At 43.8% G+C, this 242,634-nt stretch overlaps 3 protein-coding genes and 1 long non-coding RNA gene across 10 annotated transcripts; all 4 read right to left on the bottom strand.

The window, feature by feature from the left end:
- Nucleotides 1-39,422: 39,422 nt before the first annotated feature.
- SLC35E3 (solute carrier family 35 member E3) lies at nucleotides 39,423-51,136 on the bottom strand. The gene is made up of 5 exons (XM_025183887.2): nucleotides 50,593-51,136; nucleotides 49,793-49,903; nucleotides 47,732-47,890; nucleotides 43,674-43,756; nucleotides 39,423-43,186 (listed from the first exon to the last, which is right to left on the bottom strand). Exons 1-5 carry the CDS (start codon nucleotides 50,980-50,982, stop codon nucleotides 43,000-43,002), a joined length of 930 nt encoding a protein of 309 aa, XP_025039672.2. The 5' UTR covers nucleotides 50,983-51,136; the 3' UTR covers nucleotides 39,423-42,999.
- A 5,804-nt stretch (nucleotides 51,137-56,940) lies between these two features.
- Nucleotides 56,941-109,251, bottom strand: NUP107 (nucleoporin 107). 6 transcript variants are annotated; one of them, XM_075931457.1, is made up of 28 exons: nucleotides 108,901-109,251; nucleotides 106,567-106,652; nucleotides 105,115-105,204; nucleotides 104,359-104,474; nucleotides 98,015-98,150; nucleotides 97,244-97,347; nucleotides 90,646-90,773; nucleotides 90,304-90,352; nucleotides 89,080-89,151; nucleotides 87,665-87,753; nucleotides 83,508-83,586; nucleotides 82,073-82,186; nucleotides 77,569-77,659; nucleotides 74,010-74,086; nucleotides 73,350-73,409; nucleotides 70,842-70,987; nucleotides 70,686-70,734; nucleotides 69,306-69,375; nucleotides 67,635-67,753; nucleotides 64,268-64,306; nucleotides 63,670-63,820; nucleotides 62,351-62,457; nucleotides 61,293-61,395; nucleotides 60,871-61,031; nucleotides 60,411-60,536; nucleotides 59,303-59,416; nucleotides 58,031-58,198; nucleotides 56,941-57,277 (listed from the first exon to the last, which is right to left on the bottom strand). In XM_075931457.1, exons 1-28 carry the CDS (start codon nucleotides 108,906-108,908, stop codon nucleotides 57,170-57,172), a joined length of 2,760 nt encoding a protein of 919 aa, XP_075787572.1. In that variant the 5' UTR covers nucleotides 108,909-109,251; the 3' UTR covers nucleotides 56,941-57,169. The 6 variants fall into 6 exon arrangements, with proteins under 6 accessions (XP_075787572.1, XP_075787578.1, XP_006121646.2 ...); XM_075931463.1 differs by lacking the exon at nucleotides 108,901-109,251 and adding an exon at nucleotides 108,680-108,882; XM_006121584.4 differs by lacking the exon at nucleotides 108,901-109,251 and adding an exon at nucleotides 108,455-108,648.
- Nucleotides 109,252-116,662: 7,411 nt separating this feature from the next.
- Nucleotides 116,663-191,154, bottom strand: RAP1B (RAP1B, member of RAS oncogene family). 2 transcript variants are annotated; one of them, XM_075931443.1, is made up of 8 exons: nucleotides 190,978-191,154; nucleotides 143,256-143,341; nucleotides 136,320-136,388; nucleotides 129,886-129,942; nucleotides 127,986-128,126; nucleotides 125,085-125,228; nucleotides 121,331-121,446; nucleotides 116,663-117,901 (listed from the first exon to the last, which is right to left on the bottom strand). In XM_075931443.1, the coding sequence occupies exons 2-7, from the start codon at nucleotides 143,310-143,312 to the stop codon at nucleotides 121,360-121,362; spliced, it is 555 nt and encodes a 184-aa protein (XP_075787558.1). In that variant the 5' UTR covers nucleotides 143,313-143,341; nucleotides 190,978-191,154; the 3' UTR covers nucleotides 116,663-117,901; nucleotides 121,331-121,359. The 2 variants fall into 2 exon arrangements, with proteins under 2 accessions (XP_075787558.1, XP_075787564.1); XM_075931449.1 differs by lacking the exon at nucleotides 190,978-191,154 and adding an exon at nucleotides 190,143-190,208.
- Nucleotides 191,155-206,130: 14,976 nt separating this feature from the next.
- Nucleotides 206,131-210,446, bottom strand: LOC142826555 (uncharacterized). Its single transcript, XR_012900759.1, has 3 exons — nucleotides 210,386-210,446; nucleotides 208,877-208,991; nucleotides 206,131-207,243 (listed from the first exon to the last, which is right to left on the bottom strand). It is a non-coding gene; the product is annotated as an uncharacterized LOC142826555 (long non-coding RNA).
- Between the last annotated feature and the right edge of the window lie 32,188 nt (nucleotides 210,447-242,634).

The raw sequence follows: 242,634 nt of genomic DNA, 5'->3' as shown, positions 1-242,634 counted from the left end.
CAACCTGGCCTGAAGGACACCGAGGCCTCCGCACCCACAGAGGCACTGGCAGGAGCTGCTCCTCCCAGCAATAACTCCCCCTCCCAGTTCAGAGCCCTTTCCTCCTCCACCTCCCAGTTCAGAGCCCCCTCCCACTGCCCACACTTCTTCCCTATTGTAAATAAAAATAAAAGTTGCCTCTTGTTTGAACAAAAAAACTTTTTTTTTTATTGGAAGGTGAGGGGAAGCGGGGGAGGGAAGGATTAGGGATGGGAGGGAAATGCAGATGGGAGACAGAAGTGACCCTACTATGGGGCCTGGGAGAACATGTCCTTCAGGGCCTCCTGGATGCACATACCATCATGGTGCGCCTGGCGGCTGTGCAGGGCTGCTCAAACGCTTGGCCCTTAGCTGTCATCCATGCCAGGAGGAAGGCCTCTCACTTCTGCTCCGCTATGTTGTGGAACATACAACACACGCTGCTACAACCTCAGAAATGTTCTGCTCACACATCTTAAGATGGGTGAGCAGACAACGGAAGTGTGCCTTCAGCTGTCCAAAGGCGCACTCAATCTGGTTGCAGGCCCGGTTCAGGTGCTGATTGAAATGTTCCCGGCCAGGGTCCATCCATCTGGTGTATGGCCGCATCAACCAGGGCATGAGAGGCATGTGGACATCCCCAACTGTAAATTCCCACTGGGGAAAGAAAGTGCCTGCTTCCATTCTGTAATATAGGCTGGAGTTATGGAGGATGTGGGCATAATGTGCCCTGCCAGACGACCCCACATAAATGTCTGTGAAGCGGCCACTGTGGTCCACGAGGGCCTGGAGCACTACAGAGAAGTACCCCTTTCGGTTTATGAAATGGGCTGCTCAATGTTCTGGGGCATGGATGGGGATGTGGGTCCCATCCACAGCTCCTCTGCAGCTGGGGAACTCCAGGGCAGCGAAGCCAGCCACCATTGCTGCCACATCCCGCAGGTGGATGACCCTCTGGAGCAGGATGTTATTAATGGCACGGGCAACTTTCAGAAGGGCACACATAAACAAAGGGAATGCACTGAATGAGGCAGGGTAGGTGCATGAGCCCTTGGGGGATGCTCGCCCCCGTGATGCCCTCTCACCCCAGAGCTCCCCCATACCCGCAGGCCTGTATGAGGAAGGGATGGCACAAGCCCTGGGTGACGGGGCTTCCCCCACTCTCCCTATCCCTCCAGCCGTGAGTCTTCCCCTTCCCCTGGGCAGAGAGTGCAGCACCCCTCCACCCCGGACTTACCTGCATCAACACAGCACCGACTGTGGACCTGCCCACCCCAATCTGGTGTGCCACCAAGCGGTAGCAGTCTGGGGTGGCCAGCTTCCACAGGGCGATGGCGACCCTCTTGTTGACCGGGATGGCAGGCCGCAGCTGGGTGGTACGTCTCAGGAGCGCAGGGGTGAGCCAGGCACACAGCTCCAGGAACATCTGCTTTCGCATTCTGAAGTTCCGGAGCCACTGCTGGTCATCCCATTGCTCTAGGACCAGGCGGTCCCACCAGTTGGTACTGGTGTCCAGTCTCCAATATCGCCTGTCCACGGTTGGAGAAGGCATCCGGGGAAAAGGAGTCCAGAGAGAGTTCAGTGTCGAGCTCCTGCAGAAGTAGCGCAGCAGCATGAAGCAACAGCTGCAGGCACTCCAAAATGGCCATGTGGGGCCAGAGCAGGCACAGGGCCACCCCTGGCTCCATGGCACAGCAAGGAGAAGGCAAAATGCACAAAAGGCACTAGGGCGACAGACATCTTCTGAAGGAAAAACCTGTCAGTTTGCATTTCAACCTACTGGAGACAGTCTTAACGACCTTACTACATGCATCTTACTTCAAAGAAACTTTAACACCAGATTACGAAACTTCAGAACTTTCATTCATGCTTAAATCTGGCACTTTACAAATGGGCCTTAACAAAGATGCTAATTACATTGCACATTATAAAGACAGAGGGGTAGCCGTGTTAGTCTGAATCTGCAAAAGCGGCGAGGAGTCCTGTGGCACCTTATAGACTAACTGAGTGTTGGAGCATAAGCTTTCATGGGCAAAGACCCACTTTGTCAGATGCATGCATGTATCTGACGAAGTGGGTCTTTGCCCACGAAAGCTTATGCTCCAACACTTCAGTTAGTCTATAAGATATCACAGGACTCTTTGCCGCTATTATAAAGACAGCTTCCCCACTTATCACCCATGATTAGCCATGCATTGACTTATAAACAGCTATTCCCTTCCCCTCTCCCTCACCCCACCTTCTGTTCTAAATCGGATTTGTCAGTTTAATAATGTGTTTACTTTTTTTCCTTGTATTCCTTTGGTATATATGGTCATGCCAGTTCTCTTCCAGAATATGATCTGATGAAGTGGGTCTGATCCACAAAAGCTCATCACCTATTAAACCATCTTGTTAGCCTTTAAACTGCTACATAGTTTTTCCTTTTGTTTTAGCAAGATCAGACTTTTGTTTTAGCAAGATCTCTACTACTTCCTCAGGACAGGCAGTCCAGGTCTCAGATGGAGAACATTCACAGTACCAGCATAGAGCCCATATTTATAACTCCACATACAAACATCATATAAGTACATGAGTATCATACACAGACTAGTAGAGCATAAGCTTTCATTTGATACCTCAGTTGGCCCACTTTGTACTGAATTTAAGGCAAACACCCTTCCGTGGGCGCAGCAGTGATCTGTCTGCTCAGTTTAAAATCCAACAACGTGACAACGACAAGTTAAGGGAACTTATGAAGAAAATTAGGGACCAGTACTAATAACAAATCTACTCTATACCTCTTGTTTTTCCTGAAAATCTTTCTTTCACCTTTTTATTAAGAACATAATTTTTATACTGTATTGGGCCATCTAGTAGTTCCTGTATTAACTGTTTGCTTCCACTATGAACACTGCCAGTGTTGTGCAATGTCATACAGGTGGGATGGGGGAAAGGGAATCTCTCTGACCTCTGTGCCAATTATCTTAAACTCTGAAGTATACGATTCTATTACATTTATTTCTGTAGAAATTATTACTATTGATGTTAAAGTTTTCTAATCCTTTAATACATCCAGATACAGTGTATTATTTATAGAACAACTGACTGTGACCCATGGCATTTCATCCAGGTGAATAAAAGCTCAGAGCCTTTCATATTAGCCACATACAATTTACTTTAATCTGGCATTGAATGAGTTATTTGGTACCAGATGAAGACACTCTTGCTTACTAGTTTGGTTTCCAAACTCCCCTATAATAGCCATACTCATTGCTGATGTTTACTAACAGTGGTTAAAGTTGTGGGAAAAAGCTGCTTACTCGGTCCAAAAAGAGGTGGGGAAGCTGCTTTATCCTCCCCTTCTCTTAATCCCTGATTCTAATTTTCTAATTGTAATATTGTAATCAAGACTTAAATATAGAGGACCTTTTAATTAAAAAGATAAAATTAAATTAATTTAAATAATAGAATTTGTTTCTAGTAATAGTATTTACTAATTATACTGTTAATTACATAGGTCAGCTAACCTGAATTATTTGGGAGTGCAAGGCAAATAAAGGTGGGAGTGCATGTTTAATTCTAATGCTATTATGTAACCAATTTAATAGTGTAAGTTTTGATCATTATGTTTTTGGATATTAAGAACATTTTCATTGTACGACGTGATCCTGTGTTTAAGGATGTACTCTGTCAGCAATGAGTAATAGCTACCAAAGCTCAATAAAGCTACATGCTCATGACAACTAATATAGGCCTGGTCTACATCTAAAAATTAGATTGACCTAGGTTCATTGCTTAGGGCTGTGAAAAAATTCGCTCCCTGTTTGATGCAATTCGGTCAGCGTAGCCCCCACAGTACACACATTTCAGTCAACAGAAGAATTTTTCCATCAACCTAGCTACCAACCACTTTTCAGAGAGGTGAATGAATTACAGAGACAGAAAAACCTCTTCCATCAATACAGGAACCATCTATGTTATGACACTATAATGGCCCAGCTGTAGCCATTTATAATACAGGCAGTCCCCAGGTTACATGGATCCGACTTACATCGGATCCCTACTTACAAACGGGGTGAGGCAACCCCGCACTAGCTGCTTTTCCCCCTAGCAGACCAGGGAGACACGAAGCTAGCGCCCCCCCCAGCAGACCAGGGAGACGTAGAGCGGCTTTTCTCAGCAGACACCTCAGCTTGAGAATAAAGGACTGAGGGAAGTGAGGTGTGGGAGAATAAAACTGAGCTCTGGAGAAATGTTTGGCTAGAGTTTCCCCTACAATATGTACCAGTTCCGACTTACATACAAATTCAACTTAAGAACAAACCTACAGTCCCTATCTTGTACGTAACCCGGGGACTGCCTGTATAGCTATTCCCTTGACTGTACTGGAGAGACAAATGTCCAGGCTTGTCCACTGGACAAATGCAGTTTTTTAACAACAACAGGACCTTGTAAAAAAAATTCCAGTAATCATTAAATTTTGGTATTTGTGTAAGTACTTAGCTTTTCAAGACAGTCTTGTTAACCCAATACACAAAGTTCAAGGTCTAAGAGGTTACAGGATGAGTGGCATTTAAACAATTGTCATTTTTTAGATGTATTTACATTCCATTATCTCCAGAATTTCAAAGTGCAGATTGTTTTCATGAGGATGGAATGTCCTAGCCAGCAGCTGACAAAGCAAGATCTCAGACCTCTCCTCCCAACGTAGCCAGAACCTAATCTGATCATTACAAGAACAATACAGAGCTGAATTGCTAGAAGTTTTACAGTTGAAATTAGCATAAAACTGTTTTTAGTCCACATTAGGAAATAATTGAATTAACACTAGGTAATTCCTAATATACAGATTACAGAATTGACTAGTGAACTGAGGCAAAACAATTAAAAGCACAGAGAACACCTTTTACATCAACACATCAGCTATTACCTTCAAAACAGAAAGAGATCATTTATTTAGTTTTCACAAATGCATGTCAAAGTATCAGGCCTTGTATCCTTGTTTGTAGTATTGTTTTGTTCAGGCTGTATATAAGTGACTTTCCTGGGTTTTTTTAATCACCAGGAAGTTTTAACTGTGATTAATATGGCCCACATATTCTTCAAAAACCAGGTAGTTATAGCTGTCTTTCCCCACTCCTCACCAGCTTGCTGTGACCAGTAAGTGAGAGCGATCTTCAGCAGATAACTGCCATTCCCAGAAGACCTTTCAACAGGGAAAAGGTTCTGACCATGATTTTTATTAACTTTTAGGCACAAATCTTTTCTCAGGCATAATTTGTAGCAAGTCAGTGGGAGATTGGTCTATTTTTATATTCTGCTTATGTTTTCAGATCTGCAGCTGCATCAATACAGGCAGTCCCCGGGTTACGTACAAGATAGGGACTGTAGGTTTGTTCTTAAGTTGAATCTGTATGTAAGTCGGAACTTGCATCCAGATTCAGCTGCTGCTGAAACTGATCAGCGGCTGACTACAGGAAGCCCGAGGCAGAGTTGCTCTGCCCCGGGCTTCCTGGAATCAGCCGTTGATCAGTTTCAACAGGCTGAATCTGGATGCCAGTTCTTACATACAGATTCAACTTAAGAACCCCAGGCGTCCCCAAGTCAGCTGCTGCTGAAACTGATCAGTGGCTAATTCCAGGAAGCCCAGGGCAGAGCAACTCTGCCTCGGGCTTCCTGTAGTCAGCGCTGGTCAGTTTCAGCAGTGGCTGACTTGGGGACGCCTGGGGCAGAGCAGCTTGGGTGCTGCTGGGTTGCTCCAGTAGCGCCGCTCCTTGCTACTGGATGAATAGCAGTTTGTGTGCCCTTAAGACAGCAAATAGTCTCATGGTTTCAATAGTCCAGAAACACAAAGAGGAGGCCACCACCACTTTGAAGTCCTACCCACCAGAGACACGGTTAGAGCCATAGCTAAGAGTTTATGATTGCTCATTAAGGACCAGGGTAATTGAAACCATCCTAATACAAATATAGACTCTGCTTAATGACGTGTCATAATTGCTTAAATTGCAAGCTAGAAATAGGTTTTCCCCATACCTTTATGAAATATGGGTCTGTACTATAACAGACACATTTCCCCTATTGGAAATCCAGGTTTCTCTAGTCTACCATATGAATGAGCTCTAAAGCTGAACCTACACTCAAGAAAAAGGACTCAAGCTATTTTTGGCAGAGGATGCCACCTTCAAGGAGTGTAGAAAACTTGTCCAGCTGTTGTAGTTAGGGTTAGCTCCTGCTACATAAAACATTCTGGAAAGTTTAGGCAACATTTTAGTGCCACTTAAGACTTGGCCTGAACTTAACAGTTTTGCCAACAACAGTTATGTTAGTTAAGAGTATAAAGAAAAATGCATCCCTAAATCACATGGCTGTGTTGGCAAAAATCTTAGTGTTGACACATTAATATAATACACTTGAACCTCATTAATCCAGCAACCCTGGGAAACAAAGTATGCCAGATTAAAGAATTTTTCAGACCATTTGAGGGCATTAGGGTGAGATCTGGGAAGGAGGGAGAGTGTAGGAAGAGGATGGAGCACTTATCTGGCACCCCACTTCTGTGGGCACATGTGGCTCCACACACCCCTGCTGTTCCTAGGCACCACCTCCTGCTGCCATGAGAGCAGGAGGGGAAAAGCCTCTGGAGAAGCACTTCACTGCGCTGCCATTTCCTCCATTGGGGAGGAGTGAAAGCAGCAGTGCACAGAGCCACTTCCTCCATCCCCTGCCAAGGTCTGAACCACAGGTGTTCCTAGATAAGGGACACCCAGATAAGAGAGGTTCAGTTCTACTAGCAAAAGAAGTCAGTTTGTCAGTAGACCTTATTTTTGTTTGGGGGAACTAGTGAGGTACACTGGCAAAAGCCCTCTGGGTAGTATAACCTATGTCTCTATGGCTACATCTAGGCTGATCTTGCGGAAAATAAAGCCTTTTCCGAAAGATCCCTTATCCCTTATTTTAAGACGGATAAGGGATCTTTCGGAAAAGGCTTTATTTTCCGAAAGATCCGCGTCTAGACTGGTGCTTTTTTCTGGCAAAGCTCCGTGCCAAAAAAAAGCGGCAGCCATTTTTATGCTAATGAAGCGGGGGGGGGGGGGGAGATTTAAATCCCCGCTTCATTAGCAATTGCGATACGTCTAATTTGCATCCCTTTTATGAAAAAGGGATGCAATCTAGATGTAGCCCTACAGTGCAGAGTTTTTGCACAAAAATTCGCAGAGTGTCCACACTACAAGCGCGTTTTTGCACGACAAAAAGTACAGTAGATTGTCAGAAGACAGGGCTTTTTGTGCAAGAGTTATTCCTCTTTCTTTGAGGAATAAGCCTTTTTGCACAAGAGCTCTTCCTCATTTGTCCTCGGCCTTTACTCACCCTCACTGGGTTGAGACAGGAGGTGCAGGACTGGGGTGGGAATGCGGGATTTGGGTGTGGGAAGGGGTAAGAGGTACAAGCTCTGGGAGGGAATTTGGGTGCAGGAAGAGATGGGAGAAGGGGATGCTGGCTTGGGGAAAGGGCTCCAGGCTGGAGAGTGTTGGGGTGCTGGAGCAAGCCACAGGCTTGTGGATGTGGGGGTACAGGATTTTGGGTTAGGGTATATGATGGGCTCAGAGCAGAGGGGTTGGGTGTATGATGAGCTCAGGGCACAGGTTTGCAGTGTGTGGATGGTGCAGGTGTGTTGTGGCACAAGGTTTGGGATGTGGGTGGTGCAGGAGTTTGGGGATGCCATGTGCTTAGGGAGGGGGGTTCAGATGTATGATGGGCTCAGAGTTGGAGTGGGGGGGGGGGGGTCGTGCAGGAGTATTATGATGCTGCAGCCAGACGCGGGCTTGGCCCCAATTGGGGACTTGTTGGCCTGGCTTCATGTTTAAATAAAATATTATGTCCAACACAAATTTTTTCAGCATTGTCTTTATTTATGGAAAGGGTGGGGAACCTGTTTTGGGTCAGGGGCCACTGATTCACAGAAAAATCAGTCAGGAAGTGAGATGCAAAAACCAACCCCTCCAAAACCCCCAAGCCTCACTGATGTGGCCCCAACTGAGACTTCACTCCCCTGGCACTCCAGCCCCATGGGGAGGATAGGTAGGACTGAGGTTCAAGACCTCAGGCCAGATTTATGCTTCTGGGGTTCCAGGGTTAATGGATTTTGTGGGCCCCTCTATGCTCTGAGGTGGGGCCAAAAATGAGGGATCCAGTGTGGGGCTGCAGAATCTGGGTGGGAAGTAGGGCACAGGAACAAGCCGGGGGTTGGTGTCTGGTCAGGAGGGAGGGGGCAGGGTGCTGGTGGGGGTCTGGCTAGGGGGAGAAGGGCAAGGTGCTGGTGGGGGTCTGGCCAGAGGGGAGGGAGCACGGTGCTGGTGGGGGTCTGGCCACAGGCAGTTGGTTGGGCAGCTGCTCCTATTTTCTCCACCCCAGTTGGAGCATGGCACAGCTGGGGGCTGAACACCATGGCCAGCTGGCCGGGCAGCAGCTCCTCTTTTCTTCAACCCAGCTGGAGTATGGTCCAGCCCAGCTGGAGCAAAGAGGGGCAGCCACCCAATCAGCTGCCTGTCCCCTCCCCCCTGGCCAGACTGAACGGCATGGCTAGCTGGCCAGGTGGCTGCCCCTCTTTGATCCAGCCCAGCTGTCCAGAGCGTTCAGCCTTCCGACGCCACCCCAGCAGATCCCACCAAGGGGAACAAAGATTGACCTATGGAGACTCCACAATCAACACGGTGCTAGACAATATTAGTCTCCCATGGTCCAGAAAATTATCTTGTTTGGAACCGTTCAGTTCCCGAGGGTTCTAGACTACAGAGGTTCAACCTGTAGATCTAAATGGAATAGAAACACAAATAAGGTGTTTTGCACATTCTTGTCTTGTTGTTGCTGCTTCTTTTGGGTTTTGATTGCTTTTTAAAAGACTTCCTAGCTAGTAAGATTGCTGCTGTGAAAAGTGGTATTAACATACAAACACATATCACTGCCTGCCAGCCAGGGCTGGAGCCCAACCCTAACATCCCCAGGAAGGTGGAGAACTCACTAGCTGCTTGTTCCTCCAGAATTTGTGTGCGTGAGGGTGGGAGGGAGAGAGAGGGTCCACCCCCTGGTGGCGATCCCAGGGAAGGGACCACTGATTTCTACTCCCTTCCCAATCACTCAGGAGGCTGTGGCCACAAGAAAAATCCCTGGTGGCCACATGCAGCCACATTTGAGAAATTCTGGCCTGGAAGGGAATAGTATCAGCAAGCTAATAGGATTAATGTAACTGGCCACAACACATGGTCCCAAACCTCCTACAATAAAGCAATCTAAAAAGAGTCATTCAAAAATTTTTTTAAAAAATCTTGCCAACCACAAGACAGCTAGTTAAAAACCAGTGGATATAGCTTTGAATGTATGCAAGGGACAATATATCCCTTAGAATGACTGTAAACAACTTACCCACAAAAATTGGATTCTATACGGAGATGCTACTGTATACGGAAATTGGATTCACAGTACGGAGATGCTACTGAGGATGGGGTCATACACTGGTTCCTGGGTATATTCAGACTGCAATTTTGCGTGGAGGTGGAGGGAAGACAGGTAAGAGGTAGCCTTTAATTGAATAACTGAAGTCTGCTTACATTTCCATTTGGTTTCAGCAACAAAACCCAGTAGGATTATCCATCCTGTAAGGTCCTCAGCATAGCGCCACGTGCTTACTTGTTGTCCTGCTTTTATGCTTCCTTCTGTGATTTCCACATCAAAACTATAGTACCAACTGATACTGTCTAAGCAAGCAGCTTAGAGAGATTACTGATATCATCATGTAGTGTTTGTTGAAGAAACCTGACTCAGACTCAAATTCTTGTAGATAAGGCCTCAGTCTGTGTAAACCCCCTCTCCCCCATCCTACTACAACCTGTCTGCCTTTCCTAGCCCTTCTGATTGTTACACACATTTTTAAATTCTTATCGTAGATATGGCAGGCTGGAACTAAGATACGGTCTGCTGGAGTGAGCTCTGTTTCTCTCTTGTTCATTTTTGGATTTCCTTTTTTCTGGCCTTCCTACATCATTAACATGTTTTTCTGACTTCTTCCTTTCTTGCATTGCCTCTTTGTCTTCCAGCACCTCCCCCACACCTCCAGCCTTTGCCGTTGCTGTCTTTCAGGACAGCAAAAATACCCAAAAGCATGCTAGAATCTTTAGAAAACATTAGGAAAATAGGTCCCATACAAGAAGCTGGCAATCTAAGACCCCAGTACTGCAAGCCCATGCTTTGCTTTTATGCTACCATGTGCAAAACTGTTTATAGGATTGGGGTCTAAGTAGACAACATACTGTTGACAGGCAAAGCAGAGGCATGAGGGAGATAACAGGAAGGGGATTTATTTTAACACCTACACATTACTTGTGTTTGATACATTTTAATCTGTTTCTATTTCATTCATCTCCTTCTCTTTCCTGTTGTGACCCAACATAGCCGTAACTGAAGCATCATAGCCTTCCCTCCAGCTTCCCCCAAAGTCAAATAATATGAGGTGAAGCAAACCGGATTCTAGACACATCCTCCATCCCCAAGATAGTGCTGAATAATTCCCAAACTGCTCCATTGAGAAAAGCAAATATACTCCTGGGGGTCTGGAGCATGGCTGCCCAAAATAAATATCAGGCTGCTACAGGAATGGAAAACTGCTAATTTTCTATAAATTCAGCTCGGTGCAGCAAATGGCCCCGTTGTAGTCAGTAGAGTAGTTTGCTGGGCCACACTGAACAGAAACTTGATCAAGATTATTAGTTCTTGCAGGTGGCTTGTTTTTCTTCTAAGAATACATTCTTTCCAGTTACTCTGAAATAGAGAAGAGGCAGGGGGATTCCCCCACTCCACTCATAGCTTATGAGGCCCAAATCTTGCTGGAAACAGGTTTCATCAGATTGGCAGTACAGGAGCAAGATTTATGAGAGAGAGATGACTAGGGAACAACTGAAGAAGAGACAAGAAATAAGACTTCTGGGGGGAAATAATAGCACTAGAGGAAAGGGGTTGCAAATTGTGAGATTTCCTAGTTACTAGAAAAGAGCATTGTGCTGCTGTTGCCAACTAACTCCTTTAGGGTAAAATCTCTCAATATAAAAAATGTTCCTGTGGGACAAGTGTGTGACATCATCACATCACCAATGCCAACAGGGAAAGAGGCCATTTTCACGGCTGGTGGGGGAAGTAGGGGTAGCCAGAGTAGCAAAGATCACTCTTGAGGCTGCTGCTGATACAGGATCAGCCTGGGCTGCAGGCTGTGCTCCGAGAATGGCTGCGCAGCCTGCAGCCTATTCAAACTGGCCGGGGGCAAGCTGGGCTCTTTGTATGGGGGGCTGGGAGGCCGGGAGTGGAGGGCTGGTGAGCATAGCGAGCAGGAGGCACAGCCCCCTAGCATTTTTAAAACACTGAAGAGGGCTTTGTTGTAGGACAGGGCTACTCAACATGCGGCCTGCAGTTTGGGTTTATGTGGGACTCAACATGCTACCCACGGGTGGGAGCCAAAACAAAAATGTAGTCAATATAAATTTTAGTAGTTAAATTCCTGGACTGTCATTGCTCATTAAAAGTGCTGTCATATGCATAGGCGGCGAGTTATATGGGCTCATGGTGCCCATGCTCCAGGAATATTCAGAGCTGGGGGCCCTGCTCCAACAAATATTTGGATCTGGGTCTCTTCCCCCAGCCCTGCGTGGAGCGGGCCCCAGCCAGGGGCGGACTGGCCTGGCAGGACACTGGGAATTTCCCAGTGGGCTGTTGTGAGATGGGCTGACTGAAGGCTGCTGGCAGAGGAGTGGTGTAACTAGGCAAACCCGTCCCCCCGCCTCCGCAAGAAGACGCCAGCAACCGTGTCGTCAGAAGCTGCACCGCCCGGCGCAATACGGTGCTGCTGCGCGTGCTCTGGCGGCCCCATGGGCACTTCAAAAGCCGGGGCCGCACAGCTGAGAAAGGGGGAAGAGCACATCACCGTGAGGCCGGCGGAGGATGCGGAAGGCCGGAGGGAGCGGAAGGCCGGAGGGAGCCAGGGCCCCAGATGAATGGGGACGAGAAGCACCCTGTGGCAGATGAACTGGTGAAGGGGCTGCCCGAGAGCCTGAAGGGGCAGCACCCCAGGCAGGGAGCCGAAGGTCCGGGTGTAACCCTAGCGGTCCCGGCGGAGCACACCCAGGAGGTCCAGAGGCGCAGTCCCGGGGGAGGAGAGCACCCGACTGGCTGCAGGTACTAGGCGGCCTCTTCTTGGGCTGTTTGCTGCTGCCCCCAGCCGGTGTGCCCCCTCCGGCTGGCCACCCCCCCCGTGCGCCCCCCCGCAATTCCTCCTTCCTTGCCTGTGGGCTCCCCCAGCCAGCCACCCCTCCATCTGTTTTCATACCCCCGCAAATCCCCTGCCTGTGAACCCCCCCTTCCCTGGCAGCCCCCTCAGACTGTGTGCTCCTGCCCACTGTCCTGTGACCCCCCCCCTTGCTACCTCCCTCCTTTCTTCTCCTCCCCCGGCTTGGCCTCTGCCCAGCAATACCACACCCCATCTCCTGGCCCACTGCAACCCCGCTGGGACCCTGTCTCCTCTTCTCCTGCCGTCCCCCCGCCCCCCACCTCCCTCCTGGATTCCCATCTCCTGTCTGGCTCTCTAAACTAGGGGTCTCCAAACTTTTCAGCCCGAGGGCCGCATTAACTATCAAACAGCAGTTCGGGGGCCGACTACACACTTGAGGTCCAAATAAAAAACAATCAAAACATGGATGTTGTTTTAAATTATGTATTTAATATTATTTTATTCAGTTATTATTTAATAACACATTGATACACAAATGACCCGAAACAATTTTTAAAAATTCTTATGATTTCTTAAGTTAAACTTACCTGAATATAGTGTGCAAATATATCCACTTATGGTAGAGAGATTGTTGCTTTTAATGTTTCCTCTTCAGAATATTCGAAAAATTCTTACTAAACTAACGACATTCCCAATACTTTAAACACACTGATAAGTAATTACGCGATCTTGGCAGGATACACGTAAATTTCCGTAATTTTTTTTCCGTAGACAAAAAGGTCTCCACGGGCCGGCTGAGAGGGCCTCGCGGGCCGCAGTTTGGAGACCCCTGCTCTAAACAATCCCTCATCCCCCTACTCTCGGGTCCCTGAACCCTCACCCTCCACACACCTGCCCAGGAATCCATCCCCTTTGTGCTGTGTCCTGACAACCTCACCCCTGCCTGCGACCCAGGTGATTCTCCCTCCCCCTTTGTCTGAGGAAGGGGAACTCTGGTGTTCCCAGTGCCCATGTCCCCAAGTTCCATCCTGTCAGGGGCGAGAGAGCTTTATTAAAATTGGAATTGTGATCCCATTTAAATACGCTTTGTTCTAAATAATATACCTTTAAAATTAAATTAAAAATTATGGCCTAAATTTATCATAACCTATTTAAATAACTTATGAATTAAATTTAAAAATTAAATAGAACATGTCTCCTATCAACTTTTAAAGAAATTCTACCAGTTCACTGGCGTAAGTTGCTGTGTAAGCACCTGGAACCAGTGTTTACATCAGCAATAGCTTCTTCAGCAGGTGAAGAGAGAATGTTTTTATCACTTTGGTTTATTCAGGTAGTTTAATTCAATTAGTTCATTCACCGTCGCAAAACTGAGAGTTGACGAAGCAGAAAAACTTGTTTTCCTCTTTTCTAAGTAAAAAAACCGGTTATGAGAGCGTTCTAACATCTTGAAGAACATGACTAGAATCGATCTGTTAAATTCACTATGGATATTTCCTTTGTTTAATAAATGAATTTTAGATGCAAAATGTGTTTGGATACTTTTTTGTTATGTGTCCTTCACATTTAAGGTAGTTTTATTTCATACAAAAATTAAATGCTGGTTTTGTTTATTTTAAATAGAATTTCCGTCCAGACAGAAGTAGATGCAAATCATACGTTTTAAAAAAAGTAGCCACCACTTAGCAAATAATAAATGGAGTAAAACCTGTCTCTTAAGTGTTCCTATTACACACCATTTTGTAATAGAATAAAAATGTAAAAGTTAAGAATCTGATTACATAGAAACAAGTTACACAGTTATTTGGATACTTATTTAGTTGGCAGCTGTACTGAGTGTATTCTCCTGGTTAGTAAATAGAAGCACCAAATTTGGCATAAAGGTTATATTTAGTTGTAAATCAACATGTTTTAAAGAGTGCTTGGTTGTTTCCATATTCAAAAGAGTATTAATAATGTTGCTATTCTTAGTTAAATAATTTTTTCTTATGATAGTGATATTGTGCAATGAAGGGAAACTGTTAAACGCTTACAGTTTCCAGTCTATTTTTACATTATTTAATAAAATATATATTGGCTAACAGGGCAGGCGGAGAAGGGGGGGACTAGACTCATTCTGGGCACCACCAAAAATTATACAAACCTGCCGCCCCATGTCATATGGGTGGAAATCAGGTACATATTGCATTTTATTAATATCAACAGAACTGACTTAAATGGGGCCTGTGTGTTGTGTAGGCTTGCCTTAATATCTGTATTCATACTCATCAGTGTGAAAGAAGCTATTTGCATATATCTGCATGTATATGCAACCACACTTAAGTTGCACCCCTCAGCATGTGCTGTGAGTATCGTTGTGGCCCACAGGGCTTCCGAAGAGGAGTAGCCCTGTTGTAGGATCAGAAAGATCCATGCCCTGTAGCAGACTATCATCAGAGAAATGTGTGTGCTGGGAATAGTGCCATCTTGTGGCAAAAAAACCCTTTAAAAACCATGCAAAATAGGATCATAGAAGTTTTAATAAAATCATGTATTTTGGATCATCTAGTCCCTTCCTCTGCTAAAGCCAGGCATAATCTGAATATTAAATCAATTCCACTCTTGATTTTAGTTGAAAAGCCATGCTCTCCTTATATATATTTTGCCTTATGCTTTTGTTTGGTTCTATTCAGGTTTGTCTCATATGGTCAGCATACTCATAATGCAACTTGTCTTCTCATCTCCATCTCCCTGGATTTCTAATCTTTGTTTCTAATCTTTCCATTGCCTATTAATATTTTGTCAGAGGGCATGGATGCTGCAAGCACTGATGAAGAGATGCAGAACTTTCCACTTCAGATCCCTGGTTTAAATTACAAATCAGTAAAAAGGCAGGTTGGTAGTCTTTATGTAAAATGACTTAATTGTGGGATTATATTATTTGGAAACCATCAGTGTTGGCACTCTGTATGGTAGTTTCAGAAGAGAGGCTAAGGACTGAACTGGCCAATGCCACAAGGAAATTGAAAAGAAGGCTGAAACGTTGTGGCACCAGAGATGGGGGTCTAAGTAAACCAGGAGATATGGGCAGAAATGTAGCCATGGCCTCGGTAAGAGGTTCTGGCCTAACTGGAAGAAAGACTGCAACCTGGTGCACTGCAAAAGATCTTGAGAGAGAGCAGAGCAATTATAGACTCCTGCATTGGTCCCCTTCTTGTATATTAACAATGTCAGTGAGGAGCAAAAAGATCCTCCATTGCTGGACTGTGCTGGTAATCCCCTTTCCTCTCTCAAGAGGACCAAATCATAAGAACGGCCATAGTGAGTCAGACCAAAGGTCCATCTAATCCTGTATTCTGTCTTCTGACAGTGGCCAATGCAAGGTGTTTCAGAGGGAATTAATAGAATAGGGAATCACCAATTGATCCTTCATCCCAGCTTCTGACTAAGAAAGACCAGGGATGCCATTCCTGCCCATCCTGGCTAATAGCCATTGATGGACTTATCCTCCATAAATGTATCTAATTCTTTTTTGAATTCTGTTATTGCCTTGGCTTTCACAACAGCCTCTGGCAAGGAGTTCCACAGATTGACTCTGAATTGTGTGAAGGAGTATTTACTTTGGTTTAAACCTTCATCATATTTATTTCATTTGTGTTCTTATGTTATGGGAATGAGCAAATAATTCTTATTTAGTCACTTTTTCCACATGTCATGATTTTATAGACTTCTATCATATCCCCCCTTATTTGTTTCTTTTCCTAGCTGAAAAGCCCCTGGCTTATTAATCTCTCTTCATATGGCAGCCGTTCCATACTCCTAATCATTTTTGCTGTGCCTTTTTCTGAGCTTTTTTTCAATTCCAATGTATTTTTTAGAGATGAGGTGACCACTTCTGCACACTGAGACACCTCACTACTGCCCTAATCATGGTGACTACACCTAGATGGAGGCAAAGAGGCAAAAACAATTAAAAGCCCCAAAGTCAAATATGGTCCTTTCGGAAAGCCAGGAAAGTAAGATAGAAAGAGAGGAGATTAATAAACAGGATTACCATTAAGCAACTTCACATGCAGTACATTATGCAGCTTTTCTCCTCCTTAACCCTAGAATGATGTACAGGAGCAGTTTCTGAACTGAAATTCTGCAGCCAAAGTAACCTCCCCTGAACAGAACAGGGTCAAACTTAAAGCATGGGTTGAAGGAACAGGAAATAACCTTGAAGATAAGTATCTTCTCTAAGGCTTTCAACCACAGAGATGCAGGAAAAACTGGGTAAAGCAGGAAAATCTGGGTAAAGCAAATGCCACAGACAGAGATGGCTCTAGATTTTGTGGGTCTGACTGCTATATACCTTGGGGGAGTGCCTTGTGACTCAAATTCTCATTTGTACATAATTGTGATATTGCATATACAGCATGCCACGTGAGGGATCTGGGAAAGATTATGAACTGCTGAAACCCACTGTTCTACCTAGATATGTACAGGCAGTCCCCGAGTTATGCGGATCCGACTTATGTCGGATCCGCAGTTACGAACGGGGCTTTTCTCGCCCCGGAGGACTGGAGCGGCGGGACGCCCAGATGCGCTGCAGTCCCGCTGCCCCCGTCCTCCGGGGCGAGAAAAGCTGCTCCACGTCTCCCTGTCTGCTGTGGGGGAAAGCCCCCCAGCAGACCAGGGAGACGCAGAGCAAAGCTGCGGAGCACGCCCGCAGCGGGACAGCCCGGGTACGCCTGGGCTGTCCCGCTGCAGGCATGCTCCGCGGCTTTGCTCCCCATCTCCCTGGTCAGCAGACCAGGGAGACGGAGCAAAGCCGTGGAGGACGCGGGCGGTCCCGCCACCCGCGTCTCCCTGGTCTGCTGGGGGGGGGTGCAGCTAGTGCCCCCCTCTCCCCGCAGCAGACCAGGCTTTTCTTGCCTACGCCTGCGGTAGAGCAGGTGGGGCGCTGCTGGGTTGGTCCTGCAGCGCCGCTCCTCGGCGCTACTGTACCAACCCGGCAGCACCCCAGCTGCTCTGCCCCAGGCGTCCTGATTCAGCCGCTGCTGGTCAGTTTCAGCAGTGGCTGAATCAGGACGCCTGGGGCAGAGCAGCTGGGGTGCTACTGGGTTGCTCCAGTAGCGCCGAGGAGCCGCGCTACTGGAGCAACCCAGCAGCACCCAGCTGCTCTGCCCCAGGCATCCCCAAGTCAGCCGCTGCTGAAACTGACCAGGGGCTGACTACAGGAAGCCCGAGGCCGGGGCTTCCTGGAATCAGCCGCTGATCAGTTTCAGCAGCAGCTGACTTGGGGATGCCTGGGTTTCTTAAGTTGAATCCGTATGCAAGTCAGAACTGGTGTCCAGATTCAGCCGCTGTTGAAACTGATCAGTTTCAGCAGCGGCTGACGCCAGTTCCGACTTACATACAGATTCAACTTAAGAACAAACCTACAGTCCCTATCTTGTACGTAACCCGGGGACTGCCTGTATATCTTTTGTGAATATGAAGTTTTGAGATTGTGCAGTATGGTTGTCATTAAAACATGCTGTAAATTTTGGAATCAGCAAAATATTAACTTCCCAGAGATAACAACAAGGAAAGTAACCAATGTCCAGGCAGCACTGTCAGCCAACCATTAACAGCCATTTTCCAGCAAAGGAGTTACAATTCACTGACTCAATTGCATAAGGTCACACACTGGGAATTGCTCAACCTTGGGGACTCAAGATGTCCACCAGACATGCCTGGACTTGTGTTCTCCAAGCACACAGACTAAGGGTATAAACAGAACACTGGAATGCCATACCCATTCTCCTGCCCCGCCCACGCTGTAAACAACAAAGACACAGAGAAAGCTTAAGACTAACAGAGGAGACTGGCCCAGGTTTAAGAGGCAAACCTGTATATTGAGCAGTGCAAGATGGTATACTCGAAGTACAAGGCTAGACGCTGGGGGGATTTTGCCTTTCTCTGAGTGATTTATGGGTGGCTCTAGGAGCATTCATACAGTTGAGCAGGCTGTTGGATGCCACATATTGTTGTGCTGAGTTATCGCAGCGCATGGAGGGGTTGCTGCTTATCACTAGTAAAGCATTGGGAGACACCGCCCAGGCTGGAGAGTTAAGGAGGCACAGTGGTCCCACAGTCCTGGGCTGCACCCCACAAATCCCATCACACTAGCCTTTTCCAAATATCCATGCTACATGTGGCTTGAACTGAAACTGGATGGATGGTTCAGGTTCAAAGGACCACTGCTTATACCCTCTGCTTCTAGAGCCATTGTAAAGTGCTACAATTAGGCTTGGGCTCTGTCTGCCAAAAGAAACAGATGAGACTCTGTTTGAGTGGCCTTGGTTACCAAGCTCCTGCTCACTTTTGCCCAACTTCTCCCCAAAGAACAGAGTACCATCTGCTTTGCCTGCTAGACAGCGCCCCTCCTGATGCCAGGCCTTCCCCTCTGTCTGATATGGGGAGTCAGGACTGCTGGTGTGTAGCTTACAGCTCTCTACTTCTTGCAGCATGGCCACTGGCCTCTTCAGTGAGCCTGCATAGAGGAGGGTAACTGCTAGGTGGTGGCATCCACAGCTGTGCAATCAGAGTGAGAGAAGCAGGGAACCTAGCCCCAGTAGCCATAATGGCCCACACAGAGCCCTGTCCACTTTCCCTGCCAGACAAAGCCTCTCCTAATCCTGTCTTTTCAACATGGGGTCTACTTCCGCTGCAAAAATGTCTGGGTCCCAAAAAACTCAACATACTGGCTTTTTCAAAACCTGGCCATATTTTGGAGAAAAACAAACGTGGAAAATAAGGGCCTTAGTTATACATTTGGTCAGACTACATGATCACAATAATCGCTTCTGGCCTTGGAAATAAGTTTTTGAGGGGAATAAAAGCTAGTGCCCAAATGGATAGGCATGAAAATCTAAGAGTACTTTAGGAGTAAAAGAAGGATGCAGTCACAGTTACTCTATCCATGTGAAAAATTGGGTCTGGAGAATTTATCATTAGGATTTGTATTTTCTTTATTCTATTGGATGATGTAATTGCCACTAGGAACGCTCCCTCCAGAAGAGTCGATGAATCAGACAATTTGCTAGAGATTCAAAAGGTGGAGTGAGGAGGGAAATGCATAAGCAAAGAAAGCACTTACATGTAAGTTCCATGTTGGAGTGATCTTTCTCACATAAGGAAAAACATGGGCAAGCCCTTTCATAATTCACCGACTGAGGAGAGAAAATTGTACCTCCCTTTACTGGAGGATGGAATGCAGATATCACTACCCAATTAACTTTGAAAAGACAGTCCTGAGTGCTTTAAAGATAAAAGGTAATCCATTAGTATTAGACTACAACACTGACATGAAGCATAATATTTAGATTTTGCTCATAAAGAAAAAATGTTTTAATTAGGCAGAGTACCTAGCTTAGTGGCTGATTTTCTACTCTGAAGAAGAATGTTCTGCATCTCTGAAGAACGCTCTCATCTGGTGAAAGCGGCAAGGAGTCCTGTGGCACCTTATAGACTAACTGAAGTGTAGGAGCATAAGCTTTCGTGGGCAAAGACCCACTTCATCAGATGCATGCATGCATCAGTTGTCTGACTGATGTGACTTAGAATGCATCATTCCTGAAGTTTTAGGATTCTTGATAAAAAAGGCCTGATGTTGTGTCTCCCTGTATATGTAAATAATAGGCCGTTATGGAATTATCTGTGAGAATTTCGATTGAAGAATTCTTTATAGGTAAAATGCTTTGCAAGCTAATCTCACTGCCCTTAGTTCTAGTACATTTATGTGTATCATTGGTTCTGAGTTGGATCAGAGGCCATAAGTCTTCATATGAGATCTGCATGTACTCCCTAACCCACATTAGATGCACCTATTACAAGGGTGGGCATTAATTTTTGAAGAGGGACCACAAGTTTTGGAAGTGGTCATGGGCACTTAGGAAGGGACAGGGTCTTGGGCAAAAGGAGACTGTTCCCTCTAGCTGCAGCCCACCCTGGTGGGGAGGAGGGGGGGAGACTTCACATGCTCCCCTGCCTCCAGACCTTGATTGGCCTGGGGGTGGGGAAGCATGTGAAGTCTTTGCCTTCCATCCCCACCCTTCCAGGGGCACGCGGTGCCTAGAAAGACTCTCCAGCTGTTTTGAACAGCTAGCTGTTCCCTCTAGGCACTGCGTGCCCCTAGCAGGGGAGGAGACTTTGTGTGCACTCCTCCTGCCCTGAGGCCAATCAGAGTTTGGGGGCATGGGAGTGCACGAAGTCTCTTGCCCCCTGCCCTGTCAGAGGTGCACGTTTTGAACAGCTGGTGGTTCCCTCTAGGCATTGCACACCCCTGGCAGCAGGAGGAGACTTTGTGTGCGCCCACTGCCCCCAGGTCTCGATTGGCCTGGGGGCAGAAGAGTGGCAGGGTGACCACAAGCTGGATCCCGTGGTTTGGTAGGCTGGATTTGGCCCACGGACCCTATCTTGCCCATCCTATTACAGTAAAACTCCAATAGTCCGGCATCCAATTGTACGGCACTCCTGATAGTCCGGCATCAAAATGGCAAGAGCCTAGTGAGTGAGGTTCAGCAAAAAACGAGTCACAAGGCAACAGTGGCAGCAGCTGAACCGAGCAAAAAGGGTAAAAAAGGGTTAAAAAAACTAAAACATCACAGTATACTGAATACAGTATGTACAATAAAAAGGGTTAAGAACAGTTTATATACAGTATTTAATGTATACAGTGTATATATATAACCAGTTTATAGTACCTCCTGATAGTCCGGCATATCCGATAATCCGGCACCACCTAAGTCCCAAAGGTTCCGGATTATCGGAAGTCTACTGTATCAAAGTTTTGGGTGCAGTCAGAATTCTCACACATTTCCTTCTATCTTTAATCTGAAATCAGCACTTTCATTGACCTGTTACGGAGTGCTGGTCTCTAAACAGACCTGATCAATGCTTGAAGCAGTTTGAGAGGTAACTTGACAAATGGGGTTACAAATATACATGAAGTCATATGGCTTATGAGATGGAGGCATATCCTTGTTGTCATTTGATGGTAAGTACTGAAATAGAGAATCAGATTTTTGTATTTAAACTCTTGTCTGGTGGGAGGAACGCTCTCATTGCTAGTGAAGCTAGAAGTATGTTGATGAATTCTGTGGATTCGGATGGAATCGGATTCAAACTTCAAGTTGATCCTCAAAGTCAGAGATGCAAGTGAATTAATCATTTTCTTTGCTGCTCCTAGGATCTGCATTAATGACCTCCTCCGCCCACACCTGTTGTCTCAGGAAGGGTAAATATGCAACTTCTATCTGCAATTACTGATAGTCATTCTGTAAATACCCTTAGTACTGATGAAATTTTGAAGGTAGGATGTGAGTTGACTCAGAGGAATAGCCGTGTTAGTCTATAACTTTAAAAAAAGAGTAGTCCTGTAGTACTTTAGAGACTAACAAAAATATATATAGCATCATAAGCTTTTGTGGGCAAAACCCACTTCCTCAGATGAGAATGGAGAAAAAAGCAGCAGGTGACTCACGAATGGATGCTGGAGACTGTGGGATAACTTATTCCAGAAATCACATATTGAGGCCACAAAGGCCAATATGGCCAGCATGTGGGCCACATGGGAAAGGGACAGTTCAGAAGGAACCAACGAGCACAATAAGAATGAGCATTTTCAGTTCTATTAGGAAGCTCTTTTTCATATGCCTTCCTAGATTGTTTTCTGTCCTTCCATATGATTTCTTTTGTGGAAGACAAATCTGCAGAGGACTCAGTTTTTGGAAGTAGACAAGAAAGTGCTGAAGCCGTGACAGGAAATGGAAGTTTTTAGTGGGACTCATAGCCTTAAATATGTTGACATGTGGGTTCAAGTAAACTTTAATTAGAGAAGGGGATCTGTATTGAGATCAGGACAACTCCCAGGATTGATGACTCAGGTTTTGTAGTAAACCTGAGGTCTTGTGAAGATACAAAAGAAGCTTTTGAAGACACACATTTAGTTGTAAAAATGTTCCTGCAGTGAGACGGTTGTAGAAACCTCTCTGTGCTTTGTGGTTTCCCCCATAGCTGAAACTACTGGTGCAGAACAGGCTTTGATCAAAGCTGCCAGCAGAGCCAAGTCCCCAACTATGAGCAATTTGGTAAAGAATGTCCCTGCTTACACTTCTCTGAACAGACCTGTATTCTTGAAGATGCAAGAGTCATGCACTTTCTGGTACTGTCTGTCTCTGGTGATCCATCAGTGCTTGCATAATTATAGAAACGTAATACTTTCTATTGATGTACTGGTGCCAAAACAGGAATGTATGTGCTATATATTGCTCCACTGCAGTTTGGGAATGCCATTGCTGAAAGTCCATCCACTCAGGGCCATCCTTAGGATTTATGGTGCCCTACTGGTGCCCCTATGCCTGACTTGCTCTTAGCAACACAAACATAAGCTTACAGTATTGGAAAACTTGCCACATGCACATTATTAAAAATAGTTTAACTTAATTAAGTACACTGTAATGCTGATGGACTAGCACTAAAGAAGTAGCACTATAGAAAAAATTCTGATTTATTGGCAGAATGATGCAAATAATACAATTTTTTAAATTTGTCAACATTGTATTAGAAATTTATATGAAGAACCCTGCCCTCCTTCACCAGCTGCAAGATGGGGGCCAGTTGAAGGCGAGGGTTGGCCCATGGAGCCCTGCTCACCCCAGACAAACTTGAGGCCAGGCCCAGCCCATGCAGGTCCTCTCCCCCCTCGGAGGAGCCGTGACAGGAAAGCGAAGCTCTGTCTCCCCGGGAGGAGTCGTCAGCACAGCCCTGTCACCCTTGTAAGCCCCGTAATCTCTTCCAGCTTTCTCCGGAGTTCTGCATCCTCTACTTCCTGCCCGGACTCCTGCTCCCCCACCTCCCTACCCTGAGCTCCCCCTCCACCAGACCCTGTGCCCTGAATCCACCCCTCCTGCCCTCACTCTATCACCTTCTGCCCTGAGCTGCCCCCACAAACCTTCCAGCCCCCTGCCCACACATATTAACCCCTACCCCTTACCAGGAGTCCCCCATATCTCTGCCCTGACTCCAGCCCTGCAACCTTATACTCCTGCCCTAACGCCCCGCACCAAACCCTGTGCGCTCAGCCTCCTACCTCCTGCCTTCACTCCAGCACCCTTCATCCCCTGCCCTCAGTTTCCCCTTTCCCAGCCCCCTGCCCTCACTCCTGTACTCCCACCCCTTTTTATTCTAGCAAAAGACAGAAAACTTGCAAATACTGTCCACCAAAAAACTATATCTGATGTTTTAATCACTTTCCTTCTGATGTTAATACAAACTTCCTTTTTCCCTTCATTTTTGAAAAATTTTATCATTTAAATAAAGCATGTACATTTTCCTTTTATTTTGTAACCTCTCCCCTCTCCATTCCTCCCCTCCCCCAAAATTACCTCTTAAAGAGCCCGATACGCTCATAGGGGCATAAATATATAATCACAACATGCATAATATCTCCTCTCGAAGATTTTCTCTTTAACCATGAAGCTTAGAAATGTTTGAAGAAAACGGAGAGTGTCACGTAGTAACAGGACTGCAGCAGCTGGGGATTTACGAACCCAGGCCTTCCCTCACCCCAAAAACAACCCCCCCCAACACACATTGACAACGGGGCAGAGGCAGCCTTCTTCCCTGCCCCACTCCTCAGTACCGGGGGAGGGGGGTTGCTGCGCAATGACCCCAACTGTGCTCATCCCTGCGTTGTCCTGTAAGGTTCGCTCCCCTCGAGCTGACACCTCCCCCCAAGCAGCGCTGCCTTTGCGACCGGGTGAAGCCAAAAGGTGCGACAGCCATGGCGGGTGGCCCCAGCCAGCAGCGGGGGAGGCGGTGGAGGAGCGCTGCCAGGGCCAGGGCAAGGGCAGTGGCACTCAAGTGAGTGACCAGCCGGGAAGCACAGCGCCTGTGCTGACCCCCATGGGAAGGTGCTTGCCCCTCCCGGATCCCCCAGCCTCCCGCCCGGGCTGAGTGCTCAGCGCCCCCTCCCTCCAATCACTCCCCTGGCCCCAGACCCGCCTCTCTCCCCTCCCCTCCCCAGCATCCAGGTGCAGAGCTCAAACCAGTTGAGGGGGGAGACGCCCGGGCTTCTCCCCCTCAGCTGTTGCCTGGCGTTTGAGCATGCCGCACGTGCACTCCCTCGGCCCCACGCCATGCCCCGGCCGGCACCGGGGAATTTAAAGCGCTGGGCTCAGGCTGCAGCGCCCCATGTCACAATCCCCCTCCAGTGGCCACCAACCGGCCCTTCGGTGGACGGCCCACCGGGAAATTCCCGGTGTCCCTCCAGGCCAGACCTCCCCTGCCTCAGCACGTAGCCAACCAGCCAGCCAGGCCCTCCCCCACCAGCACCTCACCCAACCCCCCCGCTCCCCGTAAACACCTCACCCACCCCAGCCCTGCTGGAGGGGACGGGGGAGAGAGGGGTGCTCTGTGGGGGACGGGGAAAGGGGGGGTTACTCTGTGGGGGGAGGGGAGAAGAATGGTCATTATGGGGGGCAAAAAAAAAACAAGGATACTGCCAGAGCCGCCCAGACTGCCTCACCTCACACCAGGGGAAAGAGTCACACAGGTGAGTTCCTCACCCCTACTCCCTCCCCTTCCCAAAGACCCCAGCAGCCAATCCCCTCCCTCAGACTGTGCTTCAGGCAGCACATTCGGCTCTCTCTAGGTCCCAGCAGCCCTGCTTTTGCATGTTCCACTGCTTCCCGTTCCTCCCGACAGAGTGGTGCCCCAGAAATACTAGTGCCCTAGGCAACTGCCTATTCCGCCTATGCCTAAGGATGGCCCTGCAGCCACTATTTCCTGCACATTGCCAAGGGTGACAGTCCTCCATGTCAGATCTGTGCTCTGAGTCTGATGTAGCTATGCTGTCCTGTGGGGGTGCCCTCAACAGCCATAGACAAGATCGCTTTTAACCACCTTGCAACGCAAGAAAAGCTGGTTAGGAAAAACTGAAGCAAATGTCAGCAGTAAATACATACTCTGACTCTTCTGGACAGGTTTTGACTCAATACCACCCGAGGAAAACTTTTTAGAGCTAGACCCAACTAGCCATACCACCAGACCTTAGTGATACTGCATTGAGGCACATAAAAGACAACAAGGCAGGCAGGACGAACAAAACCAAAATGGTAGAACTGTAAGTGGTAAATCGGCTGCCTAAGCTTCCTGAAAAACTGGATTTTTTTAATGCTTACATACTGAAACTTAATCCTCCAGGAGTTAAGCTAGGTTAAAAATAGTCTTCATATTTCTGAGAATGCTAATCTTCACCATTAAATGGACAGCACTACCCAGCCCCACCCATTTAATTAGAAAGAGAGAATCTTTTTTTTCTGTGGATCTCCGGCTCCATTTGAGTTTGATTTGTTTTGTGGGTGTTTGGAGCTGATTGTCTGTCTGCGATGCAGTCTAAGCTCTGAACATGCTGCCAGCAAACTCTGGTAAACGAGACTATATGATAAAGTCCATAGTACTGGGTTTTGGCACTGTTTCCCCATCAGGTGATACTACCCTTGAGTGTTTCTCTCAGAAGCCTGCTACCAATGTTGTCACCCACTGTAGGTTTTGGCTTAGCATGCCTCTATCCATAATTTTCTTCACTCAAGCTCATCTGAAAAAGTGGGTTTTGCCCACAAAAGCCCACGATACGATACATCTATTTTTGTTAGTCTCTAAAGGTGCCACAGGACTACTTGTTTTTGAAGTTACAGATTAACACAGCTATCCCTCTGAGATTTTCTATCCAGAATGACTGTTATTCCAGGATGACACAACATGCCACTTGATTTTCCCTCACCCTCGGGATCAACACCTTCTGGCAGACCATTAGATGCTAAAGAGCACCTCTTTGTGGAAGAGCTCATTTCTTAACAAAAGACATGGCAAAACAAACAACACTTTCACCCTAACACCTCCGCTTGGAGACTGGGTGATTCTTAGTCCATCTATCCCCCTACCTGAGGCCAGCATTCACCTCTACCCAGTCTCTGCCTCAGGTTCTCTTGGTTCCAGTCTTTGCCCCAATGATAGGTCTCCTGTTCCTACTGGAATAAAATCCTTCTCTGGAGTCAGGTGTTCAGGAAGTTCCATCCACTCTGACTCTTCTTCAAGGACAGCAAGTGATCCTTGTCCAGCCAGGCTTCTGCCCAGCCCTTCTCTTCCCTCTGTGCCCACTCCTCCTCTATCCCCACTCTGATCATCTATAGCCACCCCTCCCTTTTCCTAACACCTCCCTCTACCCACCTGCCCTGTCTCTGTCCTCTGATGCCCACCCCTCCCCTCCACATATCTGCCCTTCTGCTTCACCCCCACAATCCCTTGGCATCTGCACCTTCCCTTACCCCTGCAGCTTCATGGTGCCTCCCCCTTCCCTCACTGCCCCTGCCCTCCTTGCTCTCTTTCTCCCTGGTGCCCTTCCCCTCACCACCCTCTGCCCCAGTCCACCTCACGACCCTCTGTGCCCTCACACATTGTAGCAAAAATGTATATTTTAGTTAGTATTGGTTATAAGACTATAAGCCTGATGTAGAATTTCATTATAATGACTTGCTTATGAGTTCTGTAGCTTCTATTTCTCTCTGTCTCTCATGATTAGATAATGTTTACTGTAAGGCCTTGCTCCCTGTTAGCATTACAAATAAAGTTGTTCCTCATGTTTGCATCACAAAGTAAGCTGTGTCTTCTACTAACTATTGATCTTGTCTGAAACTCAATACAATTGTTTGGTGTGAGTGGAGGGCAGGGGCGGATGAGAGTGCCACAGGGCAGAGCCCAGGGCAGTGCCGCGGGGTCCCGGGCAGTGAAATTTCTCGGGGCCTCTCCTTTGACACGGCGCATACACCGTGGCGCCACGGCGCATGCACGGGGCCTTGGGAAGCGCGGGGCTCGGGGCAGCCGCACCGTTCGCCCTGCCCTAAATCTGCCGCTGGTGGCGGGTGTATGTGAGTGAAAGCCATCACAGATGCATTGCCCAGGCAATCAAGATAAAGTGGAAACTTTGAAGATAACGAGAAAACATACATTGTGTCTTGAGGCTGAATTGAATTAGCAGCATTGACAAACCCTGGAGACAGGCAGAGACCACCCAAGAGCAAGAGACAATGATAGGAATCCTGAAAATCACCATCAAAGGGTAACTCTTGGAGAACACAGAGGGCAGCATGACACTGCAAAACCCATAGACTCAAATGGGAACTTACATGTATAAGAAGTTTCAGGGGAAAGCCAAGTTAGTCTGTACAGGATAAACTTAAAAAAAATACTAAATGGTCTGGTAGCGCTTTATAGACTAACAAAACATGTAGATGGTATCATGAGCTTTCGTGGGCACAGCCCACTTCTTCAAAGCTCTTGCCATGGGACTCTGGGTTCAGTCCTGCAAGCCAAGTCTCAGAGGAACCCCAACTCCTCACTCAGTCAGCCTTGCCAGTAAGAGTCACCATGCTCATATGCAGAGGGGTATATGTGGTGTGGTGTGGTGTGTCTTTATAAAGCATATGCTAACTCTTGCCCCTCCCCTCTCCCAGCATCACTCTGTCTCCCCACCGACACCTTCCTTCCCCTCTCCACTCCTGCTCTTTTCCTCATTGTCTCTTCTTGGCCCCCTGGCATTTGTCTCTCCTTCACCCTGCCCCTTGGTGCCTTCCCCTTTCTTCTCCTGCCCTGCCCCCCTCTCCTCAGAACAACCCCCTTCCCCTTAGTTCTTCCCCTGCCCCTTCTCTGACAATTCTGCCTTCCAGGTTGCAGGGGCTGAAGCCCGCAGTCCGGCCCCAGAAGACCCCCGCAACCCAGTGTATCTCACGCTGACCATACTCCCCTCACTCCCCAACTGGCCCTTGCACCAACCACACTCCCCCTGCCCTCCCCCCCGCCCAGCTAGCCCTTGCACTGACCGCACTCCCTCCACAACCTAGCTAGCCCTTACTCCGACTAGACTTTCCCTCCCCCACCCAGCTGGCCCTTGCACCAATTGCACTCCTCCCGCAATCCATCTAGCCCTTGAACTGAACACACTCCCCTCGCAATCCAGCTAGCCTTTGTACTGACTGACAACCGCTTCCTGCAGCTCCCCCCCCGCCCTACAGCCCCACTGGCCCTTGCACTGACTGCACTCCCTCCGTCCCCCCACAACTTAGCTGCACGGTGAGACGGATCCCTATCTTCCCCTCCACCCAGCCGCTTTCCTGGGCTCCCCACAGGAAATGCTTCTCCCTGATCCTTATGGCTGGATTTCCAGTAGGAAAAGGCTTCAGGACCATCCCTTGGGCTCCTTCTTTCCTCATCCGAGGGAGAGGAATTAGCAGCGCGCAGCAGCTTCTTTCTGGGACTTTTCAGAACTATGTGGGGCACCAGGACAGGACATTAAAAATCGGGACTTCCTGGGAAAATCAGAGCAGATAGTTGGCATAGCCATGCCCCCACTTACCAGTAATGGAATCTGTCCATCTCCCCCCTCATTTCTGCACATCTGGCTCAGCAAAGGAACTTGGGCTGAAAGTGGAGCTGTCAACAGAACTGGGGAGGAGAGGGGCTGAGACCAGACTTGGCCTAGGAATGGGGCACGAGGCAGAGTGGAATTGGTGCCAGGAGCAGGAAAGGTACTAGCAATAGAGCCATGACGGGAAGCAGAGCTGTGGCAGGAATGGAGTCACAGCTGTAAGTGTGTGGGAGCCCCCACAGTTTGAGGACTATTGTTTTCCTAGGTATAGCCACGTTTTCCACGGCTGGAATATTGTGACATGTTTGTTGCAGTAATAAGGCAGTGGCCTGATGACAAAAGTCTCAAATCTACATGCTCCCTCGCCTGCTAGAATATGAGAATAACTCAAGGAGTATTCCAAAGACTGTTCACAAAGCTCTTTAAGTCTCTGCTGGAAGGGGTGTAAAGTATTGTTTACCCAGCTAAACCCTTCTGGCCTCCCCCCAGTAAAAAGTGCCAGATTTTCCTCCTATTTAATGTCAGTAAGGGGATGGAAGAAGTTTTATAAACTGCCAAAACTGCTCCCTTTTAGAAGGGTTATGGAAACGTGCTGGTCACAAAATATCGATTATGATTGATAGGCAAAAAGTCAAGAGTTTGTTACCAAAAGAAAATAAAACATAAGCACACAGGCTAAACTCTCAGTCCTATTTAGATTAGGCAGTTTTTCTCATCCCACTGGATACTGCCGTTTATAGTACACAGGTTTCACTTCATGTAAGCTCATGTTTTTTGGGGGGGGGGGAAGGGAGCGGCTTGCAATAGTGGGAGCTCTGAACCCCAGTCTGGATCTGAGGTACCTCCTCCCTCTAGATGGTGTGTCGAATCCCATCTCACTACCCCCATCTAAACCTGCTCCTTTGGGCAGGGAGCCTAGAACAGGAATGCTGGGTGCATTTCCTGAGAACATATGGGTGAGAACCTGAGAACAGACATGCCTCACACATCAGAAACATTCCTGCACTACAAAGGGGGGAGGGGGTGAGGAAACACTCAAATATTAATAGGTCTCAGAGCTCTTGATTTAGCTGTATTCATCTTTCTGAGATATTACCCTTCACCTGAGAACACCTCACTGAAAAGAATGGGCCACTCCACCTCTCTCTGAGCCTCCAATGCTGCAGATACATGTGTAGAGCTGCATCTCTCAACCAACCCAAAATGCACTGGGAATATGTGAGGGGAAACCCAGACTGGCCAAACAGAGCACAGAATACAACTGATTTTCAGAATACTGTGTTGACTCCTGAAAGAGCCTTTGGGTTCTCATCATCCACAGGGGAAAGTCAGATTTCAAGGATGGGTCCAGTTGGAAACTTAGATACATCACTCATGAACACCCGAGGGATATGCTTACATACCAAGAGGGTGTGTGGGAGCCTGCTCAAAAAAGAGTGGTGTGGGTAGCTGGACTAGAAGAAATAGGGATATTTAGTGGGGCTGAGCAGTGACTGGGTAGAGAAGGAAAGGGGTAGGGTCAGAATCAGTAATTCTCTTGGCCTGCATGGTATCTACAAATGCTGCCACAATCACCACTAATTTCTACCAACAAGTTTTCTTTCAGTTAAAAAAAATTAAATAGCAAAAAGCTCCATTAATGGACATTGAGGTGTCTGATGACAGCTCATGTCCTTCCAGAATGCCAACTGCAGCAACATTCAATTGTTAAAAAACCAGCAAATAAAGAGTTAATATACATGCCTGCATAACCTTACCTCTGCCCTTTTTGAGCAAATCCTCACCAAGCCATACTTGCACTCTGCCTTCTTAATGCATGCATCAGCCCTAGACAGCTCTTCTGTCAGAATACTGCATTTGTGACATTTGGCACACACTTCATACACAGTGAATTCCACTGAAACCTGTGCTTTTCCCTTTCCCATCAGTAACACCACAGACTGGTAAATGTACATTGGACAAACATCTCAGACACTTCGCCAAAGGATTAATGCCCACAAAACAGATATCAGACAAGATCACAAAGAAAAACCAGTTTCTTGCCATTTTAACCAGAAAGGACACTCTCTCAATGACTTAATCACCTGCATTCTGCTACAAAGACCTTTTACATCTGCACTTGAAAGAGAATCCTCCGAACTGTCATTCATGTTAAAATTCGACACTCTCCGGGAAGGAATGAACAAATACGCAAACTATCTTACCCATTACCAAGATAGCTTCCCCAATTATCACCTCTAATACCATTAGCTCACAGACGTCCCACTCTCCCCACCTCTAATATCATCAATTCACAGACACTTACCTTCCTTCCTCCCCCCCCCCCCCGCATCTCCCTCCTGTTCTGAAATTTGATTTGTCCTTTTCATATGTGTTCATTTTTTTAAATTGTATCCTTTGGTATATATGGTTGTGACTATTTTCTTCCACTATTTGATCTGAGGAAGTGGGTCTGGCCCACGAAAGCTCATCATCTAATAAACCATCTTGTTAGTCTAAAGTGCTACATTGTCCTGCATTTTACCACAGACTGGTCTCACATCCCACCTCCCTGATGATAATTCCTGTGTCAAGGCCCCTGTGCCTTGCTACTTCAGACAACCTACATAATTTTGCAACCTGCTCCCCTTTCCTGCATTCACACTGTGGGCACAAATCATAATAAAAGTTCTGTGAAGCTCCTCAAACTAATCCCTGTCTTCTCAGCTCAGAAACACCTCTGCCCACCTGACCTATTTCCTTTGCCCTTCAAACCATTTAATACAGCTCCACCTCATGGAATGCAGCTGCAGTGCATGTAGGTAATTCCCAGGACCTAGTGTCTGTTGGAGGCTTACATGGGCACAAACCCTCTCTCTCTTGATTTCCTGGTTTTCAAAAGTTTGAGTTTTACTGAACTCAATATCCTGGAAGAGCACATACTATCAATAAGAAAATAGAACATCACACAACCTAGTTTTTTGCTGTTTAATTTAGAAAGACAGAACTAGATCTTTACACTCATGAGAGACAAGGTGTGTCTGCAATGGAAACCAATGTTCAACCTAACTCCAGCCCTCATCTTGTTTACTTAGCATTTTTTCCCCTTTTCTCTCATTAAAGCGGCAGAGAGTGGGCAGAAGTATTCTGATAGGTAAGTTTAACCTCCCCCCGACAAATGCTAGCTGTAATTTTGTTCCCAGTAAAATGAATGGTAAAGAACGGATTGATTTCAGCAGGAGGAGGACAGCTTGAGGCAGTCGTTCTCCCAGAGTCACTCTCAAATCTGTGGAGGAACAATGTTTCAAGCATCTTACCTACTTAATATCTCTATTAACTCCAGTAATACAACTTTAAAGTTGACTTGAACAACATGGAATTAAAAGGCCCCCTTCCTTTCAGTTCTTAAAATGAGATTAACTTCTGCCTTTCTGTCTTTCCAAACCTGTTGACAAACTTCACTAGCACCTATGTCATTGCCTAAAGTATTAGTAACTAGATAACATCACAGTTGTACATGTAGTCTATAACATATTAATTAAAGAGCGAAATCACTGATCACTTACAATCCAAGCACACAAATGGACACAGCACAGTTAAAAACTAGATGTTGGATGAGAGGGTATATTGCCAGTATGATTTATGAGAACAGATGTGCTAAACAAGTTATTGGTTAGAACTAAATTTTACTTCAATATGCTTAAAATATTTCTGCAGCTCCTACTATCCATAAGTCACTAATAAATGAGTGATTTTAATCATTAGTTCTTTACGTGTATTTAAACCTCAACAGAAATTCCCTCCTCCCGTCCTGCCTGCAGAGCAAAACCCTTTTTCAAGGGTGATCTACCTGTCCACAACTTTTTCAGATAAATTTTAAAAAAACTATAGGCAGATTGAATAAGGTCTCAGTGTTCCTTTGGCCTTGTGCTACCATTGTGTATTCATTTAGCTGAGCAGACAGAGGCAGGGTAAATTCCTGCTGAATGGAAGCTCTGTTTTGAAGGTAGACTTCCAGGAAGACAAACCCCCTTTTCATACAGGGAACAGCAGCAAAGTACATTCCTTCAGTCTCCAGGCTGACAAGGAACTGTTCAGCATCAGCGGAAAAAGCTCCCTCAGCACAGTCCTTTCAACGCCTGCCATAGTATATTAAGTCCTACAAGATCAGCAAATACAAATGCTGCCAAACATGCCTAAGGATTGTCAAAATTATTTCAATGTTTCCCATTTACTATAAAAAAAAATGTCTCAAATGTCTGAATATAAGGTGAGTCTGAGTATAAAGGTGAAGGAATAATTCTTATTTCTTTGGGGGAAATTGGAGATCTCGTCTGCATTAGACTTATTTTCCTAAAGCTTCCTACCAATAGCCCCAATAGGGACAATGCTAGAGTAGACAAGTTGCCTTCCCCCGTTGAACTTTTAACCAGAGTAGTCTGGACCTGCTCTGAGCATGGCAAGAGAAGCTGAGTGGTTTAAATGCTAGCATATAAACTCCCACTGGAGCTGCCCTGGTGGTAGCAATAATGGGACAATTTTGAGGGAGACGATTACTATGGGGAGGCTTTGGCTCTCTCTCACAAGGTCCGAGGCCATGGCCCATCTCCTCAACACAGCTTTATCACCTTCAGAAAATAAACAAGCAAGTATGATTGGTCATTGCTTCAGGAATCATCTGTAGAAAATAAGATCTGCATGTAATGGGGATACCAACCAATGCCTTCTTTCCCTGGTCACACAGATCTTTAAAGAATACAAATTAACTGTTTGCTGCTCTCTCAACTTCAAGAAAAATGGCTAGTGAATGTGTTGAACAAATACATTACCAGTATGATAAACGTCTATATTCATTAATGATATATTTTTAGTGGTAAAAAAATCTCAGAGGGGTAGCCACGTTAGTTAGTAAATTTAAAAACAATGAGCAGACCTGTAGCATCTTAAAGACTAACAAATGTATCATATAATGAGCTTTCATGGTAAAACCCTTACTTCATTTGACGAAGTGACTTCTGCCACAAGAGTTCATGATATGTTTGTTAGACTCTAAGGTTCCACAGGATTGCTCAGTATTTCTAATGGGATATTTTAGTAATGCTTAGAGCTCTACTATGAAAAACAGGTTACGGACCATAAAATCTGGTCTCCCCTCTGAAATCTTCTCTCTTGGGTGTTTTCCCCCTGTAGTACATACATTTAACAAGGGAAGCCAATGTTTTTCAAATGGGGGGTCCTGATCCAAAAGGAAGTTTCAAGGGAGTTGCAGTATTGCCATCCTTAATTCTGAAGACAGTTGCGCAGAAGTGGCTGCTGATTGAGAGCTCAGCTTTGCAGGCAGCAGCACAGAAGTAAGGGTGGCTAAAGGATACCATGTCATCCTTCCTTCTGCACTGCTGTTAGCAGTGGCTCTGTTTTCAGAGCTGGGCTCTTGGCCAGCAGCTGCTGCTCTCCCTCTCTGAAAGCAGTGGCAGCACTAGCAGTAAGAGTAGCCATACTGCAACTCCCCCCTACAATAACTTTGTGACACACCCCCCCCGCCCCGACTCATTTTTGGGCAGGACCCACACAGTTACAATACTGGGAAATTTCAAAAATAAATAGTTGAAATAATGACATTTGCTACTTTTAAAATCCTATGACAATGAAATTGACCAAAATGGTCTGTGAATTTGGAAGGGCCCTAGTAATGCTGAGTAGTAATATTTACATTAAAAGACTCTGGCATACACAAAATAGCTACAGTGATGATGGTGCACTGTGACGGAGTGAACAGCCCTTGTAAAGGATAGTATTACCTACCTGTTAGCTCATAGCATGATCCTTAAGAGCCTGGGCTGGTCTGATATTGAAAGACCAAGGAACTATGAGTGAGAAGAAACAGTCCCAGTGAATAAATGGCATATAGAAGGAACCCTGTTACTGCATCTTTAAGGGCCCAGGATCAGGAGCCTTGCACAGTGACTGGGGCAAAGTTCCCTTCTCCCCGCCAACTGTAGTAAGCATTGGGACAGGAAACCTGCATATACACCGCCCCCTCCTTCAGAGGAGACATGAGCAGGAGAGAGCTGATCTGTTGAATTTTCAAAAAGCTGCAGGACTAGCAGGGAGAAAGGGCCCAGCTGTAGGCAAAGCTCTGCAGCCAGTCTAAGCCACAGCCTCCCCATCTCCTCCACAGAGGAGAACTGGGGGCCACGGTAGCTGACAGAACCACAGCGCCAGAGGAGAGTTAAAGGAAACTCCTGCCTTAAAGAAGCAAACCAGACAGTTGGGAATTAGGCAACTGGACATCCCATTATTACAGGTTTTGTTTTACACAGGCAACTATATGCCCTTCCCCTACAAACAATAAAAAAGTGACCCAAATTTTCACACTTATTTGGTCACTATTCAGAATATAGGCCAGTGAGTACCAGGGAACCCAGTGAGAGATGGGGCTCTCAGTAACAAACTATGAAAAGGTACCCCTGAAACAAGGACCATGGGAGGAAAGACCTTAGGGCTACATCTACACTGGCCCCAAATTCCGGAAAAGGGATGCAAAGCAGGTAAGTCAGAAAAGGGAAATCCGCGGGGGATTTAAATATCCCCTGCGGATTTAAATAAACATGTCCGCCGCTTTTTTTCCGGCTTGGGGAAAAGCCGGAAAAAAGCGTCTAGACTGGCACGATCCTCCGGAATAAAGCCCTTTTCCGGAGGATCTCTTATTCCTACCTGAAAGTAGAAATAAGAGAACTTCCGGAAAAGGGCTTTATTCCAGAGGATCGTGCCAGTCTAGATGCTTTTTTCCCGGCTTTTCCCCAAGCCGGAAAAAAAGCGGCGGACATGTTTATTTAAATCCGCAGGGGATATTTAAATCCCCCGCGGATTTCCCTATTCTGACTTACCTGCTTTGCATCCCTTTTCCGGAATTTGGGGCCAGTGTAGACGTAGCCCAGGAGTGAACCAGTGGAACAGACTCCAGGAATAGCACAGTGGGAAGCAGGCCAGCAGCAAAGGGTGGGAGACTCATGACTGTCATTTTTATGTGGAACTCGGAGTGGGTGGGCCTGGATTCCTCTACCAATGGGGCTCCTTAAGTGTGCAACTGGGCCTGTCATGGAGCTGTTACACCCATTGCCCATTGAGGGCAGGGGGAGAGATGTGTTACAGCCCCACTGTTGAGTCTCTAGGGTGCGGCTCTGTGGCCTTGGTCAGCAGCCCAGCTCTTAGTAGCAGAGCAGTAAGTCCAAAGTCAGTAACGCAGCTCTTAACTATCAGGACAATGCAGCCTAGTGGCCAGAGTCAGTAGCATGGTGGGGTCCAGAGTAGTATCAGGACATGGGGTCCCAGGCCCGCCCTCTCCTCTAGTTCGCAGCCCAGAGCCCTGGTGGTAGTGGAGTTGCCTGCCTCCAGCTTGGCAAGGATCCCACTGAAACACGCTGAGCCCATTTATGGTTCTACAACTGCTTCTCCACAAATTTTCCCTGGGTCACTTTGTACCCTATTCTTTACAATTTTCTGTCTCTTGGTGTTCGTCTAGACTACATTGCTCTTTCGAAAGGGATGTAAATGAGTCTGATCGAAAGTGCAAATGGAGCACGGATTTAAATATCCCACGCTTCATTTGCATATTCGCGTCAGATAGCTGTTTCAAAAAAGGGAATTTCGAAAGTGAAATCGCAATCTAGATGTAGTTCTTTCAAAAAAAAATCTCCTTTTTCAAAAGAACCCATGCTCCTGAAAAAATGGGGAATACGGGTTCTTTCAAAAATAGGGTTTTTTCCCCGAAAGAACCGCATCTAGACTGTGGTTTCACTTTTGAAATACCCTTTTTTGAAACAGCAATCTGACGTGAATATGCAAATGAAGCGTGGGATATTTAAATCCACCCTTCATTTGCACTTCGATTGGGCTCATTTACATCCCTCTTTCGAAAGAGCAATGTAGTCTAGACACATCCTTGGTCTCCACAGTCTCTCCCTTCTTGGCAGTCTCAAGCCTGTCTGTCAGGGTCCATCTCCATCTCACTGGCCTCTGGGTCTTGGCATGCAGGCCATCCTAAGTCAGGAGCACATCTCCTTCCCCACCAACAGTCAGTCCAGACTGAGCTGCTCTGCTGCCTTTTACATACTGTCTCCAGCTGCAGCATGGCCAGCAAAGACAAGGATTAACCACTTCTGTACCAGGGCTGAAGCACCCTGTCAAAGGGCCACATGCAAGGAGGCCAGGGTTCTCATGCCCTCAGGCTAGGGTAACTCATCTCCTGAAACATTAGACTTTGTAGCGCTCTGAAAGGGAAAAGGACTACCAATCTAGCTGGAGGGCTGAGGTTATAACTGGAGGGACAATAAGTCATCTCAACAGCTAGGCTTGCTTGGTTTTGTCACAAAGGGACGCCAGAGATTGAAGCTGACCAATTAACACAAAAAGGAAACCATGTATATTAGAAAAAAATCTAATTCCCTGGTTTTCTGTTAATGAAAACTAAGATGACTTAGAATCTTAAATGCAGGCAATTAGTAGGAATAAAATATTAAAACCCAGCTACTTTCCAAATGAACCAGTATTTGGCAGAAAGATCATTAATCTGTAAGAAATGCTTTCAGAATGTGCGTCAAAGATGTTTAGTATTATTGTTCTCCCCTCAGGATTGCAGTTCGGCTACACATTTTACTGTCAGCACAAAGAACTTTCATCATAAATGTTTGTGTGCATGTACGCACGGTCTCTTCTTCTAATGAGGAAACATGCCAGTTCCACAAAATCTCAATGGTTAAATTGTAGAAAAAAGAACAAAGACCTGTATTTTCTGGGAATTTTTCTGTATCTGCCTTTCCCACTCCTGTAATTAGTTTGCAGGCTAATCCTGTTTACTTTAGTTCTGTGAGTATCCCAGGGACCTCAAAGGAGATTGTATGCGGGTAACGGGACTGGATCCTAATAGTGCAATTTTACTTGGTTTGATTTGAATATAGTAGTGTTTCACAATGTCCAGCCCTTACATAGCAGTTTTCTAGGGATGTCAATGTGTAGTCACATACACGATACGCCTGGGCTTACTGGTTGATCTTGTTCACTACACACACTGCATCAGAGGCAGCGGGGGCGGGGAGAGCAGGAGCTGGTGCCTGCAAGAAGCTGGTTTTAAGCAGGCTCCCCACAAGCACCGGATCCTCCTGCTCTCACATCCTGTGCTGCTGCCTTTGACAGAGGCAGCAGCGCAGAGAGTGAGGGAAGCAGACTGGAGCTGATACCTGCAGGAAGCTGGCTTTCAAGCAGGCTTCTCTCATGTGCTGGCTCAGCAGACTCACCTGCCTCTACATTGCTGCCTCCTACAGAGGCGGGGAGGGGAGGGAGTAGCTGGTGCTGGGGGGGGAGCCAGCTTAAAAGCTAGTTCTTCCCAAGCACCAGCTCCCCCTGCACGCTGCTGTCTTATGACAGGCAGCAGCACTGGGGAGGGGAGGGAAGGGGAGGCTGCTGCAAAGCAGCCTCTGTCCATGGTGGCCAGGGCTCACCGCAAACAGTAGCTGCTGCCACCCCACACTACTGTCTCTGTATCAGAGGCAGCACCATGGAGCAGCAGGCAGCCGGTTTGCGCGGGGAGCTGGTTTTTGAACTGGCTCCCCTGGCAAACCGGTTTCCACTTGGCACCCCACACTACTGCCTCTGATACACTAAGATTTCACGCGGTTACATGACCATTCAATTACACAATATCTAACACCCCTACATTTTTCACCAGTCAATTTTAAAGCATTGCACAAATTCTCTATCTGTATTGTTCTCTCCATTGTACAGATAGAGAAGCTAAGGCATTTTTCTCCTGTACCTCATCCGAGGTCATAATCATTATTGGTTTAATGAAATGAGGCCCCACATTCCATACAACAGCCGTTCTTTGTTTGGAATCAATACAAGAATTTTTAAATGCTGTGGCCAGTCAATTCCAAAATGTCAGGAATGCCGTATCTAGACATCAGTGGATAGAACTCTTCTGGTTTGGGCCTTCCGGCATATCACATCTGCCACATCAACTCTGCCCACCTTCCCACTCCAGTTCAAAAGATGGAGACCGGGAATTATTTATCTCCTACAAAGAAATAATGGAAGGGTGACAGGGAGGATGAGGGACATGATATCCCTGGAATGGGGGACGACAAAGCAGGACAATGGAATGTTAGAAGAGGGACGAGAGCACAGAGCATCTAACACAGGGAAAGAAAGTAGGCAACAATGATATGAGGCCGGGGACATGGAGAGCGGAGCCCTGACATATATTGGAGAATGAAGGACCTTTATGTGAGAAAAGAGGAATGGAGGGAGAAGAGGTTAATGGGGTTGCAGAAATCCCTTTATGTAAGGGTGGGGTAGCAACAAGTCCCTGTGTGAATAGGAGGTTGGGAAAGTAGTACAAAGGAAGTCTGGGAGTGGAGGAATGGATCCAAGGATCCTCTGGAATGCAGCAAGATTACTCTTCAGAAACAACAAAGTGTGTGACCCTCTAGCATGTATATTAAGTTTATAAAATCATAAATGGTGCTGGTCTTAGATTGCTTTGGACCTTTTATTAAAAATGCAGCCAATTAAAAAAATCCAGATATACCTCTTCTCAAAAATCTAACAGTACCGAGGGGTACAGTACAGGTCACATAACTAAATTCTGTTTTCCTCTCCAACTATGTATCAAGCAATCTACTTAGCTCATGATTTACACATCGTCCCTGTTTAATATTTTGAAATGTATGACAAAGACAAGAGAGAAGTTCAAGAATTATTTTATTCATCAGTCATACTAGGTAAAACCCAAAGTAGAACTGCTAAATATGAAAAAAATCCAGTCACTTCCTGTCATCAATAGGACACATACATTTTCCAGCCACAGACTATATTTATAGTGTAGCCTTTTCAGTTGTCAATGCTTTTGAATTACTTTCTTAATTTTGTTTTTTGCCATTTTGAAGATCAGCTGCTATGGTGAAAATCATTTGCACCATCATACAATGTTCTTGTGGTGTATTTACATTTTAGAACAGCTTGTGCACAGCACAAATCAATGCAAACTGTTTTCTCAGTACATTCACTGAAGAATATGCACCTAAAGACTGCACTGTTCTGCACATATTTGTCTTTAAATTCTAATACATTATAGATATATAAAAATTTATATAAATTTCCCTTACACCTGTATAATGCCTTTACTGATGGTAAAGATGTAAACCAGGGGTGGCCAACCCGCGGCTTCTGAGCCGCATGCGGCTCTTCAAAGGAAAAATTGCGGCTCCCACACCCGCGGCTATTCCACGTTTCCCTGCTCTGACCTTTTTTCCTTGTCTGATCACAGCGCTGTGGGGCAGCGAGATCTGATGCTGCGGCTGATGGAAGCCTGCGTGGGCCACATGCGGCCCTTAAAAGGGCAGCGGTTTTTTTTTTTTTTGTTTGATTGGTTTTTTTGCTCAACAACTTCTTTTCCTCAGCTCTTTGTGCTGTATCCACCACTATTTTGGCTCTTTGTAACGGGTTGGCCACCCCGATGTAAGCTGTTTATAACACTGAAACAATAGAGTAATTATTTGAAAATCGAACTCCAATATCTGAATTTACAAGCCTGAAAACAGACCAAACTGTAAAAATTACTTGATTGAGATTGCTTCTTACACATTATCATAGCTTAAAGATTTCTGATCATTTAAATTGTAAAGAAGCTTAGATAATCTATCCAATCATTTACAGCTGTGGGTGGCTGTAAAACCCAAACACATTTCAGTTCATATGATTTTCCTCTTTAAAGCTACTATACATAAATGAAAACAAAACAAAATCCCAGTGAAGGAGTGCAAATAAATTCTAATCACTTGCCAATCTGACAAACGTGTTTCTGCCACTAGGGATGTTAAATATCAGTTAATTGAATAGTCGATTAACCTCCTGAATTCTTATTGGTTAGTTGACTATTGTATAGTCCCAAAGGGTGGGGCTGGCAGCCAGTACACTCCGGCTCCTGAGGAGCTCCCTGCTACCTTGTGCTGCTGTCTCTCTCTGAGGCAGCAGCACGGGGTGCCAGGCGGGAGCTGGTCTGTGATAAGGATGTTAAATGGCGAATAACTGACTAATCGAATAGTCAATGTGTTTTGCATCGATTAGTCGATAGGGCGCCTTCGCAGTGTAGCAACAGCCCTGTACCTGTTGCTACACTTCAAAGGCGAAAGTGCCCCATGGATCCCAGCGTCAGCTGGAGACTCTGGCTGACCCTGAGCTCTCTGCAGGGTTTCAAAGCGGCAACATTGCACAGAATCCAGGATCAGCTGGGGACTCCCCTGCTGACCTTGAGCTGCATGCAGTGTTTCAAAGCCGGGGTCCCCAGCTGATCCTGAGCTCCATGCGGAGCTGCCACTTCAAAATGCCACTAGTGGCCTGAGGACACCCCAGCTGGCCCCAGGCTGCAGACAGCATTCAAAGTGACAGCACCGCGTGGAGCCTGGGTTTGGCTCCAGGCTCCACTCGGCACTGTTGCTTTGAAGTACCCCTTCTTCCTCCCCCTTCCCCACTGCCTCTTTCTGATAGAGGCCAAGGGGAGAAGGAGCGACTAGTCCTTCACATCCCACAAGGAGAGACAGTTTTAAAACTAGCCCCCCACACAGACTGGCTGCCTGCCACCCCACACTGCAGTCTCTTATTCAGAGGCAGCAGCACGGGGTGGCAACAGCAACTGTCCGGGGTGGGAGGTCTGAGCTCCCAGACTCAGTGCAAGCCAGGACTGAGGCGGGCTGCCTGCCCATCCACCCAGCTCCTAATACACTTTAAATGCAGAGCTGCATCAGGGTAGGTCCCATACGCAGAGCAAACTGGGACTGAGCCAGGCTGTTGGACAGCCTCCTTAAAAATGTACTGGCAAAGGGGGAATGCATGTATTCTACAGTATTAACCTACAAGCTTTACTTATTGGTTAATCCAGGGGTTCTCAAACTTTGTGATACTGCAACTCCCCTCTAAGTTGCTCGCGACCTACCTCTAAGTTGCTCGTGACCCCCCGGGAGGGGGTGTCAGGACCCCCAGTTTGAGAAACATGGGGTTAATCAATTACTTGATCATACTATTACATCCTTATCTACCACATTTTCTGAAAGCAAGGAAACTGACAATTTTCCATTTTCTACAGTATGGCCCTCAAAACTTCCTTTCTAAATAGCCAAAAAACTATGCACAGTGCTGGCCCAAGGTAATCTTCAAAGCACTCAAAATTTACAGAGGAACCTCTGCTCGTCCAAAGATCTGCTGCAGATTTCCCTGAAGAGATTTGTCTTTCTATTATGGATAGCATGACAGTTTAAATTTCCTAGCAATCCATTGGCCTTTCCCTATGCAAACAGTAACAACGAAACCTGCAAACATAGGATGTACCTTGCCCTTTCAGGGATATACAGCATGAGGGGCACAAAAAGGAAAGGCTCAAACAGGAGGGTCACCTCCCACATCAGTAGGAGGCAATAAAAAAATCGGTGGCCTACAAGGGTTAGTCCCTGATGGGCTGCTGCTGCTGCTATGTTTACCTCTACCTCTACAGGTACAGGGCAATCATAGCTCTCATTGGCCACAGATACCTAAACAGGTGGGTGCTTTTGTGTCTTACTTGCAAAACCGTTTTCCTTTGTCAATTAAAAGCAAACTACGTAGGTTTACAAAGCCCACAATGGTTCAGAAGTTCTTGTGAAAGTCCATTTTTGACACTGGAAAATCATGAAGCAGAAACAGAACGTTTAGTGACTTACTGAATATCTTGGTAGAACTAGAGATGAACTTGAGCTGCTAAATTCAGAGCAGGTTTCAAGTGTTCCCAAAGTTTGGGGCATTTGGTTTTTATAACTAGACAAATTTGTTGCCTGAGTCTCCACTTCATTAATAATTTTATCTGATCCCTTCAGCAGAAAGTTATTTAGGCAGTTTCGCCCCACACACAGGCAGCAGATACAGAGGCAGCAGCACAGGTGGGGGATGGAAGGGGACATAGGAAACAGGCGGCTCCTGAGGAGCCATCTCCCTGGTGTATAAATGTGTAAATGCTGAAGATTTCAGCGACTGCACATTTACCTAAATACATTCATTTGAACATTCCTAACACAGGCTACTTAATTTTTTAAAAATGTTACTACGTAAATATAGGATGGAGTAAGATGGCAAATATGTCTTATGTAATGATTAATTTTATTTCAGCATGGTGATTAGGTGGCAGTACTAATACAGATTTTATGTCAGCTATTTTACCCAGTCTGCAATCAGTGCATATTTAATATTTGTTTTCCTTCTCTCTGATGCTGTATTATCTCCAGAATATCTTGATTTATGGACGTTGCACCAGTTTACTCTTACTTGCTTCCTGCTCACTAAGTTTGAAATGGGTATAAGCTAAAATGCCTAACAAAGTACATAGAATCCCAAAGACTTGATTAAGTGTCAGTGGATCTTTAAACAACAGGTACCCTCCCAAAAGAGTGATGCAGAACTTGAAGTGTCCAAACATATTATACCTACATATCTCTGTTAAGGAGCATAACAAAACGTAAAATATAAAAAACAAATAGTTAATCTCTTAAGTGTTCATATCTCTAACTCCAAAACGAGCTACAGTTTTTCACAATTTCTATTCACATAACTTGTGCAATTAAAATTAACGACTTGAATTTATGGAACACCTTTTGTGGAATATGGTTTAAAATAAACTGACACTTGCTATACAAGCAAATCACTTCACACTTTTTCTATAGTCACAAAATAGTGTGTAAATGTTTTAGTATTGTTCTAATAGACATAAAGTATAAAATTAAACAGAACATCTGTACAAAATGTAAGAAAGAACAATGAGAGACTGAATTGTGCTTTTTCAGTTTTAAGATTTACAGTAAAGCAGGTGAATTACCAGCCTATTTCTCCAGCTTTTTTCATTGTGAAATATACCTGACTGAATATTGCCATTCATCTGAAAACAAGGAGACTGGCCAATAATAAAAAGGATACGTGACAGGTGATGTGTTTCCAATAATCCAGTAAATGGATAAGTTTACCATAAAGGCTATTATACCAGACAGCAGCACCATTAGCTGTAGATTAATGGACACAGTCAGTAATCTAATATATTTCTACCACCTCTAGTTACATCCCCAAATTGTCAAATGCAAATCAGTAAAATATCAAACAAGAGATGAGAGAAAACTAAGAACAACAACAAAAAATGCAAATGTGAGTTCTAATTTTACACAGATACTGGTGATTTAAGTATTTCAGAACATGCAAAAGGTAAATTTTGCTACAAAATTTCACCTTCACTTGCTGTGTCTAAGATAATGGCCCCAGAAATTAAACTGCTCACTCACAAAAAAGGGTGTTCCACAAACCTAATTAAAAGATCATAGCTTTTAGATGCAAAACTCCATGAAGATTATGGAAGGAATTATTTATTAAATATCTGCCCCATTTGTTCTAATTGTTCATTATTCCAGTCACTGATTTCAGTACCAATAGTAGAGAGAGAACTTGCATCAGTCACTGGCTGGCATATCTCTAACTAGGTAACAGGTACTTTCTAAATTAAAGGTACCTCCAAGCCTTACATGATGGTATTTAATCAATGAGATATATTTGAGCCCTTGTCCTCTTAGGGACATCACGAAGATGAAGAAGGAGACTAAGTCCTCCCAGTAACTGATGCCTGCACTCCTCCCCACGGAAGTGAAGTCAGAAAGAGGTGAGAGCATTTGTATCTTTTCCCCAGTGGAAGAGGACTGCTGGATCTAGGGGCATTTAAATATTTTTACTTTAAAAAGCTAGGACAAGCTTCTGGATTTCATAAGAGCTCTGGGTAGGTGTAGGAACAAAAAGGTTCATTTCTTTTGTTTATTAGGATCTTTTTCATATCAATTTATTTTTAGCTTTTTTGCAATGTGCTTTAAAAATAAACTGACACTTGTTATACAAAGCAAATCACTTCACACTTATTGCAAAAAGAAAAACAGTCCAACTCTAGAGGAATGGTTCACAAAATATGGTAGAATCGTGTGTTAATATTCCCATGACAATTATGTACCCAGCAAAATACACAGAATGCAAATAGACACTTAGATATTTGGTCAGCATTTACTTTATAATCAAAACACATTTGCCTGAAAATAACCAGCACAACTGTCTTTCACTGAATAAAATCACTGGAAACGACATGTCTCAGAGAGGTAGCTGTATTAATCTGAATCTGCAAAAACAGCAAGGAGTCCTGTGCACCTTAAAGATTTAGATTTATTGGGGCATAAGCTTTTGCCCCAAAAAATGTGTTAGTCTTTAAGGTGCCACAGAACACCTTGTTTTCGGAAATGACATGTACAGAAAAACTCCAGTTGTCCAGCATCCAGTGGTCCGGCACTCCTGATAATCCGGCACCACCTGGAACCTGGAAGTGCTCCAGGCAGCCAGACAATTGGAGCTGCTCTGCCCAGGGCTTCTCCGAGTCAGCCACATCAGTTTCAGCAGCTGCTGACTTGGGGACCCCCGGGGCAGAGCAGCTGGGGTGCTACCGGGTTGGTCCCGCAGTGCCGCCGCTCAGCGCTTCAGGACCAACCTGGCAGCACTCCAGCTGCTCTGCCCCGGGGTTCCCCAAGTCAGTCGCTGGACAGTTTCAGCAGTGGCTGACTTGGGGACGCCTGGGGCAGAGCAGCTGGGGTGCTGCCGGGTTGGTTCCGCAGTGCCGCCACCGCCCCCTCCCCCTCTCCCCATCTACCCCCAGACCCCCATGCCCCTGCCGTTCCAATAGTCCGGCATATTTGATAATCCGGCACCCCCTGGGTCCTAAAGATGCGGGATTATCGGAAGTTTACTGTACTGGATGTTGTAATGATGCTCACTATAAAAGTAACACCCTGTAAAAGAGGGAAGTGATGACTACATTGCTTTGTCATGTCTCTAAACAAAAGTTCACTGTTGTACTGATTTTTGTTTCTCTAATATTTACACGGCAACTAAAAGCTTCCTAAACAGTTGAATAAGTTGCTTATTACTGAACTTTAGAGGGAGCCACTGTCTACTTTTTCCCTGTTACTAAAAAGGGAACAAGAAACAAGAAGAGGAGAAAATTCTTAGGCCACGTCTCACTACAGAGACTGCAGTGACATAATCTGATAGCACAGACACAGGATCTTTTGATATTCCGCCTTCCTTACAACTAGGTCGAGGGAAGAAGTCTCTCCCAGTCTAGCTATATTTATGCTGATCTTAGGATGGTGTAGCTAAGTGTTTTTCAAACTCGGGTCGCGGGGCTGCCACAGTAAGATGCTGGCAGGCCCATGCTCCTTTGATTACTTAATGTGTCTGTAGCCATGGAGCCTCGCAGCTCCCATTGGCTGCAGTTTGCTCTTTCAGGCCACTAACGGGAGCTGAAAGGCTCCATGGCTACTGACGCATTAAGTAAACAAAGCATTGTGGGACCACCCCCAGCTATCTTGGTGGTCCCATGACCCAGGTTTGAAAAAAGCTGGTGTAGCTACAGGACTCAGGAGATTTTCACACCCCTGCATGCTATTGCTACAGTAAAACTCCATTAGTCCGGCATCCAATGCTCCAGGACTCCTGATGGTCCGGCACCATCAGGAACCCGGAAGTGCTGGGGCAGCCGGACAGGCTTCCCCCATACAGCTGCTGCTGAAACTGACCAGCAGCTGAATCGGGGAAGCCGGGAGCAGAGCAGCTGGGGTGCTGCCGGGTTGGTCTCGTAGCCCTGCCCCTCGGAGCTGCGGGACCAACCCGGCACACCCCAGCTGCTCTTGGGGACGCCTGGGGCAGAGCAGCTGGAGTGCTGCCGGGTTGGTCCCGCAGCGCCAAAGGACGGTGCTGCAGGACCAACCCGGCAGGACCCCACCTGCTCTGCCCCGGGCTTCCTGGAATCAGCTGCTGATCTCTTTCAGCAGCAGCTGACTTGGGGACCCTTGGGGCAGAGCAGCTGGGGCGCTGCCGGATTGGTCCCGCAGTGCCGAGGGGCGGCGCTACGGGACCAACCCCGCAGCACCCCAGCTGCTTTGCCCCAGGCGTTGGGATTCAGCTGCTGCTGAAACTGACCAGCAGCGTCAGTTTCACCAGCAGGCTGAATCCGGACTCCTGGGGCAAAGCACCTGGGGTGCTGCCGGGTTGGTCTCGTAGCGCCGCCCCTCAGCACTGCGGGACTAACCCGGCAGCTCCCCAGCTGCTCTGCCCCAGGGGTCCCCAAGTCAGCCGCTGCTGAAACAGATCAGCAGCTGATTCCAGGAAGCCCCGGGCAGAGCAGCTCTGCCCCGGGCTTCCTGGAATCAGCCTCTGATCTGTTTCAGCAGCAGCTGAATCGGGGACCCCTGGGGCAGAGCAGCTGGGGTCCTGCCGGGTTGGTCCCGCAGCGCCGTCCTTTGGCGCTGCGGGACCAACCCGGCAGCACTCCAGCTGCTCTGCCCCAGGCGTCCCCAAGAGCAGCTGGGGTGCTGCCGGGTTGGTCCCGCAGCCCCGAGGGGCAGCGCTACGGGACCAACCGGGCAGTACCCCAGCTACTCTGTCCCAGGCGTCCCCAAGAGCAGCTGGAGTGCTGCTGGGTTGGTGCCATAGCGCCGCCCCTCGGCGCTGCGGGACCAACCCGGCAGCACCCCAGCTGCTCTATTGCAGGCATCCCCGATTCAGCTGCTGCTGAAACTCACCAGCAGCAGCTGAATCAGGGACGCCTGGGGCAGAGCCGGACTATCGTAAGGGGGGGGCTATGAGGTGTCTGGGGTGGCATCCCCTCCCACCCACTCCAGACCCCATATAGCCCCCCCTTCTGATAGTCCGGCATATCTGATAATCTGGCACCTCCTGGGTTCTAAAGGTGTCAGATTATCGGAAGTTTACTGTATCTTGACCTAAATGTAGACCAGACATTACTTCGCTCTCAAACAATAAAGGGAAATGGGGAGGGATTCTCTTTTCCTCACAGCCTCCATCGCATTCACTGTCAATGACTGTATTTGAAGCTGATATATTAAGTAAAAAGGTCATTGGTGTTAAATTAAAAAAAATAAAATATACAATCTTACCACAGCAGAAAATGTCCAGGGTCCAAATATCCCCCCTTCTCCAAATACCGGCTCAAAGAAGGGAACGATACACAACAACATGGCAGAGGACATTGGTGCCTGATAGTACAGCAACTGCATAGAGTTTACTTGCAACTCATGCTGCTTGGCTCCTACCCACTAAAACCAAGAGATAAAGTTGTTAAACATGAGGAAAAGTAAATCCTCATCTCAAAGCAATTTGGTTACTAATAAGGATCTCATATAGCCAGCACTACATAATAAAATAGAATGACTGTTCTATTTTCCACTTCCATTTACTGAAAACCAAATATTTTAATCACGTGTGTTAGTCTTCCCCCCGTTTGGAGTAGACAGTGGTAAGCCACTGGCTGCAGATATACGAGGAAGGAATAGAATTTGCTGAAAGAGCTTTTTCATGACAAGGTCTGGTAGTTAATACTTGAATCTTTCTCCCTTAATCTTCTTTCTATTCTTTGTCTTCTCCCATATTCTAAATCTGCCACTCGAGTAAGGACAGATAAATAGATGGGTTTGAAAGGAGCCAGTTTTTTCTCTCTCACACCAGTTCTGGATCTAGTCTAGGGATCAGTACCTTCCCGGAATAAGAGCAAGCAATTATTACAGAAAAAACTTCTCTCATCACCTTCCTACTACTATCGGGTGCCCGAGTACAATTATTAAAGTCATAGCTGGATGCATCAAGTTACTTGCATGCAGTTTCCACAAATTGTGTGAAAGCATGCAACATTTGAACAGCATATTTTAGGCAACTCTTTACACCAGCCTTCAATCCTTCCAAATTACTTTGCCTCATGCAGAAGTCTGATTTGTCTTTGGGTACCCTAAGTTTCACCTCACAAATCAGGCATAAATATACCAAACTGTCACAGCACTCTTACTAAAAAACTGATTACTTTTGCATTTCTAACAGTTACAAAATAAATCAAATTGAATATAATTATTATACTGTATACACAGGAATGTAAGTACATAGAACAGTGTAAAGTTATTATCTGTATGAAATTTTAGTTTGTACCAACCTTACCACAGTTACTTTCTCTATGCACCCATCTGAGTTCACATTATGATACATATGCTAAGCATGAATATTTTTAGAATTCCAGGTTTTTCCTTCCTTGCATACTAAACTTGATTTTGATATTGATTATAACTGAAATTTTGAGTATGTATAATTTAATTGTTGTTTTCTTAGCATCTATGATTAGTAACATGATTATAAACAAAAAGTTCTTTAGACAAATTATTTTCAAAGCACTGATATTTTACTGCATTTAATTATAATAAAGCCACCATTTAAAAAAGAGCATTTACTGTCAGTAAATTTATGACACACAACTTACTAGAGTGAAATAACCTCTATTTTATATTAAAATATAACTATGATTATGCTTAATTCTATGCAAGGGCTTTTTAAGAAAGTAACTTTGCCTATTTCTCATAGAATACTAGAACTGGAAGGGACCTCAAGAGGCCATCAAGTCCAGTCCCTTGCCTTCACGGCAGGACCAAACACCATCTGTAATATCATCCCTGATAGATATCTGTTCTCCTCCTTTTTCATAGATTTTTAAGGCCAAAAAAAAGCCCACCATTGTAATCTAGTGTGACAGTCAACAGAACCTCACCTAGTGTTTTCTACCATAAGCCCAAAACTTCAGTTTGAGCTGTAGTTTATCTTTTTAGAAAGATACCAGTTTTGATTTAAAAAGACTTCACGAGACAGAGAATGAACCGTGTTCCTAAGCACATTGTGCCAACTGTTATTACCCTCATTGTTACAAATGTACACATTAAAAATCAAGTCTGAATTAGTCGAGCTATAGCTTCCAACTACTATTACCTTTTTATGCTTTTTTTGGCTAAAGAGCTGTGAACTACCAGAAATTTCTTCCCTCCTACTATAGACCATGACTAACCTAAGACATACCAATCCCAGACCACCCAGTCTGCCTCCATTTTTTTCTGAAATTTGAAACAAAGTATCAAAACATTATATTTGTTATGAAATATGCATGTAGAGAAGAGTAAGTTACTAACCACTTGATAAAGGGATGTAACTAGAACACCAAGGGTAGCAAACACCATTCCAGGGAAGTTAAACTTCACATCATAATAGGAATTTAGGAATACACCTAAAGTTATGGGAATCTGTAAGGAAAGAAAATATTGGTTATTACATTTGCTGCACATGGAACTCAGTGGATCAACACTTGTTCTCCTCCAATGTTGTGGAAAGATCTGCAGGCACAGCCTCATCCTTTTAGCTGGAGTCACTCAAGCTCTGTAACCAGATTGTAAAGTATATTTCGTAAGACCTTCACCAGCACTAGATAATAAGATAGAAGCCCGATATAACACTGCTACAATCTCATGTTGATATGAAAAAAAAATCAAACACAAGGCCCTGACACTGATCCACAAGATTCCATCGAGGCCCCTAGTGCTCAGAGATGAGGTGGCAGCATTTGGCGATAGTGCCTTTTTGCTTATTCCTGGCTCGTTGAGACGTTTCGCCACAGTCCACGCGAGCCCGGCTACACCACGCACCAACACACAGCAGCAGGCCAAAGGGCATTAACCCCGTGAGGGCAGCAGTCCGCCCTGTTGTCTAAGGAGCCAGAGAAGCATGGAAATCCTGGTGACTCAGCTGACAGATTTACTCATCAGTGAGCTCTAAAGGGAAGGAGGCGACGTTGCTGGAAAGGGGGAAATAACCCTTTGGAAAGGGGTAAGAGGGAGAGGGGACAGGAAGCTGCCTCCCCTGCTGGGGGGAGGGGGCGCCCCGATCCGCCCCGCAGCGGCCAAGGCAGACAGGCCGGAGGGGGACCCCGGCTCACCAGGGTGAGCTTGATGCGCAGCGGGAAGCTCTTGCCGTAGAAGAGGCTCTGGATGGCCACGATGGCCGGCGTGGTCATGGCCTTGGCCAGCTGGTAGGTGCCGATGGTGTTGCTCTGCAGGGACAGGTTGGTGAACACCACGAAGCCGCAGAAGCTGAGCGCCAGGGGCAGCACCTGGCGGGGCCGCAGGCGCTTGGGGGCGAAGACGCGCAGCGCCTGGCACAGGCCGAGGCCGAGCCAGGTGGCGGCGAAGTGCACCAGCGTGAGGCTCAGGTTGGGGAAGCCGAGCCGCACGTAGAGCCACTTGTTCAGGAACACGATGCAGATGGAGGCGCCCAGGTTCACCAGCAGCCCGGCCGCCAGCCAGCCCGGCCCCGGCCCCGGCCCCATGGCGCCCGCCAGCCCGGCCGCCGCCCCCGGCTCCTCCGCGCGCAGCGGGGCCGGCCGCCCGGCCAGCGAGTAGGGCGCAGGCAGCAGCCCGCCCGCAGCCAGCGCTCCCGGGCGGGCAGCGGCCGCCGCCTTCCCCCGCCCACCGCCGCGCCACACGGGAGGCGGAGCCCGGGGGGGGGGGGGGAGACTGCCTGGCGAAGACCGCCCCCCACCACAGGCCGCTGCGGGCGCGCAACCTGCTCCCCCTGGCGGGAGCCAGCCCGCGGAGACACGGGGCTGCGTTGGCCTAGGCTGGGATCGCCGCGAACTGGCCTGTGGGGGATTTTCCCGCCGCTGGGAATGAGGTTTCTGAACCTCCGAGGAGTGAGAGTCCCCAGCAGCCTCCCAGCGGCGCTTTGGCCCGGATTAGTCAGTCACCGTTAATAACACTCTCGGGGTAGGAGGAGGCTTGGCCGGTTTAGGAACAGGACCACACCACAGTGTTGCCTGCAACCACAGGGGCCTGTACTCCATGACCCAAAGGGAGGGTCCCTTCTAGCCCTGGCACCAGATGAAAAAAATTTAACCTACAGCAGAATCCCTCCTAACCCCCGTCTGCAATTATTGTAACAGCCAGAAGGGGCCCAGAGTAATAACAGCCCTGCAGAGAAGGGATCTTAGCCCACTAGCCCAGATATCAGGTGTCCAATCAGTTCGGAAGCACTAGCCCCCATAATGGCTTCTGCTACAATGAACTAGACACACTCAACCGGCCAAGTAGCTACATGTGGGTAGGAGCTAGTGTGTTGGACACAATCGCCCTATAGCAAAATCATTTCCTGGTGGGGAAACAGAGGAACAAAATCTTCCCCAGGGACAGGAGGCAGCTGCATCTGTCTCAACAGCCCAGTGATGGAGAGCTGAGGCAGGGTTTCATTTCCCTAAACATTGTATAATCTCACTGACAGAGACAAGTTTTTAGTTTCCTTGTCTATAGAAGACAGTTCTTTTGTCCATTAAAGTACTGTTTCTAAAGAGGCCAAATAAGCAACAGAACCATCCAATACATTGCCAATGTGGAAAACAACTTCAAACATTCTCAAAATTAATACTTAACAGTCCTTCCTTTGAGACTTGATTACTGCTGCTGAGAAAAATGATTAGTCACCTCTCATAACTGCTGTTCTTTCAGATGTTATTCATGTCCATTCCCACACATGCAGTGGGCAGGCCCCTGGGCAAAGTATGCATGTGTAGGAAACATGCTCCATGCCCCTGGAAGGGGTGGGACTAGGCAGCCTGCAGTGCTGCCTGGAGCATGGCATTCCAGTAGTGATTTAAAGCATCCAGGCTGCTGCTGCTGCTGGGAGCTCTGTATCCTGGGGCAGTTGTGATCCCCTTTCCTCCCCCCCTCTCAGGGGGCCTGTGCTCATGCATTGCACCCGGAAGATTTCCCCCCCTCGCAGTATCCCTCACGATAGGGCCCTGCTGACTCACCACCTCTCAGTTTCTTCTTGCCAGCTACTCCAACAGAGTGGTAGGTGGGTGGTACTGGAATAGACAAACATCTTGAAGAACAATTGTTAGAAGGTAAATAACCATTTTTTCTGCTCCAAATGCTTGTTCAGGTCATTTCCAAACAGGTGATTCCCAAGCCTAACTTTCAGGATCAAAGTACAGATATATCCATTGACTGCAGCACTGCTATACCACAGGCTGCATCACCTCTGGCCTGCTGGGTAATTACATAATGCACAGCAAAACTGTGTATGCAGGACCATGTCACTGCTCTGCTTATTTCCTGAGTAGGATGCTGCTAAAGAAGCCTACACTGGGGTGGTGTGTGCTGTGAGGAGAGAGGCAGGCACATCCATCAGGTTGTTAGCACTCTTGGATGCAGTCAGAGGCAACATGGAAGGCCCCAAAGAGGGTCACATACCCCCATAAATGCTGTGAGAGGGAGGGTCAAGGGGCGAGCAACTGGCAGGCAGAGCCATCCTGTCCTATGAATGGTTTGTCCAACTGCCCCAGACCCCATGCCGTGGAGGGCCCTGTAGGGCCTAGATTAGTGGGGGCCTGGCCCTGGCAAGATGGGATAAAATCCAGGATATAAAATCCAAGTCAGTTACATTTTAGGTTTGCTTTAGCCTACCTTGAGCAGCCCTCTGCCCTGTGTGCTCCCGTCCTCAACCCCACACTGAGGCCGTCTCTATGGCTCAGAGCCTAGCTGCTGCTGGCTTCCAGCCCCTGCCAAAGCAGCTCCCTGCCTCATTCGTTTCCATCTGAATGAATCTATCTTTGACTTTCTAGCTGTTGGGTTATGTTCTATACCATTCTTTTGGATTGCAGAGTCTAACAACTATTTGCTCCCCATGGAGATACTTCAGGCCTACACTCTGTTCCTTTAAGGCATACGTTCTAATCCTTTAACCCTTGTCATAGCTCTTCCCTGAACCCTCTCCAATGTATCAATGTTCCTCCTAAATTGTGGGCACCTGAACTGAAGCAGTATTCCAGCAGTGAATGCATTGTAAATAGAAAGCTAAAGGAAATCACTTGCTCACAAGTCCCCTTTAAGCATCCAAGGATTACATTAGCCGTTTTAGTTATACAAGTTGTACCTCTAAAAATCAGGACTCCCACATCTGGCAGTGGGGCTGGGGCCAGCCTGACAGCCCAGAAGTGGGGATGGTTAGGGCTGGCAGCAAGGAGAGGCGGCGGACTGGGGGTCTGTTAGCGGGGATCTTCCCTCTTTCAGAACCAGTCAGGTCCTGAAGGTGCTGGATCAGAGAGGTCCAACTTGTAGTATCACTCACAGCTCACATTCAGCTGATTATCTACATCAACCCACAATATTTTTTCAGTCACTGTTTCCCAACATAGAATTCACAATCCAGCTGACCTGCATTCTCTGCTACTAGATATATTCATTTAGCCCTATTAAAATGCATATTATTTGTCTGCACCCAGTTTACCAAGCAGTACAGATTACTCTGAACCACTGACTTCATTATTTACTACTCTCTGCTGTATATCATGTGCAAACTTTCATTGAGTATTTCGTATTTTCTTCCAGCTCATCGATTAAAAAAACCCATTAAATAGCATAGGGCCAAGGACCAATCCCTGAAAGACCCAACTGGAAATACATCTGTTTGATGAAAACTCCCCATTTACAATTACATTACAGTTTTTAATCTGTTTAAATGGTGCCACATTAATGTTATTGTTCTACGTTTTTCTAAATGAAACTCTCATGTGGTACCAAGTCAAATGCCTTATACAAATATAAGTATACTACATCAGTGGTATTACTTTTATCAACCAAACATGTAATCTCTTTGAAGAAAGATATCAAGTTAGTTGGCAGGATCTGTTCTCCATAAACTCATCTGAATATGCATTAATTACATTACTCTTCTTTAATCCTTTCTTGAATCCTCTATTTTCCACTCGATTATCTCGCCCAGAATTGACATCAGGCTGACATGCCTATTATTACCTGGGTCATCCCATTTTCCCTATATTAAAAATGGCAGATCATTAGCTTTCTTCTAGTCTTTGGGAACTTCCCCAGTGCCAACACTTGGGCTACGTCTACACTGGCCCCTTTTCCGAAAGGGGCATGCTAATTTTACAGGTCGTAATAGGGAAATCAGCGGGGGATTTAAATATCCCCGCAGCATTTAAATAAAAATGTCCGCCGCTTTTTTCCAGCTTTTAGAAAAGCCGGAAAAGAGCATCTACACTGGCCCCGATCCTCCGGAAAAAAGCCCTTTTCTGGAGATCTCTTATTCCTACTTCAAAGGGCTTTTTTCCGGAGGATCGGGGCCAGTGTAGACGCTCTTTTCCGGCTTTTCTAAAAGCCGGAAAAAAGCGGCGGACATTTTTATTTAAATGCCGCGCGGGATATTTAAATCCCCCGCGGATTTCCCTATTACGACCTGTAAAATTAGCATGCCCCTTTCGGAAAAGGGGCTAGTGTAGACGTAGCCTTAGGGTGCATCTACACAGCAACTGTTATTTTGAAATACAATAAGCCTTCTGTTTTGAATGTAACATCTGTAAACCTCATTACATGAGGAACACCACCTATTCTGAAATAGCAGTAGTATGGAAGCTCCACTACTGCTATTTCAAAATAGCGCCTCCCTGGGGCCATTCAGACAAATTACTCCCCAGTGCCTCCTGGGGCTCTAAATCGAGGTAGCACATCCACATTAGGAAAGCCAGCGTTGGACTAATTTTGAGGCCTCCCTGTAGTGTAGCTATGTTACTTCGAAATAAGCTCTTTTGGAGTATTTCTTCTGGAATAGCTTATTTCAAAATAAGTGTGCAGTGTAGACATACCCTTACTGAAAAATCAACATGAATAGTCTGCAGGCTCCTCAACCAACTCCTTTTAAAACTCTTCGAGGTAATTTATCTGGACCTGCTGATTTAATAATGTTTAACTTGACAGTTTAATATTCTCCAGAGACTAGTGGAACAGAAAGTTATGACCATATGATGAGCTATCTTATCCCCAAATGCAGAACAGAAATATTTATTGAATACTTCTGCCCATTCTACATCATTACTGATAATTCTACCTTTTCTGTCTAATAATGGACAAGTACCATTAGTTGAGATACAGGCAGTCCCCGGGTTACGTACAAGATAGGGACTGTAGGTTTGTTCTTAAGTTGAATCTGTATGTAAGTCGGAACTGGCATCCAGATTCAGCCGCTGCTGAAACTGATGTTTCAACAGCAGCTGAATCTGGACACCAGTTCCGACTTACATACAGATTCAACTTAAGAACCCCAGGCGTCCCCAAGTCAGCTGCTGCTGAAACTGATCAGCAGCTGATTCCAGGAAGCCCGGGGCAGAGCAACTCTGCCTCGGGCTTCCTGTAGTCAGCCGCTGGTCAGTTTCAGCAGCAGCTGACTTGGGGATGCCTGGGGCAGAGCAGCTCGGGTGCTGCTGGGTTAGTCCAGTAGCGTGGCCGCTCCTCGGCGCTACTGGACCAACCCAGCAGCACCCCAGCTGCTCTGCCCCAGGCGTCCTGATTCAGCCGCTGCTGAAACTGATCAGCAGCGGCTGAATCAGGACTCCTGGGGCAGAGCAGCTGGGGTGCTGCCGGGTTGATCCAGTAGCACCAAGGAGCGGTGCTGCGGGACCAACCGGCAGCGCCCCACCTGCTCTACCACAGGCCCGGGCTTTGCTCCATGTCTCCCTGGTGTGCTTGGGGGGGGGGGGGGGAAGAGGCGGCTCTAGCTGCGTCCCCCCCCAGCAGACCAGGGAGACACGGAGCAAAGCGGCAGAGGACCCGGGCCGGACCGCAGCGCTTCCAGATCAGCGCCGCAGGTCCGGCCCGGGTCCTCCGCTGCTTTGCTCCCTGTCTCCCTGGTCTGCTGGCTCCCCCAGCAGACCAGGGAGACGGGGAGCAGCTTTTCTCACCTCAGAGGAGGCGGGCGGCGGGACCAGGCGTCCCGCCGCTCCAGTCCTCCGGGGCGAGAAAATCCCCGTTCGTAACTGCGGATCCGACGTAAGTCAGATCCGCGTAACTCGGGGACTGCCTGTACTTTTTGTTTCTAAGGAGTTTTTTAAATACCTTGCTGTCCTTAGTTCTGCTGGACATAGATTTCTCCTTGTGCTCCTTTGCTTCTCTATCGATTTTCTACAATTCCTGGCTTTTGATTTATATCCATTACCATCAATTTCTTCATTATTCCATTTGTTTTATACATGTACTATGTTTATAGCTGGGGTTTCACGTCCTTTCTAAACTACGTCAGTTTTATAACCAGCATGGCCTTTTTCCTCAATGGAGGGATTGTGGCTTCTGAACATTAATCTGCTGGTGGTGGACTGTTCCAGTCTGCAAGTGGCTCTTGTGGAATTTGCCTGATTAAGCAAGTGCAGGAGTCTGTTCACATACCTGGGACAGGATTGGGGCCCTAATGTACATTTTTAGGCTGGAATCAACAAACAGGCTTTCTACTTGCAAAATAATTTTATTGGAAAAAACATTAAGGAAAGACTGTATATCAGTTTACATCAAGTGTTTAGTCAGCATTTTTAAATACAAATATTAAATCTGAGTTTAATTCTACAAAAAGATATTACAAACCAACATTTATGTACTTTTCAAACAGAACAGGATTTATGACTTCTCTTTCATAATGCCATTCAAAAGTTCCTATCAATACCTAGAATGGTGGAGCTACGATTGAATTTCATAACCCAGAGGATCAAGACCCTGGTCCAAAAGCATTAGAGAAGACTCCCTCAGCTTCAGTAAGAGCTTTCTGAGTTCTTCTTTAGAAAACACCTGAAAGTGAAAGATATATACAAGAAATCATGTCCTCTTTACAGATGAGACAGATTTGCAAATAAACAGTGGTTTAGTACGCTACTCGACACTTGATCTACAAATAGGTTAGAATAAAGAACTCCATGATCTGGAGTTAGATTGAAAGAGACTGACAGCACACAACCAACCAACCAACCTCAAAACCCACCCACTAACCTAGAACAGCTTGATGTTCTCATTAGAAAAATAGGCAATACTAACACAGGCTTCAAAGTTAATACCACTTGTGCTGGAGAGAAATTTATTTTCCGAGTCGTAAGGACTCAAAACAAAGAAAATATAGTTTTAAAAGCTCTGGTAGACTGTATCAGCAAGATCTGTAGTACCAGCAATGAAATGTAATGACAGGGCAATCAATCAATCAATCAATCAATCAATAAATACCAAAACCACAATGAAACCATTCAGAAGAAAGAAATATTCATATATAGAATTTCTTAGTGTGATTTGCCTGGCCTTTATCAATTTTGAAAGGAAACATACCAAAAAACTGAAGTTAAATACTAATCTCAAATCAGCATAAAAGTATAACGGTCAGGAAATCCTTTGCTGCTGCAACTAACAGGATTAAACAGGCGACCCAGTGTTTGCTTTTCTAACTAACTTCTTGACTTCATTTACAAACACTGTAATTTTAAACTTAATTGTTCATTTCTTTTATTGATTTGCATTTTTAATCTAATGATTTTGAAGTCTAGCTCAGTCACTCACCACGTAGAGTTTGTGTCGCTCTGAAGCAACCACATCAGCTAGTCTCAGGCACTCCTGGTACTGTCTGGTGCTGTGTAAAACTGTATGAAGGAGAAAGCAAATCATAGGTAGGCACAGTTTTCGCAGCAAGATCATCTGATGTGTTCGTTCAGGGTCATCTTCAGCATCCTTATAATAGAAAAGCATGTATTAGTTGCAAGAATATTCCTTTACTAGGTTTTATTATATTGTCCACAAAATAACAGTACTTCAGCTCAATTCTAAGGGTACGTCTAGACTACATGCCTCTGTCGCCAGAGGCATGTAGATTAGGCTACCAGACATAGGGAAATGAAGCGGCGATTTAAATAATCGCCGCTTCATTTAAATTTACATGGCTGCCGCGCTGAGCCGACAAACAGCTGATCAGCTGTTTGTCGGCTCAGCGCGATAGTTTGGACGCGTGGGTGTCGACATCAAAGGTATTTGTCGACCACCCAGATAAACCTCATCCCAGGAGGTTTATCTGGGTGGTCGACAAATACCTTTGATGTCGACACCCACGCGTCCAGACTATCACGCTGAGCCGACAAACAGCTGATCAGCTGTTTGTCGGCTCAGCGCGGCAGCCATGTAAATTTAAATGAAGCGGCGATTATTTAAATCGCTGCTTCATTTCCCTATGTCTGGTAGCCTAATCTACATGACTCTGGCGACAGAGGCATGTAGTCTAGACGTACCCTAACAGTCAGAGGGAAAAGATCATGCAGCTAAATAGACTGGAAGCAGCTGTAACATTTACGAGTTTTGAAGAAAACGAAAAGGAAATTAGTTTTAATAATCAGGGTATTCCCCCCCCCCCCCCATGTGTGGTCAGATTGTGGACTAAAGCAGTTGGCAACCATTTTGCCTGTGTCCAGTTACAGCAGTTCACATTTTCCAACCATACTAAATGCACTGTGTAAACGTTTCAGGCAGATTTGTCCTGCAAATTCATATTCTGATCTCAAGCCAAGCAGAAGTCAGACACTAGTCTTACATGGTTTTTTATATCTTCTCATCTGGCACTAAACTATACTAGAGTCCTATCTCTGACAGATCACCGCTGGTTTGATTGGGTACGGCAATTCTCATATAATCTCACCCATGGGAAAAATCCATTCATGGTGACAGTCAAATCACCAGAGTGAACTGTAACGGATCATCAAAGAAAAGTAGAACTAGGAACTCCCCTATTGTTGGGTAGAAACAGCTTTTTGGAGGCCTATTCCAGGGTACAAAAGTGCATTTTACCTCTCTGACATCAACCATCCATCCTCCATCAACAAATAGCAAGACATTGTACATTTTCTCTTTCACATCAGCTGTTACAGCATCCAAGAGACCTTTCCAAATACCATAATCCATCTAAAGGAGAAAAACAGAGTAAACAGAATGTATAAGTCCTATTTTAACAGAACTGATATTTTAAAATCTAATTCTAAATAAAAAAATAATCTTAAATTTTAGTTGCTGGCTGAAATGCCAGCTATTAACAGATATTGTCATACACACTTATTTACCTACATAGAGTTAAACAGATAGTTTCAAAGCAGATGTAGCCATTAAAGGAAGATGATAATACAGGTTGGACATCTCTGGTTCATCACCTTTGGGACCTGACCAGTTCTAAACAAGGGAATTTGCCAGACCAAGGAAGATCAGGGTTCTCCCTTCCTTCCAAGCCACTGGCCCATAGCAGCTGTGCTCCTGGTTTTGGTGACCAGGCTTCACACCCAGCCTCCAAGGCTACCGGCCTGCTGGATCACAGATGTTGCCAGACCACAGAGTTTAAACCTATATTATGACAACTTATTTTACAGTATCTCTAGAACAAGATTTAATTTTTCAATGAAACTACCTACAATATGTTTAGTACCTGCCAACATCTGAAGTCTATAAGGAGGATCTTTTGGTGAGAATAAAGCTTGCAACATCTTTTATAAGAGGGCAGTAAAATACAATAGATCACCAAACAAAACAGCATATTCTTTCACTTCCCAGTGAAGATCGATTAGCAGAATGTCCTCATATTACTAAGACTGAATATTTTTACAAAATTATACAACAGAGTATTTACTAGTATATTTATAGTTCTTCCTAATAAAGATTAAAACAGTTATAAAATATTTGAGCACTTTGTAAAGCAGTAGCCTTGCTATTTTTAAAAAATTTATTTTCAGTAGTCAAAATTCAATAATTCACAAAATAGATTATGAACTAGTACATTTCTATTGTCTTAAAAGTGGACTGTCCCTCCAAAACAGGGACTATTAGAATGTAGAGCATTTGTGTGGTAATTTCTCATTTCAAAATACTTTCTCAACAAACTTTGAGACTAACATCTATGCATTCTGTATACCTCATACTTCTTCTCTTTATGTTCATGGGCCACTTTCTCAGTGAAGCTTGCTTGTGGCAGCAAAGTAGGCTTCTGTGGAGCGGAGTTCATGTGTTTAAACCACTCATTGAATGTTTCATGGGCTTCCTAAATTGCATTGAAAAAAAACCCATGTGTTATTAAAGACTGCTACTCAGACTTTTATCTTTGAATTGTTCAGTTACATTGATCTAGTTATGCTTTTATAATAGAAAAAATTGGCTTGTCTTGCTTCTCGAAAGGTACTCCAGAATCAACATTTGTCAATGGTTCAAAGCAAACATACCACCACTATGTACCATTTCAACTACAGTGCACACAACAGGATAGGGTATTTTCCTCAAATAAGCATCTCTAAAGCCATTTCCAATCCTAATGCAAGACACAAAAATGAGTTACAAGTGATTTCAAGTAGTCAACATTTAATGCATTTGATTCTTACCAGGTATGCTCTGATACATAAATGTTCTCTTATAGCATTGTCATCTTCAGCTGGAAGTGAACTATCCATTCCTTGTTCCTCCCACTGATTATATATTTCTGCTATGGAATCTTGTGGAATCTTCACAAACACATCTTTTGCTGCTTCATGTTTCTTGGACGCTGTGACAAAGTGATTTAAAGTTTCAGTACTTACAATATTATTACAAAATTGGTTAATGCTGGTGAAACTTGTTATGATACAATTTTGTTATAACTTCAAAATGGAGAATACTTGGCACTCTTCACTGGTTTAGTCATGCTCATTAATGAAATATATGATTTTAGCCCAAATCTAATGTTTTTAGATTGCCAAGATTGTCAATGATACAGATTTAAGTATGCTGTTCATGGTAAGAAATACAATCTGTAAAGTGATAGTACCCAAGAACTTCCTCATTATAGCATTGCTTTGCTTAAGTGCTTCAGCCCTCTGTGCAGGATCAAATACCAGCCAGTCAATCACATCAATCTTCAAGCGATCTTCCTGTAAAAGCACATTTATTAGTCTTAAGATCTTTTTCAGGGAAACAGCAAAATGTTACATACATATTTAATGGCCAGAACCCAGTGTATGTAATTAGTGTCCTACCGAGATGTCTCCACACAGCATTCTAGGACATTTATGGTAGACTGCTTTAGCCACAGTTTTACTACCAAAAATTTGAGAAAAATACTTTGGTAGCCTAGTTCTATCAAAATGTATTCCAGTCAAAACTTCAGATAATTACTATCCACTGGACAAGCTGCTGATTTGTTCTTCAAAACCTTGTCCTCTACTTTAAAAAGTTAACAGGTTGCTGGACAGATTGAACTACTACATATTTGCAAAATGGTGTCTCCAGCTTTACTTGGCCAGTTGCTTCACATACCATACTTCGGGAAATAATGTTCAGGGTTAACTACAATATCATGATCACCAAAGTACTGTTTAGCTGCTGTTGAGTGATGTGAACAAGGAACCTAAGAGCATAACCCAAGTTTTCATTTTTCACCTTAATTTAGCTATGCCAGTCAGTCATGTGCTAAAGTGTTGGTCAGATCAAAAACTTGTTCATGAGATGGAGAAGACGGACAGAATAAATGCACAAGGGTGAAGATTTAGTTTTCCAAATGTATAAGTTAGTTACATCATCCTGTTCTTCACCACATTCACATCCTTGCCAGAAGTATGTTAGCAACTTCATCTCCACTTACTATTTACTGTCTGAAGAGTAGGTACATCTAATATACAGTAGTCACGAAAGATCAAGAGATACAAAGACCAAATCCATAATATGAATTCACTTTTTTCACCTTTTTGCCCACCTCCCAACTCCCAAGGTAAACGTCACTCTTTAATATGCTTTCTGTATTTGCTTGAAAACAGAAATACAGACGCTATCGGAAAGAGAATCTAATTCCTGAATACTGCACACTGGAATCTGTACATAGTCATTTACCTCTGTTGTGCCAGTATCTAGTGCAAGGTCATGGTGAGTGAACTCGCCAGTATCTTTCTTGCGGATGTTTTCAACAACAGATTTTGTTATGGTTGCAACATCCAGACCTAAGTTGAAGATAAAATTATGTACCAATATGTAATCAGATGGGAAAATAGAGGATTTTTATAGGAAGTTTATTGATCATTTTATTTTAGGATTAATCATTCTTATATTACTGTGTTCACTGCAAGGCTGATCCACATAATTCTGAAATGTGAAACTCACCATCATCAAGAATAATATTTGAGTTTTTAAAGAAAAAAAATCATGAGCAGTAGGAAGGTACAGTAAAACAACTGAAGTTTAAGTATACTTTTCAGTCTGTGTACTAGGACTGATACAATGGCATATATTTTAAGACCCACCTATTCCCAGAATCCTGGAGTAAAGGAAACAACCAACTTAACAAGGTCTAAAGATTAAGGAAACATTGTAGCAGGGCTTTCATATCAGTAACTCGTTTGAGAAAAGATGTTATCTTAGCTAAGTGATCTCTGGAAGATGAATAAAACATGCTAAACAAAACAGACACCATTCCAATTATGAATATACAGAAAATATACTTATTACCATATTGTCTTGCTTTCTAAATGCACTGTTTTAGAAGAAACAAAAAGGGAGGCAGAAGGGACAGAAGCTGCACTGACCAACAGGTTAGACAGCCCCATAGTAAAGGCTCTTCCCAAGAACAAGAGTCAAATTTGAATGTGACAGAAGGGACCCACTCAGGCAAGAAGCAAAGCTGGCCGTTTAGTTGAAGTTCGTTATTGGGAAAGGTATTAAGTTACTTTTACAATCACAATGGACGAGCACAAAGCAGCACTGTAAGGAGGGGAGGAGGACAGTGAGCGTAACAGCTCTGACAAATCTTAAGTCACTACATGGGTATGACAAGAGTCTCCACTACATGATATTTAATTCAAGCATGGGTAGGAATCTGGAAAGCCCTGGCCAACTCATTGCAAAAATAAGGATACAAAGCTCAGAGACAGATAACATGGCATTTATTTCCTGCCTGGCGGTTCGGAAGTGGCTGCATGTTAATAGATTAATATAGAAAGAAAATTCCAGTTCCAGAAAACAGTTTTAAAGATACACTGATCTTCCTGAAACAGGTCAGTATTAAAAATGTAACAGTTCACAAAAAAGTAAATGTCATGTAACCAAAAATAGTAAAAACATTTGTGTAGCTGGAATTAGCAATAATGAAACTAATGTTTCTCAAAGGTAACATTGCAGGCAGAAAAGGCTTTATAAGACTAACAGCAGCTTCTCACCTGCTTCCTTTGCTAGTTCCAGGCAGTGGTGACGTTGCTCAGTTTCAGTGACATCTTCCAAAAATACAGCGTACTGAGCAACAGCCAGTTCCTGAGGCAAGTGGCTGACATAAAATGCTATTAGATCTGTATGTTTCTCACTTATCAACCGCTACAGAATACAAATAAGTATTAAATAAAATTGTAATTAATATGTTTCTGTACAGAACCCATGCTATATTCCCTATTTATATTTTTACATATAGAAACACACACACACACACACACACACACACACACACCCCATCATGACGACTATCAGAATGCTGAACACAAATTTCTAAAAAACAAGATTTATCAAGATTCTGCGAAATCTTGGTTTACAGGCAGGAATCTGTCAAATTGGTTCTCATAGACATTGCTAAGATAAGCTCCGATATGTGCAAGTCAGTTCCTATGCATCCAGTAGGATGCATCAATTAATACTTTTCTTAGCTCTCCTGAAGCGCTTCCATTCATTGCATTAAAATGTACTATGGTAACTTCAAAGTGTCTTTTTATTCCCCCACCTCCCACCAGAGTGGAGCAGAAAAGAAACCTTATATTTTTAAAAGCTTACCTGAATGTAGGACTTCAAGATTTCAACAGAGACTTCCTCCTTAATGGGAAAAATAGATTTGAATATGTAAAATATCATAGCTAAAACAATTATGCATCTCTTTTGGCTATTTTGTTCCATTGCACTCATAAGATTGCCATGGTTAGATCAGACAGAGCTAGATGAATATCACAGCTTCAATAGTTTATTCAGTGCACATGTTGGACCCATTTCCATGGTCTATTCTTGGAAGCTGCTGGTTCCAGTGAAGTTTTGAAAATGCTCTGGGGATTTTAGTGCTCAGCCATTACACCATATAGTTCCTGGGCTAGTGAAAATATTTGTTGTCCACATAACCACTAATTGAAGGAACAGGCTACTTCTGTCCCTGGCATTATATTTTTTGCATCAACATGTTCTGCTCATTCTCCTGCCTATCATATCTCAGATATGGCTGAAGAGTGTTCCAGGTATCACTGCCTGCTGCCTATACAATTTTTGCAGTCCAATGATATATCCTATTCTATAACCTGTCTAGATCTTAATCGCAATACAGGTTGTACTCCCCCAAGACCAGGGCACTCCAGAGGGATTTCTGTTGTCTTTTCCTTGTGAAATCTGGTCTTTATGCTTTTACCCTTTACTACACAAAATTACAGGAAAAGACCAGTATTTCTCAAATTGATCCACAAGAGAGTTGCAGGGGGTGCAAGGTTATTTTATGGGGGCCATGATAGCACCACATTTATTTCCGCACTGCTGCCTTCAGAGCTGAGCAACTGAATAGCGGCAAATGCTGAGGACAGAGATCTCTAGCTGCTGCTCTCCACCTGCTCAGTTCTGAAGGCAGCACAGAAGTAAGAGTAGCAGTACCTCAACAATCCCTACAAGAACCTTGCAATCCCCCATCTCCCAACTTCTTTTTGGGTCAGTACCGCTATAATTACAACACTGTTAAATTCCAGATTTAAATAGCTAAATTCATGAAACTTATAATTTTTAAAATTCTATGATTGTATAGTCCATTTTGGTCATTTTCACATTTGATAGATCTGCTTTTCCAGTACCTGGCTGAGAAACCCTTAGCTTGAAAGCAAACTGGCTTTGGCTGAAATCCTGACTAGATGAAAGGGATAATTATAACCATATGAAAACATTTAGAAGAATGGGATTGATTGACACCTACATCCATTAATAAGGCTAATTAGCTGTCTTTTGCCAAAATAGTTTGCAGACTGTGGTTCTACATTTGTAGGCAGAAGTAATTCATTTTTTTTTTTATAATCTGTGACTGTCTATGTCCACTGAAGATAGGACAACAAAAAAAGGGGTGGGGGGCCTAACTCTGCAACAAGGGAGATTTAGGTTACGTACTGGGAAAAACTTCCTAACTATAAGTGTAGTTCAATTGTAGATTAGGCATTCAAGGGATTCCCCATTGTAGTACGGTCACTGATGTAGTAAATTAGGATTTACTGTCGTGATGTCCTGACAGGCATCTGGCTCTGTTGATGAGGATAACCAGAAGGCTGCTTTGCATGTGTGCTCATGATATGTGCCGTGCTGACTTACACAATTAGTCTGCACAGCAACCCCAAGAGAGCCCCCAAAGACCACAAATCAGATAAGGACCGAAGGTGCCCAGCCAGCTTTATTGTTAAGTGAAGTACAGTAATAGTCGTTAGACTCTATTGAATCACTACATTTATGTACCTGTAACAATGGACTCAGCTCAACCAGTGGGAGACTCCCACTGCCCCCTGGCTGGACAAAGACCATTCCTCCTCCTTCCCCAAGACACCACTTTATGTACAGGTATAAACAAGTTACACATCATTCCTGATGTGTCAAGTTGCCATGCTCCAACACTACTTAGATACCACCCATCATCCTACTATAACTCATGGCTTGGTTATATAATCTCTCCATCATGCTGTCATTTTATACTCTTTCCTACACCTGAGTCTGTATCTGTGGGGAGTTTGGGTACCAGGGTCTTTTTTAAATGAACGGTGGTACCATGTGCTTTCAACTTATGACCAGTACCAATTACTGTTTTATCCCTGGGCCTATCACCAATTAGTGTTTTGCATTCTCAACCCTGTTCATGCCAAGTTCGGTAAAAAGGGGACTGCCCCTTATAAAGCAAAGCTAAGCTTGTGAGTATTAGTCAAGTTTAGTCCATTGTTAGCTAGACCTCAAATCAGGTCTGTGCTACATGGGCTTTTGTTTCAGGCCTTTATCTTACTACACCCATCACTGGAGATTTTTAAGAACAGGATGGACAAGCTATGTTATCTATGTTTTCTTGTTCCTGCCTCAAAATAAGGATCTGTTCTGGATGACAGTCCCTCCCAGCTCTACATTTCTATGATCCTAGAGCAGGCATGTCCAAAGTCCGGCCCGCGGGCCAATTGCGGCCCGTGTTCCGATTTAATACGGCCCCCGCTTCCTCCCCCTCTCCTGGCTCCCCGGCGCTCTTTTGAACTGGCGCGCCCAGCGCGCCGCTTCCGGCCGCGCCGCCACCGCCGCCGCCCATGGCCTCCGTGGTCCTAAAGCCTGCCCTGTACGGCACGTCCGCAGCCCCGTTCCCCCACTCGGCTGCGGGTTCGCCCTGCCCCCGGGCCGCCGTGAGGCCGGCGTGCCCTGCGCTCTCCGCCAGCCTCCAACCCTGCGGGCCCTCCGCCTTGGAGTTGAGAGTGCGGGGACGGCCCTCACGCATGTTCACTTCTTCAAATCTGGCCCCCTTTGAAAAAAGTTTGGACACCCCTGTCCTAGAGGATAGAACTGCTTTTTTCTTAGTCAGTTCACATTTTTGTCAACTAGAGGCTAGGTGACAGATGTGCTATACTTAGGGCTATGCCTGAAGAATACGTGAAAGTGTCACCTGGTGCAGAAAGAAGCAGCTTACTGTTAAGCAGACTCTTATACATCCACAGCATCAGGTTCAACTCCAGCTGTCAGTCATCATACTAGCCAGGTATCAGACTATCAGGGTTTTATCCGAGACACCTCTTCTTGCCTTATACTCATAGCTGAGATGCTCATGATGCTAACACCTAGAACTGTGAGTTTGGCAGTAGGATCTTGATCAGTAAATGGCTCCTATGATTGGCATTTGTTCTCCATGGATAAAACTTTGGCAAGCACCATAAGATGTGTTAATTTTATTTGGTATTTGGCTGTCTTTCTGTACTGCTTTACTTGTTTTGTTACTTTGGGATTCTAGGATTAACAACTAGTCGATTTATACAAGTCACTGCCAGCCAACTTAGTAGCAATTTGCCATAATTTGTAAGTTATATTTTTGTGTGCGTGTTTATAATATATTTTAATTCATGAGCATAGGTTGTATGGCAAGAGGCAGAATAAAACAAATTAAATTTACTTTTGTCTGCAGTCCCAGAGTGCGGAAAAACAAAATAAGATGCGTCATGAACCGAAGGAGGTGCCCGGGGAGCACACTTCTGTCTTTGGAAAGCCATTTGTTAAATTCATCCATCAAACCTGTAGCCACAAATACACGTCCATATTAGCTTCACAGCAAGGGCAGAAGACAACAGCTGAGAAATACTTTCAAAACAATGTATTTGTAAAATACAGCAGAAAAATAAGCACGACAGCTAGAATGTTCTATCAAGACTACAGGCAGTCCCCGGGTTACGTACAAGATAGGGACTGTAGGTTTGTTCTTAAGTTGAATCTGTATGTAAGTCGGAACTGGCGTCCAGATTCAGCCGCTGCTGAAACTGACCGCCAGTTCCGACTTACATACAGATTCAACTTAAGAACCCCAAGCTTCCCCAAGTCAGCTGCTGCTGAAACTGATCAGCAGCTGATTCCAGGAAGCCTGGGGCAGAGCAACTCTGCCTCGGGCTTCCTGTAGTCAGCGCTGGTCAGTTTCAGCAGCGGCTGACTTGGGGACGCCTGGGGCAGAGCAGCTGGGGTGCTGCTGGGTTGCTCCAGTAGCACTGCTCCTCCGCGCTACTGGACCAACCCAGCAGCACCCCAGCTGCTCTGCCCCAGGCGTCCTGATTCAGCCACTGCTGAAACTGACCAGCAGCGGCTGAATCAGGACTTGGGGCAGAGCAGCTGGGGTGCTGCCGGGTTGTCCAGTAGTGCCCAGAGGGCGCTGCAGGACCAATCGGCAGCGCCCCAGCTGCTCTGCTCCAGGGTCCAAAACAAAAGCCTGGTCTGCTGGGGGGGGGGGCACACTAGCCGCGCCCCCCCCCCCCCAGCAGACCAGGGATACGGGAGCAGAGCCGCAGCGGCAGCGGGGTGCCGCGCCTCTGAGGCTTTGCTCTGGCGGGTTCCCCCGCTTCTGAGGCTTTGCCAAAGCAAAGTCTCAGAAGCGCGGGGAACCGCAGCTGCTGCCGCTTCAGTCCCCGTGCCTGTGGTCTGCTGGGGACTGTCCCCAGCAGACCACAGGCACCGCGACTGAAGCGGCAGCAGCGGGCGGGTTCCCGCGCTTCTGAGGCTTTGCTCTGGCAAAGCCTCAGAAGCGCGGGAATCCGCCCCGTGCCCCTGGTCTGCTGGAGATGGTCTCCAGCAGACCAGGGGCACCGGAGCAGCTTACGAACGGGGCTCTCTCGCCCCGGAGCTCGCAGGTAGCAATCCGCTACCTCGACCTCCGGGGCGAGAAAGCCCCGTTCGTAAGTGCGGATCCGACGTAAGTCGGGGACTGCCTGTATATCAATTGTACTAAATCATAGCTCTCAAGCTGCTTCACTCTGAATAATGACAACATTTTATTTCACCAGTTTTCTTCCCAGATGTATTCTGATGCATCTGTAGGCTTTTCTTAATAAATTACATTTGATTACTTTTTACTTTTCTGCTAGGACTGTTGAAGTCAATACTAGTCAAGGAGGCAGCGCTAAAGTTCTGGTTATAGAAACTTTTTTGTTGGCATCACATAATCCGTAATGAAATCAGCCTGATTTCAGATTGAGTTTGCATGGTTAGGAGTTAGAAAAAACATTTTAACTTATAAATTCCCATAAAATTAACATTAAATAAAATGACTTGACCTTTGAAAAAGTCACAAGACAAAACTTACCATCCACATCTCCTAAAATAATGAACTTCTGAATCACATGATAGTGTTCTTGATTCTCCTCTAAAACTCTCTGAAAAACAATTCACATTTCCTATGAAAACCATCAGCACCATAACCTTAAAAGAATAGAGTACCTCTCTGATGAGGGCCAGCCTGAATCAAATAACTATGCTGAGAATAGGGTATTGTGCAAAGAGCAGTACTCAAGGTATATACTCTATCAGATACCATGGGTGCCACATAGCAAGAAGCAGTATGGAAGAATTAGGGGAGGGGAAGAAAAGGACACCTAAGAAATTAATGCTTTTAGTGGAAAAAACCCCCTTCATTTGCGTTCTTGAGAGAATAAAAGAGCATGATGGAAACGTATACAATTCTCAAGGTAACAGAACATAGAATTCACAAAATGACTGGAGTGACAGACAAGAAAATGAAGCACAAAGACACACAAAGAAAAGCCTGTGTGCCTTGAGTAATTAATGCATGGAACACACTAGAGATGCAATTGTAAAAGTCTTAAAACAAGAATTTGACATTATGGGGATAACTAGGTAGAGGGTGTACATGTATATGTGAGAGGATGCTTGTTAAATCATATTGATCTGTATTTTAGCCTTTAAATTAGCAACATTACTATAAACTCCATTTGTATACACAATGTTAACATGTCCAAATAAATATTTAACAAAGGAAAATAAATAGGTCTTCAGTCTATTCTTGAACAAAATATGTAATATATACCCTGGATATTAAAAGGTAGAATTAATATGACGTACTTATTTGAATAAAATCTTACATTGTTCAAATTCATACTTTGCATAGTATACCAAAGCTAAAACCTCTTGAAGGAACACTGGACAAAAAAAAAAAAAAAAAAAAAAAAAAAAGTCACGTGAATTTTATCTAGTAGTGGTACAACAAACTAGATGAAGGGAAAATTTATTTCCATTTTTTCTATTTTGTATATTTGAGAGTACATCAGTCAGCTTAATTGTTTCTTCTGTATAGTCAGCCAGTTTGGCAGAGGATGTTGGGATCAAGTACACTGCATTTTTTGAATGTGTCAGGCTTTCAGGTTGCTTGTATTCCTTTCATTGTCAAAGAGGCTGGGTGTGTCGGACAGGGAAAGAATTTGTAACTTACTTAATTTGCATTAAAAAAATCCACTATGAGGGCAATAAAATGCTTTGAAATCTATAACAGAATCTTTCAGAAGGAAATTAAAATCAAATGTCTTTAAAAAAAGTTTGCCATTGATTTTTTCAGTCCCTGTGCATATTTGAGGTCATCCTGTTAAATATTTGATTAAAAAGCAGTTCCCAGGAAGACACCCCCACACACACACAAATATTGAATGGAAATTCTGTATGAAGTATTTACCTTTTTGTCTGTAGCCTGGAGTTCTTCAAAAACTTTTTCTAAAGTCCAGCTTTAAAATAGGAGAAAAATGAAGGTACAGAAACAATTAATGTGAATGACTGCAGATCACCGGTGACTATTATGCAGTCAAAGTGCACAATAGTACTAAACACTTACTTTGTTTCTAAATATTCTCTAGGGAGCTCTTCCAGTTCCTCTGTGGTCATTACTGATGTATGTATTTCCTGCTCTACAAGTGTATCCACCATGACTCGGAAATATGCCCAGACTGTATCTTCCCAGGTATCACAAACTGGGAGAAGCTTGCAAAAAATGCAAAAAAGTTTGCATTAACAGATCTGAAGAAATATCAGATGATGCAAAAGCCCTATGGAATCCAATCTACGGTCCATATACATTCAGTAATCTGTCTCGAATAATGACTTCCCATGCTTTAGATCAAGGCACAAGATATTGTGCAATAACCTACCCCATTAAGTTACATGTTGGTTTTATTATGCCCAGAAACATTACATTTTGAAAGATTTTAAAAAAAACACAAAAAACAAAAAACAAAACAGATTTAGCTTTTTAATCCTTAGAATTCTACCTCTGGAAGTTCTAAATCTATATTACACAGATTTTCAAAAGGACCTAAAGGAACAAGGTACCCAAATCAGATAGTCAGGGGAATTTATACACTAAATCCCCCAGGCTCATTTAAAAATCCCAGCCTTTATGCACAATCCTTTTCTGAATCATGCTAACTTCTTGGCATCAGCAGGGCAGTGAGTTCCACATAAAAAGGAGAAACTTTTTAACAGTGTAGTTATCAGTTTTAAATTTCATGCTTTTCAATTTTATTGAACATCCCTGCTCTATTATACAAAGAGTGAAGACCGAGGCAATACTAGAAATTTGGACCGACTAAAACAGGAAGATCAAGATTGTTTCTACTGACAGATTGTTTGTTTTTTGCTAGCTAACAAAAGCCACAGACAGCTATAAAGTTCTACTCTGCTTGCTTTAGATATGACAACGATGTAAAGGTATCTATCATGGTGTCATTTACTATTTTCTTACTTACTAGGTTTTACAAACAACATTACACAGGTGATTATGCTAGCTAGTTAGCATTCTGCTCTCTTCTACGAGAAATGCATTTTTATCAAGAGAAGTACAGGCAGTCCCCGGGTTACGTACAAGATAGGGACTGTAGGTTTGTTCTTAAGTTGAATTTGTATGTAAGTCGGAACTAGTACATATTGTAGGGGAAAACTCTAGCCAAACATTTCTCCAGAGCTCAGTTTTATTCTCCCACACCTCACTTCCCTCAGTCCTTTATTCTCAAGCTGAGGTGTCTGCTGAGAAAAGCCGCTCCGCGTCTCCCTAGTCTGCTGGGGGGAGGAGGAGGTGGGGTCGCTAGCTTCGTGTCTCCCTGGTCTGCTCGGGGGAAGCAGCTAGTGCGGGGTGCCTCCCCCACTGTCGCCTTCAAACTCCAAGTATAAAGAGGTGTCAAATTGCCAGTAGTTTTCTTTTTCCTTTCTTTCCTGTTTTTTTTAAATGGGATCCATCAAATGTAAAGAGATGATGCAAAGTAATTTATATAGGATCATATTAACTATGTACATGACTTTAATGCAAAAATGAAAGCCCATTTCTCTTGTGTGTTTTCATACAGAGATACTTATGGATGGATTCTGTGATTTTGACAGCATATTAGGTACTGAGGTAAAAGCACAAGGAAAACGCGGTTATTTTATTCATTTATATTTTTTCTAAGTATGTGCTCTCTCGTACAGGAATTACTTGAAAAAGTGGATGAACCAGCTTTCTGCTAAAAAGCAATTTTACTGGAGGAGGTTTCAGATTTGTTAGCCAACCTTTTGATTATTTGATTTTAATTGTATTTATTTATTTATTTTAGTAAGGTTAAACAACAGGGGCTCTCAAACATTTTGTTCCTATTCAGAACAAAACTCCACAATTTCAAAACTCTCCATAAAAAGCATTGAACCATGCCTCTGGGACATTCTGCATGGTGGGCTGCCCCCGAACCTTTAAGCAGTCCACCTGACAAGCTGCTGGCGACTCGCCGCGGAGGACGCGGGCGGCGGGACCGCCGAGACACGCCGCGGTCCCGCCGCCCACGTCCTCCACGGCAAGAAAAGCCTGGTCTGCTGGGAGGGGGCGCTAGCTCCGCGTCTCCCTGGTCTGCTGGGGAAGGGGCGCGCAGCTAGTGCACCCCCCCCCCCCCCCAGCAGACCAGGCTTTTCTCGCCACGAAGAAAAGCCTGGTCTGCTGGGGGGCGGGGGGCGCACTAGCTGCGCCCCCCGCCCTCCCCCAGCAGACCAGGGAGACGCAGAGCGGCTTTTCTCTCCACGGAGGACGCGGGCGGCGGCGTGGTGTCTCGGCGGTCCCGCCGCCCGCGTCCTCCGTGGAGAGAAAAGCCGCTCCGCGTCTCCCCGGGGGGGGGGGGGGGGGGAGGGCGCTAGCTCTGTGTCTCCCTGGTCTGCTGGGGGGGAAGCGCCCCCCGCACCGCAAGAGGCGGCGACAGTGGAGGAGGCACCCCGCAGTAGCTGCGCCGGCCCCCCTTGCCCCGTTCGTAACTAGGGATCCGACGTAAGTCAGACTGACATAACCCGGGGACTGCCTGTAATACTTGTTATATGAAGCATCACATACCTGTTTGAGGTTTCCACTGAGTGCTGCATAGATTGCTTTTTCGTATCTGCTGAACTGATCCTAAAACATACATTAAAAAATCACCTCCATTTGAGTTCATATTCAATCTCTTAATCACATGAATTTTTACTAGACACCAATCCATTACAACAGGATCAATTCTGCAGCTTCCAAGAATAGTTGGTAAACTAGCCACACACAAATTTACAGTTGCCAGTGGCCAGCTGTTTCAAGGAAGGACTTGTACCTCCAACCCTCAAAATGCCTATTAGGCATACTATATTGAGATAGACAAAGGTAAGATTTTTCCTGATCCCCAGGTGCATCATTTTATGCTAAGAAGAATGAAGGTTAACAATCCTTGTTATTTGGCTTAGCTAATATCTAGTGTTTTACTTTCATTCCTAAAATAAAGTCTCATCCTATTTAGACGTTTCCAAAGCCATTTGCCTCAATCATGGTGCTAGTTTCACAGATTAATTAGGATATGCAAATATATTACACCTTTAAGAACCCCCAGAATCATTGAGAACAAATCCCTCAGCCATTAGCACACAGGGTAGTACATTCAATTGTGCAAAAGTGAGTGCCAGCATCAGTTGAATTGATGGAAAAAAAGGTTTACTCATTAACAATATCAAGCAACTTAATATTTCTTACATCTTCTGCCATTCGCCAACAACTGGTTTTCCAAATGCATCTATATGGATTGCCTTCCACTGGTTCCAACTCTGTTCCTATATGCAAAGAGTAATTTAAAAAGCATTTGAAGTTTCATAGAATCAGAGTTTAAGGCCAGAAGGAACTAACAGATTGTTAGTCTGACTTCCAGTATACATCACAGGCTACCAACACCACTCATTACACGCACACTAAACACAACAACAACTGAAACTGGACCAAGGTATTACAGCCCACAGAAGACTACACTACTGTGTGCGTCTCAGACAAAGAATAGGAGGGACTGAGGTGCACCCATGTCCAAGGTTCCTACAGTGGCAAGGAAATTATTAAATGAGATGTACCCATATAATACTGGCAAGTGATTCTCATTTGTCAGAGGAAAGCAAACCCCTCCCCCCATACACACACCCAGACACTTCCAACCTGACTTGGGAAAGAATTCTCCCCCTTTTTTCCAACTTATGACAATCAAGCTAGACCCCAAGCATGTGAGCTGGGGCTAGCCAGTCAAGGATCTGACTGAGGGAATGATTGGTGCCATCTCAGAGCCCTAGCCTATGTCCCATCTCCAGCTGTGGTCATCCCTGATAATTCAGAAGAGGGAGATAAAAACCCTTCTAAGAATACAAATGAGGTAGAATCCCTTCCTGAGCTCTGCAGGAGACAGCTGAACTGAAGCATGGGCTTTTAAGAACATAAGACATCAGCCACAAGAGAGCCCCCCCACACTGTGAACCCTTCCCTTTATAATCACAAGCAACACCATGATTCAATTGCACGCAGATATGTAGGTATAATCAGAGATTGAAGACCACTCCATGTTCTAAATACAATTTTCAAGCCCTCTTGAACTTCCCCTAACATTGAGATACTCATGAGATTCTGCGTACTACTTCTCAGTCCAGGTTATTTGTCTGCAAAGTGTTATAAACATGTTATAAAATTACAGTACTTCAAAAGTTTAGCTGCAGTTTTGGTCTTAAACAAAAACATAATGAACATAAACAGACCTTTTTACTCCAGGTGCTGGGCTGAACCAGAGGTAGGGACGGACATGCACTGAGGAATACCCAACTAAAAAGAAATATGTCAAAGCAGGACTCCAGCTGGTATACGGAGTTGTGCTCACTCATCATGGAAAGTGGATATGTGAGGGGAAGACTACAGGGTAGGTAAGATGAAATATATATAGGGGCATTACACTGGTGGGACAGAGGAGAATAAAAGGGACAAGAGATCCAGATGCAGGATCAAATCCTGTAAGTTCTTGGGCACTCTGGCTCCAATTCAGCAAAGCACCTTAAGCGTGTACTTAATTTTTACACTGGGCTGGGGTCATACTGAGTTCAACTCTGCAAGGCACTGAGCATACAGAAGAGAAGGCAGGGAACTTAAAAGTTTTCCATGTGGCTCAAAGCATTCCCTTTCCTCCATTCCCCTGTTATACATCATCACCATTAAACCAGAAAGGGGAAATTCTTACCACCAAACCTTTATTATCAATTTGTTAAGAGCTGGAGTCCTGCTTTGGTGAGATCCAGGGGCATACTGCATGGACAGCTGGGATAAGTTAGACCAGGCTTGGGCAAAATACGGCCCAGGGGCTGGATCTGGCTCATGGAGGCAGCAGGGAGCCCCCAGGCAGGTTCCCCAGCTGGCCCCACAGCCCAGCACGCTGTGCAGGAATGTGGCTGCAGAGCTCGGCTTCTGTTTTAAAACTGGAGGGGACAGGAGAAGTTTTAGGAGCCACCCACCCCCAGCTCATTCCCATTGGCGGGTGACTGGGAGAAACCAGCCAACGGGAGCTGCTTGTTAGAATAACAGGCAGCTAAGAAGAATCATGCCCCCCCTCCTGGGTTCAGTTATTCATGAAGCACATGGCCAGGCAGGCAAGCTAGCTAGGAAACATTTTAAGCTCGGCAGGCAGGCTAGTTTGGCAGCTGGCAAGTAAGTCTCTTGGCCACAGCCTGCTTCTGGCACCCCAGCCCTTTCCTGACCCAACTCTGCCGCCGCCTCCCCCCCACTCAACATACCCAAACTCTGTCCCCCTCTAACACTGACAGCCCGTCCCAGATCTGGCACCCCAATCTCCAGACCACAAACACCTCCTACCCTAGGTCACACCCCAAAACCCTACATTCCAATCCGCTGCCCTAGGTCACAACCGCCTGCTTCATCTCAACTCCCTCCCAGACTCTAGTCTCCCTCCTGCACCCCAGTCCTTTACCCCAAGCTCCCTTCTGCATCCAACCTCCATTCTAGACCCTGCATCTCCTCCATTAATATCATGGAAAAGTGCAGCCCTCGACCACTTTCCAAAATCTTGGAATGGCCCTCCCATCAAAAATTATTGCCCACCCCTGAGTTAGACAGCACAAAAGCATGTGATGAAAGATTAAAAGCAGCAGTGAGGGGACTGTCTGGAAACCTTACATATTTTTTCCCCAGTTAGTAAGTTTTAAAAAAATGTAGGAGTGCATATGTTGTAGTAAGATGAAGACCTAAAACATAAGCCCATGTAGCACAGCCCCGGTTAGAGCACTGAGGCCTCACTAAAGACAGACAAACATGGTTAACATGAAGCAAAGCTAAGCTGTGGGCAAGAGGCAGGCCCCTGCTAAGAGAACTTGGCATGAAACACTAATTGGTAATAGGCCCAGGTGTAGAACAGTAATTGGTACTAGTCATAAGTTGAAAGCACATGGCAACACCAGCTCATTAAAAAAAGACTTTGGTACCCACACTCCCCAAAGATAGACAGGCTCAGGAAAAGGTCTAAAATGACAGCATGATGGATAAAAATGATCTAATCAAACCATAAGATGCAAGATGATGGGTGGTATCTAAGTAGCATCAGAGGGTGGTAACCTGACACATCAGGAGTGATGTGTATCTTGTTTGTACTTTATATACAAAGTGGTGTCTTTGGGATGACCTAGGGGACAGTTGAAATGTCCCACTAATTGAATCATTCCATGGTTATGAATTACATATGCATAGTGATTCAGTAGACTTTACTGACAACTATGACTGTACTTCACTTAACAATAAACCCGGCTGGGCACCTTCGATCCTTATCTGGTTTGTGGTCTTTGGGGGCTCTCTTGGGGTGTGCTGTGGAGATTAAGTGCACAAGTCGACACAGCACACATCATCGAGCACACACACAAGCAGCTGTTTGGTTACTATCACTGACAGAGCCAGACACCTGTAAGGACACCTTGGCAGTATCCTGACTGACTACATACATATGTGCATGCATATCAATAAAGTAATTTTTAATGTATTAGCAGGATTTGGTTGAAACACACTTTCAACTTTCTTTAAAAATGGTTAATTTGAAAATATTCATAAGCTGTCATATCTAAAGACATAGAAGATTCTGCTGTACCAAACCTGTGAAAGTGTTTTCAAAACATAAAAGGACCTGAAAATGACAGCTAAGAGCCCAGTTTCCTTTAGACAGACCCAGACAAGAAGAAAGTCCTAGGTCTTCTATGTTTGCTTCAGAGAAATTTTAATCTAAGTACAGTACCTCCATTTACATTCGGATCATGATACAGTTTCCATCCTTCAAGAGTTGCAGCTCTCCAGGCCTGACCACATCGTTTGCACAGACGTTGTGCCTGTAAAATAATGAAGAACATTCTGAACAGGGCAAAAGAATGTGTGTTCTCTCCCATAGCAACACACAGATGTTAGAACATGGTTAATTAACAAAAGTGTTTCTTTGCGCACACTGATGTGCTTAGGTTTTGGCAAGTCTAAACTGAAATTCAAAGTGTCTAAAAAGTATAGGTTTTATTTTTCATTGGTTTTATTCTCCAGTGAATGTGTAACTTTTCAGTAGGTATTTTCATCTTTGCTGACTGTTTTATATCCTTCATTTTTAACTATAGCTGTTTAAGATCAAGTCTTCTATAGTTTACTAAGATTTACCCTGCGTTGCTCAGGTCCTTAACTCAATTAATTTCTGAGTTTTGGAAATGAAATGGTGGGGCTAGGGATGAGGGGTTCAGTATGTAGGGTGCCCCAGGAAGAGACAACTACCCCAGTCCTCTCTCACTGTAGCAACTTGAGGCCAGGTGAAAAAGCACCTCTCTATGGCTGCTGCAGCTTCAGAAGGCACAGCCAGGAGCGAGATGTATGTTCCCTGATAGGGGGTAGAGGAACCTGGGCCTGCTCCTGCATTCCCCAGCCAGAGTGAAGCACGCGGGGGATAGCTAGCAATGTTCCCGTACGAATCGGGGGGGGGGGGGGGAGGTGTGTGTGTGTGTGTGTGTGCGCGCGCGCGCGCGAAGAGGAGCTCCATTTCCCACCCTCCTTAAAGGATCTGTTTAGAGTCATTTTTGTATCTAAATAGGATTCATTCATGAATATGAAATAAGTATTGTGTTGTATGGTTTTCGCTAAAATATGCTATAGGCTTTGGAGATGTTAAAACTTAGTTCATGTGCTTAGAAAATACAAGCCCAGACATGTCTGGGAGCATTGCAGACATGCAAAGCCCTGCAGAGACAATGACTAGGGAGGTAACAGCACCTAGCTGGGTGCTTTTGAACCCACTGGTCAGCAAGGGAGCTACAATGAAATGACTTGCATGCATGAGGCCATGCCAGGGGAGTTACTCAACTCTGAAGATTCAGCAATGCTTCCAGACATGCCTAGGCTTGTATTTTCCAAGCACATGAACTAAGGGTATAAAAACCAAACACAGGGGTCTACGCTTTGCCTCTCACTGGCAACACATGGGGGGCAGTCAGAAGGGCCACATGCCCCTCCTGCCACATCATAGGCAGAAGGGCAAGGGACCAGAGCCTCTGGCCAGTCCAGGGGCCTAGTGCCCAGAGCAGAGGTCCACCCAAACACCGGTGGCCATGGGAGGAAGCATCACTCGGGGGAGGGATGGAATCATCCCCTGCACTCACCAACAGGACACAGAGCAATGTGGTTGCCATCTAGGGAATGGAGCTGTATCACTTCACCTCCCGCTGCCACTGTGGGTGACAGGGGGAAGTCCCTTTTGTGGGCACCAGACCCCCATTAGTGCCATGGGCTACATCACTGGGGGAAGAGGTGGGATGGGAGCAGAGCAAGGGTGTGAAAGAGGCAGGGAAGGGATAGGGTTTGGGGCTCAGGTGGTGTTGTCTCAGCCCTCCCCCAGGTGACTAGGGTGGGGAGGGGAGTTATGTGGGGGGGCAGTCAGATGGCTGGTGCCCCCCTGCATAGTTCCTAACCAAATCACCCATAGTCTCTCTCCTTCACCCACTTATACTGCAAGCAACCTGGACATTGAAAAGATTGAAGGTTCCAACTGAGGGGTCTGGCCCAGGGTTCAAAAGTTAAATCTGTGTACTATGGACTGCAATATTCCATGGAGCAGGAAAAAAAAAAATGCTTGAACTAGTTTACTGCCAGTCTAATAGGGTTGAAAGTTTAAACTGTGTTTATATTTTCTTTTCTTTTGGTAATCACTATTTGCCTATCAACAAATATAAACAGTAAAACAAATTTATAAGTGAGTTCTTCTGAAGTGTTTAGTAAATTTGCTCTGAGGGTTTACAAAGTGTGGTGTAAATCCACTTTCCATTGATGAAGTGGTGAACCAATTAATACATTAGATGGTTTATTCCTGAGGTATGTCCTGGAGGGATCTGGCTGGTGTCTTTCTCTTTGTGACTCATGAGTGGCTCTGGGAACATTCATGCAATCTAGCTGGGTGTGAGGTTTCTACATGCAGTTGTGCTGAGCAATAATAGCATCTGGAGGGGTTGCTGCTGGTCATTAGCAAGGCACTGAGAGAGCGCCCCGGGCTTGAAAGTTCATGGGTACAGTTGTCCCACAATCCCAGGCTGCATTCCAGGGTCATTCCATCACAATTAGATACCTAACTCTCCGGTGCTTTGAAAAATTCCATCCTTCGTGCTGGCAATACACATCAGGCTATATACTGCCATGAATAGTTTTACTCAAGAAGTCTGTTTTCCCCAAAGCCAATTTTGGTACCTGTCCTAGTTATATGAATATATAGCAGGAGTAAAAGGTTTAGGGGAAAAAATAGGCTTCAGACGACCGTAAACAAGCACACACTGTTGATGGTTATCCATCTCATGGGTTATCTAACTGATGTATCAATTCCATGATTGACAAAACTGCCAAAGCAATGAGGCCGACTGTTAAATGGTCATGCTTTAAGTCAAGTCTGTTCAAGATGCAGAATCTGCAGTCACTTGTCACTTTTGGGAATGACGATGAATAGGAAAGAGAATAAAAAATTATAGCTAGGTGGCACAGTGGGATGCTACTTTCATCTTTAACAAGTGACTATATTCCTTTGTTCCTAAGGTTATAAGATCTTTGGAGTAGGGACTTCTTTTCCCTCATTAGGCATAGGCACCGTGCCTAGCATTCAGTCCCCCATCCCCACCCAGCATGAAGACTTTCAGATGTTACCATAATACAAATATTTAATTGAGAACAAAAACCACTGGCACAATGGGGAGTTTCTACCCAAGAAAGAACCTGAAAGGGTGCTTCTGAATTGAGAGCACAGCACATGCTCAAAGCAGGCTGACAGTGACAGTGTAGTAATTCCTCTTAAATTGGTGGGCAATGGATTTAAACCACAAATTATGTAAGGTATCAAGAAAAAGCAGAGCTACAGTCAGCCAAAGGAATAAGTAGAAGAGTAGCCTCTTTTGTGCTGGTCAAAAGCACGAATTCCTAATTCTATTCATTCCTATTTATGAGTTCTCCTGAGAGATTTCATTGCTGAAGTCCCTGGCAAGCCATAAAAAGCAACAGAAAAGGAGAAAACAGGAAATGAAGCCGTGTCATCTTTTCCTCATAGAAAACAGGAAATCTGGGTGCTGTTTTCACAGTTCCAAATCAAACTCAGCCATAAGAAAGGAAGCCATTCTGAATGTCTACTGCAGCCATGTAAAACCATCATTAAAGGGTGGCATCAGCAAAGAGAAAAGCACCCTTGCAATTCAGTACTAAACAGAAACCCAAGAAGAACTATGCTGTTTTCCCAATTTGTACAGCTTATATGAAAAAAGGAGGTGCACAAAATTTAATGGTCATGAAAGGCACAATTTACAAGCTCTTTCAGATGTTCTAATTGTTTCATATAGCACTGAGTAGTCAGTACTAAGCCATGTGAGTACCAAACATTGCTACCGGGGCAATGCACATGTGGTGAAGGAAGTGCAGGGCATGTGCCCCCTCCAATGTAGTGTGGGGGAGAACAAGGGGCCAGAGCCTCCGGGCAGCCTGGGTAACTAGCGGAGGGTGGGGGGAAACCTAGCACCTGCAGCAGGGCCCGCCTCCCACTCACCAGCAGTGATGCAGGGAAATGGAGCAGCATATGCATATGCTGACTTGTAGCACCAAGTCTAATTTATGGACCACAATGCCTGCCCTCAACTCAAAGTTGCAATGGTTTAACTAAAGGTGTGATTTTAAGTTGATTTAGTTCACTAAACGCAACATTATTTGTGGACACTTGCATCAGTTAAAGCCTGATTTATAGTAGGGATTTGTTAGAGTGCAACCAACTAACTGTTTAACCAATAAGATGATGCTTATCCATTAAGGATGCTGGTTATACTCAGCTGACTCCCAGGGACGCAGCTTCACTGCAGCAGTGAAGCCTCTTCCCTGGGAGCAGAGCAGGCAGGCCTTGCCTGTTCAGCTCCTGGGGAGGAAGCTTTACTGCAGCAGGAAAGCTGCTTCCCTGGGAGCCCATCCAATGCTGGCTTGCTCATTTAAGCTTTATACTGTGGAGCCCGCAGAGCATAACTGCTGAAATTTTCACGGTTTCCTATTTAACTGACTTTTAACATCCCTTGTTTATAGTGGTATAGCTAACATGATAGCAGCAAGCTATCATCAATCAGCACCTGCAATTCCATCAAAGCTAAATGGATATAAGTGTGTTCATACAGAAATTTGTACTGGTTGAATTAAATCAGTTTTAGAAGTGTTTGAACAAGTCCTAGGGAAAAGAAAGGACACTATAGGTTTCTGTGGCTTACCTCATCTGTCATCCCAGCTCTGATAAGAGTGAAAAGGTACTTGAGTAACCTTGCATCATCTTCTCGATCCAAATCATCAAGTGGCATTTTCTGTCTTATGGGGGCATCTGGGTCCTACAAGAAAAAGACGATGAGTCCTCCATCCCACGCACCACCGACATTTCTTCTGTATGCAGGTCTCAAAAATTATGAATGATAGTAAAATCATTTGATTCATTTTCCCATGTTGACAGTCTAACTAGTCTGCATAAAAACCAGCATTACATTTCTGGTCTCTCTTCTTTACCTCCCCAGTCACTGACCCTGAGAGGTCCCCATTCATCAATTCCAATCCTTGCACCTTCCCATAAACCCTGTCCTCCTCACTCCTTTTACCACATTTACCCTTTGTAATATGCCTCACCAGACCTTTTCCTTTCTTCCCTTTACTTTTGAGTTCTCCTAGAAGGCCATCTACAATGGTTACATTGACTTCCTCCTGTCTCACTCTTATGGATCCATTCCAACCTATTTTCTGCTATCTTCAAAACACAAACCCTGAATGCCACAAGCCACCTCCTCCTGAACAATTCTCAAAGTCTACACTCAAGCTTCTTGACTCTTCTTCTGTATTAGATATAGGTGATTGCTCTTTCTTTCTGGACAGGCCTCCCTAGGTTTTCAATATACAAGAAATAATAATAGTATAATAGCAGCAAGAGCTCCACATAGGATTGGGGTTTCATCATTGATAGTGCTATGCAAAAGTGTACCCTTAGAGAGGTTACAAATAGTGCTGCACATCCAATTCAAATAAATGTTTTTGCCTTATTTTCAGGTCTCTACACCACAGCCCAAAACTGAATTTGACATGGCGCTCTTTCATATGCCCCACTGTGCTCCCCTCTTCCAGTGACATCATCCTCACATCTGTTCATCAAAGTAGTCTCCTTTGTCTCTCAAATTATTCCTATAAGGTTTTCAGAAGTGAGGTTTCAAGTGAAGGGGCCAAGACAACTATCACATTAAGACGAGGCTTTAAAAATTGAATAAGAAAGGCACTTGCTATTTTACTGCCACTTGTCCTTTGTCTATTCCATCTTCCTTTATCCTTTATTAATTTATGATTCTCACATGTAATGGCAAGTCAAATCAAGATAATTTGCTCTTCTGTATAGAAATAGTGTTTGTTTTGAAGCAACTAACATTTCAGGGCACTTAAAGAAGTACCATAATGGACAAAAGCCAGCTGCCTAGACAGCATACATAATTCCTCCAGGTTTTCAGGGCTGTCATCATAACACTGAAAAAAAAATCTATTACAGGAGTTTTTCCCCATTTTAAAAAGATAGTTTTCCTGAACTTTTAGCTTAAAAAAAAAACCAAAAAACTAGTTACCCCAAAAATCCAATTGACACCTACTGTGAAGCCAAACCTAATTTTAAATTTCACTTACTAGTTCAGTTACCAGTGGACGAGTACTTCCAATGTACGTGCTAAACTGTCGCTGCTTCAAAATATGTAGTGTGTTCTCCCTAAAAGCAAGGAAAAATGTTCTTTTGAAAAGAGACATTTAAGATATCAAATGTATTTTCAAAATAGTACATCAGAACTAAGTAATGGATACTCTGATTCTTCACAAGATTGGTTCTCGATTATCAATTTCTATGTTTTCCCTTGAGGCCAATAATATTGTTGGGCAAATACAACTTGGAAGTAGACCACCTAACGGATACATGATCAAACTCACCTAGGTTTGTTTCATTCATCCAAATAATGGAGTAATTTCAGTACTGTAAACCTGACTGCATATTAAAATTCTAAAGTCTGTCAGCACACTAAGTTCACTTCAGGATTCCAGAACTCATCACTGACTTTTCAAGTCTGATTTAAAATCCCCAGTGAGATTTGATATTTTCTGACTTGATGCCATTGTTGAGAATGAGTATGACATTATTGTTGCCAAGGCACTAGAGACACAGTAACAGTGACAAAGCCTTGAGCAAAGAAATAATAAGGTGCAAGAGAAATAATACAATGATCTGTTCCTTTACTTGCCCCTTATTAACACAGACATGATCTATTTCATCCATCTTAAATTGTAAAATTACTATGGCATGATGGTGCAATAGGGCGCTTGCCCTGCACTGGCACACTGTGGCTGGGAGCCAATCTCAAGTGGGCTTGAGGCAGCCAATCAGGGCTCTTGGACAGGAGGCATTCACTCTCATTCCAGCTCCGGAGGGAGAGGGACCTAGCTGACTACTAGTGGGAGTACCTTGGATAGAGCAGTGCTGGGGAAAAGAAAGGTGATCCAGGGGAGCTCAGGCCTGAATAAACCCCAGGCTAAGGCCTAGTGACAGGGGTCCAAAGAGGTACTAGGCTGCAGAAAAGCAGCCAGGGCAGGAATAGGCAGCAGGTCCAACCCAACTTAGCAATGATGAAGTGGCCAGTTCAGAATGCACTTGCTCCTGAGAGAAGGGGCAAAATGATGAATGGTAGTGGGTTATTAAGGCAAGTGGTGGCTTAGGGGTAACAGGGTTCCCTGGGAGGATGCCAGAACCTGGACAATGTATAGGGCAATACTCAGAGCAAGCAACATCCTGGTCTGGGCAGAACATGGTGGAGAACAGGGAAAAAGAAAAGTACAGTAACAGCATGCAAATAATCAGCAGGAAGAGGGTGCTCTGGAACTTGAAGAGCTAATCACCAGATTGACCAGCAGTAGGCACCATGGCAGTGAGTCCCAACCTGTTACAGGTGGCTTACCTATCATTAGTTATTAGAAAATTTACCTGGCACTAATCAGGTCCTTAAATCAAATAAGTGTTAGAGGGATAGCCACGTTAGTCTGTAATTTTAAAAATGAGTAGTCCTGAGGCACTTTAGAGTCTAACAAAATATATAAAATAAAAAATTGTCAGTCAGTCTCTAAGGTGCCACAGGACTACTCATTTTTAAAAGTTGTTTTCATATAAGTTTTGTTTGTCTTCATTACAATCATTGTTCTGGGGTGGGGCTGAGGATGAAGGGTTCAGTATGCAGGCTGCCCTGGCAAGAGGGGACAACTCCAGCCCTCTCTCACTACAGCAGCTTGGGGACAGGTGAAAAGTGCCTCCATGGCTGCTGCAGCTGGCGGACATGGCTATGGGGGACACAGACACACATCCTCTCTAAAATACATAGTAGCTAGCTGTCCCTTTCTTCACCTCTGCATCCTCCTGGCCCAATGGGGTTATAGCTTTCCAGGCCCCATTTCTGGCCCCTTGATACAGATACCCAATGGCCATTCTGCAGTATATCTCCTGCCAGACCTCTCCCCCCTTTCTGTTTGATGAAAAATAATCAAATTCCAGGCACATCCCATTGTCCTGACACCAAACCCTGACCTTGCTGTAAGTTGTAAGAGGAAGCTGCATACCAAATTTGGTGGTCCTATCTCTTATTGTTAAGGAGGAGGAGTTCTTGAACAAATGGACTCTCAGATGGATGGACCCCCCCGTGGACAGGAGCTGCTGAGGCAAAGCAGTCCCTGTCACGGTGGCGGGCCGCAGACAGGGTTGCTTCATGGCAGCAGCTCCTGTCTGCAGGAGGTTCCAACTGATAGAGGCAGCTGCATGGGAGGGTGGAAGCAGCACCACAGAGATGGTGCTGGGGGCAACTGGCTTTTAAGTCAGCACCCCCCCCCCCCTTGCTGCATCTGATAAAGAATATGGGGTAAGACTAGAACATGTCATCGATGTTGCTAGGGTCCTTAACAATTCATTTTTCTTTCTTGGAAAATGAAAAGAAAATGTACATGCTTCATTTAAATCATTGCTCTGGGGTGGGTTCAGTATACAGGCTGACTGGGGAAAGACAACTACCCCAGTTCTCTCTCTCTGCAGATGAGCTTGGGGCAGAGGAGGAGTGCCTTTCCATAGCCACTGCAGCTCCAGCAAGCACAGTTGGAAGGAGGGAGTGCATGTCCCCCAGTTGCAGCAGGCCCAGGTTAGGCTGGATGGGGAGTGTGGAAGGAAGACCTTGTCCCCTAGCAAGGGCAGTGCTGGGTTGGGTGCCATGGCTGACGGGGGAGGCACACACTTCCTGAATGGAACAGACACAACTGGGGAAGAGGGTAAGACACCCCTTTCCACATTCCCAGCACGGAGCTGCCACAGACTGGGGGCGGAGGGAAGGGACAGCTTTCCATCAGCCCAGAACAGAGCTGTTGTGGCCAGTGGGCAGAGGCGGCACTTTGCATGCTTTCCTTGAGCCCCTACCTTTCCCGAGCCCTTTTTCGACATTCACTCAGTTATGCCAATTTTGAGGATGGTACTTGTTTTGGTGGTTGTCTCTCTTCTGTTTAGTTTTATGAGAAGCAATCCCATTTCAGGCACATCCTGTTTTCCCATCACAACCTACCCCTTACATTGTTTTAAAATTACAATAAGAGAAAGCTGTATACCAATTTGGTGATCCTAGCTCTTACTGTTTAGGAAGAAGTTTTGAACAGACACATGCTCTTCTAATCTGCTATGTATTTAAGACTCACCCAGCCTGGCTTGGGTCCTTCAGGAAAGGGGGCTGGTGGTGTGAGGGGGAAGGTGCAGGAGTCAGGCCTGGGAGTTGAGGAGGGGCTCATGGCAGGGACTGGGGAAGGGAGGCTCATAACAGGAGGTGGGCTTAGCCACTAGCTTCTCCCTTGGGCTGGCCCGGGATGGCAGGGGCTGCATGCCACAACAGCCCAGGTCAATATCTGGCATTTGTCAGGGTAGACTAGGGTGGTAGGGGCCATGCTGCCAACCAGCAGTTACTCTGTGGGGCTGGAGCACTTGCAGCACCCCTGTGGACATTCATGAGTATAACTGTCCCTGCTCACACCCTTTTTTCCATCTGAAAAACAATTGCATTCCATGCACATCCCATTGTCTTGGCACAACCAAACCCTGACCTTGCTTTAATATATGGTAAGAGGAAGATGCATACTAAATTTGGTGGTCCTAGCTCTTATAATTCAGGAATCATTCCTGAACCATCAGACTTGCAGATCAACCGACTCTAACATATATAGTAGATTTCTATTAGGATAGTACCTAATGACCTCAAACAGTGATTGCACTAGACAGTGTATACACTATACTGACAGTTCTTGGCAGAGAAAGTTGTAATCTAGAATTCTGACAACTGAATAGACAAAATGTAGAAGAACAAGGCAGCAATAAAATCAGGTGTGACTGCATAAATTAGACAGTGGTGTCAGTAACCTAGCCACTGTAAACTAAAAGATTATTGTCCGTTACATATGTTGCTCACAAAAATAAGGAGATGTGAATTATTTGCAAGGGTAAATTAAAACCAGGGAGTGAAGAAATACACTGAATCCTCTCTTTTTTGGGGTTCAATCAACGATTGACCAAAAACATCCTTAAGTTTTAAAATCTTTAATTTTTAAAAAAGCTCTAAGAATTAAGAAAAGAAAAAATGAATGGAGTCACCAGTTTTTTAAAATCTAAGAGTAAACTTAACAGTTCTATCAACCATTATGGCTTTTAAAACTCGTAGGAAGTATGCAGCATACAGAATACAAGAGAAAATTTCTGAATGATCCTTAATGATGATCCAACAACTCACCAATATACAGATTTTGCATAGAACTCAATGTTGTCAGAGAAATCTCCAATTTCATCCTTGGCAATGCTCTCTAACCAATCCACCACCAGCTGGAATATAAATTTAAGCTGTTTTTTTAAAAACACACCTATTACAAATATAACATCAATCTCCCAGCCCCATCCTAGTCTAGTCATGAGCTGTACATACACATCTCCAAATCATTCCACTCCTCATCTAAGTAACTAAGCCCGACCGATTGCGTGTCCAATATCCACTTTTGTTAGCCATTCTTGTTAGAATTCCACTGGTTAGCAGCTTATCATGCTTCATATGTTGGCTAGTAAAGGATACCCCAGACAGGTAGCTTCAAGATTCCTAATCTTTTGCCTTTTTCATATTAACCTCAAGAATGTATCTGGCCTCCATCAGTGCAAACACAGACAGATTTCTGCCTTCATAAATGTAATTGTGCATATAATCCCTAATGAGGTTATATAACTAAGTAAAATCATTTTGGAGAAATATACAGTGCTAGAAGCAGTTTAATATTCTACATAGCTTTTGTTATAGTTTCTAACAGAGTATAATGAATACAGGCAGTCCCCGGGTTACGTACAAGATAGGGACTGTAGGTTTGTTCTTAAGTTGAATCTGTATGTAAGTCGGAACTGGCGCCCAGATTCAGCCGCTGCTGAAACTGATAAGTTTCAACAGCGGCTGAATCTGGATGCCAGTTCTGACTTACATACAGATTCAACTTAAGAACCCCAGGCATCCCCAAGTCAGCTGCTGCTGAAACTGATCAGCGGCTGATTCCAGGAAGCCCGGGGCAGGGGCTTCCTGTAGTCAGCCACTGGTCAGTTTCAGCAGCAGCTGACTTGGGGATGCCTGGGGCAGAGCAGCTGGGGTGCTGCTGGGTTGGTCCCGTAGCGCCCAGAGCGGTGCTACAGGACCAACCGGCAGCGCCCCAGCTGCTGTACCACAGGCGTCTGGAGCAAAGCCGCGGAGCACGGGGGCAGCGGGACAGCCCAGACGCGCCGTGGCTGTCCTGCTGCCCTCTGGCTACGCGGCTTTGCTCTGCTTTGCTCCCCGTCCCCCTGGTCTGCAGACCAGGGGGACGGGGAGCAAAGCAGCGGAACACGCAGGCAGCAGACAGCCCAGACACGCGTCTGGGCTGTCCAGGGGGACGGGGAGCAAAGCAGAGCAAAGCGGCGGAACACGCGGGCAGCGGACAGCCCAGACACGTCTGAGCTGTCCGCTGCCCGCATGCTCCGCCGCTTTGCTTCCTCTCCCTTGTCTGCTGGAGACCAGGGAGAGGGCCCCGTTCGTAACTGCGGATCCAACATAAGTCGGATCCGTGTAACTCGGGGACTGCCTGTATTTAAAGCTCGCTAACTTATCTATTCCCATAATATTTGGTCTATAAATCATACCTGGCTTTGTCGAACCAGTGAGTCCCTCTGAAACAAGATGCCTACAGCTGTCTTTTCACTAGCATTTAGAACCTATTTTTTAATAAAAATGTCAGAATGTTAAAGGGGGAAAAAAAACAGGAAATAAGTTAATATACACTGACCTGCTAAGTTTTATATCAGTAGCTTATTTAAAAAATACCGAATTATATCAAGAAAAAAGGATATACTTTCATATACCATAAAATAAAATTACGTATAAACAAATCAGTCCATAGGTGACGTTACAAATTAGATAATGGTAGCAAATACTGGTATACTTTGGATCCTAGTTAGGTTGCTCAAGTATGTATTTTACATGTATACAAAATTTTTTTAAAAATGGACACTAACTCAATGTTCTAGGTGCCCTCAAAATAAGCTACAAAATTAAAAACTGATCAGCACAATGTTCTGCCTTTGCCACAGAGATCTAACTTCACATAAAAACCTCACCAAAACTAGGATGAAAGAGGCTCTTGCTAAAATACAGAGGATTTCTTGGGGTGGATGAGATGGAGCAGAGGATCCATTTCTGATGGGAGTTTCATTTGGAAATATGGATTGGACACATCTCCTCAACTGAAGCAGTACTAGCTTGAGATATTTTATGACAAACATTATTTATAGCTACGAATTTTACAAAAGAAAAAGTTACTCCACTTAGTCTTTAATCTCTTTAAATATACTCTACTAGCATAGGCTGGAAACATTGCTTTGTAACAACAAGCAGAGAGAGAGATAAAGGACACTTTTCAAAATTCTTCAGTCTGCATTTATAAGAAAAATTAAGATGACAAGATGCCCCCTAGATCATTCAGATTACTTGAAGATGGAAAAAAATTCTCAACTCTTGACTATCCCATAGGAACACCATTATCTATGTCACTGGAACTTGTAAGAAATGGAGAAATAGCTACTTAGAACAAACTTTTCCTATTTGAGTGGCTATAGAGATGTAATCATATTTTAAAACCTATTTCCATCTTATTAATAAACAAACATTTAATCTGGTCCACTTTTCATTATTTATGCAGTTCAACTAAATTTATTAGACAATGAAAATCAAATCAGTTTAATTTTTGTTTACACTCCATTTACTTTCATGTTCTAAATGGTGTCTAGGTTGAAGACAAGTATATCTAGGTTTACAAGTTGTCCTTAAGAAAAAACAACCACCCCAAACCAAAAACAAAAACAGCTTACCGCAATTTCAAACATTGTTTCATCTTCTAGGACAGACTGTATTCTATCTCTAGATACCAAAGTACAAAATATTATTAATGGTTAATACGAAAGAAGTTAAGATTGTGCCTCTCCCAATGTAAAATCTTCCCTATAAATACAAATCAAATGAAAAAGCCACTAACTTATCTGTTCAGTATGGGGGTTTAATAAATACTTACACAATGACAACTCAATTTTGTCTTATGCACATTTATGCTGCATAATTAAAGAGCATTGCTTAGAGTACATATTTTTCCATGCAGAATATAAATCCAGTAGTTTGTATATCTAAGTGATCAACTTGTTGGCAAAAAAAATTACCTGTAAAGTGAGGACAGTAGTCTCCAGGTTACCATCTCTTGCTTGAGAAGCCACAGAACACTAGCAGTCTTTGAAAACTTCTGCTGTCCAGGAGTTGCTCGGTAAACTATTTTCCCCAGCATATTCACCTGATTTAAATAATTATACACAGTAAATTATTTTTTTCTATTGTGTTTCAAGCCACTGAAGCAGGGGTGGTGAACCTTTTTTCAGTCTGGGGCTGGATCAAAATAAACAGGCCTGTGGGCTGTAGGTTCCACATTCCTACATTAAAGCAATTTTCACATTATCCTGAGTATTCAGGATAATGTGAAAATTGCTTTAATGTAGGAATGTGGAACCTACAGCCTTGGTGCTTGGTTTAAGATCTTGTGTGTCTTTGGTTGGAAGCAGAAAAGCTAAGGCTATAGCTATATTACAGAGCTTGCAGGTGCATTATTAGTGCAGATACTCTAAATCAACAGGTGAGGTCTCCCTTTTACTTAGTTACTCCAGCCACCATGAGCATCATCAGCTATATTGGCAGAAAAAGCCCTCCCACCAACATAGCATGTCCATAGCGGCGATTAGGTTTGTGTAACTCAGTGGTTCCCAACATTTTTGAGTATACGGACCCCTTTTCAATCTATTAAAATTTTACGGATCCTCCTCCCTGGCGGAGGGGAAAAAAATAAGAGAAATATAAGGATCCGGCCCACCACTGTGGGCCCAATCCTTATTTTTAAATGGTCCATGCAGTACTGGCATGAACCACCACGGGTCAGCGGCCCACAGGTTGGAAACCGCTGGTGTAACTTACATCCCTCAGAAGGTGGCCCTTATTTATACCCCTGAGCTATATAACTTATACCAACCTCAAATGTAGAGTGTACATAGTCTAAGCCTATTAACTGCCTGAACAATTGCAATTTGTTAGTTCTAAGCATCATGATTCACCAACTGCAGGAAAAACATATTAAGACTCTGTTATGAGCGGTGTGAATCACTTATGAGGTGATAGCTACAACAAAACCTAATAGAATCTGCCTAGACACTAGCACCAGGTGGATGGGGTGGGGAGAAGGCTCCATTTTGTATTGATCAGATGTGTGCATGAGAGAGAACACACAAATTGAGAACATACTGGCACAACCAGGGACAGCTGCTTGTGAGCCTAGCGACTGCTCCAGTCACTAGGATGGGGCTACAGATGGTACAGACATGTGGGAGGAGCTGCCGGTGTGGGGAATTGGCTCCTGGGAGCAGCAGCCCAAATGCTGTTGCTTTCTCTGCTGCAGTTCCTAGTAGAGTGCTGCAGCTGCATGGATACTGATTGTGTGTCTGCGTAAGACTCTACCACTTTCCAAAGAGAAACTGTGATCTGGTCTTTCTGTGGAACTAAGACTGAGCAATGATGGCAATGCTTGCAGAAATAAAAACAAATAAAAGAAAACAAGACCTAGAGGCTTCACAAAAGGAAAAAGCACCATCTGGAGAATTCTCAGAAAGGGCAAAGGTGAAAGTTAAATCTCTGTTGGAGAAATTACTATAAAGTGTCCAGACAGGCCATGAAGTCCAACTGCAAAAGTCCTCAGGCTGGAATGTCAAGACATTTGCAGGGAATGAATTGTCCTGCCTGTAGGGGTAGAAAGTTCACCACCCTATCAGTGGGTGGTGAGATGTTATGAATTGGGTGAAACCTGGCAACAGGTAAAGTTAAAACCTTATTCAAACTGATGTGAGAGAGCAATCTTAAGTGAAGTGTGTGTAGAAACATTTATAGGGATACAGCCAGTCCCCAGGTTACGTACAAGATAGGCACTGTAGGTTTGTTCTTAAGTTGAATTTGTACGTAAGTCAGAACTGGTACATATTGTACCCCAGGTGTCCCCGATTCAGCCGCTGCTGAAACTGACCAGCGGCTGACTACAGGAAGCCCGAGGCAGAGCTGCTTTGCCCCGGGCTTCCTGGAATCAGCCGCTGATCAGTTTCAGCAGCAGCTGACTTGGGGACACCTGGGGTAGAGCAGCTGAGGTGCTGCCAGGTTGGTCCCCGCAGCGCCGAGTTGCGGCGCGGCGGGGACCAACCCGGCAGTGCCCCCAGCTGCCCTGTCCCAGGCGTCCAGATTCAGCCGCTGTTGAAACTGACCAGCAGCGGCTGAATTGGACACGCCTGGGGCAGAGCAGCTGGAGTGCTCCTGGGTTGGTCTGGTAGCGCCGACCCTTGGCGCGGCGGGACCAACCCGGCAGCACCCCAGCTGCTCGTGGGGACGCCTGGGGCAGAGCAGCTGGGGTGCTGCCGAGTTGGTCCCGCAGCGCCGCTCCTCGGCACTACTGGACCAATCTGGCAGCACCCCAGCTGCTCTGCCCCAGGTGTCCCCACGTCAGCCGCTGCTGAAACTGATCAGCAGCTGATTCCAGGAAGCCCGGGACAGAGCAGCTCTGCCTCGGGCTTCCTATAGTCAGCCACTGGTCAGTTTTAGCAGCGGCTGACTTGGGGACGCCTGGGGCAGAGCAGCTGGAGTGCTGCTGGGTTGGTCCAGTAGCGTCGCACATCGGCGCTGTGGGACCAACCCGGCAGCCCCCCAGCTGCTCTACCCAGGCGTCGGCGAGAAAAGCCTGGTCTGCTGGGGGGGTAGGGGGGCACACTAGCTGCACCCCCCCCAGCAGACCAGGGAGACGCGGAGCGGCTTTTCTCGCTGTGGAGGACGCAGGCGGCAGGACCGTGGCGCGTCTCGGCGGTCCCGCTGCCCGCGTCCTCCATGGCAAGAAAAGCCGTTCCGCGTCTCCCTGGTCTGCTGGGGGGGGGGGGGGGGGGGCGCTATCTCCGCGTCTCCCTGGTCTGCTGGGGGGGAAGCGCCCCCCGCGCCGCCGGAGGCGGCGACAGTGGGGGAGGCATCCCACACTAGCTGCCCCCCGTTCGTAACTAGGGGGTCCAGAACCCAGCATCAGGTGGATAGTGGGGGCATTTCACTGGGTGTTGTGAGCAGGTGAATGTGGGTTGATGAGAAAAAATAGAAAGTGAGAACAGACAAGAACAGAGAGACGCACGGGCCAAAAAAAAAAAAAAAAAAAAAAAGGAAGGAAGGAAGGAAGGAAGGAAGCCAAGCAGTAGTCATGAACATTATGACACAGGGAAATACAAACCAGATGGAGCTACTATGAGTGCAAAACTGGTTGCAAAATCGTTCCTAGACAATAGTTATGAGTGATGCAGTTAAGCTGGAATAGCATAATGAATGGGATCACACAGGGATGAGTTCTGGATCCAGTTCTGTTCAAGATCTTCATCAATTACAGGCAGTCCCCGGGTTACGTACAAGATAGGGACTGTAGGTTTGTTCTTAAGTTAAATTTGTATGTAAGTCGGAACTGGTATATATTGTAGGGGAAACTCTAGCCAAACATTTTTTTTAGTTTTGGATAGCATAGGGAAAGGTTAACTCCCCTCTAATGTTTGTTTTGCTGTCTGTTCCCCTGTTCAGAAGATTTCACATCTATTTCTGTCCCTGTGACAAACTCAGGACTAAAGGAGTAACTCATCAAATACCAAACAGCTCTGCACCATGCTTTGAGCTAATAGCTTTATTTCCACACACCACCCAGGGTTCTAGGAGGAGGGTCCTTTTTTTGCTAACACAATGAGGCCAGCACTTTGTTTGTTTTGGTGGAGTCTTTGTTTGCCCAGGGAGCCCAGCATGTATAGGGGGAGGAGGGGCGGAGAGGCTGCTTTTGTCTGCTGTTCGGCAGCCTGTTGCTCAGGGGAGGGGGCAGCCTGTTGCTGGCAGGGGGGGAGGAGGGAGGCGTGCAGGATGCGAGGCCGCGGGGGGGGGGGGGGGGGGCAGCGGGCGTGGGGAGGCACTTTTCCTCTGCCCGGCAGCTCTGCGGGATCCCTGTCCCTGTGGCCAGCTGCTGCAGGCAGAGGCCAGTTGGAGCCGGCCGAAGAGGAGGAGGAGGTGGATTCTAGGACCCAGGTGAGCGAGCCCCGGGGACGCTGCTGCGCTGGGGAGCCCGGCATGTATAGGGGGAGGAGGGGCAGAGAGGCTGCTTTTGTCTGTTCGGCAGCCTGTTGCTCAGGGGAGGGGGCAGCCTGTTGCTGGCGGGGGGGGGGGGGGGGGAAACGGGCGTGGGGAGGCACTTTTCCTCTGCCCGGCAGCTCTGCGGGACCCCAGTCGGAGCCGGCCCGAGGAGGAGGAGGATCCTAGGACCCAGGTGAGCGAGCCCCGATGTGTGGGAGTTGCCTCACCCCGTTCGTATCTAGGGATCCACGTAAGTCGGATCCACGTAAGTCGGGGACTGCCTGTAATTAGATGGTGACAGAGAGTACACTTGTAATGTTTAAGGATGTGGTTAAGGAGTGGTTACAAGTAGTTTGGATAGGACTGAAATTCAAAATGAACTGGACAAATTAGAGGAATGGTCTAAAGTAAACACGATGAAATTTAATAAAGAGAAATGCGAAGTCCTCCAGTTAGGAAGGAACAATCAGCTAGCATACATGCAAATAGGAATTGACTGTGTATGAAGTAGTATTGCAAAAAAGGATGAGGGGGGCACAGTGGCTCATTAGCTAGGTGAGAGTCAAGAGTGTTATACTTTTGCCAAAAAAGCAAACATTTCGGGATGTATTTATCACTAGGGCTACGTCTAAGCTATAAGATTTTTTTTGCAAAAACCCGGGGAGCATTCACACCTCAAATGTGCTCTTGCGCAATTAAATGGGTAGTTAAACGGCAGAAAAGAGGGCTTTTTCTGCCATAAGTAAACTTTTTCTGAGGCATAACTGCTTTTAGCACTACAGCCACTGCGCAAAAAGGCAAGTGTGGGCACAAGAAACCCCTATGGGAAAAAGCACAGGTGCTCTGTTGGCCATTCTGTGAAAGGCCATCAGAGCTTTCTTGCACAATAGCGTCCATGCAATGTGGACACTCTCTTGCGCAAAAGCACGTGGCTTTTGCGATGTGCTTTGAGGTGTGGACGTGCTCTTACACAAGAACTTTTTGTGCAAAAACTCTTGCACAAAAGGCTTCTTGCACAAGAAGCATGTAGCATATACGTAACCCAGGCGTATTGTAAGCAAGACTCAAGAAATAATTATTATAAGCACTCTACTCTGTGCTTATTAGGTATCAACTGGAGTTATGTCTAGTTCTGGGTGCCACGCTTCAGGAAAAATGTGGACTAATTGGAAAAAGTTCAGAAAAGAGCAACAGAAAACATGACATGAGGACAAATTGAAAAAAATGGGTTTGTTTAGTCTTCAGAAGACTGAGGGGGGACATGTTAACCATTTATTTACTTGAAAACTGTTCACAAGGATAAGGGAGAAAAAATATTCTCCTTAATCCTTAGGGATGAAATAGGAAGCAAAGGGCTTAACTTGCAGCAATTATGTTGGACAAAGAAAAAAAAACGTCCAGTTAAGCACTGGAGTACGCTGCCTAGAACAGTGGTCTCAAACTTTTTGGGCTCTGGAGCCCTTTACATGCGTAAAAATTTATGCGGAGCCCCAGCAGTCCACTGATTGTATGTGTTGTACCTATCCATGTTTCCAGTTTGCCAACCTCGCGGAGCCCCTGGAGATGTCTCACGGAGCCCTGGGGCTTCCGCAGAGCACAATTTGAGAAACACTGGCCTAGAAATTTGTGGTACGTCCATCACTAGAGGTTTTTAAGAGCAGGTCAGACAAGCACTTGTCAGATATGGTTTAAATAATGGTTCTCAAACTTCACTGCACCACAAATCCATTTCTGACAACAAAATTACTATATAACTCCAGTCCTATTGCCCTGGGTGGGGGTGGAGCTCAGCTTCAGCCCTGGGTCCCAGCAAGTCTAATGCTAGCCCTGGAGACCCTATTAAAGTGGGGTCACATCACACTTCAGGGTTCCACCCCACAGTTTGAGCTGCTGCTCTAGATAATCTTGCCATGAGTGCAGGGGACTGGACTAGACTTCTTGAGGACCCTTCCACTCCTATTAGTCCGAATACTCTATGACCCTGGGAAAATCTAGAGCAAGGGTGGGGAACCAAAGGCCCAGGTGCTGCCTAGATCTGACCCCCCCCCCCCCCCCCGAGGCTCAGGGCTCCCCCCAGCAATGGGGATCTCTCTCGTGCTCCAGCCCCTCTGCCATCCTCTCACAGGGCTGGAGCACACAAAATATACTAGCTTGGGACCTCCTAGGCTCTGGTGTGCGAGGGGAATGTGGGCAGTGCCTTTCTCCTTCTCAGTCGGGAGCCATGCCAGTGATGGTTTGGTTGGGTTTTTTTAGCTTCCACTTGTGTGCGGCCCCCAACTGATTTTTCTGAGGCTCCGTGGCCCTCAACCCCAAAAAGTTCCCCATCCCTGATCTATAGAGCACTTTTGGGTCTGATGATGGCTAAAAAGGCCTGGGGTTGTAAGTTAAGAAACTGCTTCTTTTGTTTTTGGTTCTCGTGTTAAGAAGAGAAGGACTTTGTACATTCGTTGAAAATGAACAAAAACTCCTTTGAACTCTTAACAGGGGTCTCAGAAGTTGACTAGCAGAGAGGTCAACTAGTTCAGAAAGGGGAAACATCCCTAGTTTCAGCAACACAACTCTTAAGAAAGGAAATACAACTTGAAATTCTTTACAATTTACCTGGTTATTACAAGTAGTCTCATACTCTTCTACAAGTTCAAAAACAGTAGTTGAAGTGTGCTTCAAAAATGAATGCAGAAAATCTGAGTACATACTCATAGTAGCTAGAAAACATTAAAGAAGAAAGAGTCATGATCGCATGCCATAACTTGTGAAAAACTGAACACACAAGAAATTTTCCTGAAGACTGATTAATTTAAATTTCTCTTTTTCAAAACTATTTTTCAATAAAATCTGACTTGCAGATCTTCTTTGGTGTCAACAAAAAAACAATGCAGACAATTATGTGAACTATGGGCACCCTGCACATTGCGATGCAAATTTACCGCCACAACTAAAAGTGGACTACATAAAAGGTAGATTCTTAGTGTTATAGATCTGAAGTCACACAGCAATTATATCACATATTTTGCTACAGATATAGTTGAACAAGGAAGTTTTAAAGATACACCAAAAGAGCCTAATTCAATAAAACCCAACTATTTTGCATCTTATAGCTGTAGAATTGGCAGACTACATGTGACTCCATGTTCCACAGAACTCTCTTTTCACTCAGTAATGACTAACAGGCTTCCTGATGGCAACTCCAGTCACTAGAAAGTTCACAGAGTATCATCTTCTCCAGCCAGCAAGAAGGAAAGGGAGGGGAAATCAGGCAAGGATATTCTGGAAAAACGTTATAGCACCAAAGCAGGACATACATCTAAGAACTGCAAAAAATAATAATTGCTTCATTTTATTTTGTTGTGAAAGCACAAAAGGTCATCTCACCAGCTTCTCCAGGATCATCCTCACGCAACAGAACAGCACTCATGGTGACATCCTCTGTCACATTGGACAAATCCAGGTTTGTGAACATTCCTGTATGCTGAGGTGAGTGTGCAGCTGTCCAGTTGCTGTCATCCAACTAAACACAGGGAAAAGAAAAAACAATTTTAAACTGCCAAGAGTTTTCAAGCTTTTCCATTCAATTATTTCTTCTTAGGGAAAATAAGCAGAGTAGCTCTAAAAACTATGATTGACCTTTAAAAAAGGTTCAACTTTGGATCCACCTTGGGTGACTAACCATGATTTTCTAATCTAATGTGAAGGATGTAACATTTCACACTCATTCTTAATACACATATCCTCCTCCCTATGCCTTATTATGTTAAACTGTAACTTAGTTTGAAGTTCTAAGTTGTGGGAAAATGGCAGAATAATTTAAAACTACAAGCAAGTTAAGATAGCTGTTGGAAAAAAGAAGTCACAGAACAGAGCTAGAAAGGGACGTAAAACAGAGATTGTCTGAATTAAAACTGTTCATTAGGAGTTTCAAGGCTTCTGGTGAGATAAGAAGATGAAGGGTATGTTTTAGGAACAGACCAACAAAATAAAAGGAAGTGTAAAAACTAGAATAGTGATAGAAATGTAGCTGTGTTAGTGTGGTGTAGCTGAAACAAAAAACAGGACTATGTAGCACTTTAAAAACTAACAAGATGGTTTATTAGGTGATGAGCTTTCGTGGGCCAGACCCACTTCCTCAGATCAAATAGTGGAAGAAAATTGGCACAACCATATATACCAAAGGATACAATTAAAAAAAAAGAACACATGAAAAGGACAAATCAAATTTCAGAACAGAAGAGGGATGGGGGGGAAGAGTAGGTAAATGTCTGTGAGCTAATGATATTAGAGGTGATAATTGGGGAAGCTATCTTTGTAATGGGTAAGGTAGTTAACGTCTTCGTTTAGACCATGCTTAAATTTGAAACTTTACGCCTCGAATGACAGTTCAGAGGATTCTCTTTCAAGTCTGGTGTTAAAATGTCTTTGAAGCAGGATGCAGGTAATCAAGTCGTTGAGCCAATGCCCTTTCTGGTTGAAATGGCAAGAAACTGTTTTTTCTTTGTGATCCTGTCTAATATCTGTTTTGTGGGCATTGATTCTTTGGCGAAGTGTCTGAGACGTTTGTCCAATGTACATAGCAGACCGACACTGTCGGCACATGATAGCATAATTATACAGTGAGCCCTCGCTACTTCGCGGTTCGACCATCGCGGATTCACGACTTCGCGGACTTTTTTCATTACATTATGTATATACGTGAATCCGCGATGGTCGAACCGCGAAGTAGCGAGGGCTCGCTGTATACATGTTAAATATACATGTCCCTACTTCGCGGATTTTCAACTATCGCGGTCGGGTTTGGAACCTATCTACCGCGATAAACGAGGGTTCACTGTATTTCTGGATGAGCAGGAATATATGTTCTTGATCTTTAACTCAATTGGTTAGGTCCAATAATGGTATCAGCAGAATGAATATGTGGACAAAGCTGGCAACGGGGTTGGTTGCAAGGGAAGGTTCCGGGGTTGGTATTAGTGTGGTATGTTGTTGGTAAGAATCAGTAAGGTGTTAGTCAGTGTGGATGTTTGTCTTGAGATGAGAATCTCCAAGTTAGAGATGTCATTCTTGATGCTTTTCTGTTTCTTGTATAAGATACTTATCAGGTGGTTCCTTAATTTCTTGGATAGTGAAAGGCAGAGTCTCTCACTATAGTCAATACAGTATGTTGATCTTAATGGATTGTTCAATGAGCCTAGGCTTATTGGTTAACCATGCACTTGGGTACATGTTAACATGCCTATTGCTCTCAAAAACAGAACAATGTAAAACTTGAGAATAGAGCCTATAAGCCTACTCTGTCCTACTTCTTGTTCAGCTAATCACTAAGACAATCAATTTACAGGAGATAGTGCTGCCTGCTTCTTATTTACAATAGCACCTAAAAGTGAGAACAGGAGTTTGCGTGGCACTTTGGTAGCAGGCATTGCAAGGTGTGCCAGATATGCTAAATCAGTGGTCATCAACCAGTAGATCCTGATCTACTGGTAGATCTTGGAGCCTCCAACAGGTGATCCTGACAGGTTTGGCCAGGAAGAGGTCAAGTGCTGGCACTTCAGCTGCTCCTCTAAGTATTGTGGTGTTGCTTCCGCCCTCTGCTTTAGAGCTGACCCCCAAGCCCAGGGAGCCTCTTGCTTGCTGTGCAGGGCACAGGAAGAAGAAGAGGGGTTGCTGATGTCAGGGTGCCCCTCTCCCTACCCTGTACCCCATCTCCACAGAGCAGGGAGGGCAGGGATGGAGTTTGCTGGCTGCTTTGGGGAGTGGTGCATAGCCAGAGCAGGGGTGAGCCTGCCTTAGTCCTCTGCACCACCACCCAGAAGTCACTTGTGGTAAGAGGTGCCCAGCTGGAGCCTACATTCCAAACCCCGGCCCCAGTCCTGAACCCCTCCTACACCTCAAACCTCTGCCTTAGCCCTGAGTCCCCCTGCACTGAAACTCCCTTCCAGAGCCCGTACTCTGAACCCCCTCCTGCACCTCAACTCCCTGTCCCAGGCTCAGCTCGGAACCCCTCCCACACTCCAAATCCTTTAGCCCAAGATCAGAGTTCGCATCCCCCTCCTTTGCACCTCAGCCCCCAGCCTGATAAAAGTGAGTAAGGATGGGGAAGGCAGGGAGGGTGGAGTGAGCAGGGGCGGGGCCTTGGAGAAAGGGTGGAAAGGTGGTGGGGCAAAGGTGTTTGGGTTTGAGGTGGACCCTGGACTGTATTTAAATTCAAAAAGTGATTGTGTGCTTAAGAAGGTTGGAGACCACTGTGCTAAATATTCTTATGGCACTTCATGCTTTGGTCACCATGCCAGAGTACAGACTTGCATGCTGACTACGCTAGTTAAAAAAAATTAAGTGTTGATTAAATTTGTTTCTAAACTCCACTGGGAAGAACTGCTCTGCTTTATCAACATTCTGCCATGTAATAGTCTCCAATGTAATAGCCTTGGACGATGGCCCAGCCCATGTTGTTCATTTTAAGAACGTTTTCTTAAAATCTGAGAGTAATGAGGTGTAGAACATGCTTTCAAAAGCCTTAAAAGAGCAACACCGATGCAGAAACTACAAAACCTGAACCACCAAAAAAGGAAGACAACTTTCTGCTTTGGCATCTGAATTGATTAAGATGAACATACTGTGTTGCAAACTGCTTTGGATCACTATAGAACAGAACCATAATCAGCCTGGAGACTGCATAATCCTCTGGAATGGTTATCAAAGTATGAAGGATATCAGAATCTTTAGTATGTCTGTCACGTAAATACGTTGCAAGGCTGGCTAATGGTGTCATGTGAACACCTGTTCTTTCAGGTGACAACGTAAACAAGAAGAAGGCAGCAGCATCTCCTGCAAATGTAAACTAATTTGTTTGTCAGAGCAACTGGCTGACCTAGTAGTAGGAGTGAGTGTACCTATATAACCTCTAAAGTTTTACACTGAATTCCTTTTTTTTGTACATTTGTAAGTTCAACTTTCATGCTAAAGAGAAACTGCACTACTGTTCTCGTATTAGGTGAATTGAAAAATAATATTTTTACAGTGAGAATATTTGTAAAAATATTAAGCAAGCATCGAATACTTTGTATTCTGGGTTATAAATTAATACATTTGAAAATGTAGAAAACATCCGAAAATATTTAAATGAATGGTATTCTATTATTGTTTAACAGCAGGATTGTGATTAAGTTTTTTAATCACTTGACAGCTCTAGTAGAAACATGGACTAAGGAAAAGACTTAAGTTTGACAGACATGGCAATCATTCTTTTTGATTATTTCTAGGGGAACATGTGGTAACTTACCCAGATAAGCACAGCAGCAAGACGGTTGAGAATGACCAAGACTGGAACTGTCACCACAAGCATTCTAATAACCATCACCATGGCTACCATCATCAACACTAAATGCTAGGTAGCAGCGACTTGCCATTAAGGCCTTTTTTTCCCTGACTATGAGGAATATTCTCACTGAACCAATGAGGTCAGAAAATCAGACATCATCCTCTTCGTGGCAGTATGTTAATCAACTCCTGAAATATGAACATAAGTCCTTGCTATTCTCCTATCCATTTTTCAAATTCCACACCCACATCATTCCTCCTGCCTTTCTTCTATCTTTGACTTTTTGCCTTCCAGCCAAATGAGGAAGGAGGGATGAGAACTACTAGTTTTAGGTTTGAACAACAGCCTAAATAATTTAGAAGACTGCGGTCTCATTTTTAAGAGACTGGCAAGTGAGAATTTATGCTTCAGTCACTTTCAGTTGGACATTCTGAAAGTTTTTCCAGGCTGACATGATAGAATCAGCCTAATTCACTGACTACAGTCAATCCCTCTGTTCCTTTCATATTTTCAGCTGTGTTATTTATTAAACAGGTTTTGATGAGAAATGTATGTGTCCAAAACATTTAAGGTTGTTCTTAATATGCTGTTGTCTGTTTAAAGTCTAGTTACCATCCTAACACAGCTTGATACAAATCATGAGTAAAAAGATATTCATAAATAAGAAATATACCATTTTCTAACATTCAAAAATGTACAATAGATGAATGAAAATATTAAGCAATATAACTGCCTAATAAATGTACATTGGTATTGGTATTTTTGCTCCTAGGTAGCAGAGAGATGTACCAACTCCAGCGTAAAAGCTCTATTTAGTTATAGTCATTAAAACTTGATTTATATCAATCATTTCGAGAATACAAATGGAAAAGTTGATTAAAATTGACTATTTTGAGGCTTTCCACTTGATGATTTAAGTAATTTTGGTTCAAAGCAAGCCACCCTGCTTATTTCAAAATGTACAGGCAGTCCCCGGGTTACGTACAAGATAGGGACTGTAGGTTTGTTCTTAAGTTGAATCTGTATGTAAGTCGGAACTGGCGTCCAGATTCAGACACTGCTGAAACTGACCGCCAGTTCTGACTTACATACAGAATCAACTTAAGAACCCCAGGCGTCCCCAAGTCAGCTGCTGCTGAAACTGATCAGCAGCTGATTCCAGGAAGCCCTGGGCAGAGCAACTCTGCCTGGGGCTTCCTGTAGTCAGCGCTGGTCAGTTTCAGCAGAAGCTGACTTGGGGACGCCTGGGGCAGAGCAGCTGGGGTGCTACTGGACCAACCCAGCAGCACCCCATCTGCTCTGCCCCAGACGTCCTGATTCAGCCGCTGCTGAAACTGACCAGCAGCAGCTGAATCAGGACCTGGGGCAGAGCAGCTGGGGTGCTGCCGGGTTGGTCCAGTAGTGCCCACGGGCGCTGCAGGACCAATCGGCAGCGCCCCAGCTCCTCTGCCCCAGAGTCCAAAACAAAAGCCTGGTCTGCTGGGGGGGGGGGGGAAGCACACTAGCTGCGCCCCCCCCCCCAGCAGACCAGGGACACGGGGAGCAGAGCCGCAGCGGCAGCGGGGTGCCGCGCCTCTGAGGCTTTGCCAGAGCAAAGCCTCAGAGGCGCGGGGAACCGCCGCTGCTGCCGCTCCAGTCTGGATGCCTGTGGTCTGCTGGGGACGGTCCCCAGCAGACCACAGGCACCCAGACTGAAGCCGCAGCCACGGGGGGGTCCCGCGCCTCTGAGGCTTTGCCAGAGCAAAGCCTCAGAGGCGCGGGGAACCGCCGCTGCTGCCGCTTTGACTGAAGCGGCAGCAGCGGCGGTTCCCCGCGCCTCTGAGGCTTTACTCTGGCAAAGCCTCAGAGGCGCGGGACCCCCCCGCGGCTGCGGCTTCAGTCCGGGTGCCTGTGGTCTGCTGGGGACCGTCCCCAGCAGACCACAGGCACCGGGTCTCATGCGGCAGCAGCGGGGGTTCCCGCGCTTCTGAGGCTTTGCTCTGGCAAAGCCTCAGAAGTGCGGGAACCTGCCCGCTGCTGCCGCTTGGGTCCCGGTGCCTGTGGTCTGCAGGGGACGGTCCCCAGCAGACCACAGGCACCGGCACCCAAGTGGCAGCAGCAGCGGTTCCCGCGCTTCCGAGGCTTTGCTCTGGCAAAGCCTCAGAAGCGCGGGAACCCACCCGGTGCCCCTGGTCTGCAGGAGACGGTCTCCAGCAGACCAGGGGCACCGGAGCAGCTTACGAACGGGGCTTTCTCGCCCCGACTTCCGGGGCGAGAAAGCTCCGTTCGTAAGTGCGGATCCGACGTAAGTCGGATCCGCGTAAGTCGGGGACTGCCTGTATGTAAATGCAGCAAGCACTTCTACCTTTTCATTAAATTCATATGAGCGAAGAAGGGAGAACAATATGCCCAATAATCTTCATACCATAGACAAAGTGCCAAAGAATCCAGGAGTATGTGTAAATTGAGGCGATTTCCCTCCTGTTCCAAAGATGGTAGACATATCTAGCTGCTTCGTGGAACCTCGTGTTTGTGGAGTAACTGAAAAGCAAAATAATATTTTTCTAAAAAGAAAGTTTAAGGCTATGGAGCTATGTTGCCAAAAATCAGTAACTGTGATTGTAAATGTACTTATATCAGTTAACTAAGAAAAGAGCTGAACTGTTTCTCTCTCAAAATTCAGGTAACATTATCCTTATTATTATTTGGGCTTTGGCTACACACAAAGAACACACTGTCTTTGTCCTAAAGGCCAGTGCAATATTAGACCAGGAAGGACAGCTTAAGGCACACGACTCCAGATATGTAAATAATATAGCTGGAGTTAACAGACTTGAAGCTGAGCTTGGCACTGTCTCCACAGCGGGAGGTGAACGGGAGCCAATGCACCCATTGGCTTCCCTTACTCCTTGCAAATTGAGGAGTACTGGCACTGACTGGGGGCACCCTCAGTGTTCAATTTAACAGGTCTTTACTAGACTGCTAAATCAAATGCCAGAAGATTGACCTTCAGCGCAATAAATACAGACATGGCCTATGACTACTACCTAGTCAAGTCTAAGATAAAATAGGACAGTCAAATAAAAATACAGAAAACAAAACATGTTTAGTGTTTGTATAATCACAAACTGAAATTAACGACACACAGAAGTGGAGAAGAAAGAAAGAAAGAAAAACTTACAAGACTGGCGAAGCAATGATCCTGGAGTTCGGGGAATCATCTGGCCTCTTGATATTCCATTTCCAAGACTGTCATCCAGTGATGTGAGAACTGGCGGACAGGTTAAGAAAATGTGCTCTAAACTCCATCTCAGATCTACTATATTGTATTATATTTTCAATATAAATAAACTCTCTCTGCTAATAGCATCTGTCAAGACTGTTCCCCACTCTGGCACTCTGAGTGCAGAAGGTGGGGGCCCACAAGAGACCTTAAAAATATTCTTGCCACTATAGGCTTCTGCTTAAAATCTTCCCAAGATCACAGATTTCCTGGCCTTGGGAGATAGACTGCCACCACCAAGTGAAAAACCCCTTTCTTCTAGATGCAGGAAGCAGTACTTGGAACTCCTTCCAGAGGGGTACCCCAAGCTCCAGTCCCCCTGCCACTCCACCACCGGGTTGGAGCATACATTATTTACTAGGCTGGGCCCCCACAGGTTCTGGTGTGGGAGGGGAACATGGGGAGTGGCTTTCTCCTTATCAGTCAGAGACCATATCAATGTGAGGGTTTTTTGTTTTTGCTTATCACGCGTGTGGCCCCCCAACCTATTTTTCTGAGGGTCTGAAAACCCCCAAAAAGGTTCCCCACCCATGCATCACAGCATCTTAAGAAATCCTTAAGATATCACAGGGAATGTCCACTTAGTCCACTAAATTTACCAAGGCTAAGAGATAATTCCTGTTAAAGAAGCCTGAAATATTTACCTGAGATTTAATAGCTAGAGGACTAAGGCTAAACCTACTAAACAGAGGCGGATAGTGAAGATGAGCATGCATACGAAGGGAAACTCACCATAAGGGATCTAGGAAGGTATTAGTACATCAGCCTTTGGCTAGAATATATCTGCTTTATCTGATATTTCATCCCTCACTGAAAGAAAAAGAACTTTCTATATCTGCTCTCTAATTACACAAGTCTGCTAATTGCTTGGGGGAGGGGAACAGGGAGAAGTATTCTCTGCTCCTCAACCATTTCCTCAATTTGTTTTGTGGTTCCCTCCTACTCAATACATAATTCCAGTGCATGAAGGCAAATCTAAAAGCAAACCAGCATGGAACTGACATGATTCCTGTCAAATTCCCTGCTGCTCTTTGGAATAGCGAAAAGGGTCAGCATCTTGTTAGTTTTATTCTGTTGTAGTCAGAGAGCTACCAGCAACAGCAGACATGTTGGGCTCCTTTACTCTCAGTGTCAAATTTTTAAAGTACACATTAATGTAACTTGTGACTTCAAATGTGTATTAAATTAAAGGAATAAGTTTTGCAATATTCTTCAACTGACAATTCAATTTTTGGAAAGTCTTCATTTACTGAACCCCAAATCAAGAAAAGTTAACTGTGGCATGAAGCAATCACAACTTTTATACCTTTTAAAACAGGACAGAAAAAAAGCTTGACAGAAAAAGGATACTAGAAACTCTTTTTTTAGAGCTCTGTTTCCGAGCAGGCCTGGTCACCTCTATATCTGGTGAGGATGACATTTCTCCAAATTCATTCCTACAAAACAGGAACACAGTTGCTACAGTTAAACACATTCAGATGACGTTTCCTAAAAGAATCAGAAGTGTAGCAAGTAACTGGATGGTACTAAATACAAAACCCAATTAAAAAAAGAAACTAACAACAAAAACTTAAAACTGAAATACCAAATACTAATATCTATCCAGAAATAGCCTTTATTGAAAAAAAAAGTCTTGTGGAATACTGGATTCTCATAATGCTGTGGAAGCTACAACCATTAGTCAGAATACTTTTGAGAATGTTGTGCAAGAGCCTTAATATGCTACATTTATGCAAAGGATTTGTTTAATCTATTTCTTATGTAAATATGTTCCATATTAGAAGCTACAGACAGAACACTTGGTAACTTCAGTTGTTTTAGACTAGGGATGTAAAATCCTAACCAGTTGGTTAACTGTTAAACATAATGTTTAACTGCTTACCCCTTTTAAGGTGGGACCACTCCAGCCTGTCTGCAAACCTTGTGTGTAACCGCTGAAATTTTCAGCAGTTACACAGTTACTTAATTACACGCATTTTAACAATTCTAGTGCACATAAAATTCATTCCACACATACGTGAAAAAAATTAGAAGGAAGTGCGTGCTATTATAAATTTGTAGGGCAGACCTGCCCTAAGCTGCCGTGAACCCTTTCTGTAATGTTATTTTAAATCAGATGCTAGCCTTTTCCATAGTCAAAATTAGACTGGCAAAAGTGAATATTTGCCTGAAATTCCAAATCCTGCTAATCTTCCAGTGTTAGATTTTTCTCTGGGAGAACGAGGAGTACAGGCTCTTTCAAAAGGTTCCCCCCACACTCCCAAAAGAACCGCCTCTAGACGGTGCTTTCACTTTCAAAAAACCCTTTTTCAAAAAAGCACTCAGACACCATTATGCAAATGAAGTGCAGGATATTTAAATTCCCACTTCATTTGCACTTTTGATTTGCCTAAATTACATACCTCTTTCGACAGAGGGATGTAGATTAGACATACCCATACAGAGGTAATATGTCCTCTGTGCTCCTACTTGGTATCCCCCCTACAAGGACTGCATTTGCCCTTTTAAATAAATTAAAAACACATTAAAATGTTCAATTAATTATCACTTATGATTCTTAAGTCCTCTCAGAGTCCCTGATTTCCAGAACACAAATCCCAATTTTTCTAGTGTGACCTATACCCTTGGTCCTAAATATAAGACATTGCATTTAGCTGTATTAAAACATGTAACAAGATGCAAAGACTTGAAGTTGAAACAAGACAAATTCAGAGTAGAAATATCTCCATTGTTAAAAAAAGTGAGTGGTATGTGACCATCAGAACAATTTACCAAGGAGATTTGTGCACAAAACAGCCACAGATAGTTGAATCTGCACCATGGAAGATTTAAAAATCAAGACTGGCTATTCCTCATCAAAAAGACATGCTCTAGCTCGACGGGAGCCACTGGCCTGGCAGCAGCAAGAATTACTGTGAAGAAGTGTCAGAGGTAGTTTAAGTCTAACTTGCCTGGACACTCATTAATGGATCTCAAAGTCACCATATTATTTCAAACCAATTTCAAAAGCCAGCTCAAGAGCAGAGCTACAAAACTTATTTTCATTTACAAGTTTGATTCTTACCACGTTCCACATCCTAATGATAAAAACCAAACAAAGGGTACTTAAAATGAGTACTAAATACTCTTACCAGCTTCATGCAGCATGGACACTCTAATTGTCAATTCCTCCCTCCCTTTTTTCTCCTCCTCTCCCCCCCCCATTCCCTTCTCTGTGCTGTTTGAAAACTAGACCCACCCCTTAAACTCCACTGAGCTGTGCGCCCGATAGCTCATGACACCTCCCACATGTTTTGACAGGCGCTAAGGTGCTGCAGGACGCTAGGTTGTTTTTGGAGAAGCCCTGCGGCCCGAGTGACGCGGGAGGGCAGGCAGAGGAGCACAGCAGCCCTTTCCGCTCGGGCCTGGTCAAACCCCCCCCCCCCCGCCCGCATTCACCGCTCTGCCCGGCCCCGCTCCTTACGGCTCCGGCTCTATTTGCCGCCACTCCCGAGAGAGCCGCAGGGGGGCGGGTCTCTCTGCAAGGGCCCCAAGAGCCTATTCCCGCCGCTCGAGAGCCTCAGGGGAGCGCCAGGCCGCGGAGCCGGTGGGGGGAGGGGAGACTTGGGGGTCCCGGCTCGGGCCTTGGCTCCCTCCGGGCCAGGCCGGCCACTATCCCGAGCCCCGCTAGGCTGCCGCGCTCACCTCTCCATGGCCCGGACCCGGAAGCGCGTGCGTTCCTCGAACCGGAAGTTGAACGAGGCCGCCCGATTTGACGGGGAAAGGGCGCGCTTACATTGCGCAGGCGCGTGGCGGCTGCCCGGAGCTCGCAGCCCAAAGGGATCGAGGAAGGCAGCGCGCGCCGCCGCGCTGGGATTGCGCGCGCAGTCCTGCCGCAGAGATCCTGGCGCCTGCTGCTCTCACAGCCCCGCCGGCTTCCCCTCCGCCGCGTGGGAGCTGCCCGCTCGCCAGGCTCTCGGGCTTGCCTGGGCAAGGCGCGCTCCTGTTGGTTTCAGCACAGGACCTGATCTTGGATGAATGATTCCCTGCGAATGCTCGGGCCATGTGGACACTGGGAGATAAGGGAGACTCTATGATGGTCGGTCTCTGGTCACCGGTTCTGCAAAGTCCAGAGGTCCGCGTGCTCGCCGTGGGGAAGATTTGGATGTAGTCGGAACTACCTGCCCCCGTCAGGGACTCCGCCGTCCACTCGGAGCACGATGCACCGTGTAGCTTTGTATTCTGGTCTCTGCTCTGGGTGCCCGCTGTGATCAAAACTGTGCAACTGGTGGTTATGGGTTGATGTCAGCATCCCATCATAGGCTTGTCTAGTCCCTGCCCATGAGATCAGGGCGAAGCAGTCTGTTCCCACCTTTTTCTGCACTGATTTCCCATGCAGATGCCATAGCAGTGCGAGCATGGTTTACAACAAACCATAGTGATGCTGATGTGTGCCGTGGGGCACCTAATGATGTGCGCAGTAATGGCAGATTGGCCACCTGGTTTCCTTGGAGTGCGGCCAACAGTAGTGGCAGTTTCTCAGCTCCTAGCTTTCACTCAACTGCTTCTCTTTGGCCTTTGAGGGAAGCATGAGACAAGGTGCTGGGAGCAGCCCTTCGTTATCCTTTTGCACAGGTGGAATGAAGGTTTTTTTTTCCATAAGCAGTGAAAATAACGTTTCTTATTTACTGTTGTGTCCCCTGAGGAGGGGCTCAGGGCAGAGGAAAGGGGGAGGTGTGATATGACAATGCTCCTAAGAATTGAAAGTGGGGTGCAGTGTAGGGGGCTCAGCAGGCGGTGGCACTGTTGTGGAAGATAGCAGGAGCTTGGGGCAGGGGGAGGAGGCTGGTTGTGAGAGGGTCCAGGAGTCAGGGTTGGAGGATGTGGGGGATGCAGAAGTCAGGGCAATGGGGGTAGGGGGAGGAGAGTGTAGGTGTGATTACAGGGGGGTCAATGGCACTGAGGCATATCTCCCAAAGGATTGCTATGGCCTGGGGAAGGTCAGTGTCAAGGTCTCAATCCTATAAAAACATTCAAAATGGCCAGTGTCTCAGAGCTGGTGACAACCAATGTCCTGAAGAAAAGGTTAGGAAGGGCCTACAGAAACTAGAAGTTATTGCCAGACCATAGGAATTATTGCTGGGGGCTCAAGTCAATCAGGCTATGACCAGATACAGGATAGTATGCACTGGAATTACAGAATGTAAATGTGGCTGCACTGCTAGAGATGGGTTCAGGTAATAAGTGGATTAGAGATGTAAGCAACTAGTCGAGTCACTACTCCACTAGTTGCTTCCTCCCCCCTTGCTGCCTCTATATGAGGCGGGGGGGAAGAAGGGAGGCCAGGGGGGGGAAGAACAGGAACCAGTGCTGGGGGGAGCTGGCTTAAAAACCGTCTCCCCGCAGTACCATCTATGGGGGGGAGCAAGGGGGGCGGAGGCGAATCGGGGAAAACAGCAAGTGCGGGGACTCAAGTAGTGCCCACTTGCACCGGGTCTGACTGCTGCACTTCAGCCTTTTAAGTGTAGCAAGAACCCCATACTGCCTGAGTTCCCACTTGCCCCAAGTTCCCCACTGCCCCTCTGCCTTTTAAATGTAGCAAGAGTCCCTCGGGGCTCTTGCTACGTTTAAAAAGTGGAGGCGCAGTAGTTGGAACCCTCTACTGTACCTCTGCCTTTAGATGTAGTAAGAACCCTGCAGAGCTTTTGCTACATTTAAAAGGCAATGGCGCAGCTGGGATTGCAAGCGCCCCCTCCTCCCCCCATTGCTTATCAACCAATTGAGTACTCGGAAAATCCACTGAGTACTAGATTAGCTGATTAGTCAAAATGTAATATCCCTACAGTGGATAAATGACACTTAGTTCAAAAGAAGAGAAAGTCATCTTTGCACCTTCTGAAGCAGCAAAAAAAGCAGGCAAATAGATTTCTTGCTAGTCTGAATGAGCTAGAGGAGGAGGTTATGGATTGTAAATTTATGTTGAGCAAAATGATCACATCCCAACACAAGCCACTGGTACAGTTTCAACTGACAAATGGTCCTGGCATGATCTTTGTGCCAGTGAGACATGAACAAGGATACAGAGACTGTGTGGGGTACTGTTGATAAGTTTAGGGAAAGAGCGGAAAGGTTTGAGGCAAAAGGTACACAAATTGTAACAGCAGAATTAGAGTGGTCTATCTAAGAATGTTTTGATCTGAAGTTAAACAGCTGGGGAGACCAGTGTCTCATGAAAAAATAGTTTAACAAGCAAAGAAAAAAGACCTCTTTGGAAGAACACATGGCCACATATAGAACTTCCAAGCAAGCAGCCAGTCAGGAACCCTAAATTTAGATAAGCTCTATGAGATCAACAACTACTCTCAAAAAAAATATGCAGTCATATGAACAAGGAAAAAAAAAGGAAGGAAGGGAGGGAACATACCATTCATAAATATAGGGAGCAGACCTCTTGTGATAGAAGACTTGTAAGTAACAGTGAAAACACTGTGATATACTTAAGATATGCTACACTACCGTAATGTGAACCAATTATTATGGATGTTGATCTCTGAGATGTCCAGGCTGCAGTGCAGATGATGTTACCTGGAAAAGCAACAGGACTCAACAAAGTCACAACAGAAACCATCAGAGCCTTGAGAGAGGTTGGCAAATGCTGATTCATGTGAGTCCTGTATGCAAATTGAAGAGAGAAGAAAATCCCAACAGAGTGGAGACTAATTGGTACTAATGTACAAATAAAAATGTGACACATAGGGCCAGAGTACCAAGGAATTAAGCTATCATCCCACTGCATGAAACTGTCCAAAAGAGCCAAATAGTTGAGTGCTTTAGTTTTAGAAAAGTAAAAATTACGATAGATGGTGTAGTCATTGCTAGACAGCTGGTCGAAAAGAAGCTGGAGGGAAACATAGCATGGCTGGGTTTGCCTCAATTGGGGGAACACGTCCAAGAAAGCACCTGAGTTGGCTGTTGGTGCCACTGCTACAATGCAATGGGGATAGTAGCGGATTTTGTCCATATGGTGATGGGTCTACTCCTAGGGGTTACAGAACTCAATGGCCTTTTCTTTATAACGGACAGACAAAGATGCTTGCAGAGTTTTTAAAACTATTAAGTCTAAAATGAAAATCCCAACAGAGTGGAAAATTATAAATAATGTAAAACAAATTATTATGGTAAGGGCTGGTGGCCACACAAGAATGGACTTCATTGTGCTAGACTCTGTACAGACACAGAATTTTGTTTGTGAGCTGGGATTTAAAGTATGGATATGAATATATACCCCTTTTCCACCCAAGAAGTTACCAGTTATTACAAGTTGTAAACTCTGTTAACCCCTCCCCCCCTTCTATTTTATCAACAACTCATTATGAAACCAAGTGAGCATTTCTGCAAGATATGAATACCTAAGAGTAATAATTCACATCTTAGTCTTCAGTTGGGGGCTAGAAAGCATTTTACAAATAAAGCCTCAAACACCTATGTGAGATAAGTAGACAAACCAAATTCAGTGTCGTAAGATTTTAAAAATAATTGTAATGATTTCAGCTATTTAAATCTGAAATTTCACAGTGTTGTAGTTGTAGGAGTCCTGACCCAAAAAGAGTGTTGGTTGTATGGGAGGGTTGTGGTCAATGTTCCCTCTAATATTTTCCATCCATGTGCAGATTTTTTCCATGTGCAGAATAAATTTTATGTGCACTGAGGCATGTGCAAACCTGCACCACCAGTAGAAACACAAAACCAAGCTGTGGGCACTCTGCTAATCAGCAGGGTGGCATTTGGATTTCTCCTGAGCAGTTGCACAAGTGCACATCTTTTATAGGGAACACTAGTTCCAGTAATACTACCCTTATTTCTGTACTTCTGCTGGTGGCAGTGCTGCCTTTGGAGCTGGGCAGCTGAAGAGAGGCAGTTGCTGACTTAGGGTACGTCTAGACTACATGCCTCTGGCGACAGAGGCATGTAGATTAGGCTACCGGACATAGTAAAATGAAGCGGCGATTTAAATAATCGCTGCTTCATTTAAATTTACATGGCTGCCGCGCTGAGCCAACAAACAGCTGATCAGCTGTTTGTCAGCTCAGCACAGCAGCCATGTAAATTTAAATGAAGCAGCGATTATTTAAATCGCCGCTTCATTTTACTATGTCCGGTAGCCTAATCTACATGCCTCTGTCGCCAGAGGCATGTAGTCTAGACGTACCCTAAGCGTCCAGCTCTGAGGGCAAAGCTACCACCAGCAGCAGCACAGAAAGATGGTATCACCACATTACTTCTATGCAGCTAATTGTAGAGCTGGGCCCTCAGTCATTAGCCACCACTGTCCAGTCACCCAGCTCTGAAGGGAGCAGCAAAGTAGTAAGTGGCATGGTATGCTACTGCCACCCTTAATTCTGTGGTGCTGCTAGTGGGGTGCTGCTTTCAGACCTAGGAGCCAACCCAACAGCTGTTTGTTCTCTGGTTGCCCTGCACTGAAGTCAGCAGAGAAAATAGGGATGCCCCCCTAAAATAACCTGGTGATCAATGTTCACTAAACTTTTCCATCCATGTGTGGAGTACATTTTTATGTCCAATGATGTATGTGTGAATGTGCACCACCAATAGAAACACAAAATATAGCTGTAGACACTCTGCTAATCAGCTGGGTTGCCACTCAACCAAATGGCTTACAGGAAACACTGTTTGTAACCCACTAGCAACTCCCATTTGGGGCAAGCCCCCCAATTTGAGAAATGCTGGTCTCCCCAGGGAAATCTATATAATATAGAGCAGCAGTGCTCACAGGTATGTGACTCAGCAGCCACATTTGCAACTAGCATTAACCAAAAATGCCCCATGACTATTGGGTGCGCTGTGTTCCACTTCACCACACAGTATTCAGTATGTAACTATACATATAGGCTGTGTCTACACTGGGCCACTTATTCTGGAAAAGCAGCCGCTTTTCCGGAATAAGCTGCGAGCTGTCTACACTGGCCGCTTGCTTTTCCAGAAAAGCAACGACAATCTACTCTAAAATAGTGTTTTTCCGGAAAAACTATGCTGCTCCCGTTTGGGCAAAAGTCCTTTTCCGGAAAAACTGTTCCAGAAAAGAGCCAGTGTAGACAGCACAGTAGTCTTTTCCGCAAAAAAGCCCCGATCGCGAAAATGACGATCGGGGCTTTTTTGTGGAAAAGTGCGTCTACATTGGCACGGATGCTTTTCCGGAAAAAGTGCTTTTCCAGAAAAGCATCCTGCCAATGTAGATGTGCTTTTCTGGAACTACTTATAATGGAAAAACTTCCGTTTTAAGCATTTCCGGAAAAGGGTGCCAGTGTAGACATAGCCATAATGTAGACTAATGTTTTCAAATACATGTTCAATTTAATTTTTGTTGTATTGAGCTAGCTTATTTGTGTGAGGGGTTCACAATGCTGGAGGAGATCCCTGGCTGGGGAAGACCTTTGGAGTGCAGGAGCATGCTCAGGGCAGAATATTGGGGCAGAGGTGTAGGGTCCTATGCTGGAGTTAAGATATGGCAGGGCACTTTTCTCAGGCAGCCCCTTTTTGTGGCACAACAGGGCTGAGACAGGATCCCTAATTACCCTTGCCAACTCCACCGTGTCATATAAGAAGCTAATATGGGAGGGGCAGGTGGTACCCAGCAGGCACCACATCCCCATAGCTTTCATTGATTGAAACCCCTGGCCACTGAGAGCTGCAGTGGCAGTGTCTTCAGGTGAGGGCAGCACCTGCACAGAGCATTGTAGCTTCCCCTGATGGCTGCACAGCACCAGACCTACAGCACTCGGAGCTGCCTCCCTGTCAGTTGGGTTAACCCAGGAGTTTCAGAGCCTGCAGCCCAATATCCCAAGCTAAGCAGGACACTGAAAAACCATCTGGACTTTTTTGCAACTCAGATCTTTTTGTGGGGCTTCTCTTAACCCAGCATCCTGTGTTGCAGCCCCTAGAGCTCATGTTAATCCAGTCCTGCTCCCTCTGGGAGTGCTGTGAATCAGCTATTTGTGGTGCTCAGGTAAACAGGTGGGGTGGGATGGAAGAAGCAGGGGCTTCGTCCCAGAGTGCCATGAATCAGCTGTTCACCTTTCCATAGAAGCAGCAGCTTTTGAAAATGCATAGGTGCTGAATCCATTGGGTGTTCAAGGGCTAGAGCACCCACAGGGGAAGGGGAAGAGGAGGGAGGAAAGAAAGGTGTTTAGCAGCCAGCAGCAACCAGTTCCCCACTCCCAGGGCCTCCCACTCGCAGATTAACTTCTCCCTTCCTCCCAGCACTTCTCACTTGCTGCCATCAACATGTTTCCCAGCATGCTGGAGGCCTCTGGGAAGGGGGAGGAGTGGGGATAGGGTTGTTAAGGACTAGTTGACTATCCAATAAGCAAATGCTTATCAGATAGTCAACTAACCACTTCCCCTCCCCTTGCTGCCTTATCAGATACAGACTGCAAGGGGGGGGGTGGGGGAGAAGAGGAGGGTACTTCAAAGCTGCAATGTTGCAGAATCCAGGGTCCCAGGCTCTGTGCTGCTGCTTTGAAACACTGGAGGCATTTCAAAGGGGCAGCGCTGAACAGAGCCCAGGATCAGCTGGGGAGTCCCCAGCTGATCCCAGGTTCCCCCCAGCACTCAAAGCAGCAGCACCGCACTGAGCCCAGGGTCAGCTGGGGAGTTCCTAGCTGACCCTGGGCTCCTTGAGCATTTCAAAGCAGCTTGAAGCCCTGGATCAGCTGGGGAGTAACTGTTCATTTTGTGAGTACCATCCATTGTGTGATAACTGAGGCAGGGGTCTTGTGGAAAAACAATATGTGATGTCTTGTAAAAGACTATCAATGTCTATGCAAAAAAAGGACTGAACTAAGGTGGCACAGGCAAACTTAATTCTATTGTTTCCTAATTCCAAGTGCTTAACTTTGCAAGTTTAAAGTTTAATTTCTAAATAGCGTGTGTGTTAGAATAAGTAAGTTTACCCAAGATCAAATGGAAATGTTTTAATCTAGAAAGAAGCAGTATGTTAGTCCACTTCATCCAGGAGCGTTTATAGACATAAGATGCTGACTTTAGAAAGATCATTGTATAGAAAGTCAAACAAGTTACAGAGAACACTTTTAAGTATCCCAAAGCAGCACTAAACATCAAAACCCTTTTTTTAAATAGATTGCTTCCTTTAGTAAAATGTTTTTTCCACAGGGAAAGAAAAAATTCAATGTGGTACCACTAGTGCTCTAAAAAAGCCCTAACGTCTACCTAGGTAATACCAGATATCATCAAAAGCTACACACTCACCCATGTTAAATGGATGAATTCCTATAGCCTGTGTTATGCAGGATGCCAGATCGTATGGTCGTAACAGTCCCTTTTGGTCCTAAGAGCTATGAAGCCTCACAGTACAAAATGTGTTTAAATTTGTTAAACCCGTATTTTACTGGCCTTATTAAAACACTACACAAAACATTCAAGTAGTAGATAATTGTAATGCAAGCCCTTGCATGGCAATCCAAATTTATTGAACTACTGATGCTAAGTCATACAAAATTGCACCACTTTTAATTAAGGCTTTTAGTTTACATTTGGCCACCTCAAAGCAGTTGTAACATTAGGTTGGTCAATTTAAATACTGTGGCTCCCTGTTGGATATACACACAATCTTTACATCCAAACGTTAATTCATACAAAGCAACAAGGCATTGTTAAATAAATCAGCAAAAAGTTAATTACTGCAACTTAAGCCCTGTGACCAATTACACATGATTAAAATTACTTCCCCACATTCACATCCACAGTACTCTTCCACCATTTAACATCTCAACCAAAACGTTACACATGTAAAACAATCACTAACAGGCAAAAGTACTAAAACCTGTATATTTGGTATTGCAAATACACTTATGCATGAGCAAGCAAGGGAATTAACAGTGAGAATCTACAGCTGCAAAGCCTGACGATGATTTTACAAAATTGTTAAATCATTAAAAAATCATTTTAAAATATACACTTCTTGTTGTAGACCCCCACTGTACACACAACTATAAACATTATTCCCTATGTAAACAAGGAAAAGGAAACATACAATAAAAGGTTGAAAAGTCTGGACATTTCCTTCCCAACAGATATTAAAGGCAATGTCTTTAGTCAGACATACTGAAAGGACTCTTATTTTAAAGACTAGATCACTGTCTCCACAGGTTTTTCCTAAAATTAAAAAACTAAAGCTGTTGTGTTAATCAAAGCGGTTTTGTATAATATGATGATGATCCTGTATTTCTTTAAAAAAAGTTACAATAAGCTACAAATACCGATGAAGCAAAGTTATCTGGAGTAGTCTATATAGGAGCTCTTTGGACTTTCTTTCATTATGCTAAAATAGTGGTGCTTTCAGGATTTACATTATTGTACTCTCCAATAGAAAGTATGGGGATTATTGAAGTATACAGTACACAGTTTTCATACATGTACAACATTGGTGGATGAATGTCTCTTATCAGTAATACTGGATGTAGGCTCTGGTTTTACCAGTTGCATACACTTAGAATATTTATAAGTAAAAATCTCTTGTGACACTGGAAAGTGATTAGAATGTGCAAACTGATGTAGTAGCTTTCATCCACTTCTTAAAGGGTACCACCACAGGAAAGTCCATTTAAAATGTTGGTAGATTTAATAAAGTTGGAATGCTGGCACTGTTGAATTGGGCAACAGTTCTTCAGACCTGTAACAATAAAATCAGAGATTAAAGCAGTATTAAAGCAATTTCCTAGGACTACAGTTCTGCATCTCTCTGTAACTAAGGTGAATGAGTAAATTATGAAAGTAGCATTTAAGACCCTAAATAATAGTGCATAAAGATCTAGAGACATCAACTAATTAAGTGCAACTTGCAACAATAGGTAAAAAGTTTGATTTAAATAATGTCCCCTTTAAAAATTGCCTAGAACCAACATATTTTTCCCTCTCCCCCAAACTAGGTCTCAAGAGTTCTACATGTCTGAAACGGCTCATGCACATGTTTAGAAAACACAATATCCTGAACTTCACACTGAAAAAGTTGTAACATTTGTATCTGCAACTTTTTATTTACTTTAATCCATGTGAAATATGCATTTGACTGATTTTGGAACAGTTAGAATGGAAGACTTATAAAAATTGTTAAAAGGGCTCTCAGCATTGTTTTTTATTTAAACTATCTAAAACTTTTATAGCACACTTAATATAATCCTTCATTAAGTGATTTAGTATAAAAGCCCAATGAAATTGGTTTTAAAGATATTTTTCCATATGTATTTTGGTCAAAGCAACACTTTACAGGTTGTACTGCCCTACACCAGGACTCTCTGGTTCATCAACATCCATGGACTAAATAGCCCGGAAGGAAGTGCATGTGTGGGGGGCAGAGGGGAAGGGGGAACAGAGGGCTGATGGTGCAGCCAGGTGCCTGGGGGGAGTGTGTCCAGCAAGCCCAGCCAGAAGCCAGAGCTGGCAGGATAGCCAGTTGGAGGCAGAAGCAGAGCCAGCAGTGGGGAGGTGCAGCGGGCTGGGGGACCAGTGGCAGGGGACCTTCCCTGGTCTGGCAAATTCCCTCATTTGAGACCAGTTAGATCCCAGTGTACTGGACCAGTGGAGGGACAACCTGTACATTAACTACAATTAGTTATAAAAGGAACCTTCAAAAAGGAAGTCAGATTGGTCGATAAAGATATTGTGAGGAAGTGGAATTACCTATAAGGAACCATTGGCCAACTTATAGCAAACTGAAGTTTTATAAAAACAGCGCTACATTTTGATAAGTTAATGTTTATTACTTATGTACAAGTGTACCACTTAACCATCTGCCTCAATATCCCAAAGTTGTGGGTATTTACTGTAACTGCACTTTCACCCTTTCAATGAAAACAGCCCCAGAAGATATAGTTTTAAAAAAGTTTCAGAACACAAATCAGATGGAGAAGTTATGTTAAAAATAATGAAAGTCACGATAAAAACTCAGAAGCAGTAGTATTACATGGGCAAGAGGAACAAAGAACTATTCAAAGTAGTACTCCACGTGAATGAAAAATAAGTGTAGTTTCTACCTTAATATTTAACAAGCAAAGTTATAAAGCAGCAATGAGAAAAGCAGTAGTTTCTTTCCTTTAAACATGACCTACCAACCTCTGACACTTGGATTTGTAAAGACATTAGACAGGAAGCAAAAAATAAATTAAAACAGATGGATTCTGATATCACAGGCACACTGTCAGTGATAGTTTAACAAGATTAGGGAAATATTGGCAGAATGCATTTAAAATGTCCAACACTAATCATTCACGGTAACAACCTTTAACCATGGGATTCTGATATCGAGTGACTAGTAAGATTATGCAGCAGCAAGTATCAAAACCCTAACTTGTAGCACCAGTACCATGTTTAAAATGTCACTAGGTCAGCCGTGAAAAACATTCTCTCCAGTTTGCCTGATTCCTAGATAAACTTTACAACTTTGTCTATACTTGAAAGTTTAAAGCACAGTGGTAGTAGCACTTTAACATGGATTGTGGCCATGGCAAGAATGCTTGGAATGAGTTTTCCCAATGCTCTAAGAAAACCACCTCCTTGGAGAGGAATAGCTAACTGCACTGGGAAAGCAGCTCCAGCACTCTAGCCTGTTTTACATTAATGCTTTAGAGCACTGCAACTTTGCTGCACTTGGGGGGAGGGAGGGAGTGTGCATGACTTTTCATACCCCACGCCAGAATGTTGCAATGCAATGAACTGGCAGTGTAGACTTGCCTGTGTGATTGAAATTCAACAGATTATTTTTACTTCCCCTGTACCAGTTTATATTTTACTCTGGTGAGCTCAAACCATGCAGTTAAAGTTGTGGTTATTGGTGCATAGAATATTGCCACTTCTAACAATGTTCAGGAGCATTTGGATCGGGGTTTTAGTTCAGAACCATGAGTTTACTTTTGTCTTGCCATTTTCTACAGATGCTTCTGGCAACCAACCAATCTGAAATGTTATTTGAATTCAGACACTTCAATCTGCTTAGACATTTTGGCCAGATAGTGGAAGAGAGAAAAGACAATGCACTATCTGGATTTTAAGACAGGTCTGCATGTTATTGTACTAATGATACCATAGCTCAGATAGCAAAACTCCCTCCACCTGCACAATCCTCAAATACACTGAGTGGGAGGGATGACACAATCCTATACCAGAACATTGAGAAAGAACAGAACCATTGAAATGCAATCCTATCCATTTAAATAGGCTACTGAAGGCTGACAACACACCTTAAAGAATCAAGATGAATAGGTGACAGTTGTGTACTAACAGAACCACCATGAAAATACAGCATTGACTCCATACTCAGGATGCAAATGCATTGGACAGGAAAAAGGAAATCTAAGGACAGCCTCAGGTTAGTGATTTACTATCAATTTCTCAAAAATCTTGCCCCCAAAAGAGCAGACTTGAGCTTGCTCTTAGCCTTCTTAAAATATGTAAGGCACTAGTTAATTGTCACACTAAAAATGTTAATCTAGTAAACCAATAACTAAGTAAAAGTTTCAAAGAGGGACATATGAAACAACACATTTCTAAATATACACATTGCAACATATTTCTTTTTTTGAAAATGTAACTCCCTTTTCAGGCCAATGTATGTTTTAAGTTATGAAAGCCTACACAATCTTTTCAGTCCATAGCAAGTTTTTTAAAAATCTGGCTTAACACAATTTATAAGCCTCTATGTACATATTTACAGAAGATCACAAAGCAAAAAATTAAATTTAAGCTGTACAGGTAATATATTACAATCTTTCAGAACAGCAGTTCCTTTTCAGTAAGATATATTTTGTTTAATCAGACTTTGTACAAGCCTGCTTATTTTTGCTAGCTATGTTTAATGATTTAAGAGCTCATATTTGCATTTTCTTATGTCTATGAAAAGTTATTCCTTCAGCCCATCATGATATTTTGGTCCACCAATAAATACGAGAGGCAGATCTTATGTATGCCTTTGATGAGACTTGAGTGGCAGAGCCCACAGAACTATTTCAAATACCTTTATTTCTATGTTAAAATAAATAAAATCTGATTCTATTTTGCACTCATATTACAATAATAATAGGTCAACAATAAAACTAAGAGAGCTTACCTGGCTCAGACCTACAGTACATCTATGAATTAAAGTAGTTGACATGATGACTTTTTGCGTGCTTTTCCAGGCACTGGAGTTTTTCTGTTAATTTGTCGCACAAGGTCATAAAAGATCTGTGAACACAGGTAAATGCTTAATTTAGGCAATTCAAGCCCCTTCTCTGACTTGTAGTCTCTAAGCTTTTCATTCATGTACTTAAAGTGCACACTTTTAACCTTCATGTTTTGAGACTTATTTAAACTGCAAGTAACTATTTCCCATTCCAACTGATTAACTGTATGCAGAATTATGATCTGTAATTAAGAATTCAAGTCAAATACAGGGCATAAAAATGAGCCATAAGCCATTTATCTACTTTTTGTAGCATTACTCCTCTTAAAGAGAGAATATTTAAGACAACTCTAGAAGAATTGTATATTTTAGAATTTTACATTTTTGTAACCCATCTGTCCGTTATAAGTTACACATTTGATAAGAGCTATTAAATTAACTTTAAAGATATGAAAACTTAATCTAATTTAAATAACTGTCTATTATTCTGATTAGATACTCAGTCTAATTTAATTACTATTATCCGAATTTTTAATAAAAAAGGTTTTCAGCAGCTTCCTCGGGGTAAAATGTTGCAATAACTGAAAAGTTCACAGCAAAAATATGTAAACTAGGACAGGAAATACAAGAATACATATCTAATTGGAATTGTATGAATACAATTTCATGAGAACATTAATTTAGATGCAAGTTAATCAGATCTAAATTCATGGCATCCCTGCTATAAGTGGCCCCAGTATACATCCATTCCACACTGAAGTCATTGATGCTTGTGGGAACTGATGCATTATTAGTCCTCTCATTCTTCGCTCTTAAGCCATGCAAAAAGAACCCCTAAAAGCCCAATTTGCACAAATGGAAGTCAGCCATGGGAAAAAAATTCCCCACTTTAAGTTCCGTTGCTTTAAGTTGTGTTGCTACAAGTCCAAGTTTTTTTGAAAATATCTTGGACTTCTAGCGAGGATGGCATGTACTACAGTTATTTAGCATCTGCTTCACTTATTTATAAGTGAATATCATCTCCTCCAGTAATATCTGCTCTTAATTTCTGAATGTCTTAAAACAAATTAATAAGTTGTAGTTGTACCAGTAGTTATTTCCTGGGCATTTTCCATGTTGGAGCATTCTATTCCTATCCATTTCTACTGCATGAAGTTTAATCCGTTAAAATGGATTTATTTTACCACTAACAAAATGGATTTATCTAATGCAGGGCTACTCAATTTGGAAGTCCCGGGAGCCACAATGATACTCTCAGCACATGCGGAGGGTAGCAACTTAAGTGTGGTTGCATATACATCAAATAGCTTCTTTTACCAATACAAAGCACTTCCCACAATGCCCTTGCGCTCCCAGAACCTCCCTGTGGGTACTAGGTACAGGGTGTCAGCATTTCTATCTGTTCTAGCCAGCCTGTCTGCTTGCATCTTTCAATGTTCACTCCACCTGGGAGACACCTCGCTGTTGTGGAGCGAATTCCCACTGGAGGCCATGTTCAAAGGATCCCACCCGCAAGCCACGTGTTGAGCTCTGCGTAAACCCAAACCTCACAGTGGCCTGCAAACAAACGGGCTGCAGACCACATGCGGACCATGAGCCGCATGTTGAGTAGCCCTGATCTAATGGCTAACAGGTAGTCTCCTGAAATTCTCAACAAGAAAATATATGTACAGTAAAACCTATGTTATCTGGCACACCTGGCGATTAAGTCGTGCTGGTTTTCTAAAATTTCCAGGAGCCACGGGGGTCTGACCTGCCGGGAATGAGCTGCGGGGGTGCCGGGTGCTGTGGAGGAGGGGGGGGGGGGGGGCAGGAACAGCAGTTCACCCCCCCCCAGGTACGTGCTGCATGCACATCTGGCGGGGGGGGGAGGGTGGTGAGAGGGGATCTGAGGAGCAGCCCATCTTAAAGCACCAGGTTCCCTTTTTTGGGGGGGCTTTTAACAAGTTTTTTCCTGGCTCGGAAATTTGCCGGTTTCTAAAGTTTTCCAGCTAGTTATGTGCCGGATACCACAGGTTTTACTGTATTAGCTATTATATATTTTAAAATGAGATCAGCTTAAAGCAGTGGTTCTCAAACCTTTTGGCCCATGGCCCACCTGGCGCAATGCAAACCTTTCTGTGGACCACCAGTTGCTAATGGAAACTTGCCATTAATTACACCCGAGCCATTTTGCTAGTGCTGCAGCTAGGGGAACGGTTTAATTTAACCAGTAAGAAAGGAAATATTAATTTATATTAAACGGAGTAAGCACTTTAACTTTCTCATGTTAGTTTATCAAACTTCACTTTAAATCAAGTAAAATATTCAAGTATGTCCAGCACAAAAGGTTTCAATGTTTTCTTTATGGCAGGGGTGGGGAACCTTTTTTAGGTCAGGAGCCACTGACCCACAGAACAGCAATTGGGGACCAGACAAGAGAAAAACAAAACAAAAACCTATCAAGCCCCCTCCAAAAATCCCCAAGCCTCACTGAGGTGCCCCCCCCCCCCAATTGAGACCACTTCACTCCTCTGGCATTCCAGCCCCTTGGGGCGAGGGGAAGGGACAGGGAGGACTGAGGTTCAGGGCTTCCCATCAGCCAGATGAACTCTTCTGGGGTTCCAGGGTTAGTGGATTTTGTGAACCCTCCCAGGCTCTGGGGTTGGGACAAAAACGAGGGATTCAGTTTGCTGGACAGGGCTGCCAGCAAAAGGGATGGAGGTGTAGGAGGGGGTTAAGGTGCAAGGTCTGGCTGGGAGTAGGGTGTCTGACCAGAGGGAGGGGCAAGATCAAGGGAAGGTGCAGTATGGGGTCAGGAGGTCTGGCCGGGGGAGGGTGCAGGAGCGGGCTGAAGGTCCAGGGGCTTGGGGCATGAGGGGAGGGGGGGGAGAGAACACTTGTCTTTGAGCCCCACTCACCGCCTCTTTCTGCTCCCATTGACCAGATTCTGGCCAATAGGAACAGTAAAGATAGTCTCCAAACAGCACACCCGCACACTGCTGTTCTCCCAGCTGGGGGAGGGGGAGCACTTCTTCCCCACGAAACTTGGATTTCACAGCAAAGCTTGGGGATCTCCCCCACCCCCCTCCAGAGGGAAGCCAATGCTGGTGCTCCAACCGCACAGTGGGTGGGGAGGGTGAGTGAGGCTGAAGCAACATAGCGGGCTCCCTGCTGCAGGGGGAAGGGAGGGGACAGAGCTTGAGCCGTGGATCACAAGTGGTCTTTGGACCATAGATCGAGAACCACTGATTTAAGGCCCACAAGACCCCAAAAAACAAATAATTTATATTCACAGAGTTGATAATTTGTGCAAGACATTTCTTGTGGGAAGTGGCTGGGATCCTCCCTACTGATATTAAAAGCTACCTTGCAGCTCCCCCTCTATCATAAGAGTGAAAAATGTGACAAAGCAAGAACAATTGTTCTGTCAAATGTGTTTTCAATGAATAATTGAGTACAATAACTAAATGCCTACATCTTAGGTGAAAAATCTGCAACAAGCAGAACCAAAAGCAGTTGCAAGTCCAAAGCCTTAAATTTATAACTAGGAAGCTAGCTGTAATCAAGCATATGACAATTCCTTGCAGCATTAGGGTACAATTCTGTCCATGACATCGAAGGGAACTTATCATGAAGCTCAAAATTTTGTCCTTAGACAGCAAGCAGCAGCAAGTTGTTAGAAAAGCAGTTCATTTTTTCATAAAGTATTAAGCCTTACCTCATTAACATTTATTTTTGATTTTGCAGAAGACTCTAAGAATGCACAGTTATTCCACTGCCTCGCTAGATTCTGTCCTTGCTCCTTTCCCACAACTCTTTCATCTTCCAAGTCACACTTGTTGCCAACTAGAATCATTGGCACCTACACAGGACAGATATTTTAATTTTCATTGATATATAAGCCTGAAGCCAGAAGCTGAATCATTACAACTGATGAGGAAAAAAGGCAGCACAAGAATAATCTGAAATCGTCCATGAAGCAGCTTTTGGGGGCTACCTGTTAGCAGTTACATCAAGTCATTTTGATTGGAAGAAATTTCTAGAAAATATTTTTTAGAAAAGCATTCAGTCTAGATTAAAAATGGTCAGTAACAGAGAACCCACAACTACTGATAAGTTATTCCAATGGTTGGTTACTCTTAAAAATGTATACCTTATTTCCAGTCTTGATTTAACAGGAAAACTATGAAACTACGTAAAGAGAATTAGTTTTTAGCCAATGACACCCTGGAATTCTCATCCTTTATACTGATGCTCTTCTTCCTTCATTTTGTTTTGGAATGACTTTCAGATTTAAGAGAGTTTATAAAAATATACATGTTTTAGGACCAAATCATTCTAAATATACCACTTTGGCTATTTGCCCATAAAAGCCTGACAACCTGAATTACAACTCAGTTTTGCTCCCTGGCTGCTAAATTTAAAAACTTATTCAGGTTTAGATGGAAATAAGAGGCACACTATCTAGAAATGAAGTTGTTCCGTAATGACACTGAGATAACATTTGCTCTTATGGTTCCATTAGAGAAGAGAATGAACTGAGGTGAAGAAATGTACTGGATCATTGTGCATGTACTAGGCCACCCACAATGAATTTTCCAGAAATGGAGGAGTTTGAGGTCTCCTGGGTCCATGCAGTAGCAGATGTAGCTATATCTATTAAGGAAGATTAGTCAAGATCCCTCATGAACATTAAAATAGATTAAAAGCTGGAAGCAGCTCCCTCTCCATCCCCCAGTTAATGTTTGTTACAGTAAACAAGATTATGATCTTCAGCCTACAAAACAAATGATTCTAAGGAGGAAGTGGAACAGGGTGTTGGCTAATTGATAGTCATCCCCTTAAAATACTTTAGATTAAGACCTTTGTTACTCAGCAGTTCACATTTAATCTCTCTCCCTTTATGCCAGGGGTGGGGAACCTAAGGCCCACTGGATGCTGCCCCCGGCTTGCCTGGATCTGGCCTCCGAGGGTTGGGACTCCCTTCCTAGAATTGGGGAGCCTGTGCTGACACTCCAACAACCACCCCCACCCCTGTGAGGATGGAGCACAGCCTGGGCCTACTATGCTATGGTGTTCAAAGGAGTGTCTCTCCTCCTCCTCAGTCAGAGGTGGGGGTGGGGGGGGGGGAGGGACGGGGAAGAGACACATGACATCAGTGAGCTTTTTTTTCCTTTTTGCTTCTCACTTGTGTGTGGCCCTGACTCATTTTTTCTGTGGTCAGCAGTTCCCAATCCAAAAAAGTTCTTCACCTCTACTTTATGCAATAGCTGCTTTAGCTCAATGCAAGTGTAAGCAACAATAAAACTTCAGATTTTGGAAAAAAGACTCAGGGGGTAGCTGTGAGAATCTGTAACTTTAAAAATGAGCAGTCTTGTGGCACCTTAGAGACTAAACATATATAGGATCATGAGCTTTCATGGTTAAACTCAATTCATCTGAAGTGGGTTTTACCTACAAAAGCTCATAATCCTATATATTTTGTTAGTCTCTAACGTGCCACAGAACTATTCACTTTAAAACTCTGGGAAGTTATCCCTCACTCAAAAGTGAAATTACTTCTGTACTTTCTATTCTGTAGTAATAATATAGCCCCAATTAAATGCTGAAAGATTGTCTCATTAAGATTGTCAAGATCAAGCATTAACAACAGAGGGATATACAAATTAAGACTGTGTGAAAGTAATACATAGTTTAGTCTTGCAAGTTACACACTGAGGGTATGTTTACACTAGCCATCGTAGTTCAAACCAGGGTGGCTAATGTAGTCATTCGAACTTGCAAATGAAGCCCGGGATTAAAATATCTGGCACGCGGCTACACGCAGCACAGGCTAGGTAGTTCAAACTAAAGCCCCTCATTCGGACTACCGTTACTCCTCCTGCCTGTGCTGCGTGTAGCTGCGAGCAGGGAGTCCGAACTACTGGGCATTTAAAAATGGCGGCGCCCGGGAACATGCAAATAAAGCCCGGGATATTTTAATCCCAGGCTTCATTTGCAAGTTCGAATGACTACATTAGCCACCCTAGTTCGAACTCGGGTGGCTAGTGTAGACATACCCTCAGGAAACTCAAAATAACCCATATTGATTAGCGATTACAATACATCTCTCTGTAAGCAAAAAATTCAAAGATGTGTCCACAGCTAAAATACTCATTTTATAACAATACTGTTGGAAGCAAAAATTGGGTTAGAGCTAACTGTGTTATAAGCACTCACAGAACAATAATGGAGACTGAAATTGTAAAACCAAACTCAGCAGCTTTAAAGACAATTATCTTCTGCAGTATTTTTGGTTTTAAAAGTACTAGTCAAAATAAACTAATATGTTCTTTCAGACAGTATTTAAAAGCAAGTTGAACAGACTATGCACAGATTCACTTTAGACACCATGTAAAAGTGCATATGATTTCCCTCCCTGCCTCCGCCCCCCCCTCCCCCCCGACTTCTTGCTCTAGAAGATGCATTTTCAGTATAATGCACATACTGGTCCATTTGCCTTTCAAATTAAAGCTGGGAATGAATTCAAATGATGTATCTGATCAAAGCAAGTACAGCTTTAAAAGCATTTATAATGAGGACTTTAAATATCAGTTTTCTACAATAGGGGACTACTCACATCATCAGTGTCTTTGACTCGAAGAATCTGTTCTCTTAGGTCTTGTAAGTCATTAAATGTTGACTGTGCTGTGATGGAATATACTAATGCGAAGCCTTGTCCATTTTTCATGTAGAGGTCTCTCATTGCTGTGAACTGTTCCTATAATGAAAAGGACACACAGTTGTGAATTTGAATTTCATTACAGACTTTAGTTTTAAGAAACTGGGCTTTATTTATTTATATATTTGAGAAACATCTGATTCTTTAGACTTTAAACATATACAACATGTAACAAAACTATACCAAAATTCTAACTGAGAAATAGGCTATTACAGATTTGTTTAGCTGGTGCTTTTTATTCAAGCCAATTAATATTGTAGAGTATGTTAAAACAACCTTACACAAACTGTAAGTGGAGATATACACCTCTTAAAGATACAGATTTTTTTTTAAATGCTCAACAAAAAAGCTCTACACTGACTTGTATATCATAAATATAATGTAAAAACAATAAAACAGTTTACTAGTATTAACAAACACTATTTCAGAGTCTCGTGGGATAACCATGTTAGTCTAACTTTAAAAATGAGTTGTTCTGTGGCACCTTAGAGATTAACAAAAATATGTAGTATCATGCACTTTTGTGGGTAAGACCAACTCATCTGATGAAGTGGGAGTAGAAACAGAATTCAAGGCTATGAGTAAACTACATCCTTCTTTCTAAAGTGGGATGTAAATTAGACAGATTGAAAGTGCAAATGAAGCGGGGATTTAAATATCTCATGCTTCATTTGCATAATTGCATCACAGTGTTTCGAAAAAATATTTTGAAAGTGAAACCGCTGTCTAGACGCGGTTCTTTCAAAAAACCCACCCCTTTTTCAAAAGATCCTGTACTCATTTAAATGTGTAGACCAAAGACCATGTTGCAGCCATACAGAGGTCCACTATGGGGACATTGGCCAGGAAGGCAGCAGAAGAGGCTTGAGCCTGATGGAGTCTGCCCCCCTCAGTGGCAGAGGCTGGGCACCTGCTAGCTCAGCATGTTCTGATGCAGAAGTGATCCACTTGGAAATATGCTGTGAAAAAATGGAAGACTCTCCAAACATATGAAGTAGAGGACAAAGAGCTGTGAGGATTTGCAAAAGTGCCTCATACAGTCCAGATAGAAGCACCCTCCTGATGTCCAAGGCATGGAGACATCTTTCCTCTCTAGTCATATGCTGAAAAAATAAGTAGTCCTGTAGCACCTTAGACTAACAAAAAATATATAGATATAGATAATAGTATCATGATCTTTTGTGGGCAAAATCCACTTCCTCAGATAAGAGTGTAGGGGGGAAAAAAAAGGGAAACCTCCCAAATGATGATAAAAAAAAGGAGAGAGGAAGAGGAGGAGGAAAAAAAAATCATATCAATTGTAGTGCTGGTGCTAATGAGACTAATTGAGTGTAAGCACCCATACTTAGATTTTTTTATGTTATTTGGGTGTTAAATACAATGGCCCATCCAGTTCATGTCTTTGTTCAGGCCATGAGAGAGATAGTGTCAAATTTGAATATGATGGCCAGTTCCGCAATTTCTCTCTAGTTGGTTCCTGAAATTCCTGTGTAGGATGGCTACTTTTAAAAATCCATTAATAAGTGCCCAAGTAGGTTAACATAGCTTTTCCTATTAGGAGTAAAGCAAGAATCATAGGCAGCATACAACTTACTTTCTGCAGTGTTACTGCCAGTTCTGCTTAAATACTGGTTAAGTGTTGTGTGTAAGAGAGTAAATATGGTCAGTGTTGTTCAGAGGATAATTAAATACGAGCGTACCACTGATTGTCATTCCACTTTTCTACTCTGGAAGTCTTTCAGATTCTTGAGTGTTATACCTACCTACCTACCTAGAGAGTCTAATTAGTTTTACATACCGTTCCTGCAGTATCTAGGATTTCAAGCATACACTGTTGTGCATCTACTTCAACTTGCTGCCAAGAAAAGAAAGATCAGGTTAAAAATTGTTATTTTCAATGCAAGAAATAGGCAACTAATTTCCCTTTATTATGACTATAACAATACACAAGACAAAGTAAGGAAAAATAAAATCCTGGCTTTTAATAAGTTTGTGTGTGTATTTTGAAAGCAGGAGATAGTTTTCAGAAGCCCTTAAGTGATTTAGGAGCCTAATTTCAAAGTGGTACTTAGGGACTGATGTTACCTATATACTAAAGAATATTGTAATAGACTAAGGATTTATAATCAGAGAACAAAGCTAGTTTATACTAGATTCAATGGGCACTTACAAACAAACATACACACTTTGTCAGGAAAAGTACAGATCAAAGCTAGAAAGTCAAAGGGGCATATTGATGATTGTTAAAAGGGCAAATTGGATCAATAGAGAGGTAGGAGTAGATTGCATCAGGGAATTAACACTTAACACTTTGCTTTAAGTATGTAATAATATAACAGCATCTTTCTCCCTCAAGGTACATGGGTCCATCTCATGTCACTCTACCCATAAAGGAGGACTGGCAAAGTTGCTTTGCATAGTAATATCTTTCAAGGAGCATCCTACTTAATTTTTTACTGTATGATTAAACAAACTGTAAAGCTTATTTTCCGAAAGATTGTTTTTTCCACATATCCTCCCTTCATTTTCTTCTCCTGAATAATATTAGGCCTCTTCAGTAGTCACTACTGTACTGCAGATGGGCTACAAATGGATGCACCATTTCTTTTGTAAGGCATGGCTTGAAATCTCAAGTCAACAGTACATTGAATATTTTAGATATTGTAATAATAGAATTCTGAACATTTAAAAAGCAGTTTAATACTCAAAACAGATTACAATCTGAAATTCATATAATGTTTTTATTTAGTATTAGTTAAGATTAAGATTTAATAAGCTGTGTACATAACCACAGCAATTGCCAAAACAATGCTTTCAAAAGCACAGAAGCCACAAAGCAAGCGAGAATGTCATTGCTATTACCAGAATCAGATCAATTCACAGAACAATAAACTTATGGGTTTCTTAGTTATTCCAGGACCACGTGTAGTCAGACAGATGTTAATTTTTAAGAACACTAGTCAAAAGCCAAGATTAAGAACATAAGAACGGCCGTACTGAGTCAGACCAAAGGTCCATCTAGCCCAGTATCCTGTCTGCCAACAGTGGCCAGCACCAGGTGCCCCAGAGAGGGTGGACCGAAGACAATGATCAAGCAATTTGTCTCCTGTCATCCCTCTCCAGCCTCTGACAAATAGAGGCCAAGGACACCATTTTATCTCCTGGCTAATAGCCTTTTATGGACCTAACCTCCATGAAATTATCTAGCTTCTCTTTAAACTCTATTATAGTCCTAGCCTTCACAGCCTCCTCTGGCAAGGAGTTCCACAGGTTGACTACATGCTGTGTGAAGAAGAACTTTCTTTTATTAGTTTTAAACCTGCTACCCATTAATTTCATTTGGTGTCCTCTAATTCTTCTATTTAGGGAATAAATAACTTTTCTTTATCGGCCCTCTCTACACCACTCATGATTTTATATAACCTCTATCATATCCCCCCTCAGTCTCCTCTTTTCTAAACTGAAAAGTCCCAGTCGCTTTAACCTCTCCTCATACGGGACCCGTTCCAAATCCCTAATAATTTTAGTTGCCCTTTTCTGAACCCTTTCCAAGGCCAAAATATCTTTTTTGAGGTGACTACATCTGTACACAGTATTTAAGATGTGGGTGTACCATAGCTTTTGGGGGCAGTAAGATATTCTGGGTCTTATTTTCTATCCCTTTCTTAATAATTCCTAGCATCCTATTTGCCTTTTTGACCGCTGCTGCACACTGTGTGGAAGTTTTCAGAGAACTGTCCACGATAACTCCAAGATCTCTTTCCTGATTTGTCGTAGTCAAATTAGCCCCCCATCATACTGTACGTATAGTTGGGGTTATTTTTCCCAATGTGCATTACTTTACACTTATCCACATTAAATTTCATTTGCCATTAATCAAACAAGATTAATTTGTTTGAAATCATGTGACCTTTTCATACTTCATAAAAATAACTAGTGCCTTTAGTTTTCTTTTAAAAGCTGATCATAGAATCCTAAGGCTGGAAGAGAACTCAGGAAGTCGAGTCCAGCCCCCTGCCCAAAGCAGGACCATCCCCAATTAAATAATCCCAGCCAGGACTTCGTCAAGCCGGGACTTAAAAAGCTCTAGGGATGGAGATTCCACCACCTCCCTAGGTAACCATCACAGTACTTCACCACCTTCCTAGTGAAATAGATTTTCCTAATATCCAACCTAGACCTCTCCCACTGTAACTTGAGACCCATTGCTCCTTATTCTGCCATCCGTAACTACTGAGAACAGCCTCTCTCCATCCTCTTTGGAACCCCCTTTCCGGAAGTTGAAGGCTGCTATCAAATCCCCCCTCATTCTTCTCTTCTGCAGACTAAATAAGCCCAAATCCCTCAGCCTCTCCTCGTAGGTCATGTGATCCAGCCCCCTAATCATTTTGGTTGCCCTCTGCTGGACCCTCTCCAATGACTCCACATCTTTTCTATAGTGGTGGGCCCAGAACTGGACGCAGTGCTCCAGATGTGGTCTCACCAATGCCAAATAATAGGGGTACAGCAACTTCTCTAGATCTGGCAATGTTCCTCTTAATGCAACCTAATATGCCATTAGCCTTCTTGGCTACAAGGGCACACTGTTTACTTTCATCCAGCTTCTCATCCTCTAATCTCCAGGTTCATTTCTGCTGAACTGCTACTTAGCCAGTCAGTCCCCAGCCTGTAACAATGCTTGGGATTCTTCCGTCCCAAGTGCAGGACTCCGCACTTGTCCTCGTTGAACCTCATCAGATTTATTTTGGTCCAATCCTCCCATTTGTCTAGGTCACTCTGGACCCTATTCCTACCCTCCAATGTATCTACCTCTCCCCCTAGCTTAGTGTCATCTGCAAACTTGCTGAGGGTGCAATCCATCCTCTCATCCAGGTCATTAATAATGATGTTGAACAAAACCGGCCCTAGAACTCATCCTTGGGGCACTACACTTGAAACCGACTGCCAACCAGACATCAAGCCATTGATCACTACCCCTTGGGCCCGGCAGTCTAGCCAGCTTTCTATCCATCTTATAGTCCATTTATCCAATCCATACTTCCTTAATTTGCTTGCAAGAATATTGTGGGAAACTATCAAAAGCTTTGCTTAAGTCAAGATACATCACATCCACTACTTCCTCTTGTCCAAAGAGCCAGTTACCTCATCATAGAAGCTAATCAGGTTGGTCATGCATGATTTGCCCTTGGTGAATCCATGTTGACTATTCCCGATCACTTTCCCCTCTTCCAAGTGCTTCAAAATGGATTCTTTGAGGATCTACTCCATGATTTTTCTGGGAATTGAGCTGAGGCTGATCGGTCTAGTTCTCTGGATTGTCCTTCTTCCCTTTTTTAAAGATGGGCACTACATTTACCTTTTTCCAATCATCTGGGACCTCTCCCGATCTCCATGAGTTTTCAAAAATAATGGTCAAAGGTTCTGCAATGACATTTGCCAACTCCCTCAGTACCCTCAGATGCATTCAATTCGGACTCATGGATTTGTGCATGTCTAGCTTTTCTAAATAGTTCTTAACCTGTTCTCTCTCTACTAAGGGCTGCCCACCTACTTCTCATACTGTGTTGCCTAGTGCAGTAATCTGGGAGCTGACCTCATCTGTGAAGACAGAGGCAAAAAAAGCATTAACTACTTCTGCTGTCACTAGGTTACCTCCCTCATCCAGTAAGGACTCCATACCCTCCCTGATCACCCTCTTATTGCTAACATGCCTGTTGAAACCTTTCTTGCTAACTACAATTCCAACTGCACTTTCACTTTCCAGATTACTCCCCTGCGTTCTTGAGAATTATATTTATACTCCTTCCTGGTCACCTGTCCATGTTTCCACTTCTTGTAAGCTTCCCTTTGTGTTTAAGCTCACCATGGATTCCACTGTTAGGCCAAACTGGTTGTCTGCCTCATTTTTTTTTCTTACTACGCATCAGGATGATTTGTTCCTGTGCCTTCAATATGGCTTCTTTAAAATACTGCTAGTTCTCCTGCACTCCCTTCCCCCACATGTTAGCATCTCAGGGGATCCTGCCCATCAGTTCTTTGAGGAGTCAAAGTCTGCTTTTCTGAAGCTCAGGATGTTTATTTTGCTGCTCTCCTTTCTTCCTTTTGTCAGGATCCTGAAATCAACTCTCTCACGATCACGGCTTCCCAGGTTGCCACCCATATCTGCTTTCCCTACTAGTTCCCCCTGTTTGTGAGCAACAGGTCAAGCTGCGCATGGCCCTGATTCATTCCCTGAGCACTTGCTCAAATATTTGCAAATGTCACATCAAATGTGATCTAAATACATGCAGTAACAACCATTTCACCACTTTCCTAAGGCTTGCTACCATTTTTTATAGTTTACTACAAGTACTTTGAAGTGATGAGGGTCCAAAATAACTGGATAGGACCTGAAATTCTTGCTCCTCAATTTGAAGGCTAAGATTAAAAACGAGTACAATCAATTTTTTAAACAGATTTTTAGTAGATTTCCTATATAGTTAGAGCTAGAACAAGTCTCACGTGAGTAACATTTTCCAATTACAATGACTATTTGGTTACCAGGAAAGTAATTGACATATTTTTGGTTCTCTGTGATTCCCCTGCTATCACCCAGGCAGCACAAAGCCGGTAGCTAGCTGCTAACGTACACTGATAATAGGAAGTTGAGGTAGAAAGTAGTGGGAAACTGGGGATGTTAAAACAGTCAACCATTAGCTCTTAACCAGTTAACCGTTTAATTTGGGACCTGCTGTGACCATGAGGTCTAGCTGCTGCTCCCACTAGCTTGTTTGCAGCTGCCTGCCACCAGAGTTCACTGGCAAGAGCTGGTTCACTGGCAAGGGCCAGTTAACTAGTAAGCATACTAATAAGCCTAATGGTTACCAGTATGCTTACTTGTTCACCATTTAACATCCACAGCCTACCTCACCCTCTCCAGCTGAAAACAGGACAAGGCTCACTCATATCACTGCAGTTTCAGTCTAGGTCACTCTTACCTCATCTGGATAAGCTACCTACACATATTCATCCATCCCATTAAAGTCACATCAAGGTAAGGCTATTTTAATATTTCATTAGCAGTATCTATAATGAATAGTCTTAAGCGGTTCATTATGGGATAGAGTTTGAAACCACTGTTTTATTCACTTCACAAATGTAACCCTGTTATAACTACTGACTCAAGTGGGATTTGCACCAATTTCAACAGTAGGCACCAACCCACCTTAGTAGACAGCTTTCAGCAGGAAGCCTAGTCTATTCAGTATCTCCCATGTACAAATTAAGGAAAATATGGTTTTGTAATTTAGGTAAAATAAAGGGGATCTGGAAGCCACGAAAAGGCTTTGAAAATATAGGGAGAAAAATTGAGATCTTGAAAATATTAGGTTCAAAAGTTAGAATGAATGTGGCATCTAAAGCAAGACAAGTTTGTGGTTAATGAGAAAAGAATTTCTGAGAAAAGAATTTCTGAGAAAAGACTCTAAGTTATAGTTACAAACTGGTTTTAACCAACAAAGATGCTGTTTTGTAATATAATAAACCAATGTTATCGTCAAGAGGGCCCAGACCTAGAATTGTTTTTATTTAAGGATGGGAAAGGAGTAAATCCCAAACTGTTTTTTTAGCAGAAGTTAGCAACTGGCAACGACATTACTTGTTTACTAGAGAATATAAAAAGATAGACTTTTGGAGGGTTCACTGACAGTATCTGCCATACCAGTTTGGAGCCAACCAATATGGGTTTGAAAACATTAGGTCTAATCTGTTTGTAAATACCTTGATCAAATACTTTTAACTGCTATTGTATGGTATAGTAAATGCTTAAGCAGTTAGACATGTTTAGAGAATTCAGCCATTGAATTTTCTGACAATTAGGGTTATGACACCTTACATAAACAATATCAACACCTCAAAGTTGTACTTTAACTTTTTATAAATAGGAAAACATTTAATCTTAAATTGCAATATTAGAAAGTTTTATTTGCATTATGTATTTAAGTAGGCTCTTCAAAACGTGGCTGTCCTCAGCAGAAACCATATTGATATGCGCAGACTCTGGTTCATTGACTTATGAATATTTATATTTCATAAATTTCATACGAGTTGGTGATACTGGAGGTGTAATAATCTTTTACCATTCAGATTTTATGGTCAAGGATTTTCTATTTTTTTAAAAATGTTCATTTTAGAGTTCCAAAAATGATATTAAAGTCCTGTCAGGATAGTATCATTGTATATTCATGGCATTACCTTTCTGTAGGAGTCTTCTATCGTAGGATCGTATTTTTCAACAAATATTCCTTGAACAAACTGTACAGTCTGCAACACAAAGAAGTTATCTTATACAACTTTAAGATGTTTATATAAATGTGAAAATATACAAACATAATATTGTTCTAGGTGTACATAGCATTGACAAGAGTACCTTCTTGTATTTACTGAAGGCAGAAATAAGTCTAGATGTAATGTACATAATCAGATAAAAGGTAACAGGTACCCCAAACGGTAAGCAAGAGTACATTAGAGGTAATATGAGTGACTTCTCAACTAGTTACTTCCCCCGCATTGCTGCCTCTATCAGAGGCAGCAGGGGGGAGGGGAGAAGCATGGGCCAATGCTGGGGGGGGGGGGGAGGAGGAGGAGGAGGAGAAGGAAGCCAGCTTAAAGCAGGTTCCCCCCTGCACCAGCTGTGCTGGGAGTGGGGGAAAGGGAGGCAGAGGCGCAGCGGCAGACGAGGCGTGAGCTGTGAATCAGTTAATTCCCAGCTCATGCCTGGTCCCCCACTGGTGTCTCCGTCTCAAATGTATTAAGAGCTAGGTGGTTCTTACTACGTTTAAAAGACAGAGCCACAGCGGGGTTAGCTCCTGAGGCCAGGCGCTAACCCTGCTGTGGCTCTACAGTTTCCCCCATTGACTAATTGAGTAGTCGATGGAAATTCCATAGTCTATTAGCTAATTAAACAAAATTTAACATCCCCAGTTTTAATACTTACAAGTTTTTATCCACCCAAGTTAGGGTGGATATATCATTATATAAATTACCGTCTAAAGCAAATGAGAGTTCACAATGTATGTCTGAAAGACTAAAGCTATTTCAAAGTTATATTTACATACCCCAGAGAAAAAGTCAACCTAATACAGTTAGTAAACAGATACTCCTGTTGTGTGCATGTTATACAAGCTTTAATACAAAATGCAAGGGCTATTTTGTACTGTCCACAACTTTATTAGTACTATAAATTCAAGATGTGCATCTCTTTCCAGGAGCCTGTTCTCCCCTCAGCCCACTGGGACCTGTTCCCCCCCCCCCCCCCCCCCCACCTCTTCACCACCGGTACTGCAGCCAAGGGCTAGGAGGCAAGGCAAGGATTTGGGGCAGGAGGGCTACTTACTGGTGTGCTGGCAGGAAAGACAGCAGAGCCCCAGCCCTGCTGGCTACTCCATTGGTGGTACAGCTGCCCCCAGTGGACACACTGCAGGATCCCTGCCCCCAGTAGACACTTTCATATTATGTCTCTCTGAACAGCAGCCCTTCCCTTTGCATGTTATGGAAAACTCTAGTTTTCCTGGGGCTTCTGGTTGTCCTGGCACAACCAAACCCTGACCTTGCTTTAAGTTAGGTTTGAAAAGGTTGCTTTCCTAAGAGCCAAACTACATCAAAATTCAGAACAAGTGGTCTACAAAGAGCCGTATAAGAACACCCATTTGCATGACTGAAAACATAACTTACTGGTAATTGACATGATAAATAATAGCATAAATTAAACATTGTACAGGGACTCCTGTTGGGCTGGAGTGTGCAGCTACAAATCAGCTCAAGGACTAATTCTATGTCTTATTACCTGCATAATCTTGTCTCCATTACACTGTCTGCTCATTTTCTTTTACCCTATGTTATTCCCAATCTCATCTACCTGCTTTGCTCCCTAATTTTGAAACCCATGTAACCCATGGGAAACTAGATCTAAATTCTATGGTGTCCTGGTGCAGGAAACTGAAGATTCTGCAACAACTTCATTTAAAATTAAAGAGCCAAAGTACCAATCACATTACTCATTTTCATGTCAAGTTTATTAGCATTGGCTGACACTGGACAGGATGCTGCACACACAACTCATTTCCCTGGAGAGGACATTCATCTTTCAATAGTTTGGGAAATAATAGTGTAAGCACTTCAAGGTGCATTTTTTTAAAAAAACTGTCAAACACCTGTATCAAAGTATGCTGTAACAGTGTCAAAACATTCAGATATTAGGTCTTCATTGAATTTAGACTCGTCAGCAAGATGAAGCCTCCATATGTCACTCAGAATATGAACATAATGATATTCGTGTCTCCCTGCCAAGAAAAAGGTCACAGTGAAAACGATTCAGCTGACAGGAATAGAGACACCCCAGTTCTACTCCGGCTTTTAATGATCCTCTCTTTTGTAACTCAGTTTCCCCATCCAAAAAATGAGGATAACAATATCCAGGGCTCGCTGAATTGCGGCGAGCCCTGCTCGCCAGCCGCGCTATCCAGCGATTTGCGCATGCACAGATCGTTCTGCACATGTGCAGATCGCCTGAACCTGGCTCTTCTGGGTTGCAATCTACTCGCCACAGGCGAGTAGATTGTATTATTTGTCAAGCCCTGACGATATCTACCCATCTCTGCAAAGTACACTGCTGTTTGGGTGAAAAGTGCTCTCTCTCTCGATATAAAAAAAGTGTTTCCTGACAGGCGACAGAACAGCATCATCACACACTTGCACCACTTTGGACATGAAAGTGAAAGCGGCCAAAGAGAAAGGGTTTGGCAAGCACAGCGAGAGCAGGCGCAGTCCGCTAGTAAGATTTAAATATTTTTCAGCAAGTGATTGTGAGAGTCAGAACAAAACTTGCTGCCCCAAAGAGCAATCTACCTGTGGCTGTCAACTCCAGTAAACAGATCCGTCATTGTGTCCCTCCCCACTCAGGATTTTTCCCTTCCTTCCAGCTGTGGTAAGCAGAATCCCTCACATGCGAGATAAGCGTCTCATAACAGAAGAATCCGTCAGAACCATGCATGTGCCTTGTGCTGCATCTGTGTTGTCAAAAAGTGATTTTAGAACTGCTCTCCTGAACTTAGCAGCCAGGTCCAAATCCAAATCCAAAGCATAATGCTTGACAGTGAGTTATTCCATTTCAGGGAGAGAGCTTTGCAGATTTCTATCCACACATTTCTGAAGCAGGAGAAGGATGCCACATGAACTTTGGTGGGATGAGCCTTAAGGTTTGGTGGGAGAGGTATATTAGCCAGCTGGTAATGTGAGACGTGTTACCTATTTCAATATTCTGTGAAAAGATGGCCTGACTTTTTAGAACACGTGCCTACAGCCAGACTGTCACCATCTATTTCTGATCAGTCTAGTCTTGTGAATATAACAGCATAAAAGTCCTGGAAACACTGAGTGGGCGCACAATTTCTCCTAATGTCGAGTGTGATAAATGAGGAGTTAGTGCGACCGTATGCCAGTCCTCTGGAATGTCATATGGAGTTTCAGCCATAAGTGCTTCAAGCTTGCTCATTTTATGGCTAAAGTTGTAGCCACTAGAACAGCCATCAAAAGACCATTTTAAAAGTTATTCAGCAGGAGGGTCCACCAGTCTAAGAAGCACTTTGTTGAGATTCTAAGTGGGAGGAGGGTCTCTGGTGGATAAGCATGCAAATAGGTCTTTGAGAAACTTAGATAGGGTTATCATATTTCCCTATGCCCAATATGGGACAGAAAGGGGGGGGACTGCCAGGGGAGGAAATGGGATGGGCGGGGACTTGAGCCCTGCAGCGGGGGTCACCCAGGAACAGGACTTGAGCCCTGCGATGGCAAATGGCTTCAGCACCACAGCGAGGGCTGCCTGGGAATAGGACTGCAGACAGCAGTGGGGGCAAGAGGGAAAGAGGTTTCAGCCAGTGTGTGTGTGTGCGTGTGCGCGCTCAGGGCTTCAGCCCCATGTTCTGGAAAGGCTGGCAGACTTCCCCACTTCTTTAGGGTACACATGGAGGGAAGACACTCCTACCTGGTTTCTTTCTATGTTTCTCCCTAGGCACCCTACCTGACTCCAGACATCATGTGCCAGTGCCTGGCCTTACTGCTGGCAACAAAACAGTAGGCTGCTGCGGCTGCACTGACTGGCGAGCTCAAGAACCACCAGGGGGCATCCAAATACAGGACATTTTGCCCCTTTTTAAAAAAAAAGTTGGGACGCCTGGAAGACAGCTTAAATATGGGGAAGTCCTAGTAAAAATGGCACAGATGGTCACCCTAAACTTAGATGAGAAAGACTGAGTATGACTATACAGGAGAATGGGAAGCAGTGATCCCTCTCTAAGATTTTCTATCCTTGAACGGGTTGAAATTTTTTATGTGCAACACAAATATTGAGGTAGTGTGTGGATATGCACCCACCAGCACAAACAAAACTGTAGCTCTAAATAAATATTTTAGATAGCCCATAGGTGTGGAAGAAAATATATTAAAATAAGGGATAATTAACAAGGAGAAATGCTGATGATTATTTAATATGAAATCAAATAAAAAGAAAATTAACACTATCCTTGGCTGAAGAAGTGAGTTGTGCCCGTTAAAGCTCAGGATACAATTTATATATTTTTGTTAGCCTAAGGGTACATCTAGACAACAGGCTTTTGTTGACAGAGGTTTTGTCAACAGATGCTGTCGACAAAGCTTCTGTCGACAAAGAGCGTCTAGATTACATCCAGTTCTGTCAACAAAGCAAGCCGCTTTGTCGACATGACAGTGTGGACGCAAAGGACAGTGTAGATGCAATAACGCCTTTTCTCAACAGAGCTCTGACGACAAAAGGCGTTATTCCTCGTAGAATTAGGTTTACCATCATCGAAAAAACTGCTGAGTTCTGTTGACGTTATGTCGACAGAACGCGGCGGTAGTGTAGATGCAGGTATAGTTTTGTCAACAAAAGTCCACTTTTGTCGACAAAACCTTGTAGTCTAGACACACCCTAAGGTGCTACAGGACCAGTGTTATTTAAGTTTTTTTAGTTACAGACTAACATGACTGCTACTCCTCAGATCTTGAAGTACATGTATCATCATCCTTTCTAACAGACAGATGCAGGTTTCAAAATGTTGCAAATGGTTTCATCCTACAAAACAGCTAGGATCACACCCAATATTTGCTACTTCTGATTCATAAGAGCCAGAACTCTACCACAGATCCTTAATGCAATACAGTTTACCACATATTAGTAACAGGATTTAAAAAAAATCATTTAAGATCAGAGTTTTAGATATCTACACCACTCAAAAAAATTTTATTAAAAAAATCTCTTATCTTAAGCCATTAACACAAGGGTGGGCAATAATTTTTTATGGGGGACCACTCCAAGAATTTGGTAAGTGATTGAGGGCTACATTCTTCTATTATATTACTGGAGGAGGTGCAGGGATCTGGGATGGAGGTTGGATGCAGAAGGGAATTTGGAGTAAGGGACTGGGGTGTGGGATCTAGGAGGGAGTTTGGGTGAAGTAGGGGATTGTGACCTGGGGCAACCGTCTGGTGTGAGGAGGGGGAGGGGGTGCAAGGCCTGGGAGGCAACTGTGACCTAGGGCAGGAGTGGGTGCAGGGATTTGGGCTCTGACCAGAGATAGCAGATTGGGGTGCAAGATCTGAGAAAGGGTTGTGACCTGAGGAGGGGATGCAGTGCCTGGGAAGGTGTATGGGGGCTGGAGCAGGGATGCAGAAGATTTGGGTTACATGAGGTAGGAGGGCAGAAAGGGGACAGAGGATTGGGGAAGGAAAGGAGGGGCTGGGGTGCTAGAGATAGGCTCTGGCTGGGAGACCTTACCTACCTCCCAGCCAGCAGCCCAGTAGGTTGCTTAGCCAGGGTCCCTATCTTCGACCCTCTGTACGTGCTCAGGGGAGCTGCAGAACCATGTTTATTGTTCTGAACGGAATGCTATGAGCCTGGGGAATGAGGGAGGAGGGGCACTTCACATGCTGCCTGTCATGCAAACAGGCAGCTGCTATTGGTTATAACCGGTCAATGGGAGCTACTAGGGGTGGGGGCAGAATGAGAAACCTGTCTACCCTCCCTCCAGGCTCTCAGTGTTCAAAGACACATGTGGCCCTGCACCCAGCTTCCAGAGTGCAGAGCTGCTGCAAGGCAGGCAGGGAGCCAGTGGAGGCTCTCTCAGCCAGAATCAGCCCACATATCATCTTTTGCCCAGCCCTGGAATAGGGGCTGGAGCCAGCTTCTCCATTTATAGCAGGCAGCAGCTGCCCCACTCTCCCTTCCCCAGCTGATTAGCTAAGCTCTCTGCCTGTACAGGGAGCTCTGAACCTCTGTGTGGGGCTCAGAAAAGGGCTGCATGCCTATGCGGGCACAGAGCTTCAGGGAACCTTGATGGGAAGCTGATTGCTGATCTTAAAAGATCTTAATGAATGACCATCTGTTTTAAGTGCAACAGGCAGCACAAAATCTATTACTGAGGCTTCATCTGGACCCAGTCTATGTTGGGCTATCCAGATCAAGAACCTCTTATTTTAGGATTTGTAGGTAGCAGTGTGTGGTATTCAGCTAACGGCCACGCTGACTGGTGCACCGACATGAGATTAGATCTGGGCAGTCTGGGAGTGACACAGACTGATGGACATATATTTGTGGTCATTTCATTTAATTTTAACTTTATCCTGGAAATTGATGGAAAGACATATAGAAGACCTTGTAACCATTACAAAAGGAAGGCATCAGTTAATGACCCCAATCTAACATCTCCTCTGAACACAAGAGTTTGGCACCTCGTGCTGAGTGAGCATACCGCCAGGGTTTGCCAACATAGGAATACTGGTGCTATGAGTGATCGCTATATTCCCCCATCCCCCGCAGCCCAGCTGAGCTGTGCACCACTCCCAGCTCTCCCGTTTGCAGCCCAGCTGAGCCACACGCCGGATCCCAGCACCCAACCCCTGTGCAGCACACTAGGACTCTGATCCTGGAACATCCATGGTCATGCCTGACCACAGATATTGCCAGACCACAGAATCCCAGATTTTAGAGGTGAATTGTGTATGCATGAAAGCACATCTACCTGCTAACTAAAAACAAGGCCTCAAATTAGTAGGAAAAAGTGTCCAACCTGCTTCAAGAGATCTATTAGTTACAGTGGTTAATGTAATACTACTTACCAAAGCAGATTTTCCAACACCTCCTGAGCCAAGAACAACTAGCTTGTATTCACGCATGGTGCAAGTGTTGAGTCACTCCTTGATACCTAAAATACATAAGAAAAAAATTACATCCCAAACTCTAAAGGACAACTGCATTAGAAGAACTTAAATTATTTTACAGTGTTCCATACTAAACAGTGCTCATAGCTATGTACCCATCTGATGTTTACAGTGTGACAAAACTAATTTAACACTAATTTTAGTCAGCTGATAGCTTCATAATACTAATACATAAACTACGGCAGGCATAATCTAAGTAAGCTACCTCTTGATTTACTACACAACACAGAAACAACAAACCCTAACCGTCAATCTGTATTCAGGATTACTATTAATGTCAGTAATTCTTCTTATCCACCTAGTTTAAAAACAAATATCCCCATTTTCAATATCAAATAATTACATTTTGTATCTCTGCATGTGTTGCATGCATTAAGCTCCATTACAAAATATTTCCTCTTTGTGAATACAATTATATATCAGTAACTAGTTTTTCCACTCTGTAAAACAGCTTTTACTGCACTCTTAGGTTTAGAATGTCTTTATCTTGACCAACATCTCTACTGATTGACTGAACAGCTGATTCTCTCCCAAGTATTTTGAAGCTGACAGCCATTTTCTTTACCTACATGCAGGCTTTCCATTAACTGAAGCACTTACACATGGACAATATTCAGAGACTAAATCAGAAGGGATCATTAAATCATTTCATCTTATGTACAACACAAGACATAGAATTTCATCCAGTTACTTCTGTGAATCAATAAGTTGTGTATGACTAAAGCACATCTGCCAGACAACACCCAGTCTTGATCTCAGGACAGAATACATCACTTCCCTTGGTAATTTGTTCCAATGGTTAATTAAAAATCTGTTCCTTGCTTCTAATTTGAATTTGACTACCTTGAATGTCAGCTGTTGGTCTTGCTATACCTTTTGATAGATATAACAGCTCTCTAGTACCTGGTATTTTCTGAGAGTGTATCTGCACAACATTAAAAAAAAATTAGGGGGTGACTTGGCTAAAGGAACGAAACAAACTTGGCATCTTTAGTCTCTTGCTGTAAGACTTTTCAGTCCTCAAAAAAGTGGTTCTGAAGCTATGCATCCTCTCCAATTTTTCAACATCCTTAAAAAAGAAGGTTGACACCAGAACTGCATTCAATATTTAATCTGTCACCACTGCTTCCCTAATTACATGTCCAAGGATCGTATTAACCTGTTTTGTTCCAGCACTACACTGGGAGCTCATGTTCAGTTGTTACTCCACTGATGATTAGGCCCATACCAAGTTTACAACCTTGGGAAAAAAAACCACCACACATCAGGCCAGGAAACCTGATCTAGTGTATTTTACACTATACTATCCAGATTTAATGGGGGAAGACCGGGTGCCCTTTCTTCTGAACTAGGTAGCTAGCGAGTGGGAGCTGTTGACCAGGCACCCAGTTCTGAAGGCAGCAACCCTCTACCAACAGCACAGAAACAAGAGGAGACAATACCATACTATGCCATTCATACTGTGTTAATTCTGGTGGTAGCTATGTTTTTAGAGCTGAGCTCCTAGCCAGCAGCCACCACTATCTAGTTGCCCAGCTCTGAAGGCAGAACTGCCATGAGCAGCAACAAACTAGGAAGGGTAGCTTACAACCTCTTCCCCTCCATGGGAGTCCAGTATGCTAGGTGGGGGAAGGCTTTACCTTCCCAAACCGCCAGGCATAGCCACACAACAGTGGTGATGGGGTGCATGCGCACTCAGCACCCTGCCCTACTTGCTCTCCTGCCCATGGTGGGGGTGGGGGTGAGGGCAGGGCCTCAGCAGAGGGGGATAGACTGTAAGTGGGGCTGGGTCCCTGCCCCTCCACATGGCTGCACCGACCACCCATGCCCCCCATAATATTGCAATCCCCCCCCACTCCTCCTTTGGTGAGGACCCCTATAACCAGGGCTTGACAAACGGCGGCGAAACCTACTTGCCAGCCCCGCACTGCACATACGCAAGACCCGCATTGCGCATGCGCATGCCACCGGTGAACGGGGTGACCGGCTGAAATCTACTCGCCCATTCAGTGATTTGTCAAGCCCTGCCTATAACTACGACACCAATTTCAGATTTAAATAGCTGAAGTAATAAAATACATTTAAGAAAAATCCTATGACTGAGATTAACCAAAATAGACTGTGAATATAACAGAGCCTCATTAGAGGTCTTTAAACTCTTTTCAGAGTCACTGCTCCCAAGTATACTGTCTTTAGTTCTGCAAGTATGGCCTTCATTTTTTTGCTTCTAAATTCACAGCTTTATATTTGGCAATTAAGGCTATGATTGTGTCATGGAATCCGTGACTTTTAAAGACCTTTATGACTTCACAGTGCACTGGCTGGGAGATGCAGGATCCCTCTGTTTCCTAAAGCAGCCAGGATTTGTGGGTTACTCCTCCACACACAAGGCAGCAGGGGGACTTCCTGAAGCCCCAGGTCACGGAGGGACTCTGGAGCTCTATCTCCATGAGAGGGGAGACCCCCGCAGTGATCATCCAGCTCAAAAGCTACTCAGTGGCTATTTTGTCCTGGATATTTTAGTACAAGTCAGGGACAGGTCATGGGCTTCCATGCACTTCTTTATTGCCTGTGACCTAACCAGGACTTTTACTAAAAATATCCGAGACAAAATCTTTGCCCTCATGACAGTAATTGGTCTTTGATCAAATAAATTCAGCTTACTAAGCAGTGCAAATCACTGACTACCCTGTCATCAGCATTTAGCACTCCACCAATCTGTGTCACAAACTTTTACAAGTCAGCAGCTATTTTACATGTACACTCTTCCAGACTATTGATATAAATAGTGAGTGGTATTGGGTTTAGGAGAGATCCCTTGAATTCTAAATTTGTGGTTCACAATGTTAACTTAACATATGAACGTCTGATAACACAACAGATCTGGGTTAAGTGTGAGGGTAATATTTTATGGCACAGAGGATGTCTACACTGAAGAGTTTTTTCAGAAAAACAGACATATTTCTGGAAAAAAAACCCCTCCAGTTATGTCCACACTGCAATTGCGTTTTCGAAAAAAAATTTGAAAGAACAGAGAAGTTTTTCCAACATTGGTAAACCTCTTTCTACAAGGAAGAAGCCTTTTTCCGAAAGAGCTCTTTCAGAAAAAGGCATGTGTGGATGGGGAAGAGGGAGTTTTTTCGAAAGAAGAGGAAAGAGGAAAAAGCACAGGTGCCCTGGTGGCCACTTCATCCATAGTAATCACAGCTTAAATGTGAGATAGCGCCCACACCAAATGGACACTATCTTTTGAAAAAGCAGATCTCTTTTTCGATGCACTTTTGCTGTGTAGACTATTTTGGAAAAAAAGAGTTTTCAGAAGATCTCTTCCGGAAAAGCTTCTTCTGAAAGAAGCCTGCAGTCTAGACATAGCCTAAGAGTCCACATAGCAAAATTCCTAGATGGTTTCATAGGACTTTGAAAATGACACCTATTAAAGCGGTGTAGAAGGCCTTTGGGACAGGACTTAAAGAGCTGTCTAGTCTGGAGCATAAACTATGGTGAGTAAAATTATTTAGTAGTAATATTTAGCCAAGGTATTTTGCTTCCAATCTCCACTGAAAGCCTGGAGATACACGGATGCTCTTGGACCAGTGCGTCCCAGAGCCTAATGTCAGGAGGGCCAGCAGCGGAGCCAGAGCCGGGGAAGACCCACAGCAGTGCTGAGGTCAGGGACTGGAGAACCTCAGCAGCCCGCAGCAGCGCAGAGCCAGCAGTCACAGAAGCCCAGGTGCCCGCAGCAGCACAGGTTCAGGGATCGGAGAAGCCTAGCTGCCTATGGCAGCCCGCGGCAGCACAGAGCCAGAGAAACCTGACAACCAGCGGCAGCACAGGGCTGGGGAAATATGGCTGCATACAGCAGCACAAGCCAGAGCCAGAGAATCCCAGCCGCCAAAGGCAGCCCAGGGTGGAGGGAGCCGGCTGGCTTGGAGCCCTTAGCAGCAAATTCTGTCACATTGGACCAGGGAGGTCCAACCTGTATAAATAAAAGGAGCATCTTTAAGAATTGTTTGCTTTCACTTGCTTGGAAAAAAAATAAGCATTCCAACTATCAGTTATACCAGTTTAGAAAGCAGATAATTTTATCCTCTCCTTTCTTAGTGTTCTAAATACTTGAGAGTTTTAAACAGAAGTGCATATACTAGCTATAGATTTCTTCATCGCAAGAATAAAGATGCTCTACAAACAAAAGAACTTAGTTTCATACACTGTCAAGATGCCCCGTAACCTAACAAAATGTCATTTTTCAGTAAAACACCTGTTGCCATGGAAGTTTCACAATATTCGAGATCACCAGCTGATCTAGCAATTAACTATGACCATAACATTCAATGTTGTGCTTGTGTCTGAAATACTAATACTACCACAGTTCTTCACCTCTTTGCTGCAATGCCATCTATTCATGCTCCCCAAAACCTCATTTCCTATTATACAAGTTAGCTACAAGGGATCATCACTGTTAGCAAGACTATGTAGTTGTGTAAAATGTTACAGTAGCAGTCTTCATTCCAGGTCATTAGAGACCTTGAGTGAGGTAAAAACTTTTAGTGGCCCAACTTCTGTTGATGAAAGATAAGCTTTCAATGTTTACACAAAGCTCAAAAGCATCTCTTCCACCAGCAGAATTTGGTTAAATAAATGATATTACCTCATTCACCTTGTCACTCAGGTGTTATGACAGTCAAGCACTACTAAGGTGACAAGGAGCCAAGTCTTAATTGAGATCCTGACAATATCCATTGTATACTTGCTCCACAAAGCATCAGCAGGAACAGAAATAATATACTGGCAAAACACACAGGAAACCTAAGAATTATTTTGACCTAACCAAGCATGCATACAATCATAGCTGTGGTATTGTCATTTTAACTTTGATGAAGCAGTGCCCAGAATTTGTTTCTGAATGTAAAATATCAACTCTCAAAAAGTACACAGAATTGGGCATTGCTTGTGAATACGTTTTATAGGTACAAAATGGTACTCTGGATATCAAAACAGTTATATACAGGGCTCAGAAATGCACTCGCCCGTGGCGAGTAGATTTTGCCTGCTGGCAAGTGCAAGGGCGGACTGGCCTGGTGGGCCGTTGTAATGGACTGGCTGAAGCCCGCACTACAAGCGGCGTGGCCCCATCCAATCCACTGGCCAGCGGAGGAGCAGAGCGCTGCTGGGGAGGGGAAACTGCGGCGATTCTCAGCGCCTTGCTGCCCGCGTGCAGCTGCGGCACAAGGAGGCGGAGCCGGCAGACGCCAGGACACTGGTGGGACTTAGCCCCGGCAGCTGACTGCGTGTCCCCGGCAGCTGGCTGCGGCGCTCGGCGGAGCTAGGCACCGTCCTACTGGCTTCAGTCCTGCCACGGCCGCAGCTCCTCATCGGCGAGAGACCCTCCCTGCCAACTGCCCGGCTCGTTGCACCCACCCCGCGCCCCATCTGGCTCCCACCACCCCTGCACCCCGGATTCCCTGCTCTCCCTTGGCTCTGCGCCACCCTTGCACCCCGCACTCTGCTCCCCCCGCTCCGTGCTGCCCATTCCCTGCACTGCCCCTAGACCCCGATCCCTCTGCCCCTCCTGTTCCCCGCATCCCATTCCCCGTGCCTCCACCGCACCCTGCTCCCCACGTCCCTCCGCCTCTGTGCCTCCTGTTCCCCTCTCTCCCTCCCCCTGGCTCTGTACTGTCCCTGCACCCTGTTTCCACTGTGGGTTGGGAGTGAGGGGTGCTTGCCCATAGGGAGGCGCTGGACAGGGCAGGGAAAAGGCTGCTGTGACCCAGCAGCAGTGAAAGGGGGAGTTCACTTGAAGCGCCTTTGCCTTTATGGAAAAAAATGAATGAAAATGCTGTTTGCTATTTATAGAGCTAAAATGCTGGGACAAATGAAAACAAAGAAAAAACCCATTGCAAAATGCAAACGTGTAAAAATGACAACAAAAAAGGGAGGGAATGTTTTGCTTGGCCCTGGGGGAGGGGAAGCAGCTGGGCTGGGCTGTGGGGAGGGGAAAAATATGGGGAAGGGGCTTGTGCTGAGGGGAGGGGAGGAGGCCAGGAGAAGAAGAAGAAAGGGGAAGGCACCATGGGACAGGGGTGCAGGAGAGACAAATCCCAGGGGGCCAAGAGCAGACAATGAGGAAAAGGGCAGGAGGGGAGCTGTCAGTGGGAGGGGGAACAGGGTGATGCTGGGAGAGGAGAGGGTAAGGGCACTGGGGGCTAGAGGGAGGAGGGGGAGGTGCTGGGAGAAGGCTTGAAAGAAGGGGTGGACATGAGGAAGGTGGGGATGGAGCAAGGCATGAGAGAGGGGAATGGCGGCTGAGGGGCGGAGTATCAGGGAAAAAGGGGGCAGGGGCAATGAGGGAAGGGGGAGGAACCTGGAGGGTGCAGGTGCCAGGAGATTCTGGGGGTGAAGCAGAAAGGCAGGAGTCAGGACAGCAGAGGAGGGTGAGGGGTTGGGGGGCAGGAGGCACCAGGGGAGCTGATGGAGCAAGGGGAGGAGACATGGCAGCAGAGGGAAAAAGTAGAAGTTTATAAGATATTTATTAAGAACGTATTAGTAATTACTGTTCTTATTCTTATTAGGAATTTATGCCATTAAAAAAATACTTGGGGGGGGGGTGCGAGTCCCTTTGTCTGGTGAGTAGGGTTTTCCATAATTTGTCACGCCCTGGTTATATAGCAATATTTCATTCACTTTTATTTTTACAAAGTGACAGTAGTACAATTAGAATGAAAACAACTTACTTTCATTAATCAGCATCTTATCTCGGTTTTCTAAAACCAGAAGGGTAACTTCAAACAATGAGTGGTCCTGTAACACCTTAGAGACCAATATAATATCTATAGTGCCATGGGCTTTCGTGGTGGGCTGTGCCCATGAAAGCGCATGATACTGTATATATTTTTTTGTCAATCTCTAAACCAGTGGTCCTCAAACTTTTTGGCCCATGGACCACCTGGCTCAATGCAAACCTTTCAATGGACCACCAGTTGTTCATGGAAACTCAACGTTAACTACATAATTACCCTCAATCCGTTTTGCTAGTGCTGTAGCTAGAGAGCATGATTTAAATGATTAAACAGAATAAACTAATATGACAGAGAGAAAACGCTTATCAAACTTCATTTTAAATAAAGTAAAAGATTAATTTATGTCCAACACAAAACATCACAAAAGGTTTCAATGTTTTCTTTATTTATGGCAGGAGTAGGGAACCTTTTTTGGGTTGGGGGGGCCACTGTCCCACAAAAACATCAGTTGGGGACCACATGAGTGAGAAGTAAAAAACCCCTTACTGATGTGGCCCCCAATTGAGACACCTCACTCCTCTGTCAATAAGAGATCTGGGCAGATAGGGTGCAGGAGGAATTGAGGGTACGCAGTTGGGTGGGAGGTATGGTACAGAAGCAGGCTGGAAGTAGGGTGTCTGACCAGGGGGAGGGAGCAAGAGCGAAGGAGAATGCAGTGTGGGTGGGGGGCACTGACACCTCCGCTGATCCTCACACAGAGAAGGGGGCACCCCAATGTACTGAGATCCCCACAACTCAAACTCCAAGTTACCTCTCCACCCACACTTCACATAGAAATCCCCAAAGCTACTGCCCTTACCTACTGAGAAGCCGCCCCAGATAAACACCCTCATTCACTGAGATCTCCTGCCTTGGCCATGCCCTTCTGCCTAGCAGACACAGCTCCCGGCTCTCTCCTGTCTGTGTCTCAACAACCAGAGGCACAGCTAGTAGAATCCGTGCAAGCAACAACAGGACATGGGGCTCTGCAGTCTTAAACCATCCTGGCAGAAAGCCCTGCATTCCAGGAGCTCCCAAATTTATGTGGGACTGGGTGGGGAGGGTTTAGTGAGTTGCTCTGTCTAGGCGCAGGAGGCATCGGTGCCTACTGGGGTGCCTGTGAAGGGCAGCAACTCCAGCAGTTCCCGGGGAAGCTGGACCAAGCCCCTGGCCAAGCAACAGTGGGGAGGTTCTGTGCTAGGAAGCGCCACTGCCCTGAAATCCCCAGACATCTTGCTCTCACATTTCCAGCTGGAGGGGACAGATGCAGTGAGAAAGCCACACCCCCACCACAGCTGCTTGGTGGCCACACTTCTCTACACCCCCTCCTCCCCTCCAAGTCGGGGCTTTCTTTATGCCCTCGCCTCCCTTAGACTGGGAAGCCAGAGCTGGTGTTGCAGCTTCACAGTGACCGCAAGGGCTCTCTGATGCATTTGGGAGTGGAGGGAGCACACATTGAGCTCAAGCCACAGACTACTTGGGAGGCAGCCATGGACCACTAGTGGTCCACAAACTGCACTTTGAGAACCACTGCCTAGGTCGGGGTGGCCAATCAGTTACACTAAGAGCCAAAATAGCTGTAGATAGAGTGCAAAGAGCCACGTATTATATATTTATTTTTATCTGTCTACCTACCTATCTATAATACACAAAATGTAGTGATAAAAATAACATTACAGGACATTTTGGACAAAAACCAATACAAAAGTCTCGTCACTTAAATTCACAGCCAGTCCATACATCTTCAGAGAACCTGACAAGGAACAATCATCAAATAAATAAATAAACCTTTAAAAATACAGTAATAGTCTCAGACTAAAAATTAGCATCCCCCACCATGTATTTTAAATGTAACATTATTGCTCTATTATTACCTGTGACTTTTTTTAAAATTAAACTTAACTGAAGTAAATTAGCACCATTTGAAGTGCCTGTTTCACTCCAGCTTGTTGATCTCTAGTAAGGTTTCCTCATTTTTTTCCCCCCACTTTTGAAGATTATGGCTTTTTTATAGTTCCAAAAGTTCAGGTCTGTCCCAGACTGCAAATATGACAAGTTCAAAAACAATAAAGGAGAGACTCAATTCTCAGAATAATTGCTTCAACCTGGCAAACAATAGCCTTTGAATTTTCTTTAAAGAAACACACAGTAAACCAGGTACATGCTGATTTTTTTTTTGCCTGGAATTTAAATGTGTGTCATCTGTGTTGGCTGCCTTATTCTGCATCCATGAAGACTTTGAGTTTAAGGTGCTTCAGTCCCCTCTCCCCCCACGCTCTAATCCAATGTTCCTCCCCTCTCCCAGAGCCAGGCACCTCAGCCTCCCTGCTCTAACCCAATGCCTGGGTCTCAATGGAGCTGCCGCCACGCACTTCCCCCTCCAGGCGTTTGGGCACATGCACAGAGCGGCCGTGAGCACTCCGGGCTCCAAACTAGCGAAAGCCGCATTTCTTTGAGCAAAGAGCCACATGTGGCTCAAGAGCTGAAGGTTGGCCACCCTTGCTCTAGGTACTACAAGACCACTTTTTTTTAAAATCATGTTTGTAAAATAATGGAAGTTAAAAGTTAGGAAATGAACAATTGTTCTGGGTGAACTGAGTTTTAGTGTACTAGAATTTATGTGTAATACGTTCTGAGAAAAAGCAATATAAGGTATAGGGAATGAGAGAGAAGATAGCATTTTCTTCCCCAAGGAAGAAGAGGAAGTTTTGCTGGTTTTTGGATAAGTGCTATCAAATGCCAGAGCTAACAATTACACTTGTGAAAGAACAGCCATAATAGAACGTACCAGAGATGCATAGTACAGAATCTAGTGAAGATTACCAGTTAACTGGTCTGACCAAATCTGTCGATGGCCAGCTGTGCCAGAGCAGCACCAGCTATGGAGAGACTGGTGGGCCTGACAGTGGACTAACATTTAATAAGTTAACCAACTAAGCAGGATCCCAGGTGGGAGCTCCAGCCTGGCTCCCAGCCCCACAAGGGGGTTCTCTTGGGTCCTGCGGGACTGAAACAGCCCTTTGCCTGTGGAGGCTGCTCCCAAACACTGGTTAACCATTACCCAGTAAGCAGCCAGTAAAGAGTAATGATTAAACGGTTACCCATTCACATCCTTAATTACTACCAGAATCCTGTCTCTAACCGCAACTATTTCCAGATGCTTTGGAAGGGACAAGAACCTTTTAGTAAACAGATTTGGGTATTCTGCTTCCCATTATAAATAGCTATGCTTGAGTCTTAAGACAATCTAAGTTAAATATCCATTCCAAAATGTTAAGAAGCCATTATTTATTAAAAACCCTCTGGATATTTATATACCTATAAAATAAAATTTAAATCCTAAAACTCAAAAAGTAGTAAAAAATACAAAGGATGAATCCAAAAACCCAACAAGTATGCACATACAAAATTAGAAAGGTGAAAATCAAATATGAGATTCAACTAGCTGGAGACATCAAGGACAACAAAAAATTTCTACGTGGGAAACAAGAGATAGGCCATAGACAAGGCCAATTACTCAATGACAAGGTAAAGATAGTAGAAAACACAGCAATTGTCCAAGAGTTAAATGCCCCTTCCCCCTTTCACCAAAAAAAGGTTGGCAGTTATTGGATGACTAACATTTGGAATCGGTGTAAATGGGATAGGATTACAGGCTAAAATAAGAAAACAACATATTCAGAATTACTTAGACAAATTAGAGGTCTTCAAGACAGTAGGGCCTGATGAAATCCAGCGAGTTCTTTAAGTATTCTAGGATGAAAGATCTGAGCCATTAGCAATTATCTTTGAGAACACATAGTAGGATTAGAAAGATCTCAGAGGACTTGAAAAAGAGAAAAAAAATAGTACCTATTTATAAAAAGAGGAATGATGGCAACCCAGGGAGTTACAAACAAGTCAGTCATATTAACTTGCGTACCTTGATAGATAATGGAGCAAATCATTTTGTAAAAGCACTTACAAAAAAACAAGTTACTAGTTCTTTCCAAAATAACAGTTCTTTGGGGAAATGAACCCAGACACACAACTCACATCCACACTAAGTTTAACTACAGATGTTTTGGCAACACCATATTTTACTGTTAGATTTGTTTTCCTATTTCCTCTTCCCTTCTCATTATGGTTATGACAGACACTTTCAGCCCTTTTATTTGCTTTAGATTTATATTTTTGTTATTGAAATCAGTATACTGGATTTCCACAAACCCAGAAAACACTCATTAATGATTTGTGTCAGTAAGTACCTTATGCCTTGCTGAAAGTCATGCAATTCAAAAGATGCCTCTATCAAACATTCTGCAATGGACCTCCATCTCTTCTTGTTTTGCTGGCCTTTTAGTGAAGCAGCAAGTTTTTCAATTTTACTTTCTTAGGTTACTTACGTTTGGGTAATTGTTGCTGAAATTTACATGTGCTGTTGTGTAATGGCTTTCTAATTTGCTGTGCTTAAAAGTGGAACAAGTCTGCTGACAAATTAAACAGGCTTCATGCATATATCATTAAGCACAAAGAAAAACTCAGTCCACTTTTCTTTAACTTTCAGTTTTTAAGCTTCCAAAGCATGTACCGTTTTCTTTTTGGGGAAGCTTGTAGCTCACTTAGGGCCTTATGACTGCTACTTTCTCCAGACTCCTCATTTTCTGTGGTTGTATACCTATTTTTGTTTCATTAATATCCCACACATTACTATCGGTTTTCACTGCTGCTTCAACGGAAAAGAGAATCAATCCATTCTTTACAGTAAGTCAAAAACATCCAATAGTTGAACACTGAGTTTTGTTAATACGCTAATACAGTAAACTTCCGATAATCCAGCACCTTTAGGACCCGGGGGTGCCAGATTATCAGATATGCTGGACTATCGGAAGGGGGGGCTATGAGGGGTCTGGAGTAGGGTGGGGGAATGCCACTCCAGACCCCTCATAGCCCCCCCTTCCAATAGTCTGGCTCTGCCCCAGGCGTCCCCGATTCAGCCACTGCTGAAACTGACCAGAGGCTGACCGGAATCAGCCGCTGGTCAGTTTCAGCAGCGGCTGAATCGGGGACGCCTGGGGCAGAGCAGCTGGGGTGCTGCCGGGTTGGTCCCGTAGGGCTGCCCCTCAGCACTGCAGGACCAACCCAGCAGCACCCAAGCTGCTGTGCCCCCAGCTTCCCTGATTCAGCTGCTGGTCAGTTTCAGCAGCAGCTGAATGGGGGATGCCGGGCGCAGAGCAGCTCCAATTGTCTGGCTGCCTGGAGCAGTTCCAGGTTCCCGATGGTGCCGGACCATCAGGAGTGCTAGAGCATTGGATGTTGGACCAATGGAGTTTTACTGTATTACTGTTATTGGTAATATTGCTAGGAGTACAAGGGTCTGGGAGGGGGCTCAGGGCTGGGGCAGGAGCTTAGGATGCAGAAAGGGGTGAAAACTGCAAGCTTTGTGAAGGAGTTCAGGTGCAGGAGGAGACTAGGCTGAGCAGAATGTTGGGGTGCAAGAAGGAGTATGGAGTACAGGCTCAGAACTATGGCTTGGGAGTGAAGGAGGGGATATGAAAGTCTGGGTATAGGAGTGCTATTCAAAACCTGACTATTATTGAAGTGGGCTGCCCTGGTCCCACACCATCCCCGACCAATGGAGCTATGGGTGTGGTTGCCTGTAGGCAGATGCAGAGTGCAAAGAATTCTGCTCACCCCCTTTCCCCAGACTGAACCACAGGGATGTGCTGGCTACTTCTGGGAGTGGCGTGGGGTCAGAGGATGCAGGAACCTGCCTTAGTGGCAGTCCTCCTACACCAGTGTTTCCCAAGTTTATTTGGCCATGGTATCCTTTTCAACTCTAAAGAATTTTGCAGAACCCCTAATAACGGTTTTATATATGGCGCTAAAAAAAGCAGACTACAAATAAGTAAAAACAACAACAAAAATGCTAAACAAGGTCATGACATCAACATTTAGTTTAATTGCACATATTTTAAAACATTTTTTAAATGAAAAAATTTTATTGTAATGCAATTCTCAGGGAACCCTTATTTTCACTTAGTGGAACCCCAAGGTTCCATGGCACACCACTCAGGAAACACTGCTACACCACTGGAGATCGTATTCAATAGAGAACCACTCTTGAGCCACCACTGGCTTGTGGTCCTTGCAGTGAACACTGCTTAATGCGTCTCTTGCAGCTCTTTGCAGCACACATTAAAACACTGAATTAACCAAAGTTATTAACTAATCATGATGTTTACACTACATTAATCAATTGTTGTCAATAGTCATTTTGCTGTGAAAAAATATATAGATAAAAATGAATGTATATTACTGTCACGTCTTTTAGGTTATGCTCATCAGTAATTTGACTCCTGAACCATGGAGGTCCAAGTGTCACTGGCCTAAATGAACCTTCTATAAAAGTGAAAAAAAGAAAAACCCATGAGTGGTCCTGTAGCACCTTGTTGGGTGGGTGGGTGGGTGGATGGATAGTATCATGAGCTTTTGCGGGCAAAACCAACTTTCTGGGTTGTGCTCACAAAAGGTCATGCGTATGTATACACGGGATATGAGCAATTAGTTGAATAGTTGACTACTCAACAAGCCTAGGCTTATTGAGTAGTCGAGTCAATACTCAACTAGTTGCTTTCCCCCATCTTTTATCAGAGGCAACGAGGAGATGACAGAAGCCAGAGCTAAGGGAGCCAGCTTAAAAGCCAGTTCCCCCCTGCACCGTCTCTGCAGGGGGAAGAGGAAAGCAGAGGCATCGCAGTCTGGGACCCAGCACGAGCTGACTCTCCACAGTCCTGGCTTGTGCCAGGTCCCCCACTGCACCTCTGCTCCCCTTCCACCACCTCCAGATGCACAGACAGCAACATGTGGGGGGGAGAGGAGGAAGGGAAGAGTGATTGAGAGACTATATATTTATTTTGTTAGTCTCTAAGGTGCTACAGAACCACTCACGGCCCCCCCCCCCCCCCCTTTTGGACTAGTTTTTAAAGTTATAACACAGCTACCCCTCCAAGACTTCTATAAGGTGGTACACAACAGGTTGGAAAAGCACACTCACAGTGTATTTATCTACGGGTCACAATCAAGCTCGAAAGTAAAGTGAGTGGAGTTCCACAAGGATCTGCCATGAGCCCAAATCTATCCAAATAATTAATGAAGTTGCTGAATAATGTATTGAATATGCTTATAAAATTTGCAGACAATACTAAACAGATGGGTTGCAAGCACTTTGGAGGACAAGATTAGAAATCAAAATGATCTGGACAAACTGGAGAAAAAGCATGAAATAAATAGGATGAAATTCAAAATGGACAATTGTTAATATTATCTTTAGGAAGGAATAATCAATTGCACAAATACAAAATGGGAAACTGTCTGGGAAGGAGTTCTGCAGAAGAGATCTGGGGATTATAGTGGACCACAAACTGAATTTTGAGACAGCCATAATATTGTTTGGGGGCGTGAAGGAGAGGAGAGAAGCAGCCATCATTCTGGGATATTAGCAGGGACTGTTTTCAGGTCTTCCTTACAAGTAATTCTTCTGCCCTACTCATCACTGATAATCTCTCAACTGCATTCAGTTTAGGAACCACACCTAAGACAACATGTGGACAAATCTGTATAAAATCTAGAGTAAAGTAACAAAAGTTATTAGAGGTCTAGAAAGCATTGTCTATGAGGGTAAACTGAAAATAAATTGGGTTAATTTAGTTTGGAGAAGACTGAAAGGAAACATATGTCTTCAAGTATATAAAAAGGTAGTTAAAGTAGGATGAGAAATCAGTCAGCTTAACCACTGATGACAGCTCCTGAAGTCACACTGAAGCAAGGAAGATTTGTGTTAAACATTAAGACCGTGATTCCCAACTGTGACCATGGTTCTCAACTGTGTCCGTGGCAGTACTGTAGGGGCTCCGCACAGAGCCTCTTGCATCCAGCACGTCCTTCAACCCGTGTTGCTTCCCCAGTGGGCTGAGGGACAGCACTTGGGAAGTAGCATTTGCTGAAGGACATGCAGGCTGCAGGCACAGCTATAGTGTTTGGGGGGATGGGGAGTATACTATTTTACTAGATTGAAAAAGGATCTGTATCCTCAAAAAGGTTGGGAACCACTGCATTAGGAAAAACTTCTTAAACATAATGGTAGTTAAACACAGGAACAGAAACACTTGAAATTGTGGAATTTGTCATGGTCTAAACCTGACCTTAAAAACCTACAAATACCTGTCAAGGATGGTCTAAAAATCAATCAGTGATTCTCAACCTTTTCAAAACCAGGGGTTGGCTTGCTGACTTCAGGGAGATCTCAGGAACCTGGGCCAGTCCACAAACTGGTCCTTAAACACTGGCGAAGGTAATATTTAGTCCCGACTCACTGTAGGGGCGTGGACTAGATGACTGACTGAGGTCCCAGCCTCTCTTACATTTCTAAGATTCTGTATCAGTGAGATTAAAAGAAGCTAAGAAACTCCTAAATTCTTGATCTCAATGACTAAGGCTATGTCTAGACTATGCAGAAGATTTGAAAGTAGGTTTTGAAAGTAAAAGCAGAGTTTTCGAAAGTAAAAAGTACTTGGGACACAACTTTGGCAACTCCCCCCCCCCCCCTTTTTAGAAAAGCCATGTAAACCTCTTTTTGAGAAAGAGCAGATTTTCGAAAAAGGGGGAGTTGCTCTGCTTTCAAAAGTGAGATCGGAGGAGGATATGCAAATTCCGCATAGTCTAGACAAGCCCTTAGACAAACTCAGTTGTAGTGACACAATGTGCAGTATTTCCTATTAGTTTTTATTTTGCACCCTGCAATTTTATCAGCATTCTCAAGAAACAAGAACTGAAATTCCCGCTCCATATTCTCTATTCCATACTTCATGTCCTCATTTCTTTTTAACAGTCTTTTCAATCCCTTCATTTTTTCCCATGACCCGAATGTGTCTCCACCTTCTATTCCCCCCATTCTGCAACACACTGTAGGAAGTGGTTCACATACCATTTTAGAATTTTATGCATCATTAATTTATATAGTGGCTTAATGTTTCTCATATTTTTAATCCCATTATTCACGCAGTCTCATCTCGTATATTTGATGAAAAAACACAACATCATTATTTTAGAACCTTGCAAATGGTAAGTTTAAGTTTTTCCCTCCAATGTGAAAGGTGCCTGCTGGTGGAATTCTCAGGAAACAGATGGGAAAGTTATAGGAGGAAGTGGCTAGGCTAAGGAGCATCCAAATCCATGAGGAATTCCTGGAGAGTACAGGCAGTCACCGGGTTACATGGATCCGACTTACATCGGATCCCTACTTACAAACGGGGTGAGGCAACCCCGCACTAGCTGCTTCTCCCCAGCAGACCAGGGAGACACGAAGCTAGCGCTCCCCCCAAGCAGACCAGGGAGACGCGGAGCGGCTTTTTCAGCAGACACCTCAGCTTGAGAATAAAGGACTGAAGGAAGTGAGGTGTGGGAGAATAAAACTGAGCTCTGGAGAAATGTTTGGCTAGAGTTTCCCCTACAATATGTACCAGTTCCGACTAATTCAACTTAACAAACCTACAGTCCCTATCTTGTACGTAACCCGGGGACTGCCTGTATTCATATGGAGATGGCTAAGGAAGCAACCCCAATACAAAGACAGCTGACATACTACTGGTGGGGGAGATGGCGGCTGAGGGGGAACACTGGCAGATGGTCACTTCTGTCAGCAGGCAGTGCTCCACCCCTGCTCCCAACCCTCCCACCATGGTACTGGTGAATGGTTACACTGTTCTGGATACAGGAGAGAACGAAACACCCCTACAGCAGAAGAGGAGAAGCCTTGTACCCCCAAGGCTGGGAGGTCTGTTGCCACCACTGCGAGGAGGAAACATAGGATAGTGATGGTTGGAGACTCCTTCTGAGGGAGATGGAAACACCCATCTGTCACCCTGACATGTCATCTAGGGAGGAATGGTACCTGCCAGGGGCCCGTATCCAAGACGTTACGGAGGCATTATTGAGAATTATCCGGCTCTCTGACTACTACCCCATGCTACCCATCCACGGGGGAACTAATGATACCGCAAGGTGTGACCTTGAGCAGATCAAGAGTGACTACAGGGCTCTGGGAGTATGGGTGAAGGAATCTGAAGCGCAGGTGGTATTCTCTTGAGTACTTCCTGTCAAAGCTAGGGGCCCAGGCAGAAACAGGTGCATCCTGGAGGTGAATGTCTAGCTGCGAAGATAGTTTTGCCAGGAGGGCTTTGGCTTCCTCAACCATGGGATGCTATTCCAAGGACTGCTAAACAGGCTCTGCTTTCGAGGAAGACAAAGACCATATTTAGATGCAGACTGGCTAACCCACTGAGGAAGGCTTTAAACTAGGTTCGACGGGGACAGGTGACCAAAGTCCACAGGTAAGTGAAGAACACGGAGACCTGGGATTTGGTTGGAAATGGAAGGAACATGGGCTACAAGAGCAGAGAAAAAGGAAGGACAAGGCAGAACTGGGAAGTCAAATCAAATCAGTATTTTAGATGCCTATATACAAATGCAAGGAATATGGGCAATAAGCAGGAAGAACTTCAAGTGCTAACAAACACAACTATGAGATAGTTGGTATCTCAGACTTGGTGATATCTGAGCCTTTAGAGGTCATCTTTGAAAAATCATGGAAGACAGGAGAGTTTCCAGAAGACTGGAAAAGGGCAAATGTAGCACCCATCTATAAATAAGGAATAAGAACAATCCAGGAAACTACAGACCACTTTAACTTCTATTCAAGGAAAGATAATGGAGCAAGTAATTAAGGAATTCATCTGCAAATATCTAGAAGAAAATAAGGTGATAGGTAACAGCCTGAATGGATTTGTAAAGAACAAATCGTGTCAAACCAATCTAATAGCTTTGACAGAATAAGTAGTCTTGTGGATAAGGGAGAAGCGGTGGACACGATATACCTAGATTTTAGTAAGGCATCTGATATGGTCTCGCATGAGAGTAGGCAAATACAACATAGATGGAGCTATTATAAGGTAGGTGCATGACTAGCTGGATAACCACTCTCAGGATACGTCTAAACTACATGGCTCCATCGATGGAGCCATGTAGATTAGGCTGATCGGCAAAGGGAAATGAAACCGTGATTTAAATAATCGCAGCTTCATTTACATTTAAATGGCTGCCATGCTGAGCCAACAAACAGCTGATCAGTTGTTTGTCGGCTCAGCGCACTAGTCTGGACGCTCCCGCGCCAACCTGAAAGCCCTTTATCGACCTCCCCGGTAAACCTCATCCTATGGAGGTGTAACGGGGAGGTCGATAAAGGGCTTTTAGGTTGGCGCGGGAGCGTCCAGACTAGTGCGCTGAGCCAACAAACAGCTGATCAGTTGTTTGTTGGCTCAGCACGGCAGCTATTTAAATTTAAATGAAGCCGCGATTATTTAAATCGCAGCTTCATTTCCCTTTGCCGATCAGCCTAATCTACATGGCTCCATCAATGGAGCCATGTAGTACAGACACACCCTCAGAATAGTTATTAATGGTTCACAATCATGCTAATAGGACATAACAAGTGGGGTTCTGCAGTGATCTGTTCAAGGACCGGTTCTGTTGAATATCTGCATTAACAATTTAGAAACTGGCATTGAGAGTATGCTTATTGAATTTGCAGATGATACCAAGGAGTTGCAAGTGCTTTGGAGGATACTGCTGGGAGGGGTTGCAAGTGCTTTGGAGAATAGGGTCATCATTCTCAAGGTCATCAAGGACAAATGCAAAGTACTCCTCTTTGGAAGGAACAGTCACTTTCAGACATACAGAATGGGAAGTGACTATCTAGGAAGGAATAGTGATCTAGGGGTCACAGTGGACCACAAGCTAAATATAAATCAACAGCGTGACGCTGTTGTTTTTTTTTTTTTTTTTTAAAGCGCAAACATGATTCTGGATGCGTGAACAGAGGAGTGTTGTGAGCAAGACTTGAGAAGTCATTCTTCCGCTCTACTCTGTGATAATTAGGCCTCCATTGGAGTACTGTGTCCAGTTCTGGGCACCACATTTCAGGAAGGATATGGAGAAACTGGAGAGGGTCCAAAGAAGAGCAACAAGAATGACTAGAAGTCTAGAGAACATGAGCTAAGAGGGAAGACTGAAAGAATTGGACTTCTTTAGTTTAGGAAGGAGAAGAATGAGAGGAGACATGACTGTGGTTTTCAAGTATCTAAAAGGGTGTCACGAGGAGGGAGAAAAATTGTTCTCCTTGGCCTCTGAGGATAGGACAAGAAGCAATGGCTTAAATTGCAGCGAGGGAGAGTTAGGTTGGACATCAGAAAAATGTTCCTGTCAGGGTGATTAAAACACTGGAATAAATTGCCTAGGGAGGTTGTGGAATCTCCATCTCTGGAGATTTTAAGAGCAGGTTATAGACTATCCATCAGGGATAGCCTAGATGGCATTTGGTCATGCCATGAGGGCAGGGGACTGGACTCTATGACCTCTCAAGGTACCTTACTATTCTAGTATTCTTGCAAGAATCACTGAACATTTATCATTATTGTTGCTCAATCATCGAGATTTCTTAAATCACTCAAGATCCTTATAAGCTCTCCAGTCTTTAATAACCTAAGGTATGGCATCTGCAAATTTTGCTGCCAGACTATTAAATCTTCATTTCCAGATCATTAACAATAGGGTTACTAAAGAACCTCAAGGTACCCCCCACTGTTAGCCTTTTGCTATGATGAAAGTGGACCATTACATAAACTTTCCCTCCTACTCAGTGTTCGATCCATGACAAAACTATCTCTCTGATTCCATGCCTATTTCACTTCTTTAGTGGCTTCTCCTGAGGGTCATAGTCAGAAAACTTTTGCAAGACTAATAAGTCATGTCCAGGGCTCGCCAAGCGGCAGCGAGCCCTGCTTGCCAGCCATGCGGAAGCGCGCGCTGCGCATGCGCAGGCCACACTGCGCAGCCGCACCGAGCTAAAAATCTACTTGGCATGGGAGAGTAGATTGCCTGATTTGTCAAGCCTGGTCGTGTCAACCAGATCTCTTACAATACACTATTCTGACATGTTCACATTTGAAGTGATGAATGAGATATGGATTTGCAATTTCTGCAAAGGAAAATCCTACTACATGGTCTTCCTGGTGTTTTAGTCAACTTATTCAACCAATTTGCCAGGTACAGATGTAAGGCTTATCGGAATGCAATTCCCTAGATTACCCCTACAATCTTTTTTAAATATAGGTAACAATTGCTATCCTCAAAATCATATTGCACAATATTTGTTTTAATGAGAACACTTTAAAAGAAATGCAGAAACATGAACTCAAATATACAAAACAGTCTGGGAGCTGAAGCCTTGCCAGAAAACTTCAGCAACAGAATTCCTCTTGGGAAGTAGTTGGGAGTAGGGTGCAACTCTTCTGAACCATAAGACTCCCAGGACAGGATCAACTAACCTCTTCCTTGTAATATTAAAAGGAAAATGCCCAAAACCCAAGTTTGACTGAATCTGAAGGCCGATTAAATAATTGGTTGCAAAAATGTAATCAATTAAACATTTCAAGACCAGCTTAATGCCAGGTACTCCTCATACTACAGTCCCCCTGACCCACCTAAATAATTAAGATTAGTCAACAACCTGAACAGATATTCCCAACAGAATACTGTAGAATGAGAAACAAAAAGCCAGCTGCTAGTTGATTCTGTTCTTGTGTAACACATTGCCATGTGGGAGATCAGAATTACTCATCTCACAAATTCTCACACCTTCAGCAAGCAACAGTTGGAAGCGTAGGGAGGTGGCAGCAGTGGAATAATACTGACTAGATGTTTAACATTACTTCTACTGAATTTTATCATTAACTTACCAGTCTGAAGGAGTACCTTTCTATGTTGAAGTACTAATGTTACTTATGTGGAAGTTAAGACTTTCAAAGCAGATATGGTTGGGGATCTAAGGGAAATTCCTTTTGCCAGACCTTTAGCAACTGATCTTCTGCCACCTCCTCAAATTGCCTTTGAATTTTGTGATAGAGATGCAGCAGTGTTAGTCTGGTCTAGCCAAAACCAAAGACAGAACTATGTAGCACTTTAAAGACTAACAAGATGGTTTATAAGCTCATCACCTAATAAACCATCTTGTTAGTCTTTAAAGTGCTACACAGTTCTGTCTTTTGTTTTGAATTGTGTGTGGTTAGCATTTGCTACGCATTTTAAGCTGTATTGTAACTAGGTCCCTAGCTTTGTAACACAGAAGACTCCTAATGCCCTCAATAGCTTCTCAGTGAAATGTAGACTCAGAAATCCATGACAAGTTAAAATATGCAGTTTGTCACTTTTGCAGATACATCCAAATGGTGTGCTTATCCAGTTTTCATTTATTCCTTTCATTGAGATAGTAACTTGTCAACCTTATTTTAGTGGCATATCTGGCAAGCCCACTACTGCAGAGTAGGGATGTAATAGTATAACCAATTAAAACGGTTAACCAATAAGCATGAGCTTATCGGTTATGGTAATAGTTGCGTCCTGGCTCTTGGTCCTGCTTCCTGGAAGCCAACTGCCACCCTATGTTGCTGGCTCTGTATCAGAACCTGCAGCACAGGTCAGCAGTTGGCTCACAGTGAGCACCAGCTCCCAAGTCTCTGGCTGCAGTATAAAACTCTTCAAGTGTGGGGCCAGTAGTTAGCTCCCAGTGCACAATGGTTACCTGCTCTGCTCCTGAGGAGCTGATTGTGCTGCATAAGCTTTGTATTTCAGAGCCTAAAGCATGTAACTGCTGAGATTTTCTGCAGTTACAGTTACCTAATTAAACCTTATTAACATCCCTAACTGCAAAGTGGAAGAATGAGAACCACTAACATGTCCTGGCAGCAAAAGCTAAACCCAGATTTTTTTAAACAGTGCCAACCTCCAGTGTTCAAAAAAACCTTTGAGATTGGTTTAAGAATCATGACATTAACAGCGATGTCTATTTTTATCTTAGTTTTATTTTAAAAGCTAAGCTAAAAAACAAGGTGAGATTCTCAGTCTCACAAACTCTAGGAACTGGGGTTTTAAGACAGACCCCGAGAGTAGCAACACTCCCAGCTTTTGCAGATTGAGCACCCAACCTGGAAACTACTAGGGGCACAATAGGAAGGGACAGGCAATTCAGTCTACTTATTTAGGTGCCTTGCCTTATTTTTGGCACTCAACTTTGGAAAAGTCTTGGCATAAATGTCTAATTGCCAGGCTGTAACAAAAAAAATATTAGGAGATAAATGGCCTCTCAAAGTCAAATCATATTTAGCATAGGGATGCAAAAATCCCACTTTATCAACTGCCCTCCTGGCATTGGGCAGGGGACTGCTCCAGTCCAGTCCAGTCCAGCCAGGCCACTGGTTAACCGGTAACCATCACCCAATAAGGGTGATGTTTCCAGTTAACCATTGACATTCCTAATTTAGCACCAGCAGATTGTCAAATGTACAACATGTGATACTTGGATTCGAGTAGAAAAATCAGTCTCTGCTCTTCTGGTAAAAGTCACTTCTACTTCCTCTCCAGTCATATTCAAACTCAGTCTCAGGCTGTCTCTCTACTACACAGTTTTCAGTAACAAGGCTGTGCTGACAAGTCAGATCATCAGCCCTTAAGGAAAGCTGAGCAAGTAGGGAAAGGAACAAAGACAGGATTAGGAACACTGACCTGTAGCAAGAGATCTGCAATACCGCAGGCCCTTGTTTTAGATTAGTCAAGAAAAAAAATTATGCCCAAAACAGAACAGCCAGCAGAGGTTTTTTTCCACCTTCTACAGATTGGAAACAATTGGACTATAGCAGCAAGCAAAAGACAAGTTTTGCCTGATGAAAGGGAGAATGTGTTACACTGTGCTAACACAGAATGATAAAGGAGCATATAACTGCAAAATTACAAATATTGCCAAGTGGATTGAAGTGGTTTGTAGCATCTATAAGTAGTTAACAATGGCTATACTTCACTTTCACACCCCTTGAATAATCAGACTATCACAGCAATAAGAAGAAACTTGAGAGTCATATCCAGTCCCCTGAGCTCATGGCAGGATCATGCACCACTTAGACCATTCCTGACAGCAGTGTTCTCTTCAAGACCAGGGACTGTCCAACCAGTTCTGAAGAGAACTGCTATAGAGAACTAGTCACACAACTGGCCACTAGCCACATGTGGCTATTTGGCTAGCGCATTGGACACCACTGCTTTAAGATTTTCCATCCTGGAACAGAGTGGCTACGTCTACACTGGCATGATTTTCCGAAAATGCTTTTAATGGAAAACTTTTCCGTTAAAAGCATTTTCGGAAAAGCGCGTCTAGATTGGCAGGATGCTTTTCCGCAAAAGCACTTTTTGTGGAAAAGTGTCTATGGCCAATCTAGATGCGCTTTTCCACAAAAAAGCCCCGATCGCCATTTTCGCGATCGGGGCTTTTTTTGCGGAAACCAGTACTGTGCTGTCTACACTGGCCCTTTTGTGCAAAAGTCTTTCGGAAAAAGACTTTTGCCCAAACAGGAACACCATAGTATTTCCGGAAAAGCACTGACAATCTTACATGAGATCGTCAGCGCTTTTCCAGAAATTCAAGCAGCCAGTGTAGACAGCTGGCAAGTTTTTCCGGAAAAACTTGTCAGTCTAGACACAGCCAGTGAGTTTTGTCTTGTGCACAGATATGGAGGTCATGCGTACTTGTGTATGTTACAGAAGAAAGAATACTGAAACAAGGGATAATTAAGGTGCATGACTTTAAATATTTAATAAGTCAAATAAAAAAAGAAAAATAATACTGCAAAATTTTTAGTAGCCTATTTCCTCTGTTTATAGCCCTCTCCCAGATGGGATTTCTCCTCAATTAAATCTGGCTCTCCTTTCTGGGAATTTTATTAATTGGCCTTTCAGACTAACATTTCTGAGCTTATGTAGGATATACTCTGTTGCACACCGAGACAACAGCTTATTGAATATTTCTTCCCATAGACATTGTGTCTCAGGGCTAGATTTTATTTTGGATCAGAGGTGAAGCCAATCCCAAGTCCTCCAGATTTCTCTCTTTAGGTAATATTTGCATATGTGCCCAAAGCCCAGTCTTGCTTTTTAGTACCCCAACTTCTTCTAACATTTCTCTCTCTCTCTCACCCTGCTGGCACACACAAGACAAGCTCTGGGGAGAAGGAACTATACCACCACGGTAGGTACAACAGGTTCACTATAAAAGAGGCCCTGACACTGCACTAGAGCATGAGAACTATATTTTCATTCCTTCTTCCATGGAGTGACTACCAAGAAGAGAGAGCAGAAGAAACACAAGTCCAGTTCCAGCCTATGCTCCAGAGGGGAGGGAAGCCCTCAGCTCAGGAAGCTGCCAGTGGGAGAAAACCACACTGTTCACTACTAAATGCCAATTAACCAACCAATTATGTCGTCTCAGTGCACGGTCTATCTACTCAACCTGGCTTTTTCTGAAAGATTGAGTTGAGTGTGGACAGTTTAACTGAAGAAGTATAATTTTATTTGCACTGTGTTAACTTTTAAATATGCAGTAACTGTTTATTTTGAAAGTTTACATGCCTACAGAGCTACCATTAAGTGCATGGTATAAATACATAAACAGGTTGGAATTTCCAAGAAATTTTAGTGTTAAGTTTTTAGGGCTGTCCAGTATAAAGGATAAGATGATAAATTTCACTTATATTTGGAGAAACAGTGAGTGAGAAAATTTAGAAGGCCTCCGCACAATTCTGGGATCCAAATTAGTTTTTCATTTTAACTCTTTACTTTAATTGTGTGGTTTAATCTGCTCCCATGAAAGTCAAGGGCAAATCTCATTGATGTCAGTCGGGATGGGGTAAACTCTTATGATTTCTTCCTCCCTAGCAGATTGGAATTTTCTTACTCACCCTGAGTACTGTTGTTCCCCAGGAATAGTCATAATCAAGTCAGCAGAGCTATCTGTGAACCACGCTGATATGCAATGCAACTGAAGATATCAGAGTCTGTCAATATCTGTAGAACCCAATGGTGGTGATTGTAATCATACAATCCAGCCAGAAAAAGGACCACCAGGAAGCTGTACTGCCCATCAGACAGGAGGGAAACAAGATTGTCTCTCTTAAAGTTAGAGTCTGGTGCTTACTTTGGGTCCGAAGTAAGCTGTGATGTCGAAAGGACTCCCATGGTGTGGGTGGGGGCAGGACTTGAAATTTTTATACTTCTGTTGGTTGCTTGCTTTGTTTCTCTCAGCAAGTAATAATATCCACTCTCTCATGATTCACATTTTTAAATTAAAATAAAAAGGGTAGGAGGGGACTAAATTTAGAGCACCATGGTGTGCCTGCACAAAGCAATAAAGGGTGTAAGGAATGCCTGAATTCCTTTCATAGACTACCTGCATTGGCAGGGGAAGAACAGAGTCTCCAGCAAGCAGCTATACCCCATCCCATACAGGTGGATAGGAATGTGTAGTGGGCAAGGGTAGGGAATGGGACTCAGGTTGTAAATACCAGCAGCGTGGGTCCACAAGGCCCTGATCCCAGTTTCAGCCCTTCCCCAGGGCTGGAGATGTGGGGCTGAAGCTAGGGCCAGGGCTGCATGGTGGCTACTCAGCTGCTCCCAAAAATAAAATGAAAAAAACCCACACACACCACACAGTGCATGCTAGGGGGTGACTGGTAGTAGCCAGTCATGTTACTTCATTAAGAAAAAAAGTTAGGCTACGTCTAGACTGGCCCCTAATTCCGGAAAAGTCATGCAAAGCAAGTAAGGCAGAATAGGGAAATCCGCGGGGGATTTAAATATCCCCCGCGGGATTTAAATAAACATGTCCGCCGCTTTTTTCCCGGCTTGGGGGAAAAGCCGGAAAAAAGCGTCTAGACTGGCGCGATCCTCCGGAATAAATCCCTTTTCCGGAGGATCTCTTATTCCTACTTCCAGTCTAGACGCTTTTTTCCAGCTTTTCCGGAATTAGGGGCCAGTCTAGACGTAGCCTTAATGTTTACATTAAGACAGTACTAGTTGCTCAAAGAATTCACAGAACCTCTTATTCTAACACCTGTACATTAAAATCTTTAAATTCACTTTTTGGAAGAGAGATAGAAGTACTTCCAGAACACTTACCAACTGGCATAGAGATCAAGTTATATAACAGATAAAGATTTTACCATGTTAGGAAAATAGGGGGTACTAGTTGGGCAAATATCCTGATTTTGAAGTAAGGGACTCCAGGTTGAGTCAGTGGGAAGGGGAGCAAGCTTTGGGATGGTGCCAAGGATAGGAGTGTTGTGAGCAAGACATGAGAGTCATTCTTCTGCTCTATCCTGTGCTGATTAGGCCTCATTGGAGTGTTGTGTCCAGGTCTGGACACTGCATTTCAAGAAAGATGTGGAGAAATTGAAGAAGGTCCAAAGAACAGCAACAAAAATGATTAAAAGTCTAGAAAACATGACCTATGAGAGACAACGGAAAGAACTGGGCTTGTTTAGTTTAGAAAAGAGAAGACAGAGAGGACATGATAGTAGTTTTCGAGCATCTAAAATGTTGTCATGAGGAAGGAGGAGAAAAATTGTTCTCCTTGGCCTCTGAGGAGAGGACAAGAAGTAATGAGCATAAATTGCAGCAAGGGAGGGTTAGGTTGGACATTAGGAAAAACTTCCTGCCTGTCAGGGTGGTTAAAAACTAGAATAAATTGCCTGGTGTGTGTGTGGGGGGGGGGGGGGGGGGGAGGAGGAGGGGAGAGAAGAGAGATCTCCATCACTGGAGATATTTAAGAGCAGGTTGGACAGACACCTGTCAGGCATGATCGTCTAGACCATGGTTTCCCAACCTATGGGTCAGGACCCAAATATGGGTCACTATTACATTTCAAAAGGGTCACCAACAAGTATTCTCCCCAGGTGGCTCTGCTCTCCCTTCTCCCCCCATTTTTGAATTGCCACGGGTCACCAAGTCTTCCTGAATTGTCAAAATGGGTCCCCATTCGGAAAAGGTTGGGAACCACTGTTCTAGACAGTGCTTGGTCCCGCCGTGAGGGCAGGAGACTAGACTCAATGACCTCTCGAGGTCCCTTCCAGTTCTAGAGTTCAAATCCTCATAGAATCATAGGAGTTCAAGAGGGAGCAAGAGGCTGGGCCCAAGGAATTGAGAGCAGGATCAGGTGCAAGGCATTAGGTCTGGGTAAGAGTTTGGGTGCAGGAAAGGGATATGAGCAGGCGACTGGGGCCCAAATGGTGTTTTAGGATCCAGGTGGCACTTACCTTGGGCAACTCCCCACAAATAGCAACTCCCCACAAATAGCAAACAAGTCTCTCCTGCTCCTAGGAGGCTCCGAGTTCTGCCTCTGCACACAGGAGCTGCCCATGCAGCTTCCATCACCACAGAACCCAACCAAATAGGAGCTGCGAAGCCAGCACTTGGGGCATGGCAAGGGTAATGCACTAAGACTTCTATGGCCATTACGCTGCCTGGATGCAGCAGGGACATGTTGCCTGCGAGCCCAGTGACAACCAGACTATGAACCTGACTTGCAAAGAAGATTAGAAATTCTGGTTTAAAAAGAGCTTTACAGTTGGCACAGGCCTGGATAACTCAGCTTTTACTGTGTATTAATGAACAGTCTCCAACATGCCACAGGGACTAAAGTTATACGTAGTATGAACAAAACCAATTTCATCAGAGGAGCTGGAGAGGAATAAGAGAAATCCAGAATTTTATAACAAAAAAGCCCCCCTCCCCCCAGTACCTGTCAACTGTAAGACCAGTGCTAATGAGGCTAATTAGCGGGCTGGAAGTGTCCCATATTTAGCTTTTCCTATGTAAATGAGGTGTTGAATGCAGGGAAGGCTGGTTTATAATGTGACATCCAGTTAATGGCTTTGTGGACAAATTGGCGACCTGGTGTGTTACAAGACTAGGTTACTGGGTGAGTGTCTGAAGAGTGATGTGTGGCTGCTGGAAAGTACTTGCTTCAGGTTAAGGAGTTGTCTACAGGAAAGGTTTGGATTGTCTCCCAAGGCCTCAGAGTGAGTAAGGAATCATTTTCCAGTATAGGCTGTAGATTGTCAATGATGTGTTTAATGTTGCGGGCTGAAGGGGATGACTAGTGGTGCTCTTATTTTCTTTGTTGGGCGTGTCTTGAAGTAGGTTCCCAAGTACTCACCTGGCTCAATCTAGATCTTAAAATTTAAATACCTGGGGAAGTGAAGAATAGCTAATTAAGATCTCGTGTGTTTGTGTGTGCGATTCGAGCACATCTGGTTGTAAACAATTGACCGTGTGATGTGTCCTGGATGGAAGCTAGAGTCGTGTAGGTAAGAATAGTGGTCAGTAAGTTTCTAGTACACGGTGGTGTTAATGTGGCCTCCATTTAATCGTACTGTAGCATCAAGGAAGTGGATATCCTGTGAAGACTGGTCCTGGCGAAGACTGATGGTGGGGTAGAAATAGTTGAAATCCCGGTGAAATTCTTCAAGGGTCTCCCTCCCAAGGATCCATAAAAATGAAGATATCAACATAGCCTAAGTACAGGAAGAGTGCTAGGGGATGAGAGGAAACATTCAAGGTCAGCCATAAAAATGTTGGCATATTGTGGGGCCATGCAGGTGCCAACAGCATGAATGCTGACTTAAAAGGTATAAATTGTCCCCAAATTGGAAAAAGTTGTGGGTGAAGACTAAGTTGCATAGCTCAGCCACTACATCTGTGGTAGAATCTTCAGGGACAGTGTTCCTGACAGCTAGTAGTCCATCTTTGTGTGGAATATTGGTATAAAGTACTTCTACATCCACTGTGGCTAGGATTGTGTTTTCAGGAAGATTACTGATGCTCTGTAGTTTCCTCAGGAAGTCAGTGGTGTCTCAAAGATAATTAGGCTGCAGATAGCATAGGATCTGAGGAGAGATTCACAACACAGCTGGATAATCCTGTTGTGTGCTGATGCCCAAGATGATGAGATGTCCAGAATTTCCAGGTTTATGGATTTTGGGTAGCAGACAGAATACACCTGATTAGGGATCTGAAGGTGCAATTGTACGGATTTGATCCTGAGCAGGGCATTTCATGAGCAGATGGTGTCATTTTTTGGTATACCTCAGTGGAATCAGAAAAGAGGCCTGTGGAATGTGGTGTCAGTGAGTTGTCTGGCAACCTCCTGTTCGTAATTGGATCAATTCATGACAACTACAGCATCCCCTTTTCAGTCTCGGATTATGTTAGTTGTTTCTGAGACTGAATTATTGCATTGCATTCTGCATGGCTGAGGTTGTGTGTTACCTAATGTTTAACAACATCAATCTGGGCTCATTTGTGGAAGCAATTAACGTAGAAGAGTCCTGACTCTCATTATGACCATCAAGAAGGGGCCATGTAGAGATCTTCCTCTGATGGGGTTGGCAGGAGGAATCCTGACGGTCAGTGCGATATTCAGTGGTATGTTAGAAATATTCCTTCAGATGAAGGTGGCGAAGACAGGCTTCCAGATCACCACACAAACTGAATTATGTGTGGGGGTGGTGGAGCAGAAAGGGTCCCCAAGATAGCCTGTCAGAAGAGTCCATTCTAAGTGTGTGGTTGGATAGATTAACAATGTTTGGTGAGTTGAGGATACTGGGCTTGTAATACCCTGAAGCATGTAGGAATGTAGATAGTTTATTATCCTTTTTCTTCTCTAGGGAAGTGATGTAAGCAATTTAAGTGGCATGTCTAGTTTTTGTGAAATCCAGCCATGAGGAAGTTTATATGGAAGCTTGTTTTTTTATGGCAGTCTAGTATTGAGAGTTCCTTCTTGATCTTCATCTGTTTGCTGTACAGGAAACTGATTAGATGGTTTCTCAATTTGAGAGTGTATGGCATAATATTCTACTGTAGTCTGTGGCGTATGCAGACTGTAATGAATTTTTCACCGTTAGTCCACTGGGTATGATGCTTATCTGTTTGCACTTGGATAGGAAGATGCCTGCTTGGATATGTGCAAGTTTCGTTATGAAGTTGATGGATTTCCATACCATACAGCTGAATGCAGTGGCCCTTGCATGTTAAAAAGTCTCAGGTTAGTTTGTAACTTTAAAAAAAAAAAAAAAAAAAAAAAGGAGGTTCTGTGGCACCTTTGAGCTTTTGTGGGCAAAACCCACTTCATTGGATGAGCTGAAGAGGAAGAACAATAACTCAGAATTTTATAACGGAAAAAAGGGGGGGGGGAGGAATACCTGTCAATTGTAGAACCAGTGGTAATGAGGCTAATTAAGTGGGCTGGAAGTGTCCCATACTTATCTTTTGATGTAAAAAATGAGGTGTTAAATGCACGGAAGGGTGGCTTTATAATGCAACATCCAGTATTGTCTTTGTTCAAGCCCAGGAAACATGTCAAATTTGCAGATGAATGTCAATTCTGCACTCTGTAACTGGCTGATGAAATCCCTTTGGAGAATGGCTACTTGTAAATCCATGACTGAGTGCCCTGGCAGGTTAAAATAGGTTTTTGTGTTATTTCTGATGTCAGATTTGTGTCCATTTATTCTTTGGAGTAGAGACTGAGCAGTTCAGCCAATATATATTTAATCTTCTGCCCTTATTTTACTCATTCAATAAAGCCTTAATCTTTTTCTCTTCACTGTAGGCTGTTCTCAACTAATTTAGCAGCCACTGACAATTCCCCTGCCCTCATAAGTCTGTGAGCTCTGCACCACAGCAGCACTAGGAAGAAAAGTTGCAAGCTGGGAGTAATGAGTACACTTGGAGAGGGAAGGGACCACCATTACCAGAGTCGGGCAGAGCAGCAATAGGAGAAGGGAGTAAAGAAAAATCCCAGAGAGCTTACAAATCAAATTTCTACACCCAGCTGTGAAATGAGACCAACACCTATTATGTTCAAGAGAAGAACAGGACTTGGATATTGAGAGATTAGACAAAGAGCACATTCTGCTAGCACGACACTTATGAAGTCCAAAAATGAAGCAGTAACTTCCCTCAAAAACAAATATTCAGATAAAACTTACCACTATTTCCTAGAGATAGAAATTGCTTTCTCAAATAATTAAGAAAGTACGTTAGCTCTGTGTCATGAATGATGCTATGATAATAGCTCTGCATACTTACACCACTCTGATTGCACATATATCCATAAAGTTGACTTGAGGATAGCCTCTCCAGTCACAGAACGCTTCCTATATTCTTGTCACAGGAGAGAAGAAAAAGGTGGATGAACACCTAATCCCCTCCAGGTTCATTACAAAACAGGAATTCTCCTATACCCAATATTCAACATTTCGTAGCTTCTAGACCAGAGTGGCCAATCAGTTACACACTAAGAGCCAAAACAGTTGTGAATATAGTGCAAAGAGCCAGGAGGGGAGGGGGGAAGTTGTTGACAGGTGAAAGGGAAGACTGCCCCTTTAAAAGGAGCCCCCAGCCACATTTGGTCAAGAAAGTGGGGAAAAAACCCACAAACAAACCACACCCACCACACACAACAAACTGCCGGGGGCGGGGTGTTGGCCATGGCTGTTCTAGACAGTTTTTGTAGTTAATTCCCCACGATGCTACAAGCAGGGCTTGACAAACTGCAGCAAAAGCCGCTTGCCAGCTGCATCGTGCATGCATGCGCCACCGGTAAATGGAGCGTGCGGCTAAAATCTACTTGCCATGGGCGAGTAGATTCTGTTGTTTGTCAAGCCCTGGCTATAAGCATAAGCATACCGGGGGGGGAGGGGGAGGCAGAAAATTAGAGACCAGTGAACTGAATGGTGAAGTGACAAGAATAAGAGATACTGCTGAGCACAGTGGACTGATTTAAATCACCAAGGCTATGTCTATAGGACACATTTTTGCAGCAGAAAGTTAGCATAAGTCACAATCTCATTAGCATATTTTCTGCCATTTCTTTTTGCACAAGGGGGTTTTTCCATAAAAAGAAGCAGTGTCACTACTTCCATTTTGCACAAGATACAACAAGGAGTCCTGTGGCACATTAGAGACTAACAATTTATTAGGGCATAAGATTTCGTGGCTAAAACCCACTCCATCAGATGAACTGGAGTGGAAGTTACTGAAGCAGGAGTATATAAGGAAGAAGTTACTTGTGTTGAATAAACTAATCAAGTTAGGGTGCAAGTAGGTAATTCATAGCATTTGGAGTCTATTTTTCCATGGGCATAGAGAGTTAAATGAAGGGTTACCACCTTGGGGAAAATCTATTTAAGAAATGGGAAGCAATCAACGTGCCTTCAACTGGCCTTTGAAATTACCTCCCCACCCTAAGAGTATACACATGAAGAAACCTGAAAACAAAGAACTCTGAGGACAAGAAACTGTTATACCCAATCCAGAGGAAAATATCAGCTCTGCCTTGAAGTATTTTTAACTGAAATAAGAACTAGGGTGAGAATTGTGATCTGTAACCATTTTAGTGTATTATGCTTAACTGGAGTGTTTTGTTTTAGTAACTCACTTTGATCTGTCTGTTTTCACTTGCAGTCACTTAAATCCTATTTTATATACTTAATAAAACACTTGTTTATCATCAAACCGAGTATAATTGTTACCAAGGGAGGGAAAAGAGCCACAGCTGTGTACCTCTCATTGATAGAGAGACTCTTAAGAGTTCTGTATAAAAGAATTTTACACAGAGAATCAGGATGTTAAATATCAGTTAATTGAACAGTGAGTAACCACGTGAATTCTTATTGGTTAGTCGACTATTCTATAATCCCTGGGGGATGGGGCCAGCAGCAGCACAGGGTGCCAGGCAGGAGCTAGTTTGCAAGGAGAGCCAGTTTAAAAACTAGCTCCTCTCACGGACTGACTGCTTGTTGCCCTCTGCTGCTGCCTCTGATAAAGAGGCAGCAGTGTGGGGTGGCATCATGCCCTGTCTGGGGTAAAGGGGGTCTGAACTCCCAGACCCTGCACAAACCAGAACTGAGCCGGGCTGCCTGCCCACCCAGCTCCTAATACACTTGACATGCAGAGCTACAGTGGGGATAGGTCCCGGACCCTGTGAGAGCCAGAACTGAGCTGGGCTACTAGCCAGCCTACTAAAAAAAAATGTACTGATTGGGGGAGGGGGGGGGAAATGTGTATAGTCTATAGCATTAATCTATATGCTTTTGCATATGCGTTAATCGACTACACGGTTACATTCTTAATACAGAATAAGGTGGATTTATTTGGGGGCAGCAGCTACTGGTGACAGGCAAAGAAAGGGGACACCAGCTCTTCCTCTTCTCACCCGACCCCCTCTCGCAGTCTCTTCCCAGCACTCCCTGCAGCTGTGCCACGTGCGCTGGCAATGAGTGGTGGTGGTGGTGGGGGGGAGCCGACTCCTGCTGCCAGTGCTAGCCGCTGGCTGGCTCCTTTGTGCTATGGGAGTACATGTGGCCCCTACGTGCACCCCAGCGTATCACCAGTGTTTGGGCATTTGGTCCCAGGTACTATCAAGTCTTCCCATAGCTGAACTGTTTTCAGTGTCTGTGTTACTCTGCTCAAGAGACTATCATCCCAACTCCATGCCTTTGCTGGGAGAGTTCGCAGGGAACCACCATAGAGAAAGTAGGTGGGCTCAGTGATATATATGATCAGCACCCCTGGTTACAGTCTCAAGGGGGATTCAGAGAACATCACAGTATGCTCTGTATTTTATAGTCAGTCAGAAACACAGAACTGCTACAAATTCAGTTCTACTATAGCCACTGTTGCTTTTTTTGTAAAGTTTAGGGCTAGTGAGCTGCAGCATACATAAAGCCGCCATAGAAGCGCACTTTGCAGAAGTCTTGTAACCTGGGTCTCTATGTTTGTGACTAGCCAGAGGTCAAAACAAACCTGATACAATCAAGAAGCTCAGGCTAGGGTTAGAGGACTGAAAAAATTCCACATGGAACTACATGTTTAAAAAAACCCTAAATGAGATTTTACACAAAAGAGTATCTGACATATTTATGAGAAAGATAATTGGGTGATGTTTAACTAATGGAAGCCCTGTCTTGGATAGGGATGTAAAATTGTGATTATTTGGTAACTGAATAGTTGATAAGGGTGCTTCCACCTACCTGAATAGTTGATAAGGGCCTTCCGCCGGCACACTGACCCTCGCCTTCATGCAGCACTGCCTCTTCAACAACGGCACATGCAGCCCAGGGCCAGCTGGGGACTCCCAGCTGGCCCCAGGCTGCACGTGGCATTTCAAAGCAGCAGTGCCAGGTGGAGCCTGGGGTCTGGCCCTGGGCTCCATGTGTGCTGCCACTTTGAAGCACCCCTTCCTCCCTCCCCTCTTGCTGCCTCTTCCTGATAGAGGCAGCAAGGGGGGGGAGGGAAACAACTAGTCAACCATCTGATAAGCATAAGTACACTTGAGATATTTCCCTTTCATAGAGTTATAAAAAATCACTACTTAAGTCTAAACCATAACTCAACACTTCCTAGAGGTGGTACAATATTTTGAAGCTAAAATGAGTTTTAAATCTGATTAAATCTTCTCACTCCCATAATTTCAAGGTCAGGAAACTAGAGTTAGAATGGGAGCATATTAACATAGGTCTTATTGTGGAAGTTTTAAGAAAGTTATGGAAGACTTTTTCGTTGAAAAGACACTCACTGGGCTTTTTGGAGGATAATGCTCAATTAGAATAAGGGATGACACATGAAAAGTTACTACATAAAAATCCATTATCATTTTTCCCCCTGAACAAAGCAAGTTATTTTAACATTGTCTGCAGAAACAAACAAGATCCAGCTTGAGTTGAGTTATCCAAGATATCTGCTTATACTTGCTGATTCTAGCTCAGCTCAGCTTGTTATATTGATTGCCTGCTGAGCCAGTCAGCCTATGTGTTTGGTTCCCTTGATGTGACTGGCCTTTATTGACATTAGATGATGTTCTACCCAATTCAGGAACCCCGATGTTATCCTCTTGTGACAAATCCTTTGTCTGCTATAAACAAGCAGGGAGAATCAACTAACTGATGTTACATTCATCATTAAATGTTAGCAACTGGTGATTTTGGATGAATCACCACCAGGAATCCTAGAAATCCTCAGCCACAGAAAAACATGGAATTTGTATCTTTTTTAAAAGCACAGAATCTTTAGTTTGAACACTTTGTGGGAAAACCCCCCCACAGAAGATCCTCATTTATCTGCGTTTCATGCTGCATTCTACATTAACCAAACGGGGCCCAATGATGCCAAACTCCATTGCACAGGCTGACACTCGTCACATTATCCCATCTGGAGCCAGTTCCAAATAGATTAAATAAATGGGGGTTTTACTGTATTCAGTATATTTAAGAAACAAATTGCAATTCTCTTAATTTTATTATGAGCCATGGCTCTGATAACTATATATTGTGGCTAGGGAAACTGAAGTTCAGTGTTTCATTTTAACTGCAGAAATACAGATCAGAGAATGTTTTGTTTAATCACAGAAAACTAGGTTCCCCGATCACTAGTAGTAATTGCCTTTAATGCCAAGAAGTTTGTATTCTCATTCATTTCTCATTTTGAGTATTTTCTGTGGATTGACATGTGTTAAATGGGCTCCCCAACTATCCATTACCTCTTGAATTACTGCTCTTGAAGCAAAAAAAGGGAAGCCCTTAAGTCAAAGGAATCAAAGCATTGGATAGGATATTTCTGGTTCTCTTGATCTTATTTACCATTGAGAGTTTATTTCTCCATTAGCTACCACACCGCGCTAGAACAATTTTAGTCTTTGCCAAGGCTTTATGTAGATACAGCAGGGAGGAGAAAAATGAGAAAAAAGTTACATAAGTTTAACTAAATGGATCTGCTTAAACATATACAACTTCCCCTGCCAAGATGCACACACCAAACAGATTTTAAGATCTTGCTTTATTATTACAGCTTATATCAGTAAACTCTGAATTAAGCAAGAGTTAAACAGACAAGTGACTTGATAAGCAACTTTCAAGAGCATAGCATTTCTCCAGTAAAGTCAATACCAATGTCAATTTACTTTATAGATTCAGTACAACTCAGTCTATAGATCATTGTTAGAACCTCCACAAAGGTTCTGCTATCAGATTAAGAAAACCCAATTCTTATGGCTGAAATTAACTCTCTAAATGTGAGCCAATACCTCTGTCTCTCAGTATAAGCCACTGATAGCTCTGATATTTATGCTGTGATAATAAATGTATCTGAGGACTTGTTACTGCTGAAGGCTCCTAACCTCACAATTTAAGTCTACAATTTTAATAATGTCATGCAAATAATTTCAGCAGAATTATTTGGATATTCTGAGTGAAGCTTAATATTAGGGGCAGAAATTGAGTCCAAGAGTCACTATTTTAAATTTTAACCAACTTCCAATATGAAAGTTTTAATCCATTCCAAGTTTAAATCCATCAGTTCAGGCTCTGCTGAGGATATCTTTTTATACCTATGTTCTAAGGAACAATATTACAGTAATTCCTCATTTAACACATGCCTGTTTAACATGTTTTTGCGATAGCATGATTTTTTTTTTAGGGAACGTTTTTTGAATTACACAGCCATCCCCAGAATAACACAATTTCCGTTGCCGGCAACTGCGTGAAACTTCCCCCGCCTCCCTGAAAAGCGCCAGAGGGTTCGCTGCTCACCGTGCCGTTTCCCGCTGACTCCCCCTCGCAGGACTCGCCGTTCCCCGCTGACTCCCCCTCTACTCTGCCCTCGCTTGCAGGCCGGCGGCTGGGTTTCCCCAGCCGGCCTGTCGCCGGTGGCTACGCGGGGCTTCCCCTGCCTCCCTGCAAAGCGATGGAGGGTTCTCTGCTTTCCGCGACATTCCCCACTGACCCCCCTCCCCCACCTCGCTGAAGCAGCACGGGTCCCGGCAGACCTGTCAGGAGGGGCATACTCCCAACCCAATCCCCCTCCCCTGTCCTCCCCTTCCCTTCCCCAGAACCAAACCCCTCCTCCCTGCTGTAACCCAGTCCCCTTTCTCCCCCAACCTTGTGTCCCAGTCCCAACAGAAACCACTGCTTGAAACACAACCCCCACCTTTTCCATTATTTTCAATGGGAAAATTGACCCCACATAACACGTTTTCACTTAACACGATCATTTTCTGAAACATCTATAGTGTTAACTGAGGAATTACTGTACTTTTAGTCTGTGGCAGGCCAGCATGTTGCAGATTCATACTTGAACTTGTTGCAAATTAAAAAGTTTTCCATTGGTTCTTCCATCCTGTACTTGTCTGCTACCAGAGCAGAGGCTGTAGCAAGAGTGAGGCTCTTGCAATATTTCAAAGGCTAAAGTGCTACAGTCACCTTTAGAGACATAGCCTAAAAGTACAGACTCCTTTTTTCCCCTTTAAGTCACTTTTAAGGCTGGATATACAACATATTCTGACATTTCCTGATTCAAGTTCTTGAACACATACATTTAATTTGAAATTCTACACTAAATTATTTTTTCATAATCTCTTCAAAGAGTTTGAGAATTTCAAAGCTCTGCTAACTTGCAAAATACAGATATTGCTTGTAGTATGAGACCCTGCTTTCAGTTATTCAAAAATTTGCTAAATTTCAACCACTCAGGCTGAAATTTTCCAAGCCGGACCTTTGCCTCAAGCTGAATTTTTCAGATCAGGCATTAACACAAAAATAAAGAGGGAGTTTTGAGCATATTAAAAATGTCTTTAAACCATATATCTGAATTCCTGCTGCCCTATATTTTAGATCCGAGACTTAGTTTTTCAAAGGGATCGCACCTGCAGTCAGGGACGCAGCTGACATGAAAATTTGCCTAAATTTAGCTACCTTATTATTACTGAAAAATCTCAGATCACATATTATATTGTATCCCTTACATGGCACTTTTCATCAGTAGATCTTATGCCCAGTAGATGTTAAAAGCATTATCATGCATTTGCATTGAGATTATTGTATACCCACTGTTCCTACATGCTAACCAAACTGAGAATGCAACAGATGCCCACAGAATGACTGAATAATCTCTACTCCAGGGTTGAGTAATACTACCTCTGTATTCATTCCTCCAAGCACTAAAACCTGTTACAAGGAAATATATACTCTTGTTCTCCTTCCTGGCACACTGTGAGAAGCATAAAAACACTGCCTGACTTGCTCAAAGTTTCTCAGTTATCAGCAAACAGCTGTGAATATCACTGGCAGAGTGCGCCTCAACTCACTCAGTGGCTGATCTGCACAGAGGATAACAGCCGACCACTTTTACTAGTTACCCCACTGTAAGCTTTACTAGTTATCCACAAAAGTCTGTGCTGTGAATCTGAACTCTGATTACATGCAAGAATCAATACAGTTCTAACTAACGGAATGCATTTTTTTAAAGCAAACAAAGAAATACAAATAATCTTTCCAGGGATACAGAGACTCACCGGCGGCAGCAGCAGGGGAAGCAAAGCAACAGAGCCCTAGTTCACTCTTCTCTCCCAGCCGCATCACACTGCTTCCTGCCAGTTAGTGTCAGGGGCAGTTCTGCTCTTCTCTCCTCCCATGAGGAAATGCCAGGCAAGCAGAATGAGCTGGGGCCACATTGCTCCACTTCCCCTTTCCCCACAGCTGCTGGCGAGTGTGGGGAGACTAGACCTCTACTGTGGGTCAGGGTCCCCTGCTAGTCACCCCCGGATGCCCAGAGACACTGCCATGCTGACTGCTAGCCAACCCCTTGCTCCTCCTGCCAATAGTGTCTGGGGGCATGTGCTCAGGAAAAAAAAGTGTTTTTATTACATGATTTTATACTATTTTTCCCCCATCAGGACCCTTGCCTCATTCAGTATGCAGAACCGAGAACAAGGCTGTTTTAGTCACTTGTTGCTGAAGGTGGAAAGCATGGTAAATGAAACAACGGGGGGCAGGAAGAAAAAGAATGGTCTTACAGTTAAGGCAACCGAATGTCACTCTGAAATGAATTCTGTCCCTGACTTTGCCAGATAGTCACTGTGTTCCTCATTTTCTCTGCCTAGTTTGAGCCACCCAAGCTTGATTTGCAGATGTGATAAATGCTTAAAAATGCAATTCAAGTTAATGGGAGAGCTTTTACAGTGCTTCATATGTTCAAATCAAAGTGCTTAAGCACTGAGAAGACATGCCTTAGGTATATCAACTTGGGCACTCAAAATTAATGAATTTTTATTTTTAGCTTTAGTCTATGCCTCAGCTCTCCATCTGAGAATTGGGAATAATTATCAAGAGATAAATTCATTAGAGTTTGTGAAACATGAAATAGATGTCATGGTAATGAGTGGTTGTGTAGAAAAACCTATGTATAAAATTAACAGGAATCAACTGAGGTTTTAAACACAGCAAATAAAAGGCATGAGGCTACACAATGAAGATAAAGAGTTGAACTCACTATTTATTCTTCACTGAATGTAACAGGGCACCCATGGAAAAAAATGATACTCTTTATATATATGATCATACAGCAGCATACCCACCCACCCTCAACCAAATTAAGGTCCTACAGGGATGCTTAATTCTGGCATTTCCTGATGCTTGAATGCTTGACTTTACAACAGGAATAGGGAACTTTTGGGGGGTCAGAGGCCACTGATGCACAGAAAAATCCGTTGGGGGCTGCACACAAGTGAGAGAAAAAAGAAAAAAAAAAAAAAAACCTCTCAAACATGGCCCCCAACTGAGGAGGAAAGACACTCCTCCCATACCAAATCCTTGCAAGGGGGGGGAGGGAGAGAAGGAGGCGCGGCCCAGGCTAGTAGACTGTGCGCACTCCAACTCCATGGGGAATGATGTGTGTGAGGGGGGAGGGTTGGAGCACTAGCATGGGCTCCCCAATGCTGAGGGGGCACTTCGAGAGCCAGATCCAGCTAAGACAGGAATCGCATCTGGCTCATGAGCCTTAGGTTCCCCACCCCTGCTTTACAATCTTTTCATTCTTCTAACATAGGTTTTCTGTTTATTTATAACTGGCAACTCATGTAAGCCTCACATAGGCACTATTTTAGCTACATTCTACTTGATCATCTTTTCTTGCTGCAGTAGATGAGAAGCTATTCTGAGAACCTGAAGAGCTTTGTAAATGAGGAAAGTTTAGAGGGCTCTTGTATCGTACAAAGAGACCAGAAATCCATTCAAAAGCCTTCACATTTTGTGAGGTCACAGCGCAAAGAGCATTTGCAAAGTAGCTGCATCAGACTACATGTACGCCTAGCACACTTGCTTCACTACTCAGTAGAACTGCCAATTAATGCAACAACTCAGCTGCAAATACTACAAGCCTAGTAAACTTCAAATAGGTTTTTTTTTTTTTGGCTAACTGTAAAGAATGAGATTTTCAAAAAGTCCAATGGAAATCAAGAACAAGTTTCACATGGACACTTCAATAATCATTTCTATTCCATGTTTAAATCCCAAATGTTTAAGCTTTAAAAATATTGCAAACACTTGCCATTTGCTTTTGTTTAAAAGCAAAGTCTAGATCAGGGCTACTCAACATGCAGTCCGTAGCCTGTTTGCGGCCTGCAGATGGGAGCCAAATAAAAAAAAAGTAGTAAATATAATGGTCTTCTGTTGACATGCGTTTTAGTAGTTAAATTCCTGGACTGTCGTTGTTCATTAGAAGTGCGTCCTATGGATGCAAATCAGGTAACTATTGCATTTTATTAATATCAGCAGAACTGACTTAAGTGGAGCCTGCATGTTGTATAGTCTTGCCTTAATCTTTGTATTCATGCCCATCAGTGTGAAAGAAGCTATTTGCATGCATATGCAACCACACTTAAGTTGCGGCAGTCAGCATGTGCTATGAGCATCACTGTGGCCCCTGAGGCTTCCAAAGTTCAGTAGCCCTGGCCTAGAAGATACCCAATTTTAAAAAAAGATAAAAAATTGTTTAATTGCACACAGGTGAATAAAATAGATACCATTATACAAGTTTACTTAGCTATCACTACTGCTCCTGTGGTAAGTGCCCAAGTTTATACACAAGAATAAACAGACAGGCGGGGAGGTGAAGAACGCAAACTCACCTCCGCCCCAGCTGCAGAGTACATGTAGAGGAGTGCTGTCCTGCACCTCTCCATGGAAAAGTCCTGCCCGCTGCTGGATGTCCACCTTGGTTATCCATGGGGCAGGCTGCAGTGTGGGCTGCACGGGGCATGGGCAGGATGGGCTCTCGGGGTGCACAAGTGGCTAGTGCCCTCCCCCTTCCCTGGCAGCAGGTTAAGGTGCACTGTGCCCAGCAGCAGTGGAAGGAGGTGGTGCTGGGGCTGAGGACCCCGGACACACAGGATGCAGGTGGGGACTCAGGGCTCCAGGGCTTTATGCCCATGGAGATTCACTCTGAGAGCATGCAGATCCTTAGACATGAATAAGTTGAACTTCTGAAAGGCTGCCGACCCCTGTAATAGAGCAGACTTAGTGAAAACCACCTCAGAAGAGCCAGGAGTCAAAATATGATGACACTAAGGCAGGGGTGGGCAAGATACAGCCCACCAAGCCTTTTGATCTGGCCCACCCTGCTGAGATCCTGAGGCGGGCTCTCTGCCTGCTGCAACCTGAGGCTGCTCAAATGGCTGGTGGTTCCCTCTAGGTGCTGCATACCCGAGGGGGGGAGGGGGAGGACAGGGGGAGAGAGAGAGGGAGGAAACTTTGCACACTGCCCCTGGCCTCAGCCCAATCACCTCCCATCCATAGACAAGTGCAGCCCTTCACCACTTATCAAAATCTTGAAGTGCCTCCCCCCCCCGACCCCAATCAAAAATTATTGCCCACCGCCACACTAAGGAGAAAAATCTTTGGAATGATGGAGATACATCAGCAGCACTTTCATTTTGTATCCAAAGTTACCTACTTTACAGGTTCTCAATCTTGGCAGTTGCAACCCTCCTTTATTTATGGCTACAAGGGAGAAAGTGCCCAAAAACCTTTTTCTGTAATAACATGAAGTCACAGCATGGAAGTGGCTGAGATCCATTTAATAGTGTATGAACAATTTTTAATAAACCACCATTTTTTCAGTAGCCTTACATATTTTATAGGTTCTTCTATATAAAGGAGATATGGTACTTACCAGCTAAAAATAATTCATAAGGTTTTAATTTCGTTTTTAGAAGAGGAATCATATCACAACAATGATAGATGAGAGATATTGATCTAATCAGTAAGGTGTCTAGATTTGGGACTTGTCAAACGGGTAGCCAAGTGCTAACATCAGGAGCAACTGACTCACAGCTATAGCAGAACAGCTATTCCACTAGAGCTGTGCTACTACAACTTCTGTCTGTGGGCACTACCCTGAACTATGAATGACTAGCTATTCCAATAGGGATGTTGAATAGCACATAATTGAACATTCCTGTAACTGCATCAAATTTTAGCAGTTACACAAAAATTTAATAGTCCCTATTGGTGGGACTGGGAGTCAGTGCCCTCTTGGCCCCACTGCCAGGAAGCTCTGTCACCCCACACTGCTGCTGGGCAGAGGTATTAGAGGTATCAGCACAGGGTGGCAGGTGGACCCAGTCTGACAAGGGAGTCAGTTTTAAAACACAGACGCGGCAGCAGTGCGGGGCGGCAGTAACCCCTGTCCATGGCAGGCCCGAGCTCCCTGCAGAGAGAGACTGCTACATGGGATGCTAAAGCAGCCTCCCCCTGCAGTGAACCCAGGCCCACTGCAGACAGAGGCTGCTTCGCGGCAGCCTCCCCTGACAGCCTCCATCATCCGTCCTGATGCCTCTCTATCAGAGGCAGCAGCACGGGGGCCCCCCACTGGCTCCTGCCTTGCCCTCCTTGCTGCCTCTGATATAGTATTCCACATGCTGACATTCCTATATTCCACTATTGCTATGCCTGTCAGTTGCCTCATGTAAGGCAACTTGCGATCAGCTCGACCAGAAGTTTAAGAGTGCATAAGACATCTCAGCTACTTTAAAAAGAAGTGAAATCAAACCTGTGACTCAAGACTGTGTCCAAAACATCCCTTACTCTCATAGATACACTGGAACTGAGCAAACACAAGGCTCTGTTTCTAATTCAGCAGGGATGCAAACACACACCTCCTGCTCAAAACATATATCCAATGTAGACTGAAAAGTGCCATTAACCAGAGTCACATATTGAACTTTAAGGTTCTGTTATTATCATAACTATATTGCAAGTTAGACAAAGAGGTATGTCACAACTTCAGTGATACTATGTCAGTAAATTAATTTAGTTTTAGTGGAAAGTGAACTGAGAAATCTAAAACAGAGTTGCTCAACCTGCAGCCCATGGCTTGCTTCAATACAATATACTAATGGCAAATTAGCACTTTGCCAATATGTTTATATCATTTTAGCTTATACAAGTGTGAAAACAGACACTATTGCACATTGAAACAACCTATCTAAATACATATGAAAACAAGTGTAACTTGCAATTAAAAAAAAAAAATCCACAGGTGACCTTAAATCTTATTCAAAGATGTAAAATGTTTCTAGACCAGCGGTTCTCAACTTTGAGCGCCGGAGCCCTTTACATGCGTAAAAATTTATGCGGAGCCCCAGCAGTCCACTGATTGTATGCATTGTACCTATCCATGTTTTCAGTTTGTCAACCTCGCAGAGCCTAAGCAGTTTGAAAAACACTGGTCTACCCAAGGCAGGGCTTATGTGGCTCCTTTTAGGGATGTTAAATATTGGTTCATTGATTAGTCAAGTAACCTCAAATTCTTATTGGTTAGTCAACTATTCAATAGTCCCTGGGGCAGGGATGGCAACCAGTGCGCTCCGGCCTTACTCCCAAGAAGCCCCCTGCCATTCTGTGCTGCTGCCTCTATATCAGAGGCAGCAGCACAGGGTGCCAGGCGAGAGCGGGTCCATGAGGGGAGCCTGTTTAAAAAACAACTCCCCTTACGTCACAAGCCACAACTGAGCTGGGCAGCTGGCCAGCCTGCTAAAAAATTTGTTGGCGGGAGGAGAGGGGGAAATGCATGTAATCTATAGCATTAACCTATAAACTTTTGCTTATCAGGGGTTAACTGACACTATTACATCTCTAGCCCCCCACATGTAATAAAATTGGGCACCACTATTCTGAATTGTGCTTTAATGCCATTTTTGTCTACAAGGAAGAATGGGGGCGGGGGGGAGAGAATGCCATTTTTGTCTACAAGGAAGAATGGGGGCGGGGGGGAGAGATTGTTGAGTTAGTTGTTTTAGTTGATTCTGATTACAGAACTAGCTGTTAGACTATTAGAGTACTGAAGTTTAACTTTCTTCTCTTTCAAACCTCTCAAGATTTTTTATTTTCCTTTTTGTGGGCTTATTCGCTCCTAGATTAATACCTGTGCTGCTATTCCAGCAAATCTCAAACAAAACTGAAACAGTAGTCCACTTTACTTGATACCAACATTTTCTCCAACAGCACAAAACAGAAATTGGCTCATACTGGCTAAATTTTACTCCAGGTCTTGAATTGTCCTAATAATGGGGGTTTAAAATAAGGTAGTATGTATACATCCCACATGGCAATAGTACAGTAGAACCTCAGAGTTAAATATACCTGAGTTACAAAACAGACTGGTCAACCACACACCTCCATTTGGAACCAAAAGAACACAATCAAGCAGCAGACAAAAAAAAAAACACACTATACATTACTGGTACATATAAAGGATTTGACAAAGTAAGGAAACCATTTATGTGCTTGTTTTTGTTCAAATTATGATTAAAATCAGCAATTTCTTCTACATAATAGTTACAAAGACTATCACATCAATGTTAAGCTGTAAACTTTTGAAAAAAACAGTCAAGATGTTTTGTTCAGAGTTGTGAGCATTTCAGAGTTACAAGTCACCTCCACTCCCAAGATGCCTGTAACTGGGACACTACTGTTGTCAGTACCCACTCAGATTAACACTAACAAGATTACCACGCCTAAAAGAAGAGTTTTGTTTACCTTCTGAACATTTTATAGCACTCTGTGATAATCAATTTCATCATACCCTCTGTATAGTCACTTTACCCTTTTGTTGGGTCTTTTTTTATAACAATGGAGTCAACTAATATGTGAACAATATAGAAACATAAAACCATGAAAACTGGTAGTCAATGGGAGACTATTAGGATGGCGTGTGTGGGCAAGGCGTTGGAGCACCTCCTCCACACAAAGGGTGCTCCTCAAAGTTGCTTTGAGCAACATGTGGGTCTATAACAGGAAGGGAGCCTGTCTGAGGGTCCCGCTGGACTACAGCAGGACAGATCTAGCCTGCAGGCTGCCCGTTGTAGGCTACTGGCAATTGACAGAGAAAAAAAAACTAGAATCCTGAGCAAAATAAGTGAAAAACATTTAGAAGCACTGAATTCAGCACTTTACTTAGGTTTCCATCTAAAATGTATAAGTCAAAAACTTTTAAACTGGGCATTAAGATGTTTTAAGTTTACCAAAGATAGAAAAGTCCATTCCAGTGTCAATGTGTGACCTTGTATTAAGAAATATAACTGTCTCATTTGACTAGTTATTGTGCAGTACACGACATAAGTTGGTAAAAATAAGTAGGGCAGTCAGGAACAGGAGTGAGCAATAATTGTTCATGGAGGGCCCACTCCAAGATCTGGTAAGTGGCCAAGGACTGCACTTTTCTATGGATGTGGTGCAGAGTCTGAGAGGTTGGATACAGAAGAGAGCTAGGGGTAGGGGACTGGGATGCAGGAAAGTGTGGGGTCTGAGAGGAAGTTTGAGTGAAGGAGGAGATTGCAATCAGGGGCAGATGAATGGTGTGTTGGGTCAGGGAGAGAGAATGGGTGCAGAAGAGGATTCTGGCTTGGAGTACAGAGTCTGGGAGGGAGTTGACCTGGAGGAGGGGGGTGCAGAGGGTATGGGTGGTGACCTGGGACAGGAAGTTGGGGTATAGGAGGGAGTAGAATGGCAGAAGCAGGCTCCAGCAGGTAGCTGCTTACCTAGAGGGCTCCCTGCCAGCAGCCCTGCAGGACCCCAAGGCAGGCACCCTATCTGCTGCAGCCCTATGCTGCTCAAAATGGCTGGACACTCCCCATGACGCTCTGCTTCAGGCAGAGCGAGGAGAGGAGGATGAAGTGGCTTTGCACGTTGCCACTACCCCCACCACAATTTCTTAGCTCCTACTGACCAAGCAATAGGGGCTTAAAGTGGTGTGGAGCTGCTTTGCGCCCCAGGATCCCAGTGCGAAGCCCACAAGTTGGATTCAGCCCACATCTTGCCCACCTCTGGTCAAAAAGCATAGCTGAAACTCAGAAGTGTTTACTCAAAAAAAAAACCTTGGAATTTGTGTACATGCTATGAAAGAGCCTTGGAAAACATCAATTCCATTAGCTTTGTCTGACTATTTTAACACACACCTATTATGTGGCCCCACATATACAAGAACTGGTTGCTAGATTTAATTCAATGTGTCATCAAAACTTCCAGATGTGTGTCCAAAATCCACTAAAACGCTTGGTTTATGATGTTGTCTAAATCGTCTTTTTTGAAGCCACATAAAGTTACACACTTATACCACAATATAGAAACTCTTTTCAAAATGAAGAGTCATATTTTCTAAATAGCATTTATTAGCCATTCATTTAAAAAAGTCAAAGAACATCAACATTTCAGTAAATGTTGCATAGTCCACTTTGTCAATTTGGAATACAGTATAATCATCACTTCCTGAGAAGCCTAGATGGTTTCAACAAAAATACCGGACACACTTGACATTACATTACATCTTATTTAGAAAACATTTATATTTTCTAAATTTGTTTCCCAAACAGAAAGCACAAATACTGGATTGTGCGGTTTAAAACTGGACACCTGGCAACCCTAGCAAAGCCTAATTATATTCTTCTGCAGCATAAATTTTGACAACATTTTGACAACATGCTGGTGGCATGGCAATCTTTCTAAAATATTGTGGGGTTGATGCAGAAGTTATTGAGTGTGGTTTTTAAGCCAGTATTGTGTAGAAATTCAAACTAGATAATCATGATTGCCCCTTACAGGCTTAAGACCTTTTTTCCAGACTTAAGACCTTTTCTTAAGGTCTGGTGGGGACAAGGACCAGAAGATTCATAAACATTAAAATGACTGCAGTGTTGTCTATTTACATTGCAAGCTCTTTCTGGGCAGGTTCCGTGCCTTCTTAGCCCCACGACCAAAGTACAGTTGAGGCACTATATAAAACACAGAAAACCACAAGTTTTAAAGCAAAAAGAGCTCCTGGCATGAAGAGAGAACCTGTAACAAGGTAAGATCCAGCACAGTCTCAATGCGTTACCCGTGATGCCCAGACTTTGGGGGCCGACACCATGGCCGGAGGATCGCCTCAGTCCAATACAAGTGACGAGGCCTATGGTGCCAGGCTGGTGGACACTCTCCCACGCCGAGGGAGGATGATGGAAACTGTGAGCAGCAGCGGCTGATACGGCCGGACTAGGTGGGGCTGAACTCAACTTCCCACAGCGAGCTGCCACCGCGGGAGCGAGAACTTTTCTTCACAGCTCGCCCGCCCGCCGCCCCTGACCCCCACCCCGGCCGGCCCAGGCGAGCAGCTCAGAGCTGCAGGGTTACAACTTTCCGCTTCCGCTCCAACTTCGGGGCGAGCGGGCGGGCGGGCGCCGGGCACCCCCAGCGCGAGGGGCGGGGGAGCGAGCAGCAGCCAAGCCCCAGACTCCGGCCGCCCGGGTGTCCCCGCTGCCGGGCGCAGGAGGCGGCGGCCGCTCTCGGTTCCTGCTCCGCCATGTTCAGGCACCGGCCCCCTGTCCGCACCGCGCGCTCTTCCCGCCGGCGGGGCCGCCGCCCCGGCCCCTCCACCCGCCCCGCTCCCACTGCCGCGGGGCCACCTGCGCCAGACACACGCCGCTGCCGCAGCCACCGCCCGCCCGGGGCTGGAGCGGCCCCCTGCTAGGCCCGGCCGCCCTCTCCCCCGCCACCTCCGCCTACCGGACAGCGCCGCCGCCGCCGCCGCTCCCCCCAGTCGCCTCCTGCCCGGCCGAGCCTGCTCCGCACGCCCGCTCCCTCTCGCGCTGCCGCTGCCTGGGCGAGGCTTGGAGCCGTCGTCGTGACGCCGCACGCCGAGCCTCGCTCTGGTTCCCCTACCCCGTTCCGGCGGCGGCGGGGGTGGGGGGGAGAGGAGGTAACTTCGCCGCCCTGCTTCCAAACTGCGCACGCGCGAGCCCCAGCCTCGCTGCGCACGGTCCCGCCCTCGCTTCACGCAGAACCTCTCCCCTCTCGCGCCCATTCCGGCCGATTTCCGCTCCCCGCCCGCATCGGGTAGTGGCGGGGGGAGGGGCAGGCACGTCTCCCTGCCAGGGTCCCGGGGTGGGGCCGAACTGATGGAGGGTTGCGGGCAAACAGGGCAAAGAGGCGCAGGGGGGAGGATGTTCTTGCACTGCCTCACTCCCTGTGCTTTGTACTAGGCATGCAATAGTGTAGCTGATTAACCTGTAAGCAAAAACTTAGAGGTTAATGCGATGAGTTACTTGCATTTCTCCGCGCTCCCTCCCCCTACTCAGTACATTTTTAAGCAGGCTAGCCAGCAGCCTGGCTCAGTCCTAGCTTGCCACAAGTCTGGCACCTACCCGTGCTGTGGCTCTGCATTTAAAGTGCATTGGGGCTGGGCCGGCAAACAGCCCAGCTCAGTTCCAACTTGCACGGGTCCAGGAGCTCAGACTTCCACCCAGACAAGAGCTGCTGCCACCCTATGCTGCTATCTTTTTAGCAGAAGCAACAGCACAGGGTGACAGGAGCAGGAACTGTTTTTTAAACTGGCTCCCCTCACAGACCAACACCTGCCTGATACTCTGCACTGATGCCTGTGATATAGAGGCAGCAGCACGGAGTAGCAGAGGGCTCTTTAGGAGTGAGGTGCACTGGCTGCTGGACCCCACCCCCGGGGGCTATAGAATAGTCAACTAACCAATAAGAATTCATAAGGTTAGTCGACTATTCAGTTAAGTGATATTTAACATCCCTAGTTTGTACCTGCTTGTGACCCACATTTGCAGTATCTGTAGACGTTGGCCCCCTAAAAGCTCTTTCTTCACCCACCTTGTTTGTTTATATGGAGTCATTTTTACCCCCCATGCACCATGTCACACCAAATGGTTCTCACTGACTTGCTCCGTTAGCCGCAACTGCCAGCATGCTCTGAGGGCTCAGGCCTTACCGTACTACCCTCTTGCCTGCCCCATTCGGGAGTAGGATTTGCATAATTGCAAATGACTCATGAATGGCATCCATTGGCAACTTATGTAGGCAAGGGCAGGCATTGCCTTCCCACAAAGACCAAGGTGGTCCCACCCATGCTCATGTACAGCTGCTGTAATAGGCCAAGGAAGGCAATGCCTTTGCCTGGTGCTGTCACCAACCCACTGCAGGACAACTAGCACACAGTCCACCTTTAGGGCAGGGGGAGCTGGCACTTGGAAAGGCTGCTGGCAGCTTGGCCCAATGCTAAGAACAATCTGGCACTCAGGGAGAGGGGATGCAAACAGGCACTGGGTGCAGCCCGGTGCGCAGGGGAACAGAGGTTCAGTCTGGTGGGCTAGGAGGGAGGGTAGTAGCAGCAGCAGCTTGGCCCATTGTGGCTGGGGTCAGGCCAAGGATCCTTTGGTCTTCAGGCTCCTCCTTAAGGCTTTTCTTTTTACAGGCAGGGGGAGAGGCTTTAGGGCTCTAGCATATGGGGACAGGGTCTTAGGGAGCAGGTGGGCATGCCTCTTTAAAGCAGTCATTCACTTGTCATCCATGCCCAGCTGGGAAAGCTGAGGCCATATGGCTTCCTGGCAGGCCAGGAAGGCTGGGGCATGGCTGCCCAACTGCTCCTGGGGCTGGAGCCTGAGCCACACAGCTGCCCTATGGATCAGTGTAGCACCAAAGCTATCTGGCTGCTCCAGAGTCTGAGGCTGTGTGAGAACTGGGGCTGTGCAGCTGCCCGGCACTGGGGGAGGAGGGGAGGCACTAGCCTTAGGCAGGGGCCAGCAGCCATGCTAGTGGGGCTGGGGTGCAGGGCAGAGACCTGTCGCCAGGTGGGCATAGAGTGGTCAGGGGCAGGCTGGGACTTCGTCCCCAAGTCAGTTGTTCACCCACTATCTCATATTGGTATCTGTATCCTTGTCATAGACTGCCTCAGAGTTTGGGGAACAAAATGAAGTCTTCCTGTGGTATTGCCATCAGTCAGGAACTGAAATAGAAGGCTAGTTCTAGGAGAATTTTGTCTAGCAATGTAGGAATTGCCCTATCTACTGGATCAGCATTATGGTCTGTATAGTTTTGTTTCCTATGTGTCTCCAACCTAGGCAAGCATCAGATTCTTCAAAAAGAAATGTAAGAAATCCCATATAAGGGGTTATAGACATATAAGGAGGAATCTGTTTCCCCACCAAGGTTTTAGCCTAATTTTAATAGTTATAGATTAGTTAAAACCATGAGATTGGTTTAAATCCTGGTCTCAACCTATGAAGAAAATAACTTTAAATTATTTTTAAAAATCTGTGGGGAAAATGTAACATTAACATTAACACAAATGCATATATCCCCAATTCTTACCCACATTTGTGCTCTGAGATCCTTGGATAATTGGTGTCATATAAATACAAAATATTATTCTGGACATACCTTATTAAGCCTTCCAACACTTACAATTTATCATTAGCTTCTATTGCCACAGGGCAGGAGACCTATTGAAGTTGAAGGACCTATGACCTTTCTTGATCCTTCTCCTCCAATTTATTAGTGTAAAATTGTCAAATATCAAAATGCCTTTTTTCTTAAAGTCACAAGTGTTCTCTCTCATTTGAATAAAATATTTTTAAAGACTTAAGTATTACAAATAAATTACTTATGTATATGATAAATACTTTGTAAGCAAATGGTTAACCTGTGTACAGATAAAGCTCTTGCTCAGAGGAAGTTCACCACAGAATACATGAAACTGACAGGAAGTTGCATTGAGGTTGTTGGCAAAGGGAGTGGGTGTGGAGGAAGTACCGGCTTTCTGTTTGCAGTACAGAGATAGACAAGAGGAAAAAAAGGATATATTTCCCCAAATTGCATGCTAGTGGAAAATTATTTGAAGTCCATAAAACTCATGATAAATTTATAGTAAATACTATCAGAGCATTGGAGCAGAGGTGGTAAAAGTGCACCAAAAGAGCATACAAATCTCAGTATTAGATGTTCCCTCTGGATTTAAGGCACCAAGCAAGTGACACAGAAATTCTTACTTTTACCTTAAAATATTTTTCTTCAGAGCATTGCACTAAAATAAAATCCAAAACATCATAAAATCTCTTCCAAAGTCTAGACAAATGTCTTGATGTTTTACAGCTAAAACCTGTACAGTACTTTGATAAAACTAGCTAAAAAATAACAACTTTTTAAAAGTACATCAGAAGCAGGAAGACTTCTAAACTTCCAGTGGGACCACTAGATGATCGAGATGCTAAAGGAGCACTCAAAGATAATGTCATTGTGAGAAACTAAGGCTACGTCTAAACTACAAAGATTTTTCGAAAGAGGATGTACAAATTCCTTTTCTGATCGCATTTTTGAAAGAGGATCTTTCAAAAGTGAAGGTAGTCTGGATACGGGGTGTTTTTTTGAAAAAAAAAACCTTTTTGGAAAAAAAACGCTCTTCCTAAAAAAAGGATGTTTACACAGTTTTTGAAAAAGGTTTTTTCCCCGAAAAAAACACGTCCAGACTACTTTCACTTTCGAAAGATCCTGTTTCGAAAATGTCATCAGAAGGAATTTGCATATCCTCTTTCGAAATCAAAACATAGTCTAGACATGCCCTAAATGAATTCTTTGCATTGGTCTTCACGGCTAAGGATGTTAGGGAGATTCCCAAATTCTTTTAAATGACAAATCTGAGGAATTGTCCCAGATTGAGGTGTCATTAGAGGAGATTTGAGAACAAGTTGATAAACTACCCAGTAACAAGTCACCAGGACCAGATAGCATTCACTCAACAGATCTAAAGACTCAAATGAGAAATGTGGAACTACTAACTGTGATTTGTAACCTAACATTTAAATGTGCTTCTGTACCAAATGACTGGAAGATAGCTAATAAGATCCTTTTTTGAAAATTGATATCACAAGTAGGGATGTAAGCAACGAGTCGACTAGAGATGTGACTAGTTACTTCCCCCCCTTGCTGTCTCTATCAGAGGCAATGGGGGGGGGGGGTGAGTATGAGAGAAAGATCAGGAGCTGGTGCTGGTGGGAGCTGGCTTAAAAGCTGGCTCCCCCCAGCATCATCTCTGGGAGGGTTGGGGAGGTAGAGATGTTGTACCAAATAAAAGCAAGCAGGATCTTATGAGGGGGATAAGGCAAAAAGCCACATTTATTGTAAAGATAATAAAAATAAAGAAAAGATAGAAGCAAACAACGTTGTTTAACTACTTATTCCTATCACTACTTAACCCTTATACACTTGTGTGTATATATATATATATATATATATATATATATATATATATATATATATATATATATATATATATATAACCATTCATTCATACATCCATTCATTCAAGTTCTGTGTATAGTTACCAGCCTGGAAGTTGCTTGTGACAGGATACTGGCCAGGTACTCTGTACACAAGTGATGGTAGTGGGGAGCGAAGTCCTGATCAGATGTGCATCTGAAGCTCCTGGTAGGCTGGCAGCAGAACCTTGGACTCTGATTCCATAGTTTTTTAGTCCAGTTCTTATAGGAATTTCTTCCTATGCCAGTCTATGGAAATTGCTGTATCATGCTGATGTCTCCAGGGTGGCTGCCAGGTGCTCATCAGTGAGCTCATCGGGTGGACCTCCAGTTTCTCCACTTGACACCTTTTGGTTGCACTGGCACCTGACGCCTTCTTCAGCCCTTTGTTGCTGTATTCTCAGGCTGGCACCTCTTAGAACCATTCACTCATCATCCAAGCACTCTCTCTCTTACATACATTCCTTAATGTTTCCCATACAATGTTTTTGTATAATAATAACTTTACATATATCAGAGTTGTAGTTACAAAAAGTTTCTGGTAATAATAACTTTACATATATCAGAGTTGTAGTTACAAAAAGTTTCTGGGTGGTATTGCTTAAAACATTCTCTGAGTGCTGAGTAAAGTTACAATGTTTTAAAGAGAACAGGCGTCAATTAAGTAACAATGCCCTTAGTCAATTACAGGGCTTGGCTCCCATAGCAGAGTTAGTGGTTTGACAATGCATTGTTACAATGTATCTTTGCAATGTCAATTTCAAGCAGCCCCTTGCACAAACTTGAGCATGCCCTGGAGCACAGAGGGGGGGGGGGGGGGGGCTGTTTCTGGTTACATAGGATTATATTTTTAACAGTTCTAAGTTACATTACCTAATACATTATATTCTAAAGGGGCAATAATAATCATAAATCTAAACATTTAACAATCTTAACAACTAATAATAATAATAAGAAGAATCCTAATAAATCTAAACACTTTAAGTTGTGGAGAACAAATTATGGGGAGTCACTTCCATTTGGGGGAATCACATTTTTAATACATTAATATGTTATCCCTACAGAGAGACAGTGGGAAATGGCATGAGCGGATACTGAAGCAGTCTCCACTTGCGCTGCTTCTGCTGCGATTCTGCTTTTGAAATGTACAAGAGCCCCAGTGGGTTAATGATTGGTCTATAAGGGCACCTCCGCCTTTGAATTATAGCAAGAGTCCAACAGGGCTCTTGTACATTTCAAAAGGAATTGTCAGACACAGAGATTAACATATTTTATTGGGGAAAGTCAACATTAGTTTCTGTAAAGGGAAAAATCATGCCTCACTAACCTACTAGAATTCTCAGGGGTGGGGAGTGTCAACAAGCATTTGGACAAAGGAGATCCACTAGATATATTTGTGACGGGGTGTGGTTACAGAAGACCCCTTTGGGGATGCTGACAAAGCCACTGACACTCTCCTTGCTCTTTGGGGCTCCTCATTACCCTGTCCTGCTGGGCCAGATCTCCTGGTCTCCTCCAGCCAAAACACAGAGCTGAGATCACCTCCCCTTCCCCTTCCCCTCCCCTCCCCCAACAAAAGAGCAATACTGACACTGAACTTCTTCAGGTCTGAGGAGAATGTAATTTTGAGCACAGATTCCAGGAAACCCCCTCTCCAAATAGGATCAGAACTCATTCAGGTAAACCCCCTTTAATGGTGAAAGGAGGATGTACACACTAATTGCTCTCTCAGGTAATTATTTACACTGGGATTGGTAGTAAATAAAAGGGATTGTATTAAGTAGAAACAGTAGGATTTAAGTGGTGTGGCAAGGTCAGTTCCATTCCTGGGGCCCAGACCCCTGTTTCAGTACACAATTCCTGCAGTCTAGGTACTGTGGCATAGGTCCCACTTGACCTTTCTGACATTGGGCTTCTGTCTCTTGGCAGAAAGGGGTGTTGGGGCACTTGCCCCTGATCAGCCTGGGCTGGGTGATTAGTCCTTCCCAGCTACCAGCTGGACTCTCTTGCTACTTGGGGGGAAGGGAGCCCATGTGCTCCCTGTTGGAGACCTTCGCTTTCCCTGCTGTCTCTGGCAATGCTGCTGTTCTCGATCAGCAGTGACTCCTCTTCCATTTCCCCCTCACCCCCAAAAGGGAAGGCTTTCTTAAGAGACCCCGTAGCTGCCTGAAGTGAAATCAGATGGCCCTTTATTGATTCATGCCTCAGCCATTCCCACTCCACCTGTGATAACATCAGGTCAGCTGTTCCTGGCTGCCCTGCAGTAGGTTATGGCTAATTAGAAGAGCGTTTTCTGCTTTGTAAAGTTGCCTCATTCCCCTTCTAATCTAGTCCTCTAGCCTGACCTCATCACAGTAGTTGCAAGTGAAAACAGACAGAGCGAAGTGAATTACAAATTTAAAATAACAGAAAACGCATAGCTATTACTAACACCCTAAAGCTTATCACAAGCTTACCCTAAAACTGTTCTTATTTCAGCTAACGCTCCAAGCCAGGGATGATCTTTTTTCTCTGGGGTCTCTGATTCATTTTCTTGGGAGTAAGAGCCTAAAAACTTTGCATCTTGAGCAGTTCTGTAAGTCCAAAGCAGATTACAAAGAGCTTCAAAAAGATCCCATGGAACTAGATGTCTGGGCAACAAAATGGCAGATCAGTTTTAGTGTTGATAAATGCAAAGTAAAGCATATTACTAAACAATCCCAACTATATGTAGGGCTATGTCTAGACTACCTCGAAGTTCTGAAAGAGGATATGCAAATTCCATGGAAATTTCCATATATTCTTCCGATCTCACTTTCGAAAGCTCCACCCCGAAAGTGAAAGAAGTCGGGACGTGTTTTTTTCGACAACCTCTTCCCCTTTTTCGAAAAGCTGCTCTCCCTCAAAAAATGAGGTTTACGTGGCTTTTTGAAAAAGGGGGGTTGCCAGAAAAAACATGTCTTGACTACTTTCACTTGGAAAGCTCTGCTTTCGAAAGTGAGATCGAAAGAAGATAAGCACATTGACATGGAATTTGCATATCCTCTTTCAGAACTTCAGCGTAGTCTAATCTTCTAGACAAGCCCTAGAAGATTATGAGAACTACATTAGCTATTACCACTCAAGAGAGAGGTCTTGAACTCATTGTGGACAGTTCTCTGAAAACATCCACTCAGTGTGCATCAGCAGTCAAAAAAGCAAAAAGAATGCTAGGAATAATTTAAAAAGGGATAGCGAATAAGATAGAGAGTATCTTATTGCCTCTATATAAATCAATGGTACACATACATCTTGAATACTGCATGCAGATGTGGTCACCTTATCTCAAAAAGATATCTTGGCAGGGCAACAAAAGTGATTAGGGGTTTGGAATGACTGCCATATGAGGAGAGATTAATGAAAATGGGATTTTTCAGATCAGAAAAGAGGAGAATAAGGGGGTATATGATAGAAGTCTGTAAAATCATTACCTGTTTTAAGAAAGTAGATACAAGGAAAATGATTTACTCGCTCCGGGTATGTCTACACTAGCCCCCTAGTTCAAACTAGGGTGGCTAATGTAGGCATTTGAACTTGCAAATGAAGCCCGGGATTTAAATATTCCCGGGCGGGTGCCATTTTTAAATCCCCTTAGTTCGAACTGACTGCCCATGGCTACATGCGGCAGTCAGAATTAATCCAAACTAAGTCCTTAGCTTGGATTAACTGTTACATCTCATTGCAGGAGGAGTAACAGTTAATCCGAACCAAAGACTTAGTTCGGATTAACTTCTGACTGCTGCGTGTAGCCGTGGGCAGTCAGTTCAAACTAAGGGGATTTTAAAATGGCGCCCGCCTAGGAACATGCAAATGAAGCCCGGGATATTTAAATCCCGGGCTTCATTTGCAAGTTAGAATGCCTACATTAGCCACCCTAGTTCAAACTAGGGGGTTAGTGTAGACATATGCTCCCATACACAAGAACTAGAGGGTCACTAATGAATTTAATAGGTAGCAGATTTAAAACAAACAAAAGGAAGTATTTCTTCACACAATGCACAATTATTCTGTGGAACTGCTTGCCAGAGGATGTGGTGAAGACCAGGACTTCAACAATGTTCCAAAAAGAGCTAGATAAATTCATGGAGGATAAATCCATCAATATCTATTAGCCAGGATGGGTAGGGATAGTGTCGGTAGCCTCTGTTCGTCAGAATCTGGGAATGGGTGACAGGTGAGGGATCACTTGATGATTATCTGTTCTATTCATTCCCTCTAGGGCACCTGGCATTGGACACTGTTGTAAGACAGGACGCTGGGCCAGGTGGACCTTTGGTCTGACCCAGTATGCCTATTCTTATGACAATTCATCCTTGTAGGTGACAGAAAATTTATGAGAGCTCAGGTCACAAGAAATCAAATACAGAGAGGGTTCATTCTTTTAAAATTATTTTTACTGTGAAAGAGACTACTCTGAGACATATTAGTTGCTAAACAACGTAAACTTGAATTTATCTAGTTTTTTTAACCCTGTTAAAGTCCTGGTCTTCACCACATCCTTTGGCAAGGAGTTCCACATGTTGACTATTCACAGTACATTTACTGATCAAAGGCGAGAATATTTGTGTCTCAGTATTGTTTTCTTTTAGGGTATATTTTTGTCAGCTCCCTCAGAAATTCAATATATAGATTAAAAATGCAAATTGGAAGTGTGGCAAAGCTCTGTCCGCACCCCACGTGTCCTGCACATCTAGGTAGCTTTTATATGCCTCAGAGGCTCACTGTGACCCTCCACACAACCTTGTGCCCTTTACTAGAGGCATGGGTCACCGCTTACTGAGCCATCCTCATCATAGACAAATCCAAGGACTGGGGTGAAGCCTCTCCATGGTCATAATCATAGTCATAGTCTCCCGCACCTTCCTCCCCTCCCCCGAGCAGACTGTGTAGTAATGTGGGGAGGGTTGGGGCCCAGGCCTGATCACTACTCTTGGTTCTAGTCTAGAGACCCTAAGGCAGTAAAAAGACTGATGGAGTTGAATGTGGGGAGGATGAAAGGACTGATAGATTTGAGGTCTGTTGAAGGATTGGTGGACTTGTGGGGGAAAAAATATGGAGTTGGGTTGTTTTATGGGGGCAAAAGAAATATGGAATTGATGGATTTTTCTGAGGAAGTGAGGAATCAGATCAGGAAGTGATCCTGAGGCTGATCAAAGGCGATCAAGGGAATAAAGGATCAAACACTCGCAGACACACAATCCCAACTGCCACCGAAACTAAGATCACCTGAAATCAGAATAAAAATTCAAAATTTAAACAGTCGAGCAAACTCACTCATACCAAACGCTAGTACACTCACCTGGCAGTCTGTTCAGTGGCAGGATTTCTTGTTCTCTCTCTTAAACTCCGCTGTCTGCAGCCCCTGTCTGCTTCACTGGGCAAACTGGTGAAATAGTCTGAGGTAAATAGGATGAAATTTAATAAGGACAAATGCAAAGTACTCAACTTAGGAAGGAACAATCAGTTTTACACATACAGATGAAAAGTGACCGTCTAGGAAGGAGTACTGCAGAAAGGGATATAGGAGTCATAGTGGACCACAAGCTAAATATTGAGCCGACAGTGTGACAGTGTTGCAAAAAAAGCAAACATGTTTCTGGGATGTATTAACAAAAGTGTTGTGAACAAGACACAAGAAGTCATTCTTCTGATCTATTCTGCACTGATTGGGCCTCAGAGTATTGTGCCCAGTTCTGTGACCAGAGTATTGTGTCCAGTTCAAGAAAGATGTGGAAAAATTTGAGAGGGTCCAGAGAAGACAGGGGAGATTCCAAAAGACTGGAAAAGGGCAAATATTGTGCCCATCTATAAAAAGGGGAATAAGAACAACCCAGGAAATTATAGACCGGTCAGTTTAACGTCTGTCCCAGGGAAGATAATGGAGCAGGTAATTAAGGAAATCGTATGCAAACACTTGGAAAGTAATAAAGTGATAGGGAATAGCCAGCATGGGTTTGTGAAGAACAAGTCATGCCAAACTAATCTGATAGCTTTCTTTGATAAGATAACGAGCCTTGTGGATAAGGGAGAAGCGGTGGATGTCATATACCTAGACTTTAGTAAGGCATTTGATACGGTCTCGCATGATATTCTTATTGATAAACTAGGCAAATATAACTTAGATAGGGCCACGATAAGGTGGGTGCATAATTGGCTGGATAACCGTAGTCAGAGAGTTGTTGTTAACGGTTCTAAATCCTGCTGGAAAGGGATAACAAGTGGAGTTCCTCAAGGGTCTGTTTTGGGACCCGTACTATTCAATATCTTCATCAATGATGTAGATATTGGGATAGAGAGTACGCTTATTAAGTTTGCAGATGATACCAAACTGGCTGGGGTTGCGACTTCTTTGGAGGATAGGGACATAATTCAAAATGACCTTAGCAAGTTAGAGAAATGGTCAGAGGTAAACAGGATGAGGTTTAATAAAGAGAAATGCAAAGTGCTCCACTTAGGAAGGAACAATCAGTTCCATACATACAAGATGGGAAGCGACTGTCTAGGAAGGAGCATGGCGGAAAGGGATCTAGGGGTCATAGTGGACCACAAGTTGAATATGAGTCAACAGTGTGATGCTGTTGCAAAAAAAGCAAATATGATTCTAGGTTGTATCAACAGGTGTGTTGTAAGCAAAACTCGTGAAGTCATTCTGCCGCTCTATTCTGCACTAGTTAGGCCTCAGCTGGAGTACTGTGTCCAGTTCTGGGCGCCACATTTCAAGAAAGATGTGGAGAAATTGGAAAGGGTACAGAGAAGAGCGACAAGAATGATTAAAGGTCTAGAGAACATGACCTATGAAGCCAGGCTTCATGAACTGGGCTTGTTTAGTTTGGAAAAAAGAAGATTAAGGGGGGACATGATAGCGGTTTTCAAATATCTAAAAGGGTGTCACAAGGAGGAAGGCGAAAATTTGTTCCTCTTGGTTTCTGAGGACAGGACAAGGAGTAATGGGCTTAAAGTGCAGCAGGGGAGGTTTAGATTGGACATTAGGAAAAAATTCCTAACTGTCAGGGTGGTCAAATATTGGAATAAATTGCCAAGGGAGGTGGTGGAATCTCCCTCTCTGGAGATATTTAAGAACAGGTTAGATAGACATCTGTCAGGGATGGTGTAGACGGAGCTTGATCCTGCCTTGAGGGCGGGGGGCTGGACTCGATGACCTCTCGAGGTCCCTTCCAGTCCTATTATTCTATGATTCTATGATTCTATGAAGAGCAACAAGAATGATTAAAGGTCTAGAGAACATGAGCTATAAGGGAAGACTGAAAGAACTGGGTTTGTTTAATTCAGGAAGGAGAAGACTGGGAGGGGACATGATAGCGATTTTCAGGTATCTAAAAGGGTGTCACAAGGAGGAGGGAGAAAAATTGTTCTCCTTGGCCCCTGATGAAAGAACAAGAAGCAATCGACTTAAACTTCAGCAAGGGAGGTAGGTTGGACATTAGGAAAAACGTCTTGCCTGTCAGGGTGGTTAAACACTGGAATAAATTGCCTAGGGAGGTTGTGGAATCTCCATCTCTGAAGATATTTAAGAGCAGGTTAGACAGGCATCTATCAGGGATAATCTAGAATGGTGCTTGGTCCTGCCATGAGGGCAGGAGACTGGACTTGATGACCTCTCGAGGTCCTTTCCAGTACTAGTATTCTATGATTTTTTTCTAAAAAGAGCTCCTTGATAAAAGGCTGTCATTACATTACTGGGTAACGCTAATAACTTTACTCTGATTGTCTTCAGCCAGGTTGTCTGGGTGTAATAGGGCAGAATTTAGCACTGTATGTATATTTCAGTTTAATTATTGCCATTGAAACACCACTATCTCTGAGGTAGAATGCAGCAGCTGCTCTGTGTCAGCAACTCAGAAGTTTAATGGGCATGTGCCAGAAAATGTTATGCTGGCTGAATGCCAATGAACTGCAGTGTACTTTTCTAGACATTTATCCCAAGAGGAATAGAAATGTCACTTGGCCAGTCTGGTTGGATGCTTTACTTTTAGGGGAAGCAAAGTCCTTGTCTTATCTGGTAAGTGGACCAAATAGCTTGATGTTTCTTCCAGGGAATGTTTATCATACCAGAGCATGATTTTGATAGTATACATGATAAAGGGACAGCTTTTGCAATTCTTAAGAAATGGTTGGGAGTATTATTTTGTGAGTTTAGATAATGACACGAATATTATTTAGAATTCAGCAATTGCCATTTGGCATTTCTCGGCTTGACAAAGCCCTGGCTGGGTTGATTTAGTTGAGATTGGTCCTGGCTAGAGCAGGGGGCTGGACTTGATGACCTTCTGAGGTCTTTTCCAGCTCTATGGTTCTATATGCCTCTGCTAACAGAGGTATGTAAAATAGGCTACCGACATAGTCAATGAAGCCGGGATTTAAATATCTCCGGCTTCATTAAAATAAAAATGGCCTCCGCACTGTGCTGGCTCAGCTGATAGTCGGCACAGCACGCGAGTCAAGACGCAGATTGATCGACAGGGGAAGCCTTTGTCGACCACTCCCTTATGCCTCGTAAAACGAGGTTTACAGGAGCGGTGGACAAAGGCATTCCCTGTCGACCGATCCGCGTCTTGATTCGTGCGCTGTGCCGACTTATCAGCTGAGCCGGCACAGTGCGGCGGCCATTTTTATTTTAATGAAGCTGGGGATATTTAAATCCCGGCTTCATTGACTATGTCGCATAGCCTATTTTACATGCCTCTGTCGGCTGAGGTATGTAATCTAGACATACCCTGAGAGAAGCAAGAGACAGTGGGAGGATCACTGAGAGCCTCTGAGGCATACCAAAAATCTGCCACAGCACAGGACCCAGGGGATATGATCGGAGCTCTGCCACAGTATCTAGTTGGAACTAGAGAGGGATTGTAATTACCTAAGAGAGAATGTAGCCAGAATCGGAGCTAGCACACCTAATTTGCAAAATATCTCACTGTGTATTTTAATGATTTCAAGTGATCGGGACCTTGACTTTACTTTTCTTCCAAGAGACAATATGTCCAGCAATAAGCACGTCAAGAGTAAGTAGTTCAATGCTGACTCAGAAAGAGGATTACTGCCCCCTGAATCATCAACTCTACTTCCTGCAGTACCTGGATTTTTCTTAGAAGTCTACTATCAAAGGCACAACCCTGGTTAACTTATGAAAGCAGATGAAACCACATTTCAAGATACTAAGACTGCATAGAGTTTAACAAACCAAAACCCAGTTTCTCCCAGATGGTTCGGAATTACACATTACTGGAAACTGACACAAAGCCTCTCTCATCTTTGCTTTTATATACTTTGTAGAACACTGCATCTAAAATAAAACCTAAATGGTGCAGGTAATAAAGAAAGCACTTGGGCCAAGTCTTGCAGGTCTGCATTGAAGTAAATGAGAGTTTTGCCTGAGTTAGAACTGAGATTCAGGGATTGTGCTGATGGGCTTAACAGGTGACGGAGTCCAGCCCAACTTGATCAGAAGGATAGGGTAATAAGTTAGAGGGTGTCCTAGTCACTCTGAAGACCACTCTTTCCCCTGGGAAGAGAAAAATTATCTTACCTTGCCAAAAAAGGATGCCATTTAAACTTGAAAAAACAATGTTCTTGAACCTTAAAAACAATACTTTGAATTGTATGTCAGTTTCAAAATGCTGGCAACCTTTTGGTTATTTCCTTCATATTTGAAACAGTCTCTAAAGGCCAAATTCAAAGCTTGTTAAAGTCAATGGGAGTTTTTCCATTGACTTCAACAGTGTTTGGAGGAGGCCTTAAATTAAAAAAATCTTCCAAAACCATGACATGTTTAACAAAATTGATATTTTAAAATCATATCTCCATTTCTGTTTTGACCCAAATTAGAGCAAGAATTAGTATATTTAATAATGTCATGTCTAAAATATTCTGTATTTCTTTTGTCTTTCTTCTGCTCCCAACTGCAGAATTCAGTTAGCACATTGGCTTATATTAAAATACAAATGTGATTTTTTTTTCTTCTTGCCAGCTTCAGAATCCAACCTTAGACTCAATGGGCCCAAAGCACTCCTGGTGTTATGCCACTGAAATAACTTGAAATCACTTAAGTTACATTAGGAATTAATTGGGCACATTTTTTGTTTGCTTGATGCCCAGCTTGATCAGCAGAACAAAACATAGAGCCTGGTCAGCAGAATTTATTTTATCCCCTCATTAGGGTGATTTTCTTCTTGGTTAATTTTTAGCTTTCCTTGTAGTTAAGTTCTGCATTGCCATATATATCCTTTGGCTGGGAAAGATGTTCTCACTGGACATAAGCCAGAGGACAGGGGGGGATGTCTAGAATAAGAGTATATGTTATTTTTTATTCTTGTAAAAAAACCCATGAAGATTATTCATGAACATTTTTCACAAAAATGAATCCTTTTTTGGTCAAAAACAATACTTCAGATTAAAATATTGTATTTGTCAACTTTAGTCTGATAAAAACAGGATGACTTTTCATGAAAATGTTTTCCAATTAAATTTTTTAGTTGAAATTTAAAATTTCAGTGAAAAAAATTATTTAAAAATATCAAAGTTTTGATTTTTTTAATCACCTTTATTATTTCTGAAGGGTGTATATGACACATTTTTGAACCATTGTTCCAGGATTTGGCCCATGATCTGGTTTTTGACGATTTCAAGACTTTTTCACATTGTATTATAATCAATGGAAATCTTTTCTTTCTTCTCTGTCCACATACAATGTGATTGGATGTACATCAGATCACCATTGCTGAAAGTGAGGGGTGCCAAGGGAGTCACACACTCAGCAATTTATTTTTTTAAATCAAGCTGGGTTGCGGAGGAGTTCACTTTAAACACTGTTTTACCAAAGCTGCTATTTCTAGATTGATAGACCCTTCCTCTGCCCCTTTTTTCAGGCCACTTGACGTCTTTGTTAATATCCTGTGCCTATTGTGATTTATTTCTTTCATTTGAAGATGACGTCTCTATTATTATATTTCTTGGCTTTGTGTTATTTATAAAACTCAGCAAGTAAATAAATAACAAAATGCCAGCCTTCCAGTCCTTTCCATAAGATGAGTAGCACACAACATTTCACATGGTTTGAAGCATACAAGAACCACAAACACCAAAAATGTTCTGAGATTATCAACAGTGGCCTGCCATCCTGATGTCAAGAAGGTAAAGCAGGAGACGTGAATGATCTACACATTCCAATTTACTGATGATTTCAATAGCACAAGGTTCTGGGTCCTAGTTTACTTCTAGTGGTTGTCAAGTATTACTGAGCACAGCTTTCTAATACAAGTTAGACCTCCCTGGTCCGGCATCCTCAGGACCTGACCATTCCTGGACAAGGGAGTTGGCAATACCAGGCGAGCTTTGGGAGGGGGGATGTCAGCCTTCCCACGGGGCTTTTCTCCCCAGCCACCCGGCACCACTGTCCCCAGGCAGCCCAGCAGACTCTGGCCCCACAAGCTCCCCCAGCCCGCCAGCTTTGCTGCCCTACAAACTCTAGCAGTCCCACTGGCTTTGCTGCCCCACCAGCTGTGGGCTCTAAGGCCCCATGAGTTCTGACAGCCCCAGCTGCCCTGCCCCATAGGCTGCAGCCTCTGCTCCCCGGTGGGCTCTGTTTCCCTGCCGGCTGGCTCCGCTCCTAGCTGCCAGCAGCCTCTTCTGCTGGTGTTCTCTGGTTCAGCAGCATCCATGGTCCTGCACAGAGGTCCAACCGGTTCTAATAAAAGCCAGATATTTAACGTATAATTATATTCAACATAAAATATAGGCCTAAATTCTCAGCTGTATATGTGGGAATTACAAACAGTTCAGAAGGGTGTTGATGGATTCAAACGTGTCTTCAAGCTAGGTGACGATTTTAAATTACCGTTATATTTCACTACTCTGTGGCAGAGGTGCATCAGGAAAATCTCCTAGTGTGATTTGCAGTAGCCTGAAGGCTGTTCTAACTTGTGCCCATTGCACCTAGGATAGCTAGGATAAAGAGATGCCTGGGGCACACCCCGTGCCATGGCCATGCCCCCTACTTCAGTCATAAGGAAAGGGATAATGTAGGAGATGTTAGACTGGCTTTGTAACATCTGTACTGGAGTAATAAAAGCTGTACTGGCTTTGAAGTTGCTTAGTGTCAATAGTAAAGAGGTTGGGCCATGATCTTAATCATCTAACCTAAAATTAAACATGTCTTTAAAAAATTGTGTTGTATTTTATTTTTTTGCTTCTCATCATTGCTATAAAGATTTATTTGATCCTGCTTTTCTTAACTGTTCTTGCTGTCATCTACATAATTCTCTTTTCATTAAAAAAAGAACCAATTGACGTTTGTGGCATGCCTAAGAATGCAAGACTGGTTCCAAAATGAACAGAATATTAGCTGTAGTAATATATAATGTATTCCAGACTCCATTATATTTTATTCCATTATTTTACAATATAGTAAACTTTCCCCCTTGCCCTGTATGTTTTATTTTGTCTCCCTTTCCTTTCAATGCAGCAATTTGAAGATGTTTTCAAGTGAGCTCAGAAGTGTGGGTTTGAGATATAATCAACTTTAAGACAATTTTTAAGTTCTGCTACTGCTGCCATAAAACTAAAACCTGTTCCCTGAGATCAGCACTTGATCTCATTTTATTCATTTATGCCCCTTTTGTGGCAGAAAACAAAAAGGGATGTAGCTGCTTCTTGAAGACACTTTTGTCAAACCCATCTTTATTTCAGATTCTTCCTTACATAGCATAGAGTTCCAGGGAAGATTAGTGCCTCTTGTTTATAAGTCAATTTGTAAATTATTCTCATGATTGTTTGTTTGGATTTTTTTACTTTTATTGTGTGGATTTAGTGCTGCAGTGAAAGACCTCAAACTGGAAGCCTTCCGCAGGCCTGCTGATGGGGAGGCAAAGAGAGCAATTGCCCTGAGCCCGGTGATTCAAAGGGGTCCAGATCTCCCAGCTGCCACCTCTGCTACTGTGGCAGCAGCGACAGTGGCCGGAGCTCTGGGTAGGGTTGCCAGATGATTTCCACAAAAATACCAGACACACTTGACATTACATCACAATCTACATTACATCTTATTTAGAAAATACCAGACATTTCTATTTTCTCATTTCTATTTTCTCAATTTGTTTCCTGAACAGAAAGCTCAAATACTGGACTGTCTGGTTCAAAACCAGACACCTGGCAACCCTTGCTCTGGGCCCTCTGAATGGCTGCTAGAGTGTTGGAGTGCTGCTCCACGTGTCTCTGTGTTCCGGGGGAGGAGGAGATGCACTGTGGTCTGGCCAGCATCAAGGACTGACTGCCCTCGGTCCCACCCTTTTGAGGGGTGCAGAGCCGGCCCCCACACACCTTACCTTGGAGCCCGGGGTGGCTGTTGGCACTGCTGGGCTTCTGTTTTGTGGCAGTTATAACTTCCCCATTACGCCAGACTCCTGGCAATGCTTCAGCTCCATCCTAAGGTTAGAATCTCTGCAGGCAGGGCCCAGATGTACATAATTGTGAAATTCAATAGGAAGTATGCTATATACATCGCTCAGCTGTTCCAATCAAGTGACAATCTTTTTCCACTGCACAAAACTAATACCAAAAATCAACTGATAACCCACTAACACTCCTGCCAGCTGCCTCTTTTGCCCTACTTCCTTTCTTTCCTCATTATGAATGGAGAGGTGTTAACAAGCCATTTTGCCTTGAATGGTCCCTGGAAATAAGAATATGAGGTAGTCCTACCTGTGTCTGTCCCAGGATATTAGAAAGACAAGGTGGGTGAGGTAATATCTGGATGGGTATCTAAACAACCTTTTAGCCCAAGCCCCTTAGCCTGAGTCAGGTAGCATGGCTCAGTCATGGGTGACTAATTGCACTATAATTATTTCCTCATGAGGCTTTGTCTACACTGCAGGGTTTTTGCTCAAGAAGCCTTTTGCAGAAGAGATCTTCCGCAAAAACTTCTTACACAAAAGCTCATTCAGACCTCAAAGCGCATTGCAAAAGCGATGTACTTTTGCGCAAGAGAGCGTCCACACTGCATGGACACTCTTGTGCAAGAAAGCTCTGATGGCCTTTCACAGAATGGCCATCAGATCACCTGTGCTTTTGCCAATAGGGTTTTCTTGCACAAAGTCCCCTTCGCTCCCTACAAGCAAGAGCTGTAGCATAAAAAGGAGTTATTCCTCATGGGGAGAGGAATAACTCTACAGCAAAAGCCCTCTGTTCTGCCAATTTACTTGTACAACAACACGCTTGAGGTGTGGATCCTCTGTCGGTTTTTGCGCAAAAATGGCCGTTTTTGTGCCAGAACCTTGTCGTATAGATGTAGCCTCAGAGTATATTTCTCAGACTTGACAGAGAGCTCTGCATTAGCTTGAAAGCTTGTCTCTCTCACCAACAGAAGTTGATCCAATAAGATATATTAATACCTCACCCACTTTGTCTCTCACAGAAAAACAAAAATATTTTTGCTTCAACATTTGTGGTTCATTAAAATTAAGAACATCTTAACACCACAATCCTGCTACTTCAAACCCTGGGCTCTGTAGAAGTTTTACTCTGTGGCTTTTGCTAATAGACTGAAGTTGGGATACAAATTCCTCAGTCCCACTGTAGGCTACCAGACTTACAGCTCCACTGTCACAACGGGGAACAACAGATTATTCCAACAGTAAGCAAGAAACAGCTCATAATGACTTAAACAGAGTTCTCAAACTGTGGTACATGTACTGGTTGTACATGGCTGCAACCACATGATCTATGGATTGGTTAAAGGTATAGTATAAGAATCCATTATAAAGGGTGGGCAATAAAAAAGCAGTGGCCTGCCAGGGGTTAGTCCCTGGTACCGCTGCTGCGGCCACTATGCTTACCTGTGCCTCCACAGATATCTGACGATCATAGCTTTCATTTGTCGCAGATCACCATTCTCAGTCACTGAGAGCTGTGATTATCCAATACCTGCAGAGGCATAGGTAAACATAGCAGTTGTGGCCTGCCAGGGATTTACCCTGCAGATTAGATCTGGCCATGGGCCAGAATTTGTCCACCCTTGCATTATAACCATACCAATCAAAATGCCAAAGATGATTTGCCAAGTACTTTTGAGCTTTTGATGTGTCACTCTTGGTCTTAAAGTCTGAGATCACTGAATTAGCTCTTTTTAAAACGTCTGTATCAATGTACAGTTGTCAGTTTACCTGTAACAGATATTCCTAGCTCTACAAAAATTAAGGACCCAATCCTGAATTGCTCATCATAACTCTCACTGAATTATGAAGGGGCAAGAATCTTCGGTTCATAAAAATTCAATTAGTTTGACAGAATCTCAAAAGTTCTTGAACAACATATTTTCCTAGTTTTCCTCCAGTTCTGGTAACATCAATAGTGTAACTTTAGAGGAGCTATAACAGTTTTTAATAGCTGAGGATCTGACCCATTTTTGTCTTATCAGCCATGAAGAGCTATAAATGCATAGATGATGAGGATGGAAGGACTGCTGTGGTCAGCACATCTGTCCTTCTGCATTATACAGATCATAAACTAGCCTGGTGTTTGAACTAGGGCATAGCTTTTGGAAACACATCCAATCTTGATTTAAAAATTTCAATTGATGGAGAATCAACCAAAACCCTGAATAATTTGTTCTAATTGTTCTAATTATTTACCTTGACTGTTATTAGAAATGTGTACTTTATTTGCAGTCAGAACTTGTCTAGTTTCAACTTCTAGCCATTGGATCTTGCTATATCTTGACTAAATTGATGAGTCCACTCTTAAATACTTGTTACCCATGCAGGTTCTCACAGACTGTGATCAAGACACCCCTTAACTTTCTCTTTGTTGAACTGAATAGATTGAGCTCCTCAAGCCTATCACTTTATGGTATGTTAGACAATCTAATAATTCCCATGACTCTTCTTTGAACCCTCTCCAATGTATCAACATTCTTCTTGAATTGTGAACACCAGGACTGGTCACACTAATGCTAAATAGGGAGGTCACATAACCCCTGCTTTTATTCAATATTCCCTTTTATATATCCAACGGTTGCATTAACCCTTTGGGTCAGAGCATTGCACTAGGAGATCATGTTCACCTGATTATCAGCCTTGAACCCCAAGTCATTTTCAGAGTCACTGCTTTCCAAGATAGAATCACCTATCCTGCAGGCATGGCCTGCACTGTTCCCAGATCTATCCAGCTACATTTAGTTATATTAAAACACATATTATTTGCTTGGCCCAGTTTATCATGTGACCCAGATAGTCCTTATCAGTGGCTTGTCTTAGTTGTTATTTACTTCTCCCCCGATTTTAGTTTCTTCTGCAGATTTGCTAAGTGATAATTTTATGTTTTCTTCCAGGTCATTGATAAAACTATTTTATAGTGTAAGCCCAAGAAACAATCCTTGCAAGACCTCATTAGAAAGACTCTTGCTCCGTGATGATTCTCTATTTATGGTTACATTTTGAGAACTGTAAAAAGGGGTAGTCCTGTGGCACTTTAGAGACTAGCAAAAGTATATAGCATCATGAGGTTTTGTGGGCAAAACCCACTTCCTCAGATGATGAGCTGGAGTAGAAATAACAGAAACCAGGTATTTTATAACAGAAAAAAGTATCTGTCAATTGCAGAGCCAATGCTAATGAGGCTAATTAAGTGGTCTGGAAGTGTCCCATACTTGGCTTTTGATGTAAAAATACAGTGTTAGAGGCAAGGGAGATTGGCTTTATAATACAATATCCAGTTAATGTCTTTGTTGAAGCCCAGGGAAAGTGTCAGATTTGCAGATGAATGTTAACTCCGCATTCTCTCTCTGTAATTGTCTGGTGAAATTCCCTTGTGGAAGAATGGCTACTTTAAAATCTGTGATTGAGTGCCCAGGTAAGTTAAAATGTTCCCCTAAAGGTTTATATGTGTTACCATTTCTGATGTCTGATTTGTGTCCATTTATCCTTTTTCATAGACACTGTCCACTTTGGCCAATATACATGGCAGAGGGGCATTGCTAGCACTTGATGGCATATATCACATTAGAGGATATATGTGATATGATATATGTCATCAAGTGCCAGCAATGCACTGCATTAAACAAATAATAGTAAATTCCAAATGGCTCACTTTTCTTTCCTCTTACCATATTACTTCCCTCTTTAAATTTACAGCGTACAAGCAGCTTGATCTCACCACCAAGCTTTTACAACTTCTCCCCATCTACAGCTCATCTCTCATTTCCTCCTTCTCTCTCCAGTTCCTCTGCTCTTCCCAGACTCTCTTAACTATTTCCTTTTTTGCCCTTCTCTTTCATTTGCATGACTTCTTCCCTCACATTCGGTAACTAACTGCATGTAAAACAAGAAGTCCAGTGGCACTTAAAGACTAACAAATTTATTAGGGCATACATTTTTGTGAGATACAACTCATTTCTTCAGATGCTTGAAGAGAAAAGAAAAAAAAGGAAGGGATACAGAGATGGGAGTGTGACATCAGTGCTAATTAAATCAGAATGGATGTGGCTCACCTCGAACAGGGATGAGAAAGTGAGAGTACCTGAAGGAGAAGTTACCAATTGTAATGTGTTTCTGGTGTGGGTGTGAAGTTGGCAGTAAGTATTTGTAAAGGGCTTATTATAATGTACTACATTTTAAGAAAAGCCTCGTTAGAATTCATTTATTTCACAAATTCTTGTAATGTCTATCTCCTCAGAAATGAAGTCTGCACCCCTTCATATTCAAGCAATTTACAGCATATAATATAAGATGGCTCTGGTCTGCTTAAAGATCAGACAAGTGGGAAAGCCTTTGGGTAAGAAGACACTTGAGGATTTCAGGGTGGGGGAATCCAGGCTCTGTGCCCCCTACCCTGCACCTGAGCTGCATGTTCTAGAGGGCTGCTCTAAATTGGATTCTGGTCTTAACTGGCACGTCTGGGTAGTAGAAAAGAGGCATAAAAGGTACCTCTGTAACTCCTTCCGTTCTTCCACTGAGTAGAGCTTGGCTGCATCTATTGTAGGATTTAGGTTCTGATCCTGTAAAGAGATTACTTCCATGTATTCCTTTGTGGGATTGAAACATTACTTTATAAATGCAGTGCAGAAAATTGATTTCCTCTGTGTTTGTACAGTAACATGTACCCATGCAATTCTCTGTAAACAAAAAGTATCAAAGAACAGAAAACCTCAGAAATGCAGGTCTGGCCTAACCATGAGGCGAACTGAGGCGGCCGCCTCAGGAGCCAGACTGGGGGGGGGGGGGAAGGGGGGCACCACTAGGACCCAGAGTGTAGAAAATTGTGTCTGCTGCTGGCGCATGTGTATTCTCTCTGCTCTAGATGCACAGAGATGGTGGAGTGCTGTGCTGGAGAAAGAGGGCAGAATTGAGACCTTTCAAAGTTTTGGCCCAAGCGAGGGGGTATGGGGGTGTCATTTGAGCTGCCTGCCTCAGGTGCCAAAATGTTGCGGAAATGCCTTATTTTCCATCAGAATCATGCAATATCTTCAAATTCATTATGAACATTAGCCAATTATTATTCTTATTCTGCAGCTGCATTTTGCATTGCTGTTGTTATAGAATTAATTTCTAGCTGAGTTTCTTTCAAAAAACAAAGTGTAATTTAGAGATCATTTTAGGCATGTTTCCCATTGTTCAGTATGTCTCTTGAAAACGGTCCTTGGGGGGGGTGTCTAAAAGTTTGTCATTAAGAGATAATTAGAGTGTAAAGGTGTTATAGTGGAATTGTAGGAACTTGGTGAGGGGGCGGGGGAAGAATTGTGTGTTAAACTAAATTCAGCTCTGGGTTATTCAAAATGTTAAATTCTTTCTCTTCCAAAGAGATGATCTTATGGCAACCCTTCATGCCTGTTTGAAATACATTATGGATTCCATTGTACCAGCTTCCCACAGTCTGATGAAATGGGTATGCAGAACCACATCCTTTTGACAGGCTAGCTTTTTGAGAGTGAAATTGTGCCTAAGGTATTAGTTTTCCACTGTACAGGGTGAGTGTGCAGGCTGAACCAACCTTTATGATGGTTAGCCCATTTCCTCAATGTAGAAAGGACCCTGCTTCCTTCCTCTCTCTTCAAATGCACACAGAAAAGGCAATACATTTGCTTCCTTGGGTCAAGGAATGCTGTTGTCTTTGGTCACTTTACAAGGTTGCTCCTTGTGCTCTCCACGAACACGCCGCAGAAGAGCCAGGGATAAATCTAGCTTTGTAGTATTATATTTAACTCATCTTTTGAGCATAGGCCTCCCTTGACTTCTATAGCTGAGGAAGAGGCCAGTTCCAGTTAAACCAATGGTGCCATGTGTGGGGAAGGAGCAAATTTCGCACCTGCTCCAGGCTTGCAGTTTCAGGGGGCAACACCTCCCCTATCCCATGTCAAAAAACATACATGCTTTTGTATGGCATCTTCTACACAAACCACATCTCGAAATACTCTGTACAGTTAAATAGCTTTTGGGAAGCTTGGTAAAAATTCTGTCTTTAGGAAAATATAGAGACAAATTGTGCCCTTTAGGACACTGATTTCAATGGAAGTCGTATCATATATCTGGGGGGGACTGAGCATGCATTTTTCCTTTAAGGAAAAAGGCAGGAGGAATTTAGGAAAGGGTGGAAGAAGGGGGAAAGGGAAAAAAGGAAGGAAAGGGGGAAAGGGAAAGGTTTTCATCTTACAAAAGGGAGGAAAAGGGACAAAAGGGGAGGAAAAGGGAAGAAGGGAGAAAGGAGGAAAAGGGGGCAAGGGGAAAAGGGAGAAGGATTTCATTTTATAAAAGGGGAAAATGGGAAGGGGAGGGGAAAAGGGAGGAAAAAGAAAGACAAAGGAAAGGATTTCATGTTACATTTTTCTCTCTTTCTCTCAAGAGATATGTAAATATAAGCCCTTGATCAAGTCAGCATTTCCATGATTTGTATCCATGTTATTTACATATTTTAGGGGTACTATGTGCAAGTTAGGAAGGCAATCCCTTATATTTCCCTTATGAACATTAAAAAGACTAGCTTACCTGTGGCGTGTTTGCTTTTCCATATGAACCTAGCTATTCACTTTCAAAGAGTGTCAAACTTTTTCTTGGGATAAGAAGAGATAAAAGAAGATGGAGTACAGTGTTAGTTCATCAAAATGAGCCTAAGTCTGTTGACCTTCAAGACATGTTGCTGAGGTCATCTGTTTAGCTGGCCCTTTTTTAAAGGAGGTGGATTGATTGGGGAAGGTTTGGTCACACTTTTTGTGTGATGATCTCCTTGGAGAGAGTGTTCAAGAATTATCTGCTTTTGAATGTATTTTTGTTAGCACATACAGACAGATAACTGCTGAGCCAAAATAAATACAAATTTTGATTGACTCACTTTTTCTTGCAAGAGGGTCCTATTGTACCTTGTAGTCACAGGCCCACACAGGGCCTCCCAGATACACCTGCGTGTGCATGAGAGTGTATTGGCTATTTCACACTTCAACAGGGAGCAGCATATCCTTCTCTCTGTAGATGACCATGTCTGCAGGCTGGTGCAGGGGAGAGAGAGGAAAGAGATATGGGAATTGCCATGCTAGAGAGTCTATCTATATTTTTTTTCTTACAGTGATTACCAGATTCTCCAGAAAATTATGCATGAAACCTTAAAATGATCCATTATGTAATAATATGCCCAAAGAAAATGTTTTTCTTAATCCTTATCAAATTAGAGGTTGTTTTAAAGCTAGGAATCATAATCCTGTCTCCTTGCCATCCCTTTTGGCATGACTAGTGATGCTATTTTCTCAATCTTTGGCCAGATCCACAAAGACATTTAGGCTCCTAACTTTCATGGATTTCAGGGGGAGCTAAGTGCCTACATATCTTTGTAGGTCTAGGCCTCTATGCTCAGATGAGTGCAAAAAGTGACCATGTTTAGCCTCTGCACAGGGTAGAGGCTCTTCCAAATGTCCACTAGCAGCTGGCCATGTAACTTTATCAGTGCTTAGATACATATCATGGTGAGGGATGCAATAGAAAGCCCACAGATAGATGGAGAACAGATATGAATTGGATTCATTAACTTTAAATCCCAAATAACTACTCCAAATTCCAAGAGCCTGAGTGCTTATTCCAGGCAGAAAGATACTGAGAGTACAGGCAGTCCCCGGGTTACATGGGTCCGACTTACATCGGATCCCTACTTACAAACGGGGTGAGGCAACCCGGCACTAGCTGCTTCTCCCCAGCAGACCAGGGAGACGCGAAGCTTGGGCTCCCCCCGCCCCCAGCAGACCAGGGAGATGCGAAGCTTGGGCTCCCCCCCCCCCCCCCGCAGCAGACCAAGGAGACGCAAGAGCGGCTTTTCTCAGCAGACACCTCAGCTTGAGAATAAAGGACTGAGGGAAGTGAGGTGTGGGAGAATAAAACTGAGCTCTGGAGAAATGTTTGGCTAGAGTTTCCCCTACAATATGTACCAGTTCCGACTTACATACAAATTCAACTTAAGAACAAACCTACAGTCCCTATCTTGTACTGCCTGTATATTGAGATTCTATCATGAATCTATCTTAATCCCTTTGAAAAATTATCTCTGACCTAATTTTTACAGCCATTGATTCTTATGGTTACAGCAAATAATAAGGGTGACCTTTGGCATTCCTGTTACCTCTCACTCTCTAATGCAAATTATTCTAATCTTAGGCCATTTACTTGTAGTTGTGAAAAGACAAAGTCATAGATCAGTCCTAGCCAGCTGATACATTTCTGCAAAGTCATATCTGGCAGTATTGCGAAAAGGTAAATATTTCCAGCAATATGTTGATTGCTTTTCCTGCATCAATTGACAGTACAAGAGTTGAGGGTTGGATTTTCATTATTTGCAAATGATAACATCAGAGACCATTAGATAGCTAAGCTGTGTCATCTCATTGTAAATCCCACTTGGGCTGAGTGCATTATCTGCTTTATTGGAGCTTCTAATTTTTACCAACATCTTTCTGAACATTCAGATTTAGCAAGGAAATACCAGACTCGTGGTGGTGGTGGTGGTGGGGGGGGGGGGGGGTCTTTGGTTTTGATATCATCAAGATTGTGACCCTTTTCCATTGTGATCCTTTGCTGTTGTGACCCTTTGCTGTATAGTGAGAAATTGGTAACATAGTTTATTGCTGCTTGGTACACTGGTACTAAAGTGTCTGAGAATCTTATAAAATTGTCTTAGCTAGCTGTCTGGCCATTGGTGCCTAATTATTTTTTAGTAATAAAGATGTAGCCGTGTTAGTCTGGTCTAGCTGAAACAGAAGACAGGACTATGCAGCACTTTAAAGACAAACAAGATGGTTTATTAGGTGATGAGCTTTCGTGGGGAGGAAGTGGGTTTGCCCCACGAAAGCTCATCACCTAATAAACCATCTTGTTAGTCTTTAAAGTGCTGCATGGTCCTGTCTTTAATTATTTTTAGTGACTTGACAGATTCTATTGTAGTCTTTTCCATTCTTAAGTCTCTAAGGGTATGTCGGGATACTTCCAGTATCCCGAAATAGCAATGCTGCATCTTTAAAAGCACCTGTTGTTTCCCGAAAGTGCAAATTGCGTAGCTTATTCTGACAGAAGGTTACTCTCAATACGCACCCTTATACTGTTGATTTAGTTATAGGGTGGTACAAAACTTTCAGTACTCGAAGGTAGCCTATATTAACATAGTTTCTTTTTGGTCCATTTTTCCTAACAAGGGGAGGAAATTGCTTATGTGGCAGCAGGGAATCTAGGACACAGAAAAGTTCTCTCAGGAACTCAAAGGAAGAAGGCAAGAGAGTTGGACCTATGTCCAAGCTCACAGCTACTCCAGGGGCTGCAATAATAATGGCCAAAACCACTCTCCAATTCAGATGTCTATATTTTTGTTCACTTAATTTGTTTTAAACTTGTTTTGGATAAACAGTCAGCAGCACTGTGGGCTTTTAGGAAGTGACTTTATTTTGTGTCTGTTCTAAAATAAATAATCTGGCCTCTTTCCCAAAGGAGGTTTTGCTTGTGTGCCAGAAAAGTGGCTTCTGCTGTTTGTGGGATGGAGTATGGAACTAGGCTTGGTTACATCATCTAAATACAATGGCTGCAGTTAGAAAAGAAACGGCTTATTGATCACACTATTATTATGAATCATCTGTACTATGGTGGCACCAAGAGGTCCCTGTCAGAGCCCCATTGTGTTAGTTGTTGTAAAAGCCTGGTGCAAAATAGCATTCCCAGCCTTAATTCAAGAAAAGAAGGAAATCTATTAATCCTGTTCTTGAAGTGCCTATTGGTGAATATAGTGCAAAGCCCTGCAGGAATAAATAAAATCAATAACATAAGATAAATGCTTACCTTTAATAGCAACCATTGCATGAAGTAATTTAAGCACCTTAATCTTTTACAGGTAATTCAAGTGTTCAGTGACTTACAATTTAGCAGTTTATTCTTCATCAATAGGGAGAGCAAAATTTTCATGATTTTATTGCTTAATATTCTATTTCCTGAATTGTTAGACCAAGACTTCATCTGCTCTAGTTCCATATTGAGAAAATATGCCCGTAGCATCTCATTTGTTTTTCTCTCTTTGTTACAGGGTTGGTAGGTTCCTGATGGATTTGTCTAATTCCCATTTTCTTGCATTCATTTTCCAGAAGTTTAATAGTCCCTTCTAATTTGGGAGGTCATTTGTGGCCTACCTGGCATGAAAATGCCACGAGGAAGGACTCAGGGAGTCTTTCTTAGTCCATATTTCATATAGGGACAGTTTGGGACAATCTCTGTCTCCAAGATTTTTCCTGGTTAGTGCTGTTAGCTACCTAAAAAGAACAGAATGTGGAATGAGGAAGGGCCATCTTGGGGCTCTATTGCTTAAAGGAGCAGGTGGGAAGGAAGAGGCCTCCTCTGTCCTTGTCTCCCTCTTGTGTAACACAGAGCAGAATGTATCTCATTAGATCAGGCATGTCCAAAGTCCGGCCCGCGGGCCAATTGCGGCCCGTGTTCCGGTTTAATACGGCCCCACAGGTAATTTGGCAATATCTATCTTTTATGGCCCGCAACGAATGCATATGTATTGAGATGAATACATTGTAAAATCTCAGTTAATGTCAGTTGGTCTAAATCAGTTATAAATATATTTGGACACAACATGTATACTTGGTGTTATGTTCCTGTTCATATTTTTTGAACTTAAAAGTTGACAGACAACCTTTATTACCAATAATATGTAATGTACTTTACAATGTTCCTGACATATATTTCAGCTTCCTGGATTTTTTTTTCATCTGGCCTTCAGATATGAAAGGCAGAGTGATTTAACACCTGTTTACATTTGTCATCCATGTGACGAAATGAAAAGTATGCTGTTTGCAATAAACTTTGCATAAAATAGTTAATTTGCATTTAATTTTAATGGTTCAAAGAATGTCAGGCAAAATGGTCGGCCCTCACGCATGTTCACTTCATAAAATCTGGCCCTCTTTGAAAAAAGTTTGGACACCCCTGCATTAGATATTAAATAGCCATAAAACTCACCATTGAGGGCTCAGTTCTGCAGCCCTCATATGCACACAACTGCCACTGAAATCTGTGGCAGTGAAGTGTGCAATGGCCGTAGGTCTGTATATAACTAACCATGTGGACAAACACTCTCGATACTTCTTTGACCGAGGGAAGAATTCTAAGTGTTGTTTTCCTTTCTCTATTTACAGCATAGCTGTATTCAACTTTAAAATGAACTGTTGTAGCAGCAACTTTGGAAACTCCCCATTAAAGATCAGATAAGAAATGATCAGATTATCTTGGTTATCAAATTATCATTCAGACTCAAATTTATTTACATTGCAGATGCCATTGAAGAGCACATTTCATAGCTTGTTTCTTCCATAGTATTTCTACAGCTGAACAAGCATTCTGAAACTATATTATAGTAGATATCAGGGCTTTTTTTGTGTGATTGTACTGCCCAGTACATAGTACCGGCACCTCCAGTAAGAGCTTACCTGGAAAGAACGGAGTGTACTGGCACCTCTGTACGCAAATGTCCGACAATCGGCTGGGCTGCATGTCTTAAAGGGGCCGTGTGTCTTAAAAGGGCAATGCCGGCCCCACCTTGACTTTTTTTTTTTTGGTTCAACAACTTTTCCCCTGGAGTACTGGCACCTTCTTTTTTTTGTAAAAAACAAACACCCCCCCTCCCCAACAAACAAACAAACAAACAAACCACTTGTATATATCATTGATAAATGCCATTCATTATCCAAATTCAGCCTTGGGACAAATAGCTAACCTCTCAGTGAAGTTAGTTCAGTTATACTTTCTTGCACCTGGCTGAATTTTGCAAAATTATAGTTTATTTAAGAGAAATATAAGTAAGAATAGGATAAATAGAAGTGATTTAATTTTTTCCCTGAAGTTTTATTAGGAGTTATGATATGGACAGAGGATATGGTCATTAAACAAACCATACTTGTATTTGGCTCGCAGTCATGATGAAAGAATGCACCGTGTATTAGGGTACGTCTACACAGCTGAAAGCTGAATTAAGATATGCAACTTTAGCTACATCAGCTGTGTAGCTGAAATCGAAATAGTTTAATTCGGCTTTTGGCGCTATCTACATAGCAGGAAGTCAAAAGAAGAACACTCTTCCTTCGACTTCCCTTACTCGTGAAATGAGGGTTACCATGAGTCAGAGTAAGAAGTCTTCTAGCTCAACATTATTTCTAAATACGGGCTTGCCATGTAGACAAACTCTTTGTTATTTTGAAATAACATCAGTTATTCCGAAATAACGCTGCTGTGTAGATGTACCTTTCCAGAACTTCAGAAACTTTATTCCGTTAACTTCATTCCTCCCTTGTGTTCATATGTAGGAACAGACCTAATAGTTTATTAGCTCTGTGTGGTAAGACCTGGCTAATATAATTCCATATTTGGCAGCAGGTGTGAGGACCAGAACTCATTTGTTGTAAGAAGCTTTGCAGAGCATGTAGTCCATGTTGGCACTGAATCAGGATGGCTCATAGGCTCTCCATTTGGACACTATTGTTTTGTTCCCAGCCTACCTTGCCAAGAGTGAAAACTAGCTCTGATTAAAGTCAATAACTTCAGTGGGTGTTGGATTAGACCCTCAAAGAGACATAAGCAGGATATTGCCTTTAATTTGTCTAAGTATTTGAATTAATAAGTGTCTTGTCTCTGTCTTTTTCCAAGAAAGTAAATTGAAGCAGAAATGGAGAGTTGTGAAGTTGGAGAGTTGGAAAGTTGCTCTAACACTGGAGATATTTAAGAGAATGTTAAATAGACATCTATCAGGGATGATCCAGATCAGTGTTTCTGAACCTTTTTTTTTATAAAGTACCCCTTTAAAAAAATTAATTATAAGTACCCGCAGTACCTACAGTTTTCAGACACACACATTTTTTCTACCATTATAACAGATTTGTTTAAACAACTTAATCAGAGCTGGGTGGGTGATGAAATTTTTGGGTTTAAAAGTACAAAAATAATAAAGTGCTGTAAAGCTTAAAACTAAAATTCAGTTTTTTCCAAATTTCAGTTGTGTTGACGAATTTCCCCCCCCCCCACAGACTTCTCTCGAGTACCCCTAAGGATACTCATACTACTGGTTGAGAAACACTGATCTAGATGGTAAGTGGTCCTGCCATGAAGTCCTGTCACTGGACTTGATGACCTCTCAAGGTGCCTTCAGTTTTAGTATTCTATGATTGTATAAGTTCTGATTCTGCACCAAAAAAAAGTATTCATAAATTATCTGTATTCTCTGCTGGCTTTTTTTCAGCCTGGATGATGTCAAAGACAAAGGAAAAATATTTCAATCTTCTGGGAAGAGAAGCAGACAATAGGTTGACTAACTCCACATCATCTTCCCTAATTTATTTGTAACCTGGGCTGTCCTTACTGATATGCAGAATACACAGTAGTATAGGGCACCTGAAATTTTGGGGCACCACTGTGTCTTAACATCTACCCAACCACCCCTTCTTGTCCCTGTTCTGTGTCTCTGCTTCCTTCTGAGAGGATCTAGTTAACTTAAAATTGAAAAAGTCTGCCAGATCTTTTAGCTGAACACTGGGCCTGTGAAAAAGCCATTTAAGTGGTAATGAAGCCATTTAACAGTCATCTACCCACCTCAGATATATACTGTCAGTTTCTGAATTGATGGCATAAGTCTACAGGACCTTAGTTTAAAGGAGTAGCACTGCAAGTTTTAAAGGAGAAAGCCATTTCTACCCTTCTTTGGTCAGAGGAATTGTGATCTCCACACTGGCTTTTCATGTTAGAGATGGAGGTTGCCAGTTGCTGAACAGACATTTGAACAGTTTAAAAATTGAAGGGCTTTTCCTCATCTTAATTATAAAATCTACAACTCTGGACTTTCTATGAAAAAGGGAAACTGATGAAGGCTAGTTGCACTATGAATATGGTAAATGTTGATATTTTATTGTAAATTAGGTACTTGCCAAATAGAAATGCTTTTAAAAAAGTGTAATCCTTCACTGTCCTTCCAGGAGAACCAACTGGAGAGCACTGATTGCAGAAATCATTTAAATCATGAAGATCAATCAAGCCCCAGCTGTAGCGTATTATGCAGTGAGACGGAAAGACTAAATTGCTTTAGTAAGTAGCTGGGGTAATGATAAAACATGATTAAAGTGATTTAGAAAAAATTACCAAGTGAGGGTCAAGAAATTCTAATAGGGGGAGGGTAATCACGGGACTGAGCTTTTCAATGGACTAATTCTAGGAGAGGTTGTATATCATAATCATGCATACGTGGCTTAGCAATAATCACACCAAAATTATAGCCTTGGGGTGGCTTAAGGTAGTTTAGATGTCTTGTCGATACACTAATGATGTAAGAATCTAAAGTTCTCATGCAAGGTTTTTACAGAAAATGACAATCAGCTTTTTCTCTTGACTTAAATTTAAATGTCACTTAGAGAAATATCAAGCTGTACAACATTTTATAGTAAGCAATAAAATGTACTGCAGCTAGTGCTGCTGCAATAAGCTTTATTGTATGGAGAAGCAAGTGCTGTTTGCAGATATGGAGATGAATTTCTCACAATTTCTGCACAAAGATGCAGCTCTGCCAGCATGACTGCATGAAGACAATATGATTACTGGTACTTTCTTTAATGGAGGTAAAGAATCTGGGATATGTTTATATGTGGCTATACCTAGAAGAAAAATATCAAACACATTATTTGATTACAGTAGGTAGTATACAAACCCTTTCCAAGTGACAGCTGTAGCTCTGCAGTGATATTGCAAAGAACAGTTGAGAAGTGCCACTTTATAAACCACTATTGTGCCACTTATAAACCAGATTGAACAACAATCTGTCTCTTGGCAAACACTGAGAACCACTTGCCTGTTTTTCCTCTGTTTTAGTCCTTTCCATTTACTTTTTTCCTAAGATTTCAGTAAGAAAATGCCTTCGTTTTGGTATATAAGGGTAGCACACATGAAAGTCAAAGACATTGAAAACAAACATCTACTTATCCCAGGTTTGAATTTGGTCTGAAGGATTTTGGAATTGCCAATTCTGAATTTTGCTTTGAAGAACACTGATTTTTGACTAGCATAGGAAAACTCATACTCAAGTATCTAAATACAGTAGACATCCGATAATCTGGCACCTTTGGGACTCAGGGGGTGCCGGATTATCGGATATGCCGGAGTATCAGGAGGTACTCTGGCAGGGGGACTGTGATGGGCCTGGGGGGGAGTGGGTTGGCGGGGAACGGCACGGCATGGGGCAAACCCTCCTCTGTTTTGCAGGGAGGTGGGGGAAGCCCCACGCAGCCGCTGGCGACAGGCCAGCTGGGACTGCAAGCAGCAGCAGCAACTTGGGGAAATGGCGGGGCAGGGCAGCTGGGGTGCCACCGGATTGGTCCTGCAGTGCTGCCCCTCACCTGAGTGGCGCTGCGGGACCAACCCGGCAGCACCCCAGCTGCTCTGCCTGCCTCTTCTCCAAGTCCACAGCTGGTCAGTTTCAGCTGCGGCGGTGGCGGACTTGGGGAAGTGGCACGGAGCAGCTCCAATAGTCTGGCTGGCCGGAACACTTCTGGGTTCCAGTTGGTGCCAGACTAATGGGAGTGCCGGACCACTGGATGCCGGACAATTGGAGTTTTACTGTATATTCAAAAGAGCTAGTTGCACATTCAGGTGTTACAGTGACCATACAAGCACTAGTGGCACCTGAAAACTTACTATAGAAATCTGAAAATAATATAGGAAAATAAATAGAAGAGACGAGAAAACTAAAATAACAGAAGAAGTGAAGAGAAGGAAAAAATAATGTAACAAACTCAAAAGCAAATTTCAAAGGTCAAAATAAAATTAGGAAGGAAAGGGGAGAGAGAGGAAGACTTAAAGGGACCTGAAGGCAAAAACAATCAGAAATGATTGTTTTGTAATAAGGTGTTTTGTAATAAGAAAAATGAGCTAGCAGGCAAGAAATTACTGATGTCATTATTATGCTGCATCCTCCTACCACATGATTTTGAATAATTAGTTGCTATCATTTAACATGAACAGTTTTGTCATGATGCGTAAGGTATGTAAACTAATAAGGGTACCATTGACATATTTTATTAGATGAGATAGCATTTTGTAAAGTTAGGAATTAACTTTTCTAATGTTTACCGTATCTTCCCACCAATACTCATTTGCACACTACTCTAGTCAGTTTGGCAGTAATTTAAAGCTCTTGTGTCAGTTACTGCATTGAGTTAGAATGGTTCATATTCAATGGTTTTGGAAGAACGAATTAAAAAAGAAAAGTTCTCTGGTACAGCACTGACAGTTATGATGAAAGTTAGTGAAAACATATAATTTAAAATAGCTAAAATATATTATTGATTTAATTCTATGCACAGCTTGGAATGAGAAGTAAAGGACAGCAGGCATAGGCCTCCTACAGCAACTGAAGTGACAACCTACTCTAGAGATCAGAGAGGTAAAACTGTACTAATAATGAGTGAAACTCTTCTCTGCGAACATAGTAAGTTTCAGTCAGTGTAATGAGCTCAAGACACAAAATATGAACCATGTTCTCCACAGCACAATGGGACCTAACTACACATCTGAAAGCCTGACATTCTCTGGTAACAGAAATAGACTCTAGCTCCATTCAATGCAATTTCTAAGGTGGACGGAACTTTAACTTTCATTCCCATACCACAAAATCCAAACCCACCCCACAGCTATGGCTCTTGGACATAGAATCCCAGAATATGAATTAGATAATATCTCTCAGAGTGATTTTTCAGACTCAGGCAGGAAGCATTGCATCGGTTTACAATAGGTTCATATTTTAAAGGTAAATTGACAACCATAAGGGAAATATCATAGATATTTAAGGCTAGAAGAGGTCATATACTCCCTGGCACTGAGACAGGATCAAATATATCTCAGCCATCCATGACAGGTGTTTGTTTAAGCAACGGTTAAAAATGCCAATAATGGGGATTCCATAACCTCCTGTGGTAGGGTCAGGCCAGGGAGCTGCTACAGAAATGGGAAAAGGCAGCCCCAAAGGCTAAAAAAAAGCCTGTCAGGAGAAACAGAGAGTTGCAGGCCAATTAGATACAGCTGAGAGGGAGCTGGCTCAGGCTGATTGGGGCCAGCTGACTCCTCTGCTGGCTGACTGAGGGCCTTTAAAAGCCTCTGCAGTTAGAAGCTGGGAAGAGAGGACAGAAAGGAGGTAGTGAAGAGAGTGAGTGAACAAACCAACCCACAACAGCATTAAGTAGAGGCAGCTAGAGAGGGAGTCTGAGGAGGCATAGCTGGGCTCCCTACCACAGAGACCTGCTGTGAACCCCCAAACTCTGGGGTTAGGAGTGAGAGACCAGCCCAGTGGTGGCCTGTGTAAGAGGGTCCCTTGCCACATTCCTCAGTAACATATTCCAATACTTATTTCTCTTTATATTTAGAAAGTTTTCACTAATATCTTGCCTAAATCTCCCTTGTTGCAGATTAATTATGACTTCTTGTTCTACCTTCAGCAGACATGAAGGACAATTGATCACTGTCAACTTTATCGCAGCCCCTTACCATATGTGAAGGCTGATATCAAGTCCCTCTGGGTTTCCTTTTCTCAAGACTAAACATGGCCAAGTTCATATTTTCTAAAGTTTGCATTGTTTTTGTTCGCCTTTGAACTCACTCCAGTTTGTCCACATTTTCTTAAAGTGTGATGCCCAAAACTGGACACAGTACTTACCAGCTGTAACTTCATTAGCACCAAAGTAGAGCACAGCAATTACCTTCCCATATCTTACATCCAATACTTCTTTTACTACACCCAAAAATATTAGCCTTTTTTGCAACTACATCACATTATTGACTCATGCTTAATCTGTGATCACCTATTTTCAGGAGTACTACTTAGTCATTTCCCATTTTGTAGTTGAGCATTTTATTTTTCTGTCATAAGTAGTAGTTTGCATTAGCCTTTATTGAATTTTATCTTGTTCATTATATATTAATTTTCCAATTTATCAAAGTAATTTTGAATTCTAATGATGTCCTCCAAAGTGCAAGCAACCCCTTCCATTTAAGATTTGGAGTCACTCTTAAATTTGATGAACATACTCTCTCCTCCATTATCAAAGTTATTAATGAAAATATTGACACATACCAAATCAAGGACTGACATCTATGGGCCCCACTATATAAGTCTTCTCAGTTTGATAGCAAATTATTGATAACTACTCCACAAGTATGTTTTTTGGACTAGTTTTGCACCCACCATATAATAATTTCACATAGAGCACATTTCCTTAGTTTGCTTATGGGAATGTCCTGTGGGTCTCCCTAAACTAAAGATTTACTAAATTGCAATCTTACTAAAAATTAAGATACGAGGGAAGCAGTAGAAATGATCTATCCACGTGGTCAGTAATCCTGTTAAAGAAGGAAAGTAGGTTGGTTTGGCATGATTTGTTCTTGACGAACCCATGTTGGCTATTACTAATCACTTAATAAACGTCCCAGAGGAGTAGCCATGTTAGTCTGTATCTTTAAAAACAACGAGCAGTGCTGAGGCACCTTAAGGCATGTCAACACTTGGAAATTATTTTGAAATAACTAAATTTGAAATAACTCCTGAAATAACCGTTTTGAAATAAGCTTATTCCCCGAGGAAAGCAGGAGTACAGATTTCAAAATAACCAGCCTGTTATTTCAAAACAACAGGCATGGTAGTGTGGATGTTCCACTTACTATTTTGAAATAAGGGGGGTTATTTCGAAATAACTCCCTAGTGTAGACCAAGGCATAGAGACTAACAAGTAGGACCTCTCTGCTCTGGCACCCTCAGGACTTGACCAGTCCCAGATGAGGGATTTTCCCAGACCAGGGGAGGTCATCTCTGGACCCTTGCCACCGGTTCCCCTAGCCCAGGCTCCCCCCCCTCCTGCTGGCCCCCTGCCCTGCTATCCCTTGGGCAGCCATCACTGCCATGGTTCCCAACCCCGATGGGTAGCTGCTTGTTGTGGATCCAGGACCCACTGGGTAGCCATGCACTGAGCCACAGAAATGAGAGATAAGGGATCTTTCGGAAAAGGCTTTATTTTCCGAAAGATCCGTGTCTAGACTGGCGCTTTTTTCTGGCAAAGCTCCGAGCCGGAAAAAAGCGACAGCCATTTTTATGCTAATGAAGCGGGGGAGATTTAAATCCCTGCTTCATTTGCAATTGCGATATGTCTAATTTGCATCCCTTTTATGAAAAAGGGATGCAGTCTAGACACAGCCTTAGATGGTATCATGAGCTTTTGTGGGCACAACCCATTTCTTCAGATGACTGGAGTGCCACTTCCAACACTCTAGATGTTTATACATTGAGGCTGTGTCTTCACTGGCGCGATCTTGCGCAAAAGCAGCTGCTCTTGTGCAAAAAGTTGCTGCCTGTCTACACTGGCTGCACGTTCTTGCACAAGTAAACTGACGTTCTAATGTATAAAATCAGGGCTTTTTGCGCAAGAACTCTGATGCTCCCACTCAGGAATAAGCCCTCTTGTGCAGGAGCTCTTCCAAAAGAGGCCAGTGTAGACAGGCAACATGAATTTCTCGCGCAAGAAAGCCCTACGGTTAAAATGGCCATCAGAGTTTTCTTGCGCAAGAGAGCGTCTACACTGGCATGGATGCTCTTGCGCAAAAGCACATCTCTTGTGCAAAAGTACATGACAGTGTAGACGCTCTCTTCTGGAAGAGCTTTTGCAGAAGAACTTTTCCGCAAAAGAGTTTTTGCATGAGAACACGCCAGTGTAGACGTAGCCTCATGATAGTTTAATAGTTTGATTCAGTATCTTACAGGTATGGAAGTTAAGATGATTGGTTCATAATGCCCTGGGTCCTCTTTGTTGATCTTTCTAAAGATGGAAAAACTTTATCTTTCTCCAGTTCTTCATGACTTCTTGAAAATAATTGCTAATGGTTCCAAGAATGCATCCGCTTATTCTTTATATGTCCTAGTGTAAAATTTGTCAGGCTCTGTTAAAGTACAGTGTCAGCAGTGGTTCTGGGTCAAGTAATGAGCATGTGATAAAAGAAAAACAATTTCTGATTAAATGCTAGTGGACAAAGACAATGTCCTCTCTGTGAAATGGTTCTGGGAGTGCTCCCTAAAAATTGGTCTGACTGGCTAGTTATCTAGTAAGCCACATCTCTGTTCCCCAATGATTAAGCTATATGTGTGCCATGCTGATCCAGCATGTTGATTGTTTTGAGACGGTCTGGGAGAGGAATTATTAAGAAAAAAAAGTGCACAGCAGACTTGGTACAATTTTGTCCTGTTTATGGCTCTTATCTTCTCTGGTCTTTGTTTTTCTCTGCACTCTGGAAATGGTGCTGAATGGGTTATGAGAAAATACCAAATGCAAAACACTGTGGTTATCGAACACATTATTATTTGGTAGCAGCATCAGGTACTGTGGCAGGTTGAATCTTTCAATATCTCTGTCCTCATCCACTACACTCAGTTTACATTTAGCCAGCATGATATAATGACAAAGACCAGACAGAATCACAAAAAAGTGCCTCTGAAGTCTATTTCAATAATAAGGAAAGTAAACATACTTACTGCTTGCTCAAAGTCCTGCTATTCACATAATTGGTATGTTGAACAAACAGTTCTACATTTGTCAACAGAGAAATATCTATTCAGGAGTTAGAAATTCCAGACCACTCTGCTTGTGAGAAATAGTGGAAAAAATAATAACATGCAAGCTTGAATTGAGAGGTCATCTGGACTGGTACCTAAGATAGGGACTTTGGAATGAGGATTCACCGGTTGCAGTTGCAACTCTGTCAATGATGTGCTGTGAAGACTGTGAGCAAGTCACTTAACTTCTATGTGCCTCAGTTTATCCATCTCTTAAACAGGTTTAATAAGAGCAGTGATTTTGTGATGGCTGCAACTTCTTGTCAAACACTATGATGGGGTTATTTAATCTTCTCTGGTTGGTCAGCTCGCATGTCATGCTTCCACCCCAGGACAGAGTGAAAAATACTGTGTAGCTGCTTTGCAAAATGGCCAGCCCACTGGAACAAACTGCACTCAAGTTTCCCTTCTCTGGAATCCAGTGAAGATATAGCTCAGAAGAGAACCTTGCTGTAGGCAGGAAATAGGATACTCTCAGAGAGCATGAGAAGTGCAATACAAATGCCTAAACAGACAACTTAATAAAGTGGTACGGCCGACAAGGGTAAAAAAAACCATGTCACACATTTTGATAAACTTGGTGACTATGAAAATGTGCAATGAATCATCTCTGATTTTTCTCAAAGCTTCCTTTGAGGGAGTATAAAGACTTAATTGTCTACTGCTATGAGAGAAAAGGTGCTGCATAAATACAAAGTATTAAAGTCCCCCCAGAAAATAAGACCTTCTCAAACCATATAAAAACAAATCACAAGTGAAAAGAGTAAGAAAAAACGTTGACATTTCTTCTTCCTGTCTCTGTTGTTAATCGAATTCTGTAAGTTTCTGCCATGGTTATATTCTCTTCAGATGGTGAAGTACCTTGGTAATGTTTCCTGAAGGTTTTCCATGACCTCCAACTATAATTGCTTTGAAACCCACAATGATCCCTGTAGATTCTTCTTAAAAGAATATCATGAAATTAGTAATTTAACTATTTCCTCCATAGACTTCAAATGAAAGGATCATATTTTTTGAAGTTTGAATGGCAGAAATCTGCATTCAGATCCATGCCTTTTCTATTACATAATTGAACCTTTAGATTTTTTTTGGCTTTGCTTAAAAATATGATTGCACTAACTTGCACAAGTGCATCAATATTTTACAAGCTACCCAAGTCTTAGACATGCAAAAAAGGGGAAGCTTTACAATCTCTGCTAATCTCTAATGCAAGATATATCCATTATTTATGAAGTTAGCAGACAAAAGATGAACTGCTGTTGAATTGAATCCTAAATACTATTCAGTAGAAGCCCTAGGCAGCTAAACACCACAGGTTTCTGTTATTAGCACTACGATCTAATCTCTCAGGAGATTAACCGTGAAAGGCACCAGAAAGTTTATACTTATTAAATATGAACAGGATTAAGTAAAAACAAAAAGAAGATATTCCTCATTATGGGAAGTTCCTGATACTGCTCTCAAGCCATCATTTTGTGCCGCCCCATATTGACTTTGAACAGTTCAGCATTTCCCTCTCTGCTCTTCGCAAATTTTCTAGATTCAGTTTTGGTTTTCTTAAATGCAAATAACCCACAATAATAGAATGTCATGGTGGAGACTTGAACACACTAGTCAGGGGCCAGCAATAGCTTTTTTGTGATGTTAACACTGGCAAATTACACACCAATGCCAAGTGTTAATTCCCAAGCACTATTGGTTTCCATTAAGTATGATATAACTGGTCCAGATTTCTGTTACCAGTTGGGAGTGGTAGGATGTGGGAGGTAAGGAGGATGCAGGGGTTGGGTGAGAAGAGGCTACCAAACTTGAAACTAAGACCTCATTTTTCAGTCTTCCCTTCAGGTCTTTGGATTACATTTCTTTTCTCACTGCAGTTCTGCATTTGATCTGCAGACCTACACTTATAAAGTTTGCAGATGATACTAAGCTGGGAGGGAATGCAAATGGTTTGGAGGATAGGATTATAATTACAAAATGATCTGGACAAATTGGGGAAATGGTCTGAAGGAAACAGGATGAAACTGGACACGGACAAATGCAGAGTCCTCCATTTACAAAGGAACAATCAGTTGCACACATGCAAAATGGGAAATGACAGCCTAGGAAGGAGTACTGTAGAAAGGGATCTGGGAGGCTGTAGCAATTTCAATGCGAACCACTTTGGTGCCTCCTGCTAGTCATTCCAGACATTAGTTCAGTCCTCAGCAGGGTGCCCTCTTCTGGGGGATGACTCACCCATGGGTCTGTGCTCTCTCCACGCTCTAGCTCTGGACTTGTGTTGCTCTTAGGTCCATGGCATTCTCTTTGGAACACTGCCATTTGGCAGTGCCCATTACTCAGGTCTCTCGCCCCTTCCTGGGGATATCAGCGGTCCTCAGTCTCACCCTCTGACACCGTGGCCAACTGCAGCCCCAGTCCAGCTCCTCACTTCAGGGTCAAGCCACAGTCTAAGACCACTCTTCAGTGTGGCTAGGTACAGTGCAAAGGCCCTCTCACTACTCTGGGTCCCAACCCATGGACCCCTGCTGGCAGCCTTGTCCTGCCCACCTGCCATCCCCTCTACTGCCTCTCATTCCCTGGGCCACTTGCCTGTGATCCCTTGCACCTTCTTAGCCCTTGTGTCAAGGCATATAGCTTGGCAGGTTTCAGGCCAGAGCCTCTCTTGCTCTGCTCCCCTGAGCCTGCCCAGCACTGCTCTACCCAAAGTGCACTTTCCCTGATCAGGACCCAGCTGGCCTCTGGTCTGCTGAGCAGCTTCTTATAGCAGGATTTCTCCAGCAAGTCACCTTCTCATCAGCGCCTTACAAGCCTCTTTTTGATTGGACGGGACTCTGTGTAACCCATACAATGTTGCATTAAAGCCTCCGCCCGAGCTATTGCTTGATTTTACACATGGATTTTCTGGAAATACACTAGACTGTGGGGTCCTGCCAGCACATGACTTGATGACTGGCAAGAACCTCCTGCTGACTGCATTGTTTGGGAGTGGGGGGGCAGTTGTCTTCTAAATCACTTTATTACTAATGATTTGTAAATGATTCTCTGAAGCATTGTAATTGTTCCAGATGCATTGTCTTTTACACTCTGCAACTGGTTGTAATCTTTGTTTAACCCTGCAACTTTGTAACTCTCAGCAACTTTGCTTTATAAGTTCATAAATCTGCTGTAAGCTTGGTAATTGTTGAACCTTGCAACCTTCATCCACTCTGCTTGTAACTACCTCTAAACTGCATTCTCCCCTGATATATGAATATGTGTGTGTGAGTGGAGACTATTATGTGCTTGGGATTAGAAACTGGACGGCTGAGCAGTGAGCCAGATGATGAGTCATCAGACCAAGGAAACACTGCTGCTCTGCTGGATCAAGGGAAGTCTGGGCATGCTCCCTGGTGAGTGAATGTGGATGAGTTATACAGGGGCAATAAAAGAAGAGAGAACCTGACAGAAGCTCTCTTTTCTGAGAAACTCCTCCTTCTTTTCTGACTAGCTCCCCAGCCATGATCAGCAGACAGACCCTCCAGAACTGACACGCCTGCTCCTTCTGCAACCCATATATGTGTGTGAGTGCCTGAGGGCAGGAATGAATATGTGTGAATGAGTGAATGAATGAAGGTGTGTGTGTGTGTGTGTGTGTGAGAGAGAGAGAGAGAGAGAGAGATAACTGGTTCCCCTTTAGTTTAAACCTTTAGTGGCAGCTCTATCCTCTTTAGTTTAATCATATAGTGCACATAGTGTAGTGTTAATTCTTCAGTCAACAAACCCACACTAGTGTAACCATGGGTGGCCTCCAGTGGGAATTTTTTGGGTAAGACACACTTGGGCTATGTCTACACTGGCGCGACCTTGCGCCAGAGCTATGCAAATGAGGCTAAGCGTGGAATATCGCAGAGCCTCATTTGCATATCTAATGAGCTGCCATTTTTGCGGAAGAGGCTCTTGCGCAAGAAGGAGCTATCTACACTGCTCCTTCTTGCGTAAGAAAAACCCTCTTGCGCAATGCTGTTACGCTGATTATTTTCAGGCATAACGGCATTGCACAAGAGGGTTTTTCTTGCGCAAGAGGGCAGTGTAGATAGCTCCTTCTTGCGCAAGAGCCTCTTCTGCAAAAATGGTGGCTCATTAGATATGCAAACGAGGCTCGGCAATATTCCATGCTTAGCCTCATTTGCATAGCTCTGGTGCAAAATTGCGCCAGTGTAGACATAGTCCTAGTGTGGTTCACTCTCCCATGTAGTGGCACTTAGACTACTTACAGTGAGAGATAAGAACAAGTGAGCTCTACAGCCTAACCTAAGAGCCAGTTGGCTTTATAGCTCAAGCTGTAGAAGCTCCTACACTAAGCTCCAGGAGTCCCAGGTTCAAATGTATCCTGTGGTAGTTACAGGTGGGTTACAGTCTCCTTCTAGCTTGCTTTAATCTCTTTGGGTATGTCTACACAGCAAAGCTATTTAGAAATAACAGCCCTTATTTCAAAATAACTTTCCTTTCTTCGGGTATGTCTACACAGCCAAACCACTATTTTGAAATAAATTCGAAATAGTGGAGCGCTTATTTCGAATTTGGTAAACCTCATTCTACAAGGAATAATGCCAAATTCGAAATAGCTATTTTGAAATAAGTGCTGTGTAGACACTTATTTTGAAATAGGGGGTCTCCAGCCTTCCCAGGGTGCCCTGGTGGCCACTCCAGCCTCAAACAAGAGCAATTCTCTCCCTCCCCCTTTCCCAGTGCCTGTGCCAGCTCCAAGCCTGCCAGCCCAGAGCCAGCAGTCACTGCCCCTGACTGACTGGCCCCAACACATGAGCCAGCAAGCCACTGGCAGCCAGCCCTTCACCGCTCCCCAGGAGCAGTCTGCCAGCTCCCAGGAGCCTGCCAGGGCCTGGAGAAGGTGGGTGCCTTCCTGGTCCAGGGTGGAGATCATGGACCTTATTCAGGTTGGGGGAGGTGCCCCCAACATCCATGATCTCCACACTAAATGGAGGAACTCGGCCTTTAAGCACAGACCTCAGATAGCCTGAGGCAGCAGCCCCACACAGAAAGTCTTGACCTGGTGCCCTGCTGGAACTGGTTCTAGCCAGCCTTAAATGCAATTCAGAGTCTACTCAGTGTTGACATGCTATTTCAAAATCCATTTTGTGTGTAGACGAGTTATTTCGAAATAACTATTTTGAAATAAGATATTTCGAAATAACACTGTAGTGTAGACATACCCTTCTAGTCAGAGAGGAGCTGCTGCCCCACTACAGAGTCATAGTGGATCACTGTTGCAAAAAAAGCAAACATCATGCTGGGATGTATTAAATGAGAGTTATTGGTAGGACACAAGAGGTAATTATTCTGCTCTACTCTGCACTCATTAGGTCCCATTTGGAGTGTTGTGTTTAGTTCTGGGTGCCACATTTCAGGAAATATGAGGACACTGAAAAAAATCCAGAAAAGAGTAAAAAAATTTATTAAAGGTCTAGAAAACATGATCTATAAGGAAAGATTGAAAGAATTGGGTTTTACTCTGGAAAAAAAAGACTGAAAGGGGACATCATAGCTTTCAAATACCTAAAAGGGTGTTGCAAGGAAGAGGGAGAAAAATTAATCTCCTTAACCTCTGATGATAGGACAAGAAGCACAGGGCTTAAATTACAGCAAGGGAGATTTGCCTAGGGAGGCTGCAAAAACTAATTTGCCTAGGGAGGCTGCAAAATCTTCATCATTGGAGGTTTCTAAGAGCAAGTTAAACACCTATTAGGGATGGTTTAGGTGATACTTGGTCGAGCCATGAGTGCAGGGGACTGGACTTGACGACCTTTGGAAATTCCATTTTAAGAAAATGTATGAAATTATTTCTGAATTTGTGATTCTTTTGTCTTGCTAGATATGTAGAGACCACTATTGTGGTAAAAGGTAGTCAACGCAGATCCAGTCCATGTTTTACAGCTTTGCTGAGTTACCTTAATATTACTCATATAGTGCTTTTACATTTTCAAAGGGTTTTACGAATACTGACAGTTGTCTATGGAGTCTCTCTACAATCCATGTGGGAAAATTGAGACGGAGAAGTTAAGTTACCTACCCATAGTCATAGAGGGAAACAAAATGAAAGCTATGAACTAAGGCATTTTGGCTCCCATTCCTGTACTCAGACCACACTTCATTTGCTTTACAGACAATTCTTAAAGCTTCCAGATCATTCTTAAAGCTTCTAGAACAGTCCTGGTCCAATATGGGGAAAAAATCTGGGATGCTGTTTAAATTACTGTACTTAATTCTCTCCGCTCAGTTTTTCACTTGTTCTTGATCAAAGGGGCCAAGTCTACACTGGACATGGAAGGTTGGCTTAAAGTACGCAACTGCTTATCTGCAGTCAGCTTACCGTAAGCCGAGCTGTGGCCGTGTCCACACTGCAGGAGGCTGATCGGAGCAAATGCTCCTCTTGGCTTCCCTTATTCCTCACAAAAGGAGGAGTACTGGATGCTGGCAGGAGCCACCCTCAGTGTTTGATTTACAGGTCTCTACTAGATCCACTAAATTGAATGCTAGACGATTGAGCTTCGGTAAGTATAGAAGTAAAGTTAAAAAAAAACCCTCCCAAAATATTGAATAAAGGCTATACAGACAGCAAAAATAGCATCCCACACCATGTAAAATGGACAAGAAACCTTTCAAAATATCCTGAGAAGGAAGTGACCAATGTCTGCCAAAGGAAGAGCTAATTTAAGGATTTGCATTATCTGGAATTTTCTTACTTGCTACTTAAGAAGAATTCCTTCATCTGTCTTTTGCGCTATGTATGTAAATTTGCAAAACAGAAAAGAGCACAGGGAAAATGAGTTTACTTCCCTGACATTTTGAAATGTTCAGACTTTCTAAGAATTGTGAAATGTTTTGTCCTTTGATAAACTATATTTTCACCATTTCTTCTTTGTCTCATTTACTAAAAGAACAGATGACATTTTGAACTTAAAAGTAGTCATATAAGAATGAACAACTTTATGAACATGGAGAGAAAAGAGAATTCTGATGTCAAATTATTATTTTTCTTCAGAAGTATCTTCAATTAATTTTTATCTTTGGATCAAGGTTTGCACAAATTCTCAGTTCTTTGCTTTAATCATATACAGAAAACATTGCATTTATAGATAGTATCAACGGGAAACAGGAAAAAAATTGAAGTCCTAGTCAAGGCATTAAATTTCACATAAGTAAAGCTCTGAACATGAGCTGCAAAACTAAAAACAGTGTTATGTTTTGCACCTTATAATGTTCCATTGTGATCTGTGCAACAACAAAAACCCCTCAATCTAAAAATATCTGAAAAGTTACAGGAACTTGGTAAGATCTTCTGAGGCCCTGGTTAATGATTTCATAAGATGTATATACCTGGTCTAGATGTCTCCTGGTATGTTGGTACTACAATAACAGAACCATGACTGGGCTTCCAGGGCTCAGGCTGCAAGTCTATAAAATTGAACTGTAGATGTTTGGGTTTGGGCTGGCACCTAGGATCTAAGACATGATAAGGGGGGAGGTTCCCAGGACCTGGGCTTCAGCCCAAGTCTGGCCATCTACACTGCAGTGTTATAGCCCTGCAGCTTAAGAACCACGACCAGAGTCAGCTGGCTCAAAGCAGCTGCAGAGGTGCCACTGGCCTTTTATCCCACTTTTATCCCCTTCTTCTTTGGGAAAGTCTTTCCATCATTAATGATGCTCATAGTTTGAACACTCAAATGCCAGAACTGCCAGTGATATTAGAAAGTCCAATAAGGGCTTCTCTGTTGCTACTGATTTAATGTGAACACACTTAGGCTGTGTCTAGACTACATCCCTCTTTCGACAGAGGGATGTAAATTAGACATGTCGAAATTGCATATGAAGCGGGATTTAAATACCCCGTGCATCATTTGCATAATTGCATCATGGCGCTCTTTCGAAAAAGCACCATTTCTAAAGTAAAATCGCGGTCTAGACGCGGTTATTTCAAAAACAGCAGGCTTTTTTGAAAGATCCTGTACAGGTTTACAGGATCTTTCGAAAAAGCCTGCCATTTTCAAAATAGCTGCGTCTAGACCATGGTTTTACTTTCAAAATGGCGCTTTTTCGAAAAAGCGCCATGACGTGATTATGCAAATGAAGCACGGGATATTTAAATCCCCGCTTCATTTGCAATTTCGACGTGTCTAATTTACATCCCTCTGTCAAAAGAGGGATGTAGTCTAGACACAGCCTTAGACATTACAGTGAGGAGTGGCAGTATAAAACCCAAGATAGATAATTTTCTAGGTTCATCATTGTCTCTCTCTCCTTATATGAGGGCCTGAGCCCTGATTCTGCAAGCATCTTTGCACATGAGTTATTTTGCTTATGTTCATAATCTCATTGAAGACAATAGGAGTACTTGAATGAGTGAAGTTGCACATGTGCATTAGTATTTGAAGAATCATCCTCTCAGATAGCTGTAGCTCAGGTTTGAGCCTGTGGTGAAGTCACACTATGGGTCTTCCAAAGAGCTTGCTTAAATTCTCTGGCAAAAATGATAATGGGAATCTGATATTTCTAATGTGAAAAACAAGCTCGAATAATAAATGAAGTGGTGGGCTCATGTTTCCCCATCATAAAGGAGCAGGAAGAGCTTCAAATACTGCTTTGCATTGCAATACACTTTTTAAGCCACTTGGAAAGCAGTTTCAAGCTGCCTAAAGATAGCTTAGATACCAGTGATCATGACTTGAACACATTCATAATGTGCAAGCAGAGTAAAGTCCAGGCCAATGACATATTTACTTGCTTCTTTAACAGGGCCAATTTCATAGTGCTAAAAACAGTTATCAGCCGAAGCAACTGGGAGGAAGACTTTAAAGAGAAACATGTGAATGCTCATTAGAAATAATTTAAGAACACCTTCCTAGATGTTCAAAAAACCACAATCTCAGAAAAAGGGTTTTGCAGATAAAAAACGAAACTAAATAAAAACAAGTGAAAAAAGTCTGGCTTAATTTAGAGAGGAAGTGAAGGCTGCTCTGAAAAAGAAAAGAAAATTAAAAATGGTATAAATGGAAGAAAGAGGAAATTGATAGTAATGAATATAAATCAGAAGTTAGAAATGATAGAAAATTGACAGGGAAGAAAAGGGACATAAAGAGAAATGTATGGCCAGCAAAATTAAGGAAAATAAGAAGCATTTTAAAAAATACATTAGGATAAAAAACAGTCCTGAGAAGGGTATTAGTCTATTGCTAGAAGAAAATGGTAAGATTATCCATAATAATGTGGAAATGGTAGAAGAATTCAATAAATATTTCTGTTTTGCATCTGAGGAAAAAAAACCCAGATGATATAATCTCATCATATGATGATGATAAATCTCCTTCCATTTCACTAGTATCTCTGGAGGATGCTAAACAAAGGCTATCCACATTGGATATTTTAAAATCAGCATACCCAGGTAACTCTCTTCCAAGAGATTTAATAGAAATGGCTGAGATGCATGCCAGCCTCTCAATGTAAATTTTCCATAAGCCTTGGAACACTGGGGGCATTCCAGAAGACTGGAAGAAAGGTAATGTTGTGCCATTTTTTAAAAAGGGTAAATGGGATGGCCTGGATAATTATAGGCCTGTCAGTCTGACATTGATCTAGGGCAAGGTAATAGAGTAGCTGTTACAAAACTTGGTTAATGAACAATGTAATTAATGCACAGAACATGGGCTTTTGGAAAACAGAACCTGTCAAATGAATCTGATGTTTTATAAGATTATAAATTTGGCTAATAAAAGTAATAATATTGGTGTAATATACTTAGATTTCTGTAAGGCATTTAACTCGGTGCCACAGAACATTGTGATTAAACAACGAGATTGATGTACAATTAACACAGGACATATTAAATGGATTAAAAACTGGCTAACTGACAGATCTCAAATTGTAACTGTAAACTGGGAAACACCAAGTGGATATATTTTCAGTGAGATCCCACAGGGATACTGTTTTTCCCTAGTGCTGTTTAATATTTTATCAGTGACATTACTGAGAAAGTTTGCAGATAACAAAAAAATGGGGGCAGTGGTAAATATGGAGAGGACAACGCTCTGATTCAGACCAATCTAGATGGCTTAGTAAACTGGGTGAAAGCAATAATATGCATTTGAATATATTTACATGTAAATGTATACATTTAGGGGAAAGAATATGGGCCATTCTTACAGGATAGGGGACTCTATCCTGGGAAGCAGTGATTCTGAAAAAGATTTGGGAGTGTTGGTGGATGAATATAAACTCGAAGTGTGATGTGTTGGTCAAAAGTTCTAATGCAATGATTGCATGCATAAACAGGAGAATCTTAATTTGTAGAGAGGTTCTCTCACTTTTTATTTGATCTGGTCTGACCACTGCTGGAATATTGTCACTTCTAGTGCCCACAAGTCAAGACAGGTGTTGTTGGAGATAGTTCAGGAAAGAATCATGAGAATGATTAAAGAGTAGAAAAAATATCTTAGGCTAGACTCAAGGAGCTCAATATATGTAGTTTAACAAAGAGAACATTAAGGGGTAACTAGACTATAGTCTATAAATATATATATATGGGGAACAAATATTTGATAATCTAACATAGAAAAGGATAGCATGATCTAATGTTTGGAAGTTGAAGACTGGAAATAAGGTGTGTATTTTTAATAGAAAGAGTAGTTAATCATTGGGACAATTTATCAAGGGTTGTGGTGGAGTCTCCATCACTGATAATTTTTAAAATCAAATTTGAATGTTTTTCTAGAAGGTCTAAAGCATCAAAAGGAATTATTTAGGGGCAGTTTTATGACCTGTGTTATACAGGTGGTCAGACTGGATAACCCTACTTACACCCTTCTGGTCTTAAGCTATATCAATATATAATCGCTAGAAATTTAGAATTGCTATTTTACATGTTAAAAAAGTGAGCATTATTGGTAGGCTCTGTTGTCATAATTTCAAATATCTTGCTTTTTCCTTTTGTTTGTTTGAAAAATATGTGTATACCTCCTTCCCTCCCTCCTTTTAAGTTTAGAGCATGAGGATACCAGTGAAAAGTAAAATCTGGAAGCAGTTGAGGATGGGATTTGGGGTATAAACATCTCGGCTGTGTCTAGACTGGAAAGTTTTTCCGCAAAATCATCTGCTTTTGCGGAAAAACTTGCCAGCTGTCTACACTGGCCACTTGAATTTCCGGAAAAGCACTGACGATCTCATGTAAGATCGTCAGTGCTTTTCCGGAAATACTATGCTGCTCCTGTTCGGGCAAAAGTCTTTTTCCGAAAGACTTTTGCGCAAAAGGGCCAGTGTAGACAGCACAGTACTGTTTTCCACAAAAAAGCCCTGATCGTGAAAATGGCGATCGGGGCTTTTTTGCGGAAAACCGCGTCTAGATTGGCCACGGACGCTTTTCCGCAAAAAGTGCTTTTGCGGAAAAGCATCCTGCAAATCTAGACGTGCTTTTCCGAAAATGCTTTTAACAGAAAAGTTTTCCGTTAAAAGCATTTTTGGAAAATCATGCCAGTGTAGACGTAGCCCTCTTGTATGCACATTGGTTTAGTAATGCCATATGTATTTAATGTATCTTTTATTACTATGTGAAACATTCAAATTAAAGAAATCATCCTGCTGTCCAATTTCCTGATGTGTCAGTACATCAGAGTGCAGCCACTAAGAGCAGAGAAAGTCTAAAATGAATTGGAGTGTTTGAAGATACAGATGGAAACTGCAGAAATGCATCAAAATTGGCAAGAAAAAAAAGGAAGTAATAGCTCAGGGAAAAAAACTGGCTTTTAAGAATAAATATTGGATTCAGCAAAATGATACATGGACCCATCCCACATAAGAGATAATGAAGAAAACGAGCAAGGGGCTGCAAAAAATCTGATGGAAGCAAGTCAGTACAGTACAGGTTGGACCTCCCTGGTCTAGCACCTTCAGGACCTGAGCTTTCCTGAACCAGGAAGTTTGTCAGACCAGGGGAGGTTAGTGCTGCCTGCTCCTGGGCTCCTCTCCCTGGGGCTCCCTGCTCTACCCTGTCTCCTCTAATGCTGTCCCGGAAGGGGCATCCTACGCTGATGCCTGCAGGCTACCTCAGTGTCCTCTGCAGCTCCTAGCTGGGACCACTTGGCCTCAGTGACCCTGATGCCACAGGGTGTTCCCCAGGATCCCTCAGAAGAGGCCACCCAGCTACCCCAGTCCTCTGCTAGGGCCGGCCCTGCTGCAGCTGGTGATTCTCTGGGGTTCCCTGGCAGGGCTGCCCGCCTCCGCCAACCCTGTTTCAGCCAGAGTATTCTCAGCTGGCACTTCCTGGACATTCTAGCTCTGCTGCCACCAAGGGTTTCCTGGGGTTTCGGCGGGAGTCGCTTGGCTGCTGGTGGTCCTGCTGATACCAGACATTCCCTGGCCGGGCCTACCAGCACTGGCAGCTCCTTTGCAGCTGGGAGTTCCGCAGCTGGGGCTGAGACTCCCCAGCCACCTGGTCCAGCTGACACCAAGGATTCCTCTGCAGAGCAGCAGCTCCCTAACCATGCCTGGCCCCATTGTCGTCAGGGTTTCTCGGCCAGGTCAAGGGCTCCTGAGCTGCTGTCTGGCCCAGCCACTGCTGGTCCAGCCTGAGCTCCTCAGACCCCACTTTTTCTCCCATTGCCACATTTGGTGCTCTTTGGTCAAGCAACATTCATGGCCCTGTAAGGCCATGGATGTTGCCGGACCAGAGAGTCCTGGATTTGGGAGGTTCAACCTGTATTACTAACCAATGTTGTAGGTAAATGATAATTGATGTTTACGAATTGACTGGGAATTGGGCAATTTACTGTTTAATGTTCTGCTGTACCTATGTTTACTTTATCAGGGAATGACCATTCTTTTAAGCTAGTCAGATTGTACGACTGGTGAACAGACTTCTACAGCCACATTTTAAAGAGTCCCCTGGTAGTCTTTCACATTTGAT

This window comes from Pelodiscus sinensis, chromosome 1 (genome assembly GCF_049634645.1).
Source record: "Pelodiscus sinensis isolate JC-2024 chromosome 1, ASM4963464v1, whole genome shotgun sequence".
NCBI lineage: Eukaryota > Metazoa > Chordata > Testudines > Trionychidae > Pelodiscus > Pelodiscus sinensis.
Note: the sequence above shows the minus strand (reverse complement) of the source record. Positions and strands in the feature narration are given on the sequence as shown.

Excerpts from the sequence above, each read along its gene's own strand:
- SLC35E3 (XM_025183887.2), bottom strand. The coding sequence starts at position 50,982 with ATGGGGCCGGGGCCGGGGCCGGGCTGGCTGGCGGCCGGGCTGCTGGTG. Across the intron at positions 47,891-49,792 it reads TTACATCCCTTTATCAAGTG|TGGGTAGGAGCCAAGCAGCA; the intron begins GTTAGTAACTTA and ends TCTTGGTTTTAG. Across the intron at positions 43,187-43,673 it reads GGAAACACATCACCTGTCAC|GTATAATATGTTTGGACACT; the intron begins GTATCCTTTTTA and ends AGAGATATGTAG.
- NUP107 (XM_006121584.4), bottom strand. The coding sequence starts at position 108,492 with ATGAGCTATCGGGCGCACAGCTCAGTGGAGTTTAAGGG. Across the intron at positions 77,660-82,072 it reads GAGCTGGGATGACAGATGAG|GCACAACGTCTGTGCAAACG; the intron begins GTAAGCCACAGA and ends ATTATTTTACAG. Across the intron at positions 64,307-67,634 it reads CTCTGGGACTGCAGACAAAA|GAGGAAGTCTCTGTTGAAAT; the intron begins GTAAATTTAATT and ends TTTCCCATTAAG.
- RAP1B (XM_075931443.1), bottom strand. The coding sequence starts at position 143,312 with ATGCGTGAATACAAGCTAGTTGTTCTTGGCTCAGGAGGTGTTGGAAAA. Across the intron at positions 129,943-136,319 it reads TAGAAGACTCCTACAGAAAG|CAAGTTGAAGTAGATGCACA; the intron begins GTAATGCCATGA and ends TTTTCTTGGCAG. Across the intron at positions 121,447-125,084 it reads CAAAAATAAATGTTAATGAG|ATCTTTTATGACCTTGTGCG; the intron begins GTAAGGCTTAAT and ends CTGTGTTCACAG.